At 39.8% G+C, this 203631-nt stretch overlaps 8 protein-coding genes and 1 long non-coding RNA gene across 18 annotated transcripts in view; 7 read left to right on the forward strand and 2 right to left on the reverse strand.

The window, feature by feature from the left end:
* Positions 1-20778: 20778 nt before the first annotated feature.
* LOC119735026 lies at positions 20779-24449 on the forward strand. Its single transcript, XR_005272139.1, has 3 exons — positions 20779-20921; positions 21321-21417; positions 23029-24449. It is a non-coding gene; the product is annotated as an uncharacterized LOC119735026 (long non-coding RNA).
* Positions 24450-26858: 2409 nt separating this feature from the next.
* Positions 26859-45996, reverse strand: LOC119734888 (amino acid transporter AVT1F-like). 2 transcript variants are annotated; one of them, XM_038208510.1, is made up of 9 exons: positions 45692-45996; positions 41919-42011; positions 38155-38251; positions 37589-37745; positions 33844-34029; positions 33069-33319; positions 31275-31505; positions 29895-30093; positions 26859-29120 (listed from the first exon to the last, which is right to left on the reverse strand). In XM_038208510.1, exons 1-9 carry the CDS (start codon positions 45818-45820, stop codon positions 28919-28921), a joined length of 1545 nt encoding a protein of 514 aa, XP_038064438.1. In that variant the 5' UTR covers positions 45821-45996; the 3' UTR covers positions 26859-28918. The 2 variants fall into 2 exon arrangements, with proteins under 2 accessions (XP_038064438.1, XP_038064439.1); XM_038208511.1 differs by lacking the exon at positions 41919-42011 and having other exon boundaries at positions 45692-45993.
* A 1767-nt stretch (positions 45997-47763) lies between these two features.
* LOC119734920 (protein phosphatase 1 regulatory subunit 7-like) lies at positions 47764-67642 on the forward strand. The gene is made up of 16 exons (XM_038208556.1): positions 47764-48337; positions 52295-52457; positions 53178-53267; positions 54911-54982; positions 55819-55877; positions 56152-56204; positions 56644-56786; positions 57454-57540; positions 58008-58079; positions 60676-60737; positions 61929-62052; positions 63321-63403; positions 63804-63919; positions 64833-64914; positions 65504-65632; positions 66467-67642. Exons 1-16 carry the CDS (start codon positions 48123-48125, stop codon positions 66513-66515), a joined length of 1599 nt encoding a protein of 532 aa, XP_038064484.1. The 5' UTR covers positions 47764-48122; the 3' UTR covers positions 66516-67642.
* A 2999-nt stretch (positions 67643-70641) lies between these two features.
* Positions 70642-128141, reverse strand: LOC119734946 (fibropellin-1-like). Of its 6 annotated transcripts, XM_038208588.1 has the most exons (54): positions 127640-128141; positions 125203-125319; positions 123051-123380; positions 121842-121925; positions 120790-120903; positions 120502-120621; positions 119674-119787; positions 118632-118745; positions 118077-118190; positions 117232-117345; positions 116407-116520; positions 115218-115331; positions 113992-114105; positions 113735-113848; positions 108974-109087; positions 107617-107730; positions 106409-106522; positions 106046-106159; positions 105493-105606; positions 103545-103658; positions 102891-103004; positions 102084-102197; positions 100891-101004; positions 99736-99849; positions 98347-98460; positions 98028-98141; positions 95574-95687; positions 94467-94580; positions 93992-94105; positions 93042-93155; positions 92000-92116; positions 90890-91006; positions 90609-90722; positions 89760-89873; positions 89062-89175; positions 88032-88145; positions 87163-87276; positions 85976-86089; positions 84390-84617; positions 83514-83627; positions 82692-82805; positions 82181-82294; positions 80725-81087; positions 78750-78869; positions 77950-78066; positions 76847-76966; positions 76638-76751; positions 75653-75772; positions 74447-74563; positions 73838-73948; positions 73547-73666; positions 72529-72645; positions 71478-71591; positions 70642-70851 (listed from the first exon to the last, which is right to left on the reverse strand). In XM_038208588.1, exons 1-54 carry the CDS (start codon positions 127713-127715, stop codon positions 70694-70696), a joined length of 6756 nt encoding a protein of 2251 aa, XP_038064516.1. In that variant the 5' UTR covers positions 127716-128141; the 3' UTR covers positions 70642-70693. The 6 variants fall into 6 exon arrangements, with proteins under 6 accessions (XP_038064516.1, XP_038064517.1, XP_038064518.1 ...); XM_038208589.1 differs by lacking the exon at positions 99736-99849; XM_038208590.1 differs by lacking the exons at positions 113992-114105; positions 115218-115331; positions 116407-116520 and having other exon boundaries at positions 127640-128140.
* A 571-nt stretch (positions 128142-128712) lies between these two features.
* Positions 128713-170605, forward strand: LOC119734948 (VPS35 endosomal protein-sorting factor-like). Its single transcript, XM_038208594.1, has 29 exons — positions 128713-128817; positions 130683-130773; positions 132062-132259; positions 132487-132603; positions 133637-133667; positions 135013-135098; positions 135959-136087; positions 136632-136716; positions 137605-137779; positions 138824-138871; positions 139245-139338; positions 140242-140319; positions 140858-140980; positions 141388-141434; positions 141906-142017; positions 143884-144000; positions 144744-144797; positions 145509-145589; positions 146195-146257; positions 147009-147175; positions 147930-147993; positions 148818-148916; positions 149662-149739; positions 163015-163129; positions 163904-164043; positions 166748-166913; positions 167818-167936; positions 169764-169913; positions 170497-170605. Exons 1-29 carry the CDS (start codon positions 128792-128794, stop codon positions 170593-170595), a joined length of 2952 nt encoding a protein of 983 aa, XP_038064522.1. The 5' UTR covers positions 128713-128791; the 3' UTR covers positions 170596-170605.
* LOC119734949 lies at positions 149822-155232 on the forward strand. The gene is made up of 3 exons (XM_038208595.1): positions 149822-152310; positions 153057-153480; positions 153903-155232. The coding sequence occupies exons 1-3, from the start codon at positions 152268-152270 to the stop codon at positions 154819-154821; spliced, it is 1386 nt and encodes a 461-aa protein (XP_038064523.1). The 5' UTR covers positions 149822-152267; the 3' UTR covers positions 154822-155232.
* Positions 170606-177756: 7151 nt separating the features above from the next.
* On the forward strand, positions 177757-179391 carry LOC119734691. Its single transcript, XM_038208221.1, has one exon. The coding sequence runs from the start codon at positions 177939-177941 to the stop codon at positions 178599-178601; it is 663 nt and encodes a 220-aa protein (XP_038064149.1). The 5' UTR covers positions 177757-177938; the 3' UTR covers positions 178602-179391.
* Positions 179392-190283: 10892 nt separating this feature from the next.
* Positions 190284-192931, forward strand: LOC119734702 (beta-1 adrenergic receptor-like). The gene has a single exon (XM_038208240.1). The coding sequence runs from the start codon at positions 190540-190542 to the stop codon at positions 191479-191481; it is 942 nt and encodes a 313-aa protein (XP_038064168.1). The 5' UTR covers positions 190284-190539; the 3' UTR covers positions 191482-192931.
* A 4730-nt stretch (positions 192932-197661) lies between these two features.
* The window catches only part of LOC119734924 (heparan sulfate glucosamine 3-O-sulfotransferase 2-like), a 10526-nt gene continuing 4556 nt past the window's right edge, over positions 197662-203631 (forward strand). Inside the window, exons 1-2 of one of the 4 annotated variants that reach the window (XM_038208560.1) lie at positions 197666-197698; positions 197827-197953. The gene's annotated coding sequence lies outside the window, so the exon portion shown is untranslated. Of the gene's footprint in view, positions 197954-203631 lie in introns of all 4 variants that reach the window. The other 3 variants (XM_038208562.1, XM_038208559.1, XM_038208561.1) reach the window with 3 other exon arrangements.

Here is a 203631-nt window from a genome sequence, read left to right on the forward strand (position 1 = left end):
AAGCATGAAAAGCATAACGAAATCATAGCATCGCGTCTGGCTGGAAGTGAAACTCTTCTTTGCATGTGTATGTGTTATTTATGTATGTGTTGAATTTTGAAAGATGTACATTTGTGACTGATATTAACATAGTCCTGCCTATATTTGGCAGTCTTTTTTTCTGTCTTTTTGTCCGTGTGTCTGTGTCCTGTGCAGGTCCATGAGGAAGAAGATGAGGGTCGCTGGTGAAGAAGATGACGGGCAGCTTTCGTCGATTTAAAAGTTAAGTAGTTGTAAATTTTCCCCTCTTGAACTCGGGTCTGAAAAGTTGGATCACTGTCCTCTTTTCAGATCTGGGGGCAGGACAACCGTGTTGTTGTTTGATGTAGTGTGGGCCCTTGTCTCTGTGTTGAAGTCTAAGAGTTTATTTCCGAAACCCGCGATCTTGCCATTTGGAACACTTGCGCAAAATGTCTGAAATTGTGCGACTGAAAATTCTTATATTTTGGGAGCTTTATTGTCTCCAACAAGTCGAAATTGAGTGGGCGCAGCATGAAAAGCATAACGAAATCATAGCATCGCGTCTGGCTGGAAGTGAACTCTTTCTTTGCATGTGTATGTGTTATTTATGTATGTGTTGAATTTTGAAAGATGTACATTTGTGACTGATATTAACATAGTCCTGCCTATATTTGGCAGTCTTTTTTTTCTGTCTTTTTGTCCGTGTGTCCTGTGCAGGTCCATGAGGAAGAAGATGAGGGTCGCTGGTGAAGAAGATGACGGGCAGCTTTCGTCGATTTAAAAGTTAAGTAGTTGTAAATTTTACCCCCTCTGAACTCGGGTCTGAAAAGTTGGATCACTGTCCTCTTTTCAGATCTGGGGGCAGGACAACCGTGTTGTTTTGTTTGATGTAGTGTGGGCCCTTGTCTCTGTGTTGAAGTCTAAGAGTTTATTCCGAAACCCGCGATCTTGCCATTTGGAACACTTGCGCAAAATGTCTGAAATTGTGCGACTGAAAATTCTTATATTTTGGGAGCTTTATTGTCTCCAACAAGTCGAAATTGAGTGGGCGCAGCATGAAAAGCATAACGAAATCATAGCATCGCGTCTGGCTGGAAGTGAACTCTTTCTTTGCATGTGTATGTGTTATTTATGTATGTGTTGAATTTTGAAAGATGTACATTTGTGACTGATATTAACATAGTCCTGCCTATATTTGGCAGTCTTTTTTTTCTGTCTTTTTGTCCGTGTGTCCTGTGCAGGTCCATGAGGAAGAAGATGAGGGTCGCTGGTGAAGAAGATGACGGGCAGCTTTCGTCGATTTAAAAGTTAAGTAGTTGTAAATTTACCCCCTCTTGAACTCGGGTCTGAAAAGTTGGATCACTGTCCTCTTTTCAGATCTGGGGGCAGGACAACCGTGTTGTTTTGTTTGATGTAGTGTGGGCCCTTGTCTCTGTGTTGAAGTCTAAGAGTTTATTTCCGAAACCCGCGATCTTGCCATTTGGAACACTTGCGCAAAATGTCTGAAATTGTGCGACTGAAAATTCTTATTTTGGGAGCTTTATTGTCTCCAACAAGTCGAAATTGAGTGGGCGCAGCATGAAAAGCATAACGAAATCATAGCATCGCGTCTGGCTGGAAGTGAACTCTTTCTTTGCATGTGTATGTGTTATTTATGTATGTGTTGAATTTTGAAAGATGTACATTTGTGACTGATATTAACATAGTCCTGCCTATATTTGGCAGTCTTTTTTTTCTGTCTTTTTGTCCGTGTGTCCTGTGCAGGTCCATGAGGAAGAAGATGAGGGTCGCTGGTGAAGAAGATGACGGGCAGCTTTCGTCGATTTAAAAGTTAAGTAGTTGTAAATTTACCCCCTCTTGAACTCGGGTCTGAAAAGTTGGATCACTGTCCTCTTTTCAGATCTGGGGGCAGGACAACCGTGTTGTTTTGTTTGATGTAGTGTGGGCCCTTGTCTCTGTGTTGAAGTCTAAGAGTTTATTTCCGAAACCCGCGATCTTGCCATTTGGAACACTTGCGCAAAATGTCTGAAATTGTGCGACTGAAAATTCTTATATTTTGGGAGCTTTATTGTCTCCAACAAGTCGAAATTGAGTGGGCGCAGCATGAAAAGCATAACGAAATCATAGCATCGCGTCTGGCTGGAAGTGAACTCTTTCTTTGCATGTGTATGTGTTATTTATGTATGTGTTGAATTTTGAAAGATGTACATTTGTGACTGATATTAACATAGTCCTGCCTATATTTGGCAGTCTTTTTTTTCTGTCTTTTGTCCGTGTGTCCTGTGCAGGTCCATGAGGAAGAAGATGAGGGTCGCTGGTGAAGAAGATGACGGGCAGCTTTCGTCGATTTAAAAGTTAAGTAGTTGTAAATTTACCCCCTCTTGAACTCGGGTCTGAAAAGTTGGATCACTGTCCTCTTTTCAGATCTGGGGGCAGGACAACCGTGTTGTTTTGTTTGATGTAGTGTGGGCCCTTGTCTCTGTGTTGAAGTCTAAGAGTTTATTTCCGAAACCCGCGATCTTGCCATTTGGAACACTTGCGCAAAATGTCTGAAATTGTGCGACTGAAAATTCTTATATTTTGGGAGCTTTATTGTCTCCAACAAGTCGAAATTGAGTGGGCGCAGCATGAAAAGCATAACGAAATCATAGCATCGCGTCTGGCTGGAAGTGAACTCTTTCTTTGCATGTGTATGTGTTATTTATGTATGTGTTGAATTTTGAAAGATGTACATTTGTGACTGATATTAACATAGTCCTGCCTATATTTGGCAGTCTTTTTTTTCTGTCTTTTTGTCCGTGTGTCCTGTGCAGGTCCATGAGGAAGAAGATGAGGGTCGCTGGTGAAGAAGATGACGGGCAGCTTTCGTCGATTTAAAAGTTAAGTAGTTGTAAATTTTACCCCCTCTTGAACTCGGGTCTGAAAAGTTGGATCACTGTCCTCTTTTCAGATCTGGGGGCAGGACAACCGTGTTGTTTTGTTTGATGTAGTGTGGGCCCTTGTCTCTGTGTTGAAGTCTAAGAGTTTATTTCCGAAACCCGCGATCTTGCCATTTGGAACACTTGCGCAAAATGTCTGAAATTGTGCGACTGAAAATTCTTATTTTGGGAGCTTTATTGTCTCCAACAAGTCGAAATTGAGTGGGCGCAGCATGAAAAGCATAACGAAATCATAGCATCGCGTCTGGCTGGAAGTGAACTCTTTCTTTGCATGTGTATGTGTTATTTATGTATTTTTGAATTTTAAAATTGTGTGTGTGTGCTGTGTGTGTTTTTTGTTGGTGTGTTGCTTGTTTCTGTGTGATGACATTTGTGACTGATATTAACATAGTCCTGCCTATATTTGGCAGTCTTTTTTTTCTGTCTTTTGTCCGTGTGTCCTGTGCAGGTCCATGAGGAAGAAGATGAGGGTCGCTGGTGAAGAAGATGACGGGCAGCTTTCGTCGATTTAAAAGTTAAGTAGTTGTAAATTTTACCCCCTCTTGAACTCGGGTCTGAAAAGTTGGATCACTGTCCTCTTTTCAGATCTGGGGGCAGGACAACCGTGTTGTTTTGTTTGATGTAGTGTGGGCCCTTGTCTCTGTGTTGAAGTCTAAGAGTTTATTTCCGAAACCCGCGATCTTGCCATTTGGAACACTTGCGCAAAATGTCTGAAATTGTGCGACTGAAAATTCTTATATTTTGGGAGCTTTATTGTCTCCAACAAGTCGAAATTGAGTGGGCGCAGCATGAAAAGCATAACGAAATCATAGCATCGCGTCTGGCTGGAAGTGAACTCTTTCTTTGCATGTGTATGTGTTATTTATGTATGTGTTGAATTTTGAAAGATGTACATTTGTGACTGATTAACATAGTCCTGCCTATATTTGGCAGTCTTTTTTTTCTGTCTTTTTGTCCGTGTGTCCTGTGCAGGTCCATGAGGAAGAAGATGAGGGTCGCTGGTGAAGAAGATGACGGGCAGCTTTCGTCGATTTAAAAGTTAAGTAGTTGTAAATTTTACCCCCTCTTGAACTCGGGTCTGAAAAGTTGGATCACTGTCCTCTTTTCAGATCTGGGGGCAGGACAACCGTGTTGTTTGTTTGATGTAGTGTGGGCCCTTGTCTCTGTGTTGAAGTCTAAGAGTTTATTTCCGAAACCCGCGATCTTGCCATTTGGAACACTTGCGCAAAATGTCTGAAATTGTGCGACTGAAAATTCTTATATTTTGGGAGCTTTATTGTCTCCAACAAGTCGAAATTGAGTGGGCGCAGCATGAAAAGCATAACGAAATCATAGCATCGCGTCTGGCTGGAAGTGAACTCTTTCTTTGCATGTGTATGTGTTATTTATGTATGTGTTGAATTTTGAAAGATGTACATTTGTGACTGATATTAACATAGTCCTGCCTATATTTGGCAGTCTTTTTTTTCTGTCTTTTTGTCCGTGTGTCCTGTGCAGGTCCATGAGGAAGAAGATGAGGGTCGCTGGTGAAGAAGATGACGGGCAGCTTTCGTCGATTTAAAAGTTAAGTAGTTGTAAATTTTACCCCCTCTTGAACTCGGGTCTGAAAAGTTGGATCACTGTCCTCTTTTCAGATCTGGGGCAGGACAACCGTGTTGTTTTGTTTGATGTAGTGTGGGCCCTTGTCTCTGTGTTGAAGTCTAAGAGTTTATTTCCGAAACCCGCGATCTTGCCATTTGGAACACTTGCGCAAAATGTCTGAAATTGTGCGACTGAAAATTCTTATATTTTGGGAGCTTATTGTCTCCAACAAGTCGAAATTGAGTGGGCGCAGCATGAAAAGCATAACGAAATCATAGCATCGCGTCTGGCTGGAAGTGAACTCTTTCTTTGCATGTGTATGTGTTATTTATGTATGTGTTGAATTTTGAAAGATGTACATTTGTGACTGATATTAACATAGTCCTGCCTATATTTGGCAGTCTTTTTTTTCTGTCTCTGTTTTGTCCGTGTGTCCTGTGCAGGTCCATGAGGAAGAAGATGAGGGTCGCTGGTGAAGAAGATGACGGGCAGCTTTCGTCGATTTAAAAGTTAAGTAGTTGTAAATTTTACCCCCTCTTGAACTCGGGTCTGAAAAGTTGGATCACTGTCCTCTTTTCAGATCTGGGGGCAGGAGGACAACCGTGTTGTTTTGTTTGATGTAGTGTGGGCCCTTGTCTCTGTGTTGAAGTCTAAGAGTTTATTTCCGAAACCCGCGATCTTGCCATTTGGAACACTTGCGCAAAATGTCTGAAATTGTGCGACTGAAAATTCTTATATTTTGGGAGCTTATTGTCTCCAACAAGTCGAAATTGAGTGGGCGCAGCATGAAAAGCATAACGAAATCATAGCATCGCGTCTGGCTGGAAGTGAACTCTTTCTTTGCATGTGTATGTGTTATTTATGTATGTGTTGAATTTTGAAAGATGTACATTTGTGACTGATATTAACATAGTCCTGCCTATATTTGGCAGTCTTTTTTTTCTGTCTTTTTGTCCGTGTGTCCTGTGCAGGTCCATGAGGAAGAAGATGAGGGTCGCTGGTGAAGAAGATGACGGGCAGCTTTCGTCGATTTAAAAGTTAAGTAGTTGTAAATTTTACCCCCTCTTGAACTCGGGTCTGAAAAGTTGGATCACTGTCCTCTTTTCAGATCTGGGGGCAGGACAACCGTGTTGTTTTGTTTGATGTAGTGTGGGCCCTTGTCTCTGTGTTGAAGTCTAAGAGTTTATTTCCGAAACCCGCGATCTTGCCATTTGGAACACTTGCGCAAAATGTCTGAAATTGTGCGACTGAAAATTCTTATATTTTGGGAGCTTTATTGTCTCCAACAAGTCGAAATTGAGTGGGCGCAGCATGAAAAGCATAACGAAATCATAGCATCGCGTCTGGCTGGAAGTGAACTCTTTCTTTGCATGTGTATGTGTTATTTATGTATGTGTTGAATTTTGAAAGATGTACATTTGTGACTGATATTAACATAGTCCTGCCTATATTTGGCAGTCTTTTTTTTCTGTCTTTTTGTCCGTGTGTCCTGTGCAGGTCCATGAGGAAGAAGATGAGGGTCGCTGGTGAAGAAGATGACGGGCAGCTTTCGTCGATTTAAAAGTTAAGTAGTTGTAAATTTTACCCCCTCTTGAACTCGGGTCTGAAAAGTTGGATCACTGTCCTCTTTTCAGATCTGGGGGCAGGACAACCGTGTTGTTTTGTTTGATGTAGTGTGGGCCCTTGTCTCTGTGTTGAAGTCTAAGAGTTTATTTCCGAAACCCGCGATCTTGCCATTTGGAACACTTGCGCAAAATGTCTGAAATTGTGCGACTGAAAATTCTTATATTTTGGGAGCTTTATTGTCTCCAACAAGTCGAAATTGAGTGGGCGCAGCATGAAAAGCATAACGAAATCATAGCATCGCGTCTGGCTGGAAGTGAACTCTTTCTTTGCATGTGTATGTGTTATTTATGTATGTGTTGAATTTTGAAAGATGTACATTTGTGACTGATATTAACATAGTCCTGCCTATATTTGGCAGTCTTTTTTTTCTGTCTTTTTGTCCGTGTGTCCTGTGCAGGTCCATGAGGAAGAAGATGAGGGTCGCTGGTGAAGAAGATGACGGGCAGCTTTCGTCGATTTAAAAGTTAAGTAGTTGTAAATTTTACCCCCTCTTGAACTCGGGTCTGAAAAGTTGGATCACTGTCCTCTTTTCAGATCTGGGGGCAGGACAACCGTGTTGTTTTGTTTGATGTAGTGTGGGCCCTTGTCTCTGTGTTGAAGTCTAAGAGTTTATTTCCGAAACCCGCGATCTTGCCATTTGGAACACTTGCGCAAAATGTCTGAAATTGTGCGACTGAAAATTCTTATATTTTGGGAGCTTTATTGTCTCCAACAAGTCGAAATTGAGTGGGCGCAGCATGAAAAGCATAACGAAATCATAGCATCGCGTCTGGCTGGAAGTGAACTCTTTCTTTGCATGTGTATGTGTTATTTATGTATGTGTTGAATTTTGAAAGATGTACATTTGTGACTGATATTAACATAGTCCTGCCTATATTTGGCAGTCTTTTTTTTCTGTCTTTTTGTCCGTGTGTCCTGTGCAGGTCCATGAGGAAGAAGATGAGGGTCGCTGGTGAAGAAGATGACGGGCAGCTTTCGTCGATTTAAAAGTTAAGTAGTTGTAAATTTTACCCCCTCTTGAACTCGGGTCTGAAAAGTTGGATCACTGTCCTCTTTTCAGATCTGGGGGCAGGACAACCGTGTTGTTTTGTTTGATGTAGTGTGGGCCCTTGTCTCTGTGTTGAAGTCTAAGAGTTTATTTCCGAAACCCGCGATCTTGCCATTTGGAACACTTGCGCAAAATGTCTGAAATTGTGCGACTGAAAATTCTTATATTTTGGGAGCTTTATTGTCTCCAACAAGTCGAAATTGAGTGGGCGCAGCATGAAAAGCATAACGAAATCATAGCATCGCGTCTGGCTGGAAGTGAACTCTTTCTTTGCATGTGTATGTGTTATTTATGTATGTGTTGAATTTTGAAAGATGTACATTTGTGACTGATATTAACATAGTCCTGCCTATATTTGGCAGTCTTTTTTTTCTGTCTTTTTGTCCGTGTGTCCTGTGCAGGTCCATGAGGAAGAAGATGAGGGTCGCTGGTGAAGAAGATGACGGGCAGCTTTCGTCGATTTAAAAGTTAAGTAGTTGTAAATTTTACCCCCTCTTGAACTCGGGTCTGAAAAGTTGGATCACTGTCCTCTTTTCAGATCTGGGGGCAGGACAACCGTGTTGTTTTGTTTGATGTAGTGTGGGCCCTTGTCTCTGTGTTGAAGTCTAAGAGTTTATTTCCGAAACCCGCGATCTTGCCATTTGGAACACTTGCGCAAAATGTCTGAAATTGTGCGACTGAAAATTCTTATATTTTGGGAGCTTTATTGTCTCCAACAAGTCGAAATTGAGTGGGCGCAGCATGAAAAGCATAACGAAATCATAGCATCGCGTCTGGCTGGAAGTGAACTCTTTCTTTGCATGTGTATGTGTTATTTATGTATGTGTTGAATTTTGAAAGATGTACATTTGTGACTGATATTAACATAGTCCTGCCTATATTTGGCAGTCTTTTTTTTCTGTCTTTTTGTCCGTGTGTGTCCTGTGCAGGTCCATGAGGAAGAAGATGAGGGTCGCTGGTGAAGAAGATGACGGGCAGCTTTCGTCGATTTAAAAGTTAAGTAGTTGTAAATTTTACCCCCTCTTGAACTCGGGTCTGAAAAGTTGGATCACTGTCCTCTTTTCAGATCTGGGGGCAGGACAACCGTGTTGTTTTGTTTGATGTAGTGTGGGCCCTTGTCTCTGTGTTGAAGTCTAAGAGTTTATTTCCGAAACCCGCGATCTTGCCATTTGGAACACTTGCGCAAAATGTCTGAAATTGTGCGACTGAAAATTCTTATATTTTGGGAGCTTTATTGTCTCCAACAAGTCGAAATTGAGTGGGCGCAGCATGAAAAGCATAACGAAATCATAGCATCGCGTCTGGCTGGAAGTGAACTCTTTCTTTGCATGTGTATGTGTTATTTATGTATGTGTTGAATTTTGAAAGATGTACATTTGTGACTGATATTAACATAGTCCTGCCTATATTTGGCAGTCTTTTTTTTCTGTCTTTTTGTCCGTGTGTCCTGTGCAGGTCCATGAGGAAGAAGATGAGGGTCGCTGGTGAAGAAGATGACGGGCAGCTTTCGTCGATTTAAAAGTTAAGTAGTTGTAAATTTTACCCCCTCTTGAACTCGGGTCTGAAAAGTTGGATCACTGTCCTCTTTTCAGATCTGGGGGCAGGACAACCGTGTTGTTTTGTTTGATGTAGTGTGGGCCCTTGTCTCTGTGTTGAAGTCTAAGAGTTTATTTCCGAAACCCGCGATCTTGCCATTTGGAACACTTGCGCAAAATGTCTGAAATTGTGCGACTGAAAATTCTTATATTTTGGGAGCTTTATTGTCTCCAACAAGTCGAAATTGAGTGGGCGCAGCATGAAAAGCATAACGAAATCATAGCATCGCGTCTGGCTGGAAGTGAACTCTTTCTTTGCATGTGTATGTGTTATTTATGTATGTGTTGAATTTTGAAAGATGTACATTTGTGACTGATATTAACATAGTCCTGCCTATATTTGGCAGTCTTTTTTTTCTGTCTTTTTGTCCGTGTGTCCTGTGCAGGTCCATGAGGAAGAAGATGAGGGTCGCTGGTGAAGAAGATGACGGGCAGCTTTCGTCGATTTAAAAGTTAAGTAGTTGTAAATTTTACCCCCTCTTGAACTCGGGTCTGAAAAGTTGGATCACTGTCCTCTTTTCAGATCTGGGGGCAGGACAACCGTGTTGTTTTGTTTGATGTAGTGTGGGCCCTTGTCTCTGTGTTGAAGTCTAAGAGTTTATTTCCGAAACCCGCGATCTTGCCATTTGGAACACTTGCGCAAAATGTCTGAAATTGTGCGACTGAAAATTCTTATATTTTGGGAGCTTTATTGTCTCCAACAAGTCGAAATTGAGTGGGCGCAGCATGAAAAGCATAACGAAATCATAGCATCGTGTCTGGCTGGAAGTGAACTCTTTCTTTGCATGTGTATGTGTTATTTATGTATGTGTTGAATTTTGAAAGATGTACATTTGTGACTGATATTAACATAGTCCTGCCTATATTTGGCAGTCTTTTTTTTCTGTCTTTTTGTCCGTGTGTCCTGTGCAGGTCCATGAGGAAGAAGATGAGGGTCGCTGGTGAAGAAGATGACGGGCAGCTTTCGTCGATTTAAAAGTTAAGTAGTTGTAAATTTTACCCCCTCTTGAACTCGGGTCTGAAAAGTTGGATCACTGTCCTCTTTTCAGATCTGGGGGCAGGACAACCGTGTTGTTTTGTTTGATGTAGTGTGGGCCCTTGTCTCTGTGTTGAAGTCTAAGAGTTTATTTCCGAAACCCGCGATCTTGCCATTTGGAACACTTGCGCAAAATGTCTGAAATTGTGCGACTGAAAATTCTTATATTTTGGGAGCTTTATTGTCTCCAACAAGTCGAAATTGAGTGGGCGCAGCATGAAAAGCATAACGAAATCATAGCATCGCGTCTGGCTGGAAGTGAACTCTTTCTTTGCATGTGTATGTGTTATTTATGTATGTGTTGAATTTTGAAAGATGTACATTTGTGACTGATATTAACATAGTCCTGCCTATATTTGGCAGTCTTTTTTTTCTGTCTTTTTGTCCGTGTGTCCTGTGCAGGTCCATGAGGAAGAAGATGAGGGTCGCTGGTGAAGAAGATGACGGGCAGCTTTCGTCGATTTAAAAGTTAAGTAGTTGTAAATTTTACCCCCTCTTGAACTCGGGTCTGAAAAGTTGGATCACTGTCCTCTTTTCAGATCTGGGGGCAGGACAACCGTGTTGTTTTGTTTGATGTAGTGTGGGCCCTTGTCTCTGTGTTGAAGTCTAAGAGTTTATTTCCGAAACCCGCGATCTTGCCATTTGGAACACTTGCGCAAAATGTCTGAAATTGTGCGACTGAAAATTCTTATATTTTGGGAGCTTTATTGTCTCCAACAAGTCGAAATTGAGTGGGCGCAGCATGAAAAGCATAACGAAATCATAGCATCGCGTCTGGCTGGAAGTGAACTCTTTCTTTGCATGTGTATGTGTTATTTATGTATGTGTTGAATTTTGAAAGATGTACATTTGTGACTGATATTAACATAGTCCTGCCTATATTTGGCAGTCTTTTTTTTCTGTCTTTTTGTCCGTGTGTCCTGTGCAGGTCCATGAGGAAGAAGATGAGGGTCGCTGGTGAAGAAGATGACGGGCAGCTTTCGTCGATTTAAAAGTTAAGTAGTTGTAAATTTTACCCCCTCTTGAACTCGGGTCTGAAAAGTTGGATCACTGTCCTCTTTTCAGATCTGGGGGCAGGACAACCGTGTTGTTTTGTTTGATGTAGTGTGGGCCCTTGTCTCTGTGTTGAAGTCTAAGAGTTTATTTCCGAAACCCGCGATCTTGCCATTTGGAACACTTGCGCAAAATGTCTGAAATTGTGCGACTGAAAATTCTTATATTTTGGGAGCTTTATTGTCTCCAACAAGTCGAAATTGAGTGGGCGCAGCATGAAAAGCATAACGAAATCATAGCATCGCGTCTGGCTGGAAGTGAACTCTTTCTTTGCATGTGTATGTGTTATTTATGTATGTGTTGAATTTTGAAAGATGTACATTTGTGACTGATATTAACATAGTCCTGCCTATATTTGGCAGTCTTTTTTTTCTGTCTTTTTGTCCGTGTGTCCTGTGCAGGTCCATGAGGAAGAAGATGAGGGTCGCTGGTGAAGAAGATGACGGGCAGCTTTCGTCGATTTAAAAGTTAAGTAGTTGTAAATTTTACCCCCTCTTGAACTCGGGTCTGAAAAGTTGGATCACTGTCCTCTTTTCAGATCTGGGGGCAGGACAACCGTGTTGTTTTGTTTGATGTAGTGTGGGCCCTTGTCTCTGTGTTGAAGTCTAAGAGTTTATTTCCGAAACCCGCGATCTTGCCATTTGGAACACTTGCGCAAAATGTCTGAAATTGTGCGACTGAAAATTCTTATATTTTGGGAGCTTTATTGTCTCCAACAAGTCGAAATTGAGTGGGCGCAGCATGAAAAGCATAACGAAATCATAGCATCGCGTCTGGCTGGAAGTGAACTCTTTCTTTGCATGTGTATGTGTTATTTATGTATGTGTTGAATTTTGAAAGATGTACATTTGTGACTGATATTAACATAGTCCTGCCTATATTTGGCAGTCTTTTTTTTCTGTCTTTTTGTCCGTGTGTCCTGTGCAGGTCCATGAGGAAGAAGATGAGGGTCGCTGGTGAAGAAGATGACGGGCAGCTTTCGTCGATTTAAAAGTTAAGTAGTTGTAAATTTTACCCCCTCTTGAACTCGGGTCTGAAAAGTTGGATCACTGTCCTCTTTTCAGATCTGGGGGCAGGACAACCGTGTTGTTTTGTTTGATGTAGTGTGGGCCCTTGTCTCTGTGTTGAAGTCTAAGAGTTTATTTCCGAAACCCGCGATCTTGCCATTTGGAACACTTGCGCAAAATGTCTGAAATTGTGCGACTGAAAATTCTTATATTTTGGGAGCTTTATTGTCTCCAACAAGTCGAAATTGAGTGGGCGCAGCATGAAAAGCATAACGAAATCATAGCATCGCGTCTGGCTGGAAGTGAACTCTTTCTTTGCATGTGTATGTGTTATTTATGTATGTGTTGAATTTTGAAAGATGTACATTTGTGACTGATATTAACATAGTCCTGCCTATATTTGGCAGTCTTTTTTTTTCTGTCTTTTTGTCCGTGTGTCCTGTGCAGGTCCATGAGGAAGAAGATGAGGGTCGCTGGTGAAGAAGATGACGGGCAGCTTTCGTCGATTTAAAAGTTAAGTAGTTGTAAATTTTACCCCCTCTTGAACTCGGGTCTGAAAAGTTGGATCACTGTCCTCTTTTCAGATCTGGGGGCAGGACAACCGTGTTGTTTTGTTTGATGTAGTGTGGGCCCTTGTCTCTGTGTTGAAGTCTAAGAGTTTATTTCCGAAACCCGCGATCTTGCCATTTGGAACACTTGCGCAAAATGTCTGAAATTGTGCGACTGAAAATTCTTATATTTTGGGAGCTTTATTGTCTCCAACAAGTCGAAATTGAGTGGGCGCAGCATGAAAAGCATAACGAAATCATAGCATCGCGTCTGGCTGGAAGTGAACTCTTTCTTTGCATGTGTATGTGTTATTTATGTATGTGTTGAATTTTGAAAAGATGTGACTGATATTAACATAGTCCTGCCTATATTTGGCAGTCTTTTTTTTCTGTCTTTTTGTCCGTGTGTCCTGTGCAGGTCCATGAGGAAGAAGATGAGGGTCGCTGGTGAAGAAGATGACGGGCAGCTTTCGTCGATTTAAAAGTTAAGTAGTTGTAAATTTTACCCCCTCTTGAACTCGGGTCTGAAAAGTTGGATCACTGTCCTCTTTTCAGATCTGGGGCAGGACAACCGTGTTGTTTTGTTTGATGTAGTGTGGGCCCTTGTCTCTGTGTTGAAGTCTAAGAGTTTATTTCCGAAACCCGCGATCTTGCCATTTGGAACACTTGCGCAAAATGTCTGAAATTGTGCGACTGAAAATTCTTATATTTTGGGAGCTTTATTGTCTCCAACAAGTCGAAATTGAGTGGGCGCAGCATGAAAAGCATAACGAAATCATAGCATCGCGTCTGGCTGGAAGTGAACTCTTTCTTTGCATGTGTATGTGTTATTTATGTATGTGTTGAATTTTGAAAGATGTACATTTGTGACTGATATTAACATAGTCCTGCCTATATTTGGCAGTCTTTTTTTTCTGTCTTTTTGTCCGTGTGTCCTGTGCAGGTCCATGAGGAAGAAGATGAGGGTCGCTGGTGAAGAAGATGACGGGCAGCTTTCGTCGATTTAAAAGTTAAGTAGTTGTAAATTTTACCCCCTCTTGAACTCGGGTCTGAAAAGTTGGATCACTGTCCTCTTTTCAGATCTGGGGGCAGGACAACCGTGTTGTTTTGTTTGATGTAGTGTGGGCCCTTGTCTCTGTGTTGAAGTCTAAGAGTTTATTTCCGAAACCCGCGATCTTGCCATTTGGAACACTTGCGCAAAATGTCTGAAATTGTGCGACTGAAAATTCTTATATTTTGGGAGCTTTATTGTCTCCAACAAGTCGAAATTGAGTGGGCGCAGCATGAAAAGCATAACGAAATCATAGCATCGCGTCTGGCTGGAAGTGAACTCTTTCTTTGCATGTGTATGTGTTATTTATGTATGTGTTGAATTTTGAAAGATGTACATTTGTGACTGATATTAACATAGTCCTGCCTATATTTGGCAGTCTTTTTTTTTCTGTCTTTTTGTCCGTGTGTCCTGTGCAGGTCCATGAGGAAGAAGATGAGGGTCGCTGGTGAAGAAGATGACGGGCAGCTTTCGTCGATTTAAAAGTTAAGTAGTTGTAAATTTTACCCCCTCTTGAACTCGGGTCTGAAAAGTTGGATCACTGTCCTCTTTTCAGATCTGGGGGCAGGACAACCGTGTTGTTTTGTTTGATGTAGTGTGGGCCCTTGTCTCTGTGTTGAAGTCTAAGAGTTTATTTCCGAAACCCGCGATCTTGCCATTTGGAACACTTGCGCAAAATGTCTGAAATTGTGCGACTGAAAATTCTTATATTTTGGGAGCTTTATTGTCTCCAACAAGTCGAAATTGAGTGGGCGCAGCATGAAAAGCATAACGAAATCATAGCATCGCGTCTGGCTGGAAGTGAACTCTTTCTTTGCATGTGTATGTGTTATTTATGTATGTGTTGAATTTTGAAAGATGTACATTTGTGACTGATATTAACATAGTCCTGCCTATATTTGGCAGTCTTTTTTTTTCTGTCTTTTTGTCCGTGTGTCCTGTGCAGGTCCATGAGGAAGAAGATGAGGGTCGCTGGTGAAGAAGATGACGGGCAGCTTTCGTCGATTTAAAAGTTAAGTAGTTGTAAATTTTACCCCCTCTTGAACTCGGGTCTGAAAAGTTGGATCACTGTCCTCTTTTCAGATCTGGGGGCAGGACAACCGTGTTGTTTTGTTTGATGTAGTGTGGGCCCTTGTCTCTGTGTTGAAGTCTAAGAGTTTATTTCCGAAACCCGCGATCTTGCCATTTGGAACACTTGCGCAAAATGTCTGAAATTGTGCGACTGAAAATTCTTATATTTTGGGAGCTTTATTGTCTCCAACAAGTCGAAATTGAGTGGGCGCAGCATGAAAAGCATAACGAAATCATAGCATCGCGTCTGGCTGGAAGTGAACTCTTTCTTTGCATGTGTATGTGTTATTTATGTATGTGTTGAATTTTGAAAGATGTACATTTGTGACTGATATTAACATAGTCCTGCCTATATTTGGCAGTCTTTTTTTTCTGTCTTTTTGTCCGTGTGTCCTGTGCAGGTCCATGAGGAAGAAGATGAGGGTCGCTGGTGAAGAAGATGACGGGCAGCTTTCGTCGATTTAAAAGTTAAGTAGTTGTAAATTTTACCCCCTCTTGAACTCGGGTCTGAAAAGTTGGATCACTGTCCTCTTTTCAGATCTGGGGGCAGGACAACCGTGTTGTTTTGTTTGATGTAGTGTGGGCCCTTGTCTCTGTGTTGAAGTCTAAGAGTTTATTTCCGAAACCCGCGATCTTGCCATTTGGAACACTTGCGCAAAATGTCTGAAATTGTGCGACTGAAAATTCTTATATTTTGGGAGCTTTATTGTCTCCAACAAGTCGAAATTGAGTGGGCGCAGCATGAAAAGCATAACGAAATCATAGCATCGCGTCTGGCTGGAAGTGAACTCTTTCTTTGCATGTGTATGTGTTATTTATGTATGTGTTGAATTTTGAAAGATGTACATTTGTGACTGATATTAACATAGTCCTGCCTATATTTGGCAGTCTTTTTTTTCTGTCTTTTTGTCCGTGTGTCCTGTGCAGGTCCATGAGGAAGAAGATGAGGGTCGCTGGTGAAGAAGATGACGGGCAGCTTTCGTCGATTTAAAAGTTAAGTAGTTGTAAATTTTACCCCCTCTTGAACTCGGGTCTGAAAAGTTGGATCACTGTCCTCTTTTCAGATCTGGGGGCAGGACAACCGTGTTGTTTTGTTTGATGTAGTGTGGGCCCTTGTCTCTGTGTTGAAGTCTAAGAGTTTATTTCCGAAACCCGCGATCTTGCCATTTGGAACACTTGCGCAAAATGTCTGAAATTGTGCGACTGAAAATTCTTATATTTTGGGAGCTTTATTGTCTCCAACAAGTCGAAATTGAGTGGGCGCAGCATGAAAAGCATAACGAAATCATAGCATCGCGTCTGGCTGGAAGTGAACTCTTTCTTTGCATGTGTATGTGTTATTTATGTATGTGTTGAATTTTGAAAGATGTACATTTGTGACTGATATTAACATAGTCCTGCCTATATTTGGCAGTCTTTTTTTTCTGTCTTTTTGTCCGTGTGTCCTGTGCAGGTCCATGAGGAAGAAGATGAGGGTCGCTGGTGAAGAAGATGACGGGCAGCTTTCGTCGATTTAAAAGTTAAGTAGTTGTAAATTTTACCCCCTCTTGAACTCGGGTCTGAAAAGTTGGATCACTGTCCTCTTTTCAGATCTGGGGGCAGGACAACCGTGTTGTTTTGTTTGATGTAGTGTGGGCCCTTGTCTCTGTGTTGAAGTCTAAGAGTTTATTTCCGAAACCCGCGATCTTGCCATTTGGAACACTTGCGCAAAATGTCTGAAATTGTGCGACTGAAAATTCTTATATTTTGGGAGCTTTATTGTCTCCAACAAGTCGAAATTGAGTGGGCGCAGCATGAAAAGCATAACGAAATCATAGCATCGCGTCTGGCTGGAAGTGAACTCTTTCTTTGCATGTGTATGTGTTATTTATGTATGTGTTGAATTTTGAAAGATGTACATTTGTGACTGATATTAACATAGTCCTGCCTATATTTGGCAGTCTTTTTTTTTCTGTCTTTTTGTCCGTGTGTCCTGTGCAGGTCCATGAGGAAGAAGATGAGGGTCGCTGGTGAAGAAGATGACGGGCAGCTTTCGTCGATTTAAAAGTTAAGTAGTTGTAAATTTTACCCCCTCTTGAACTCGGGTCTGAAAAGTTGGATCACTGTCCTCTTTTCAGATCTGGGGGCAGGACAACCGTGTTGTTTTGTTTGATGTAGTGTGGGCCCTTGTCTCTGTGTTGAAGTCTAAGAGTTTATTTCCGAAACCCGCGATCTTGCCATTTGGAACACTTGCGCAAAATGTCTGAAATTGTGCGACTGAAAATTCTTATATTTTGGGAGCTTTATTGTCTCCAACAAGTCGAAATTGAGTGGGCGCAGCAAGAAAAGCATAACGAAATCATAGCATCGTGTCTGGCTGGAAGTGAACTCTTTCTTTGCATGTGTATGTGTTATTGATGTATGTGTTGAATTTTGAAAGATGTACATTTGTGACTGATATTAACATAGTCCTGCCTATATTTGGCAGTCTTTTTTTTTCTGTCTTTTTGTCCGTGTGTCCTGTGAAGGTCCATGAGGAAGAAGATGAGGGTCGCTGGTGAAGAAGATGACGGGCAGCTTTCGTCGATTTAAAAGTTAAGTAGTTGTAAATTTTACCCCCTCTTGAACTCGGGTCTGAAAAGTTGGATCACTGTCCTCTTTTCAGATCTGGGGGCAGGACAACCGTGTTGTTTTGTTTGATGTAGTGTGGGCCCTTGTCTCTGTGTTGAAGTCTAAGAGTTTATTTCCGAAACCCGCGATCTTGCCATTTGGAACACTTGCGCAAAATGTCTGAAATTGTGCGACTGAAAATTCTTATATTTTGGGAGCTTTATTGTCTCCAACAAGTCGAAATTGAGTGGGCGCAGCATGAAAAGCATAACGAAATCATAGCATCGCGTCTGGCTGGAAGTGAACTCTTTCTTTGCATGTGTATGTGTTATTTATGTATGTGTTGAATTTTGTAAGATGTACATTTGTGACTGATATGAACATAGTCCTGCCTATATTTGGCAGTCTTTTTTTTCTGTCTTTTTGTCCGTGTGTCCTGTGCAGGTCCATGAGGAAGAAGATGAGGGTCGCTGGTGAAGAAGATGACGGGCAGCTTTCGTCGATTTAAAAGTTAAGTAGTTGTAAATTTTACCCCCTCTTGAACTCGGGTCTGAAAAGTTGGATCACTGTCCTCTTTTCAGATCTGGGGGCAGGACAACCGTGTTGTTTTGTTTGATGTAGTGTGGGCCCTTGTCTCTGTGTTGAAGTCTAAGAGTTTATTTCCGAAACCCGCGATCTTGCCATTTGGAACACTTGCGCAAAATGTCTGAAATTGTGCGACTGAAAATTCTTATATTTTGGGAGCTTTATTGTCTCCAACAAGTCAAAATTGAGTGGGCGCAGCATGAAAAGCATAACGAAATCATAGCATCGCGTCTGGCTGGAAGTGAACTCTGTCTTTGCAGTTGTATGTGTTATTTATGTATGTGTTGAATTTTGAAAGATGTACATTTGTGACTGATATTAACATAGTCCTGCCTATATTTGGCAGTCTTTTTTTTTCTGTCTTTTTGTCCGTGTGTCCTGTGAAGGTCCATGAGGAAGAAGATGAGGGTCGCTGGTGAAGAAGATGACGGGCAGCTTTCGTCGATTTCAAAGTTAAGTAGTTGTAAATTTTACCCCCTCTTGAACTCGGGTCTGAAAAGTTGGATCACTGTCCTCTTTTCAGATCTGGGGGCAGGACAACCGTGTTGTTTTGTTTGATGTAGTGTGGGCCCTTGTCTCTGTGTTGAAGTCTAAGAGTTTATTTCCGAAACCCGCGATCTTGCCATTTGGAACACTTGCGCAAAATGTCTGAAATTGTGCGACTGAAAATTCTTATATTTTGGGAGCTTTATTGTCTCCAACAAGTCGAAATTGAGTGGGCGCAGCATGAAAAGCATAACGAAATCATAGCATCGCGTCTGGCTGGAAGTGAACTCTTTCTTTGCATGTGTATGTGTTATTTATGTATGTGTTGAATTTTGAAAGATGTACATTTGTGACTGATATTAACATAGTCCTGCCTATATTTGGCAGTCTTTTTTTTTCTGTCTTTTTGTCCGTGTGTCCTGTGCAGGTCCATGAGGAAGAAGATGAGTGTCGCTGGTGAAGAAGATGATGGGCAGCTTTCGTCGATTTCAAAGTTAAGTAGTTGTAAATTTTACCCCCTCTTGAACTCGGGTCTGAAAAGTTGGATCACTGTCCTCTTTTCAGATCTGGGGGCAGGACAACCGTGTTGTTTTGTTTGATGTAGTGTGGGCCCTTGTCTCTGTGTTGAAGTCTTAGAGTTTATTTCCGAAACCCGCGATCTTGCCATTTGGAACACTTGCGCAAAATGTCTGAAATTGTGCGACTGAAACTTCTTATATTTTGGGAGCTTTATTGTCTCCAACAAGTCGAAATGGAGTGGGCGCAGCATGAAAAGCATAACGAAATAGCATCGCGTCTGGCTGGAAGTGAACTCTTTCTTTGCATGTGTATGTGTTATTTATGTATGTGTTGAATTTTGTAAGATGTACATTTGTGACTGGTATTAACATAGTCCTGCATATATTTGGCAGTCTTTTTTTTCTGTCTTTTTGTCCGTGTGTCCTGTGCAGGTCCATGAGGAAGAAGATGAGGGTCGCTGGTGAAGAAGATGACGGGCAGATTTCATCAATTTAAAAGTTAAGTAGTTGTAAATTTTACCCCCTCTTGAACTCGGGTCTGAAAAGTTGGATCACTGTCCTCTTTTCAGATCTGGGGGCAGGACAACCGTGTTGTTTTGTTTGATGTAGTGTGGGCCCTTGTCTCTGTGTTGAAGTCTAAGAGTTTATTTCCGAAACCCGCGATCTTGCCATTTGGAACACTTGCGCAAAATGTCTGAAATTGTGCGACTGAAAATTCTTATATTTTGGGAGCTTTATTGTCTCCAACAAGTCGGAATTGAGTGGGCGCAGCATGAACAGCGTAACGAAATAGCATCGCGTCTGGCTGGAAGTGAACTCTTTCTTTTCATGTGTATGTGTTATTTATTTATGTGTTGATTTTTGAGAGATGTACATTTGTGACTGGTATTTACATAGTTCTGCCTATTTTTGGCAGTCTTTTTTTTTTGTCTTTTTGTCCGTGTGTCCTTTGCAGGTCCATGAGGAAGCAGATGAGGGTCGCTGGTGAAGAAGATGACGGGCAGCTTTCGTCGATTTCAAAGTTAAGTAGTTGTAAATTTTACCCCCTCTTGAACTCGGGTCTGAAAAGTTGGATCACTGTCCTCTTTTCAGATCTTGGGGCAGGACAACCGTGTTGTTTTATTTGATGTAGTGTGGGCCCTTGTCTAAGTGTTGAAGTCTAAGAGTTTATTTCCTAAACCCTCGATCTTGCCATTTGGAACACTTGCGCAAAATGTCTGAAATTGTGCGACTGAAAATTCTTATATTTTGGGAGCTTTATTGTCTCCAACAAGTCGAAATTGAGTGGGCGCAGCATGAAAAGCGTAACGAAATAGCATCGCGTCTGGCTGGAAGTGAACTCTTTCTTTACATTTGTATGTGTTATTTATGTATGTGTTGAATTTTGAAAGATGTACATTTGTGACTGATATTAACATAGTCCTGCCTATATTTGGCAGTCTTTTTTTTCTGTCTTTTTGTCCGTGTGTCCTGAAAAGCGTAACTCTTTTGTTGATAATAGCCTTAACATGTATTAAATGTAATGTTTTGTCTTAAAAAGACCTCATTAGCTAGAAACACTGATCTCACAGTTTTCTTAACCAGTTTGTGCTGGATAACGTGTATATCTTCAAAGGTTTTGCAGTATTTGGAATGGATGACAGATAAACACACACACAAATATCCGTGAGCGACCCGCTTCCAGCGAGCGAGGCCTGAAACATGAGTGTGCTGCACAAGGGTGATGGTTTCCAGCGCCTCGTTCCATTCTTGTCAAAATAATCCCGGCGTGAACCGGCTAAGAGTCCTCTCAGAGTGAAGTTACTGCATTGTTCAAACATCATATGTAATAGTTGAACAAAGAAATTGACTGGAGCAGGGTTTGAACCCCTGACCTCTGGACTGCCACTCCAGTGCCCTACCAACTGAGCTGTTTTGGCGGTTCCCCATTTTGTCAATGTCTTTGTTCAAGGGGTGCTAGTCTAAACCTTTATATGCCATGTAGCCATGGATCACGCCCAAAGTCACGATGCTAGCAACAGAAGGAATGCTGTAAACCTGGGAAATAGCAAACGGGATCTCTCATAGAGGATACGGCTTTTTATTACAAATAAAATTCCTTTTTTTCATGCAGGTTATTCCAAAGCCACGTGTGCTGATTGTTCATTTCAGTCAGCCTGCACCACCTTTTATCATCTGTGTCAAAATGGTAGGTGTCTTATTCCTTTAAAAACGTTCTGCAGAAAACTTGTCGATTTCTGTCCACAATTAAACGCGTATGCAAGCGTTACCTGCGCAGATAATGGAGGGTCGAGGATACACTACCATTTACATAATCTGACATTGTTACTAATTACCATTTTTCCCCAAATCAAACTGAATGAGGAATTTCATGATTACCTTAATTTGTACATGTTTTGTGTAAACTAGAAAAGTATCATTTCTAGAGTAATTCCATTTCCAATTTAAACCAATAACAAAAAAAATAGATTCTCATCATTACGAGACCAGCAGTAGCATTGAACGTATGCAGCTGCTGCTATCAACATTTTTTAATATAATAACGCTTAAACATGAAATAACTTTGTAATTTTTTTTTGACAATCAGGACCTAACTGGTGGCAGTTTTGAGAGCAACCTGGCTTCAATAAACCTCGTTGAGGGAAAAGATTACATCTTCTTCAGCTGACACTGACATTGGTGAAGTGAGACTCAACATTTTAATATTTATTGCGTTTTTAAACAATATTTTTTAAAAACCATTTTCCATGGCCAATTATTACAAATTCACTACATATGTTGAAGCTCTTAAGACCCTAGACATCCACTAGCACGACGACCTTTTCTTGATTACATTAGAATTTGAAAGCTTACATACCAACATCGTATTGCATTGTATTGTTTTATTTTCCATTTGCCACAAATTAAAATAATGCTAATGCAACAGTTTATTTACTACAACAATAACTAAACTTAATAGAATGCTAATACATGTACAACACTTTGATCAATTAAACATAAATGGTGACAGATGTGGGAACCAGGAAAAAAGCCTAAGCTTATACAGAGCCTGGTCCCGTTTGTGAATAACTTATGAAATAAACAATAATTAAAACTATAAATGAAATCAGTGATCAATAAATTAATTAATTAATTACTTGGCATAATAGTAGAAAAACTGAAGGAAATTGAAAATATACCGATTTACAATATAACATTTGATTATAATAGAATGTGACTTATACAGATGTGAATTATGGAAGCATGTCTTATATAATACCGGAAATAAGTAGATTTTTCAGATATCTTTTGAATTTATGCACAGTCCGGAAGAAGGGTATAGGGGTAAGCTGATTCCAGAGAAGGGGACCTTGGTGTCTAACTGTTTTCATGAATGATGCAGTCCTAGCCTTACCAATGTGAATTTTGTGTGTGTGTTATGTAAATTGACATCTAGATTCCTCACAAACATGGACCTGATATTTGTAGGTAGTAGGTTACCTTCGAATTTCAACATTAGGATTCCTAGATGGTATTTGTACAGTTCAAAAATATTTAGTGTTTTATATTGTCTAAAAAGGGGCGCAGAGTGTTCTCTGAAACCGCAATTTGTGATGACTCTCATCAGCTTCTTCTGTACTATTAATAATTTATTCAAATAAGTACTATGAGTATTTCCCCATGCTAGAATGCCCCACAAGATATCTATAACACACTTCTCAAACTTGCCACCTTGCCGGAATACCCTCCAGAATTTCACACATATTTCAAAGAACTACATACATTCACCAGCAATTACAGCAACTTCAAAATAGGTAATCACATCTTCAAACAGAATCTGGCGATACAAATGGGATCATACCACTCAGCACAACTCTCAAACCTCATATTAGCTCACAGAGAATACAACTTCCATAATCATCACAAACATCCAAACATTTTTAAATTTCAAAGATACATGGACGACTGCTTCATCATCATGTGAAACACCAAAGAGTTCAACCGTACACATCTCATCAAACTACTCGCCCACATCTATCCAAATCCATACTAATCACAGTATACTTCTCAGACCTATGCATTTCCATCAACCACCATACATTACAATACGATAAATTACATTTTTTACCACAAACCATTCCAAAATTTCACATACGTACACTCTACTTCCAATCACAATACTAACATTTTTTCAAGCATCATTAAAGGCGAATGTCACAGAAATAACACACAAAGTGCACTCACTCTTGTTTTACTATACTCCCGAGAACAATGCTTTGTATTTCCCTATGTCCCTGTTTAATTCTCTCCCATAGACTAAGCACACAAACCTACAACACAATTGAAGAGGCAAGAATGGCTCGACTATTAGACTGTTCAGCCTTCTGCAATTCTACATGTTATTTTTGTAAATAAATAGTTTCTTTTGTTTCAACAGTACATTAAATATAATGTAAATAGCCAACACAATTTTTCTCTCGCCTAAATCCCACCCACAAAGCTTCATAACAACAATTGAGTTCAAACCGATAACCTCAACGATCACTTTCTCCTTAAGAATCCTCTTCCATAAGAACCATCCTGAAATCTAGGTATACCACCATTAGCCCCTAATAAAGAAAAATAAAACAAAAATCAAGTGAATTTTTTTTAGTGTTGATTTGTCGCGACACTTTTATATAAACATTAATAATATTAACTCGAACAGTTCCCCATCCTTCAAATTTGTTTGACATGATATTGCACACATGGATATAGAGTTAAGATTGAAGAGCCACTGAAATGTTTCTTTAATGCAATCCTTGGAAATGCACCATTGTGTCCCATTTAGCCCTATTTTCAATTTTCATTCTGCCGTTTTTAAGTGTATTTTAGTGTTTTTCTGTTTTTTTATGCTGATACAAATATCCATATTAAAGAGCGAAAGTGTGATGTCATATCAGACAGAAACCACAATGTTACAATTGGTGTTGCACAAAAAGTTGCCAGAAATTTGGATATCTCGTTGTCGCAATTTTTCTTTAGTAATTCGTTGTTATGTCAATACATGGGAGTAAGCCAATGAACAAACCTTTCTCACAAATATTTCAATGAAAACAATTTAGGTACAGAATTTCTACAGAATAACAGCTAATGAGAACAGGGTCTTCCTGAAATGACATCAAAGAAACAGCGCCCTTAGTTATCCACAAGGCATGATTTTTTTTTAATGTTTAAAAAAACTTATTTTTCAATAAACTTATAGTAAAATTAAAATGTTCATATACAATGTACTTAAGAGGATTGGAAAAACCTTCCCACATTAGAATGATCTACTTTGACAAAATAATTATAATTGCTTAGATAAACGCATTCCCCTTAAATAAGACACTTTTATTATAACAGAACTTTTATTTTAATAGAACTTTAAAAATGCATATTGTGTACTTGCCTTGTCCATAATCTTCGCACACCAAATACATCCCTTCACCAAAATTTATTGAAAACTCCTGTAATATATAAATCCATTGAAAAACAATTTGTAAGATTATTTTGTTTTCATATACAGTGTAAATACATTTTAACTGCCTCTTCAAATAAAAAATAATTGTTGGTCTCACCATCACATTTGTATTTTGCTTAAAGTATATTGATCTTAATAACTCATTAACATCATCATACGGGTTTTTTTATATTGTATATACAGTAAAATCTCGATAAGTCAAACTCTGATTACTCAAAACAACTGTTCAGTCAAACAAAGAATCCATTGCCTTCAGTAGTATAACAATGATACACAACCCTACTTAACTCAAAACTCTGCTTAAGTCAAATTTTTAACCTGTTCCCTTGAGGTGTGACTCATGGAGATTTCACTGTATTGGTAATTTGTGTCAAAAAAAATTACCTTTTTTTTTAGAAAAATAAAATGTTTCTCTATTACTCCAGAAATAATTTTCGTGTTCGTGTTATATTTGTTATGTTCTTACTTCACCATGAGTCGTCCCTGATATAAATATCCTCCAAGCCATGAAGATTACCCTTTATAGTTCCGTCTGAAAGATGTCCTCCTGGTTGGTCTTCTTAATAATGCCCTCTAAAAAAATATCCTCCTATCCAAAATGGTTTGTCTGCTCATTAACTCCCTCTTAAAAATATCCTTCTAGCCAGTGTGGTAAGTCTCTTCCATTATGATTTATACCACACCTGAATAAAATCCCGTCATCTGATTGGTGGATCGTTGATCACATGTCATTGAATTATTCGTACCAACGCACGGCGCGCGCGTGGCGCGCAGCGCACAGTGCAATGGAAGTTCTATTGCACGGTGAATAGAACTTCCATTGCACGGTGTCACTGCTGCTGGCGGTGGCGCTGTTTTAAAATGAAATAAATTGAACATGATTGTTCTCAACCTGTTGAACAGTTTGCATTAATATAAATATGATGAAGTTGTCGAACTTTTAAACAGTTTTTAACCTGAATAAACTGGCTATTAAAAGTCAACCAATCAGATGACAAGGATTTATTCAGGTGTTATATAAAACAAATAAGAATGTTTCACGTTCGTGCAATGGAAAGAATAATTTCATTAGGTGACAGATGAAATGTTCCATTCCACGAGGCGAACACCTCATGAAATTATTCTGACCATTGCACTCACAAACATTCATTATTTGTATATTATTAAATTGCAGTTAATAACTTTGTATAGAAACACATGAAAGACATCCATCTGATGACATCAATCTCTGCTAACCAACATCTTAGTAACATCCCTTATCGATTTCTGTTTTCTTCTCTCTGTAGACCATCTTAGTTACAATAAATTAATACAATTTTATTGTTCATTGAATAAACCTCAACTTTCCAACTACAAAATTTCTTCCTCATGAAGATCCATGACATTCTCCATAAATCACCTGAATAACAAATCATCCAAGCCAAGATGGTTCTCCTCCATAATTCCCTTCTAAAAAAATATCATCCAAGCCAAGATGGTTATAAGTCCCCTCCATAATTCCCTTCCAAAAAAATCCTCTTAGCCAAGATGGTTAGTCTCCTCCATAATTCCCTTCTAAAAAATATCATCCTAGCCAAGATGGTTAGTCTCCTCCATAATTCCCTTCTAAAAATATCCTCCTAGCCAATATGGTTAGTCTTCTGTATAATTCCCTTCTATATCTTAGCCAAGACAGTTAGTTTCCTCCATAATTTCCTTCTAAAAAATAGCCTCTTATTGCCAAGATGGTTGGTCTCCTTCATAATTACCTTCTAAAAAATATAATCCTTGCCAAAATGGTTAGTCTCTTCCATAATTCCCTTATAAAAATATCCTCCTAGCTAAGATGTTTTGTCTCTTCCATAATTCCCTTCTAAAAGAATATCCTCCTAGCCAAGATGTTGAGTCTCCTCCATAATTCCCTTTTGAATATTCTCCTTGCCAAGATGGTTAGTTTTCTCCACTATTCTCCTCGATATTTCCCTCTTAAACAATCAATAAAAAAAAATTGATAAATTATTAATACCTCGATATACAAATACTTTTGCAACGAACTGTCACGTCAAGGTCACGACTCTCCTCAAACAGGCCATCTTACCTCCGGTGACGATATACAGGGCGAGTCAAAAAAGCGGAACCCAAACGCCCAAAAATATATTTCATATTTTAAAAAAAATATGTAGCACCAAAAAGAAGAATGACTGGAAAGCCAATTTCATAAACTACTTCAGATGAAAAAATTCTGCAATTGCTCAATCTGTTAGATCGCCATTCAAACGCAATGACTCTAAAACCTCTTTCGCCCCAAAAAATACGATTTCAAGAATCGTCGTCACAATAGTCTTCCAACATCACCAGCGATAAAACCTCAGTTTAAAAGTTGAAAATATTAAACAAAGTCCTTTTGAAGGCCCGTCTTTTTTTTTAATTGATTTTATAAATTATATTGTTTGCCTAAGCAGGGTTGTTAATAAAAATATTGTGTACTTCAGTTGTTGACAGCTGTTAAAAGTATAAAAAGGAAATGAAAGTATGAATGGAAAGTGCGACTTTATCATGTTTTGTTATGAAAAACCTTTTTTTATATAAAATAGGGTACAAAAAGAAAACATCTCCTAGTATCCTTGCAAGTTCAGAAAAGCTAGAGAGAACAGTGACATTGGCCAAATTTACAAAATAAAGTATTTTATTCTGCAATCCACCACAAGCACGCTATTTGATCATATTTTACTTCTAAGAAAAGAAAAGTTGAACCACTATTCAGCATCTGCTTTATTTGTTCGCAATTCATCGTTGACATTTGTTCTTCCAAAAACAAAGTATATAAATCTGTTTCTTCAAAAGTTCAGTGTTAACTGTCACCGCCAGTGATGAAGTTGAAGGGAAAATGTGCAATAATTTAATTGATACATTGAAAATTTGAAGTAACTACAAACAGCATTACTGAAATGAATGTCTTGTAACTTAGCATAACGTGGCAATGTTACTCATTGTGACTTTTGTCCCTAATCAAAATGGTAAACTAAACTTGTACATGTTTTGTGTACATTAGAAAAAATTCATTACCAAAATAACTCCAGTGCAGACAATTTAAACCAATAACCCAAACAACAGATTCTAATTACTACAAGACCTAAAATAAAATTAATCTTTTGAGCACCTACTTCACTTTATAATTCTTGCAGTGAGCATTATTCGTCTATACAGTCTACATTTTGCAATCTTTACGTCTTCTTCAGCTGACCTTCCTGTTGTCTCTATAATTACTGCAAACATTGATAATGCCCCACAGTTTTATATTATATAAATATACAATGACATTATCCAAAGCAAATGGCGTGAACAGGAAACTTTAAAAAAAAAAAAATTATGGAGATGTATATTCATTAGACAGAAATGCAGTGAACATTTTAATACTGGAAGATCAAAGAATGGGAGGTTTGCGGTTACACCATGTGCATGATATCTCTTTGTGAGTTGTGTTGTTTTGAGAAGAACCAGTTGGTTTAACTCAACTGGTCAAACCAATACTACAGTGGAACACCGCTATACCGAACATTCGGCTAAACCGAATATCATCCTTGGCTCCCGGTTTTAATGTACCAAACGTACCGAACATCGTTGTTGAAAAAAGTCAACAGATTAACAAAAAAAACTACCGGTTTTACATGTATTAAATACTGTTTGGGCCACTTTTAATTCCCGAACATCAAACCACCCATGGTTACATCGTGTTAAAATGTAGAAGAGCGATAGATGGCTATTATTTCCCCAAGGAATAAAAGGGAAAACCACCCATTGCTTAAGTTTTGTGACAACTCATCGTGCGGCGGCGGGATGTGAGAAATGCTGTGGATCCCACGATGTTCGTTATAGCGGCATTCCACTAGTTCTTCTCAGAACTACACAACTAACCAAGAGATATCATTCACATGGTCACCGCAAACCTCCCATACATTGATCATGTCCACCATGCAAACCTTTTAAGTCTCATGGAAGATCAAAGCAGTGTGTGCTGGTAGCACAATGAAATTTTGAAATAATACCACAAACAAAACTATTCAATATTTACCTCTACACATCGATCAGTCCAATTTGAGATATTACTAGACTTTCTGATATGTAATTTGTAATAAAAGCAAAACATTCAGACATAAAAAAAAAAATTTCCATGGCATATTTACGTACTTCTTAAAAAAATAAAATGAACTAATATTAACGGCAACTTTTTTATGCAAAGAAATATATAAAAAATCGCAATTTGCAAAGCTCATCTCATCTATTTTTTTTCTTCAATCATGTCTGCTATAAGAAACAAATCTTAACTTATCAGTTCATCTTCGCTTAGGCATACATCAGCAATGCATTCCACCGGCACCACCCAACTCTATCTCTGTAACCAAGTTAGGGGGTGCATAATATCCTCGATGATGTATCAAATAACTGGGCACATAATTTGGCTATCAGAGGATTTCTATTATCTTGGCATATCTTGGAGTTCATTGAGACTCGACTCCGTCTATTGTTTCAAGTCTTAGGGATATTTTGGTCTGGCATGACTCTAGAATGCCAGTCTTAGTTTCTCAACTGGTCTGCAAGAACGAGGGTTAATCACAAGTTATGTGAACATATTTTTGAATCTGTCCAATGTAATTAAGAGTGATCTGTTTTGTTTTACTTCTTCTTAAACATTTTATCATTTTTTTCCACGAGTGTATTACTTTTCACATGGAAGCAGTGGTCAGCAACAAGTCATCTTCCCATGTAGTGTTGGTCATGTTGTTGAACTGAACGTAGCAGGGTTTGACGTAACCCGTCTGGTCGTTTGCAAGCGCAATTATGGTGAGGACCAGAACCGCGACGACCGTTAACGGGGTAACCAGGATAAGGAGGAGGGACATGATTGTCTCAAAGATGTGCATCTTCCTGCAATGAAAAGAACATTTAAAGTGCAGTACTTCGTATAAAGTAAAATAAAATGACATGTTTTTGAAGCACATTCTGCACAAAGATATTTCAATGAACTCATGTTATGACACTAATACCCTGCAAATCTTTCAAAAAATGTAAAAAAATTATACATCTAGGCGGCTTTGCCAATTTTGTTTTTCTAAATAAAATTAAGAGTGTATAGGAACAGTGATTATTTCAGGGGCAAGTGTATGGATTGGATTTTCAGTCCCTTCTTGATTATCATACATTTAATTTTTTTTTCTTAATTGAAGTGATTCCTAATTGTAGACTTGTTCCTTCATACCAACTCCTCAGCCTAGGTGCAAATCGCGTTCTTATACATTTATCATGACTGGTACCAGCCTTGCTACCATGCTATAAAATTGCTGTTGCCCTATAATAGAGGAGTATAGGCTCACTGAACTGTGAAAAAAGGTCTTGGTTTGGTAACAGATGAAACTCAGCGTCGTGGTGGAGTCCTTCGCGAGTCCAGTCACAAGTAACAGCAGATGAACAACAACAAAGGAATAACTTGTCATAGACATTTGGCTAGCTTGTGATTGACTTGACTTGGGACTGGAAGGCAAGTGATTCTATTGTGATGGACTTGTGATGGATGAACTTGTGATGGACTTCACTTCACCAGTGCAACTCAATGAAACCAATGTCTTGTGGGCTGATGCTGGAGAGCCTTCATATTTTTTTTTTATTTCAACCTTTACAAATCAAAGGGAAAAAGTGTCTTACGGGCGCTCTGAGAAGCTGTCTGGCATGTGCATGGCCCGCAATCGCAGAAACGACACCGCAGGAGCCAAGAATGTCAACAGAGGGAGTAACACGCCTCCAACCAGTGTCACAAGGAGCGCAAATTCATTCACCGTCTCGGCCAGGAAGACTATCAAGATGATGATAGACGTGCGCAGGAGAATACGCTTCCAGCCAATCTCTGAAGGAAAAGAAAGTGAATAAATAACTTGATTCTATTTAAATAATGTTAGTGGCCTAGGCCCAACTTCACGGAAATACCAAGCAGACATTCGGAGCTGCTAATTAGACATGGTTAGCGTACGTGCTAACATTGATCCTGACTGGGATTCCAACCCACACCGCAGTCAGATATAACCATTAGACTATGGCAATCTACAGCTAAAAGTGTTAACCCAAAGAAATATCAGGCACTCTAAGTTTGCCTGAGAACTTCATTAACAATTGGAAGAAGGGGTGTCAGATAAAGAGCTGACCTTAGACATCTATCCTCTAACTACTTCTTGCTGTATCGTTATACAGTGTACTTTCTTGGATAAGATTTGAAGGTCTGCATGGTGAAGTCGAAAATAGGAACAAGTGTGCTGTTGCACCATTAGAAAAGTTTCTGAGGGGGGGGAGGTGTTTTCTGGTAAGGTTAGGTTGAAAACTCAATGTTTCGGACAGTATGCTTTGCCTGGTTATTCTCCAGTTCTCCTGATAACAGGCAGAGCATACAGTCCAAAAACATGCAGTTTTCTTTACCTCTTTTTATAACAACACAAATTCGCAGGCAATGTTTCCTTTCACATACCGGGTAATATACTGCAAATTTAAAGGGCCCATGTATGTCATTTTTACAATGCAATTCTTGAAAATGCATCTTTGTGTCCCATTTAAGTTTATTTTAAATTTTTCGGTATTTTGCTGCATTTTTGGTTGTTATGCTAATGCCAGTTTCAATATTTATGAGCAACACTATGATGTCATTTTAGGCAGAAACCTCAGTGTAACAGCTATTTCAGCACCAAAAAGTTACCAGAATTTTGGATATTGTGCTGTTGTGAATTTTCTGGTTTTGGTGATTCGTTGTTTCTATAGATGACAGTAAGTCACCTTTTCTCACAAATTTTTTCAATGAGCAAATTTTCGGATTCATGATTGAAACCCCTGAACTGAAGAGTGTGTTCCGAACATGACATCACAGCAAGGGCGCCCTCATGCAGATGTCATGAAAAGCATGGAACATTTTAGATGTTTAAAGAAGAAAAATAACCTAAACAGGGATGTCAAATACATTTCATAAATATAAGAGTAATAAAAAGTTGCAATACAATATCTTCCCAAATAAAATCCATGTCATAGTCTCTTTAATCATTTTACCTTCAGGGATGTTCAACACCTCCTCAAGATGTTGGAAGAGGGGATTGATAATGATCAGCATGACAGGTGCACTGCTGATGAGCAGAAGCAGGCCAGGAACCACTGTCAGGCCGTCCCGAGGTAGGATTGACAAGAGACCGGCTTGGAGGCTCATGTCACCATCAGGGGAAATGATCTCTCCGTAGGTGACAAAGACAACAAGCAAGGTGGGGAAGAGAAACACCACAATCACTGGGGTGAAGAGCAAAAAACAAATGTTAAGAAATTTGTGCAGGAAGTATTGTAAAGTATTTGAACTATCAATACTAAATTAAAACCAAAACGTACTTAGATCAATTCAAGTCGTAAGACAGCCAACCTTTATATATGCCAGAATTTCAATTGACTGGATTCTGAAGACGTTTCGAATGACTGCAGTGGTTTACCAGACACGGTTATTTAGTCACTAATTGTTTCAGATGTCTAATTAAACTATAATTTTTAAATGCGTCATCCCTACACCCCCTGATCCTTGCCCATCATAACACCCCTTCGTTCCTTCATCTACTCCATCCCCTTTTATCTTCAACCACATTGGTCTGTCCCCTATTTTGTCACTCAGTGCGTTTCTTCTTCCAACCCTGCATGTTTGTGAGTCCCCTACATATGTTTGTTTCTTGTACCGCTGTCATATTGCCTCTGAAGATGATCTCGTTAAGATCCAGTCATAAGATTTGAGGCTTTGCATGGTGGCGTATCGGTATCGTTTCGGTTTGCGGTAACACCGTGTGGTAATAACTACTGCTTAGAAGATATTTAGTTCTGAAAAGAACTCGTCCTGCTTATTATCAACTTTCGCTAAGTAGTTTTGTTCTGATAGAACAGTACTGCTTTAAGTTCTAAAAGAACTTGTCTTTGGTCTCAACGTTTCGACTAGCCTGCTCTAGTCATTGTCAGGAGACAGTCATTAAGCAGTTTGCAGCAGTTAATTCATTTTCAATTTTGAAAAATCATTAAGTTCTGCACAAATCTATGGTATCAGTCTGAAACAATTGCTGTACAACCTCAAGGCAACAAAATCCTGTCAAAATGGCAATAACATTTGACCTGAATGGTTTCAGTCGTTGCAGTTGAGATTATCATATTGAGTCAAATCATGTCTCTTGTTATTTTCAGTCTTGTAAACTTTGTTTCCAGAAATTGGAAATATAACACACAATAAACATTGGTGTAATATTATTTTCTCTGTAAGGCCAAAAAAAAAAGTCTCTGGTTTCTGGTATGGAGCTTGCCAAAAAAATGGTGCAGTGACTTTTTTGCTTCAAATGTCGGCTGATGACTGCAAATGGTGCCCGACTAAACTTAGTGCAAATATATGGGAGTCCAGAGAGGCCACATAAAGCTTATTCTCGATCATAACCCCATCTAAAAACACGTTAAACTGTGCAGCAGCAGGATTCCAGTCAAACCAGTGAGTTTGGCGGTTTTGAGACATCATTCATTTTGCCGACGCGCATGGCTATACCAGAAACCGGATACTTTTTTTTTTTTGGCCTAATGCCAAATGACATGTTTGAACCAATTCAATGTGATACTTTTATAAACCTCTGTAGTAGGGTCCATCACAAGTCCGCACAAGTCATTCACAATTCATACAATCCCAAGTCAAGTCACAAGCTATTCAAATGAATAGTGACAAAGGCATTCCTTTGTTATTGTACATCCCCTGTTACTTGTGATAAGATTTGTGAATGGACTTGTGCTGTACTTGCGATTGGACTACAACTAAGGATCAAAATATAATGTGCTACTCACACAGGAAACTAGTGAGGGCGCTCCGGTCAAAGTTCCCAGGCTCCCTCATGGCGCGCTGAATCTCAGGATACACAAAGTGCCCACCCAGCAAGAAAATGGTAGCGCCGATGAGTTTGCTGAAAGCCCAGGACTCAACGGGTGGCTGGAGCTCATCTAGGGCGTGTCCATTCCCATTCAGGTAGATCGCCGCGTCGATGAAAATGATGAGTATGGCAAGGAGAGTGGTGATGATGCTTAGAGCACCAAGTAGCCTGGAAAGATTTGAGCAAAAAAGAAAGTACACGCATGTAGATTTGATCAGATTACAACGTTATGTTTGGTGAACATTCCAGTATCGATACTTCCTGGTTTAGCAAATCAGTTGAACAAAAAATGTGGGCTGAAGAAATCCTTAATAATATGGATTAATTAGAATCAGATTATGAAAAGCTGCCTACACGATTTGGGATTGGTGAGTGCACAGTGCAATGCACCATTTCCTCCAGAGAACACCTTTAATTAAATTGAAATTTGTGTAAGTTTTCTGGGGGTTATTCTGTCCTGTACTCATTTCCTGAATGCATGTATATATAATTAAATAGGTTTGAATGCATGTATATGTAATTAAATAGGTTTGGTTTGTTCAATGATGTCTTTGCTTTGCCCAATTGTTTTTAAGGAATGTTTTGGATAAGGGCAAAAACATGATTCAACTTAACTGTGTATTTTTACCAGCAATACAATGCACTTGTTTAATTTAGTTAAGATGTGGAAGGTTCCATATCAATTTACTGACCAGAAATGCTTGGGCATGCCAACCCATATTGCCGGGCACATAATGGCACCTATGATGAGTGGCCAGTAGCAGTAGGTGCCAAACAGCCCGGGACCAACGACGATCAGGACCAGCTCTGAGGTTGCGAGGAGCATGGCGGTTCCTCCACCGAAGCTTGCCAGGTCGACTAGCACATTCACCGTGTGTCTGAATAACATTACCAACAGTAAATGAGGATATTTAGAAGTTAGTGTAGCTATAGTTTTGCTGGTCATTACGAGTAACAGGCATTTCCGCAACTATGGGGCCGGTGGGAGAGTATGGGCTTGTGGAAAAGCATGCCCCTCCTTCCCCCTCCCCCCCCCCCTCCCAACTCCTTCTCTCTCCACTTGTACTGTGGGAACGAAATGAACCATAGAAACGTGAGAAAATGAGCCCCTTTATAATCTGACCGAATGAGCACCCTACCCCAAGAATACAGGAGAAAATTGATCCCCTTTCTTAGACTAAAGGAGCCCCTCCTCCTAAGAATTATTATTATTATTATTTGTGGTTTATTAAAACACTGCTTATAGCAGCCCACAGGCTGAATTACAAGTCAGTTTACATACAAATTTCAATAAAAATTAGATGAGGTTAAAATCACAAAGAGTAAACGGCAAAAAAACAAAGGAAAATTGTAAGTACAAAAAATATAGTATACATATCAAAAATTGCACAGAAAAACAATACATGTACTATGCTAAAAAGAACCGGTAATTTCATTGGGCTGGTGGGAGTGAACTGAGTGCGCTATTAACAAGTCTGTTGAGATATGGGACTGGGCTATTATAAAAACGGGTTGTTTTACAAGATGGAACATGAAGTGTTCGTTTGGACCGGAGATTCAAAGTATGGGTGCTTTTAGATTTGACAAACCACTCATAGAATTTGCTTGAGTTAAAGGATTTCATTGCAAATTTGTTACAAAGGGAGGTTCTGCGCATGTCCAAGGGTTCCAAACCAAAACTGGTCAAAGCTTGTTCATATCCAGTATATTTTTGACCCAATATAATGTGGCACACTCTTCTTTGTACTGATTCCAATAGATTAGAAAGAGTTGTGGTGATGCCCGAGTGCCACAATGGGGCAGCATATTCTATAACAGGCCTAATATAACCTTTATACACGGTCACAAGCTCTTTGTCAGTTAACCCTGTCATTTTGAGTTTCCTAAGCATGAAAAGTTTCATGTTGGCTTTTTTAACAATCTCCATGACATGGGCATCCCATTTTAAGTTGTTTTGCAATGTAACACCTAACAACTTCACACTGGGAACCTGTTGAAGATGAACATTAGAAATGGAATATTGAACGAAGGGAGGATCTTTTTTCCCACAGTACACCTGCATGGTGTTACATTTAGAAGGGTTCAATTGGATTTTGTTTGCCAATGCCCAGTCATTGAGATTGTTTAAATCTGCCTGAATCCTGCTTACACCAGTAATGTGTCTATTTTCGCTGAGAGTGAGATCATCTACATATTTCCAGCATTTATTCTGAGTACAGTCAACGGCGTTATTAATATAGGCAAGGAATACAACAGGTCCGAGTTTAGTACCTTGGGGCACACCCCCAGAAAGAGTATGCCAATCAGAAAATGTTTGTTTATACCTTACCCTTTGTTGACGACCAGTTAGGAAACTAACAATCCATTGCACAATAGCAGGCGATACACCCAACTCCAACAGTTTGTCAACAGCAATTTCACGGTTTACCAAATCAAAGGCTTTAGTAAAATCTGTGAGCACCAGGGTACTAACATTATTTGGAACACAAGCACCAGAGACTAGGTTATGATAAAGGAGATTCCTTTCTGATTGCCATATTGCCTTTTATCGACATTGGGTTGGATAGAGTTCATGATCCATTTACAAATAAAACCTTCAGCAATTTTTGCCAGTAATGGAGTCAAAGAGATGGGCCTAAGTTTATGTAAAGTAGGCGGGAGTTGCTTAGGTATGGGAACAATGTCGGCTTGTTTCCACTGAACCGGAACGCTGCATTGAAAAAACGATGCATTGATTATTTCAGTAACTGGTGTACTAAGCTCATACGCAAATTCATACGCAAGATATCAGTGTGGACTCTTGAACCCAATGAGGAAATTAACCCCTTATTGCTATTAGCATATGAAAAAAATGATTCCCGTTTAATGTGGGTAAATGAGCCCCTCCCCCTCAGAATGCGAGAAAAGTGAGCTCTCTTCCCTAAGAATGTCACAAAATGAGTCTTCTCCCCAAATAAAGTTAGAAAATGTGCCCCTCCCCTTAGAATGTGAAAAAAATGTGCCCTCCACTTGGAATGTGAGAAAATGAGCCCTTCCCCTTAGAATGTGAGAAAATTAGCCCCTCCCATATAAATGTGAGAAAATTAACCCCTCCCACTAGAATGTGAGAAAATTAGCCCCTCCCCTAGAATGTGAGAAAATGTGCCCCTCCCCTTAGAATGTGAGAAAATGTGCCCCTCCCCTTAGAATGTGAGAAAAAGAGCCCCTCCCCTTAGAATGTGAGAAATGAGCCCCTCCCAATAGAATGTGAGAAAATTAGCCCCTCCACCTAGAATGTGAGAAAATGTGCCCCTCCCCTTAGAATGTGAGAAATGAGCCCCTCCCAATAGAGTGTGAGAAAATGAGCCCCTCCCACTAGAATGTGAGAAAAATAGCCCCTCCTTCTAGCATGTGAGAAAATGGGCCCCCTTGGATTTGAGAAAATGCTCAGGACCTTATCCTAGTTACCCACATGAACAATTAAAGGGAGTGATGTTGTAACTTTTTTAAGATTTTCATTTTGCCTTGAGTCTGTTTCATGACTTGTGAGGACTTGCTAACATCTCCATGGAGTTAAGGAAGCATCATGTGTAAAGTGGATATGAAAACCACTATGATGTAAACAAGGAGCAATGTACCCATGGCCAGATTCGCAATTGGCATCAAAGTCGGCCAACTGGCCACAAGTGCTGATAACTGTCATTTATAATGATTTAGGGGCCATAGTTACCACTAGAAAATGCTCCATAAAGATTGACAAAATGGCTTTAAAATTGCTGCAAGAAGAATGTTTGTTGAAAAAAAGTTAAAAGTGATTTTCAGACGATGGTTTTGTGCTTCTTCTTTTTGGGGGGTCACTGTGTGGCGTAAAATTGGGCTCGTCTGATTGTTTTAAGCTTTGCCCCTTTTAAACCACATCTTACATACTTACCTCATCAGATTATAGTTTCTAATTCAACAAATTGTGTCAAATATTAGGAGGGGTCATCAAAGTTTGGTCACGTGTGTGACATCAGACGTAAAAATGTTCTCCGGCCCATACCAGAAATTCACGCTTTTCTCCAAAGTTCTAAGGACACACATGCCCATACTTATTTTGGAGTAAGACTAGTCTTTTGTGATTTACAGCATGCATAACAATGTACACCCTCTGCTTTAGTTTCACTTAATGGGAATAGTTCTTCGGTCACGTGTGTGACATTCTTTAATTAAAATTATGCTAATTTAAGCACAGAACGACTTAAGAAACTTATGAAATATCTTAAGAAATTTGCATTTTTCCTTACTAGCAACACTTTAGTGAACAACAATCATTTTTATTACACCTAATAAAAAAAAATTCCCAAAAATTTAATTTAGTTTCAATTTCTGAAGAATCGCCCTTTTGTTGTTGTTTTTATTGTTGCATTATACTACAACATTTACAAATAGACCATTTGAAGTGAGAAAGCCACTCACCTAGCCCAGCTCCCGCACGCCTCGTAGGCTATGGCGCCGTACGGATTCAGGTCCTCAAACCACGTGACTCGCACCAAATTCCAACAATTTCCAAGCAAAATGGAGGCATAGGCCAGCAGAAAGACGATGGCCGCGAACACGATGAAGCCAACCCAACCTGGAGAGAAATTATTTAGAAACCGGTCCTTGTTTTAATTTCATGGTTCCTTAATCTGCAGCGAATTACAACTGACTTAATATTTTGTTTGAAGAATTGAATTAAACCATGCATGCATAACACGCTATGGTTTAACTTGGTATAAAGAAATAACGTGAAAGGCATGAAGCCATCAATGCAATTATTGATGTGCTGTTCCAGAATATTAAAACTATTTCGAAGGGGAAAAATGAACTGTTTAATCTGTTTGGTCTTATCAAAATTACTTATCCTACAATTATTTGTTTGATTTCTCTTGCAGAGCTTATTGCTTCATTTTGTTTAAGTAGTGACAAAAATAGCAGTTGAATTTCAACTTTGATTTGTTGCATGGATATATAACTTTACACAACTTGATTTCACTTTGTACCTGTATGTACGATGGCTACCATCATGATAGTCGCCGCAAATCCCGGGCAGTAACCGGCAATAAGGAAGATAGTCTGCTGGAAGTTGAGGCCCTCTCGCTGGAAGAAAAATACACGATTTCATGCTCCAACAAGTTTAATTTGCCGAACAAATTATTAACTTCCATTACTCAATCAATGATCATAGCTGGTAAAGACAGAAGCCATAGTTGTTTCAATGCTAATTGCTCTTGGTGTATTTCTATCAATTTTGTACATTGACTTAACCATGATCGTTGTAAAATCATCTGACATTGGTATACTTCCCTATAAGTAATTGTCATCAAGCAAGAGCTAAAGTGAAACAATGCTACTAATTTTAATAAAGTTATTATTATAATTTGTAATACTAAGTTAATTCTGGCACTATACTTCCACTGTTGGATGTTATCAGTGTTGCTTTGGCCGATTGCAGTCGAGATTCAACAACTTAATTCGGGACAAGTAGCCCAGAACATGAAATGAATCGATTTCTGGGGAAAATTTCTATTTGTGCCTCGGTGCCTCTTACTTCTTTCTTAAAAACTAATTGACCTCATTGTGCACGTTTGAATGTAGTGGTTCGGTTGAGCATGACTTTTTTTTCCTGATTCAGAAATCCAGGGATTCGCGCGGTACCCGCTAGCTGGGTGGAGTCATACACTAATGTTTACTTTGACCTTAATTTGCATGTTGACCCCAAGGAGGCGTGGTAAGCCTTGATGGAGCTATTTCATCATCATTCGTCAATGTTATGTTTTGCGTAATAGCGATGCATTTTTGAGTGTTTTCATAGAGATAATGTTGTAATATTTAACTATTCAAAGTCTGAAAGAAACAAATTTGCCCCCAAAAAAACAAACAAACAAACAAAAATTCTTTTTTTCACGTACCAACCGTGACTTCAGAGTGAAGTGAAATCGGAGCATATATATACAACCACGCTGGAGCTATGTAAGACACAACTAAGCCTGTGTTTCCACATGTCTTAGGCATTTTCAAAAGAACGGGACACACAGATAACATACATTAGACAGACAGGCATATATCGCGGCCGCCGATTTTTTTTTTTTTTTTTTGGGGGGGGGGGAGGTCCATGCCAATGCACATCTTCATACCATAAGCCTTGCCTAGTGACGCCACTCATCAGAGATGACTGCCCGTTAGTCGTCTGAACAAAGACAACTTTTAGACGGTTCCGTTCTCTTCATAACTCAACTACAATAATTTGTTTCAAAATTCGTTGCAAAGAAGCTTAGCAAAGTGTACTCGTATCAAAGAAGCTCCTAGCGGAGACAGATCCACGCTTCGTCGCCATGCTTTCTGCACCCGAAACGATGTCCATAAACTTCAAATTACATGTGATTTGACAAGAAACTTGACATTTTACAAATTTGAGAAATTTGAGAAATTTGCGTATAAAGTAATGAACCTTGGTAGACTGTTCCTTGGTAAACGGCTGCGAGATGAAGCCTTAATGCTGGTTAAGCATTATTAAGTTTCGTTGGTACCTCCTTCCAACATAGGCGTAGCCAGCGGGGGTAAGGGGGGTATTTACCCCCCAATATGTTCTACAGATTGCCCTTTGCCATTCAAATGCCCTGTTTTCACCATCGCTTACCTCCCCCCAAATATTTTGTAAAGCATTTTTTTATCAAGCGCCTTTTTTTTTCTGAACAAGTGCCCTTTTTAAAAAGAAGTCGTGTCCTTTTGTGTCCTATCGGCCGTTCCGGGTGCCTGTTTTTATGATTTACGTGCATGTATCGTCCTGAAAAACACCATAATAGTGTCTATTAGATGCACAATTGTCGGTTTTGAAGACAGATGGTACCAGCCCCCCCCCCCCCCCCCCCTCCACTATTTGATTTTACGGAGGCAAAGTGTCCAGGGGGGAAAAACGTGTCTACATTTCAGCACGGTGCCCTTTTTAAGAATTGTTTACCCCACCCCCAATAAAAATGACCGTGCTACGCCACTGCCCAAGTTGTAGACTTAATTATTTTACAGGAAGGTTCATGTATATCCTACTCTTGTGGGGAAATGTATATATATTTTAAAAGTAGTTTTAAACCCTGCTTCGCCTTCAGTGTGGCAGTTCGATTGCCGCCTAAAAAAATCGTAAGAACTGGGTTTTTTTCCTGGCTGGCTGCCCCTTGCCAGTATTCCCATGTGTTGAATCAGGGCGCAAGTCAACCTCGCCCGGGGATAATATAAGTTATCGTATTGAGATGTTCATTCCCTCTTTGCGCAGTAACCTTGCGTCGGGTTTTTAGCTTTGAATGGTTCTACTATTTCTCAGATAATAGAATGTGTTTAGGATTGAACTGCGACCATCCAGACTGTGTTGCTCGTGTCGGGCCTTTTGTGCACGAAGGACCCATAAAAAAGCCCTAGTTTGGATTTTGAGGCGGATTTAATTACCGTGAATAAATGCTAATTCATTTTTTTTTTTTAAACTCAAAGTGATCCACTGTAGTTGAAAATTGTAAAAATAAGTGTGAGTAGACACTTTTTTAGAAAATGTGTCTTTATGATGTTGCGTAAGGGATAATTATTACGCTTTAATAAGAAAATCCTAAATACAACCTATAATGGTGTTATTTCGCTAAAAGGAAGGCCACAACGGTCCTTGAAATTCACCAATGTCCTTTATCACAGCTCCAAAAAGTTTACATCTTAACCCTAAAAGGGCCGGGTTATTTTGACCATCTCTCAGCCGGGGGGGGGGGGATTCCGCCCCCCCCCCCCCCCCCAAGATCTCGGCCATCGAGTGACGAAAAATTTTGAAACTCAGTACATGCATAGAGCAACTCTTCCTAAACATACTCAAAGCGTTTTGGAATTATGGCTAGTTAATTATTCATATGTACGAATGGCAATTCTGCTCTGTGTACACGACGTATATGCGAAAATTCATTTTTCACGGCGCGTAGCGCCGAAACATTTTTCGCTACGCGGCAACCCGTGTTCCGATTTTTCTGTTTTTGGTATCAAAAGATGCGCAAAGCTCGAGGCTAAAAAGTCATAACAGCTCGGGTCGCGAAAAAAAATTGTTTAGAGGCTATCGCGGAAAATGTTGAGGGGGGGCGGATTCTTCCCCCCCCCGGCCCTTTTAGGGTTAAGGAGTTGCAAATTGTTTCCGTTGGAGCAGGGACTGTTTGTCATGAATTTGGCTTTTGCTCCTAAAGACTTAGTTCTTTTCAAAGTGTTCAAGGCCAGCCGTCCTCAGACCAATCGCTGTGCATGCTATATTAAAGACTGTTGCGATTATAGACTAGGGGCAAAACTTCCATAGGCTGGGTTTTGAGCTGCGCAAGGTTGCTTACTGAACAACCGAGGACAATACTCGCATATCAGATGAACGTAATCGAAGTTGGACCATGCCTGTTTTGTGGAAAGCTTCTTTGCTGGCATGGTTTTCTTTCTATACCTTGTCCATGTGTATCTGTGTCCTAATGAGAGAAGATATATTGCTATAGAACGCTGACCGCTGAGGTATGCCCCATGCGTGGAGCGCCCTCACAGGGGACAGCACTGTGAACCTCTTTGATAGCCATTTGAAACTTTTTACTTTTATTGTCACTGAGTTTAGATAAGCCGATTCCTCCGTTATATGCAAGAAGTTTTTTCTACACCCTTTGCCTATGTGCCCGGAATTGCCGAAGATGAAACTTGCCAGTGCGCTGCTTGTAACCCATACAAATTTCAACTTCTTTTTATTGAGGATTGTACTTCGTCCCGTTCATACCTTGCCGTAATCAGCCATGTCATCGGTATCATGTAAACCAAGTTCCACTAGATCGCCATTATCTGTCTTGGTATACAAGGCCGTCTTGTAGTTCTGAAACGAGAGGAGTGTATAATCGTGCGGCGTTTGTGTTTTGTTGTAACTCCAATGATATCCCGTGCATGAATTCAACCATGTAATCCAGCGCGAAGTCAGCGTGAAGAAGTCCCTAAACCTCATGAACCTTGTGTATCGAAGCGCACCAGACGAATCAAGAGAATTAAGATTAGTATGCAGAATGTGTAGACTGAATTGGTTTGAAGGACATTGACTGAGGCCTTAAAGTTAAATCTGATATTCAAGGCAAATTTTCTATGCACCTTCGCCAAGATGTCTCACACTTCAGTGCAATTACTGCATCATTATACACTAGCGGGATGCCGTGGGTGGAGTCATATAATAATGTATTACTTTTACCTCAATTTGCATGTTGACTCCAAGTGGGCGTGGTAAACCTTGGTGAAGCAATTTTGCCACATTTTATTGCGTAAAAGCGATACGTTTGGAGAATTTTCATAGAGATAAAGTTGTAATATTTATCTATTCAAAATGCGAAAGAAACAAATTTGCCAAAAAGCAAAGCAAACCAAACCAAACAAATCATTTTTTTCGCGAGCCAACCGTGACTTCAGGGCTAGGGGACAGTGAAATCGTAGAAACTGCATACACTGGTTACCTTTCCATTAACCCTTGTACTTTGTACCTCTGCACATTCCTTTAGGCCTTTTACACAAAAAAGTGACACAAAGACAGACGGACAAACAGCGTAGGACGTATGTATGACAATCCTAATGTTCAATAGGGGGTACACAGTGTTTAAAATAACTTCGATCAAAAATTGCATGCATTGGTAATTTTAGAAAGGGCATGTGTGTGTGACGGTCTTTTCAAAAGCAATTTGTTCATTTTAAAGTCACTACTATGTATGATTCCACGGTAAACGGAGACAATGAGAAGTTTGTGTGGAGAAGTCTGCATGTACACGCGCAGGCAGGTGCTGCGACGAAGGTTCCTTTGTTGAGATGCATACTTGACATTCTATCAGATTTTTCCCAGTACGTGTACTGAATTTTTTTTTTTTAACATTAGGTTTTGCCATTCACCGACGTAGTGTTGAACTGAAGTTGTAATTTGTGTAGCACACTCAACTGTTGTGACTAGATTTGCAATAGATTTTTATGCGTTGCGGGTCTCTCAGAGACTGCAGTTATTTTAACCCTAACCTCCCAACTCCATCAAAAAATCCCCCACCCCCCCCCCCCCCCCCCCCCATTTTAGTGGATTTTGAGGGACTTGGTACTGCAGGCCTGGTTTGACTGAATATTGATGGAGTATGATGGAATTGGGCTTGGAGGCCTCAAGCAAAGCATGCATTGGAAGCAGTGTGCTTGATGGATTTTGACGGACTTTGTCTAGTAAAAGATAGTAGGGATTTATGCAATTTTAATCTTGTAACAATGAATGCACAAAAGATTTCAACTCATACCTATCCACGCAATACAAAACCAGTGCCCTCTTACTGGCCGTCTAAACACAGGAGGTATATTTGTGGATATGTTGTACGGTAGTACGAATGTAAGGAAAGAATGCTGCAACCTGACGCTGCTTTTTTCTTCATGGATCATCTCAATGAAGGTCAGTCATCGCAAAAATGATGATAAGACATGAATCTGGGACTGAGAAACATTGCCAATTTTGTTAGGAAATACTTGGAAAATTATCTTGGCTCTCCATAGACTTTGTACACAACTGCTGAAGAAGCGTCAGGTTGCAACATTCTTTCCGAATGGAATATTATTGGAATCATATCTCTTATAAAGGCCTATGTGTCGACTAATACCGTTTTATTTTAATTGACGAACGGTGACCGATTCTCGAAAGGATACGATGGTGACTCGTCAAGTTTTTTGGTTTGATTTGCGATCCACACATTGTTTTAAATAATGGTAATTACTTCGGCCCCCTTTGAAAAAAAAAATGCCAATGAACTTAGGAAGTGTTACGACGTACTTTGAAGTTTGGTTAAATTTGATTGGTTTGTTGTTTGCATAGTTTGCAATAGCCTCAATTAATAACTTTCTTATACCTTTGCCCTTTCTTCTTTTATGATGTTAGTGTGTGGTTTAGTGATGTGGTAGAGTTTGATTCGCAAGAAGAAAGTAGGCCCTATCTTATAGACTAACAAGTCAGGTGTGTTTACAAACACAAATGCCCCGCAACCGTGACTGTTTTTATGACATAACACCACTCTAACATCAACTTACATGTACCTTGGTCAAATGGAACGTTCATTGACAGCATTAGTGTCTTCTGTAGGTTTTATATGAATTAATCCCTAATCTCTATGATCTCAGAATAAATACAAGATTTCTATTGTTTTAGCCACTGTGACCTTGACCCTTGACCTTTCGACCCCCAATGCGATAGGCTCCTTAGGATTGCCAAGGACAATCCACAAACCAAATTTGAAGTTCATATGTTAAGTATTTCTCAAGTTATCGCACTGATAAAATGTCTATTGTTTCAGCCACTGTGACCTTGACCCTTGACCTTTCGGCCCCAAATGCAAAAGGCTTCTTAGGATTACCAAGGACAATCCACAAACCAAATTTGAAGTTCATATGTTAAGTATTTCTCAAGTTATCGCACTGACAAAATGTCTATTGTTTCAGCCACTGTGACCTTGACCCTTGACCTTTCGGCCCCAAATGCAAAAGGCTTCTTAGGATTACCAAGGACAATCCACAAACCAAATTTGAAGTTCATATGTTAAGTATTTCTCAAGTTATCGCGCTGACAAGATTTGTCCGGACACACACACCCACCCACCCACCCACCCACGGAAGGACAAGGTGGAAACAGTATGCCGCGGGGCATAAAAATGTCTTTCGCGAGTCGGTTACGCATACGCAGTAGTAAACAGGCCTGTAAAACGTCCTTACAATTAAGTATATGAGAAGAAACCACTGCAATTGCATACAGGCGCCTAGCCCCATAAATGTGGCCTATTTACTGGACTACCGCCGTAAACATAGGCCACACATCCACATGTACAAAAACGTGTCGCACTTTGCCAAATTTTGATTTTCACATTTAGGCTTAGTTTGTAGGGTTTTTTTGCTTTAGAAGCATACTCACCCTCTTTATAGGCTAATCAGAAAGTGCTGCCTTTTTCAGATGTCTAATTTTTGTGAAATTTCATGTTGAAATTTTGATACGCAAACGTGTGCAAATAAATCTGGAAATTTCACGAAAAATAGACATCTGAAAAAGGCAGCACTTTCTGATTAGCCTATAAAGAGGGTGAGTATGCTTCTAAAGCAAAAAAACCTACAAACTAAGCCTAAATGTGAAAATCAAAATTTGGCAAAGTGCGACACGTTTTTGTACATGTGGATGTGTGGCCTATGTTTACGGAGGTAGTCCAGTAAATAGGCCACATTTATGGAGCTAACAGGCGCCCAAATGTCCGTCCAGATCATGAGCTTCAATTCCTCCCGAGTTGGAAATGTCGCAAAAGCTTATATTAGCTTCTATAGATTCTCATTCGAACCCCTTTGCCACCGATGTAGTATTATTCATGGAAGAAAGAAGTTTGAAAGTATAACATGAAATTCCTAAATGGAAAATCACCAACATGGATAAGTTCTGTAATCAGTGGTGATTTTATAGCATGGCTGTTTAGTTCTTCCCTTCTTCCCAAATAATGTATACAGCTAGATGAATATACGAACCGGTCCGGCAGGTTGAAGCTTGTGTGGCCCATCATCGGAGTTCATGTACAGGCTAGTCTTGTACTTCTGGAGGGGGATAGTCTGGTCGTCATCGGCTGGTTTAGCTTTAGGCCCGCCATTGGTCTCCATCTTGCTGCGCTCTACTGCAACTATACCGCAGACGGTCTCTGCAGGGTACGTCTATTGTGAACAAAACCATTCGCAACACACTGGGACAAATAAGCCGTCACAAAATATGTACATGTCTTTTTAAGAAAAATCTGTGAACCTTTACGGGGCCGGGTGGAAGAATTTCTAGACTTGGCGAGAGATTAGCATATAAATAGGGTATTTGTACAAGCAGGCCCGCGCTTGAAGAATCGAGGCCAAAGATATTAAGCATGAGCGCAAAAAAAGAGTTGGCAGTCCTTGGATTGTAAATAAGTACCATTTTTTTGTTGTGAAACAGATTTGTCCAGCAGTATTCTTTTGGGTACGCCAGTGTGCAGCTCCACATAATAGCGTCTGTCAGACATGACTGATTGATTCATTTTTAAATTGATATAGCTTGACTATAGGTATGAAAAGGAAACTGGATTATGAAAGAGGCGAGAGAATAGGGGTGGGGGTACTGGTCCAACCACCCGAGGCCATGATAAGCCTTACAATTATTGTATGGGGAAATTTCTATACAATGTATAACCGACTGGTCCCAACATTTAGAAAGTGGTCGATGAGTCCAAAACCGTAACATCATGAAAACGTACATGCAATACAATTCTGATGCTTCTTTGGTACTGCACATATATTAATATCTCATACCCATTTTATTTTACTCATTCTTTTTATAGTCGTGCCACCAGACGACAACTCGAACGCTTCCCCCTCTCCCCCCCCCCTCCCCCCCCCCCTAAAAGCAAACAGATATGACATGGGCTAGTATAGGTTAGACTTATGCTTAAACTTCAAGACAAGTGAAGAAATTTGAATTAAGACATCGACCATATCAATGAAAAATTTGTGTGGGATATCGTATTTTCCTTATGGAAAATTTTAGAAAATCTGTTGGACTGATTAGGGCGGATCCAGAACACATTTTTTTATGGGGGGGGGGCTAAAAAAAAATGGTCCCCCAAAAAGTGGGTCCAAATAAGTACGGCGTGAGGTTTGGTTCGGGGCCCCGTAAAGGTTCACAGATTTTTCTTAAAAAGACGTACATATTTTGTATAAGGGCCCCGAATTTTTTTTTGGATTGTAGATGCTCTGTGGTGCGATCTGAGGCAATTTCTGACTACTTTGACCAATTTGTTTGAGGAAAAGATGGTGGTGTACGCAGTGCCTGCCTTTATTGAGACGTCATTTGGGGGGGGGGGGCATGGCCCCCGTTGCCCCCATCCGCCCTTGGACTGATTCTGTTTCAACTTTTATTCTGCACTCCGGCTCTAACTTATTGGTACAGACGTTCAAGCATCAAAAATGATTTGCAGGTCAACTTTCTGAAGTTGTAATGTCTCCAACTCCTTGCAGTTTTTCCCCAACGAATAACACGTGCGTGGCATACGGGTTCATAGCTAATTAAGTTATTAAAACGTCATCTCCAAACGTACATGTTCCCCACAGTTGCCGAGATCTTGGCCCTGCTAGGCCTCAAATAAAGCCCTATAGGTGATAATCCCGCGTCTGGCGTCTATAGTCTGGCCGTCAGCGTTTGCGGGTTTTTTTACTCGGGATGGTTAAGGGCGATCATCTACGATAGATGCAAGACAGGTTCTAGTAATGTTTCCCTTTATGAAATATGCAAACCAGAAATTTGAAAAGAGCATGGGTGTCAATCCGGGGGGGGGGGGGGAGGGATAATTCTCCCCCAACATTTTTTTTACCCGGGGAGGGAGGGGTAATGGGCCATTGGATCATCACCATATTTTATATAGGTTGTTTCGTAGGCCTAACTTTCAAAAGGGTCCATAAGTTACTAAACGGTGAACAAACAGTATACAAAGATTTCACCCGCATTTTTGTACGGGATGTGCGCGCAACCTTGCGTGTATCCTGCAGAGACTCGAGTCGAGTCAGTTGCCCGTTGGCACTCGAGTCGCCAAAAATTGTGACTCGAGTCGGACTCCGACAAGTCACGCATTGACTCGAGTCTTTACAACTCTGCAGCACCCCTCCCCTTTTTGCGAAAAATTCTCTGGGCCGCTGGGGAGCCTTCAACTATAGTATGTAGGCCTACTTCAACAAATATTATAATCCTAACGAAAAAAATCATTGCTTCTTGTGATGAGCGCAATCAACACATCTGATGAACAGTTAGCCGTATAATCTGAACAGTATAGCGCCCTCAAGCGTTTGACAAGTGTCAGTTCAATAAAATGGCAGCTTCCATTGATGTTTATTGACAACGGAAAATACTGCAAACGAATCGCATTGCTCAGACAGTAAAATCATCTCGATGGCTGCTTTAAAGCCCCGGAGCCTTTCAACCAAATCGAAGCTGATGTCAAGTCCTTCCATGGTCAATCAAACGGCCGATATTCGACGTGGAAAGAGCACAACCGAGCCTCCAACATGTCCAACAAGAAGTCAACGACAACAACGGACAGCAACAGGCCGCGGTGGACGGCGGATCGCAAGTGATGTGGATGTGACGGATCGTGTGCGACAAAGGTAATGATGCAAAGCAAGACAGCTCAATATCTACACCTTCTGAGTGATGCACGAAGGTGAAAATTGGAAAAATGTTGCACACTGACGCCACTTCAGCGGTTGTGTACAAAGTCTATGGAGAGGCAAGAAAATTTTCTAAGCCTATTTCCTAACGCAGTGGCTATTGTTACGGCAGCCGTAACGCATTTCCCATTTTCTATCGTTACGGTAGACTGCAACTTTTATAAAACATGACAAGAAAATATAAAATTAGAAGGAAAAAAGTGAATTTGAACGTTATGAAATTCGGACTTTATTTCCCTTTTTAAAAAAATCCTCCAAAGCCTCAGGTTAGAAAAAGAAAAAAAATTGAGTGCAAAACTGAGATTCGAACCCGCAACCTCGCGGTGCAAAATCCTACCCTCTACCGCCTGAGCTGACGCACTGCTCGCTTTAATGCGTGGAAACAAATAATTATATACCTGCGTGCGTATCAAAAAAGAATCGTAGAGGGCGCTAAACAACGACTGCCGTAACGATAGCCACTTCGATTTCCTAATAGCCCCACTAGTGTGGCCGCGGTATGCTGCGCTGAACCTCTGGCCACACACCGTGGTACCGCGCACTACTGAGGACGTTTTCATAAAAATTACAGGCAGTTTCTTACATATGGTTGTATTCTATGATGTCCCATCTATCAGAATGTCGGACACTTCGCCCCATTTCCACGTCGCCCCATGTCACTTCGCCCCTAACCACTTCGCCCCATCCCCACTTCGCCCCATCCCCACATCGCCCCATCTCCACTTCGCCCCATTCCCACTTCGCCCCATTCCCACTTCGCCCCATCCCCACTTCGCCCCATCCCCACTTCGCCCCATCCCCACTTCGCCCCAGCCGTTACATGTAAAAAAAATCTCATCTATTTTATTGGCTTAAAAACAATTCCAACAGATTCACTAATTGCTAACCAACGGAAAGAATTAGCCCACCAAATGAACAATTCATAACCAACCAGTCAAGCTATCACTCTCCCCTACCGAGAAAAAAAGCTTGAACTAAAAGTAAAAGATCCAACTTTGTTCCCAACCCGGCTATACCAACCCGTCTCCCACTTATCTGAGAACGACAATACCTTTGACATCTAATTTCACTCTTGGAGGAACCAATCTACATGGGGCGAAGTGGGGATGGGGCGAAGTGTGGATGGGGCAAAGCGGGGATGGGGCGAAGCGGGGATGGGGCGAAGTGGGGATGGGGCGAAGCGAGGATGGGGCGAAGTGGGGATGGGGCGAAGTGGTTAGGGGCGAAGTGACATGGGGCGACGTGGAAATGGGGCGAAGCGTCCGACACCCATCTATCACTTCTGGGATGCTTAGGTGTAATGATGTTCAATTTGCCGAGATATTCTTGAATCTTTCTGGAGCCCATATGCACTCGTGAAACGTCTGGTGATGGCAGCCATTTTGAATGTGACAAGAGATGACCCCAAGCTGTGACGTCGCGTTTATGCAAATTGCTTGTCGAGCGAGGGCGCGAGTTGCAAATGCGACGGCTGTTTCCTGTGCCGTGGATCCTGAATAGAGATCAGTGCACGTGGCCCCCAGACGATAAATGCATGGTACAGGAAACATCCGTCGCATTTGCAAGTCGCGCCCTCGCTCGACAAGCAATTTGCATAAACGCGACGTCACAGCTTGAGGTCATCTCTTGCATGTCACATTCAAAATGGCTGCCATCACCAGACGTTTCACGAGTGCATATGGGCTCCAGAAAGATTCAAGAATATCTCGGAAAATTGAACATCATTACACCTAAGCATCCCAGAAGTGATAGATGGGACATCATAGAATACAATGTAAGAAACTGCCTGTAATTTTTAGTAGTGTGCGGTACCATGGTGTGTGGCCAGAGGTTCAGCGCAGCATACCGCAGCCACATTAGTGGGGCTAATTTCCTAACAAACTTTTTCTCAGTCCCAGATTCATGTCTCATCATTTTTGCAATGACTGACCTTCGTTGAGATGATATGAAGAAAAAAGTGACGTCAGGTTGCAACATTTTTTCCAGAAAATTTATTGTCGATTCCCGACCCCCGCGAATTTCTACTAGGGCCTATTACCAACTGTCCAAGCAATGTCAAAGTCATGAAAGTGCAACTCGCAAGCCTGGCCAAAATTCCTTAACTAGACATTTTGGAAAGAATTCCATACCTGGACATCACTTGCCACCCTGTGCACTAACTGGTATGAATTTGAGACTGGTCTGAAAAATTCTACAAAGTGTTTTCTCAGTAAATGCTTTAATATTTTCCCTGCTAAATTTGACTTTCTAGGACATGTTAATGTTATCGCTTTCTAATGGCTGATACTCACTGCAGGGACAAATACAGAGATGCCACTTTTCCGGTTTTAACCGGAATTCCGGTTTTTAAAAAAATCTCACAAAATTCTGTTTTTTCCAGCCGTCAAATTAACCAGAAAAAGAGAAGAAAAACTGTGGAAATGCGTTGATTTTTACCTCGATTTAGTACATTTAGGTGCACGCATGGCACAACGTTGTTCGTTGAAGTAGTCTTAAAAACAGTCTTTGTGTATGTTATTGCCGAGCCAGCAAACGATACAAGCGGCCAACGTACTTGCACGCAGTGTACAACGGCGCCTCGCGCGTGCTTCACTGCGTGCGGGCGTGTTGTGCGCTAAGCACACGTAGCATTCAGCCTGGAAATCAAGTCTATCATTTCAGCTATCGGTGGTTTCCAATCGCAGTGATATATGTGAATACAAAAAATGCGGGTACCAACCATGTTTTCGTTGAGCGCATCGCGTAGTGCAAGGATCACGTACACCGACAGCAGTGTTGTGGAATCGTGCATGTTTCGTGTCGAACATTACGTTGGAAATTCGGGTAGGCAGAATAAATATTAGGAATATGGAAAAAGTCAAAGTGATTGAACGAACCGACAGCTTTAAAGGCCATAGAAGCAAAATTTAAAAATAAACAGAACTTGGCTTATTTGGCTACAAGATAAAGATGACAACGGGGACTTTGTGTCGGACACGGAGTGGCTTTTTCACACACAAACAAGTTCCGTTTTTTCAAGCAGCCGTTCCGTTTTTTTTTTCAAGCAGACCCAGTTCCGTTTTTTTCAAGCAGACCCTGTGGCATCTCTGCAAATAAGTGATGTTCATACAGTCATGTACATTGTATATATGGAATTCTTCCCGAGATGTTATCAAAAAGATATTTGTGAATCAAGAAGCTTACATTTGACTTTTCAAAACGCACTTTAGTCGGAAAAAAATAGTATTGGAAACCAATCCAAAAGAGGTAGGATTTCATTTAAAGCGATCCGGAACTAGGAAAACAACTAGAAAAATGACTGTACATGTACCTTGAACCAGTCCCTCATTCTTCCACTTTTGTGCCAGCGCTTCCTCTGGACCTGCGTACCTATTCATGGACGTCATAGAAGATATTATTTATCATTATCAATTGGAACTGAGCATATGCATGTGTGGCTCAATGGGAAAATGTAGGACTAAAGCTAAAGGTCCCTAGTTCAAGACCCATAGCCCAACTTGACACTTTGAAAGAAAGCATTCCCAAAAGTACAGGTTTTCTCCCTTTATTGTTTTAAATAAAATCCTACATTTCATCCTAGAATATTTCATCTTTGCTTTCTGTTTTGTGGCTCCGGAGGACTTTTTTTGAAAGAGAAATTTTTGAAGTTCGAAATTGCATTAGGTCTGATTCCCATCCCCTGAATATGAAGTCACTATGACAGTGTAAGCGCAGAACCAGATGAATTGAAGGTTCCTCACGGTATTGACGGTAAACCTTTTAAGTCCCCAAAACATTCACTGTGAATAAACAGTGAAAGTGCCGATACGAGGGCCAAAACAAAATCAGGTACAGGTTCACAGTCAAATATACACCACCAAGAATAAAACATTAGGCCCTACTTTTATTTTGCAGAAGACCAAATTCCCTCAGACAAGTGGCTGACAATCACAATGAAGAAGAGTTAAATGCCAACAATGAAGGACAGGATGTGAAATTCATTGACGTTCCATCTGAAAGCGGCGCAGCATCAGGACGGCCAAATTCAAAATGCCAAACGATGTCACCTCAAGAAATTGTGAGTATTAGGAGGACCGTTTTCAAACAGACTTATGTTCATAATGGCTTTAGTTAAATTAATCCCAAGTCTCTTGTTACTTTGCCAAATCATCCCTCCTATGGTGCATTTCTGGTTCTGAAATATTAAAATGGTAGATCTAGTAAACAAAATACACACATGTACATGTAGTTAGGTAGTTTCTCGTTTGGTGGGTTTTTTTAAATGGAGGAGGTGACCCCTCTTTTTTTTTTAAAGGGAGGAGGTGACCCCTCTTTTCCCTTTTTTTTTCCAAGAGGCAACATGGATCCTTTCTTTATTTTGACTCTTTTGCTGATGCTTTTGTGTTCTGGGGGAGCTGTCCCCCTTTCTACCATATTCTACACTTCTAAAATTCAGCTGGAAGCACATAAAATACCAAATAAACTGCAAATGTTAATGTACCGTAAAAAAAATGAAGCGGGCGGGGATACAAATCTGATGATTGTACAAGTTAAGCAGAGCCATAAGCTTGGTCTGTGATCTAGCATGATTTTGATAAAAGAGTTTCCTGAGTGCTCATGAGCCCACCCACTATTATTTTACAGCTCAGGGTTTTATTGAGAGGGGTATCTTTAGGACACATTGTAGGCTTTTCCAATCCTATTTGAACACCCACTTTTCAAACGCTGGCGTATACATTGTCTCATTTTTAAAAAAAATCTTTATGATGTTTTTTTCCCAATTTTCTCTCGTTTGTAGCTGGAGATGAGCCAAGAATCAAAGTACGAGGATGTTTATGATGTCAACTTACACACATGTAACATTGGTACAATTCCAAATCTGGAAAAGGTATGATTCTAGATTGTTTGCTTTTCAGGCATAAGAAGTATTTTGAATTACCAAATAATTCCATATTTTTCCTCTTGCACCCCATTTGTTCCTCTGTGGTATGTATGAGTACACACTTTGTTCTATCATTGACACAGAATTTAAAGGAAATGAACAACATTTGCTTTGGCTGTATTTTTCAGAAATAAATGGATTTGGAGGAATAGAATGTTAAAGCAAATATTGTTGCACTGACTTGTTTCACGTTTTGGGTTCGTATTTTGTAGATGCTGGAAAAACCAAGAAAACCAATCATGTTCTTGTGGTCAGGTTCCCTGACCCCACTTAAAATGAAACAAACAATTTATAGACATTGGGGAATTACAAGGTCAAAGAATCAGTCTAGTAGGCTTGTACCCCTTCACAAGTGTGTAATTAATTGCAAAGAAAATGCGGAGTAACTCAATATGAAAAAGGAGGAGCAGTTTTTGAAAAAAAGCCAGTTTTCTCCAATGCTGGTCGGCCAACCAGCATTGGAAATTGATTCAAAAATACCACTTTACTTAAAAATGTCAGCACACCAGGAGTTGTGATTGAATGGGTATGCTTTAGACTGTCATTCCCTAACAGTCCAGTAAAGAATTTCGTGGTAATTTGATCATTTTGTTTTTTGATGTTTGCAAGTGTTGTATCTTCCTTTTAAACAACAAAAGTTGTCCTCAGTGAGGACGCTCCGTGCAAGGTGTCTAGTAAGGCCGAGTAAAAATAAAAATAGTTCTCATCTGGGCTTTTTAAACATATTAAGGACTGGAAGCGTGCGCCTTTTTTCTTCTTTTTCCCAAGATTGAGGATTTTTCCAAGATGGCGGAGGGATTCTTCTTTTTTCTCGAATCTTTTGCTGATACAAAATTGTGTTCAAAGGAGCTGTTACCCCTTCTACATAGCAAAAATATTGTTGGGAACAAATTAAAAGACTGCATATTGTCAATATATATTGCAAAATATATTGCATACATGTATGTATAGATTCTTTTTTAAAGGAGGCTGGTGGGAAAAAGGAAGCGGAGCGAGAAACTGGCTTATTTTTTTCTTCTATTTTCTGCTTTCTCAGATTCAAAATTGACTAACAATTATGGACCTGCCAAGCAGAGAATTCTGCTGAGCAAATGTATGTGCTATTTAATAAGTAGAAATTAGCTGGGAACCAATCAGCAGTAACATTTAGTGTGTGTTATTTTGGATGGTAACCTGCTATTGTTATCTGTGCTAAGCGAATTTCTGCACTAATAATAATAATAATGTGTGTTGCTTATGTAGTACTTTCCAGCAAAGCTTGGTCTCAAAGCGCTTCACAGGTATTACCCCTGTTCATCAGGCCATGAGACCACTGCAGCCAAGATCAGCGCAATCTGGTCTCTACCCTCACAGGTGCCCACTTATACCCATTGCTGGAGCGAGGCAATTGTAGATAAGTGTCTTGCCCAAGGACACAGGAGCTGACCCCAGCTCTGTAGTAGAAAAGTAAATACAACTGGTTGAACGGGAAGTAAAGTGAAGTTGAAATTTGCTCACCCTGATGTGCTTGTTGATTTTTCTTCCTCCCAATTTGCATCCATGTGTATAATATTTTGTAATTTTATAATTTCATCTGTTTATCTTTTCAGTTTACACATCTTCGCTTGCTGGATTTGTCTTGTAATTCCATCAGGCAGATTGCAAATTTACATCACAACAAGGTATGATTTTGTGTATCTAATTACTAGCAGTGATAATGCTAATATTTATTTTTTTACTTACAATTGTAGTTTTTATCCATGTTATTGCATTTCAGTCGCAGGATGTTTCCAAAAACATTTTAAAAGCATATAGGATCATTTGCAGTCTTCATAATTTCATGAAATGGACTGATTTAAGGGCTATTAATTTAAAGTAGACATCGTTCCACCAAGCTTTTCATTGTTTTGCGTCCATTTGTGCTGAAAAAAAAAATGCTGTTCTTTTTTCAAACGTCAAAGAGCAGTTCGAGGAATCTGTCGTGCATAGAATCCATAGGTCACAGGGAGTGCGCGAGTGCCAGCTCTGTTGAGAGAAAGTAATACAGCGAGCGTACGTATAAAGTCTAAAGCCTGCTCGCAGCCGTTTAACGGATGTAGTATTTGAGAAACTGTTTGCGTTAGCGATGGTTAGGTCCCAATCATCGTTAGTACTGATATAATTGTTTTTATTCTTGAGAAAGACAGTATACCATGCTCAATGATTTCACAGTATTTTTCATACTATTATGTACTTGATCAAGTTGGCAGTTCTGTTTTGAGTGTTTGCAAGTAAGCATATGCCTTGAATCCTTTACACCACATGACACCACATTATGCTAGTTTGTCACAATAGTAATGTAAACATATGCATACAAAATAACCCATTAGACCAAAATATTTGTAAGTGCTATAGGCATTACGCCACATCATATCCAAAGATGTTGTAACGTCATGTGGTAGTATGGTGATTGCTGAACTTTATTGAATATCACATTAAGGTGAAAGAAAAGAACTATTGTGTTCTTTTCTGTTTGCAGGAATTGAAAGAATTGAAGTTGTACGGAAATGAAATAACATCAGTCAGCAATCTTGAAAGGTATTTATTTTTTTTAATTTAAAATTAACCCGATTGAAAGTACTTTGAAAAAATGAACACAAAAAATTAATTAAACTGTTTCTTAAAAAAAAAAAAGTGCACTCATTGTGCAGTAGTTGTATTTTTGTTTGCAAATTTATAATGCAAGTTCCCAAAATGGAGTGTGATATGACTAAATAACACTTTATGCTTAAAAACATGTACCTGGTCTGTTGTATATTATAATTGATGTAATAACTATTATCGTAATCTCTATTTGTACTGTATCTTTTAGTCTCGTTGAACTGCATACGCTTCAACTTCAACACAACAGAATACAAACTTTGGGTGAGTGTTTATATTGAATTTGTTCCTTTCTTATTTTATATATTCTATTAATTGTGTCATCCTAACTCATAGAGCCCACCTTGTTCAAGGTGAAACAAGAAATTCACAGCTTTGTCTTATGTAAATTGAGCAGCTGCTTAACAAATTTGTTGCGTAAAAACTACGAGTAGCGTAGGTTATACACTTGTTTTGTGAAATGGGCTGCAATTGTGACAGAATAGAGGATTTGCAAGACAAAAACAATGAGGTTTCAACTTGCCCACCATGCAGGGGAGGCTGCTTTACCGACTGTCGCCCGTGAAGCGGATGATTGCCCGCTACAATCGTAGCAGCCCAATTTGCGTGAGCAATTCATGAACACACGCATGCAACTTTTCTGCTTCAAAGTATAGAGGTAATTGGATAATTAACATGTTATTCTCGTTTTTTCTTGATACAGGGCAATGTCTATCATGTCTCAAGAAGTTAAAAGTCCTCAGGCTGGACAGCAACCGCCTCAGGAAACTAGACTCGCGAGAGATTGCTTCTTGCTCACAGCTGACAGTTCTTGACATCAGCAGCAATAAAATTGACACTTTGCATGTAAGTTGAGCCACACCCCAGTTGTGTTGATGATTGGTTTGTAGTTTATGCTACAGATGCTCTGTGTGAAAGCAGATACTTTTTCTATATTAAACAGCACTCCACTGATGACCTAATGATAATGTGATATTGATATTGTGGACTGTTAACATGTATAAATTCAAAGCAATTTGCAACTACCACCCATTTCAGGCTAGTTTTCCAGAGTCTCAGTGAAAGAAAGTGTGAGAAGTGACATTGAAATAGTGTGAGAAGGTCATTCCAAATATACTTTTGTTCCGGTCAGGCGAAGTTTATGTATTGATTTTCCATTGACCAGACTTGGGAGTCATTATGAAGCAGAAAATGACTGGAGCAGTCGCCCTTTTGATGTAGTCATTCTGAACTGTGTCAAACATCAAACTTTTTTATTTAAATGTTTGAATAATGTGGATTGGCGCAACTCTGGAATGTCAGTCTAAAATGAGTGTCGTGGAAACATCTAATACAGCATTTCGCAGTGGTCCTAATTTGATAAGTTCAGAAATTTGGCTTATTCAATTTTCTGGTTTGTTGTTATCATGTTATGTACATTTAAGTGCATTTGCAAGGGACTTCGCAGGATTAAGCCTTTTGTTCATTTATTCCTGTTGGCCTTCTAAAACTTTTAATATTTTTCATTTAACAGAGTTTAAATTGTTTATCATCATTGGAGGAACTGCACGCTACACACAATGGCTTGAGAGCTGTGACAGACCTCAGCAGATGCAAAAAGGTTGGCGTGTTTGGTATTTGTTTGGTAGCTGTTTGTATCTGTTACTGGCAAATGTATGTATAAGTTCTAGGTATTGAGCACTGCTGATATAGTTATGTTACTAACAAAACGCCAACTTGGCACAATTATGGATTATTATTACCTGCAGTGACCCACATGAACACAATATTTTGCTATAAAGCCAAAGTTTTACAAATGGCAGGAATTTCCTTTGGGTTGCAAAAGTAACTATCATTGCGGTTCTCAATATAGTGTGTTGAAAATCATTTCCATTTTCTTCTAATTGTAAAGTTCTATGATTTTGTTTTTCAAGCATTACTTCATCAGAACATAACTATTTAAACAAACAATACAATGAAATTTCTAAAAAATATAAAAAAAAACATCACAGGCAGGTATATTTTCAGCTTTTGGTTTGAAAAATTGAGGACAATTTTTTTCTTCTTTCATATCTATACATTTTGCAGCTGAATGAGGTGAATCTGTCCCACAACAAGTTATCAGATGTCTCAGGCTTAAAGGGACTTCCCCATATCACTGTGAGTTCTCTGGTGATGTATTTCTGGGCCCAGTTTCATGACTCTGCTTACTGCAAGCCAAGAATCCCTGCTAACCATAGCAGCAAAGTCTGTAGTAATGGTTAGCGTATTTAACTGGTTAGCAAGGAATTTTGGCCATTGCACATGCATACAGCCCATAACTCTGGATTCTGTGATTACAGGGTTAGTGCAAACTAGTACAAAATTCCATGATTGAGAGTCATGAAATTTGGCCTTTCCATATTTGGCCCTTAAATGTATAATCAGTAATTCATGCCTCATATGTGAATGTTTAAAATGAGCTTCTGTTGCGTATATAGCTTTATTTCTGTATTACTTCTGAAATACTTGTATTTGTAAGTATTAATGTTTGTCGTCTGTTTCATCAATGCACTTTTTCCTCATACTTTGTTTAACATTCTTGAATAATTTGTAATGTGTGCAGGACCCCAATGGAAACCAATTTTAAACTGTTTGGGCGTACCCTGGGTAAACAAATGGAATAAATATTAGATTAGCCTTTCTAGTTCATTATTGTCTCTGGTTACAAGTACAGTCGACTCCCGTTACAACGAGCTCGGTCATAACGATAACCCGGATGTTACGAGCACATTCTCCCAGTCCCGATCAATTTGTGTACATTACTATGGGGAAATATTTGGTTATTACGTGCACGGACATAACGAGACTTCGGCTATTACGACGATTTTGGCTGACCCAATGCGAGGAAAAGCATTGTTCTCAACCCATTTACAACGACATCTTTTCAAAACTACGGGCATTGCAGCTTGTCAACGACAGACCTTTTGTCCCGAAACGGGTATCATGCTCCCGTCTTCCAATTCAAGCAACACACTTAAGCTTCACCCATCAATGTACCTTTGTAAAGACTTCAACCCAACGTTATTTCATCTCGCTGATCTTTATAAATAAATTCAATGGGACTGTGATAATCGGCGCAGTGGACCGCTGGTCTAGTCGCTAATCCCCTGCTGCGGTTTCCCTTAGCGTGACCAGGTTTGAAGTTTGCTTACGACTGCGGTACCACGTTTCTATATTATTACAAACTAACAATAGGGGGCGCTCAGGAGTTAAGTGTTAACATTGTAAGGAATAGCCTTTAGTACTGCCGCCCGAACATCGGGTGCGTAATTGCTCCCTATTGTTGGCTTGTGGCTATAAAAAAAAATACGAAGTAAAGAACACAGCATCACAAGACAAACGGCTTTTCAGAGCCACCACAACTTCCAAAAAGAGATAATTCAGTCCGTCTTCAAAAAATAAAGTTTAAAACATACCGTGGTTCTCACCCCCAAAAAAGGATCCGAAGAATAAAAAAATAAAAATCTTAAACAAATTAAGAACCCCTCCGGCCCCGCCGAAAAAACAATCCCAATGAAAACAGGTTTCCAAGATCTTCAAATGCCCCACCACATATACATTGTACAAATTTTAATCCAAAATTATTACTTTTGTTTATTTATTATTTTTATCTTAAAAGAATCCCTCCCGACAAACAATAATCACCAATTGCTGCGAAATTACACATGGAGACACTTAAACAAGGAAGTAATATTAGCGCCCTCTCTTGCCCGATTCCAGCAAATGCAAAACGAAAGCAAAATATCACTTGGCACGAATGTGCGCTATAGTTAACCGAAATAATTACAATTTCAAAGAATCCCTTCAGAAACAATAATACCCAACTGTTCCAAAAAGTCAACAACCAAAAGGCATCTAAGGATCAGGAGTCATTAAAACCCGGAAGTAATGCATGTATTGGCGCCCTCTCTTGCCCGATTCCAGCAAATGCAAAATGAAAGCAAAATGTCACTCGGCACGATTTGTGCGAGTGACCTACTTGCCTGATTCTTCTCAGCGATGATGCCTTTTCCTCCGGATTCAGGTCCTCAAATATTGAACAATGTTCCCTTAAAGGTATTTTATTTATTTCATTTATTCATCACCATCAGTTAAATATTTAATATACATTATTAACAGACGTACATACCAACAAATGACCATCTTTTCATGTCTTCGGACGTGCGTTACACGATTAAAACACGCACGCACATGTACCGTACCTTGTGCACAACGAATGGGGAAAACTGCACTCCGGTTTTAGCGAGGTTCCGGCTATAACGACAGTATTGTGAAAGTCCATCGGACCTCGTTATAACGGGAGCCGACTGTACCACATTTTAGTTGAATTATAACATGTTACAAATCAACATGAAACCAATGAGCTAAGTTTTGTCACTTGTAGACCGATTTGCACTATATTGAATGAGGCCTAAAATTAGCATCAAGCTTTCATACCAAAAGAATCATTTAGATTCATTTAGCATGGAAATATTTAACCCATTAGCCCCTGCACCACCCCTAACAGCCCTGCCTGTTACTCCTCATACCACTCCAAACCGCCCCAGCACTCTGTTTTTTTTAATTTATTTCATGGAGGTGTAAATATAATGTAAAACAATTAAATGCAAGTGCAAAAGGATTAATACAAAGTGTCTTCTTATTATACAAAGCCTCCAAAACAATGTGCTTGTCATTTGCCTTAAAAACCAAGAATGTGTTTTGTTTGTTTCAGATCCTCCAACTGTCTCATAACAGCTTGACAACCAGTTGTCTGAAGGCTTTGGGGAAATTAAGGTTAGTGTCAAGAAAATATGGGGATTGTGGCCTAGTGGTCGGGGGTTCAAATCCTGCTGGTTGTCATGTGCTGTGTCCTTGGGCAAGCTTCTTCACCCCCACTTGCCTCTCTCCACCCAGGAGTATAAATGGGTACCGGCATTAGCTGGGGAGTAACTTGCAATAGACTAGCATTCCATCCAAGGGGGAGTACAAATATTCTTAGTCATTTCATGCCAAGGAAACCTGAGTTAAACACTGGGTCAGTGAGGCTTATTAACTCAGTAAAAACCTTATTTTTATTTTGCCACAAGAAAATGTGTGTCACTTAATGCCGAAAGCAATGCCAAGCAGCTATAGAGTTGATTTCTTGCTTTCGCAAGGTAGTTTTATCTTGTGAAATTAAGTTGCTCTAGGTACTTGAAATTTAGAGATAAACGTAGCAATAGACAAGTACATGTACTAAGAAAGAGATTTAAGATAGTATTAGTCTTAAAATTAGGCAATGCTGTTTTCTGGTGACCAATGTGAGCAACAAATTTTGAAAACAAAAAAGTTGTTAAAAATGCATTATACTGCACACCAATTATAATTACATTTTCAGACCCCCAGGCCAAAGTTGTAGTTGAGTCCATCTAAAGTCCCATGACAAATCTGATCTCATGTCCAGTCACGAGTAACAGGGGATGACCAACAACAAAGGAATTCCTGTATGTACAATGTATGTCAGGCTTTATTTGAACAGCTTGGGACTGAAACTTGGGACTGGATTACTTGTGATGAAATTGTGAGGACTTGTGATGGACTCCTGCTAGCTAGCACTAAAAACTACTCTGCAGCGCGTCCCAAAAAAAATCCACGGGATTTTTTTTACGAGGCTCTAGCGTCGGCGAGGAAACACGTACCGCCAATATTTATATATCATTTTAAAGCTTGGAATCTTAACTTCATTCCTGATAAGTACAGGTATTGGTTTGATTTTCAAAAGGTTTTGAAATTATTCGTGTTCAAATAAAGACATGTCAAAAACAAACTCTATCGATTTCAAGGAAAATCAACAATGCGCATTTTTTGTAATTCTAATGGAAATGCTTCATCATGTTCATGATGTGACGATCTGTGTTCTGACTGAAGCTGTATTATTTCCTCCACAAGAGGAAAGAGTGACAAGTAATTTTCCTCTTTCAATACCATAAACCATCTCATTTGTAGGTCCTTACAGAATCTAGATGTATCATACAATCAGCTGACAGAGCTCAGCGGCATACATGAACAGTTCCCATCACTGGAGGTGCTGAATGTGAGTGACAATAGGATACACAGGTGGACATCCATTGTAAGTATTATTTCATCAATAAGTTTCCCATCAATTTACACTTTCACCTGTTTCAGACTGGGGCACCTGTAGACTAGAGTTAAAGGTAGAGCAGACCATTTGTAATTTGTTTTAACCAACAGAAGTGCTCAGAATCCGAAGATGGATGCTTAATAACTAACCTGATGAGGTTTTAGCTCTGTGAATGCTGTATATTTCAAGAAGACAGAAGAAACATAAACACAATATTCGGGATCTCAATTTCAATTCCAAAGTTGCCGAGTCGTATTTTGAATTACGCCATCTGGTGTCACGACTCCAAAATCTGCATTTGGGACATGATTCTCATTCAGCCGATTGTCACCTATTCACTGATTCGCCCAATTGCAAATTAACTACAAACTAGAACTCGGATTCATGTAAATTTCCAATAATGTGTCACTTGACAGATCTTTGGAAATGACCTTCTTTTGTTGTTTTTCTTCAAAATGACAGCATGCCAGAAGGAATAATTTCTCATATATTTAAACCAAGTAAGCTTTTTCACAATACAATGCTTTTTCACAATACAAAAATATTTGCCTGCCTGAAACTGGAATCTGTTTGGATCAACCTGAATTGCTCTTGATATTTTTTGGTTTGGTGCAACTCTGGAACGCCAGTCTGAAATAGTTTTTTTTTCTCCCTCTCTCACTCTCCATATCCCATGCATTTTTGTGCCAACTGCCCTTCTGATAAGTATTTCCCACTCACAACTTGTGTGTGTGTATTTCGACCAAAAGTCTTTGTGTCATGGAAGAAGTTTTCACAAAGACACCAAATGTTACTGAACATTTTGCATGAATGTTGTCAAATGGTCTGCCACTAATTTACGGGACAGTATCCTATAAAAGTGTTTTTCTGAACTCACTTCAGCCAAAATGGTTACAGGTAAAATTTCAACTTAAATTGTCCGTGAGGTATTCTGTCAAAACATATTTCCAAAGTGCTAAAGTAGAAATTGTTGCTAACTTTTTGAATCTGAATATTTAGATGTCTGTTTGAGTACACTAAGAAAACTAACTTCAGCCAAAATGGTTACAGGTAAAATTTCAACTTAAATTGTCCGTGAGGTATTCTGTCAAAACATATTTCCAAAGTGCTAAAGTAGAAATTGTTGCTAACTTTTTGAATCTGAATATTTAGATGTCTGTTTGAGTACACTAAGAAAACTGAGAGACATATTGAGTTTGTGTTTGTTAAAGTAGCTGATATTTTTACTTCAATTTTTTTTTTTTTTATCTATGCAGTGTTCGTTAGCCAAATGTAGCAGTCTGTCTGAGCTGTATTTATCAGGGAATCCATTCTGTGCAGAGCAGGGAGAGAAACCAAGGTAATATTGCTAAAGGTTTTGTGAAACTTTCACCTACCATTTAAATGTTTAAACGTAAATAGTCAACACTTTACAAAGGCTGCTGCCTGCCCCAGAATATGTGTGTCGCATAGCCATCTTGGCCTGTTTGCATATTTAAATTCATCAAACACAATCAATTGTATAGACCATGTTACATTTGTTTACGAATTGGATGCTGTTATCACGGGACGTCAACTTCAGCAGATCGTTCTCTTCAGCAATGCTTTGTAAAGTACAGAGGGTTTACAAGCATCCTATGCAGCACAGTATGAGAATCTTTTTGGTGGGTATGCATGCTTATATAAATCAATCATTATATATTATTACTATTCATCATATAATAATACTATTATTATGGTGTGTTTGTTCCTATCCGCAGTTACCACCATGAAATTCAAGAGCTGCTCCCTAATCTGGACATTCTAGACGGCATTCACATGAAGAGAAACTCAGCCAAGTCAGCGCCTGTCATGAGACCAATGTCTGCTGCATCAGGTAGGGTCAGGACTCTCAGATACCTCAAAAAAATTGTGCATCGTTCATGACCAAATGGAATGTGTTTTTTCAAAAACAGGCTCCTTGGGGCAGCTGCTAACTTTTCCACCCTACTAAAGTTTTAATCTCTGGCGAACTGCAATGATGTTTTAATAAAGGGCTCATGACATGGATTCTTCTTGGGAACATACTTAATGCAACTTTCTACTCCTCTTAAATGTATGAAAACGATCTGACTTCTCTTTTTGGTTATTTTTATTGAAAAGTGCACTTCTGTAAACATTAAAAACAATTCATGCTTTTCCTGACAACTGAGGGCGCTGATGCTGTGATGTCATTTCAGGAAGACACTGTTCAGTTTAAGACTTTCTTGTTCAAATTGCGCACCCAAAACTTGCTCACTGAAAACATTTGTGAGAAAACTATGCTAACTGGCTTACTTTCATCTACTGAAACATCAGCGAATCACCAAAGAAAAGAAAATTCACGACAGCAAAATATCCAAAATTCTGGCGCTTTTTGGGCGTTGAAATAGCTGTAACATTGAGATTTCTGCCTGAAATGACATCACACTTTTCCTTATGAAAATCGAAATTGGCATTAGCACAATAACCAAAAAGGCACCGTGCAAAATGCCCTTAAAGACTGCAAAATAAAAATTGAAATTAAATTTAAATTGGACACAAAGGTGCATTTTCAAGGATTGCATTAAAAAAATTACATTACATGGGCCCTTTAAGCTTTTAAAATGGGCTACCTTGGCATTATTGTGTTGTTGAATATCAGTAAATTCCAGAGACTTTCTTGTTGAGATAGCCACAAAAGTTAACAGTGTATATATTTAGTATCACAAATATGCCAAACAAAATCTGAAAAATCAACCCTTTTTCTACTTCTTATATTTTTGTACCAGCACTGAGTGCCAGACAGGTTGAGAATCAGCTGAAACACGTTGAGGCGGATCTGGCATCATTTGGAGCAAGTCTTGCAGCGAGGTAGAAATCACCATTATACATTTCATTTCTGACCAGCTGTTATACCGCCAAGGATGAACTTCTTCCCTTGGTGTGTCACACTCATGCAAACATTGCCAACATTGCTATCTCTTTGTGCATTCATTCGGGAAACGTGACAAATATTGGCAATGTTTTGAGTTGCCTACTTCTGCTTGTGTTTCAGTTGTCTATTATATATTTCTCTATATGTATATTTTGATTTTTTTCCCACTCTTTTTGTTAATTGCACCCCTGCAGAAACTCTTGACTTTTTTTTAAATCCCCCCATTCTACATTCCCATTGAATGTCTATTACTTATCTGCATTTGTTTTGTTTTTTTCTTCATCGTTTATGAATAAAAGGTTTCCTTTACTCTTTTTGTGAATAAATGGTTTTGTTACATTTTCGTCGAGGAACACTGAAAACAAAATTGGACTTACCTACCTAGGCTTGACTCCAAAGTCTCTGGTGTATGCCCTTATTGATAATGAGTGACTCAGTCAGTGTCTCAGTTAGTCAGTAAGTCAAGCAAAAATTTAGTCTGGAAGACATTCAGACTCTGTGTGTACTGGTATATTTCCCATGAAGGTTTGAGAGTGTGCGTTCTACTATGGAGAGTCTGCCCCTAGACCCGCCTTCACCTAGGCCAGGCACAGCACTGAGTATACGCAGCGTGTCCACATCAGATGGGTCCCGACCAGGCAGCAGATGCAACAGGTAAGGCTGTGTCCATATGACTTGACTATGGCTAACAGTAACACACACATCTATGGCAAGTGGCTTCAGCCAATTCCATTAACACACATGTAACTGCCAGCCACAGCCACATAAGTTGGACAAACATGTCCTAAGAATGATTGTGAGTGTGGTAAACTTAAAGGAAGAACCCTGTCAAATCCTGAATGATTTTTTTAGGAATCACGGGTAATAGTGCCATAGCAAGTGGAAAAAAAAAGAAAAAAGAAAACTGAAAAGAACCCAAAGCTTTTATAAGATGGAATTTTGCGTCAGGGTGATATAAATCAAATTAGGTTTTTGCCCTTGATTTATATCACCCCGATGCAAAATTCCATCTTATAATAGTTTATGCGGTACCCGCTGCTATGTACATCAGATTCGAACCAGCCAACCGATCCGGTAACCTCGGTGGTCGAGTGGTAAGACATCTACACTAGAAAGCAAGAGGTCGTGGGTTCGAGTCCCACCCGAGTGACTTTTTTCCAACTTTCACTCGGGAGGTAACACACTGAGTATACAGTGTTTAAACGTCGGTGAAGGGCAACAACCTAATTTAACACAAAGCTTCCAATTTTTTCACTACCGGTCAACTGCCGTGTTATTTCTGGAGAAATTTTTATTATAGTTAGAATTACTTTTTCCAGCAAGCAGTAATACATTTTTCTGTGGGGAAGTGGAGAATACCGCTTCTATAGGTGATTGTGTTTTTGCAAGTCTTAGATAACTAATTTGGGATAACTTGTTCGAGTTGTAACTTAGAAAGAATATGTGAGAATATTAACTGGAAGACTTTGGTTTCTTTTTCTGTTGCAGTCGAAGCCGGATCCTGGAGGCACAGGCCTTTGCAACCAAAAATTTCTAACCGTGGAGGGCAGCTCTCTTGGACTGGACTTCAGGTTCTAAAGAGGACTTTGGGTGTACTTCATGATGGAACAAGATCTGGGCAATATGCCATTCCTAAAGAAAAGATGATGTCCAACACCACTGGCCACGGGTCACAGTTTTCAAGCGTCATGGTTCACTTTTTGAATGCTGCAGTTCACTTTTTGCGACATTTGGAAATATAATCACGATGAAAACTTGTCCTTTATAGAATATCATAAGAAGTGTACGTGTTCAAAATGTGCGTCAGCTCTTGATACAGCGTACACAGTATGTACGTGTAGAACGTTCGTATATCGGCGGCCATTTTTGGAACATTGGGGGCAAACTGGTCAGTATACAAATTCAACTGTGTGACTGGTGTATGGGCATCCTCTATCCAGTCTTTATATAGAGATTAATCAATCTATCGTATCCATGTGTAGACCTACTTTGCATTTGAAATTTAATGAGCAGAGAAAATTTCAGGCAAAAGTTTGTGTTCTATGCACAAACACCGAAAATTGGCTTTGTGTGTTTCTTTTCAATGACCATTTCGTCAAGCGGTAAAAACAATTATGAAACAGCCATCAAATTAGTAATTTTGATGCGTGTTGCTTATGATGCCTTTACAAGGCTTTCGTGAAATCGGTCTTTTAGGACGCATCTTAGCTAGGATCAATCTTAGAGCGGGGACTCATGTTTTAAGTCCTAAGACGAGTCATAAGATATTAAAAAGAGGAGTTTCGTGAAATCAGCCCCAGAATTATCAAAAACAAAAATCCCAGTGTATTGTTTCAGTGTTTTAGTCGGATCCACCACAAGCTCATCACAAGTCCTTTTAAGTCACAAGTCCAGTCGCAAGTCCAGTCATGTGATGGACTCTACTACAATAACGTAGTTTTTAATCATAAAATTGCGAAATGGTCAAAACAAAACTTGTCCAGAATTTAAACACAGTGATGCACACATTGTTTAATCATAAAATTATTGTGTCGATGAGTTTATAGAGAAATTTAGAAAAGCTTGTTTTTACTGTGTATAGGTTGTACAGTAACGTGTGTATGTTGATCGTTGTACATTATAGCACTTAAAAAAATAAAGGTTTCATTTTTGGAAATTTCTAAATCTTGAGGGTTTATTATTATTATTTGTTTGGTTTTCAAAAAAATAATGGATACTGCCATAGGGCTTGATGGGTATTTTAAAGGGGTCATGAAACAAATTTTACACTGGAGCATATTAATAGCAAATATCCATTTCCTCGGAAAGGCACAAAAACTAGTAGACATCCCTTTTTGGTAACAATTTTTGAAAAGTCCACTATTTAAACATTTAAAATGTACCATGCTTTCTTGACAACCGAGGGCACACCGCGCGCCGACTCGCGTCCATACCATTAGCGATGTCAACAAAGTTAGGCCTATTGTAAAGACGGAAACTCAAGATATTGCATTGAAATGAAATTACCTCCAATATTTTGCCATGATATCATATTTGAGGATGCTAAAAAAGGGAACTTGTTTGAAAAAAAAAAGACGTTTCGAAAAAAGGACACTTTACAAATATTGGCTGAGAAGGGGGGTAAACGCTGGAAGAAAATAAAAGGGCACTTGAATGGAAGATGGCAGTCTTGACCCCCCCCCCCCCCAAACCCAGTGGTGTAGCCAGGGGGCATGGTGGGCAGGGGCGGATCCAGGAATTTTCTATTTGTTTTATTGGCAAATAAAGCTGAAATGTAGACGGTTTTTTTTCTCCGAACCCTTGCGGGGGGGGGGGGGGGGGGGGAGGGGAGAGGGGGTTTGCTCGTACCATAGTTTCAATGGGGGCGCTGTTGAAATCCGAAGATTATTAACATTATATCACAGAAAAATATACATATACCCCCTAACCAAGCTGGATGTGTACATATTTTGTGCAAGGCGGACATTATTACTAACACAAACAAATTGGGTGTCGGAGCGGGGGGGGGGGGTTGCATTTTTTTTTCAAGAATCTCTATGGAAAAATAAATAGGGACAGAGCTGTTTTTTTGGGGGTTTTTTTGACCCCCAAAACCCCCCTCTGGATCAGCGCCTGGTGGGGCACGTCCCCCCCCCCCCAAAAAAAAAATCCCAGTGCCTCCCCCATTGTTCAAATTATCAATTCCCTGTGTAACAGTAATTTTGTATGTGCCCAAAACCGAGTTGAACATATTTTTTTAAGAAGAAAAAAATCACAAGAAACAAACAATTCATTTATGAAGAAACAAAGATGAAAAAAAGGGGAAAGTATTTATCATTAGCGGCATATATTCTTTTTGCTGAGAATATCACAATGAGGAATGCCGAAATTGAACAAAATTATGATGAAATTGTGTGGCATCAAACAAATTTGGTTTCTGGATGACACGGTTCGGCGTAGACGAGACAAAATCGAATACTCCTTGACGAATTATGTGCGCTCATGGTTTGAATTTGCTGGACAAATTTGAAATTAGAATCAGCGAATTTGAATAAATGTTTTAAAATATAGTCGGTTTCACTGTAGCTACTGCACGTACTTCCAATTCCAGATTTAAAACATAGAGTTCTGTAAGACTTGGATATAACTTCAGTAAAAATATGAACTCTTTTATTTGCCTTAAATGTTCTAACAATTTTAACATCTTGTTGACACTAACTATACAGATTTCATTCACATTTGCGTATTATGAAAACATTTCTGTATATTATATCTTCACTAAAACTATGACAAACCTTTTTGACAAATAATTTGAACTTTAAAAGTTTAGCAAATTAAACATATTGACAGACAACTGTGAAGTTAATTAAAGTTCATTTCAAGAATTACTAAAATAGTGACACTTGCCTTAAGCTATAAGGTATAAACAAAGTCCAGTTTTCTGGATAAAATCATGCATAAATATACAAAAACTCTTTTAAAAATCCAATACCTTGTATAATACCTGACAATAAATATACCCGACCAAAATACATGGGCTAAAACTAGTATATAAAGTCTAAAATGTGTACACAATTTCTGCATAGATGTCAATACTATTCAACAATAGAAAAGAATAATTAAAACATACTAAATATTCCACCGTTTTAAGCACCTACTGTTCCAATGTACAAAATAAGTTCTTACAAAAATATAAAAAGTTTCTTACCAGTTTTGTTTTACTCAGATGCAAAAGCATCACAGATCCAATAACACTTACAGAAGTTTTAAATAATACAAGTTTTGGAAAATTTTGAACACGTAGAGACTTGATGAACAAATTATAAAGGGTACTATAAGCTCAAGTTACAAGTCAAATGACTGACCCTTTAATTTGTTTGGCCACATGGGTTGTTCATTCCTTTACACTTGGGAATTCAAAAGGGTTAAAAGATTTATCGCTAATCTGGTGATTTCATGTACACTTCTAACTACTATATAACAAGAAATTTAACACAATTGTGACGTGGTTTGTCAAAACCAGGCGGAATTGGGCAGAGCTACAAATGGAGAAACAGCTGCAAAATGACATGGGGGGAGGGAAATTTTGAGATTTTTGTAAATTGTGATGCTACTAATGTTTAAAATGTTCTGTGAAAGTTTCAAACTGAATTTTCATTGACAAAGTATGTTTTTTAAACACTTTTAGAGCACGTCATTTCACAAAATAACACTTTGTTCAAGATTTCATTCTGACAAGACTAAAACTAGCGCAACATTCTGTTTAGTTTTTGAACGATGCAGTTCAATTTTTGCGAAGTTAAGAAATTTATTCACAGCGAAAACTTGTCCTTTTAGAACATCAGAGTTTGTGTGGGCGAACAAATAGTGCGTCAAATTTTGATACAATGCGTGTCGTATGTACGTGACAAGCATTCGCATATCGACAGCCACAGTTGGAAGACCAGCATTATGGGCATACGTTATCAAGTGAGTACGTAGAGATCAGTGTGTGAACCCATAAGCACAGTTCCGCAGAGGTGACCTATGAGTGATGTCACGACTCCGGCACTGTATCCGGTTTGTTAGTGTGACGTCACCTCCAGCACTTTCTGCACGATTGGAACCGGAAGTTAACGCAGCTTGAGCGTTTGCAGCCAATGGGCGCTAGTAATCAGTGGTGTGCGCGCGTGTATGACGTTTTTACTAACGAACCGGATAGTTCCTGAGGACTCTTGGTGACCAGGATAAGTGCCTCTATGCTTCATTGGTAGTCTTCCGCCTCCAAGAGCAACAAAGACACAGGAGACCCATCAGGAAGAGAGTGAAGAGCGCCAGAAGGATGATGATGATAATCCACTCTATCTCCAAGCTGCTGCCTTGCAGGGCACCGGTCTCATTCTGGATGACCAGCTCTAGAAAATTGAAAGTTTCAAAATTAAAAGGTTCAAAATTGAAAGGTTAAAGGCATCATTTGCATTTATCCCCAAGTAACCTACCAAATTATTATCAAAAAGCTTGCTTGGATTAAAGATCGTACTGGAACTAAGCACCCTTTTGCAAATAATCGATCTGGCTTGCTGTCATTTAGAAGAAATCAAGAAATGTAGGTGATTTCCAACAATCAGTCAATTGACTGATTTTTGGAGTATAGACAAAATCATGTTTCATTATCAAAAGGTTGGGCATGGTTTATTCACTGTTTTCTCAAAAAGTGTGTTTTCCACTGAGCTGAAACTTCAGCAGGCTAAGTTTTGAATATTGTTCTTTGGATTTTTTTGGTGGTGTTATCATTGGACATGAAACAAACGCATGAAAAGCAAATGATCCTGTATGCCTTTATAGAGAAGTTAAATACAAAACTCTGGAATACTGTATTTTTTCAACCACTTTAGTTGGGATTATCACAAGTTCATGCACAGAGCCCATAATATGATTTCAAACTTGAAACAAAGTAGAGAACTAGAAAGGTAGAGAACTGAAACAATGTAGAGAGCTGGGAAATGATTAAAACTTTCAAGCCATGTGAGTAATAACGTACTTGTATTACAAAGGTCTCCGATGTAACCTTCTTGGCAGGAGCAGGAGAATGCCTTGAATTGATCCTTACAGACGCCGCCATTGATGCATGGGTTGGATGCACACTCGTCAATCTCTGCAGAGCAAACAGGTGAAAAAACAACTTCAGAATTCACTTGGTACTTGGTGAATTTCCTCCTGAATACTCCACGTGGAAGTCTAGTAAGGAGGCCTTGGGGAAGTGGAACTAAACTAAATCTTCAGAGGTGTTGTGGTTTGGGGCGTCTATGGTGTCTTGAGGGAGCTTGTTCCATTTCTGGATAGTTCTGGGTAGGAATGACTGCATATAGATGTCTGTCCTTGCTGCAATTTCTGTGAACTGATGGTTGTGAAGTCTACGAGCCTGTGCTGGTTTGGAAACTACGGGTGGTGGATTTGTGTGAACTATGTTGCTTATTATTTTGTAGAAACATTTTCCTTCTCTTTTCCAGTGAAGACCATCACCAATATATACTATAAAGCATTCAGAATTTTCATCGTAAAATAATACATAAAAAATACATAATGTCATATTGAAATTACAAAGATAATAATAATAATGTTGTGTTTATAAAGTGCTTTATAGCAATATTTTTAAAGTGCTTCACATTTGTTTTACACCTGTTTATCAGGCCATGAGACCATTTTTCTGCAACAGCTTGAGATCAACACAATAAGGTCTCTATTCTTACAGGTACCCTTTTATACTACTTGGCGGAGAGAGGCAATTATAGTAAAGTGTCCTGCCCAAACACAATTAAACAACACTATCCAGTCACAGTTTAAACCAACGCATCTGAGTTGGAGACAGTTGCAGTGTGAAATTTGGACTAATACAGACTAAAACAGACTGATATCTTGTATTGTGCATGCCTTAGCAAACAGACTAAGGACAGAGACACATCTCCTGTGAGGGTTAGAGTCCTTATAAGGTAAAAGAGACCAGATTTCATAGAAGTTCATATTTCATATGACACCGTAACCATTGGACAATGGTGTCAGAACCAAAGTCAATTCTTTTTGACAGTTCTTACCTCGATGGCAGAATTGTCCCTCGTATCCCTCTGTGCACAGACACACGTAGTCCTCTAGGCTGGTGGCAAAGCATGTACCATCATTCTGACACTGGTGGCCCTCACAGGCATCTCTGGCTGAAATAGTGCAAGGACATTGAAAAAAGTATATTTATACAGGAGTTTTGCGAGGGTTTCATTACCTGAATCCTACTTTCAGATTCTGAGACAATTTTCTGTAAGAGTAATCCTACTTTTATTGATCAGTTCCTGGTAGAAAAAGAGCATTTCAATCCAGGAATACTTTATTTTGAGTCCTGTTCCTGATTATTTCCTAAGATCAGAGTACAGTAAGGATAGTGAAACCTCCTGACGTTAATAACTTGGCCTCAGGTTTACTATTTTTTATTATAAGATGAAATTTTGATGTCGGGGTGCTATAAATCAAATTAGGGTTTTTGCCGTTCACCGACATTTAAACACTGTATACTCAAGTGTGTTACCTCCCGAGTGAAAGTTGGAAAAAAATCCCTCGGTCGGGACTTGAACCCACGACCTCCTGCTTTCTAGTGCAGACGTCTAACCACTCGATGGGCAAAAACCTAATTTGATTTATATCACCCCAACGCAAAATTCCATCCTATAATAGTTTATGCGGTACCTGCTGCTATGTACATCAGATTTGAACCAGCCAACCGATCCCGTTAGCTCAGTGGTCGAGTGGTAAGACATCTGCACTAGAAAGCAAGAGGTCGTGGGTTTGAGTCCCACCAGAGTGATTTTTTCCAACTTTCACTCAGGAGGTAACACACTGAGTATACAGTGTTTAAACGTCGGTGAAGGGCAAAAACCTAATTTGATTTACTATTTTTTACATATGTGTTTTGGAAAGACCGTATTCATAATGTGTTTATTATTTTTGTGCTCATGCATTTTTGTGGCACGTCACGTGATCCACTCTCAACCAATAAAAATTAACAATCTATTACGGGTGGTATAACAAAGCCTATTACAATCTTTTGAGTTAATCATTATCTACCTGTCTCACAGAACTCTCCACTGTAGCCCTTGTTGCAACTGCAGAACATGACCTGCTGCTCAGTCACCACACAAATACCATTGTAGTTACAGTAGCTGCTCTCGCACGTCTTAGAAGTTGCTGCACAAATTAAACAGTGGTAAAAAGTACAAGTGCATAAAATTCCACAACAAACCTTGTGTACTAGATAGTGAGTTTTACCTATCATTATTTTTTTTAATGTGTCAACTTCAACAGATCACCAGTCTTCAAGAGATCACCAGTTTTCAAATGACAAAGGTCTATACTTACGGACTTCGCAGTACTGCCCAACAAACCCAATGGGGCAGCTGCAAGTAAAGATGAAAGGAGAAGCCTCATCACAGATTCCACCATTTTGACATGGCTGAGTCTCACAAATGGCTTGAAAAGAAAAAGACAAGAAAGAATCAAAGGTTTATAAAAAATCACTGCAAGATACGACCGCAAAACTATTGAACATTTCTTCCAATGGCTACTTTTACAAGGAGTTAACCAACTTTACAGCTCAACTATTCAATGCTAAATTAAAAAGAGTTACTTTGGGATACATAGGATGTAATCTGTTAAAATTTGATGCTTCTAGCAGTATTTGAAATGAAGATATGACAAAAATATAATAAGTTGGGTGCTTGTCTTTTATTTTTGGCAAATTTGTGATCCTTGTTATGCCAAAATACATTACGAAAGTTTCAGACTGCCAACCTGCCTTTAAAGGTGTTTTTTTAATTATTTGCCAAGGAAAGTCGTTTTTTAAATAATTAAACCACCATTATTAACAGAAAACTACATATTAACAATAATGTATAAACCTATTTTAGAAAGGGCTACCTAGAAGAGTCCATTTTAAGTCTTGTTATTTTAAGGAGTTGTTTCACTTACTCCTTTCACAGTTGTTCCCCTGTACAGCACCATACGGACACTGGCAGATATACTCATTGATACCATTCACACAGTTGCCTTCATTTTGACATGGATTGCTCTCACATTCATTGATGTCTAGAAAAAGATCAAAACAAAAAGGTATAAATTCTTAAAAAATACAACAATGGAAGGTATTAAAACATGATTTATTTTATTATGAGATCATATCTTCGTCAGAGAGATGTACATTTGATATTGGGTTTTGCCCTTTGCCGACCCAAATTCAATCTCATAACTTTTGATGCGGTACACGCTGCTACATCATACCCGAACCAGCCAGCTGACCCCGGATCGGTGGTCGAGTGGTAAGACCTCTGCACTAGTAAGCAGGAGGTCGTGGGTTTCAGTCCCGCCCCAGTCAGTCTGTGATTTTTTTCTCACAAGCCCTCAGACAACACTGTGTATACAGTGTTTATAAAATATCTTGGCAAAGGGCGAAACCCAATATAAAACAACTCTATAGACGGAATCTCGTGATGTCAAATTTTGAGTGGTGTACAGCCAATGCCTGTGTAGTAAATATATACATGTGAATTTACTTTTCTCTCCTGCACTGCAATTTGATTTGCAGAGCAAGATAAAGAACAAGTTCGGGTGCGAACTATAGTAAACCATAGTTCATTATAGTTTGAATAGTAAACCATAGTTCATTATAGTATGAATAGTAAACCATAGTTCATTATAGTATGAATAGTAAACCATGGTTCATTAAAGTACGAATAGTAAACCATAGTTCAACTAACTTCACTCAAACTAAGAATGATTGGACTACTCTAGTCAACTATTTGGAACCAGACCACAGTGCACAGCTCTATAGTTAGTTACCAATAACTGCGCTTATCATAATGGACAACAGGAAGTCAGGACCAAGAAGTTTCGTGTCTCGAGGCATTCAGACGTTGCTATTAGTGCATACGCGTATGCTCCATCACATATTAACCACTAGTCGACTAATGGTCCTCGCCTTAACTGGCTCTTGGATGCAGTCATTGTTGCATTATGAACAATTTGTCTAAACTTCTTACCAGGAATTTCCTTCATATATTTCCACATGATTTTCCTAATGGTTCCCAAACGGTTCCCACTTGATACCTACATGTTCTCCGCTCACTTCCTTCATGGTACACTGATAAAACCTGTTCTTGTTCTAGGATAGTGACTCACCAATACTACACAGGAGACCCTGATAGCCTGGCTGACATACACACTGGTAGGTATCTCCATTGCCTACACACGTTGCTCCATTCCGACACGGGTTGTTGAGGCATTGCTGGTCTAGCACAGCTAACAACAAAAAAAAGAAGATAAAATTGAAAACGATTTTCGAACAGTTCAGAAATTGTACTGTTAAATTGTGCCCTTCACTTCGTACTCTGTGTATGATCAAAAGATGTGAACATTGGTGAGAACTTGGTGTGCACTGGACTGTAGCATAGGGTACAAGGTACACAAGTCAAATTTTATGTTGAATTTGGACCAACCATACCGATTTTGCATGAGCACCCGATGTACAGCAGCAAAGTATCAAATCAGAGTCCTGCCTAGCTGAGCTCTCTTTTTTTTAATTGTATAAGGGGTGTTTGTGCTTATGCATGAAGTTAACCCAAATTCCCTGGCCATTGTTGCTAGGATGCAACCTCAATCCTGCAAAATCTTTCAACTGCCTCCATGTAAAAATAGCATACAGCCTCAATCCTACAAAAACTTCCGTTATTTCTTGAATGTGGTCCTTGGAGGGGTGACCACTGCCTCAATCCTGCAAAATACTCCAACAATCACTGTCAATGTATTGAAGCAGAGCCAGTGACATCCTAGAGCAGTGCCGAGGATTTAAAGTATAATCTAGGCTAAATTTATGCACGGCTGAGCATAAACATCAAAAGATCCGGCCTAAGACCTTGACACAGTGCATCCTCCAAAATCAGCCACATATTTTTGCCACGTAGCCTCAATCCTGTAAAATCCTCCATTTTGCAAAGAGGACTTTGGAGGATTTGGGAAGGTTAGAGTTAAGGCAAGGAGGGGCAAATCCTAACTTGCAACAATTAATTCTACAAGTCAATCAACAAGAAAAAATAAAACTCCCAGAGGTATGAAGACTTTCAATGCAAAAAGTAACGTGACAGTCACAGTTTTGTAACAAACTTACGAGAGTGGCAGATGACGCCAGTCCAGTAAGGCGTGCAAACACATGTGAAACGGTTGATCCCATTCATACAGATGCCGGAATTCAGACAAGGATTGCTTTCGCATTCATCAACATCTGAAGAAAAAACAAACCAAAATAAAACAAAATAGCAAAAAGAGAACGTAAAACAAAAGAATTGAGATCAATACAAATTGGGAACATCGAGTTACCTAGTTCACAGAATGCTCCCTGCCAGCCAGCAGCACAGTCACAGCTGAAGCTGAGTCCATCAACTGTCTCCGTACACAGTCCGTTGTTTTTGCATGGAGAACTGTCACACAATCCAACCTCTGAAATGAAAGTTATTCAAACAAATCACAGTACAGAAAACAATGCTTTTGTTTGGCCTTGAAATTTTACATCCATGAGGATGATGTAAATCAATATTAGGCTTTGTCTTTCACTGATGTTTAAACACTGTATACTCAGTGTGTTACCTCCTGAGTGAACGTTGGAAAAAATCACTCGGATGGGACTCCAAGCCACGACCTTCTGCTTTCTAGTGCAGACGTCTTACCACTCGACCTACGAGCTTGCGGGATCGTAGGTGTATTTATAGCACAACACGGTGACTGTTATATGCATTTATTGAATGTACAGTAAATAGTTGTTTGATATTCAGCAAAGAGTCGTAGGATATCCTCTTGAAAAGCTTTTACAACGTAAAACAAAATGGCGGACGTGTGATGCAGTTTTTAAAGGAAAACAAGCTCGCAGTGGACTGTATAGCTACTTTGAAGCTTCAAATGCAATATTCCAGGCTAATTCATAGTTACTTTGATGCACTTTCCATTTACATTTGGTATTATAGTCTCGTTTATGTAATTTTTATGGCATAAAGCTGGCTAAGAAAAGGATGCTTCCTTTTTTGCAATGACCACTAGACACGTCATAATTTGCGACGTGTTTTAAGCCGTTGTCAAGGAACACATCGTAAGTTCTGTGAAATGCATCATACGATACATAGCAGTGCTTTGAGAAATCTGTTGCAGGCATACCTAAGGGTGGCACTCCCCTACACTGACCACTGACCGAGAAAATCAAGAATTTCCCCTCACACTGAAAAAAAAACAAGATGCACCACTCTGCACAACTATATACTTCTCAGCGGGAAATTATAATCATTTCAACTTCCCCACATTTACAGAAGAGCCCCTCCCCCTCTCTGCCTACATTTTGTCTAAAGCCATCTGTTGAATTCCCCCGACCAGAATGACAAGCCTGGTAAGACTCTCCTCCTTTGACCGTCTCTCTCACCGTGTCTGTCACTCACCCTGTGTGGAGCATGATGGATGTCGGAACCCTTCGGGGCACACACACCGGACCTGCTTGTTCTCACTGATGCATTCAGCTTCAGCTGGGCAGGGGTTGCTGTAGCACATATTGGGACCTATACAATCAGTGGAGTAACAATTATGAAAATTTTGCTGGAAACAAAGATAATGAAAACAAACAAATACCCTTTACTGGTTGATGTTATTGTGCATTACCTCCTACTCTAGCTGACAAACTGGACCAAGCTGTCCCTCCAGTCAAAATCAATCAAATGACTGCTTGTAACAGTAAAGAGCTCCCTGCCCACACAAAGCAGGATTGACTGGTTGTGACTGTTTATGTACCCTGATACAGATTAGCCTTGACGTAGTCCGAGGATCAGACATTCACATGGAAAAAGTCACAGTTAAACGTCTGATATATTTCTTAGCATGTAAATTGTAAGCGACCTCGTGCATCAGCCAATTGGAGTGGCAGACTGTGACGTCATTTCGATCAGAAATGTGGACTATGCTGTGGATTGGTCAATTTGGATACCATGTTTTTGTAATACAACAACGGGTTACAGACGCATGTTTGTTTTGCATAATTAATCGCTGAATCTGCTCGCATATCATAGACCCTTGCTGTGCAAGGGATATTCCATACACTGCGCTCAACGTTGGTATGGAAAATGTCGTACTTAAATCTGTGACTGCCATATAATATATTTGTACATGAATTTGAGTCAATTTTTGTATGCTAAAAATAAAGGACATTAAAATTTACAAAACAAGTACAGACAGCTTCATCACTTACTGATTTCAGTTTGGCACATAGGTCCAGTGAATCCAGGCAGACAGTAGCATGCAAACTTCTCAATACCATTGAGACAGGTACCACCATTCAGACATGGGTTACTACCGCATTCATCCATTGCTGTGGACACAAGAAATGGCAAAAGTTCATTTCAGGTTATGGGTTGAAAATTGTGTGCTTAGCAGCGCCGTGAAATTGGGCCCAGACTGGCTTTAATTTAGTACTTTACTTTATTTCACTGATTTCATTTCTTTTTCACAAGTTCTAAAAATGAAGATTTTACCTTGCTTTCAAATAAATATGGCCGACTCCTGAATAAAGCCTATAAGGTATTTGTGAGAAAACCTTGGGGACCTGGGCTCAGGACCCCAGAGTTGTTGTTTACAAAGGTAACCCTTTGTTCCAAGTCCTGAGACGTAAAGGATAACCTGTACAGAATGTCCACTTATTTGTATAGCGGTGATTGATTGTTGGCCACTTGGTAGAGTACAAGGGGTAGTAGGCATAGTGGTTTGGACAGCATAGGGACTACTAGTTAAAATAATGAAAACGCTGAGATCTAAATAAAAGTATTCAGTAGAGACAAAATGCCAAATCAGAGTAAAAAAATATATATATAGACTAGCTTTCCTTGGCTCTGGTAAGAGAAAGCCCAAACAGTACCGGTACCATTAATATAGTCTTATCCCTGAGACTTGATTTGGGGCTATGTTCCCCTGAAACAGCCAGTACCTCCATGCAAGCTTCCAAGCAGTAAAAGGCACAATCAACATGACAAATCAAATCCAGTCCTGTGAATCTTGGCACTGGGAACCAAGAAATTTCAAGCATACCTTACACTTACGTATTGATAAGAATGTGGCACGTGTGTGAGGTATGCTCAACATTTCTCGGGTCAGAGGGCTGAGATTTCCAAGACTGAATTAGATTCATCTTGTTGATAGCCCCCTCTACCAACCATCGCAGCGTGACAGCACACTGTGTAAAGTGTATGTGCGCCCTCAATAGGCAATCAGTAGACTCGTCTGGGGGCTGGTGTGTTAAGAAATCATTATGCAGACCTAAGTTGAACTTTATTAGGCAATTAACATACTTGTTACATCAGGGGATGTGTAGGTAAGACAATGATTATGAATAAAACAGTTCAGGTCATCGTTCTCTCGTACCCCCCGCCCTGCAAACAGGACGCTGGGATACGCTGATAAATTCACACTCTGATTGGTTGGATTTTGCGTGGCCAGTGACCTGCGCGTCATCAAGGTCATGATTCTGCAAGGTTTGAAACGGCCGTTAAGACTGATTCAGTGCTCTTTTATTCCAGTTTAGAGATGTTTTTTTCTTGTTGAAAAGCGTAATAATGTAGGAAATGCTGTAAAACTTATCTGTGTTGTAAATTTACAATTTCCGTCACTCGCTCAGGCTCCGTTTTGAATTTTGAATGCATTTATGCGACGCTCAAAATTTTGTCCACATGGTCCGCAATGAAACAGAAATCACATCCGGTATGGAATGTGCGCAATTCTATGGGAAGTTATCGGATAGCATTTGCGCACATTGTCTAACTGCGGTCTTGAACAGCTGCAACCAGATGCTTTATACATAGGTCATAGGCCACTTCCTTCACAAGATTCTGTGAAGCTCATCAGAGTATCCCAGCGTCCTGTTTGCAGGGCAGGGGGTACGAGCGAAAGGTCATCGTAGAAACCAGTTCCCCCCTGCCGGGATAATAGAGTCCATCTCCGCTCGCAGACTGCACGCACACATATTTTCACTTGCATCGTACAGGAATTATATTGAGCCACTGCCAGAAGTTTTTTTTATATCATGTGAAAAGTAAAAGTTAAACAACACAAAAGAAGGGACAATTCGGAGAGGTTAGTGGGCAATCTCTATTCCGATCGGGAAAAGTGATAAGCACCACGATAAAACAGCTTCCCATCCTGACTGTTCCTGCCCCAAGTCCATATATACTTACTGTCTCTTTCAGTCTCCACAGTAATCTTAACCGAGACTCCCGTTTCTGTCTTGTCGTGATCGGAGGTGAACGTCACCCACATCTGATTCCCCGTTGTCTTGAAGGTTATGGGACCTTTGCTTCCGGAAGACTGTAGCACGACAGACTCAGGGTCGTTGAGGTCAGCGCCTGTGCCGTACGTCAGCCAATCGTAATTCAACTCAGTTAGGAACTCGGCAGTGTTGACGAGTAGAACAGCGCCCTCGGGGCCGGCGACCATCCAGCGGCAGTACTGGTTGTCGTTGTAGTTGGCTGGGAAGTTTGGCGTCTGGATAACGAGAGTTTGGTTGGGATGTACCACCATGTCTAAGATACAGCTTCCCTCTGGAGTGAAAAAAATATACAGGGAAGTACTTGTTTATTGTTTTAACTAGACCAGAAGAGCCATCCTATTGTCCTCTGGCTGACTGCGTAACTGACTGACAGATTGACTGACTGACTAAGTAATTGAGTATGTCCTGAACTGCGACTTTCAGGTCCAGCAGCCAGTTTCACGAAACAGTGCGTAACTTACGCCATGTGTAGGATTTAAGCAACAAGTTTGTTACACAACTGCACACTAAACGTGCGATCGATGTCACAAAACTTGGCATAGTTGTGCAATGTTTTAATTAATTTTAACATCTTGGATGTGAAGCGTATTATGAGAATTGCTCTTTTACCACAGGTAAAAGAGCAATTCATTTACTCCAATTTAGTTCAAACACAAAGCTATGTCTTGAATCAACCTTGATTAGTTGAGCAATGACAGGCTCCATGTCGATCTTGATTTGCAAGTAAAACAGTTGATTTCAATTGTTAAGCCATGAGTTTCTCCACCTATTACAATTGCGGAATTTATGCCATTATTTGTTGCACAAGTCACAGACTCAAGCTGTATAAAACTTTCACAAAATGTGTCATAAATGAAATGTTGCGCAGCGTGAACTATTGTGCAACTTACGCAACCAATTGTGGCGAAAGTGGAGAAACGGCATTGCATAAAGTTTTGTTGAAATCGGCTGCAGCTCAACTAAGCAAGTTTAGTCTTGTTTGTTCACATCTGACCATTCTCTGGGAAAACTAAATGATGTGGTTTTTTTTTACATTTGGATCCGACTTTTTCAATTTACTATAATTCTAGAATAGGAGATGGCCACATACACAGATCCATTTCTCTAAAAATTATATTTGAAATAGATATAGTTTTGTATTATTATCAGTTTGGAATCTGAACCTTTCCATCTACTTTGAAAAGCCATAAAAAATGGCATTAAATGCTTTTATTTTAACATTAGTTGAAAAAAATCCCACCAATACTAGGTGCTTCATTTGGGGGAGGGGTTTGTCTTGGGGAATCAGGTAATTTTTTTTCCATTTGTAGTTGCCGGAAATAGACCACATTGCCCAAATACATCATGGCAGCAGTAATACTCACGTAGTTCACAGTTTTTGCCACTCCGAGATGGTAAGCAGTCACACTGGTAACCATTCACTGCATCAATGCAGGTACCGCCATTCAGACAAGGTGAACTCACACACTCATCAATGTCTGCAATGTGAAGGAACAGTTTCATGGTTATTTACACATTCATCTATTTAAAAAAAAACAAAAAGTATATATCTGGCAATCAGTCATTTGCGTACTAGTGGAGATGTCCTACTCATATCCAAAAGGGATGCTTTAAAGGCAAAACTATAAAAATAAAAAAAATTAAAAAAAAACTCTTGTTGTTTTTCAGAAAATTAAATTTAAAACATACTTTAAACCCAGCAGGAAATTGCAGCAAATTAATATGCTGGGGGGAAAAAATTGAAGAAAGAAAAACTGTATAAACAATAGGCATCTGCCCCTATGCCCAAATAATATATCCAAGTGGAATAATCCGATTATGATGAGTTTTGAGATATTCTCTCGTCTTTTCTACATCAATGATTCCTATACTTACTTTCATCACACAGTCTGCCCATCCAACCTGGCCCACATGTACATGCAAACTCTATCACATTGCTGGTGCAGGTTGCTCCATTAGCACAAGGTGAACTATCACATGGATCCAAACCTGAAAAGTTACATCAATGTCAAATCTAGTGCTAACATTAAGTTGTTGTTTTTTACCAAATTCTAATGGTTACACTGTGCGCATGCACTGGTTCAATGCCTTGAGGTACACACAACTTCCGTTACTCTGAATTTGCACCAGACAGGTTTTAAATTGTATTTAATCAGTTCTGGGAATCTCAAGGAAGTAAAGTATCAAAAGTTGGATGCTTATTAAGAGCAATAAGTTAGTAAAAACTAAACTATGGGTACCTAAGGTTTTGTAAATTAAATAGATTTGTGCTGTGTATGTTTAATCTCAACGGAAGATCGCATAAACGTAGGTACCGGTAAGGTTTCGTTTAAACATTTTGGAATTGTAAATTGGAAATCAAATTTGTAATTGATTAAACCTTTTCGTTAAACATGTAAACTGTAAACGTTACATGCTACCTCCTATTGCATTAAATTTTTTTCTGTTTTCAAAATTAAACTGTGAATTAACTATTCCAGTTTGGTGATAAGCCCCGGCCACTTGGCACATGGGCAACGAGACACGATGCCTCTCCCAAGGTCTTTTGCAGGACATTTGGCAGTGATTGGTCAAAGCATCTTGGGCAGGGCTTAACGGATCAGTCTATCTGCTGCTCCTGAGGAGATGACCCACATGATTCCCTGCCACACTATTGGTGGGGCATATAAGACTATAGGACTGTATTATCCAGCTCACCCATTTCACACATTGGCCCTGTCCAATTGACATCACAGGTGCAGCTGAATCCATTGCTGCTGTCAGTGCACGTTCCTCCATTCTGGCATGGCCTACTGGAACACTCATTCACATCTGGACACAAAAAACACACAAAAACAATTTTGCTTACAAACTAGGGATAAATTTATGTCGTTTGTATCATTCCATTCTCTGTCAAAAAAAGAGAATGGAATGGAGTGTGATGAACAACCGGCAAGTTTCAGTATATTATCAGCACCTGAATTGTAATCAAATAATCACGAGTTAATTGCATGTCATCACAGATCAATCACAAGTTGTCACAAGTCAATCACAAGTTAATGACAATCCACTCTTACTCATGACCTAACTTATGATTGACGTCTCAGTAACTTGTGATTGACAGGTGATCAACGTTTGATTGACTTGTGATCCACTTTAAATTGTTGATTTATAATGGGCTTGTGACCGATTTGATTACAATTTAACTGTGATCAAAAATGTACTAACAAGCCCTATTCAGATCATTTCAGACAGGCAATAGTTTTTAATCCTCCATTGACTAGACTCTGGAGTCGCTCTAAATTACTGCGATAGCTGATCAATCGAATCATGTAATCGTCCTTCACTATTTCAACAGTGTAACTTAATTTAAATCTTGGGAATCATTTGGTTAGCACGACTCTAGAATGTCAGCCTAAAACAAATGTGAAACATCAAAACAAAATGTGCCATTTTAATTACAATTTGAATTTTTTTAATGCATAATAACGTTCAATTCAGCTCCGACTGCTAATCATGATCTAAATAAACCATTTTGAGGTGAATCTAATTGAATTGACACATCACTAGTGATGAAAGAATTTTTGGACCTACCATATTCACAGAGATTTCCAAAGAATCCTGGTGGACACTGGCAGACGTAATAGGTGTACATATTGACACATTCACCATTATTCAGACATGGGTCGTCGCTGCACGCATCGCGTTCTATCTCACAGTGATCGCCGATCCAGCGCGTCGTGCAACCACAGATGTAGGAGTATGGCCCATCAATGCAGGTGCCATTGTTAAGGCAAGGGGAGCTTAAACACTCATCATCATCTAGGAGCAGAGTCAAATATGGAAAATGGTTTATAGTCAAATTAATACATTTAAAAGCAATATAGGATCATTTGCTTTTCATGCATTTTGTTCCTTTCCACTAATACTACCTCTCAAAATCCAAAGAAGAATGTTCAAAACCTAAGCTGTTGAAGTTTCAGCTCAGTAGATATTACACTTTATGAAAATAGTAAAAAACCACGCACAACCTTCTGATCACGAAACAAGATTGTGTCCATAGCACTCTTTATTTCCAAAAATCAGTCAATTGACTGATTGTTGGAATTCACATACATTTCTTGATTTCTTCTAAATGACAGCAAGCCAGACGGAATTCTTTCACGGGGTGTTTAGTACCACTACAATCTTTAATCCAAGTAAGCTTTTCAATAATTCGGTAGGTCAATTTTTGGGATAAATGCATATGATCCCATGCGCCTCTAAAGCTTATGTACCATGGTTTGGACACCCAGCCTGACACATACATACTTGTGGGGAAGACCTTTGTTTCCCTGCTTTTGTTTTCCTTTGTTGCTATTGAAATCTCAAACTCCATAGCATTTTCTTATGGGGTAGATTGGTTTCTAAAGACTTCCTTATGGGGTCTATTGCTCTATTATGTTTTCTACCCCATAAGGAACCCTGTACATGTACACTGTGCACAAGTACAATCTCAACAGTGAAAATGGGTGTAAGGAGGAACTCTTGCCTTTATGCTAATGAAGAGATGCCATAGGTTTGTGCACATTTGAATGAAAAACAATAGAAAAGATAGTCATGTGTACTTCGCGTCCTACACATGAGAACCAGTGGACATACACAGTGTGTCCCGCACATACAGCTCTCACTAAGCATAGACGTCATGACCACTTGGGTGGTCACAAAATGCCATCTACTGTTTATGCACAAAATTCTTTAGATTGTAAAAGTTTGTTGGTTCAGAACTGTTAATGTGACGAAATTTAAATTTCAAATCTCACATTTGACCAATGATATAAAATGTGGCTGTCCCAATTTTCTAACCATGTAAAAACGGAGAAGCCCTCACAAAGTTTCATTTCTTGAAACCAAATTTGCAATTGTTAGTGAGATTGATCACCCAGGAAGACGCTGTGCGTCTGCAAATGCTCAAATAGCAGCTTTAAAAAAAGGTCCAGTATTGGAAGAAAACTGAGTGCGCAATCCATATGCCTTTCCTTCACAGCATGCGCAGTTACACCACAGACATGGTTCCCTGACCCTGCATTCGTCTTTTACTTGGGGTACATTAAATGATTATACAGAAATTTCTGAAGTATGTATGACTTTTGGAAAAAACAATGAATTACAACAACTAGAAATATGAGAATGAGATGTACCGATAGAGCAAGTAGGCCCGCTGAATCCTAGAGGGCATATGCAGAGGAATGAATCTCCATTATTGAAGCACTCCGCTCCATTGTCGCATGGACCACTCAGACATGGTAGCTCAGCTGAGAAAAAAAACAAAAGTACAAGTGAAAAATTTGACCAAAAAAAAGAAACTCATCGTACAGAATCACTATATTGGAATAAAATGGGGGCTGGGCTGCAAACGAAAAAAAAAAAGGATATTTTTGCGCATATTACACATTAAAGTATTATAAAAAGCCCGGTTCATACTCGGCGCGAAAGCAAAAACAAACACGAATTTGTGACGTCATGGCAAGTATTCACGCTGCGAATTCGCAAAAGTTTAACACATTTCAACTCGGGCGAATTTCGTCACGAATGTTTCATGACGTCAAATTCGCTTCGCATTTGCATTCGCATGAAGTATGAACCGGGCTTAATAAGATGTTTTACGATTATCATATTAAATGTATAAACAATACAAACAGTGTAATTTCACTTTTGGAAACCAGTTTTGGAATACAGAATTTAATTATCCTCCTTAATTTAAAAAAGAAGAAGATATAATAGCCTTCGAAAATCCAATTTGAACTAATGGCCCATCCCTACTTTGCATGAATTTAAAAATAAGTGTACCTCACAAGATCTTATGGCGCTTGTTTAATTGTAATAACCACTGCTATATCCGATTTTATCCAGCGTTATGCCTGGTGCTCTAATAGAAAGGTTGTAGGTTCGAATCCCCAAAATCTGTGAATTCCTTTAAACATTCTCAAACGTAAAGCACACAGCACCTGATTTCATGAAACTGAAGTACTTTTCAATTGGTGCAAGGCAAAACCCATTCTCACAATTTGCATCACAATAGAGAGAAAATGATGAAAAAAATATACAACAATGAAAAAATCCTTCATCTTAGGGCCTGTCTCAATTCATATCCGGGAGGGGTTTCGAACAAGTTGCAGGTAGAATCATTCACTTTGTCTGGAAGAAGCTTTGCATTTGTCCTGGACATGTTCCGGGGAAATTTTCATCAGCAACTGCTGGACTCACCAATACTTCATTGCGGGAAGATTGCAGGGGAAGTTGTTCAGAATCCTGCAACTTATACCCGATACAATGTCCAGAACTTGTCCGGACCTCGTCCCGGATATGAATTGAGATGGGCCCTTACCTGTTTGGCAAAGGATTCCTTTCCAGCCCGGCACGCAGTCACACTCAAAGTAGGTGCCGTAGTCGTTGCATGTACCGCCACGCCGGCATGGATTGGATGCACAAGGCGCCAGAGCTAGGAATGAAGAACAGAAATGAAAAAGGACCAAGTTTAGCATAGAAGGTATTTGCTTAGCAAAATGGGTTACCAGCCAAAACGTCATGTTATTTTACATTGCTGTTAACTGGTACTCTGCACATTTCGCTTTATCACAGAGCCTGAAAAAAATAATGGCTTCTTCCTCTTGTTTGAACAAATTGCTTATCAAGTTGATTCTTAACCAATTCAAGGAGAATGGCACTTTTGTCAATGTAAGTCATGTTTTGTTTCCAACTCAAATAGGGAGTGGGGGGAACAAAAAAATTAGTCTCAGTATCACCCGGTGTCCATATGGAGCCTCTCCATAACCAACGTCTGATATATATGTGAGCAATGCAATATTTACGCGACCCTGTGTGCCAGCCAATCGGAGTTGACTTTAGAGATTGTGACGAAATGTGGACTAAACTGTTGATTGGTCAATCTGGCTTCCATGTTTTTGTAATACAACAACAGGTTACGCAAAACCCGATAGAAGGCTGAATGGTCAGAATCTGGAGATCAAGACGCTGTCTTGTGCATAATTATTCGCCGAATCTGCTTGCATATCATAGACCCTTGTTGTGCAAGGTGATGTTCCATAGACTACAAAAAATTGGGGCAAACCAAAACGCCCTGCCTGTTACTCCCTATACCTCCCTAACACCCAAGCAGCTGTTTTATGGATGCATAAGGTAATAAATACAATGTAATACAAATGTGTGTGCTAAATGTGAAAGAAAGCAACTTACCTGTTTCACAGTTGACACCAGTCCAGCCTGTTGGGCACAGACACCGATAGACACCTGATGTACTCTGACAGGTGCCATCATTCAGACAAGGAGAACTAACACAGACATCCACCGCTGAAACCAATCAATTCAAACTAATGGAATAAATTATTTACGTCTTATTCCATCAACTGTGATCATGGAAGTCACTAGCCAAGCCATACAGTAGTGCAGAGCCAACAAGAACTTAAGGGGAAATTCCCCCATTATGGAAGAAAATGTAATGTCTATGACAGAGCTAATTAACCTTGATATCTAATTAATGATTCAGAGAAATGATCTAGAACTCCTAAGTCTGTAATCTCCTTGACCATTACCACCGATAGAGGTATAAGATTTGAAAAATACATTTCCAGGTTTAAAAAGCTTAGCTCTTAAAGCTCCGTCACAGACATTACATTTTTGTCCATAACGCTGAAAATGCCCTTTAATAGGTCATCAGTATGCGGCTAGAAATAATTAGTGTAATGTCACTGGCCGGGTTTTTTAACCACTTTTTAAACTGAAAGACTTGGTCCTGTAATATTTTTCTTATTTTATAAGTGGGTCTTGGGCTTGAAAAAAAACTAGCTATTATTATTCATTTGGAATATTTTCCTGGTTATTCTGGTTTGGTCCTCTGAGCAGGTCCATAGTAAAGGTGCAGCTACCATGTTATCAGTTTCCTTAATACCAGAGTCAGTTATTTCGATATTTACACAGGGTTTCTCCACTCACCCATTCCATTTTGTAATAGGAACTGTCGTTTTGTTTGGAAAACCTAAATTAGGTTTGAAGTTATAATGTGATATTAAGACCTTGCACTAATTTCTGATTTTTTTTTTTTAAATAAGATATGTAGGGATATATATTTATTTTCAACTAAGGAAGCATAACGAGTCAAGAAATTTAAATTCAAAAGTCAAATTCAAAAACATCAGTGAACTATTAATACAAAACCTCAACTTTTCTCGTACATTACAATAAATTAAACAAGTGACAAAAAGCTGACCTGTTTGACAGTTTTTGCCCATCCATAGCTCAGTGCAGAGGCAGAAGTAATCAGTCTGAAGATTGAAGCAGGTAGCCTCATGCTGGCAGGGGTTGGGGTTACACAGATCAATGGCTAATTATGGAAGAAGAAGTAAACGGTTGGTATCATCATTTGTTGGAATTGTAAAGTGCCTTGCCCAAGCGCACGAGCACCATGTACCCTGTCAGGATTCGAACCATGTACCAAGGCACACGAGTCGAACACCGTAATCATTGGACCACAGCAACCTCCAAAATTATTGGCTGCCAGACAATAATTCCTTTCTCGCAGGTAGGCTGGTTCCTGCCCTGCACTCAGTATCGATAACGTACTGGGAGCCAGTCTGCTTGCAAAGTGGATCTGTTTGTGCCCCAAAACAAAATCCTTTTTTCAGGGGGTTGCAGATGTCCAACTGCAGATGTCGTTTTTATAAAATAAATTAAGTTGACAAATATATTAATAGAAAAAATTTAATATATTGCAGAGCATGTGGAACGCAACTTCAATAATTTGCATCTGAACATTTGGATACATGTAACTGATAAAAACTAGTGAAGTTTTGAATGGTCTTAAACAGTCTTGACTACAATGACCGGGTATTTGGATGCCCCAACAACACAGAGATCGGCTTGATTTTCATCACTAGAGGGCGCCACATCATGCATGCAGTGGCTTACCGATATCACAGTCAGTTCCTGTCCAGCCAGCCGTACACTCACAGGTGTACGATGTATGGTAGTTGGTACAGGCGGCCCTATTCCTACATGGATTAGGATCACAGGCATTCAGCTCTGCAAATAAATACATGTACAAAGAAAACAGCAATTATTTCATTGACTTTATAGTAACTCAAAAACGTTATGGGCTCACTGCTGAAGTGACCAGCTAATGCGTTTCATTACATGGATCAATGGACCAGTAGAATAGCAAGAAGTTTTTTGGGCAGAAGAGGGGTTGGTTCACCAAATATGTATGATGCCCCCTCCCTCCCCCCTCCAACAATTTTTGTTGTTGGCAAAATCATCCTGCTGTCGGCAAAATCGTGTATCTGATTTTACAGAGGCCGGGTGACCTGAGGACACAAATCCTACCTTTTTGCACGTATGCTTTGTTGGCAAATTTGTTGCCATACACCCCCATTAAAAAAAAAAGCAATGCTCCTGACTGGAGCAATGAGCAAACAATACCCTGGTTACGTGCCTGCCTATTTCAGGAAGCTTCTCGTAGTCCGACAACATTCTGACTGGTAGTCTGTTTTTGCTAAGCTAATATGCTCTGTGCTTAGCAAACTTCTGAGCTTTGAAGAAACATGAAAGGCCAGCCAGATTTTTATAAACCTTAAGCATTAAGGTGGAGTTCCAGGGCACTGGTTGTGTATTGCTTGGACGGGCATGAGTTAATACATTGTGCATTCATTGTTACAAATTAAAATAACATAAACACCCTCAGAGAGACACCGTCAATGCCTATTTTTTGCACCCTGATATAAGAGACAAACGACAGACAAACACAGAGTGACAACTGACCAGCCTCACAGCGTTCCCCGGTCCACTCCGGCACACACAGGCACACGTAGCTTGTCTGCTGATTCAAACATGTAGCATTGTTCAAACACGGTGAGGATGTACACAGATCAACGACTAATGACGGAAGAAAAGAAATGAAAAGAACATTTGATTACTCTATTTGAAAACTCTATAGACCAAATCTTTGACCCCTATTGTCTCTGAAAACGTTTTAATAAAAAGAGGTCTCAGAAAGATATAAAGTATGACAATGAAGCTTTGTAAGTTTCCTGACTTCTCACCCATGTTACAGGTTTCGCCCATCCATCCATTAGTGCAAGCACAGGCGAATGAACCCAGAGATGGAATGCTACATGTTGCTCCATTGCTGCATGGGCTGGGGTTGCATTCGTCGACAGCTACAAAATCAATCCAAAATGACACAATCAGAAATGTATTATGAAGTTGATCAAAGAAGTGTTTGGAGTGGGGTTTGAACCGACAACCTCTGGATTGCCGTTCTGGTGCTCTATCAACTGAGCTGTCGAGCCCTATGTTGGCAGTTTCATTCTGTCAATGTCTTTGATAACTTTGATAACAAAAAAACAGACTAAGTATTGGATAGAATTAGGATAGAATTTGCATCAAGGCAATGAAAGTTCAAAATTTAGAAGTGCAATTGGTTTATTGGGTTAAATGTATAATAACCCTGGGTTTAATTCAATATTGAGAAATGGAATTAAAATGTAGAAAAAAATGTTAAATGCACAATAACATTGGGTAAAATTCAATATTGAGGAATACATATTATAATGTGCAATGTTATAGACGAAGTAGACAAAAATGTAACAATAAATATGCAAGGATTGGAAACCTGAAAATTAGGACTTTTAGAAAATAAGGAAAAAGTATTGAAAAAGTATTTATAGGATGGAATTTGTGTTGAGGAAATGTGAAGTCAATTTTGAAATATGAAATTGGCTTATATGGTTGAATGCACAATAATAATTGGGTGAAATTCAATACTGAGAACTGAAATTGAAATGTAGACAAAAATGTAACAGGGATTGGGAACCTGAAAATTACATGAAGGAGCGAGTTGAATAGCCGACTACTGGTTGACTAATGGTTGACTTATGAAATAACTTCTGCCTGGGTACTAATCGCAACGTCTCTAGTAAAACAATAGTCAAATTGTCATCACCAAACATCTGGTTTCGTCCTTTATATGATAAACACAGATATAAAGATAACCAGCAATGCTATAAAGAAATGCTGCTGAGCAAATAGACAAGCTAAGCAAGAATAAGTGGACAACCGGTCACAATCAATACACACTGCATGAAATGTTGGCCGGTAACCTGTTACTGCTTAGCAAATAATTTCTGTGCTTAGCTAAGTTCCCAACCTACCGATTTCGCAGCTTGTTCCCGTCCATCCCTCCACACAATGACAGACAAAGAATGTGTAGCGATTATCACAGGTTGCTCCATTCAGGCAGGGGTTAGTAGGGCCACAGGCATCAAGCTCTGCACAGGTGAGAATAGATGTGAAAAAATTACCAGAGAATCAAATATAAAAGTTATATTAAGTACTTTTTAAAGATCTTAACATTTGAAGAATTCACAGAACAAGTAATAGGAAAAATTCTACAAATGGTTCTAAAAACAGTGAAAAATGCATTCCAAAGTACAAAGATACAAATGTATTGGAGTTTTTTGTGTCTCAGTATTTGATCGAGGCTATTTGGACATCATTTGTAGAAAATCATGGGAGCCACGAATCGACGATTCATTTCAGACTCCTGGGAGGTAAGTAACTTAATGCTGCCATTTTGGCACAAACTGTTTACTTCTTTCACACACAAAATTGCTGTCTTACAGGTACTCATTTACTCCTGGTTTGGAATGACATCTGTCCAAGTAATGTTGAAGTTGATACATTGGACCATGAGGCTGGAAAACTCCACTTGAATTTATTTATGACTTTACTCTATAAAATACTGTAGTCAACAACATTTTTGAGGCTGTACTATACTTGCGCACTTGTCACACACGGCCTGAAAGTCCAGGCGCATGTGCATTCTGATAATCCTATTGGTGGCAGGAGGGTTAAGTGCATGTGTATCATCTGTACGCGAGATTGGTTCCACATCAAAATTGGCTTACAAGTTTGTTGGCTGGAATAGTCTACAATAATAATTTGGGTTATTATCATTGGTTATGTTGTGCTAGGCTATCTAGGACAATATGAATATGTACAGGAATAATATGATTTTTTATTATCTTTTTCTTATCATAGCATGAAGAGGCTTTATAAAATACGAATGGAGTAAATTCTGATGATTTGTACATCAACAATTATAATTTACAAAGCTTCAATGATTTTGCTGGCTCACTGGCATGTTTGAGGTGTATTAAAAACACTCCGTACATAATTCGAAAACAAACTTGCCTGTTTGACAGTTGGTATCCGTGAATCCCTGTGCACAGCTGCAAGTGTAGTATGTCCTGAAGTTATTACAGAGACCTCTGTTAAGACACGGTGAGCTAGCACATTGATTGACAGCTGTAAGGGAATAAAATGTAAAAGTTAATTTCAATAACTTATGATAGAATTTGTGCTAAGGTTGTGTCAACTTTTGCGCTAGGTTTTGGTCCTTAAAGGTAATGTACAACATTTGCTTTTGCTGTAATTTTCAGAAATGGATGGATTTGGGGGTTAGTATTTTATAGCAAATATTTTTACACTGACCTGTTTAAAGTTTTGTGTTCATAAATGTTGAAAAAAAGAAAAGAAATGCATCCTGTGAAATTGTGGCACCTGGTGGGCTGTCATTTTCAAGAAAAGTGGAATTTTTGCATCAATTTCCAAAGATGGAAAAAAAATGATGTCGCTTTAGTAATCTCGTTCCCTGATCCTACTTCCGACAAAACGGAGCAATTTATAGATGTCGAAAAATTGTCAGATCATTGAACCAGACTAGCTGGCTTGCACCCGTTCACGGTATGTAACTGATTGCAAACAAAATGTGCACTAACTAAATGTGGTAAATTGGAGGGAGCATTCGAAAAAAAAGTCTTTTTTTTCCAAAGATGGTGGGCCAACCATCGTTGGAAATTGATACAAAAATTCCACTTTTCTTGAAAATGACAACATACCTGGTGCCATGATTTCATAGGATGCTTGAGACTATTATTCACTTGCAGTCAAGTAAGGTATTTCATAATAATTTGGTAGTTTTGTTTTTTGATGTTTGCAAATGTTGTATATTACCTTTAACTTATGTTATACAACTTAGGGCCAATACACATGCTAGTGTGTGCCTGGTATCTACCGTTAATGTTGATACTGAGGAAATATCCAACATTACCAATTTTGAAGTAAATTTAAACTATACTTACGTATTTGGCAGTCGGTGCCATTCCATCCATCCTCACAGGTGCACTGATAGGCATTATGCAAATCAGTGCAAGTTCCATTGTTCAAACATGGCTGGTCGGCACAATCATCAATATCTGATAATAGTTTTGGCAAAAGGGTAAGAGTAAGTTGATGGTTGCACCATGTGAAACGAAATTCTCTCTTTGGAGAGTTTGTGTGACTCAGAATGAGAGGGCAACTCCACGTTTCAACATTCAAACTTACAATAATCAGTGAGGAATTTTGAAGAAAATAAACCAGTTGTAAGAACATGTTTATTTTGTTTGGCAAAAACTCTTTATGTCTGCCAATCTCTGAAAAGCAAAACAAAATATAATTATAATGCCAATCAAAGGAAATCAGTCACTGAGATGTGCAGGGAAAGTACATTTACAGCCTTGCAAATTCCCAAAATTATAAAAAGTTGAAATTGAAGTTTAAATAGCTGAAACTTACTGGCACTACAGTCATTGCCGGTCCAGCCTGGAGTACAGACACATTGGTAAGAGTCTTGCCCCCTGGAGCATGTTGCACCATTCAGGCAGGGTAGAGAAACGCATGGATCTGAGGCTAGCAAGATAAAGAGGGAAAATATTGAAGGTTAAAGATGCGTTCCCAGTGCTTTTGTTGAGTTTCACTTTAAAAAATTAGATTTGTTTTTTGAATTGCTACTTTCCTCGCAATATAAATGTAAATTCACTTTTGAATAAAAAAAAACTACCAATGTTTAGTTACTGAATTATTTTTTACAAAATTCGAATGATTTGCTGCCAGACAATAATTCAGTTGTATGCAAAATGAAAGCCAGTTTTTCAGAGGATTGCAGACGCCCAAAATTGGAATAAAGTAGTTTAAAATTTTTGTGACAATATACAAATGTAAAATTTGTTAGGAGAAAAAAACAAGGTTTTGAAGAGCACAGGGTATGCAAGTCTAATTTTTTACCCTAAAAAGGTAGGCAAATGTACTTTTTCGAGACATCACTTGTGTATTTTTTGCCATGCTGAGCTTTTATGAGTTTTTTAAACACCAATTTTATACACAATGAACCAACTGTTTGTCTAAAATGTCATATTTTTTAATCTGGGAACCAAAAAATCTTCTTCTTTTTTTTATATTTTTATAGAACGTACAGGAAAACAGGCTCATTTACAGACAGAAGCAAAGAACATTAAGGACCTTTCTTACAAAACATTTTTGTCCAATATGGCTCTTTCACTGACCCTTGCACCTTTTTTTTATAATAAACATGCATATGGTCACTATATATGGTCACTATACCTGTGCCGTGTACAGTTGTGGTAATCGTGCCGACCCAGCACTAGGAGTTGGCTCCGCCTTTTTCTTACAGTTTTAGCGATCTTTCACATCTTTTAAGGCTTGCCTACTACCTACTGTGCGCCTACTACTGTGCGCTGTGCTATATAATCTTTGCCTACCACAATGGCGATGCTGACTTCCCGATACCCGGATATAGACCAGGTCATGAGAGAGCCCTCAATGTAATATTACATCAATAACCTTTGACTCATTGCCTTAATTTTCTACATTATTCTGTCTTACCAAACTGGCATCGATCACCAGATGTACCCGGCAAGCAGTCACAGGTGAAGTAGTCCGGATATGAGTTACAGGAACCACCACTCTGACAGGGATTGCATGCACATGGGTCCACAACTAATAACAAACAAGGAAACAACGAAGAGAAATGTTCATTGTTCGATGTTCAAAGTTCATGAACATGATGAAGCAGTAGATCAAGTTAGACTGGTTTATAGTTTAAAAGAAAGTATGATCATGCACAGGGTAAACATAAAGAGATTCATTGCGATATATACAGTTCAGTTCAGTTGTTTCCGATGATCAGTGTTCGAAGTTAAAGTCCAGTCGTTTCCAAAGAGTTGTTGGTGTTCTAGTTGTACTGCACTCTCTTTCCATTGTGGATGCAGATGTTATTGATGGCCCACTTGGCCAGGCCAGAGTTGACGTTCGTTAGTCCATGGCTGCATCATGGTCAGAGTTGACGTTTGTTAGTTTGTTGGTGTTGTGATTTACACGCTCGTTGTTCTTTGGTGTCATTGTTAACACGCGCGTTTGTTCTTCAGTGTCGTTGCTTAACACGCTTGTTTGTTCTTTGGTGTTGTGGATAACACGCTTGGTGGTTGGCTGATATTGTTCGATTAGAACACGTAGTCATCTTCGGAGTCGCTATCTGGAGAGCTTGGTGGGTCGTTGCTGACGATGGCGTTGGCCTGATGGACATGTGTGGCGCCCGTCTGCTGTTCCGCCTTCCTACTCCTGCAGAATTTTGCAAAGTGGTTTCGTTTGTGGCAGAATGAGCATGTCTCGCCATATGCAGGGCACTCGCCGGCATGCGGGTATGTCCCCCCACAGTTATAGCAGGTAGTTGACTTGGGTGCTATTTCTGACGCAGGTCGCTTTGTTGAGCGTTGGCATGACTGGTTGACAGCGTAAATAGGCTGCTGATCTTTACCTGTCATGTGACTCTGTTGCGTTGAAGCTGCCGCCGATGCTCGGATGATCAGCACTGCTTTATCAAGGGTCAGATCAGGATCTCGCAGTAGGCGTTTTTGGATGGCGTGATCTGCGATGCCGAGAATGATTCGGTCACGAATGAGAGAATCCTTTAGTTCCCCAAAGTCGCATGTTTCAGCCAAGTTTTTCAGGGCTGTTACGAATATGTCGATGGTTTCACCATCTTGTTGGCTACGACTGTTGAAGAGGTAGCGTTCATAGGTGGTGTTTTTCTTGCCTTTGCAGAGCGTGGCGAACTTGTCAAAGACTTTGTCGAAGTTTCGGCTGTCGCTTTCATCATCCCAGGTGAAGGTGTTATAGGTGTCAACTGCGCTTTGGCCGATGACGGATAGAAGGGTGGCAACACGTAAGGTGTCATCCTTGTTTTGGATCTTGGTAGCAATGTCAAAATTGTTGAAATTTTGTGCAAATTTCTTCCAACTCAGGGCAAGGTTGCGATCTGCCATGTCTAGAGGTGGTGGTGCAGGTATGGTGAATTGTGCCATCTTGATATGTTGATATATCCTCCCAATTTTGTTATCCCGTCCTCGTCGCCAATGTAATGTTGTGAGCTTGTCACTAGCGCATGGATAATAGTTGTTGCTTCGATGCTTGCTTGGTTTATTGTGTCTCAATACATCTCAGTACATCGCATGAGGTTTATACTTATCAAAGGGCTACATTGTTCTAGGGTGCAATCTGATCCAAGTTGGGGCCTTATTCATTATTCATTTAGTAAGTTGGGGTTCATGCATTCCAATGTGGATGAGGTAATGTCTGGGTTTGGGTGTGTGGTTTCAGAGCACTAGTAGGTGCCTAATAAATATACACAGCTTTCATGCAAGGATACTACAAACTTCACGGCACGTACTGAGAATAGAATTTCACACGAAAGATGGTAATAAACATGCATATAAAAGAATGTAATTGCACATCACACTATAAAGGCCAGGTAAAAAAGAATTAACCCATTTCTCGTCCCTGCCCGTTACCTCTTTTCCTGACCAACTCTTCTTTTTTTTTGGAAATTCATATTTGCAATAGATTTTGCACATATATTGTAAATATATTCCCTTTTTGTTTGGAAACCAACAAAATTGTAGCTACGTAGAAAGGGTTATGGCTCCTTGGGACACAATTTTGTATCAGCAAAATAGTCGAGAATTTTGAAAAATGCATCGTCCATCTTGGAAAATCTGCCATCTTAGGAAAAGGCTACATGGCATTTAGGTTATGGCTTCTGACTAGCGCCCCTTGAACAAAGACATTGATAAAATGTCGAACCCCCAACATAGGGCTGGATAGCTCAGTTGGTAGAGCACCGGAACGGCAATCCAGAGGTCGCAGGTTAAAATCTCACTCCAGTCAATTTCTTTGTTCGACTTTGAAAAAATTATTATAACATACCAAGTAAGTTTCCCTTTGAGGTTTATTTGAAAACATCTAAAAAAAATTACTTTAAGCTCACTTCTGTCTACCTACCAACATCACAGACAGGGCCTGCCCATCCTACGGTGCAGTTGCATGTGTAATAGTTGATGTTATTAGTGCAGGTAGCGTTGTTCTGGCATGGGTTGGAGGCACATAAGTCAATCACTACGAAAGAGAAAAAAAACCACTCATTATTTCTTAGCCCTGGGCATACAGCATGCAAGTCTCACCGGTTCCTGTTCACTTTATATATATTTGCTTATTTGGGCTGAGTGCGGGCACTTAGTTTTGCAACATTTTAATAGGTGAAAACCACAATCATGTTAAATGTGAAGTAGGTGCAAAACAGTAGCCTGCTGAAATGCCTCACCCATATCGCAGTTGGCACCAGTCCAACCTGGAGAGCATTGACAGCTGTATGATTCCACTAGATTGTTGCAAGTTGCTCCGTTCTGACAGGGATCACTTAAACATGGGTTGATCTCTAGAAAAACAAAACAAAAATAGCAAACACCAGAAATAATCAGCTGGCATAAACAGTGCAACATGTCCTAATGAGATGAATGCCTGTTGTGCTCATTTTGCAGCCCGTACATAGCTTTTCATCAGGGAGGATTCGTTCCTGTCTGAAGCAGATCAACGGACTGATCTACTAGCCATGAGCCAGCAAGTACAAATTTGAAGAGGAGGGGGGGGGGTGAGGTAAGGGGGGGGGGTTTGAGGTAAGGGGGGGGCTGAGCATCATTCGACACTCTGGGGAGCTATTCATCAACATACATATGTAGTATAGGGTAGCATTTGTACTGTATATAGTTGAACATCGAACAAAGCCCCCCCCCCCCACCCCACCCTCCAAATAAATCCAACCCTAAATATTGGCCTGTATTTACAGGGTCAATATCAGCTTTAAGAACCTGCAATTGGAGACATATATGGAATTCAAATCATCAACCGGGACTCAGTCAGATTGAATTGAGAACATTTTACACGACACCACTGGTCAGTGGGTCACCCACATGCCCGCCATATTGGACATCTATGGCAATCAAGCACGTATTGTGCAGTGTTGAAAATGTTCCAAACACGTGCGCTGGTTGCTCGAAATGTGTTTGAACGACGCAGCCGATGCGCGTTACGCAAGTTCACGCTCAAATTGCCGATGCACATGGATGGTCTGTAGGAAATGACGTCATTTGAGAGAGACCAATATACTGCCATAGACCCCAGTGACAAATATGTCCACTTCCGAAATTCAGGAAAAATACTCACAACTATCTAAAGTGTTTGAGACACACATCAAATTAACGCTTATTTCATCATTAATTTTTGGGGGGGTAACCAGTGACTTTTGTGAGAAAAATCTGATATTGACCGTGACAAATAACCCATGCACGTTACGCATAATGAAATGTACACGTACTGTCTGATTGATCGAGCATGCTAGATGTCCAAAATGACAGATCTTGCACCGTTCACGTGATAATGTCACGTGGATGCAAAACCTCACTTCAGTACAACTTTATCTTGCTTCAATAACAGTCATCTATCATAAAATCTACATGCATCATTTTCATCATGTTTAATGTAGGAAGAAATTACAGTAACCTGTGTCTCACAAGATCTAAACAATGAAATCATTCAATGACAACTGAAGTTGTGAAATTTGCTCTATACTGAAGCCTGAACAAATATTTAGTTATGGTATGAAAAGAATCACTGATGTAGTTAGTTTGATATGTAAACAATCTATCAGACTTACCCATTTCACAATTTGTTCCATTGTAGCCTCGAATGCAGTCACAGGTATAGGAGGTTCTCATGTTGTTGCATGTTGCACCATTCTGGCAAGGTACACTCTTGCAAGCGTTTAATTCTAAATAACATTGAACTGAATAGCTTAGTTGTATCTCTATTTTAAGCTCTTACAAGAAGCATCTTGTTTAAAAAAAATAGCATGTCACCAATTTTCTCCAACAGGTGGTGGTTTGTTTGTGCTATTAAAGGTAGGGTAGATTATTTGCCATTTGTGTATTTTTTTTCATTTAAAATGACAAAAGTGCTCAAAATCTAAAGACGGGTGCCTAACAACTAACATGATGAAACTTTAGATCAGTGAATGTTGTATATTTCAAGAAAACAATATTCTAGGATCGCGATTTCACTTCAAAATTTGCTGAGTCATGTTTTGAATTGCGCCCAAAATCAGCATCTGACACACGTTCTCATTCAGCCCATTGCAGCTACGCAATGTCACGCACTGAACCGACAAATAATAGCAACCGCGCACGGGTGTGCGTCGTATCAATACTTGTGCGATCCCATTCACAGAAATTCAAAGAAATTTCAAAAAATGTGTCAGTTGACACATCTTTGGAAATGGCCTTCTATTATTGTTTTTGTACAGGCCAAAATAGGGCCACTTCATCACATCACTTCAGCACATCTCTTGGTGTTTCGACTTCCATAATTTTTGAACTGAAGATGGTATCACAATGCGGTTTTCACAGCAGTAATGCTGAGATTGTACTCTTTTCAAATCTGTAATAAAAACTTTTTTGACCGGGGTCAACAAACGACTCATTTAGCTTGATCGCATCACATTTGGTAAGTTACTTTTTGAATAGCTGCAAATGATCTACTCTACCTTTAAGTCTAAAAAATGAAGTCTAAAACTATTTATAAAGTCTTAAGTCTTTTCAATAAACATATAAAAAACTGTTAACAGAGATGGAACAAGCAGAACTGAGCAAAGACACGAACAAATTGGGGGACTGCCAACATAGGTCTGTATAGCTCAGTTGGTAGAGCACCGGAACAGTGTTCTAGAGGTCTGAGGTTCAAATTCCATTCCAGTTAATTTCTTTGCTCAACTTTACTTTTATACTGACAGGAATTCTGTGAAATATACCCCTACCTGTTTCACATATTGGGCCGGTGTAGTTTATGTTGCACATGCACTCATAACTGCCGAACAGATCCATGCATGTTGCTCCATTCAAACATGGGTTGCTCAAGCACTCATCCATCTCTGAAAATGAAACCTTTTTTATTTAAATCAGGTCCTATTTTAACAATTCAATTTTAACAAAACTAGTGTATTGAAAAACAGTTTAAACAAGTATAAAAAACATAAATTTCCAATGATTTTATTAACAATTTTACTTCATGTTAAAAAACCCATAAATTTCCAATGATTTTGTTAACAATTTTACTTCACATTTAAAAAAAAACTGTAGCTATGTTATGGTATGTGCCTCTCCCGAGTAGTCGTAAACATCTCCTCTTATGGAGATTGGCACGCGTGATGCATACTGCGCGATGTGGTGCCTGTTAAACTATTTAACCCATTAGCACTTGTACTACATTGTATTACATTGTGTTCATTTACTGATGAATCAATAAAACTATAGAACCCTTTTTCAAAGAATGGCAGATACAGGTATATCTGTTTTTGTAGCTCTATACATTGTATACAGTTGGTTGTGTTTGATGTTTTTAATATGGTGCTTGGAAAAGATCTTGGCTCCTTGCCTCTTCTAAGTGCGACTGATTAGTTTGCTAAAATGTTTGAACATATAAACGGTGTTTGAAAGTTTTGCTAAAAGTTTACTATATTAAAGGTCGATTCCCATCTTCATGAAGCCTCACAGAAATGACTTGCTGAGCTATCTAAACCTCCATTCATAAATACCTGAGACGGTCTACCCTTTCCTATTGATCAACAGCCCATCACATGGGTGGTTTAATAAAACCACAAGTAAAACACCGCTGTGTTCTGTGCCACTCACGCAGTACGGGCCGCGTGCATGCCAATCTCCTTATTAGGACATTTTTAGCAATACCCCCGCGAGGCACATACCAAAGACGTGGCCAGAGGGGAGTTTCACAAAACAAGAAGTAAAATTGTTGAACAAAATCGTTGGGATTTTGTCCATTTTTGACTTATTTTGCTTTTTTGACCGAAAGGTTTTTATTTTGGCTCGGGCCATTATCCGCGTCCGGGCCCCTAGCCGATGTTAAACGTACTTGTTTAAACCGACTGAGTACACATTTATTCCCTTAGTAAAAAGTTAGGGAAAAGGAAATATGCAAATAAAACAGGCTCACCTGTTTCACAGTTCATTCCTGACCATTCTGCGGGGCATTGGCAGGAGTATGAGGTCAAGTTGTTGTAACAAGTTGCGCCATTCAGACACGGGTCACTCAAACATGGATTTAAATCTGCAAGACATCAAATATAAATATCATGTCCAGATGAAATTTTTCAGATGACTGTAAATTCTGAGTTTTCACTTCTGTAGATCCGCTGTTTTGACCCCAAAATAGGCAAAACAGTTTCAAAGGAATGTTTGAGTTTAATTCAAAAGTGACTTAAAAAAAAAATGGCACAGAATATGGTGGTACATTATGATTAAAAACCCCTACAAATGTTATCAAGTAGAAACTGCCAACTACAGGACTGATATGGACACCTGGATGCCTCTTACACGATTGAAAATGGCGAGTATCCGATCCCATTATTTGGTTATTGCCCACACCTTCTTTGGAACAACAAGCAAAATTTGTCTGAAAGGAAAACAAAACTATTTGATAAGTTGTCAATTTTTAAGCTCTGGGAGGAGCTTTTACACGTCACTTCGTGGTTGGTTGGTCAGTCGGTCTGTCCCTGGAAAATTGACCAAAAACGGGCCCCTTTAAGTTTCCCATAAAGTAAAAATACCTTACTTCAGGATTTGGGGGTTTTTTTATTCTAACCGCAGTTCCACTGGTATCCGACTGTTACTGCAATGGTACCGTGTTCTAAAATTAGCCAAAAAAATACACCCCTACTGCCAGTCCAATATACATTCATGTTTTGTGAGTGCTAACTGTAATGATAAAACATCACGCTGTTTACCTACTATTCCTACCTACCTATTTCACAGTTGGTACCGTTGAAGCCAAGGGGGCACTGGCATGTATAGAGATCTAAATCTTGTACGCAGGTAGCGCCGTTCAGACAGGGGTTACTATCACACTCATTGATATCTGTAAAATAAGGAAACTTTATATATATTTTTTCTAGATTAACCCTCCTATGGAAACATGCATTGTCAGCCTGGTTATTACTTGGGTCAATATTGGTCAAGACCCCCATTGGTTTGTACACAGTATGCCAGGAGGTAAGATACAAACATTTTGACCATTTGTGACCTCTTAAATAGTAGGAGGTTTATTAATAATGAATTGATGGCAGACAAGTAGCATACCAAACCTGCTACTTGTAAAGTGATGATCAATGGAGCCTGCTGTGCAGGCCACATGTGATGTGTTTTGTCAAAACCAGACAGAACACATCGAGAAAAACATGTCTCTTGACTACAAGCATCTTGACATGAAAGTGGCTGAAATTTACCAATTTTCAATGGCATAATTTTGCCAAGGGAAGTCCATTTTCAAAACTGAAACTGTCATTGTAAAGGGAAAGAACTATATTTCAACAACAGTTAAATACCCTGTTTTCAACAAGCACCCTGAAGAGCGAGTCTTTGACATAATGCTCAGAGAATTATTCATGTATGAGATTACCATTTTCACAGTTTTGGCCATCATATCCAGCCGTGCACAGGCATTGGTAGGCCCCTGGTTGATCCATACATGTGGCGTTGTTCAGGCAGGGATCGCTAGCACACTCATCAATATCTGGAAAAAAAGATCATCAAATCATTGTGTCCGTGCAACAAAGTTGTATCTCCTGAAATGGCGTGTGACATCATGTACGTGAAATGTGAATTTTTAATGTCAAAAGGTAGTATCTCGCTTAAAATAACCCAGATGTTCACACAAAGTCAATGGACGTCGCGATACGCGAGATACGACCTTGTTACACAGAGCGTATTCATGCAAAATACAACTTTGTTGCAGAATCGAGTTACGACCTTGTTGCACTGATGGGAGGAAATTATGACAAACGATTTTAGCACTGTGATCCCTAGCAATGCCAAGGGTCGATGAAGTCTGTCAAGGAATGGTAGATGGCACCCCATGAGTTCTCGTAAAAGCTTCGTGTTTAGAATACAAGTGGGGAGTGTGGCCTAGTGGTTAGGGTTCATGACTCATGATCAGACAGTCAGGGGTTCAAATCCAGCTGCTGGTCATGTTGTGTCCTTGGGCAAGCCACTTCACCCCAACTTGCCTCTCTCCACCCAGGAGTACAAAAGGGGACCAGCATTAGCTGAGGAGTAACCTGCGATGGACTAGCATCCCATCCAAGGGGGGTAGAAATATTCTCAGTTGTTTCATGCTACTGAAACCGGAGATAAACGCCGGCCTGATGGGCCACATTGGCTCGTAACACACTATTTTTGTTTACTTTAGGACACAAGCCAGGTGCAAAACATTCATACTTTACCATTACATCTGAGGACAAGGCATTGTGTCTACATTATAACACTCTCCAATAGATTAAGCACACTGACTTATTTTGGAAGACCATTTTCAATAAACGATGTACATTCGAGGACAACAAAGAATATGTTGTTCTCTACTTCGTACAAGTAATTTTTATCTGAGCCCATATTGTTTTCATGTGAGCACCAGGTATACAACTGCAGAGAATTTGACAGCTCTCTCTCGTTTGTATCCATAGATGATCACAACCTCAAGTACTGATATTGTCTGGTTTCTGTGAACAATAGAGCATGCCAAAGGGCAACTGTCTCTTAAGTCTCAAGAATTTTAAGTCAATATGTACAATACCTTAAAAAAAAATCTGGATAGACTAATCTGGCTACAGTACTAGCATGCTTCTGGGCGCTCCACTTTTCAATTTTTTTTAGCTCACAGCGTTTATACTGGTTGGTTATGTCCATAGATGTCAACACAAAATACAGGATTTTCATCCTCATTTCTTGAATTATTCTAAGATGTGCTGTCTTTGATTCGTAAGTGCCATACACGCACGCGCACTACTGATTACTAGCACCCACTGGCTTAACACGCCACATTGCACTTCTTCCGGTTCCAATGGTTCCAATGCTACTCCGTGTGTAAAGAGCGTGGTTTAAGTTGAAATGACGTTACACTTTATGAACCGGATAGCACGGAAAAGGCCCACAAACGAAGAAGAAACTGAGTGCATGCCTTTGCTATGGGGAACACACGGTTACACTGCAGTCATGGTTCCACTTCCAAGGGGTGTGTGACAACAAATTTGCCAACAGACCATTTGTGTTGGAAGGTAGCCAGCCTTTTTTTTGGGGGGGGGGTGGGCCCTTCCGCTGCGAAATCAAAAGGGGGAGGGTGAGAGCTGGCAACCATCTGGCTAGTGGGGGTGCTGCAGCTGATCTTGGATACTATTGCACGGCACTTTTCATTGCATCATATATTCCGACAGACACACAATTGTGCTGACAGGGCGGCGAATTTGCAGACAACAGTTATAAATCAATAGTGAGGTGTGTGACACCAGGTATATCAATATTTTAACTTACTTAGAATATTGGTGAATGGCTATATTGTCAGCATCATGCCTTACCTATCTCACAGTGTGTGCCAGTATGTGATGCCATACACTGGCAGATGTATCCATTCACTCCCTCAACGCAGGTTCCATTATTCTGGCAAGGACTGCTGGAGCACTCTTCAATATCTGTCAAAAGAATATTTCAAAAAAAAGATATACAGGATTTATTATAGTTACTATTAGCTTTCATCCGAGATAGCCCCACGACTATGCACATCCTTTTGATCAAGAAACACGATTTTGTCTACAGCATTCTTTATATTTCCAAAAATCAGTCAATTGACTGATCGATGGAAATCACCTACATTTTTTTATTCTTCTAAATAACAGCAAACCAGACGGAATAATTTCACGGGGTGTTTAGTACCAGTACGATCTTTAATCCAAGTAAGCTTTTTGACAATAGTTTGGTAGGTTGTTTTTGAGATAAATGCAAATGATCCTATATGCCATTCAAAGGACCACCCAAAACCAGGCTAGAGAAGGTAATTTTGTGTTTCTGATACATATTCATTAGTGACAAGCTTTGAACTGGCTTATGATATTCCATAGTTGGTACGCTTACCTGCTTCACATGTTGTTCCTGAGTAACCGGGCAAGCAGATACATCTGAATGCATTGTTGCCTTCAAAGCATGTGCCTCCGTTTAAACACGGCTGGCTTGAACACTCAATGGTTTCTATAACAAAACAAAGAAATATCAAACTTTTCAACAATGTACTCAGTCACTATGTTTTGAATATAATGTATTAAGGGCCTGTCTCAATTCATATCTGGGACGAGTTCCGGACAAGTTGTGGACATTGTATCTGGTATACGTTGCAGGATTCTGAACAACTTCCCCGCAATCTTCCTGCAATGAAGTTATCAGTATTGGTGAATCAAGCAGTTGCTACTGAAGAGCATGGGTATGCGTCTTTAAACTGACCTATTTCACATTGCAGGCCACTCCATCCTAAGGGACATGTGCAGTTGAAATGAGTGTAGTAATTGGTGCAGTTTCCTCCATTCAAACAGGGAGAGTTGACACATGCATCCACAGCTGGAAAGAAAATCAGTACAGTCACAAAGGAAAAATAGTGACCGTGGGTTCTTCTTTGAAGATTAAAATGTTGAAAAAATGGCAGTGAAAGAAATACGGTTCAGTGCCTCTACCCTAAAATAATTAGAAAAAAAACAAACACTAGGGACACTAGGTGCATTATAACAATTTCTAAAAGTTGAACAAAGAAGTAGACTGGAGCGGGATTTGAACCTGCGGCCTCCGGACTGCCGTTCCAGTTCTCCACCAACTGAGCTATCCAGCCCTATGTTGACAGTTCCCAATTTGTCAATGTCTTTGTTCAAGGGGCGCTAGTCAGAAGCTATAAACCCGTATCTGGCATGTAGCCAGGGAATATGCCAAAGTCACGAAGCTAGCAGCACAAGGAATGCTGCAAACCTGGGAAACAGCCAACGGAGATCACTCAGAGAGCATATACAAGTTTATGGCTTCTGACTAGCGCCCCTTTAACAAAGACTGACAAAATGGGGAACCGCCAACATAGGGCTGGGAAGCTCAGTTAGTAGAGTACCGGAACGTCAATCCAGAGGTCGCTAGTCAATTTTTTGTTCAACTTTTAAAACCTAAAATATTTGATTTGATTTATTGCTCCATATATCGCATACAAAGTGGGACAAATAAGTGAACAAGTTAGTACAACTGAATATATAAAAGAGAGGAAATACAGAACAAACACCACTCAAATCCAAAGAAGAATGTTCAAAACCTGACCTGTTTCAGCTCAGTGGATACTACACTTTTCAAGAAACAATGAAAACCATGAACAAGTTTTTGATCACGAAACATGATTTCGTCAATATCATTCTTCACTCATTTCCAAAAATCAGTCAATTAAGTGATTGTTGGAATTACTTCTTGGATTTTTTTTATTAACAGTAAGCCACACGGAATAATCTCACATGGTGTTTGGTGTCAGTACGTTCTTTAATCCAAGTAAGCTCTTTGATAATAATTTGGTGGGATACTTTTGGGGAAAAATGCAAATGCCTTTAATTTTTATTTGGTTTTTATGTTGGGATTATTTGGTTCAGTGTGTCTCTGGAACGCAAGTCTGAAATGTGGCATTAACTTACCAACGTCACAAATACTTCCGGTCCATTCGATGGAGCACAAGCATTTGTATGATGTATCCAAGTTGCGACATGTTGCATTATTCATGCACAGGCTGCTACCACATGGGGATGTATCTAAACATAAAAATGAACAGTAACATCAAGTTAAGATTAGGCTAGATTTAATCCCTTGGGTCATTCCTAATCCCTTTTTCTTATAAAAACTGCATATTTGTTCAATCTGGACATTCCCCAAAAGCAAGGTCTCGTACTTTGATGGAATTTTGAAATGAAAATGCAGACCTTTTTAATCCGACATTCAACAGTTCAAGCAAGCTACATGTAGGTGCTATTGTGCCACTGACGTCACAGTCAGAAAATGATGGGTTTTTTATACCTTCATCAAGTCTCAATAAATTACTGATACACAAAACTGCTCCAAATTCTTTATTTTCTCAAGTATTCATCATTGTCTTAACCATTTGCAGATGTTTTCATAAACTTGGTCTATAAACTTTATAAGACATGAATGTTCAGCACAACAGCGACTTGCAAATTTGAAATTTTGGGAGAATGATACCAGTGCATCTTAATTTTATGAAATTAGAGTCAAAATGTGTTTGCAGCATTCGTTGGCGATTCATTTGATGCCCATGTTTAAAAAGGTGTGTGGCAATGATGACAGAAATAAAAAATTTACAGAGAACGTGAATATGCTTACAACTATGTTTCAACATTTCATGTTTGAATTTATGATCTTACATGAGCAGTCATTGCACATTAACATATTTAACTAAAATTTATCTTGTATGATGGGATTTTTCATTTGGCTCTTTCTGCAAACCTGCTGAAAACTTCAGGTCAGGTTGAGTTGACACTTGGTATGTACAGGGACGTGTCCAGCGACGTGCTAGAGGTGAAAATTTAAATGACATCATGATGACATCGTCATGTGTCGCATGATGTCCCATTAAATACACATTATTTGAAGCCCAGTATCTAGAGAATTACAGGTCAGATTGGATTGAAACTTCGTATGTACACAGACAGGGACATGTTATTGGTGAAAATTGTAATGACATCATGATGTTACATCAAATGTCACATGACGTTACATTAACGAGAGGGTTGAAACTTGGTATGTATATGGACAGGGACTTGTTACATGCAAAAAATGAAATGAAGTCATATGAGCACTGTGTGAGACATCTGCACTAGTGGGCAAGGGTAGTTAGTTTATGTCGCACCCAGCCAAGCTTTATGAATTTGTTTTCAACAAGTCTCAGACAGCACCAAGAATATGCTGCTTATAACATTACATCAGCGAAGAGCAAAACCAACTATCAAAGTTTATTTTAATAAGTCTCATTTGACGTACCTATTTCACAGCGATCTCCAATGTAACCATCAGCACACTGGCACTCATAGAAACCAACACTGTCGACACAAGTACCTCCATTGTGGCAAGGATTGCTGGCACATTCAGCAGTATCTGAAAAACAAATGTAATGTGGGAGTCCCGATATAACAGGACACCGCTGTTGTGTATGGCGTGTTTATCGTTTATCTCCATGACACCGCGCGCTATTGCGTGCGGAGGGACTGTCCCTGAATGAGAAATAATTTTGCGGGGAGCTCGAGTGGGTAATCGATGAGAAATTCAGAGACATGTAGAATGCTGTACGCTAATGTCACTGTCAGGAACTCAGGAATGATAACCCTGCTTCCTATAACTTCGGGAGACTTAAGTTCCAGGAAGGTTTTTGTTTTGGGGTTTTCTATTCCTACCTCTATGATTGACCAAGCATCCGATTGGAAATAAACCGTAGTGATCGAGAAGTGATTGACTGGTGTCCAGTTTCATCCGTGTTTAATCAAGGACGGACCCCAGCCCTACAATTATAATAGGGTAGACCACCACAGTAAAAATGGCGTCGTAGACAGGATGCTGGGAGTTATTGTCATCAAGCTACCTCTACCGAAGAGACCCCCAGAGTCGGACTGGATGATGGCATTACCGGGCGGTGTGGCTGAGGCCATACGCCGGTGTCGGCGTGTAGCCACTTTGACATTTTGTCATGTAGTTGTACTTGTGTGACGAGCACAGTCTGTTTGTATTGTTGGCATATGCCAACTTGTTTTCATGGTGTACAGCCATGGGTATTGATGTATAACCCTGCTATGTAAGACTTTTTGACAAACTCACCTTTTTTGGCTCACAACAGAAGATTTTGTGTAGTGTTGTTGGAAAGTGCCAACATTTTGTATTCACGTACTACTTGTAAGGTGTGCTACAGAAATTTTCAGAGAAATTGCCGCCTAGAATATTCTTTTGTATTTGTGCGCTTTCACTGATCTATCCAGGGAATTTTTGCATTTGCATCCCCTGTTGACCCTTGTTGTATACAGCTCATTTGAAGACTGTTTGTATTGTATGGGTCTACTCTTTTCTGTCCAATTTGTTCCAAGGTGGAATCTGTCAACATTTTACCTTCCTGCTTTGTATGCATGGAATTCTAGTTCTAAATTTGTAGAACTATATTTGTGCTCACTGTTGAGTGGTTTTGTGAATAACCCATTGTGAGATTTTGTTAGGCAATTTCACCAGAATATTTGGGACCTTGTAGAGACATATTTTGTGGTCAGTGAATAGTTCACTTTCATGGCTAGGCTTTTTCTTTGTGTTTTTACTGGATTTTTCCTGTTAAGCGTACACATTTTGATTGCATATATTGCATCTAGTCTTATTGTAGACATGTGACATTTTGTATTTGAATTCGGCCCTGATTGTGTTTACATCAGCTGAGATTCTTGTATAGCTTTGAAGCTAATAACTTTGGTTTGAATTATGGCCACAAATGAGGTCTTGGTAAATGTTGTTGTGGAATCTCATAGAGCCTTTATTGATACTATTGTTGGAGCACTGAAAGGTATCAGTTGTCCAGTGCCTCAGCAAATTCAAGATTTGAAATGTGATCAATCAAGTTGGGAAAGAGACCCACCTGTTGTAGAAAGGGCAAAGTGTAGTCCATATGGCCCAGCAATTATATCTGATTGTGACATAGATGTAGATCACTTTAGTTCAAGTGACCATGATAGTCTGTTACCACTACTCGAAAGTCAGAAATACTTAATTGAGTTAGTGAACATTTTGGTTTTGCAGCAGCAACAAATTAATGAGCAGTTAGATGATCTGCAATCCAATATAAATATTCTGCTTGAACTTAGGGCAGAGGAAAAAGCAGGGAACCCACTGGATGAGCCTGCGTATTACCCTCTTGATGAGGTAAATGATTCCAGTACTTTGAACAAACCACATGGTGATGACTTTGTGATTTTGACAGAGAGTTCTGTTGATGATTGTCGACATTCTTGTTCACCTTGTATTTGTGATGAAAATCCTGATTTCAATGATGAGAGTGACTGCTCATCTGATGAGTATTTAATTTTGGTCGTTGTTCCAAATGTTGATGAGGTTGAAAACAAACCTCCTGTAATCCGTAATTTCAGTTCGATTAAGGGAGCGAGTCAAATTGGATCTTATATAGCTCATAGGCCAAGTTGCACCTGTACACCACCTGTAGTTGGAACACACATGTTCACCCAAAGTCCAGAGGAGTTTGGATTGAGGCCCTCTGAACGTCGGACGAGACTTTGGGGTTGCTGGCCAAATGCAATTACCTAATTATTTATCATTGATTCTGCTTGACGATCAAGTTAAGTAATGGGTCCTGGTACTCCTATTATAGGACATGGTTTGACCAGCCTGGCACCCTGTAGCTTGCTCCTTGTTCATGTTTTATAGTTACTATAACAAAGTTGTTGGTTTACAAAATATTTTGATAGTGTGCTAGCTATATTGCTATGCTAACGTTTTCCAATATCTTATAGGAAGCATTTTGTTTTCTTATACTGTGAACAAGTTGAAGAGCGAGTTTGAATTCTTCTGAAATCTGTTTAACACAGTACGTTTGGAGTATTGGAAGTACAACATTGTAACTTCTTGTTGACACCAGTTTTCTTTAAACACTGTATTCTATACAGAAAACAAGATAATATCTTTACTATAGCTAGAAGTTAAAGCTTGTAACAGTAAAGTAAGGACTGATGTGTACCTTTAAATTATGTGTTTTTCACTTGAAAGGAACAGAGAGAGAGTTTCTATAGCTTTTCATTTGAGCTTACTTTTAATTACAAATGTGACCACAGGGGTTGGTCCGAGTATCCCAAACTCAAACGTTCAGATTATTGAAGATATCTATTACCCCCATTGCTTGTTTTAAAGGTTATTGATTGTAACTAATGTAAACTGATGTACATATCTCCTTGGGTCATTGTGGTGCTTATGTACGTGCCATTCGGGTCGCATGGCATAAAAGCAGGGAAGTTGTGGGAGTCCCGATATAACAGGACACCGCTGTTGTGTATGGCGTGTTTATCGTTTATCTCCATGACACCGCGCGCTATTGCGTGCGGAGGGACTGTCCCTGAATGAGAAATAATTTTGCGGAGAGCTCGAGTGGGTAATCGATGAGAAATTCAGAGACATGTAGAATGCTGTACGCTAATGTCACTGTCAGGAACTCAGGAATGATAACCCTGCTTCCTATAACTTCGGGAGACTTAAGTTCCAGGAAGGTTTTTGTTTTGGGGTTTTCTATTCCTACCTCTATGATTGACCAAGCATCCGATTGGAAATAAACCGTAGTGATCGAGAAGTGATTGACTGGTGTCCAGTTTCATCCGTGTTTAATCAAGGACGGACCCCAGCCCTACAATTATAATAGGGTAGACCACCACAGTAAGTTCTGATGACATCAGCCAACAATGTCCAAATCACTAAGTGCACAACAAGGTCATAATACATCTTTTTTTCTGACAGGTGTTTCAGAGTCATGCCAAATAGTATTATACAAATACAGCATGGTTTGAAGGGAAGTAGTGGGAGTTACTGGTCCCTCAGTGTAGGGCAGCTTGACTACCTCCCGACGCGAAGCAGAGGGAGGTAGTCAAGCTGACCTACACCGAGGGACCAGTAATTCCAACTATTTTCCAGAAATAAACCATGCTGTATTTGTTTTACTACACCTCATAAATATTTAGTAGCCTCACTGCCATTTTAGAAGCCTCACTGCCTTCTCGATAACGGCCTTCGTTTGCATCTTTATTCAGCACAAGATATTCAAGTTCTTCGTCAGCCAATGAAAAAGTCTGGTGCCAACACTCATTAATGTGTCTTTACTGTAGTAGTTACAAGGACTACAACAACAGACTGGTTCCATAAAGATTACATGCCACAGCCTACATGTCTACGAGGCGGGTTCCAGAGGGAATTTTTGGTGCTACCAGAAAAAATACCTCACGACAGCGAGCTGGATACTCACCGGGATGACGTTTCCTGGGCGCATATCATTTTTACTTCCCGGACACGCGGCGGAATCAGCCAATGATTTGCTCCAATTTGATCATGAATATTTATGAGGTGTAGTAATAGGAGCTACCCAAGTCAACCAGAATATAGTTAGTTTCAATATAATCAGTTTCAGACCTTATGTATTAATATCTTATTGACTACACTCTGGACTCATTCTGAATGACCAACACAGTCAATCCTCTTTGTGCAATTAGTTGCTTATAACTGTTTCAAACACAGAACATTAAAGGCCTATGTAATATATATTTTTTATGAAATCCTTGAAAATGCACCTCTAGGGTGTTTTGCTGCCTTTTTGTACTGTTTTATGCTAATGCAAAACTCTATATTCATGAGAAAAAATGTGATGTCATAAACAACAGAAAATTTGGTGCTCTTCTAGCTAATTCAGCACAAAAAGTAGCCCAACCTTTTTTTGATGCGGTAAATTTCCTTTGTTTGGTGATTCATTTCATTACAGCATAAGCAAACTTTATGAACAAATGTTTCAAGAAGCAAATTTTGGGGTTTACAATTTTAACCCAAAACCCCTCAATCAAAGACTGCGTGCAACAGTGCCTCACTTGTTAGAAAAAGAACATGAAGAAAGTTTTCAAAAAATGGTGTGTTTGTCGTGTGCCTGTTATACTTACAGGTTTTTTGCATGACGAATTTTACTTGACAGCACTATTTGAAAAACAAAAACAAAGCACTAAAGTGTCTCACCTATTTCACAGTTGTCCCCTTGCCACCCAGTGGTACAGTTGCAGCTGTAAGCATTCAGCAGGTCCACACATGTTGCATTGTTCTGACAGGGGCTGCTGCTACACTCATCAATGTCTGGTCAAAAAATAAAAAGTAACAAATACAAGATCTGTATCAAACAAAACTGACTTTGCACCAATCGCAAATACCTGGGAAATCAAATTGAATATCAAAGTGTAATGTTCAGAGCACAGCAAAGTAAAGCAGTTAGCTCCTACCTGTTTCACACCTATCCCCTGTATAGCCAGGAACACATTGACATGAATAGGAGTCGACCCCCTCATTGCATGACGCACCGTTCAGACATGGGTTACTGGCACATTCCAGAATTTCTAAGCAAAAACAAAAACAAAGGCAAGTAGATAGATGAGCAGTTTTCGTTGCTCGAGTGCTGAAAGCGAATTAAATGGCATTGAACATTCGGTAATCTCTTATATGTTGAACGTGGTATGCCTTTCATACTATGCAAGCACTGTTGATATATGACATTGCGTGTGTTACTCAATGATGTGCTTCATTCTCTGTGTGCGGCAAGGCCAATAACAGTAAAAGCTGGGGTTTTTCCCTATTTTTGGCATCGTCAATTAAAGGATTGTATTTTCGGTTGCTTTTGCACACAACAGATTTGTCCTGCCAGTAGACTGGTTCCCGTTACCTAAATTATCAATTCTAAAAGGAGGGGGGAACAAGTCCATCTTGCAAGCACTGAATTATTGTCAGGCTGCAAACAATTCATAATTTGAAAAGTAATCAAAGGTAGAGGGGACCACTTGCAGCTATCCAAAAAGTAACTGACCAAATTATTGTTAAGAAGCTTACTTGGTTTAAGACAGTAATGATACTGTGAATATATTTCTTGTGGCATGCCGTCATTTCGAAGAAAACAATACAAGGTCATTTTCAAGGATGTGTCAAGTGAAAAATTCTTGGACATTTCCATTTGTAGTTGGTCTGTAACTGGGCAAATCCGAGAATGGGTGCAATTGTTGACACGAATGCAATCGAGATCCAGAATATTGTGTTTTTGCAAAATATGCAGCATTCACAGAGCTAAACCTTCATCAGGTTAGTTCAGCACTTGCTTTAGATTTTGGGCACTTTTGTTGTTTCAAACCAAAAAAAATGCACAAATGACAACTGTCCATTGTACCTGTAAACTAAACATGGGCAAATTTTTGTTGGTTGATGTCCCATTGAAAAGTGAACAACGTTTGTATTGCTAGAAAGATAGCAATTTAAAAATAAAATCTATTTTTTGGAGTGAAACTCAACAATAGCATGGACAGAACACCTTCCGAAGATGTTTACTTCATGTTTGAGTTCATCAAGGAGAGAACATACTCCGAATCAAGACAGTGTTCAAAATATATACTGCAAAAGCTCATGGATGCATTAGGCAAATGGTCACATCTATGTATGTTTACAAATGCACATGTAAACAAACCTGTTTGGCAGTTTGTGCCATTGAATCCTAGGGCACATGTGCAGTTATACTGGTTGATGCCGTCATTACATGTTGCTCCATTCACACAAGGATTGCTTGCACATTCATCGATATCTGCCAACAAAATAAGAAAAGGTGGCATATACAACACAGATCTCCGACAACCATGACAAGTTGTATGGCGCAAGCATTCCTTCAAACGTCAAATAACATAAGAGCTATCTGGTTCTGAGGGACAATTCATTTGCATCACCATTGATTTGTAAGTAGAACATGCATGCATTCTGCACATGATGATAATTTGGGCTTCATGACTACTAGCGGATGCTCATAAGTGGGACACAATGAGTCTGCAGACTGGTTCGCTCACGTATGACATGAAGTACACGAACCAAATGTGATTCTGAATGTACACAAACACATACAGTAAACTCTCGTTAAGTCAAATTCGGATAAGTTGAAACTCTATTTATCTCGAAGTAATACTCTATTCCCGTCATGAGAATGGGATATTATGTGCATGAATACCCCCGTAACTCAAAATGCCCGCAACGGTGCCTCTTGATTTTTCGCCTCTAGTGCCTTGCTAGAGCAAACATTCTACCCCAAATTTCACACTAAGAGAACTTTCATCACGTTTTTAACTTGTTCATTGAACTTGAGTTGACCACCCGTTACAAAGTTCAGACAGAATTGTTTTTGTTTGGTGCCTTTTTTCGATTTTATTGTGAACTTTACACTGAACCCTTTTAAAATGGCCAAATATAAGACAATTATCTTCTTACAAACATGTAGTTAGATGTGTAAGTGGGGATAACAACGGTTTATCAGAATTTGTCAAGTTTAAAGAAATTCTTAAATGTTCACTTGGGAAATGCTGAGATTTGTTCACGTGTGCCGTGTTAGAGAATACTCGACAGATTTTGAGCCCATTTTCTGGATGTCGCCACATTTGTTTTATTTCAGACTAAATTTCATGACACAGTCGTGAATTTCCATACGCCCAAGGACAATGCTTTGTGTTTCCCTTTGTCCCTGTAATATAAAATATAACACTCTCCTATAGACTAAGCACATAACTGTACGATCGAGGACCGTTTTTAACAAAAGACCCAACACTCAAGGACTGAAAGGATCTTTTGTTCTCCTAAGCATTTCTTTAATAAACTGTGTCGGAAATTAAACTCACCAATTTCACAGTTGTCCCCTTGCCATCCAGCGGTACAGTTGCAGCTGTAAGCATTCAGCAGGTCAACACATGTTGCATTGTTCTGACAGGGGCTGCTGCTACACTCATTAATGTCTGGTAATATACAAATAACGAATGGTTATGAGTGCAATGGTAAGAATAATTTCATGAGGTGACGGATGGAATGCATGTTGCTGACTGACACTCCCCCCCCCCCTACATTTTTTCCGGATATCATCAGCGCCCTTCTTTGTTCTCGGGGAGACCACATCTACGAGTTATGTCTTGCAGACTTTTTGACACACATCTAATAATAATCAGATGTAGCTTTTGTGAATAGGGATGTGTTCACATAGGGATGTATGTGGACAGAACTTCAAAATGGTGCATGAGTGATTTGAATGGTTCTTGTACTAAAAGAAAGTTTATGAATTGGGCTTTCATATCCTACATTTTTAAAGTGCTACATGCAGAACTTCACCAAAAAATGGTCCCGACACTTGGGTTTCAGGGTTTTTTTATTCACCCTGTATTTCTTTAAAATATGTCTAGTAGACATATCAAAGGTTAAATATATCAATGAAAGTGAACATTTAAAAAACCTCCCTCTTCAGTTTTTTTGCATTTTTCTCCACTATGGCTTGTGTCCAGTTCCGTCTCATTTTGCTAGAACGCCTAACATATACTAAGCATGAATTTCTCTTGAACAAATTCTCACAACAGCCCTCCCCCCCCCCCCCCCCTCAGCTCTAAGGTGAAATGAAGTGATATCTCATTTCTTTGAGGGTTAAAGGGTAAGCAGAAATATGGTTATGAGTTGCTTACCAGTTTCACACCTATCCCCTGCATAGCCAGGAACACACTGACACAAGTAGAAACCGACGCTCTCAGTGCACGATGCACCATTCAGACAAGGGTTACTGGCACATTCCTGGATATCTGGGGGGGAAAACGATAGTGGCGAATACATTATTCAAAGTTCCCACTGCCTGCTCATTCAAATAAACCAGCATGGTAAGCTTTGGGGCTCCATGCAAGAACAGGGGTGCGTTTTGGAGATAGTAACCAAAAAATGGTTAGGTTGTTTCTCAGTGGTTGACAAATTCTAATGACATTTTGACAAATACATTTTGACAAATTCTACAAGTAATCACACAGGACTTACTGCACTACTCAAGTTGCCAAATGCTTCACTGTAAATAAGAAAAACTGAACCCGTTTCTGGTTACGTCCAGCAAAATACATCCAGATCAGGGCAGTGTTTGAAGTACTTGTAAGCACTTCTTGACCATTTATGTATGAAAGACAGGTCTTACGGGCAAATAAAGCAAAGCATAGATGACTAAATGTGAAATTTTACAAGCCAGTGTTGCAGTTCAATTCAAAAAAAAAGCATCTGTGTCCTCTGGCAGGATACTTCACTACAATTGCCTCTTTCCACCCAGGAGCATAAATGGGTACCTGTGACAGTAGCGATCAAATTACACTTATCCCAGGCTGCTGCAGAAAACTAGTCTATTGGCCTGATGAACAGGGGTAATAATTGTGAAGCACTTTGATCAATATACAAGCACCACATTGTTATTTACTAGTGGAAAATAATTGTGTGTATGGTTACAAGTACAGTGAAACAAGTACCAGTTTGTGATCAAACAGGAGTGTGTGCATACCTGTTTGACAGTTTGTGCCGTTGAATCCTGGGCCACATGTGCAGTTGTACTGGTTGATGCCATCATTACATGTTGCTCCATTCATACAAGGGTTGCTTGCACACTCATCGATATCTGCCAACAAAATAAGAAAACTGTGTTACACCCACACAGATGCCAGACAATCATAACAATTCCTATGACCTATTTATCCCCTTCAACTGACCTTCCAACATCAAATTTTTCAGAAGCTCTCTGGTTCTGAGGGACCATGCATTTACAGCCCCATTATTTGATGTGAGGACATTATGAAACACTTGAGAGCAGAAATTCCATGGGATCCCTTTATTAATTGTTCTGTCTTAAAGTTAATATACAACATTTGCATTCATCAAAAACTAAAACTACCAAATTATTATGAAATACCTTACTTCACTGTAAGTGAATTATAGTAATTCATTTATAGTAATTCATTCAAGCATCCTGTGCAATCATGGCACTTAGAGAAGTGCGTTTGGTTCATTATTATGTATGAAGTGTCAAAAGAAGCTGTGCACATAGAAATACTGAGCGTACCATTTTCACAGTTGGTTCCATTGTAGCCATCTGGGCAGACACAAGCGTACCTACTGGTACCTTCATAGCACAAACCGCCATTTTGGCATGGGTTACTCCTACATTCTATGGTTTCTGTATCAGTGTCAAATCAACACAATAAAAGAAACACAAAAAATAATCAATAACAAATTATTCATTTCCATAAAGAGGTGAATAAGTTTATCCACATCAGAACTGGATGTGAAGAAAAAATGCTTCAGATCAGTTTTGTATTCGGGTCAAGAGTCCATAACAAGTCCATCACAAGTCCTGCAACAAGTATATCACAAGTCCATTCACAACTCTGGTCACAAGTAACAGCGAATGGACAAAAACAACACAACGCAATGCCGGTGTCACATGAATAGTTTGTGCTGTGACTTAAAGGAAGGGTATATCATTTTGTGCATTGTTGCGTTTGAAGCAACAAATGTGCTCAAAATCTAAAGAAGGGTGCTCAACAACTAACCTAATGAAGATTTAGCTCTGTGAATGCAGTATATTCTGAAAACAATATTCTAGGATCTTGATTTTAGTTCAAAAGTTGCCAAGTCATGTTTTTAATTGCGCCCGAAATCAGCGTACGGGACATGTTCTCATTCAGCTGATTGCAGCTACGCGATGTCAGGCACTGAACCGACGAATAACAGCAACCACGCGTGTGTGCATCATGTCAACGCTTGCGCACACCCATTCACAGGTTTGCCGAATTACAAACAACAAACTAACGGAAATTTACAAACAGCGTTACTTTGTTGCTTTTACGCATCTTTGGAAATGGCCTTCTTTTATTGTTTTTTTTTTTTCAAAATGACAGCATGCCAGAAAGAATCATTTCACAGGGAGTTTATTGCCATTATTATCTTTAAACCAAGTAAGCTTTCAACAATAATTTGGCCAGTTTCTTTTTAGATAGCTGCAAATGATCTACTCTACTTTAAGAGTGAATGACTTTGTGATTGACTTTTGAGGACTTGTGATGGACTTGACAACACCATCGAAAAATATTGATTCACTGTACCATTTTCACAGCGTTTGCCGATGAATCCATCTGGGCACTGACAGAAATAGGAGTTGACTCCCTCGAAGCAGAGACCTCCATTCACACAGGGAGAACTGGCACACTCCAAAATATCTAAAAGACAACCACAGATTGAATTAAATAATCCGAAAAGTCCCTAATGGGAAACTGACTAGGTGCCTATTTAATAATTTTGAGGATGAAAAAGAAATTAAAAAAGGAAAGTATCTCTGAGTGATCTACATTTGCCATTTCCTGGATTTGCAGCCCAGCTAATGTTGCTAGCATTGTCACTTTCGGCATGATCCCTGGCTACAATGGCATATAGGGGTATATGGCTTCTGACTAGAACCCTTCGAACAAAGACATTGACAGAAATGGGGACTGCCTACATAGGGCTGGATAGCTCAGTTGGTAGAGCACCAGAACGGCAATCCGGAGGTCACAAGTTCAAATCCTGCTGCGTTCAAATTCTTTGTCCGACCTTATAATGATCAGATTGAATGAAATGAATAAAAAGGAAAACACAAGTCATGGAAAAAATTCTCTATTGATTATTTATACATGTACTTGCCGGTTATAACTTGATTGGTGTTTTTGCAAAAGTGTGATTTTGGAAGCAAGTAGTGTGATGTTTTGAAAAGATCGGATGAAAACAGTTGACTTAAATGAGATTCAAGCTAGAGACCTCTGCAGCTGGACTTGTGTTCTAAGTGCTCTACCAGCTGAGCTATCCCGCCCCATGGTCTCATACTTTTTCAATGTCATCGTTCTACAGGCACAAGTTAGAAATCAGAGGGACTCTATGTATAAAGTGGGCCATTCTACCTTGATCACATAATTGTCCAGTCCAGCCACTTGCACAGTCACATGTAAATGAAGTGGCATCCTGACTGATGCAGGTCGCCCCATTCTTACAAGGGGTGTTCATCGCACAGAAACCAACATCTGAGGGGGAAAAGTACAATAACGAAACGTCACCTTTGAATTGCATACACATAGGGACCCAATACATATCGTGGTCATTATGTACAAAACTCACAGATTATAATATCACCTGCAACAAGGACATGAGGCTCAGTACACTACTAAATATTAAATCAATGACACTATTACCTGTTTCACAGTTTTCTCCTGTGTAGCCTTCACCGCACTGACAGAAATATGATGATGTTCCCTCAAAGCACAGCCCTCCATTCTTACAAGGATCACTGGCACACTGCAGCACCTCTGTTACAAAAAGATCAATTCAATTTATCAATTTGTTGCCAAATCGAAATCGACAAATTGTTGTTTTTTCTTCAATTAAAGGCTTGATTATTTGTTAACAAATCCTTCTGGTTGTGGTTGGAAAATCTTTTTCCAACACTGACAGTTTTTTTACCAAAAAAAAGGTATTTAAAGTGTGGTTGAGCATATTCAGTCAAAAAAAACTAAATAATGCTTAAAGGTAATATATATTTGCAAACATCAAAAACCAAAAGTACCAGAACTATTATGAACTACCTTACTTGACTGTAAGTGAATAATAGACTCAAGCATCCTGTGAAATCACGGCACCAGGTGTACTCATTTTCAAGAAATTTTTGTATCAATTTCCAATGATGGTTGGCCGACCTTCGTTAAAAAAACTGACTTTTTTCAAATACTGCCCCCAATTTACCAAATTTACTTAGTCCACATTGTGTTTGCAATGTGTTACACATCAGTGAACAGGTGCAAGCCAGCTAGTCTGGTTCCCTGACCTGACAATTCCCTGATGCCTATAAATTTCTCTGTTTCATCTGAAGTAGGGTCAGGGAACCAGAATACAAGAACAACACTTTTTCCTTAGTTTTTCCAGCATCCATGAACACAAAACTTTTAAACAGGTCAGTTTAACAATATTTGCTGTAAAATACTAACCCTAAAATCCATTCATTTCTGAAAAATACAGCAAAAACAAATGTTCTATAGGCCTATTACCTTTAAAACTCAGAGGCAATGTCACTGGTTTTAAACCTCATGTTTTTAAGTGCTCCATCTTCTATTAATTTAAACCAGCAGAATTAAGTTCCGTCACTCAACTCATGACTCACTAGTCTTATGTTGGCAACCTTCCTATCTGGCAATGTCTTTGTTCAATCTTTATCTTCAGAAAAGTAAAACAGACTGACTGATCGACCCACCTTCACATGAATAGCTGGCAAATCCCTCCACACACCGGTAACCAGGTGCACATGGGTTGGAAGGCCATTCACACTCCAAACCATCTGAAGAATGATACCAAAAACAACTTACAATTAAATGATCAAATTATTTACAAGCAGCAAACAGGGATTGTCTAAAGGTTGCCTTAGGTTAACCCTAAGCAGTAGGTCTCAAGTGTTGTGTAATGCACGTTAAAGAACCCAGTAACACTTATCGCTAAGAGAAGGGGTTTGCCCTGGTGTTTCTGGCAGTGGCTGCAATATGCACCACAGCACCTTGTAAACCCTTATAAGGTGCTACATAATGGGTCTCATATTTCTCATAGACTTCATTTACCTTTCTTTAATAATAGACATAATTTCCAACGCCTTGAGTACCTAATTGTTTGTAGATACGTGTGCTATATAAGACTCCAGTATTATTATTATTAACCCCTAGGCCCTTCTGGCTAGGAACCATCCTCAATCCTGCAAACTCCTCCAATTGCCACCATGTAAAAATTGGATTCAGCCTCAATCCTCCAAAATCATCAGTTACATGTATTTCTTGAATTTGTTCAGAGGAGGGACCATTGCCTCAATCCTTCAAAATCCTCCAACAATTACTGAACTTGGGAGTTGAGGCAGTGCCAACGACATTCAGAAGCAGTGCGGGTGATATTGAGCATAATGCAGGGCTCAATTATGCATGGCTGAACATAAACAATGGAGGGTACAGCCTATGAACTCATCACAATGCATCCTTTAAAATCAACCGACTATTTTTTTTTTGGCCATTCAGCTTAAATCCTCCAAACCCTCCAAAACCGCCAGGAGGATTGTGAAGGATTGAAGACAGTTAGGGTTAAAGAACATCAAGGAATGGTCCAGTCATTTTGAATAAAAGCGAAGGACAGTTTATGATATAAGTAATAATCCGACCGACTTGTCAGTTGTCACCATGTTTATTTGTGTACATTCGATTAAAGTAATGGGAGACTTTTGAGACGTTGGTGGCAGCAAACACACCGGTACTTTTCAATTGTTTGCATCATGTTTAAGCTAAAGCGCACATGCTGAACATGACGCAAACAATGAGAAAAGGACCGGTGTGTTTGCTGCAACCAACGTCTCAAAAGTTTCCCATTAAAATAATGTTTAGTTCTTGCTCTCACTAGTTCCAGGATCTGTGCAATTAAATTGCCGTACCTGTTTCATACCGGATGACCCATCCCTGCTGAATAACATTGAAGTCTGAGTACCAGGCCACAAACGCCTGATTGGTCTGAAACGTGATGACCAGCGGCGCATCCAGCAGTCCACTATACTCCACCCAGTCCGACTCGTTGGTCCCCGGCCCAATCTGAAGGTAATCCTTCAGCCTCTCGGTGTGCATGTAGGATACATTCAGGGTGATGTTGACGGCACTTGGCACTCGGATGTGATACAGGCAACTTTCAGAGTTGTTGTGTTGTTGCGGGTAATTGGGAGATGTGATGACGCCTGAGACGTTAGAAAAGCTGAACTGACATCCCCTATCTATTAAACAAAATTATGAAAAATTCCAAATCTCACTTAAAATAAGGATGTGACGTTTTACAGGTTTAAACGTTTAAACGGAAAAATAATCCAAAATCCATTTACACATTTTCAAAAAACAAACCCTGAATTATGCAAAAGGTCCCAGATTTTACTGAACTGTTTTCGTCTATTTAAAACATACTTCTCAATGTAAATAATTTGATGTTTCACCACATCATATATTTTTTCTAATTGGAGAATATTCCATTCTTGAGTGACTCTACAATCCATATCAAAATATGCGGTCCAAGGGTTTTCAAAAAATAGGCAATTCATTTCAACGATCAGTAGAGTTGTATTTCAGTCAGCAAAGCCACCACAAGTCATCACAAGTCAATCACAGAGTCATCCAGTCTCAAGTGGCAAGCCAGTGCTGCAGCTAGCCTGGTGAAAGGGTCGTTTTTACCAAGAAGGGGACTTTTGCATGTCTAAGTTGAAAGCACTCAGAGAGCGCAACCTCCGCCAAGGCTAAACAATCCCCCCCCCCCCCCCATATTGTTAGTACATCTTACACGAGGAACTTTTAAAATGCTCAATCATGTTCTGAAATCAACGGGCAGAAACACTCTGTATTAATATGTTTTGTTCACTTGTTGAATACAGAATTATTAAGTGCATCTAGCAGAACTGAGCCATTTCCATAGGGTCAGTGTTTACATCAGTGTCATCAAACAGGGGCTCGCTAGCCGTGGGGTCTCTGGAGGGACCAGTCAGCTGGCCAAGTGTATAATGACTTTAACATACACAGCCTGTCACTTGCGCTGTGTGAACGGTATATGGCCCAGAAATGGGTAATCCTTATCTTTAGGATACCTCTATTTTTACGAGTTCTGTTCAAAACTGACTTTTACAGATGACCGTCCAGTACCAAAGTGACTTTTGCAGGCTAAAGCAGTCTTGTTTCTTCAGATAAACTCATGGTGGTTGTAATTTTGAAAGCACTTTCAAAGAAAATGTGACTTTTCTACCTTTTTTTGCAGTTAGCCATCTTGCTTTTTTAATATATTTTCTGTTTGTCATCGTCGTCTTTAACCCCTCATAAATCAAAGCCCTGCCCTCTTTCTACAAAATTAAACCTGCTGATATTCAAGAAGGTGTCATTCAACTGTTCAAATGTGTCAAAAAATATCAGAATGTCACTTTTGAGAGTCATTTAGTCAGCTGTTTTGGTGAGTCTTTTAACCTTATATAGGAACGGGGTCCTAAAAGTAAGGATGACCCAGAAATGGACGGGTCAAATATTTGTTTAAGGGGGAGGGGTGGGCGCCCCAATTTCATGGTCTATGGCATATTTGCACATATACAAAATGACGAAGAATCCTTAAAACAATTCCTGCATCCGGATCTCGTCCAAAATCTAATTGATCTGCACTTGTCCCAAGGACCACCCCTACACAAATTTTCATGCAAATCGATATGCAACATTTTGAATTATTTTGTCCACAAACCAACCAACCAACAAACCAACGGAGGTGAAAACATACCTCCTCGGTGGAGGTAGTAAACAGTTGATTCATACATACACATTTGAGTAAACCTCAAATGTCAATTGCGAGGGAAAAGTAGACCTGCAGCCGACTTGAGGGGGGGGGGGGTTCTGACGGGGGTCAAATAAACTGTGCGAAAAGGCATTCCTTTGACAATGTTCATCCCCAGTTGCTTATGATTGGACCTGTGAATCAACCTGTGATTGAATCAATTAAAACTCTACTGATCAGTACAAACACAATAAACAGCAAGTCAAGTAATCATAGCAGATTACGTGTGCATATCAACTCACATGATATCTGAGAGCAGTTAGCTCCAGTGAAGTTTGCTGGACACAGACAGACATAGCCAGGATCTAGGTAGGCATCTAGGCATGTAGCACCATTCTCACATGGACTGAGTGAACAATCTGAAAGTAAATGCATTTAAAGTGTTAGCTTTATTGCAAAATTAAAAGCACTGAAGAATACTTTTTTGACATCTGTGGATCCTCAAAGGATCCCAGCCTCTAAAGTATTCAAATATCTTGTGACAAATTTGAAAATATCAGTAATTGTTATAAATTACCTGATAAGCATTATGAATAAAAAACAAAAGGCAGGACAGCCATTCCAGCATGACCCGCGTGACGTACAAAATGCACAATACCAGCCATTTCTACACAACCAATTTTTTTATTTAACCGGATCGATACGTTTCCCTTCAACGAGTGCGAGTCGGCAGTCAGCTGGTCAGTACAATCAAAATAACCGGGCCGGCCACACGACCGAAATAAAGTGATACCGCCCCCTATTGACGCTCCTAAAATTCAATCATTTTCAAACTTTTCAAGTTGCTCTACGCCCACACGTGCTGTTATTTTCGAGTTTCATGCTCCAAAAATAGTCTATTGATTTCTTCTTTTTTCAATGACTATTTTTCTAGAAATAAAGATGAATGAGACACTGTACGAAAAAAAAATTGCGGTCCGACAAAAATTCAGGTGGATGTTTTGGTGCTATGGAGGCGCCCAAAATTGAATCATTTCTCAAAGAAAACAAAACTTCACCCCAACAGATATGTCGAAACAACAATTATTCTTACGTGCGTCAGTGTTTTTCTTTAGCAGTAGTCATCCTTGACTCGTGTTTCCACCATCACCAAAAATTGTTTTCCTGCCATGTTTACTTTTCCGATTGCTAAACCCCCATGTTGTTGTTTTTTAACTGATTCTAATGTAAGAAAAACATTCCTGTCTAAATGTAAGAAAAACATTCCTGTTTATGGCCTACACAAACAAAGTGGTTCAATGCCTCCGAGTATTGTCGCACTGCAAACACAATATTTTGATATGTACATCTGTCATTAACTCTGATCACAGGCATAACTTATTAGCAGCGGGGTTGCGTGGGAAATTAATCCTCTGGGCCGTGCACGCAAGGGGTAGCGTTGCAGGACCGTCGGGGCGGACACCATTCGACGGTGGCGCTAGCTGTCGGTAGGTTGTGGAAATATAGGCATAATGCAACACTGGTATTTTGTCCCCTAACATGGCGCACTTTTAATATTGTTTCGCCTCTGGAGCTTAGCTAGAGCATGGTGGCTACATCGGAAATGTTGCTATACCTCACCAATTACTCCTGATTGCTCTGTGCACGTTACCTGTAGATCTGTACAGTGACACGCACAAACTATGCCAAGGTGCCAATACTAACAACAACAACAACAAGAAGAAGTTATTATAGAGCAAAACTTTTACCTCGAATTTCACTAGTAATTGAAATTTCATAAGTGGCCGCTCCCTGTGCTTTTTTTGGGCCGGTTTCATCCCGAAAGATTCCTTTTCTAAATTGCTTTTTTTAAGCAATACACATTTTATTCACTTTTGAATTAGACAACGACCGAGAAATATTAGCCAAGTGTCTAGTTATTGAATTATTACTTTACAAATTTTGAATTTGGCTGACTTTCTCACCATGCAATCTGCTCGCAAAGCATTATGTTCGTGCCTTTGTTTTTAAAGGGTCTCAGTCATCCAAAAAAGGAAACAAGAGGTTTGAACAAAAGGGAAAAAATGAAATTTGTTGAACAGCACAGGAAGCACAACTTTAAGTCCATAAATCTTGAGGCTACCCGTTGCAAATTTGAGAGATATATTTTACTTTTGGCGCGATATTCCGATTTTACATGTATTTTGAAATGCGCAGTGAACCCTTTCAAATGTGCCCCCAAAAATAAGAAAATATTTTTCTGACAAACATTTATTTGGATATTATGAGTGGAGTAATTTTTTTTGTTCAGGATTTAAACTTTAAAGAACTTCTTAAATGTTCACTTGGGACTTTTCGAGATTTGTTCAACTGCGCCACGTTAAGTTTAATGCAGCGCGCGGCAACTATTCCGCTGCTGCAACATAAAATACGTTTCACGACCATTTTCCAACAATATTATCCTCCTTTTACTCAGCATGAACTAGTTAGGGTTCAATTTGCAGGGGTAGGGAACTTTATAGGGGCCTTAGGGGGACGGCCTTGTCCCTATCCCCCCCCCCCCTCCCTTAAACGCCAATGCAAGTTTTTTACGTACATGTACAACCATTATTTTAATATATTTTGGTACTACATTTCTTAATTATTGATAGTTTTGAGATTTGAGATCGCCGACCAATGCATGTCTGTGCACGTACTTTCTGGCAATGTTAATTTAAAATTACGTCAGTCGACTCGTTCTAGGCCGACTCAGGAACTTACCGCCCATCACTTGAGATGCCAACACGAATGTCACTAGTGAGACTAGGCTCGGTATTCGCACCGCCAGTCCTGTCATCTCCACGTCTTACAGCGATCCTCACGCTTTTTAAGATCAGGAAGCAAGCCGCTTACACTGCAGTAGGGGCGATGTATTAATAACCTGCACACTGCTCCTTGTTATCCAATGTTCCTACTTTTATCCGTGAGAGAAGTTAACTTCTGACATGTGCATAATTATGATTGTGTTCTCTCTTTACAGAAACGACACACCCAAACTTTAATTCAACTGCATAAATTAGAAGCACATTACATCTTGGGTACATCAAGTACTCCAAAAACATTCGTTTTCAAACCCCGAGAAATAAATCCACAAACAGGAAATAAATACAGTGTCCTGTTCGTCTAACGACCCAGCATGGAAAACGAGGCGGGCTAGAATATCCTTGAAGAGACACTTGCTCAATGGGTCGATGGGCATTGCTTTAGAAAAACAGCCATTCATTGTTCCGAGTTACGTAGCCTATGACTGTTTGACAAAAGGATTCAGGAGGAACACAAAGCATGCAGTGGGCATGAATGTACAGGGTATAGGGTGACTAACTATGCACAATGGTCCTAAGAATATCCCTGCATAGGAACAAACCAGACGAGAGCCTTTGAGTAAACTGAGTTGGGGAACCTATATAGCACGGTTCAAGGTGTAAGGGGCGTGGTTCATATTGACTGTGACTGAAAAATTGTCTTGGATAACACTGTTTTATATCAAACGAGGATGGCAATATAAATGCATTTTAAAAAAGAAGTTGGTCTGACGCTTTAGTCCCCACAACACCCGATATGCATGGCTTGTGTTGATTTTTGAAGTTAAATTCAAGACTTTGTATCTTTTTCTCTCAAAGTTGCATCCCTCTAATTAAACATCAACAAATTTACCCAAAAATCGTAACAATTATTGAAAATAATTAAAACCGCCGAAAACACATCTGTATTATTAGTCTTGGAATACATTCATGGGAAATATGACATATTATAATTAATTTATTCCACATTTCCCTCACGACGACTACTGCACATGACAGATGCGAGAGGCTTGAAAAAAAATAGGAGGCGTGATAATTCCTGGTCAACGAAGAACGCAAGAGGGCGCTGTATATGTCAGCAATGGCGACTTACGAGTGGTAAGAACTTCATGAATTTTCATTGCATTTTGTGAGGTGATTGTGCTCAATCTGATAACCTGATGAAATCGTTAAAATTAGTTAGTGTTCGGGTAAAGCTCCGAGATCTGTTTGAGTCTTTCAGATTATTATTTAGATCAAGTTTCTTTATCTTTCCCCGATAAATATTTTGAGTTTTTCGAGTTCTACGCCACCGGCGGTACGGCAGTAGGCGTGGCTTCGTACTGGTGACACTTGTATGATATTGATAATTGATTGATATAGAATTGATGGGGGGGAGAGGGGCCTGGTCCTTAGTTAGCCCCATAAATGTGGTCAGTTTACTGGACTGCCTCCGTAAATAAGGGCCACACTTGGAACATGTATCGAAAATGTAGAACTTTGTCAATTTTTCATTTTTACATAATTATAGTTGGCAGTGTATATTTTGCCGGAGACGGCAAACCTTTGGTAAACGTTCGTTGGCCGGATATGCACTGAACATGCGCAGTTACTGTTTTTTTGTACTTAAACATTTTCCGGTGAAAAGTTTTAGTCTGGCTCCATGCCAAAATTATCGTTGTTAACTCGTATTCACAAGATGGGATTCAGACCATTTTATAATTTAGGACTTTATTTCCCTTTTAAAAAGAATCCTCCAGAGCCACAAATCTGAAAAAGAAATGTAATACTCTGCAAAAAATGTTTGAGACGTGTTAAAATAATAAAAGAAGAATATTCTTATTTATTTGGGGATGAGAAACAAAAACTTAAAAATGTGAAGCGGTCGGAATCGAACGCGAGTCATCCCGCTTACAAAAGCCTTTGCTTAACCATTACACCAAACGTGCTACACAACTTTTGGTGGGAATTTAATACATCTTATAATTCAGCCCTATTTTAAAGAGTACAGCGCCCTCTGTTGATATGGATTGCCGCCGGCAAACCTTTAGTAATCGTTAGTTTGCCGTCATTACCTCCGGCAAAATATCCACTATCTTTATAGTTTGTAATTTTTTGTAGTTTATTTATGCTTTAGAAGCACATTCACCCTCTTTATAGCGGTAGAAAAGAAGTCTGGCCATTCACAGTCATCTATTTTTGTGTAATTTCCAGGTTGATTTGCAACATCGAAAGTATCACGGGCGTGCTGATGGGATCGTTTCTGCTGTTAGTCACGTAGTCTTGAGTCAAGGTGCACGTGGCAACCCAGACACTAAAAACGACCACGCGACTGCTGGAACTCGTTGTCTCCGTGCACCACCACTGCATTTGCATGGTCTTTTTTTGTGTCCGGGTTACCATGTGTGCCTTGACTCAAGTCTACATGACTGACAGCAGATTAACGATCTAGCACGCGCGTGATCTATTCGATGTTGGAATTTAGATACGCAAACGTGTACAAATGAACCTGGAAATTACACCCAAAAAAAGACGTCTGAGAAAGGCGGGACTTCTTTTCTATCACTTTAAAGAGGGTGAGTGTGCTCCTAAAGCGTAAATAAACTACAACCAAAGTCTAAATGGAAAAATGAAAAATTAACAAAGTTCAACCCTTTCGGGTACATGTTCCAAGTGTGGCCCTTATTTACGGAGGTAGTCCAGTAAATTGGCCACATTTATGGGGCTAGTCCTTAGTCAATTTCTTGGCCCTGACACACAAGTGGGTAAAAACTTTCAACTTTGGACTCAGCACACCACAGGGACCAGATTATTAACAGTTTTGTCATATCCCTGAAATAAAAGAAAACAATTACCAGCATAAGTCTGTGTATACTTTGATGGTTAACAGTTTTCTGTTGTGTATCTCTTGATTTGCTTACTCTTAAAGCTGACCAACATGTAATGGTATGACATTATACCAAAATCTCCCTTTTTACCATCAGGCACCCTAAGCCCAGAAACTACAATGCAGAGCAGAAGGCTGGCGCTCTGCAGGCAGAGCCAACGGTGGACCACCCACTGAAGCCAGTCATGGTAATGACCTGCTCAAGTTTAAAATAATGGTGTTTATTTGGTTTTCTGTATCAAAATGCAAATTTCTAGTCCATTGAAAATTCCCACAAGTCCATCACCCATGCAGTCCCTAGTTAAGTCGCACGTTATTAAAATGAACTGTGAAAAAGGGATTCCTTTGTTATTTTTCATCCCCTGTTACTCGTGACTTGATTTATGAATTGAGGTTGAGACATTTTTTGAGCCGGGTCGCTTTCAGTGTAACTTCTGAACTTGTCCGAAAATTGAGACTCTCAATACTGTGTATGAGCGTCCCAAAACTTAAGATACAAGAAAATAGACTGGCACATAAAATAAGCAGTCCGACACCCCTTTATTACTGCATCAATCAACTGTATCAAAAGAATCATCTGGTACCTAGTCTCTATTTCTAAACATTCTCTCCATAGTCGTGCCACCAGACTACTCACTGGTCAATCTTTTCAAAACGTTGGATATGTACCAGTAATTAGGTTTCAACAAAAAAAATCACTTGGCTTCACTCTCGGGTGCAAATTGTTGAAGAAAGGTCTCCTTTAAAAATTGAATTGAGACCTCAAACTTGTCTGGTGAAACACTGAGGACCTTGTCTTTACCTCTGAACAAATTTGAAGAATTTTGTGGGCTAAAGGGTGAGTAAAGTTGGCCTGATTTTGTTTTGCATGTTTTTCAGCACTAAAGGTCCCGGTCTGCTTCAGAACTTGCTGCACAATGTCAGGAAACGGAAAAACCATCTTTTATCAAAATCATATTGCTTCAAATATTCGATTTTCTGTAAAAAGAGTAATTCTCATTAGAATTTCAAGTTGGATTGTTTTGGTTGGTGCGGAATCCACCTACCAATAGGCCAGACAGTCTCTCAACAGTATTTGTGGCAATTTACTTGTTAATTTCTTATTTGTTTTGAGTATAGACAAGTGGGAGTCAGGTTAGCGTAGTGGTACTTTCCTTGCCTTCCACCGCCGTGACCCGGGTTCGAATCCTGCTGGGTCAATATGTGGATTGGGTTTTCAGTCCCTACCTGATTCTGTGGGTTTCCCCAAGAATATCTTCTTGGCTTTTCCTCCCACCTCTAAAACTGTAATTTCTTCTCATTGTCTTCTCTCTAAGTTGGTGTGATGTTTCCCCTGGGATGCTTTGCCTATATAATACAGATACAGAAACAAGTCGGGTGGGCTGAATTTCGCTAGAGAACCATGGCCCTCAGTTTTCTTCAAAATTGTGATATTTTTCATCACCAGTTTTTGTTATTGTTTCTGGCCACATTCAGGTTTCTGAGATAAAGAAGCTAGGGCGAGGTAACTCCAGCAAGCAGCTGACATCCAAGCCCACCCCTAGCCCCGCCTTGGACCCGCTAGCAGACACCATGGAGGGTCTGGATCCCCTCTCACAGTTTGCTGCAGCTGCGGCCATCAAGGTGGCTGACCCCTTGTCTCAGGGTCTGGGGCAAGGCGGTGGAAAAGATGCTGTAAGTAGACAGATAATAATTGTTGACGGCTGTGATGTGAGACATGTTATATTTTATGCCCAAGGGCTACATGGAATCCAAGGTGAGGCCGAGTCCTTGAAGGTGTAAAAAAAACACATGTCCCACATCACAGCAGTCAACAATCCTGGTGAGTAATGATGATGCCCTGATGAGTAATATTGGCTTGTGATTGACTTTATTTGTTACGTGTTTTGTTGTGTTTGCAGACGGACAGTGGTTCATTTAACAAGAACCAGCTAGATGACTCCTTTGAACCCTGGTCTAGCAAGAAAGCCACCATCCTCAGCAAGTACACAACCTCCGAAAAGCTCTCCATCACTACAGTAAGGATATTCCATTTAATCGTCCTGCGTTCCAAATCTTTAATTAGTTGTCCCTTTTTTTGTGTGTTATTTTATATATTTTACTTTTTACATTTCACGATGCAATGAATGATGCAAAACTTCCTGAACATAAGTGTCCGCTAAACAATTTTGCAACTAAAACACAATGACAAATAGTGGTGTGCATTTACAGGTTGTATGTGAACCGGTTACCCTATTGAAGTAAAACATGGGTACCCGGGTACCCGTAAAAAAAAAAAAAAAACCAAAATTTCAAATCCTGGAAGTTGGCTGAAGGGCTTTATATAGCTTTACGGTGTAAACTGCAACTTTCGTGAGCGTTGTCTGTCACACATTAAAATGCATATAAATGTGAAATCGGTTTTCCATGTAGCCTGGTTTTCATTTTGAAAATGAAAACCACATTCATAACCTTTCTTTTTCATTGTCTGAGAAGTTACTTAGAAATTTGTAGAGTTGGTTACGGGTAACTAATCATATAATCTGGAACCGGTTCCTGACATCAGCGGTCGGGTTCTCGGGTACCCGGTTCCAATGTACACCCCCAATTAGAAAAATCAACGTAAACTGTACATAGCTACAGAGAACAAACTTTGTATTTTATTTGTCCCTCTTCAATACCAAAAGCTGGAGAGTATCGTGCAAAACGTAATATTTCTCCTAAAGCAAACAAATTATCGGACTAGGTTGAATTTAATTGATGCATGAATTCCTCTTTGCATGTTTTCCAGTTAGGCAGTCTCTATTAGATAATTCCATATTCATCTAAAAATGCCTTAGCATGACGTGTTGGACTGCTTAGTACAGAAATTTCTTAAGTGCAAAAATTGTTAGCATTGCAAAAAAAAGGTTACCTTTCTAAATGCCACGCTGTGTGTTTTGCGCGTGATGTGTTCTCAGTATATTTACATGAATGCTCTGTAAAATGGGCCCTATTGTACAAGCCTTGCGACCTCTAGCTCAAACCAATATCAGTGTTTCATTTGATATCACATTTGTGTTCATTCCACAGAGCTTCCTCTCAACTGGTGGTCAACAGAAGGGTAAGTTGTTTTCCTGTTTTTTGTTTGTTTTTGTTTGCATTCCACCTGCAGTTCATGCATGGAAACAATAGACTATCCCACAATCAGTATTTGTTCTTAAAATGATGTTTGTTTAATAACTTTTGAATGAGTTAAAAGGGTTTACAGTCAACTCAACCATTTGCCAACTTGACGTTGTACCAACTCGACCGTTGTACCAACTCGTCCATTGACCTACTCGACTTCACACGTCGAGTTACTCGACCGTTTGCCAACTTGAGTCAACTCATACATTTACCTACTCGTCTGATTAAGTCTTCTAATTGCGTAGAAGGGTTCAAGAACTGTTTCAAGAGTTTTTGAGTAACCATCAAAGTGGGTTGACCTTGGGGTGGTCCTGACTGCGTAGCTTAGGAGTGATAACAGGCTTCACTGGTAAAAAAATAATCACACCAGCTAATCTGAGTGGCGTATACCGTGGAGTAAATTATCGTTGATTCGCGGCTCCTGGAATTTGGCCAAATTCCTTTTCTAGAGATTTGATTTGAAAAGACATCTGATCAAACCATGGAGGTTCCTTCCTCCATGATCAAACTTACATTTTACTTTTTTTCAAAACGCACTTTGTCATCAAAAAAATAGTACTGGAAAAAAGAGGTCGGTTTTCATTTGAAGCGACACGGAACTAGGAAAAATTCGGAACTTGGAAAACGACTGTACTGTGTTTAGAACCCTGTTTGTGTATGACACAAGTTCACAAAGGACGAGTTAGACAACGGACGAGTTGGACAACGGATGAGTTGGACAGCAGACGAGTTGGACAAAGGATGAGATGGACAATGGATGAGTTGGACAACGGACGACTTGACTTTTCCAAGTGGAACACACAACGGTCAAGTCAGTTGAATGGTCGAGTTGGAAAACAGTCGAGTTGGTTCGAGTCAAGTTGGCAAATGGTCGAGTTAACTGGATACCAGTTAAAAGCCTTGTTTTTTTCAGAGGGTTGCAGGCACAAGAAATGATATTTTTTCTTGTTAATGTAAAACATATATTGAATTGACTTGAATTGAATTGAAGGTTTTTATTGATCATACCATTCTCGCAGTCTAAAGACTGAATCGCGATGGCTTACAATTTACAATATAACAGAAATTATTTTTAAAAGGATCATTTATACATATGTTAAACATTGAAATATTCTAAAAAGATTATTAATTTTTTTATGCATATGTTAAACATTGAGATATTCTAAAAAGACTCTTTATACATACATGTGCATTTAGTTTGTCAGGAGAAAAAAATATTCAAATTTGTTGAAGAACAGGAATAGTACATCTTTAATTTTAATGGGTTTTTTTTTCCACAGTGACTGTCAAGTCACAACCAGCTGGCCAGAGCACTGTCACTGACAAAGTCAAGAACAGACTGGAACAGCTGGATGATTTTGAAGAGGTAAGTATGGTGCCATGCTTTAGTCATTCTCATTTACGGCCTGTCTCAATTCATATCCGGGACAAGTTCGGGACAAGTTCGGGACAAGTGCGGGTACAATCATTCACTTTGTCCGGAAGAAGCTCTGCATTTGTACCGAACATGTTGCGGGGAAATTGTTATCAGCAACTGCTTGACTCACCAATACTAATAACTTCATTGTGGGAAGATTGCGGTGAAGTTGTTCAGAATCTAACAACTTATCCATATGCAATGTCCGGAACTTGTCCCAGATATGAATTGAGACTGGCCCTTAGAGGAAACAGGACAGAAGCCCATTACACAATGTGGTGACTCCACTTAAACATATTATTACAAACCTTCATGTTGCTAATTTTTTGAGTTGTGACATGTTTCCCTATAGCTTTGCATTGGTTAAGTCTTGAATTCTTCCATCAAGCTTGATACAAATTTTATATTGGTGTTTTTGCCCTTCACCAACGTATTTTATAAACACTGTATACTCAGTGTTGTCTGACAGCCTGCGAGGAAACTTTCAAAAGGCTACTCGGGTGGGACTCGAACCCATGACCTCCTGCTTACTAGTGCAGACATCGTACCACTCAACCACCGAGCTTGCCAGGGTCGACTGGCCGGTTTGAATCTGATTTGGCAGCAGGTACCACAACCAAACTTTTATTACAAGATGGAATTTGCGTCGGAGATGTAAAATTTCATTTTTTTTTTTTTTTGGCCCTTCGCCAATGTATTTTTATCGACACTGTATACAAGCTTTCAGGCAACGCTGGATGTACTGTGCTTATGAAATCACGTCAGTTAAGGGCGAAGCTAAATATTGCATTATGGCTTCCCTTTTTCAGGGTTCTGTTAGGGAGATGCTAAACCTGAGCCAGCAGGATTATGTTCATCGGATCAACGAGTTGAACCAAGCCCTCATAGCCGCTTGGGATCAAGATCAGAAAGTGAAGGCACTCAAGATAGCCATACAGGTTGGTGATAGGATTAGGTAAATCGGATTAATGAGTTAATCCTGGAAACTTGGAATCAGAATCAGATTTGAGGCACTCAAGATAGTCATACAGGTTGGTGATAGGATTAGGTAAATCGGATTAATGAGTTAATCCTGGAAACTTGGAATCAGAATCAGATTTGAGGCACTCAAGATAGTCATACAGGTTGGTGATGGGATCAGGTAAATATTGGAATAATGAGTTCATCCTGGCAACTGGAGTCAGGATCAGCTTGGGGACACTCAAGAGAACCATACAGGTTGGTGATGGATTAGGTTTAAGTGGATTAATGAGTTAATCCTGGCAGCTTGGAATCAGGATCAGATTGGAGGCACTCAAGATAGCCATACAGAATGGTGATGGGATAAGGTAAATTGAGTTATAATCTAGTCTTATTCACTCCACTCAAAATATGAAGAAGGTTCACTTAGGAAGGCGTCAGGTTTTTGTAGTTGGTTTTGTTAATGCATTGTAAAGTTTCAGATGGTTTCAATATGAATTTGGTGGGTTTTTTATTTGCTAGTGTTCCAAGCTGTTGGCCGATACATCAGTAATCCAGTTCTACCCCAGCAAGTATGTGCTGATCACCGATATCCTAGACACATTCGGTAAGTACTTTTATCAAATATCCCATCTTAGGCCAAAAAAAAAAGTCTCCGGTTTCTGGTATGGAGCTTGCCCAAAAAGTGGTGCGGCGACGCGGCTTTTTTTTTTTTTTTACCTGTTTTTTTTGCTTCAAACGTCGGCTGATGACTGCAAATGGTGTCCGACTAAACCTAGTGCAAATATATGGGAGTCCGAAGAGGCCACATAAAGCTTATTCTCGATCATAACCCCATCTAAAAACACGTTAAAATTGTGCAGCAGCAGGATTCCAGTCGAACCAGTGAGTTTGGCGGTTTTGAGACATCATCTTTTATTGAAAAAAAAAACTTTTTCATTTTGCCGACGCGCATGGCTACGGCGACACGCGCGCATACCAGAAACCGGAGACTTTTTTTTTTGGCCTTATTTTAAATCAGTGTAGTAATCCCAATTGTCAACTTTTTTTTTAAATTGTGGTGGTTTTTGTTTAGAAATATATTTTGTTTTTAAATTACTCTTTTCTAGCAAAACAAACGTAATCCACAATATAAAACGATTTGTATATATTTTCATGGAAATGGCCCCAGTGAATCGCCCATCAGTTTTCATGACTCGTGAGAGAGTGAAGTTTGAAACAGGGTGTGGGGGACCTCTCATGTAGTGGGCCATTGACCATCACTGAAATTTTATTTCATCTAATATTAATATGTTCTACGATCATGCACATTGATTCAAAATGTGTGCGCCCTAGGACATCCAAAAATATTCTACCCGAGAGAATGAGTTAACGCCCAAGTACTTTAATGCAGCTCTATAATGTGTTCCTACACAATGTCATGTAGGTGTATCTATATAAACTTTCCTGTGGTTCACTGAATAAGGAAATCATGGCTGAAGTTTTTCCCTTACAGGAAGGCTTGTGTACGACCGCATCCGTCGCAAGTCCACCTACATCCCGTCCGGTGGCACCACCCCTCAGATGCTGCCTGAGAACTTTGCTCCTCACCAGGTCCCCGACTCAGCCAAAGAGACGTGCCGTAATTGGTTCTTCAAGATTGCTTCGATCAGAGAACTCATTCCAAGGCTGTATCCTTGACATTCTGTGAAACACCCCCACCTCCCCACCCACACCCTCCCCCCCCCCTCCCACACACATACTGAAATTTGTATCCTTGTGGAGACATTTCTTTGTTATTGTACTAATGTTTTCGAGTTTGAAAGTACAGTTTCAAAATGCTCTTATTTTAACCAGAATTAATTTCCTTGGCTGAAATTCTGACTTAATATCCCTTTTCTAAAACTCTTCCATTTGCGACAGATCAACATACCTTGGAAATTCCTAGTTTTTGAGTGAAATCCATACATCTATTTCGTGAAAACCTTTTGGAGACGTATTCATCTATAGAAATTGCCCTGTGGAGACGTTTACAATCTTTTGTTCCCGATTGTGTGCATATCTCCAGAGGGCACAGTGTATCAGATCACCCCCCCCCCCACCCCCCCGAAGGAAAAAAGAAAACACTGTTTCTGGAGCTGTTTTACTGGTCGAGAAGGTCCATTGCTTTGTGTATACTTCTCGGAATGTTTTTGATAGGTGTCGATCAGAGTGGTCTCATTTCAGTCAGTGCTGGAGAAGTTATTGCTGCTGTGTGTCTTTGTTAAGGACATAAACTTTTCAATTTTTAGTGACTATTAAAATTCTTGGTTTACATTCATTTATGTTGGACAAGAAAGCAAGGCGGAATTTGGTTTGGGTATATGTTGATAAATACAAAAGATTTTACCCAAACCAAACAACGCCCTCCTTTTTTGTCCATATCTCAAAACAGGCTTATTAAAAGAGTTCTGTTTACATGATGAGGCTTCTTTTTTATCTTTTTTACCCAAAAAAATCAGATTTTTTTTTTCTCTTATGTAAATCCTTTTTTATAACGTGTTCTCATCAGTAAGATTTGAAGCACTTGCTGCATGTCCAACAGTCCATACAGATGTTGGATTTCATGTAAATCCATAAATAAGATAAAGCCTTTATAAATTTGAAATAAATCAACATGATCCAAATATCAGACAACCCCATTACAAGTGGTGCAAGTTTTTGCCATGAACCAACCTTAACTGGTTCTCTCTCAGCTATGTGGAGGCAGCCATTATGAGTTGTTACAGCTTCTTAACAACTGAGTGAGTATTTTTTTTATTTCAGTTTTTTATATTTTTTACTAGAATGAAGTTTTTTTCCCACCATATTTCATTTCATTTCTAGTTTATACACAGTATGTGTATTACTACTTCAAACAAAATTTCATCGTTTTTATTCATGTCTTGTAATGGATTAATTGGACGTGTCATATTTTTTAGTCAGTATATGTTACATATTGACTAGCATTGAGGTCACTAGTGCACGTCTATGCACCCGGAGGGACTGTGAGTGACCACAAGGGGGTACAATGTTAGGCCAAAGGAGGGCATAGGCATGCACTGAGTGACAAAATAATGACAAGATCACAGTGGTGTCTGGTTAACTGTAGAAATGCTTTACTATCTTTCTTTGCAGTGAGTATGAGCAAGCGTTGCTACGACTGACCAATCAAATGAGAGGTGTAGGAGATCCACTGGTAGCCATCTATGCAAGGGCATATCTCTGTCGGGTGAGCTTAAGCAACCATTCTTGGAAATGAAACTGCAATACAAAATTTGTGGGAGACTCTTTGCTGAGTGTCGTATGGGCAAAGGGACTTTTTAATCAAGAACAGATGAGGTAGTACATTTCTCTATTTTCTGTCGCCTGCAGCTAAAGTCAAAACCTTGTTATGCACTGGTGTGATTGTACTTGTATCACATTTCATTGCGCAAGTTGCACAACTACACGTGATGATTTCATGAAAGTTGCACAGTTATGAAGTCTGCGACTTAATCAATAAATCATAACTCATGCAGTTATTGTAGGTGGCATAAATTACATCATACAAAAAAAAGGCTGATTTTACTGACTATTGTCAGTGTGGTAATATACACATATAGACTGGCAGTAAGGTCACTAGTGCACGTCTATGCGCCCGAGGGACTGTGAGTGACAAGTAGAGGGTCCAAATAGGACCCTCTTTTGGTCACTCACAGGCCCGACGGGGGCATAGACGTGCACTAGTGACCTCATTGCCAGTCTTTATGTGTTTTACACACCTCTGTCCAAAATATAAAATGAGAAAATAAACTCTTCAGGGTTTTATAATTTAAATGTTTTAATTCAACAATTAACTCATAAGCAATTCAACTACATGTGTATAAGCAATTCAACAATTAAGGGATTCAGTTTTTGGGCTTGAGTTTTCGAGAGGGAGCTGTAACCAGTCAAAAATTTTGAGTATAGTGCCCGATCGTTCTTTTGAGTATGTTCTTTCTACTGCATTAAAAAAAAAAATCAGTAAGTCCTTAAGACCCATTTTTAGGGATCCGGTCACTTATGATACTCAAATGTAAAAGTGTGAAGTTCTATTTACGTTCCAAACACTGTGACTGTTGTGATTGCAAACATGCTGTGGTCCTTGTTACAGGTTGGTGTGGCTGTAGCTCCCAATGTGCGCACTCATCTGATCAACAACTTCTATGATTTCCTGTCTTCCTACTCCCAGGTAACATTATCCAGCTATTATTTTCCAATCAATTGATACTTCTTTGTTGAATACTCAATGTTCTTTATCCTTACAAATGAAACTTCTCTCAAAGTTCACTCAAATTCTGCGATCTTGAGCTGTTGCAGATAAAAAAAAATGATCTCATGCCCTGATGAACAAAGGTAATAATTGTGAATTACTTTTTGAGACATCAGTTAAAAGCGTCATATAAGCGCAAAATTATCTTTATTATTGACTCGTATATCAGTCAATCAAATCATATTTTTTGGAAGTTCCAAACAAAGTTACAACACCCCCCCCCCCAAAGTTAAATTTGGTTTTCTTTACACAAAATTAAATTTGACTTGTGTTTGTTTTTTTATTCCTGCCAACCAGCCAACTGACTGACTGAGCAAGTGAATAACTTAGCACATACGATATCTGAAATTGCCAATTTTAGGTCCAGCTCATCTTTGCAAGCCTATTCTTGTTTTCGCATGAACAAAAAAAGCAACGTCGTACATTATAGTGTTATTTCTTTCTTTTCTTATTTTAGCTTCGGGGTGACAGTGTTCAGAATATCCTAGCCATCCAACGTCTTGAGATGGCCAACTATCTGTCCCTCTACTCACCGGCCCTGGACTGGATACTACAGTGCATTGCACACCATGCCACCGAGGTAAATCACGCAAAGCAAAGTGTTTGGAATCGATAATCAGACACATATTTATACAGTCATCATAAACAAAAAGGACCCGAAAGTCTGTTGGTCTATTCATTGATAAACCATGATGCACAACACAACAGTTTGTTCAGACCCGCAGAAAGTAAATGAATAGACAAAACTGTATTCACACACCATGTTTAACCCATACAAGCCAGGGTTGTAGTCTTTATCATTTGTTTTTAAAAACAAAATTGATACAAGCATATTTATCTGTTTAATTTTCCACCATATTGAAGAGTGACAAACCAGTTTGAAACATTGAATTCTTCAGAAGATAAAGGATTCATTTCACAGATTTTTTCCTTTTTGTCATTTTTCCTTTGTTTTATTTTCTTTTGTTTTTCTGTACATTTTCCTAGGATATTTTAACAGAAATTCTGGCCAAATGCAAGAAGCAATGCAACACGTAAGTAGACATTTTAGTCTTCATCAAAAGTTTTGCAATGAGCTGAGCCACAGATGGCCTGCAGGGACCATAAATTGTTTTGAATAATTTTATTTACTACTTTCCCCATTTGCTATTTCCCAGGTTTGCAGCATTGTCAATGTTGCAGGCATCGTGAATTTGGGCATGATCCCTGGCTACATGGCATGTATGGGTTTATGGTTTCTGACTAGCGCCCCTTGAACAAAGACATTGACAAAATGGGGAACTGCCAACATAGTGCTGGATAGCGCAGTGGGTAGATCACCGGAATGGCAATCCAGAGGTCGCAGGTTCAGACCCCACTCCAGTCAATTTCTTTGTTTAGCTTTACTATTATTATATAATGCACTTAGTCAGTTTCCTTTTGTGGTTTTAATATTTGAAAAAAAAATATTTATTTTCCCAAGAGATAAATGATGCACATTGTATTTCGTGGTTTTTTAATGGCAGTGCATTGCTGTTGAACTCCATCATGTCTGCCTTCAAGCCTGAGTTTATCGCCAGCAGGGCGTTAGGCTTCACTGAGCTCAGCAAGGAATGCGAAGAAGCTGGATTCCCAAAGGTGATAAGTCAAAGGTCAAGGGTCAAAAGGTCAAGGGTCAGAATTCTGTTTCTCTCTAAATTATATGAAGAGGGAGAAAACATTCTTGGTGGTTGTGTTGCGTAAACCTGTATTATGTTCATCTGTAGATGTATGTATTTTATTATTATTTGTGTTTATTACAATAGAAATTGATGTGGTTCTCACGCTTAAATAAAACATTAAAATACAATTATTATTGGACTTCCTACTTGTATTTAAAACATTAAATTGCCACTTAAAAAGCTTGTTCTAAATATTCCACAAAGAATGATTCAAATTGAAAGGTATTTAAACTCTGAAACGAAAATAAAACATCTAAAGTGAGTGATCTCATCGAATAAGTTGAGAGATTACTTCATTTTAGTCCCCTGATTGCATTTGATTAATCAGTTATGCTTCCCTGATCTCAATAAACCAGTTGATCAAAGCAGTTATTCCTGCTTTGAAAGCTGATAAAAACAAGTAGGGACTTGTCTACTAAATTGTGAACTGTCTTTTATTAATGAGGATTTTGGCAAATTTTGTTTTTTCATTGGAGTGTATTTGTTATAGATTTAGTCTCACTCAACATTGCAGATCAAATTCTCAACTCATTGTGCAATTTTAAAACTCTGGTATTTTTTTCTTAATTCCAGTAGTAAAATGCAAGACAATTTTATTTTAATGTTAATGTAAGATGTAAAGACATTTCACAGATTGCTAAACAAAAGTGTTTTAGCTCACACAAATTTTTAACATGCAGTGCGTGAAATTAGACCAAAAAAGTGGTCGGACAAAATGTCCGAGCACAATCAAAAGTGTTCTGCCATTGTCAAGTTTTGATCTGCCATCTGAGACGAACTTTCAAAAGGCCGCGTTTACTATACTTCAAACACGTGGACGGTACATACACGTGTGTTTACGTACGTACGTATCCATAATACACACTATGTACATCTAGTTGCAATGACAAGCGCCGGGCATTCACGCGCTCGTTTCTGAAGTAAGCCACGTTGTGAGAATTTAGTAACAATCACGCACTTAAAGCATACCGCGCAACACAACGTACTTTGATCTTGCTAAATTCTCATTACATGTATGCGCGTCAATGTCCTTATAATATTTAGACTCGTCACTATACAGACTCGATTCAAGTCTGCAGAACACATAACTTAAACTGGCTGAAATTGCAGTTCTGAATGTCCAAAGAGGCTCGATCGAATCATTATAGCAAGGAATAGAGGTTGAATCAGGTTTACACTTTTGCCCAATAGAAATTAACTGGGAATTCCACAAACGGCCACTGCTCATTTCCATAAAATGACTTGAAAAGTACAAAAAGTTGTATTAACTGATTTGTAGAAGAAACACGAAGATTGCTGATCGAAACACAATTTATCGACTTGATTTCACGTCTATTTTTTGGCAAACGGCACGTACGTACGAATGCCAATCTATCGCTGTGCACGCCGCGCTGTACCAGACTGTGTAATGATTGGGGTGTAAACGCGTTGCATCTATTGCGTGAATATAAGACAACACGTACATGTACATGTAGTTAGCAGCCGCTCAGCGTACGGTAAGTATTACAGACCGGATCATCGGAAATAAACAACAAAATACTTTTGAGCGCAAGCGTTTATTTCATACTTCTGAAAAAGACAACTCCACAAAGAATACATAAATCGCTCGGACATTTTGTCCGAGCACATCTGCATTTGGTCGGACAAACCATGAAAGTGGTCGGAAAATGTCCGATGTCCGACCGTAATTTCACGCACTGAACATGCATGGTAATTTTAACTTTAATTTTTTTTTTTTATGTTTCAACAAAATCACTCACTGTAAAAACTGTTATGGTTGCAGCACCACTTGTATCGATCTCTTGGCACCAACTTGGCACTGGCTAATCCACCACAGCAGCAGCGATTGTCAGTACTCAACGAAGTCTGGAAGACTGTCATGAAATTACGTAAACCTGAGGTATGGACAAGGGTTTAAGCATAATCAAGATGTATGGCCACATGAATACTTTTAACCTGCGCCTCATTATCATTGTTTTTACACATGGTCTCGCGGTCATACTGTAAACTGCAGTACACGTTTGAATAGGGTCCAAATACACTGCAACTATTTTCTGTCTTGTCAAATTTAGCTTGTATAGTGGTCAGATGACTGCAAACAGCCCTTACTTGAGCTTGCTGATTTGTCTTGTTGACAGGATTATGATTATCCATGCCATGCGGTGAGGCCAGCTCGACTCACTATGAGGATTTTATTGCACAAACATGCGGTTCTTTTCAGAGGGCTAGTGTTTGGCTAGGATTTTTAGGGTCAGTAGTTCAACCAACTTTAAAGTGGCACCCACAATGTTATTTGACTATATGTGAATGTGGAACTTTTGGAATACGAAATGTTTTGACCAAAAAAATGTCGGAGTTATCCAAAAATTTAGTAAACCGGACTTGATTTTTGAGCACAATGGGTTGAGGTTGAAATGTACGTTAAGGAAAGTAAAAAATAAATACTTGATAAAACTGGAACACCCTATTATTAAGGTTGTTACATTTGGTGACCCATTAGTCCTGTATCACCCTGACCGTCCTGCCTGTTACTCTCTATACTACCCAAACCGACCAAGTCCTTTTTGTTTCATGGATTGAGGGAACAAACACAATGTAATACAAGTGCTTTAATGGATCAGGAATGTTTATGTTGTATTTCAGGACTACATCAGCTGTGCTGAGGTCTGGATAGAATATCCATGCAGGCATTTTACTGTAAGTAAACAACTAATTGTCATTGTATTGAGGCTCCCACGTTCCATAGTCCCATTTTTTTGTTGAGTTGTGCTTTATTTCACTAACTATAGCATTCAGTTTTTTAATTAAAATATTAAATTGCTATTCAAGCTATAGGTGGGGGCGGGCTTTAGTCATCCGATTGAAACGATCTATGCATTTGCATACCAGTTTTTTCTTCGGTTGCTGTGCATTACCATTCAGCACTCCAGAATCAAGATCATTGAGTTTCAAGAACATAGGTCTGGGAGCTGGATGTAAAAATGTAAAAATGTCCGCGCCCACCTATATGAGCCGAGTCCAAAGTTTATACATTTAGTGCAAAATCCACTATATGTGTTAGTGGTTCACTTGAAATGTTTGTATAGCCTACATGTGTCTTTAGGATTTATATTATGATTACAGAACAAAAGTATAACATAGGGAACAAAAGTTCCTACAAATAACATGAGGTGAATTGCCAAAGGTTACGTGCTGTGTTGTAGTTGAGTCCGGCACAAGAGCCGACTCTACAACAACACTGGTTTGTGTACAAAAAAATGGCTCAAAGTAGGACAACAGAAAGTTACTGATGTACATTATGAATAAATTAAGTGTATAGATTTCCTCTGTGTACGGCTTAATTCATTTGTGACATTCAACTTATTGAAATTTTCTTCTTCTTTTTCATGATTTTGCTTTGTTCTGTAGAAGAAAGAAGTGAACACTATCCTAGGTGACATCATCAAGCACATGACCCCAGACCGTGCATTTGAATCATTCTATCCGCAGGTATGTAAATCTAGGGATAACTTTTATCATCTTGTCCAGTCCTGATGTCACTTACTTCAAAATAACAGGCAATTCCATGGAATTATATACTCTCAATGAAAAAACTACAGAAAATCCAAATGCCATGAATGATGCTTGTATTTGAAGCTTATTATTTGTGTTGTATTGAAATATGGTTTATTTCTAACAATTTTCAACAGTTCAGCTGTTACTTTTGACTATAAACAAACAATCCATGTGTCTGAGTACATCCAATGTCATGTTGGATGTACCAACTTTTCTGCTGTGAAATTGTTTCAATTGTGATATTGTTTGATTACTTTTTTTCAGTAAGATTTTTAGGATGTGAAAGCAAATTGATTCTGGCCTGTTCTGTGAAGGTATAAGAAGTACACAAATGAACCAGGGCTTTAGCCCAAACTAATCTACAACATTTGGGAAAGAATCTGAGGTTTGCAATACGTGAAATAAAGTTGGTGTTCAAAGTTGTCAGATTTGAAACAGGGTTACAAAAAGACACGCCCAGACGAAAAACAAGCTTTCTTATTACCCTGGTTTTCTTGCATTTTCATGCATTCAATTTGTATATGTTCATTTGTCTTCAGTTGCAGTCTGTGATGTCAAAAGTCTTGGGTCATATCAAGGACTTCTCTGTCTTGCTATCAATGGTAAGTTGATGTACCTCACGAGGTAATATTTGAAATGTTCAGCACATGTTTCTAAGTTGTATGTCCCATGCACATATGGTTTCTGCCTTGTCCTTCCATGTGGATGTGTGGGTCGGTGTTTGTGTGAGTTTGTTTCTGCATTCAATAGAGTTGAACAACAGAGGACAATAGGGTTGCCAATTCCCGAATGTCCCCAATTTACGATCCTGCACGAAACATATCGGAGGTCAAGTACAAACAAAAGAGGGACAACAGGGGGTCCCCGATTGCAGGCAAATACACACTTGCGTGTGCATGTGTATGCATGCATGTGCATGCAGTTAGTTTCCAATACCTCAAGAATAACTTGGCATATCAACTTCAAACTTGGTATGTGCATTGGTCCTATGGTTCCCAGAAGCCTATTGATTTTTAACTGTATATGTCAAAGGTCAAGGTCAACAAAATGTATAGCACAGTGCCCTTCGAGGGGGAGAACTGCCTCAAATATGTTGAGGCAGAGCCAGTGACATCCTGGAGCAGTGCGAAGGATTTCGAACGTAATATAGGCCTAAATGTTTGTACGGTCGAGCATAAACAGCACAAGGTCCGGCCTAAGACAGTGCGTCCTCCGAAATCAGCCGCACACTTTTGCCATATAGGCTCAATCCTGCAAAATCCTGCATTTTGCAAAGAGGATTTAGGAGGATTTGGGAAGGTTAGGGTTAATCAACACATTATTCTTCGGTTATTTTTTCCTGCATGTTATTAGGACAAGTTCATGCCCATGGTGGACATGTTCCAGAAGGACGTGGTCAAGGTGGAGCTGTGCCGTACCATCATGGAGGCCTTCTGCCGTAACCAAGAGAAACCAACCAATGATCCAGTCATCATCAATGCTCTCATGTTTGTCTGCAAGACCATGCACGACTCCCTCAAGTAAGTATACAGCTGGGAGTACCTTCAAACGGGAAATGTGCTTTGAATCTTGCCAGAGATACACTTTATGTCATTAAGTCTTCTGCAATCACCAATGAACTCGGTGCAAAGTAATATAACCTTAAATTTGGCAAAGAATTTGAAGCAAGATTTTGAAGAAGCGTTGTAGCTAAGCCCTCACAAGTCCATACAAGGCAGTCACAAGTCCTCTAGTCCCAAAACAACTCACAAGCTATTCCATTGAACTGTGACAAAGACATTGAAATTGTCCATCCTTTGTCATTTCTGACTGGACTTGTGAGTGGACTAGTAATAGACTTGTGACCTGACTTGTGATATACTTGCAAGTGAAGCAACTTTGACACTGTTTTCTCATGGATGCTGGGATATATAGATAACCTATATACAATAAGCTTGTTCGGTATTTCAACTGCGCATACACACAATGATATGGGCCATTTGGGATAATCAAATGTTCCTCAAAGGCACATGAACACATAGGGAGACGGGCGCACGACGCTCGCGTGTTAATTACGAGCAGAACGGGCATTCGCGTAACATCAAGTCATCAATTTATCCCCAATAACCTTTGACCTGGACTACTTTATCGAGAGACCGGATTGGCATATTGACAGTGTGCGTGAACCAATAAAGATTCCTTCACACACTCCTATTCGGTCACATGAATGCCCATTTTTGTTCATTCCACGAAGAGAATTTTTTTTACCTCGATATATGGTCTTTCTTTTGTCAGTGCTCTGTCTTTAGAAGATGATGTCAGAGAGATTGGCCGATTGATTGCTGGATTCATCAGAAAGGTTAGTAATACCTATTGCAGACTAGCAGTGTCGCACAGAACCAAAAAGTATTATTAGTTGAACTGTATATGAGGCTTGGACGATATTCCAATAATGCTGTATATTGACGATATTTTTTTAGATACTGAGCAATACCGGTATTGAATTTCAATATCACAATAGTAGTTGTGTGCTAAAGACCTTTTAAAGAAAGGGGGAAAAAATGGCTAGATGCGCACTTTATCCCTAACCCTGCCAGATGCAATACATTTGCAATACAATACAATTGGCCTTGAAACGTTTGGCCTTATGGATCTTGCCACACTGGGCTCATTTGTCACTTTGTCTAGCCAAAATACCCTGGAGGGTTAGGGTTAAGGATAATTGTTCAAAGTCTTTTGGAGCTGGAGTTATAACCAATACTTTTACTTGCTAGCATTCCAGCAGGGCCTATGAAGTTTTGCTGATGCTGCCTGTTTGCGGTTCCCCTTTTCCTTTGGTGACAAATAAGTCTGCCCAGAAACAACGTACCCGATAATATTAAATATCCATGCTCTCTGAAAAATCCAATAACGCACAAGCCTATTTTATATACGTGTATTTATTTATGAGTGACTAAAGCGGTGTCTGAAACCAAATGAGTCGTTTCGAATGAAAATAATTGATCTTTGACAGAAATTGTGCTATTCTGTCCATCTGTCTGTTAACTGTCTGTTTAAAAAACAGTAGAAAGCTGTTTGCAAAAGTCATATAGAGTACTATTTGCTTGATAAATGACATTGACTACTTACATCACACATCAATAAACTGTATCAGACAATGTAATGGATTCTGTGTCTTGACAGATTTCCTTTGGGCGGGACTTTGAGCAGCAGTTGAGCTTCTACGTCGAGTCTCGCGCCAACTTCAGTAATATTGACAGTGTGCTGGTTGCACTGGTTCAGGTACGTCCACATCAGAATCTTCATTTGTATGTGATAGTCGCAAGTTCAACTTTGAATAAGTGAAATCAAGGGCACACTGACCTCAGAAGAAAAAGGCTTAAATCAGTGACGTAACAATAGACATTTCTGTGCATGTACAACCTTCAACACATCCACGCCATGAGATATTGCATAAGGTTAACACAAGTCAGCACAACATTTAGCACAACTTTATATTTACGTCATCTTTAAGAGGGTAAACTCCAATCAGTGCAGGGCACTGCTTTCCATGGAGGCCCTCAATATGAGAAATATGAGACCCATTATGTAGCACCTTGAAGGGTTACAAGGTGCTGCGGTGCATATTGCAGCCACTGGCAGAAACACCGGGGCAAACCCCTTCTCTTAGCGATAAGTGTTACTGGGTTCTTTAACGTGCATCACACAACACATGGGACCTACGGCTTTACGTCCCATCCGAAGGACGAAGCAGTAATGGTTAAGTCAAGTGCCTTGCTTAAGGGCACAAGTGTCCAGACCCAGGCTCGAACCCACGCCACTGTTGCCTTGAAACACCAGAGCATGAGTCCGGTGTTCTTAACCGCTAGGCCATGACACTCCACTCACTTTTCTGCTAACTGTTGAATGTATTCCAGAAGTCACAGGTTGGAATCCCAGTTCAGACTTCTTTTTTTTATATACAACCTAAACTGATATGTAGTGTTTCAACTGAGAATGGATTTATCTATATCTCCTACTGTAATAGTGTGTGAATCAGTTGGCGACAGAGACGAGAACAGTCATGAAGGGAAACCACTCCAGGAAAACAGCTGCATTTGTCAGGGTAAGTCAACTACTGCCTGTCAGTCATGTTACTGAGATCACAGAAACACGTTTTCTCTACATTGTGTTAGGCCCAATCTCGATAATGAATGCCCGTTATTTCCCGTTCTGTCTGCGTTCCGGACGATAAGTCTGCGGTTGTCAAGGAGGGCGGGAATCTGCCGACTGGATGGGTGTGTGCACTCAAGCACGGCGAGTTTAATGAGCAGGACCAGCTGTGCGCTTTTGTTATCTTCACAATGATGTAATGAATAAACACGAGTCACTAGAGAGAGTCATGAATACCGACGGACGGTACGCAGAAAGACGTGCCGTTCAAAAACTATTGATAAAGATACATGTAGTTAGACATCCAAAGCAAACCGAGAATAATACCCAAGAAAGTTCTGGAATTATGTTAGGATAAAATTTAGCACTCCTTTTGAATCGATATATTCATGTTTTTGTCGGCAAATAAATTATATACCCACCTCTGTGAGCTCACGTATGCGTGCGTTCCGCTTGCGATGTTTACGCTAATTCGTTTATGAATTTATGTTTTTTACTTCAACAGGTAGCCTTGCTCAGTTAACTGGAACTGATATCTTTCGTGGCTCTGAATGAAATAATGACAGTAATTGAGATGAAACAAATTTAAACATTTTATTTAATCACGGGCGAAAATCTGCCGATTTTGAAGAATACATGTTTTCAATTTCTGCAGACAAACGGGAGCAGATGGCACTGTATGTAACTGCGTATTTCACAACATAATGATCGGGCATCAATATCACTCGTTCAGCCTGTGTTAGTCGACTTATTTGGTAATCCTTGCTCATTAGTGTATGATAATGTTTATTTGGACACCGGTACAGAGGACGGAAAGTAGTGCCAGCTGATGATTAAAATATTTGTTTCCTTTTCGGCCATTTTTCTAGACATCGTTCACTCACTTTTGAAAGTCGATCATTCATTTTCGTCTGATTTTGATCGAGAATCGCTCTAACGCGCGTTTCATTTTCGCTACTAAAGCATTCGATTCCATTTCAGTTCAATCAATAATTTATGCCGTTTTGAATAAAAGAAACGTACATTCACGCTAGTGTATTCCAGAAAAGTGCGAAAAGGTATGCTTGCGTAAGTGAATGTAATATGCCGTCACGGTTTCTCAAAACCTAATGCACGGACAATAAAACCGATTGAACTTTCGTTGAATTGAAATGGGATCGACGTTCATTCACATTCAGACGAAAATGAATGACCGATTTTCTATATTGAATTTATATATTAGGAAATCCGCCGGGAATACCTTTTACTAGGGTATCGAATAACATCAATATAAAAATAGTTAGGCCCGGCCAGTATTTGGTGGGTCGAGGGGCAAACTGATACCAAAACATTTTCTTCATGGGCCCCATAGCTAGCTATTCTTGTGCTTGTACATCTGATTTAATTGAAGACCAGCCAACGGACATTTGTTTAAAGTTCTTTACACCGGGAGGCCCATGCACCGTAGATAGATCACCTCTGGCTTGGACATTGACAGTCTATGTGAAATGCCTATAGATTCCCAGAACTGGCTGCACCAGCACAAAATGGTCAATGATTGCTTCTTTTGTTATGTGTATAGTTACGTTTACGGCAAGTGATGCTGTAACCAAGCACCTGATCGGTCGACAATAGATTCAATAATCGTAGTCGCGTGCTTCTTTATACATGCGCGTACTGGGTTTCTTGTGCTTGATGCATAGAGAATGCTTGATGTAAGTCACGTACACATGTACATGTACTTCATTCTGACATCATCATGGCTACAAATGACAATAATCTTCTTCCTGGGGTTGCCCGTTTGTTGAAACTTCACGGAAAATCACCGGCCGTGCCGAGGAAACCCTTCCAACCTCTTCAAGGTAACAGCTTCAAGTCTATCATCACTTGTATTGTGATAAATAATTTACAAGGTGTATTCTTAAAAAGTCAGTTTAACTTGACGGGTAGCACTATATAAGCCGATTTGAGTCCGGACCAATTCTGAAACTTTTGAAAAACTTTTGAAAAACTCACTCCGTGTATTTTTATATGTATATAAACACATTTTGAATTGTTCAGTTTCCTCTAGGTTGATTTTCCTAATGTGCATTGTAGTTTTTATGCATACAATATATAATCTATAAAATAAATGCCCCGATCTTCTGGTGGGTGAGACATTGAAATGAACATATTTTTTTTGGTCACGATTATGGGCAAAAAGGTCAAGTTTCAAAACAGGGAGTCCCCTTATTGTTTTGATTGTCAAATAAACTGATAAACAAATCATTTTTTTCTACATGTATAGATAACGTGAAGCAAGGTGCATGCCGCAAGCGGAAGATTCCTGCTGCTGAAGCGAGCAAGGCAAAAAGAGGCAAACCCTCCATTGCACAGTTGTTTCCTGGTATTGTAGATACAGCTAGACAGTTTGTTGAGGAAAATGGATTCGAAGCTCACCGGCGTCGGGAAACTGGAACTGGAAAGTGTGGAACTACACTTCGTTCTATCAAGCAGCACTTGATGGAAGTGACACCAGGCCTCTCCGAGTTGAAGGGGAATTTAGGTAATTACACCAAATATAATGAGGGCATTGATGGTGTTTGGAGAGATGCCTCATACTGTTACATTTTCTGTTTATAATTGCGAATGCATGTTTGTATCATTTAAAGCCGCGTAATAAATAGTTTATTATCCTGGCGAGTGAAAAATGTGATCCGGACGGGTAGATTTCCATCAAAGCTTGCAATCGCACATGCTGTCGCATTGACGACACTTCAACTGCCTCGCATATTATGCATGCAGCTGGAAAATGAAAAACAAAGTACATGTACATGTAGTACCAGAAAACAATACGACTGTGCTAAGGCCCCCCCAAAAAAGTCTCCGGTTTCTGGTATGCGCGCGCGTTGCCGTAGCCATGCGCGTAGGCAAAATGAAAAAGTTTTTTTTTCAATACAAGATGATGTCTCAAAAACACCAAACTCACTGGTTTGACTGGAATCCTGCTGCTGCACAATTTTAACGTGTTTTTAGATGGGGTTATGATCGAGAATAAGCTTTATGTGGCCTCTCTGGACTCCCATATATTTGCACTAAGTTTAGTCGGGCACCATTTGCAGTCATCAGCCGACATTTGAAGCAAAAAAAAAAAAAGCCGCGTCGCCGCACCACTTTTGGGGCAAGCTCCATACCAGAAACTGGAGACTTTTTTTTGGCCTAATGCATGTAAAATACGAATACTTTGCACAAAATATTCACTGTAAAATTCAGATTTCTTCGCATCACTGAAAATTTTCAATTTGTTTCCAGGAATTGACACAATCCATCGCTGGATGAAGGCGCCAACTAAGAGGAACGGCACGTCCAAGATCTACCAGGGCCTCATAGATGCGAAGGTTCCTGCCAAGCGAAACGACAAGCGAAAAGAAAACGTCAATGAGCACTACTACTCAGCCAGGGTCAAATACGCTCGCCAAGCATGCAGCAAGTTCCCGGGATGTTCGCTGATGTTTTCAGTCGACAACAAAAATAAACTACGGGTCAGTTCGTGTACACCAGCCGTGGACAGGAGGTGCAAGGTATCCAGATACTTCCCGAGTGACGACAGCCCCAACCTGTATGACCACGACTTTCCGACACCTGGCTACTTAATAACCCCAGCAGGGTACATGCAGATGGCCCCTCCATCACCACCCCAGATGACGGCCGACAAGCTAGGCAGACCAAGCCTCCGGTATGTTTAATTATTATTTTAAATTGTAAATTTGACCTGAAAATGAAATGTTTGTTAAAGGTGCTTATAAAACCTGAAAAGATTTTGAAACCAGGGCCTAGGCATTTGTTGATTATTTTCGGTTTGATGCATGGGCGTCACGAGGGGGCCCAAGGGGGGCCCGGACAAGGGGAACCCATAGGTTCATGTTTTTTTTATACACGTAGTAATTTCAAAAATATTCAGACACCCAAACAAGACTGTATTTCATGCATACAGGGGATGTTTGTGCTACAAACTACTTTTGTAGAAATAATTCAATCGTAGAAAGTCATAAAGCTACACAGGAGGCAAAAATGTATTAATGACAATGAATGATAATTTTCACATAAAAATGATGTAGATGTACTAATTTTTTTTGCATGTTTAATTTTAAATTTTAGGCTTCCTGAGTGCAACGCCATCAACGTGGTTAACAGAGGGCCGCACACGAAGACTACCATCGCCAGCCACTGCAACGACCTGTTCCCACTGATACAGAGAAGCAAGAAAACATGCATCACCATTTTGGCGGACGGCGGGGCAGACTTCAATGTCAACCACCTGACTAATGAGTGGTTCCTAATGCACCTGTTTAAAGACTTAGATCTAGACATGCTCCTGGGAACTACATTTTGTCCAGGGTTTTCAGCCAGAAACCCCATCGAGCATGTGTGGGGGGTCCTGACGAGTGCAGCCACCTCCATCTATCTCCCAGACCGCCTTCCTGGAGAGCTCCCCCCGACACTGCAGCACTTGACCGGCAATGCTCTGAGGCAGAAAGAGGGCCAAGTGTTTGATGCTGCCCTCACAACTCTAGAGGGGTATTGGAGCGACGTGCGATACAGCAATGTACCAATTGTTGTCAGCCACAAGTCCAGCGAAGTTGAGGCGCACCCTTACACAGATGATGAATACAGTCGTGTGCACAAACTCCTTACAGGGCCGTACCGAGACATTAAACAGGCCAGAGACATCCATGACGATATGGCGTTCTTCAAGAGGCACATTGATCGCCGAGTAGGCATGGTCATCTTCACCAAGTGCCAACCACCTGATGTATGCGACCACTGTGCAATCAGCCCCCCCAAAAATCCTGAAGCTCTTGCAATGTATCGCGCTTTCCCATCGCCTGCCCCATCTCCAGCCCATCCAGACCACTTCATGTCTTTTGTGGAAGCAATCAGTCAACCCCAAGTGCCCCCGGATGAGCACATGCCAGTTGTTCAAGAGAAACAACTAGGAAGATGCTCCCTCTGCAGATATGTATACACATCCGAGACCAACAAAAAAGACCATCGTAAGATTTTCCACCCTAGATAGGCTACCTGCAAGAAGAAAAAAATAATAATTAATACGAAGGCAATCTGCAGAACTATAAATCCCAAGGCCGAAACTTCAGAATTGTCCAATTGCTAAATGTGTGGCTTAATTTTGTTTTCATTTACAATGCATTTCTAAACATTTACAAACTTTAGCTGATACGTGGAACTAAAAAATTTGGTTATTTATTCCTATAATGCATGTTATTTATTCCTATATAATATAATTCATGGATTGTAATGAAGCAAAGAAAAAATGTACATTTTTCATCGGCTCACAATAATGTACAGTAGGCCTATAAGTCTACACTTCGTGAAATTAGGCTGCTAAAGAGAACAAAATATTCATGTACTAGTGCAATTAAAAATATGTATGATCATGTACGTATATTGTCATTTTTATCTATCCAAATGAGATGTATTGTCTTCACAGACATTTGAGATGTACATGTACTTTTTAACCCCTCTATAAACATAGGCTTATTTATTTAACAATAATACTAATAGAGAAATTTAATTCTAATTTTCTTTTTATTTCCACATTCCATATCAAATGGTTGTCATTTACGCTTTCATATAAACATGATTGTATATATTGCAGATTGTATATATTGCAAATTGAAGTACAAATTTTATCTGGACAAATCCAACATGTCCAATGTACATTTGTTAATATGTAAATAAGGTCATCAAGTATTAAATTTGGGATTGCATGTGAATATGTCAAGCTTTTGCAAGATATGCACACTGATAAATCTACACAAATTAAAAGCATGTAAATATATTCATTCAACAAAATGTTGCTGTTGTCATGTTCATTGTCATGTTCACTAAACAGTGATGAATGATTTATCAAGTATAAAATTAATTTTATTCAAGTGCCCAATTTCCGGACGCCTCAGGGGTTAAAATGGCATTAAGCAAGCATTATTTAGTGGCAGTATTTCCTTATCCAGAATTTGAAGATGGTCAACAAAGAAATTTGACAACACTAGTTGAGGAAATTCGGCGTAAACGTCGAAGTGCGTTTTAGGGAACACCACTCTCCGTGCATAACGTGTGCGATTTCTCCATGGTACAACACACACAATGCCTATGCATGGTCATCGCATAATGCCGCCATTATTGCACTCACATGTGTACGTAACTACGTTGTGTTCATTCACTCGCGACAAGTTTTGACAGCTACATGCAAAACAAATCCCCCTAGAATCTGTAAAAATCAACAAATTTGACACTAATCGTACCAATCCACGTCTTCTACGCCCCTTGCAATATCCACTCAATGAATAGTCGGAATCAAATATGACCCAAGATGGGAGAAAAAGAGTTGATTTTCGGACTATGTTTGCCTTGATTCGAGAACCAGCGAGTCAACAAGTGTAACGAATCGACCAGGGTGACCGTAATGTCTTGACCAAATTCTGCTAAATGCGCTTAAAAAATCTGTCAGATGTATTAATTACCATTTTTTTTCTGAGCTTGGTATATTTTTCTGTCGAATAACTATTTTTGCAGAATTCTGCAAAAAAATCCCTTCTGTCAAATTTCCTGTCAAAACTTGTTTTTTAACAAAAAATCTGTCAAAGTTAGCCGAAAATCGGTTAAAACGGTCATAGTGGAATCATGCTAGAGACTGCGTTTATCGCATATGGTGTGATATAAAAGTCGGACGCAACAAAAATCGGACTCGCGTTGCCCTTGTTATTGGTTAAACCATCTCTGACTGGTCCCTGTGTGCGTGAGCATGCGCAATACCATCGAAAAGTCCTTATTTCATAAAACAAATTCACGCTACATCTGTTCCGGTGTTGGTACCTGGTGCGCTGTCCTCAGCGCGCCATGATGCAATGTACATACACATGTACACGTACAATTCCATATGTACATGTACAGTGTAAGTTGCAATACTCGGACCGCGCAAACGTGTGCGGTTTTGTAAAAATTGTGTCCATGTCAGACTTCTACGCACGGCCTACATCACCGGAGAGGACAACTTGTCAAACTTCAGTATTATAAAGAGAGGCCGGTAGAGGTTTGCGAGGTATTTGGCTGACTGTGTGGAGAATCTACGTTATCAGGATGGTTGTGAATGGTCAGAGTTCACCTGGCCACTAGTACTACTAGGCGATTATTTTATGCCACACATCATGGAATATTCTTTTTCAGTAGGACTATCAATATCATTGTTCTTATAATATATATGGCATTAAATTAAAACTAGAGGCCACATGGATTGATTGATTAGGATAAGGGGACAAAGAGTCAGATTTTTTTGGAACACTTTGGGGTATTTATTCATTCAACAACCCGTATAAAAAGAAATGCACTCAGTAATTACTGTATTTTAAAGAACAGTAAACTCAGAACCATGCAAGTATGCAATCTTAAAGTAAGCCAGTAATATAATACGCAACGTCTCGATGAGAAAAAAGTGTAAAGTAGGAAAAACATGTAAATTCAAAATAAATCAGAAATGAATTAATTGGAAAAAAATTATAGGGTAGATCACTTACATACTTTAGAAAATAAATTGGAAATAAATGATTGCAAATAGGGTGAGGTATTCAGTGTTGCATGGATCGTAAATTTAATAAAATAACTTTAAAATAAATCGGAAAGAAATTATTGTAAATTGGGTAAGGTCAAATAGTATTGCATGTATAGCAAATTAAAAAAAAAAGTAAAAACTTAAATACATGTATAACTTTTTAAGAGTTATAAGGTAGATCACTGACATACTTTAGAAAATAAATTTGTAATAAACGATTGCATTAGGGTGAGGTATTCAGTGTTGCATGCATCGTAAATTTAATAAAATAACTTTAAAATAAATCGGAAATAAATTATTGTAAATTGGGTAAGGTCAAGTAGTATTGCATGTATAGCCAATTAATTAAAAAAAGTAAAAAACTTAAATACAATGTACATGTATAACTGCCAGTCTAATCCGATTACTTCATTCCGTAGTGTCAAACTAATCCATTGACTGTCTCTGTTTCAGGGCTGTCTTTCGACACTTTGAGTTGACGCTGTCCCTCAGCTGCCGCATTGAAGCGGGAGCTGTTGTTCCCGGCCATTCTTTGTTTGCCTGAGCCAGAATGGCCTGAAACCTGTGGTCCTGCATGAGCGACTTCTTGGACACGTGCCCCCCTCCTGGCTTTGCTACAAGCCCGCCGTGGAAGTTGGACTCCGACAGTTCTTTCTCGCTGAAAACAGCTGACATCAGCTTCAAAACTAATGACTGGCCATTAGAAGCTCGAAAGAAACAGCACTCGTAGTCGTTGCGCTGCATCTCTAGGGAATGGCGTTCGGTGCCTATTGTCAGGAAATACTCAGACGACCTGAGTACGGATGGTTCGCGATGTGGGCCGGTGGTCCTCCCCTGGGAGATATCCGCCAAAGCGTTAGCTACAACATCAAGTCCGACTCGCAGGCTGTTCATACCGAGGAGAAGTTCGTCTTGCCTGGCCTCAATGGCAGACAGCCGCCTACAAAGTTCTGAGTTCAGCTGGCTGGTGCCGAGGGGCATCGACAGCAGGGCTGATAAACCGGACAAATCAACCCCCTCTTGTGGTGGTGGTGAGGGTGATGGTGGTAGGAATGATGCCTCTGGTGTACTGCAGGCTGCCGGGGAGGGACGGGGCGCCGGTGAGCCAGGGGGTCCTTGGGCGATGGGTGAGCCGGGGGGCACTTGGATGACCGGGGGGCTGGGGGGCACCTGGATGACCGGTGGAGCTTGGGCGATGGGTGAGCCGGGGGGGCACTTGGATGACCGGGGGGCTGGGGGGCACCTGGATGACCGGTGGAGCTTGGGCGATGGGTGAGCCGGGGGGCACTTGGATGACCGGGGGGCTGGGGGGCACCTGGATGACCGGTGGAGCTTGGGCGATGGGTGAGCTGGAGGGCACTTGGATGACCGGGGGCTGGGGGGCACCTGGATGACGGGAGGAACCGGTGATGAAGGGGTACCGGCCTTACGAACAAGTGAGATGAGGGGCTCGTCGTCGTCGTCATCATCGGAAGATGATCCCGATGCTAGCCTTGGTCTCTTCGGAGCTGGAAAGAGAACAATAAAAATGCATTCATTATAAATAATGCCGTGTAACGACCAAATGTGCACAGGGTGAGCCAAAAATAAAAACGAAACCCAAATGTTGGACTCATTGTTTTTGGTGAATTTTTGCATGTACATGTAGCACTTTTAAAATCTAAGTAATAAATGCCTATTACCCGTAAGCTTTCTTTTAATAGTACAAGAATCATTCACATCACTCATGTACTATTCTAGTTACGGAATATTAAAACGCAACCACCGTTTAAAAAGTTCTGTCAACGGATCACAAAAAGGTAAACGTTCTGTTTCAGCAAAACGAAAACAAATCATGCGATGTTTGCTTTCGTTTTGCTGAAAGAACGCACACGTTTTTGCGATCTGAGGACGGACTTAAAAGCTGTCATTGTGTTTAAATTCCGTAACTTGAAAAGTACATGAATGATTGTGAATGATTCTAAGAAAGCTTATGAATTGGCTTTCATATCCAAGATTTTGAAAGTGCTACACGCTAAAACAAACTTTGTTTCTGTGGCCGATAGTTAAAAGTTGGATTTGCGTGCATCTATTCCTGCACCTTTCTCAGTTAAAAAAAAATAATCAGTAAATAATAAGTGCACCTACACATGTACCTCTAATCGCTAAAAGTGTCCGATTGTGGACGTATTTGACATCATTTTTAGCGGACAACCAGTATAGGTCTATATGACTTTGAAGCTTTTTATGGCGGGTGAGATAAATTATAAAGTTTGCGGGTCACACCATGTGGAAAGATACCTATTCTCTGAAGGAGCGTGGTTCTGAAAAGAACCGGGTGGTTGAGTGTATAACTCGGAAAAAGTGTGGTTCTGAAAAGAACCGGATTGGTCGAATGTAAGTGATACAGTACATATGGACACACCAGCATACCGAGCAGGCGTAACCCAACAAATTTAACTTCAACAAAGTTGTTCATGATAACTTTTTAAAAAAAACTTACGTTTGGGTTGAACAACTCTGGCCTTGTAGGTGCCGGACTTGTATGTGACTGGCACAACCACTCCTTCCTCTAGAGGATCCCTCGATTTGATTCTGGTCCGCCTGACGAGCTCTACTACACCAGCATACCTTGCAGGCGTAACCCAACAAACTTCGACAAAGTTGTTCATGACGGTTTGGAGATAGATGTTTCGCATGCAAATCACAACGAGAAAGTGAATCTTGGCTCGTGAGCAGATAACCAGGCCAAGTTGGTCCATCCATTCCGAGTTTGGTCAATGGCACAATTAAATCAAGGGCAACCGGCAGGCTATTAGAAAGTTGAAAGCAACCGTCATGCAGCCATGCATTGTACCACCATGTCGTCAAAGGATGCCGCCAGCCCGCCACACAGATCGGGCTCCTCAGTCCGTTGTGGGTTGTATGTGATGCCGACTGCTAATGCGTAAAGTTAATTGCAAGTGTAGCATGGGCATCATACTGACAGCTGAGTCATTAACAATTTATTGTCCGAATTATAATAGATGAACTAAAGAAAGAAAGTATACACGCACGTCAAACTGTAACTTCCACAATGTAAGTGATACATGTACAGCATGGACACTTTATTATTATTTAATTACTGATGGATCCGTTATTCATTCCATACAAATTGGTAATATAACCTGCATTCTGACTTGGCACCAATCGAGGTAGACTAAAACTGTAGGCCTCGGATAGGTAATTGTTTGTTATACTCACGCCAATGTGGCAAAATCTGTCGACAATGAATGGGGAACTGTGGATTTCCAGGGAAGGGAGAAATCTTGCCGTGACTTCCATAATGACCTTAAGGCCGCTGGCCTGAATGGTAACTGCAACCTAGTCCCAATAGTAGGTGGTAATGCACAGTAGAATGTTGCAAAAGAAGGCAAGTCTCTCGTTGACGTAGAACCTACGTGTACTTGCTCATAATTAAAAACTAATCGACTAGGAAATGTTAAACTGATAAACAATAAAAGTTTTCTATTATTAAACTTAATGTGCAATGGTGTTAATCCTGGGATGATCGTTTATTTGTGTGTTCGTTTTTTTTTAAGAGAATTCCTGAATACGAGGAAAATTGGTGAAAATAGGTGCTTTCCATTGACCATTTCGAGGCCGGTTCTTACCGAAAGCGGAAGCCCACGCGCCTCATTAGCGCACATTAAAAGCTGTGTTAACTAATTGGTTCACACATTTTAAGAAGAGACGCCATGTATAGCAATTCTTGAGTAAATCGGGGATGTTGCTTGGCTGCCGTGGGATAATTCTGTTTGTGTACTGTTAAGAAAGATCGGGAAGCACCCTGCCAGATTTAAACATGTTCGAAAGTGTTGGGTGATTCGGGAATCAATTTCAATTCTTGGTTTATTCTAGTTGAATTCATAACTAATTCGGAAAATGTGTGAACGTAGCATAACTTTGCAACGAACGTCCAGACGTATAAAGACTTGGCTTTCACGTGAAGTTTTAACCGGTATTAGCGCATTTACACTCGCAAATGCAGCAGAATAGTTGCGGTTTTGCAGGTCGGTATTCGGCAGACTGACCGGCTATTCATATTTAAATGAGTCTCTCTGGCAGCGAGCCTGGCCCAGCGGGTCTGCAGAAGACCGGGCATATTCATACCTTTTGTTATTTTAATGAAGCGTTCTGGCCCGTGCCGGGACGGGTTGTCAAGGGCTCTTTTGTTACAAAAGTCGGCAGGATCCTTCAGAAAGAACGGGGTACCGACGCCCATTCATTATCGAGATGCGGCCTTAGGAAGTCATGAAATTAGCCAACACTAGTAATTTGGCATTCCTTTCCCGCAAACCATATGTTGTACTCGTAGGCTTGTATTTTTGTTTATGTCTTGCAAAAATTTCCTACACTTTTTTCAAAAGCTAACATGGAAATTGAAATAGACTTATTCACGAGGAAGCCATTTTGGATCGTGTTCCCTGAATGTATTAAATAAATTGTAAACTGTCGAATGGGATGGTGCCAGACTATTTATGCATTCCAAGCCTCACTTTCAATTTTTTTTATTATATTTGGCTTAAAACATTCGGGTATTTTTAATCACAAATTTTGAATTATTCATCAGAGCAGACTGGTATTAATTTGTAATTAACTTTATTTCATTGCTTTCATTTCTATACGCAACTTCCAAAAGTGAAGATTTTACTTCACGTTCAATTTAATATGGCCGACTCGTGAATAAAGCCTAGGCTAGGTGAATGGCATGATTTAAGCCCACTGCACTTAAAAGTTAGATCGTGTAGGAAACAAGTGTCTATTGTAAATTGTCTCTCATTTCGTTCGTCTGTCTGTAGAGTTTTATGACTCAAGTCCAGAACTCAAGACTAGAAAATGTCACTAGTCGCAATTTCAGTGCCTAGGACTCGGACTCAATCCAGGTGACTCTACTACAGCTTCGTTTGCCAAGTGGCATACTTAGAGTTCCTCCCAAAAAAAATGAAATTAGAAGAGAGGATTCCTCGAGCCAATGTTGTAACGACAATTGTCTATTAAGTAAATGCACTAAATGGCCTTTAAGAGGCCTAAAATGCAGACGTGTAAATAAATATGTGACCTGCCATAACATAATGAGGAATAACCCCCACCTTTGGCTTTTCACGTTATGTACATCATGTTAAAACGCAAATCATTGGCTTTCCAATGATACCAAATTTATTTCTGTAGCTTATTTTTTTTTTCAAAGATATGGCGCAGGAACTTCAACGGTGTCCTGCCAAGTTTCGCTACCCTCATTTCGAGAAAAATGGCTTTGAAAAAAAGACACGCATTGCGCCACCAACGGCAGTGGAAAACATTCTTCAGTTGTATCACTTTTGTTGGTATTTTTTTCCCCAACAAAAATGCATAGTGTGAATCTTGGATACCTTGGCTACACAAAAATACAAAACAATCAATATCGATTTTGTCATGATATTTCCAGTATATCGATGGCGTCGATTACTCAAAACAAGATTTTGGGGGACATTCCTCATTTTGCCTCAGTAGGTCACATACATGAAATAATGTGCAATTTTTTATTATTAACGGCTTCTTCTAATGTCAAATGATGCCCAGCCACTGCTTCCTGAAAAGTTCTGATTTCCTGTGATTTTTCTACTGTGTTTGGTTTTCCTGCAGGCTTGTGCAGCGTATTGTTTCATCACCATTCCTTCCATCGTGGACATCTTCCATCGGCTCAATCTCTACCTTCTGTCTGGTCAGGTGGCCTTACTCAACCTGGCGCTGACGCAAGGTCAGAAATAAATCAAGCTCCTGTTGACTAATACCTGACAACTCAAATTAGAAGCCACTACAGAAGTGGTACCACACCAGTCTGTAGGTGGTACACGCACATTCAGTTCTCGGTTTTCAAATTACACATGCACCTTGAATCAAGACAAGGTGGGACCTGCATTTGAGGGTGGCTGATAAGTGATTTGTCTATAGGATTGACAAATACATGCCAAAAGGTATTTCTTTTGCACGAGGTTTGGCGGTTTGTAGATTTGTAGGGATGGGGTGCTTCTGACTCAAGCTGGAATTGTTGTCGGATCGGTACTAATGTATTTAGTTTCAAGGCTTCCAAATGCATATATGCTTGTGCATCACACCATTTCACGACATTTTCTTCACCAGAATTCTTCGAAAAGGTCCTTTTTTCCCTTCTTTATGAGGGTACATGTATGTGTGATGGGGGTACATGTGTACAGATTCTATTCTAGGAGTTCAAAGATGATCCAATCATGCATTGCTTCGTTCTTTGTTCTTTCACTGTGGATTGGATCATTACCCAATTTCATGGATCTGCTAATCACAAAGTTCTGCACTTATGATTATCCTTCTATGCTTAGGCTTACATCACAGGTGTGGATTTTCTGTGCTAACCCTGTTATCAAGGGATTTTTCTTAGCACCGAATCTTCAATTGCAGGATGCGTGCATCTGAAGACCGTCAATTGAATTACACTATTTAAGACATTGTTTGTAAGCCAGAATGCTTTAAAGCATACTCTTTGTTTCTGTTGCAGCCGATGCGTTCTTCAAGGGTGCCATCAGTCTGATACCTGACATTCCCAAGACCATGGTGATTGACAATAAATCACGCTCCACCGAACCGTTTCTTCTGAGTTACATCAACAACTTCCTGTCCACACTCCTCGTTGTGCCTGTGAGTGAACAACTTTCATTTCGTTTCATTCTATTCTTCAGTTCAAATAATATCGTTGAGTAACACCACTGTTCTGTTATATAATCAAACCTAAGATTAGAATTAAATTGTCCATGAGATGAATTTTTCTTAGGAACACATTTTGTGCAACTTTCTACTCTTCTTAAATGTATGAAAACTATTTGACATTCCTTTCTGGTTAATTTTATTAAAAATTGCACTTCTTTAAACATTTCAAAATTATCCATGCTTTTCCGGACAACTAAGGGCGCTGTTGCTGTGATGTCATTTCAGGAAGACACTATTCAGTTTAGGGGTTTTCTGTTCAAATTGTAACCCAAGAATTTGCTCATTGAAAACATTTGTGAGAAAAGTTTACTCATTGGCTTACTACCATGTATCGACCCAACAACAAATCACCAAAGAAAATAAAAATTTACGACAACAAATTATCCAAAATTCTGGCAACTTTTGGTGCTGAAATAGTTGTAACATTAAGGTTTCTGCCTGAAATGACATCAAACTTTTGCTCATGAATATGGAAATTTGCATTAGTTTAAAATAAAACAGGCACCAAAATACCCTTGAAAATAGCAAAACAAAAAAGTTTGGGATTTGGAAAACTTCGAAGTGACTATGTCAAAAGTTTTAGTGTTACAGTCATATGTAATGACTCCAGGTATGTATCATATTACATTGTCTGACACTACAAATGCCCATAGATGTATGTCATCTTGAATCAATGTGCAATGGTGTGTAAAGGACATGCACAACCAAAGCTAACGTTTTGCGTTCAGTGTCAGTTTGCAAAATGTTTGTTCTTGTAATTTATGTGCTGTAAACTGACAGCACATTTACAGCACATAGGCATGGATGTACAAATAATAAGACAATCCCCACAGAAATGACTGTACATGACCATGTTTCTTTATTACATCCTTTACAAGTTTTGCAATTCATATCATATCACGGTAAAGGCGTATGTGAGGCGTTTCTGGCAAAATGAGACAGAACTTGGCAGAGGTCGAAATGAGGTTTGCGGGTATACGGAAAGAGAATAAAATTCTTACAATACTGTTTCTTGCACTATAATCAGACATTCCGTTGACAAGTTATTGCTGTTTAAAGTTCACATTTTATCAACATGTCAAAAATGTAAAATACTGAGAAAAAGGCCCTTAAAATTTCGAGTTTTGAAAGATGTCAATTGTTTTTCCTTAAAAAACTTATTCCATGATTTTAATACTTTAAACTAGAGATTCGCGTTTGTTGTTACAAACGGAGAGTGGTCGGGTAGACAACTACTTTATGAAACACTGTCCAGTTAAGTTATGAATATTTTTATGAAAGAACAAAGGATCACGAAATCAAATCCTTTCCAGGACAATCAATTATTTTGTTTAAAAATACATCTTTAACGGTGTGATAAATTTCAGTAAACATTCTTCGTACACATACAAGTTATTTCTTGCTTGATAACTTCATTAGTCATAACAGTAAGTGAATACTAATTTAGTTCGGGCTGGATGTTTTTTGTGAAGTTAAATAACGTATGAAAATATGGAAAATATAAGTGTATGTATTCATCACACCGAACTTCCGGTTTGATGACGTCACAGTATTTGGAAGCAAAGGTAAACATTGTAATGGTATCGTTATTTGGGCTAAGATGTACGACATGGATCAAATGATGGAATTAAAAAACACTATTTTATGTGCAGCTAGGGGGCGCCCTTTCGGATGATGATGTCATCACACTGTTTTTTGTGTCTTGCATTCCGCACTAAACACTTTCATAATATATATGCTTGTAGTAAAATGCTTCCATTTTTTAGTTATATTCAGTTTTTATTGCACTTCCGGTAACAACGGAAGTAGAGGTCAAGCGGTTTTGTGTCCGGGAACACGAAATGTTTCTCATGGCAAAGTCTACAACCTCACGAAAAAACGAACACGATACTCTATTTAGTTCAAAAGATATAACGCAAACTATTTTGTCAAAATTTGCCCTTAAATAAGAGGTAATTTGATACCTGATGACGTCATGATGCCGTAACAAAATTTATAACATCTTCGTTACATGGTTCATGTTCATACAAGGTTTTGTGATCATTCTGTTCGGAAGAAATTTTGCTTTGTTTTGATTTCAGGCTAACGTCTCCATTTTGAATTCACCTAACTTTGACCTTCCGGTAGATCCGGAAGTAAAGGTCAAGCGAGTTCACGTATGCGACAAAAAATGTTTATCAATTAATGGTCTATCTAATTACAGAATACAAATATCATTGATTAGTTTGTTCAAGAGTTATAGATGAACGTAATTGGTCACTTTTTCAGCTAAAATCGCTTGTAATTTGACACCCGATGACGTCATAATGACGTAAGAGTAATATGCACCACTTGGGATGAGAGTCGATATATATTGAAAGTTACAAGTTCATATCATAAACCGTTTAGGAGAAAACCCGCGGAAACGTGCTGTGCAGAAAAAAAAAAGAAAGAAAGAAGGATTAATCGCAACAAATCCAAAGAGTGGTCGGGTTGTGCCCGACCACTCAAATATGTGCAGTAGATTTCAAATATCAATAAATCTGAAACTGAAAAAAATCACCCCATTTGATTTTTGCATTTGCAGTTTGTTTGTCCAATTCTGTCTCATTTTGACAGAATGCCAAACACATCTTTGAATTTTTTTTTCTTGCAGGATAACCCTGAGCACGGTGTTCTGTACTTGGTTCGTGGTCTTCTCAACGTCATACAGGATTATGTGTGGGACACAAGCAGCGACACTAAGGCTTGGGTGTTTCTGAATGTCATCAGTTTGTTGTCTGCGAGCTGTCAGGAGCAGTACATCTACCATGTCAAGAACGGTAAAGGACTTCTTGTCTTGCTGTAGCCGCTGCCGCTTCTGCCACCACCACCATTACCACCACCGCTGCCGCTGCCACCGCTGCCGCTGCCGCTGCCACCGCTGCCGCCGCTGCTGCCCCCGCTGCCGCTGCTGCTGCTGCCGCCGCTGCCGCTGCTGCCACCGCTGCTGCCGCCGCTGTCATTGCAGCTGCTGCCACCGCTGCTGCTGCTGCTACCAGGGATGTAGTCGAGTCCATCACATGTCCCTGCAAGTCCATCACAAGTCCTCCAGTCAAAATTCAAATCACAAGCTATTCAAGTGAGCTTTGTCAAAGACATTCCTTTGTTATTGTTCATCCACTGTTTCTTGTGATTGGACTTGTAAAAGTACTTGTGATTTACTTGTGACTGGAGTTGTGATAGGCTCGACCACATACCTGGCTGCTGCAGTTAACGCTGCCACTGCTGCTACTGTGGTTGAAAGTCATGTATAAGACTCAGAGGGTTTTTTGTACTTCCTGTGCCCTTCAACAATTTGTTTTCCTTCTTCTTGTGTATTTTCCATTTGTAAGTTTTCTTTTTTTTCTCAGAGTTGAGGGAATACCTGTCCACAGAGTTCATTCGCTATTCAAAAACGGCGAAACTTTTCATTAACAATTTCTTTATTGCGCTTATGATCATGTTTCTGTGCTTACAGAACTGGACCAGAAATTCTGCGCCAAGCCTGTAAGCACAGAATTCTTAGATATGGGAAGCACCCTTACGCACAAGCGCAAATTCCCTGGTAACCAACGAAATACACTAACCATGAACACTAAATTTTCTGCTGGTAAGTGTGGATTTGGTCTATATCGGTGGAGATTTCAGTTATGGTTTCAAAGCCAGATTTCAAATAATGACCCAGTGTTTGTTGGTTTGCTGCAGTTGACTCCAATGATGTCCTGTACGGAAGTGACAAGAAGTTCCTAGCTGAGGTGTCTGTATTGTGCGGCACACTCATCACGTCTATCCTGGAGCACTGCAAAACATTGGCTCAGTCCGAGGTAAGAAATCAGGACCCTGGGCCATTCTCATGGAACTGCTAAAGCACAAAAACATCAGCAAAGCACTGAAATATGTGCTTTGCAACCACCGGTTACCAGCCAAAATGTCACCTTGGGCTGATTTCACGAAACGCTAAGAGGCGTCTTAGGAAGGGTAACTCGTCTTGACTCGCAACTTGTCCTAGGATCGATTTCACCAAACGTAAAGACGTGTTCAACACGTCCTAACTTCCTTAACAACTGGCTGAACTCGTCTTAACTTAAGGTTGGTCTGAAGGTCATCTTACCTCATTAATGTGTGCGTTAATTTGTATATGGTCTGGAAATCATTGCCGTTAAAGACGAGTGTCGGCCTAGAGTTATAACACCGCTGTAGAAACAGATTTGAAAAAAATCCTGATATGTGGGTAGTTTTAATAAAAAATTGCTTATTTACAAAATTTTATTATTTGCCAACACCTAGTCGACTGTTTTAAATAGAGTAATGAACAGGGAGCAAGAATGACTGTATCGTATCTTGTGTAGAACAACCTTGCATGTGAAATTTATTGAGTAATTTTTCTGGCAAAAGTTGGTGTTGTATGCACGCATGCAGGAAGTTGGTTTTGCGTGTTTCTTTTCAATGACTGTTTCGTCAAGCCGTTAAAAAAAACATGAAACAGCCATCAAATTGGTAGTTTTTTAATGCAAATTGCTTAAGATGGGTTAAGTGAAATCGGTCTTAGGACGTATCTTTGCTAAGATCATTCTTAAAGTGGGGACTTGTCTTAAGTCCTAAGATGAGTCACAAGATGTAAGACAAGTTTAACGAAATCGGCCCCTGGTGTTGACAGACCTTTCTTGGTGCCTTTTTGTATGGTCTGCCACAAGGGCATCAATTTCAGCCAAGGTCGGCAACAGATTTTGCCCAAATTTGCTTATTTTTTTGTATTTTCAGCAATCCAATGATATGTTTGGAAACGTTACTAAATATTCTGTAATTTTGCAGCATGGACTTTCCATAGTTTGCCAACAAAGGTATATTACTGCTGTGGACTGTTCCTCAGTCCATACACTAAATATGAACACTAAATATGAACCAATTTGAAAGGGGTGGGTCCATTGGGCCACTTGGGTTTGAACCCATTTTTGTGATTTGACACGGAATGACCCAACTTTGCCAAGGACATATTTTTTTTAAAGCACCTGGTGAGCTGTTAATCTTGATAAATCTCAAGCCATGAATTCAGCATGTCACATTTAAATCTCATTTCCTCCCTTCCATTAAAAAGGGATTTACCAAATCTCTGCAGCTTTTTTTTTCCTCTTACTTCGGGCCCAAGCTTCATGAATTATTAAAACGCATGAATTTCGACTCCATCTCATTATAAATTCAATGAATTTCTTTTCTCCAAGAAGGGTTTTTATGAGCTTTTTCCGCCCATACCGTAAACAGCGAGTCATGCCTTATACTTGTATGTTTACTACAAACTTTTGTGTTTAGCTTTCTTAAAAACATTTTCCGAAGTATTTGTAAGTATTTGTAAGTATTTGTAAGTTCTAAATTTCATAGTCTGCTCCACCAATGCACATTTTTCCTTCCAAATTTTACTTTGCATATCTTTGTTCAATAATATGTAATGTTTGCAGGGCCCCAACGGAAACAAGTTTTAAACTGTTTTGGGCATACCCTGTGAAAAATAACGTAATAAATAAAATAAATCAATACATTTTCTTTTTAAGATCAATGAATCGTGTTATTATATTGGTACAAAGTTGAGAGTATTTCCATAAGATTTTGAGATGTACGGCTTATAATTGATTTGAATTTTTGGGATTTTTTTTCAGAATGGTCAAAAGAGACAGTCCCAACTTGCCATGGAGTTCTTCAATCGCATCTTGGTGCACGGTGACATCTCCCAACCAGAGATATCATCTTTGGCTCTCAATCTATGGAATCTGGCCCAGAAACATGGACAAGCTGATACTAAATACATGGTGGGTATTATGGGGAATTGGGTTGTTGGGTTAAGGTGGGTTTGGAGGTTGGGTTTGGTTGGGTTGGGTTGGGTTGTTTGGATTGGGTTGAGCTGGGTTGAGCTGGGGTGCGTGTGGGTTGAGTTGGGCTGGGTTTGGTTGGGTTGGTAGGTGTGGGGGTTGGGTTGGGTTGGGTTGAGCTGGGCTGGGTTGGGTTGGGTTGGGTGGATGAGGGGGTTGGGTGGGTTCGTTTGGGTTGAGCTGGGTTGGATTGAGTTGTACTGGGTTTTATTGTGGTGGGATAGATTTGTGGGGGTTTGGTTTTGGTTGGACTGGGTTTGGTCGGGTTGGGCTTGCTGTCAGATGGGGCCTGGTTGAGGCAGGGTAACATTGTTTTTAGTGGGTCATTGAGTAGAGAGTACTTGTGTAGCCTCGGTTAGATGATTAAGGCTAAGCCTAGGTGGACTATGCTGAGTTACAGTTAATATCTCTGTTTAGATCTTGCCAAGACTGGCTAAACAGATCCAGGTAGTAGTTCAGGTTTTTTTTTTGTATATGGAATTATTTGTAACAATTTCTGATTATTTTTGTTTTCCTCTTCAAGGTGCGAACGCTGGAGTATGTCAAAACCAAAGGTGGTCAGGCTGGAGGGAAAGCCTACAGAGATCTTGCTGCATCTATGCCACTGCAGTCAAGGACGTAAAGTCAGGCTTGAAAGAGTCTACAAACATGATTTTGATTACCAGATAACTGATTATGGTTATGATTTTATGAAATGACTAGAGATCAGTTGTCGTTTTATCAAGGATTTACTGTCAACAATCTAAAATCATATCCTGGTAGCTCTTCTGCATTATGTCTATTGATTGTTGCAAGTCAATCCTACTACGTGTCAAACAAGCTCGATATGACATCGGAAGCTGCAGACTCCCAATGAATTTGTGTTTGCACGTTGCGTGGAATGTGTACGGCCGTTGTCTATGAATGAGATCTCGCGAGCTGCTTTGCAGCAGTGCGGCTATTGTCTCCCGGATTATCGCTTTTCATTGAGCTGCGGCTGCCAGAATGTTTGTTACTAACTAACGAACTAACTGACGTACGGATTAACGGAGAGACATGATGATTTGTTGAGCTGATGTCTGCAGCTAAAAAACATGTCCTACTTTGATCCTTAAAGGTATAGTCCATCATTTGTAATTTGTGCATTTTGTTTGTTTGAAGCAACAAAAGTGTTCAAAATCTAATGAAGGATACTGAACAACTAACCTGATGAAGTTTCAGCTCAGCTTCAGCTGTACATTCCGAGAAAAACAGCATTCTAGGATCTCAATTTCAAATCAAATGTTGCTGAATCATGTTTTGAATTGTTTTGAATTGCAGCTATACGTGATGTCGCGCACTGATCCGACGAATTATAGCAACCGCGTGCGCCTGTGCGTCGTGCCAATGCTTGCACGCGCTGCGCCGAATAACAAAACGAACTACTAATTTAAATTTTCCTACAGTGCGTCTTAAGACGCACCGTTGGAAAGGCCTTCTCTTGTTGATTACTTCAAAATGATAGCTTGCCAGAAAGATTAATTTCACAGGGAGTTTAGTCCACTTACTATCTTTCAACCAAGTATGTTTTTCAACAATAATACGCCAGTTACTTTTTCGGATGGCTGCAAATGATGGACTATAGCTTTAATAACTCTGTTGTTGTCTACTGAAATTAAACCCAAATTTTAAATCATGTGAACAATGCATGACAAATTCTAGTTGGGAAGTTTGAGAATGTGAATTTTGTGAATTAAAATGTGATATTAAAATATCAACCCTGCCTAGTGCCTGTCTTGAATGCAAAACAGCATCAGCCCGTTTATATTTTGAATTGAAAATGTCAAACGAAGAAGTATTGTTTAATTGTTTCAACACATTTTTGTTTGACGTGAGTAAGTCAGATTGTGAATGTTGACAAATGTTCAAACAATGTATAATACAATAATACAATATTTTTTTATTCTAGAACAAATACGTCTTCTGATTTGTTACGTATGTTTATCTCTCAAGCTTAGTCATGTCTGCTATTAGAATATGTTAAGTGTTCCGTCAAAATGGTGGGTAATTCTTGAAATAGCTGCTTTTTCAAGTTCAAGGCTGTTTTTTGGGCAATAATTTGGACAGTATGGACACACTACATCTCTGATTTAATTCAGGTTTTGAAAAATTTCTTCGAAATATCTGTGATCTATTGAATCCGTGTGTGCTTAAATGCTTAAACAGATTATGTATCTTCTTCAACTGCTCTATTATGTTATATGGAATTGCATTTGTCCATTCGAGTTTTATGTTTCAGTTTTATCAAAGAGTGTGATTGATAAACACGTCAACAATGAAGATAACTTTGTTGATTTCAGTTCACCAGTATCTGTTCTTTGTGTAATGGAATTATTTATGAACATGATATATTTTGTTCTGTCTTGTTGGAATCAATTTAAAATGGTATCACAGTTTAATTCTTGCGATAAGGCAGTTTATATTACATTATAACCACATACTATTATTACTAAAAACGCCATACAGCAACAGACTGACATGTCTTAACATTGAAGAAAACAAAGAAGTATAAATTGTTCCCGGTTGTAAAATGAAAGCTTTATTGTATTTTTGAACCATTTTATAATCAAAGGCCGTCTATAAAATGTTATATGTTGCTTCCTTTGTTGAATAAACAATTGTTTAGACTTTAAACTTCATGTCTAGTCATTGTCTTGACGCGCATAACATATCCCGTGATAGAAGTAACGTTTCACGTGATTTGGGGGTAGTTTATTAAAAAATAATTTAAAAAGGAAGGTTTTTAAATCAAAATTAGATTGATCCGACTAGGTAACACAATATGTTTCAGACGATGGGTCCGCGGCGTAGCCGGGGGGGGGGGGGGGGGGGGGCGCCCCCTTGAAATTTGTTCGTCCTATAAGTGACCACGGTTAACGGGTTCTGTAAGTGACCATGGTTTAACAGAAATTGCCCCACCCCCTCCCCACCCCCACTCGCCCCCTATGGTGATAATCCTGGCTACGCCACTGGATGGGTGCGGACAAACCAAGTTCGAATCTTCAGACTTACTTTTTCAGAAATATTATTTTCGTTTAAGGACATGATACTACTTTCCATTAAAATAGGTGTCATGGCTAGCTGTGAGGAATTTTTTTTTTTGAGAATATACATTGGGAAATAAGGTATTGAGAAATTTGCGTTTTGTATATCTTTTTGCTTGAATTCCTGAATGTCTGTTGTGTATATTGAACGTGGTTTTTAATTTTGTTTTGATTATTTTTTTGTGTGATTGCTTGAAACTTACAACTGGAATTGTAGTCAAGTTTTCGATTCGACACGGAACAAAGACACCGAAAATTGTTCGCAAGCGAAAAAGAAGTCGCCGCGGAAAGCCCAGGCGAATTTTAATGTGTATTTTGCCAATTTTGGAATTTTGTACCTTTTTTCAAATTGCATGACAGTAAGAGGCGCGATATTTCTGGGGGGTTTTTTTTGGGGGGGGGGGCATTCTTAATTTCATGGGCAATGAATTACTCGCAAAAGGTATTGACGCCGCGTAAAGTCTACTGCTTACATGACGAAGTTGGCCTGGTAAAAAAAGCGTTTCCTTCTGCTGAAGCTGTGAGTGATAACTCGGTCACAAGAAACTGGTCAGTTAATGGCATTGCTCCGAGCACCCCCCCCCCCTTCTTTATGCACCGTGTACCAGAACTAAGAGTGCTCAAGAACTCTCCCGGGTAAAACGCTCAGGAAATTGGCCGGAACCACTCGGGATGTTCCGAGATCATCCGGAGCGGAAGAGTGCCTTGATCAACTGTTTCGTTCCATTTTTATCAGTATGAAAATGCTTTAAGAATTTCTCACTTCTTAACTTGGGGGTTAAGGAGACTCAGATAGTCAGTCGGGCATCATGAAGCACGGTTGTGGCGCTTTTAAGCATTTTTAGCTCTATGTTTTAACTTTGGTCATGTTTATGGTCCATTTCACGGCGGATCTAGAGGGGGTTGGAGTTGCACCCCCCCCCCCCCATCCCCGTTGAGAGTGAGGCCACTACTTGAAATATTATAAATGGAATGTTAAAGTTCCTAAATGTATTCCCAAATTGCCAGAATGCAGGAGAAAGCATCGTATAAGTGTCAAAATTTCCTGGGGGCATGCCCCAATCCCCCATAACGAAATATTCCTTTAACACGCCGCCACTCAACCCCCTTTTATATCAACACCCCCCCCCCCCCCCCCATATTTCATACAAAATGGGAAAACATTTTCACGCCTTCTCACACAAATTGGAAAACATTTTCACACCTTTTCACACAAGTTGGAAAACATTTTCACACAATGGGAAAACATTGCCACGAAATGGGAAATGCTGGTGTGAATGCGAATGCTAATTCCTTTCACCAAATTCCCCATCCCTATTCGCAGAGCTAACTTTCAACTGTATCTTTCATTTTCAACGATCTTTCTGTCAATAAGTCCAATTGGTATAATGAAATAGTTTCCATAAAGGAAGCCCAACAATGAAGGATTTTTCAAAGGGGGAAAAGGATTGTTGACGACCAGGATTTCTCAAAGGGGTGGTTGATGGCAGAGTTGTAATGACTCGAGTCAATGACTCGACTCGAGTCCGACTCGAGTCACATTTTTTGGCGACTCGACTCGACTCGAGTCCCGACGGGTAAATGACTCGACTCGACTCGAGTCACTGCGAGCAAATGACTCGACTCGACTCGAGTCCCTCATCAGAATGACTCGACTCGACTCGAGGAAGGCTAATAAGACTCGAGTCCCAAAATAAAAGCAAAACTTACTTGCGAAAAATATTTGCAATGACTTACGCTGCGCCGTTCGCGTTGCCAGTTTTTGTTCACGTCACGTTAATGTTCGCGAATAATGTACGTTTATATACAGCGGCAGTCTGTTTCCTTCCTCCATAATGAAACAACAAACATACACCGTGTCGCGGACTCCCACCTTGTGGTTCTATAGCATGTAATGCTAAACCCGGAACCAGACTTAAAACGCATTTCTCAATCCGTGGTTTCATCATTGGTTTCGGGCGATTTTGAAGTTCTTGGTGGAACGCTGGCTAAATTCATGTCCCGATTTCACACACAAAAATGGATACAGACGGGCCCACCTTTAAATAATCAGAAACAGTTTTGTATAATGCAATTAGGTTTTAACGTTGTCAGCGATCAGCGAACAACAAAATCTAGACTCGAAGCCAAACGGTTATAAGACCGAAGTTTCACATCTTCTTATCTGTGACGTGAGCTAGCAATGGAAACTGTTGGTTGGGTACCATACAGCATACTTTATGTCTTTGGATTTCCGTAATAGACTGGTGCCTTGTATTCTTTCTCTCTTGTGTTTGTTGCTTTTTATTGTAATTTAGTGTTCAAATATTTGTGACTCGAATTGACTCGAGCTAAATACTTGACTCGACTCGACTCGACTCGACCACACTCTGTGACTCGACTCGACTCGACTCGACCTTGTTGACCTAATGACTCGACTTGACTCGAGTCACTTCTTTAAAATGACTCGACTCGACTCGAGTCACAAAAATCAGTGACTCGTTACAACTCTGGTTGATGGTGTTGGTGATCGAAGTCAACACATGCAGAGACCAGAACAGTTTAATCGAGATTACCCCCTTTTTATGGATAGAAAATCTAGATTTTGTTTTAAAGTAATATGCAATCATTTGTCATCGGTCAGACATTGCATAATCCATGCGCGTAGCTAGGGTTTGTTTGCCCGTTATTTGTCCCGATTAGGCCTATTCTTCGTCCCGATTTTGCATATATAATCCATTTTCGCCTTCCTGATTTTACTTCTATCAGCGTCTCGATTTTGGTTTTAAAATCTCTGCCACTCTGACACCCCCCCCCCCCCGGCTACGCCACTGACATGATCAACTATAGAAACAGAAGATTGGGGGGGGGGGGGGCGGGCGTATCATAAGTCCGACGCCTCATAGGTCCGACGACTCATAAGTCCGAAATGTCGGACGTATGACGCATAAATTCCGCCTCATAGGTCCGACGCCTCATTCGGACTTACGAGGCGTCTGAGCTATGAGGCGTCGGACTTATGAGGTGTCGGACCTGTGAGGCGGAATAAATCAATGTTATACCTCATAAGTCCCGACGCCTCATATGAGGCGTCGGACCTATGAGGCATCGGACTTATGAGCAGACCCCGATTTGCCGATATAAAACAATATTAAATCAATATCAACACTCTGATGTCCCTTTGGGTGATTTCTTTCTAAATGACAATATGAATGGATTTTGGGGAAGTAATCAAAGCAAAGGATGTCTTCAATCGCGTCATTGTGACTTTTTACGAAGCTCAAAGGCGCAGTCAACTTAAATTTCATATTGAGGTGAATTTTTACTGGCAAAACAATTGCCAAATTGATAGCTGCAGTTTTTAATGCGATGTATTGCGTCCGTTGTTAAAACTATACAGGGTGTCCCAAAAACTTGTGCAAGCAGATATCCATTAATTTCTCAAAAACTGACCTAACATGAGTATTTCATCTTGATCCGTTCATGCAAACCAGAGATCTAACAGATTGTAAAATGCTGTGTTTTTTTTCACCCATTCCAATGGGATTTACACAGTTAGTGATGTTAGTGCATCAGATTGTCATGGGCCTTTTCACCTAAAAAAGGAATGTGCTTTGCTGCAATTTTCCGACATAAATGGATTTGGAGGATTAGTACGTTATAGCAAATATTGTTAAACTGACTAGTTTCACGTTTTGGGTTCGGAGTTGCTGGAAAATCCAAGAAAACCAGCCATGTTCTTGTAGTCTGGTTCCCTGACCCCACTTAAGATGAAACGGAGCAATTTTAGACTTAGGGGAATTGTAAGGTCAGAGAATCGGTCTAGCAGGCTTGTACTCCTTCACAGGTGTGTAACTATTTGCAAAGAAAATGCGAAATAACTAAAAATGAAAAATTTAGAAGCAGGTTTTGAAGAAAAAAAAGTTTTTCCAACGCTGGTCGGCCGACCAGCGTTGGAAAAATGCAAGTTTTCTTGAACATGTCAGCACACCAGGAGCCATGATTTTACAGGATGCTTTGGACTGCCATTCCCTAACAATCCAGTAGATATTTCGTGATAATTTGGTCATTTCGATTTTTGATGTTTGCAAATGTTGTATCTTCCCTTTAAGTTAACTGTGTAATCCCATCCCATTGGAATGGGTGAAAACCCAATAGCCTTTTATAATCTGTTAGATCTCTGGTTTACACGAACGGATTTCCATGGCATTTTCACTGATTATTCACAAGAGTATATTCGTAGTTTTTGAGAAATTAAAGGATATCTGCGTGCACAACTTTTTGGGGGACACCCTGTATAAAATTATTATTACAGATATTGGATTAGTCTGAGACTGCATGCGTCATCTTATAGGCCTATAAAGGCAATGCTTTTGTGTGGCTGGGATCGACGTAGATCTTAAGTTTTTGTATTACATTGTCAATAATCAGTTTTGCCATGCAATATCCTTTAAATACGACAACACGAATTTGTAATCAATAACTATACAGAACGCTTAATAATAGCCGCAAACGTACACTTCCATTATGTCAATCGATAGGGCCTACGTGGTGGGGGAAAAGGACATAGGGCTACCTAATAAAAATATGAAGTTGTGATAACACATTTCAGCGTCATGATAGACATGGGCCATGCAGTATTGATTAATGTAGGTATGGATATATGTACGGCAGCACTGGCTGAACGAATTTGTCAGGATGACCTTTAATTAAATAGGGTCAATGTGTAATACACAGAGCACGGCGCGAGGAAAGCAACGTAGCTTGATGAGTCCAATGCACGTTTACTGCCGTGTAGCTGCGTGCACGCGTCAATGTATGAGAGTGCGTCAGATGCAGATGGCCCCGTCTCATAAATTATGACAATGATGATAATGCATCGATTCGCGCTGCTCTAACCTACACGGATACCTCTGCATCCAACATGGCGGCCCGGCATCTCAACGGCATCCACACCGCATCGTTGTTACCGTGTCTGGTTGCGTGTGTCGCTGGGTTTCTGTCCATCGCCCTTGCCCCGGCGACCTCGCAGGAAATCACCGACATCAAGGTTCCCAGTACCGAGTTGATAGTCCCTGAAGATACGGAGAAGCCCTACTGTACATTCTTCAACAACCGAAAGCCGGAGTTTCAACCTAATCTTAAAAACTGTACTTGGTACCAGGACAACTGCTGTTGCCGGCAGGTAGAAATCGAGGTGGCTTTCGGGAAAGTCAAACCACTGCAAGGGGCCACGCTACCTTGCCAGAAATACATCAATTATCTTATCTGCTACATCTGCGCGCCGACCCAGTACAAGTTCTACCTATGGCAGAGGCTTACTGTGTGCGAGGAGTTCTGTGATCTCATCTTTGATCGGTGCAAGGACGCTATTCTCAAGGGTTCTGCTATCGGGGAGCTGTACAAGAACGGCACCAATTTCTGCAAGAGTCGGCGCTTTGAAGTCGCGCCGTACTCCTCAGGAAAGTGCTTCTACTTCAACGAGACCATGGACACATCGTCCACCGGGAGTATCGTGGTATCGCCGGCCGTATCTTCGCTCGTCTGGGCAGGATTGATGGTCCTCACGGTATTAACCAAAATATGAAATGCTTGCCTCTGGAAATGCAAACACCTAGAAACTATGCCCTGGAGCACGATGGTTTAGATAGCGAACGTAACTCACTCAAAACTTCAAGAGAGAACTGTATGCAGCAGGCCTATTACTAAACCATGTTAAAGTGAACCGTTTGTATCCGGGAACCATTAAAGCCTCTACCGTGAAAGCTCTGGTTTTTAAACCGGTGAAAAGGAGGTTTGTTTATCGTTAGGAGCGTCATGCTGACAACCCGAGGAAACTAATGCGACAGAATGGAGGTTGGCCCGTCAAGATGTCCGCCTATTATTGAGCGTTGGGCTCTGAAACAAGGCTGTTTTTATAGTGACCGTGTCTGGTGTGACCATAGTCTTGGCCCAAGACTGGATTTGAATTTTATTCCTTAATAATACCTCAGGCACGTGCATTAGCTTATGCTCGGAATTTTCTGGGTGTTGCTGCCGAGGTTCCCAAGACTGGAGTAATTTGATTCTTCGCGTTGAAAGCGACCTCTATCGCCGCAGCGGCTGCACGGAGCTTGTCAGAGACTAGTGTAACCACAGGTACTAGATATAAAAGGTTCATGTTGAAGCAATAATCGGGGATTTCGACTTCCAAAAATATAACATGCCTTTGGGTGTTCTCCGATGTTCAAATTAAGTGTTGACGAAATTTGCTCTTCCCGAAATTCTCTCCATCAGTGATTCGAATTCCTTGTCAAAATGAAGAACTGTCGTATTGCTGGACAGATACATATGATCAAAAACCTAAATAGCACGAGAAGAGCAACTTGAACAATAAAGACAGACAAGGTAAGCCTTGTAAAACTGGTTCCAGATCGCACAAAATAGATTCAGTGATTCAGAAGGGGTGGAAGTCTTTCTATACATCTGATTTCAGTCTATACGCCTTAGCCCATTCATTGGCGTTTCGGGGTAATGTCAGTGCCCGGCTTACAAGTTGCAGCCAGTGTCGTACGGCGCAGAGGTGATGGGATTGTGCCTTTGATGATGTACAAGCATGGCATTTGGCACACAGTCAGAGTATGTCATGAGAAACATATTTGGCTATAGGGCTATAGTTGCTTGTTATTCTACCAATAGTTAATAGTTTTTTTCAAAGGACAAATCCTCGATGGCCCTATAGCCAAAAATCATTCTTAAGACATACTCTTGCCGTGTGCCACATGCCATGCTTGTATCATCAAAGGCACACTTCCCTCAAATATTTCCTCTATCTGTCCCACTAGTGTGACAGTCAGTGAGTCAGTCAGTCAAACAGTCAGGTACAAAGCTTGAGGACTCTAGGCTTGCCCTCTGGCAGCCCCCCCCCCCCCAAAAAAAATATTCTTTTAACATAAAACTCTTAAACTATGTAGAATGTTGTATAATGAAATTATGGAATAGGAACCACTTTAGTTGCGTAACTAGTTCATTAATTTTTTTTTAATCCTTTGCTGTTTGGTCTTTGTAGAAAGCCCCATTCAATAGACGAATTGCAAATTGGATTTGAAACCGAGGCTGTCAGTGCTAAGCCATTGTATGAATTGAGGATCTTTTCTTTTTAAATCCTCTCAACAAATGACAGCATTGAGGACCTCGATCGGCTTCAGTGCCAATTTGAAATTCGTCAATTGTTTAATAATTCGATGATTACATCTGTGATTTTTCCTGCAACCATACTGTATGGCTATATCCACTGTTTTGGAACACATTCAAATTTGTACATAGCAATATGTATGTAGAACAGTATGTATATTTGTATTTTGTAAATTTTCTAGAATATATGTAAAGATGGCCAAAATATGTTGTGTGCATAATATTCCAAGATAAAATCTGGCTCAGATTTAAAGAAATAGCACATATACACTTTTCTCGATTATAGGCATAGGCATAAGTATTTCAATTTAAAACTGCTTTTATATTTGACAAAAAACGCACAATACTAGGAGTAAACAAAATGCCTATGTAAAACATGTAGTACACCTTGATATTCTGCTTTGCCATAATTATGTACGCAATATTTTGTTGTCAGTAGTCATTAAAGAGGTTGTGGAATGCTCGAAGACATTTCCGTCATTTTTGGGGTATATGTAGCCTAAGGTGTGATGAAATAAAAACGACTATTGTTTCCGTCATGAAATGAATACAAAAGGTACTTTTGAGAGCTGTTTTTCTGGTCCTTTTTCGACCCGAACGTGCAATTTGTGTAAAAGTCGTCGTTGGGGGCAGCAATCAAAAGATAGTAAATCGTGATGTAATAAACAGGACTCCCTATGCAGCGTAACGAGTCCTGTTTATTACGTCACGATTTTTCTGATTTTACGAAGAACCCGACGACTGTTGATTTCAATTATGCGCTCGCCGACCAACAAATTACTCGATGAATTTCAGTTTTATAAACATATAAACGCACATTACAAAAGAATGGGAGTTTGTCATTATGATGTACATGTATATGGGTCTACTCGACAATAAAAAAAATATATAAAAAACAAAACGACTTTCAGCATTCCACAACCTCTTTAAAATTTGTATGCATAATAGTATCGTAAAAAGGTATACATGTACACGTTTAATTTGGTTCAGTTTGTGAATCGTACTGTTGTGATATATTCGAAAGTAATGGATCAAATTGCATGATTTTCTGGTATGTAAATACCTCATTTTAAAGCAAAGGCGAAGTTATTTGGACGACTACAAAGTAAGTCATAAAGAAAGTGACCGAGTGCGAAAAAAATATTTTAAAATATGTGGCTCTCTTCCTTTCATACAAAAACCAAAGGCACGGTTCATGTTATTGACTATTAGGCCTAACTGTGAACATTTCACGTAATTTGCATACTCTATTCCCAAGTTACGTCTATATTTCAATGAAAAGATCACAAAATTCAGCTGTCCACCACTGATCAGTTACCGTTCTACGAACTGATGAATACCCATTAAATACAATGAAACATGGACGTTTTCCCACCTGAATGGAGGAGAACATGCAAAGGAAAAAAATACCAAAACCGCCATTAATATTTAAAAAAAAAATTAAAAATGACTTGTTCCTCATATTCAAAACACAATATCTGACAGTAAAAAGACGGTGTCAGTCTTGATTTAAATGATTAAAATCTCAATTGTATTTGAATGCTTGTGAGTAATCTGTACTTCTCACTGAGCTCAATGGCATTCCACGGACAGCTGTAAAATTTGGTCTTTTAGTAAAACGTGCATAACCTCTGATGACATTGATCAATTTCAGTATTTTTTTTTAGATGAGTGGAAGAACATGCTCGTTTAAGATATACATGTACGTCATTGGTGTTTCAAATGTTGTTACTTGTTGAGAAAAATTAATTCGGGTCACTTTCTTTTTGACTCACCCTGTATACTATATAGGGCACGGGAGTCGCAATGATTTAGTGATTTATTTTCTAGAAGGTAGCGAAGTACTCACAGTTAGAAATCACCTGCAGTGGAAAAAAATCGAAACACCGGAGGAAAGGGGGAAGGGGGATTAACGTCATTTGACGCTTGAGGGCACTGTTAAAAAAAAACATATATAGATAAACGTGGATGTGCATAGCCGTGTTCCCCTTTTCTTTAAATAATAATTGTTATATCGGAATGCAGTTGTTAATATTGTTGGGAATAGGTGTTCACTTAATCTATTGTTTAATTCAATAAACTATACTGAATACGGAAAACTTGTGTTTCCATAGCTTTTCTAGTCAGTGTTTCTCTGAGATGTATACACGATGGCGCACTTATCACCAATACTATAGCCTACACGTGGTACATCACCGCGTCGTTAGAAGTGAACCATTTCCACGATTGTATTTAAAAATAAAAACTACTTTTCTCCAAGTCGATTATGCACCGGGCTCCATACGTGTTGTACGTATCCCTGGTCATCAAGGCATGAGAGCAATTAACAGAAGGATATAGCTCCATGGTTTAGGTAAACCTATATCGTTCCTGGGGGGGGGGGGGGGGGATCGTGTTAGTTAAATAATGCCAGTTAAAAAAGTACAAGGTAGAATACACTAGGTGTTTACTTCAACTATCGGGTATGAAGGGAATCAATGACATTTTACAATGAAACACATTTGGTGCAAAAAGTCCATTCCTCCGAAGTGATATAAAATAATCAGACATTCCGGTTAATTGGCTTGTTTCTTTAATTGCAAATCATTTTTAACATTTTAATAATTATGTCATACACTGTTTCTGACAATTGGGGGCGCTGTTGCTTTTGTGGTTAATGACATTCGGAGTGCCAGGGGTGTTTCGTTATGTTTGTGTTGATTCATTAAAAATGAATATACAAGAGGTCCACCGACGTACGTGTATCCCTATTAAACAAAAGCACATACATCAAACATGGTTGCAGTGCAAACAATCTATACCTACATGTAGTGGACTCCGTTTTGGCCCAAATAAACTGTTGCTTAACATGGGCGGCAGAACCGCCCACTCAAAATGAAAACAAAACTGCCCCTCCAACGCAAGTATGAAAACATTATGATCGCGCTACAAATAAAATTGTCTCCTCTCTTGTAATGCAAAACTGCCCCTCAAAAACACAAGTACCCCTCTCGCATTAACAATATTGTGCACCTTCTCGATATGGAAAAGTACCCCTCGAAAGTACCAATACCCCTCTCGCAATAATAAAATTGTGCCCCTCTCGAGGTGGGAAATTGGCCATCAAACACAATAGTGCTCCTCTCGCGATAACTTCTCGAGATAGAAACTGCCCCTCGAAAGCACAATTAGTGCCCCGATCGCAACATTAAAATTGTGCCCCCTCTCAAGATGGAAAATAGTCTGAGTATCACCCGTTATCCACGGAGCCAAGTCTCCTGTATAACGTTTGATATGTCTAGACATGTAGATATATGCAAGCCGCGCACCAGCCAATCGGAGTAGACTTTACTAAATAGTGACGTCATTTCATTCCCAAATTAGGACTTAATGGTTTGATTGGTCAATTCGAATGCAGTGTTTTGTAACAACAGCCGGTGCATATCGCGTAACATGATACAGAGCGCGTGACACAGGTTAATTTTTATCTATTGTCTATGACGCGCAACGGGTGAATGATCGAAGACCCCTGATTGGTCAAAATCTAGAGGTCAAGAGACGGTTGTCTTGCGTAATAAAACAGCGAATCTGCTTTCGCCATAGACTAGATGGAAACCTGGCCCCTAAAAATAAAAGTGCTCTACACGCGAATGAAATAGCCTCTGAACTGGTCATCAAAAGCCACAGTGCCCCTCTCGCGATAAACAAATTGGTCTCGGTACATAACTATAGGTAAAAGAAACACAAAGAGCAAGATGATAACGCGTTCTGAATTTGTTCCGCGTCATATAGGTTGATAGCGAAATGAACGGGAGCACGGTCTTTTCCTCCACTTTCACACCGACGGAAGGTGCCCCTTTTCTGAGCAAGAGCCCCATTTTGGTGTCCCCCCCCCCCCCCCCCCCCCCGTTTGAAAAGTGTTCCACCGCCCCGCTAACCTAACTGCCATTTACTGAATCAAAAATGAAACACCAAACCAGAAAGTTTAGCACGACCATACCCTAGAATTCTGGTAATTTTGATGCCGATAAGCAGCTATAACACAAGTTTTTTTTCTGGTTTTTGCTCATGAATGTAAAAATTATATTGGCATAAAAACAGAAAAGGTACCTGAAAACATAAAACAAACAAGACTAAATATGAAAGTTAGGTTAAACACAAGGATGCATTTTAAAAATATATATATATTTTTATTGACCCTTCAATACAATACACGACACTCCTTTAAGATCAGATTCCGCATCAACAACTTGAAGATTCAAAGATTTGTATCGCTAAAGAAGTGCTGGGCCGGTGAGGTTGAGGAGTCGCGCATGCGCAATTGTGATTTGAGCGCTGACACGGTGAGTATAAAGAGCCGGTATACGGTCGGGAGTAAGGCAGAAGACAGGGCGCGTGAGATGCAACAGCCTGCATCATCAGTTTACTCCTCCGTGTTTCCCGGATGCTAATCGCCTCAACTGACTCCTCCGATCTGACTGCCTGACTGTAGTTGCGCTGTTGGCTGCCAGCGTATATAATGTAAGATTATAGCTTTGTTATTGATTGCCAGTGCCTATTATGTATAGTTCTACAATTAGTCTTATAGCTACATGTGTTGTATTCGAGTTCCCCCCCCCCCCCCCCCAAAAAAAAAATCCTTTAATTTGCTATTTACATAGCAATACAAAAGTTCTCCACTTTTGAACGAGACATGGAATGAATTATTCCATTAATGCACTAACTACTTTACATATTTCAAAATACTTGCTCCCTGACAATATTTCGGATGAATCTTTTATGTAAGAAGCGCCTTTTGTCAGTAGTGGTGCAAACGCTCAAAATAGACCCAAAAATGTAATTTTTCGTCAAAATTAAGCATAAACTTTTTAAAAGAAAATGAAGTTGGTAAAGAGCATGACCAAGTTTAAGTATATTATCCTTATTCGTTTGAAATATCTTTTTTTTTTGTATTGGTCTGGACCACTTTGGTTTCCTCTGGGAACGCAAGAGTAATTTAGAATGTAACATGTTACCTTGTTAGAATAACCTCACGCGGTATACGCTGGACCGTTCGTCTGATGTACATGTATATACCGTGGAAAGAAAAACAACGGTACTATAGTTCTTGCGGTGTAGGTGTAGGTTTACTGTAAACATAAGCTCACGATTTCAACAATGCCAATTTGGAATCCGATCTGTGGCATTGCTTTCTAATTGTTATTGTTAATGCTAAGCTTATTTGTCCTCGAGTTACAGATTGAAAAGCGTTTCGCAAAGTTATCAGATGTTCGTTGGTAAGATCAGTTTTTATATTTAGACCACGATGAGCGAATGCCGATTTCTAATCCTCCAATTCAAGTCTGAGTATCACCCGTTATCCACGGAGCCATAGTCTATCACATAGACTAAACCTACACAGGGTCGAACCGATAAGTGCGTAATTTTCATTCACGAATTAGCGTCATTTAAAGAACAAACTCCTTTTTTTTTATTCCCGGATACTTTTTAAAACTCACATCATAATTTCGGTAGAAGTATCTTTAATTTCATTCCACAACATCGTTGGGCTGAAATGTTACTTCAATGTGCAATTTTGCACCAATAGATTTAATTTAGGGTTCGCTGTAGCATTGTAAGTTGTTCTTATATTGATGCCATGTCTTCTTGCTTTGAAAAAAAAACACCTCCTCTATTTTTGTGCTTTTAATGCTTTGGTCATTACCTTGATGACAAACTGAAACGTTACGATAAGAAATAATTCTTATCTTTTTCGCCCCCTTTTGACTTTTTGGAATTATTAAGCAGATTTATGAAATATCTACTATTCTTTCGATAAAATTGGGGAGGAAATCTAAGATTATTAATATTCTTTATTTGAACATGGACATCTGAAATCTACATATACAAACAGTAATTACGTTTACATAACTCATTTGGCTATGATTTTCTTTGAAACGTCAACCGAAACATCATTAATTCGTTTCATAACATCAGTGACATTCCGTCCGTTCGTCAAGGCAACTTGAGAAGATATATAACATGTCGACATCGTCAATCTTAAATGATGTCTTTTTGAGCATCCGACAAGCACAAATTACGTTTAAGGAACGGAAAACCACATGTGGCTCATGCAATAGGAACCATTGGAAATGGATACGTATGCAGTTCGCAGACCTTGCTTCATGCTCAGACAAACTTCAACATAAGGGAAATCCATTTTTTACAGCAATTTCACCTTTTTTAAAAATTATTTTAAACCTATTGATTTGTAGCTAATAAACTACTGTCCTTTAAGAATAAGTGAAAAAAAATCGTTGCAATTGCATATTTTGTCTCTGAGCTATGGTAGTTTGAACATTTCATGCGCGAAACCTGTTTGTCCACGGAGGTATGCATTCATCAGCTTGACTGAGCTCATCTGTCGGAGCTTGATTTGAACACAAAACATTAGCACACTTCAAATAAGGATTGTTAGTTCTACGTCGTTGTATAAATAATAATAATGGGCATTTATAAAGCGCAAATACATCCACCGTAACGTGCTCAAGGCGTTTTGATTGCTATGTAATGTTATGCATGACTTACGCCTACGTCTCCTTGGGTATATGGTCTTAACACTGACATGAATAATCGGACAGCCTCAACAATATTTACCAGGTCAAAACATTTTGTTGGCAAGGTTTGTAGTTTTTGTGAACTACAAAATCGTCCAATTTACATAGAATAACACGTGGACAAGACTGATTTTGGTGACTTGTATTCAAATTAGCATAATATCACTATTCTTGCGACTTTTCCTAAGCTTTTTTTTCACCATGCAAAGTGAAAGGGTTATACTTTACTACTACGTGAAGAAACGATTGAAATAAGTTAACTAAGTAGGTAACAATTGTTGTCAAAAGTGGATTTCCTTTATATTGAACCACCCCGTAGTATCACCATTTTGTGTGGTTAATTTACCTAACCAGCATGTAAATCTTAATATTTTTATGTGAAATTCACATTTTATAGCCATCGCGTGCCCGATGAAATTCATCCACGTAAAATGATAATTTAACAAGCAATTTTTCCCTGTCGCATACGTATCCCGTACGCGTATACCATATTTTCAAATGGTGCCCAGTGGCGGCGCCAGACTACAATTTTTTTTGGTGGGGAGGCAAGTGAGGGGCAAAGAAATATATTGTGGAGGGGGGGGGGAGAGTTAATATCTGATTCCAAAAGCTATGGGTCATCTGTGTGCACGGAACCAGAATTTCATTCTCGTACCCGCTGCTATGTACATCTGATTCGAACCAGCCAACCTATACCGTTAGCTCGGTGGTTGAGTGGTAAGTTGTTTTCACTGGAAAGCAGGAGGTCGTGGGTTCGAGCCTCACTCGGGAGGTAACACACTGAGTATACAGTGTTTACACGTCGGTGAAGGGCAAAGCCTAATATGATTAATTGTAGTTCTGAGCTGAATGAACAGCGAAGGAAATAAACAGAACTAATCTGTATGTACACAACGTGTGAGGCGGGGGGCCGCAAGAGACGACCCCATCCCTCCCCAACCCCCTCCCCATATCGCCGCTATGGTCCCATATCGGTTTGCAATGACGGGGTAGGAGAGGGTTGAAATTTAACTTAACTTCAACCGTGCTGCAGCTGAAGCAAAAGTGGTTCTTAAATTTATGTGAGCCAGTGAGCCCGATAAGTTGGGCGACGCCGGCGGCCGGCCTAACACCTGCGCTGGTCCGTGTATTGAATCGTTCTCAGACCGCATGGGTTGACTTGAATGCAAATTTCCGGTCAGCGTCCTAAATAGCCATCAGGGGTAAATATTAATCGAAGCTAAACTGCAGATCGATTAAAAACAAACAATGCCATCTTAAGTTGGATATCATGCACAATAGTTCACCAAACCATTTACCAAACCAAACCACGCCAACTTGCACTAAACCAAAACACGCCAAACCAAACCAAACCAAACCAAACCAAACCAAACCAAACCAAACCAAACCACACCACACCAAACCAAACCAAACTACGCCAAACCAAACCAAACCACACCAAACCAAACCAAACCACACCAAACCAAACCAAACCAAACCACGCCAAACCACACCACGCCAAACTAAAACCAAAACCGAACCAAACCAATTAAAAAGCAACCAAAACAAATACAAGATCAAGTTAAACGGCGCTGTCGAAAATGCTCAATCATCACAACATTAGGCTACATTTTGAAACATACTTAAAACGAAATTTTGAATTGGGATTGTCTTATTTAAAAAGTGAATAGCTTTTGTATTGCTAGAACAGTATAGCAATAATAGAAGGAATCAATTGTCAGGGTTCGAAATTAGCGGTAGCCCGCTAGCCAAATGCTAGTCAAAACAGCGGCGGGCTAGTCAAACTACTCCTTAACTAGCCCGGCTGGCGAGTGAAAAATTATTGCTGTAATTTTCAGAAATGGATGGATTTGGGGTGTTGGTAATATATAGCAAATATTTTTACACTGTCTTTTTTTACCTTTTGGGTGCGTAGATGCTATAAAAACAATCCTTTTTCCTGTAAGTCTGGTTCCCTAACTCCATATAAGATGAAACGCAGCAATTTATAAACATTGGGGAATTGTAAGGTCAGGCAACCTGTCTAGCTGGCTTGTACCCGTTCATAGGTGTATATATAATAAATTGTAAACAAATGGTGACTAACTTAATACGGTCAACTGGGGCCAGTATTTGAAAACAAGTCAGTTCTTTCCAACGCTGGTTGGCCAACCAGCGTTGGAAATTGATACAAAATGCCACTTTTCTTAAAAATGACAGTATACCAGTGCCATGATTTTACAGGATGCTTTAGACTGTCATTCACTAACAGGCCAGCAAGGTATTTCAACATAATTTGGTATTTTTATTTTTTGGTGGTTGCAAATGTTGTATTTTCTTTTCAAAGGGTTAAATTATTTGATCTGTTAATCAAAAACCCTGACAAAAATGCCTCAGAATTGAGCTTGAAAATACGCCATTTTGTATTTGAGATAAGAAAAAAAATTCGGGCTAGTGGAAATGCCGCGGGCTAGTTAAGAGTCCGTTTCAGTAGCCCGGCTGGCTAGTGAACAAAAAAATTGAGGTCGAACCCTGGTTGTTCAGGGTGAAACTCGACAATGGCACGAGGAATACACCTTTAAAATGAGCGACGGATCGAGGTTGATATACAAAATGCAGGCAGATTATGTGTAGTGGCGTTCCCTAACGTGGCGCACTTCGACGTTCCCTCGACTTTCCCCATGCAGTGTTGTCAAACCTCTTTGTGACAAACTTCACATTTATTCAGTTAAATACTGGTAGTTTTACCTTAATAATGCCTACTGTTGAACCTTTGTAAACAATTTCAGTGTCATGAAATTTAGTCCGAAATTCATAAACAGTGGCGTCCGGAAATTGGGCACAAAATCGGCCGAGTGATCTCTATTCGTGGCGTTCTTGAACAAATCTCAGAAAATCCCAAGTTAACATTTAAGATTTTTTTTAAGTTGACAAATTCTGATAAACCATCAGGCCTATTATCTCCACTCAGGTACAATACCCAACTACAATATTATCTTTTTTTTGCGCATTTAAAAAGGGCTCATTTGTGACCTTGAAAAAATCATGCGTTAACTTTGTTACGGATAAGACTCAAGATTTATGAACGGAAATGTTTTAGAGCTTGATTACATTTCACTCACCGCGAAATTTGAGGTAACCCTGTGCTCTACCAAGGCACTAGAGGCGAAAAAAAAATCAAAGTGCGCCACGGTTAGGGGCCGCACCACGTAGGGGACATTAATTAGCAGTAATAGGGCTGCAGCCTTCCTTATCTATTATCGCCTGCCTTCATTTTTTATCGACCGAGCTTGGATCCGCCACTGGAAACGACATTTCATGTTATTTTTGTGTTTCTTGTATAATGTGAAGTTTCACCAGTGGGTTCGGTGATGATATCGACATATACGGTCAATTCAATCGGGACATTCACCGTTCGTTTAGCTGGTTTCTGGTAAGCTGTTCCAATAAAATACTGTCTGTTAAGAGGACAGAGCAACACCTATCTATAAAACCACTCCAAAAATTATGTGAATGTTGTTATTTGTGTGTTACAGAATTAACCGCGAGCGCTCGCAGAGCAAGGAACCAACGCTAGGTGTGATACAACACGTCATCTAGACTTGACTTGAACTACTGTATAAACAATGAATGGACTGGACTGCCGAGTTCCGATTGTAAATAACGTCACCTTGGAGAGGGACAGGTTAACCGATCTGGTAGGTCACTATTTTTTGGTACTTTGAAACTGTCGAGACTTTCTGCAAGTCAGCTTGTCCATCTATTATTCTTATAGCGAGAGAGATTAACGCCATCAACATGGCGACTATGGCGTCGTGGGACATCTTTCTTTGCGTGTTGTACGGGTTCATTGCTGTTGCCATCATCGCTGGTAACGGATTCTGTCTCGCCGTGCTTCGTGGTGTCAACAGCATCCAGAGGCCCACTAAGTTTATGATTGGCTCCCTGTCGGTGGCAGATCTCTGCTTTGGGATCTTTGTAGTTGTACCAGTCATTGTGGCACTAGCCCTGGATGATCTGCCGAGCCAGAGGGCAAGCTTCTGTACCTTCTTCGCCTTCGCCGTCATCCTCTTCCCGAGGGCAAGCATCGCTTGCATCTTAGTCATCAACCTGGATCGTTTCGTGGCCATCAACCGGCCGTTGCACTACCGCGATTTGGTAACCATGCGTCGAGCCTACCTAGCAGTCGGTGCCGTCTGGTTCCTGTCCTTCACACTGACCTGCCTATTCGGCTTCCTGCCGGGCAGCTCAACCGTCTACCATGGCCAATTCCACATGTGCTTCTTCAGGTTCGCGGGAGGAAGCAGCTTCGTCGTAACCAACGTGCTGATTGTAGTCAGTGTGGCCATCCCGATCGTGGTCAGCATCGGCCTGTACATCTTCATCGTCAAGATTGCCCGTGGTCACGTCAAGCGAGCCAACTCAGCTTCTCATAGCATAGACCTGGCTATGCTGAGTGGTGCCCAGTCCGCCCAGGCTCCACCTAACCCAGCCGCTAAGCCAAACACCAAGGCTGCTTTCACCTTCCTGATCGTCACAGCTGGCTTTGTGGTTGCCTGGCTGCCATTCCTGGCTATCCTTCTCCACGAAGGTCTGAAGAACGACATCGTCCCACGCTGGCTGGCTGACATCTCCCAGATAGCTGTCTTCACCAGCAGCTGCTGGAATGTAGTCATCTTCTACATCAGAAATACTGGGTTCCGCAAGAGGGCACGAGAGCTTCTCAGGCTGAGGGATTAGACCAGGGGCTTTTCCCCGGAAAGCCACAGTTTCGTCGCTGGCTTCACTCTAGTACAGGCCTTGCTTAAACCAATCGCAAATTCTGCTATAACTTTGGACTCATATAAATCACAGGACTTGATGTTACTGTAGCGGACAATTGTCAATTTGGGTATAATAATATTTCATGCAGTGAGGTGCCTGTAAAGAGTGAAGTCTATGAAACTGAGTAATTATCAAAGTGGTGAATTACTGGGTGAAAAAAATAAATCACCCAAGCGAACATGGAAACCATAATATGGCTGTGTTCCCCCATAACAGAACTGAACATAATGACGTCACGCGTTGTTTACATGTGCGCTGTCTTAGGAACCAGGTGGAGACGAGAGGCAAAAGGCATCCAATAAGGAAGCGCGCCTGTGAACAAAAACATTACGTCATTATGTCTCAGGTCTGTTGATATAGCTCCAAGATGACCCGAATTGTATTCAGTTTTAGTGTTGTCATTAAGTACTTGGAGATTGAGTGTCAGTGTTGGACTTATCGAACCAAAGTCAAACCTCTGATGCAAGACACACGTCTTCAAAAAATGGGTTATTTGTGATTACAACAAGCCTGGCGACCTAAGCCAAGCAAGTCCTCAGAATGTTCTCCTGTATATACAAACCCTTTTTTGATAAAAAATAATCCAAACTATAGGAACAAAAGGGAACAACAAGAGTCCTCAAAAGTATAGTAAAACCAGACCCCGGATGAGGTTTATGGGCACTTGCATTGTTCTCACCTTTAGTATCCCTCTTCTGTGGTACCGTTAGACAAAAGATCGACCAATTTATGGGGTACCATTGTTCCGTTTGTGCGCGTATACCCCATAAGGTAGCGCTCGTAAAAAAAAAAAACCACTATAGCTTATACAGATCAGGCACTTTAAAGCGTGTGTACATGTTTAACTGTCTGAGGACAGCAAGACAAAGAAAGAATATTGGATTATTGTTGTGCTCAGACGCACATCTTTTGTTGAAAACGGTCCTCAAACGTACGGGTGTGTACTGTGGTTAGGAAAGGGTCTTCCCCACATGCTGGTATATATGTATGTGTGAACGCAGCCACAGATATACGTATACTTGTGGGGAAGACTATTGTTTCCCTTCTTCTGTTCTGCTTTGTTCCTATTGAAATCTCAACCTCCATAGCGCTCCCTTATGGGACAGATAGATTTCTAAAGACTTCGTTTTGGGTTCTATTGTAAATATTGTTCTATTGTGTTTTCTACCCCATAATGGAACCATGTACGTGTACAGGTTTTGTTTATGGTGTAAATCGAGGATTTCCTATTGTTCCTCTCTCTCTTTTTACAACAGCTCTCATTGGTTTCGTACGCGTTTTCTAATCGAGGACTTCCTCGATTTGACTCCCGTCCGCAATTACACAAAGATGTTTCACATGTGTGTCCTCGATTTACACCATAAACATGTACACGTACACAACTGTGTATTTGCCTGCAATCGAGGACCCCCTATTGTCCCTCTTTTACTTTAACTTTTTAAGAAGACCTCCCATATATTTTGTACACATCGTCAAATTGGGGACCTTCGGGAATTGGGGACCCTGTTGTCCTCTATTGGTCAAGGTCACCTATTGAATGAGAAACAAACTCACACACACATTATACTTGAGGGGAAGACCTTTGTTTCCCTTCTTTTGTTTCCTTTGTTTCTTTTGAAATCTCAAACTCCAAATCGTTAGGCTAAAGACTTCTTTATGGGGTCTATATTGTTTCTATTGTGTTTTCTGCCCTATAAGAAACCATGTCATGTACATCATTGGATCACTAACTTACACTCTATACTATGTAACAGCTTTTAACCGTATGTGAGGGTTCATCCGTTAATTTAGTTGATTAAAGAGGTTGTTCCCCCGCGAAGCGGACGATGCCAAACCTTGTTATGCATGCATACGTCACGGACAATTATTATACGTTATGTATAGTCATTTGTTCTTTAATGTGTAAATAGGTAGGGAAATATATAAGCAACACTAAACCGACTCATCGTTGTTTTTGGCCAACCAATAATTAGTTAAAAGGGGGGGATAACAACCGCCAAAAGCGAAGGCCATACTAATTGCATTTCCCGTAAGCGGTGATCGTCCTGTAGGCCTAATTTGCCCTGATCAGTTTTGGGGTTCACTTGTTTTGAGGCCGCAAGTTTTTGATGCGCTGCGTTTGAACAAAATAATGTGTTTCAAATTGCATTAGTAAATACGAAACCGTGCTGCCATATCAACCGCGCTCGTATAGTTACACGGTGGACGCCAAGAATTTCTCCCCAAAAGTAGGCCTAATCCCCGAAGCTTTCTCTGAGGATACTGCCTCGGGAATGATCAAGATGTTGAATCTGTGAATTGGCGGAAGATTTGAGCCCGGATAAAAGATATACAGAAGGCTTATACCGGCAAGTCCTGCATTAAAGGCTGCAGTTTAGTCACCGAACTTCGTACTTTTTCCTGATCTTCTCTTTTGATTGTACTTTGGAATATTGATGTTTTCCATGTTGTTGCTGTATTACGACCGTGCCCAGAATTTTAAGTGGGGGGGGGGGGGGGGGGGGGGGTACATAGACTCAAGATATCGAACCAACTCGCGCACGTCGTTTGATTCGTAAACACAATTTCTTTTAACTCGTATGCGCACGAGTACCAACACACATTTTAACACGTTGTTAGTTTGTCGAATTGCTCTCACAATATTCCTACTTTTTTCACCCTGTATTATTTTTCTTCCGTTGGTAACTTCTCATTTATCATTTTTATTGAGGGAGAAACGTAGTCTTGTGATAAGCAGTTGCGAAGTAAAAGATTAGCTATAATCTTGACGAAATAAAAGAGTGTTTTAAAAGCAAATGAAGACCTTTCTTCTCCGGGGAGCGTACACACCGGCGCAATCTTACCCCTGGGTAGGGGTCTAGTTGTTCATGTCAAGACAATTCAGCTAAACCATAGAAATCTGAGCTAGTGTTCCTCTACCTTTACTCAACTCTATGAGGAAGTCATAACGATTTTGCTTTTGTAATTAACAAGTTTGTTTTAATGCCAGTGTAGGCCTAAGTCTGAATTTGCTGGGTTGGTAAACTTTGCTGTCAAACAAAACATCCGTGTTTGAGTCTTATTTTATTAAATAAAAAAATGTAAATGATCGGTTTTACCAAATTTGTTGCGATGCTGTTGTGTTATGTTGTAACTGATGGTGCAAAGTGTTATTGTAAATGCTGCAGAGGTTGTGCCATTATATCACTGATTGTTGTAAATATTTTGTGTTCATAAGAACTTTTGGGTTGATGTAGGTCTAATTGTGTCCTACATTAAAGGTACGTATATACGAACATATAAATTGTAACTGAAATGCACTTGTCGATTTAATGAGAAAAACCTTAAGAAAGGACTGGTACCAAAAACCCTGTCAAATTGTACCGCAAGAAATGGTTTCGATCGAAAGAAAACTACATGCGTTATAGCATCGGAACCCTGCACTTGCGAGACCCAAAAGATTGTTCTTATTATTATTATTCATTATAAACATGTATATTAGCAACTGGCCTTCAACGGGTTAGTGACCATGCATGCACCTTACTTAAGATTTTGAGCAATTTTATTGCTTTAAACGAAAAAAATATATGCACAAAAACAGATGATCCTTTGTATCTTTAATATTATTATTATTTTGTTGGTTGTCGTTTGTAATAGCGGTTTTAGTTCCTTTGCCGTGTTCTGCTGGTATAGCGGTGAGGAAGCCTCTTTCTAGAACATTTCCCGGAATACAATTTCGCAGTGCCTCATGTTTCGCAATATTTTTACTTGGTGCTCAGGTGGCCGAAGAATTACAGTTTGCATAACATGGCTTATTAGGAGGCCCTAACATGGGATGTATAGCCTACGCTGGCCCAATAATGAGGTAAGGGCAAATTATCTCGGGCGATTCGAGACTCACCGCGTGAATTGGCAGTGAGCATTAACGTAATTTTAGGGCTTAATTGGATAACAGTTGGTTCGTTTTCGGATGAACGTGCCAATGACGGCGTGGCTTGGATGAAATACTTTCGATCTATATGGAGTTATGACTGTTCCCGCCCCAAAATTTTTCTTTTACCAATATGTGGTTTGGAGGATTTTTTTTTCAAGGGAAAATAAAGTCCGAGAACCTGACTTGCATTGCAACTCAACGTACTTCGAAATACGTATATGTGTACAGAAAAAAAGGCGTACGGAAAAAAATATCGCAGCCTGGGATCTGCTAGCCTTTCGCCAAGGCCATCGTGGCTTAGAGCGGCGGAGCCTTGGTGAAAGGCTAGGGCTCTGCCGGCTGGGGAGACCCAGGATGCGCAACCTCGTCCCCAGGGTGTCGAACAGTACGCGCCCAACACTACCTGCTCTCTCACCCTGGTATGGGATCATTTGCATGTGCAAGATTTTTGAACACGTATGCAAATGAGAAATAGTCTGGTGCCTGAATATGCGTTACATTGGCGTTTTGTTTTGTTTGTGGTGTCTGGGGTAAAAACAGAGTGAATTCGTCGTAGCGTGAGCAAGGCGTGAGTTCCGAAAACACGATTTTTTTAAATTAAACTGTTACGGTCTTATCGAGACAACATGCAGTATCATATTTCATATTAATATGAACAAATTGGAAAGGAAATTAGTATAATTTTCGAGAAGGCGTGGACGAATGATCATGAAAACACGTACTGCACGTTGTGAATAATAACACCAAGTACACGATAAAAATGCATTACTAGCTAATTGCGGTATCGAATGAGAATACAGAAAGAAAGTTTCCTATCCAGGGTTTCCAACACGAGGTTGGAAATAAAGTAAGCACTGGGGACGAGGTTGTAGGATGCGCGTCTCCCCATTATGAGGCGAGCGAAAGCATGAGTGTGTACGTCCCCTTACTCCCACCCCGCAAATACGCTCATTTTGCCCGCAATTAGAGGCTATTTTTGATCAAGATCACCGGGACAATGACTGAAAGGAGATGTCGCGGGGCTAATAATTAGCGAAAGTCGAGGTACATAGGCTACTAGATTAAACTAGTTGAAGCCAATTTGAAACATAAATACCCTAACAAATTAGAATTCCATTTATTTTAGGCGTCCGCAACCCTCGGGGATTTTTTTTTGTTTCGGTTGCTTTTGAGCCTATTTATGTATATGCCTAGGCCTAGGCGTCAAGCAGGGGCGGCGAAACGGGGGGGGGGGGGGGCCTGATTTACCAAAGTCGAAGTCGAAAATTTTTTTTCTTAAACTGTTAAAGCGCTCCTCTGGTGCAGACAAGACCTGGGAGCAGTGTCGTAAATCCGTGACGGTAAGGGAAGGGGGTGGGGGGGGGGGGGGATTGGGGATGACCGTACGGCAAAATCCTAAAATTGCCCGGTCGTGGAAATTCAAAAAGGGGGTGGGGTGGGGAGGGGGGGACCACTGACCTCTATTTTAATAGAGATCTCTATTTTAATAGAGATCAGTGGGGGGGGGGGGGGGGGGGGCTGATGATTGCAAATGGTGGCTGATGACTGCAAATGGTGCCCGACTAAACTTAGTGCAAATATATGGGAGTCCAGATCGAGAGGCCACATAAAGCTTATTCTCGACCACAACCCCATCTAAAAACACGTTAAAATTGTGCAGCAGCAGGATTCCAGTCAAACCAGCGAGTTTGGCGGTTTTGAGACATCATCTTTCATTGAAAAATTTGGCTACGGCGACACGCGCGCATAACCAGAAACCAGAGACTTTTTTTTTTTGGCCTTATGTCCCTCGTCCCTTTTCTTACGAACCGTGGAGGATAAGGGGATGAGTAGCACCAACATAGATCTCAATTATCTTTGCTCCGTTTCTGGTTTAAATACTTTTAAAAAAGATTTAGCTTCACACAAACAAACAAAGTCCACACACCGTAATTGACATTCGTTTTAGGGAGAGAAAAAGGAAAGAGAGGGGCATGCTCCAAACATGCTCCAAACCATGACCAGAGAATGTATAATGCAGTAGCCTAGATATTCTCTCTCTCTTTTTTAAAATAATAATTATTATTGTCAGTTGTGCGTTTCAAAGTTGCACGACCCCCCCCCCGTCCCGCCCCGCCCCGCCCTCCGGCCGTGCACATAATTATTTAGTGTTCCATAATTTAGCGTTGGCGCCCTCTATGTCGAGATATCCGACGAAAAACGAAGACGCTGTCTGCGCAGGTTTGTCTACAAAAAGTAGATTCTTTTTTGCAGTGTTTGGTTGAAGATCATGTCTTTTGTGTCTTTCATTGACTATTATCAGTGTCATTTATCAGCGGAATCAATCTTCATGTTCCTAATTACATCAGGAGACAGAAAACATGCAGAGACGTTGTCGATGGCCCGCAATCCCATTCGGTGCAAAGATACAACACCGTGAGTGTCACTTTGTCAGTGATTGACATGCACAGTATGCAGTACAGTACAGTGCATCATGTAAGTACGGTGTCAGTGGTCGGTCCAATTGCAATGTAGGCCTCCTGTACGTACGTTTTACTACTGATGAGCTGTAATTGTCAGAAATGGATGGATTTTGGGGGGTGGAGCAACAATAGAACGCACTGAAGTCAAACTGGATGATGATGCCTAGCGGCGATATCCAGTCAAGTTTCTGAGATTCTGAGATTCTGAGTATAAACATAAGGGTAATCTAGCTGGAGTTACCCAGCCCTGAGTTTTATCATTGGGTTGTCTATATTAGGGCTGGAGCGCATTTTTCTCAAAACTTGTAGTATTTGCAAAAAAAAATTGAAAAATGTTCAATTTTGCCCCCATTACACACTAATTGCAACTGCAACTCACCCCAAACTTGCCTGGAATAACCATTACACAGGTCCTTGAAGTAAAAAACGATCCACGATGAAGATTCAGCCTCCAATTGCAGTGAAAACAGGAGGAATAACCGCTAACTTGACAACCTTGCTGGATTGGCCAGGACCGCTATTGGTTTGTGCACAAAAAAAATTGTGTACAATGAATGGCGGTCGATTACCATGCACGTACAGCTCGCTGGTACTAGGCGTTTTTGCGGTCGGTGCATGACGTGACGCGGAAGCGTAATACCCGATGACTGTTTCATGCATTAATAAGAGGTTCACTCGCATCACAGTGCGGTACTGGAACGGCAACCGTCGAGTTGGCCGGCTATCGTGCATTCATAGTGCAGTGTTACTGCCGTTCCAGTACCGGTTATTCCTCCTGTTTTCACTGCAATTGGAGGCTGAATCTTCATCGTGGATCGTTTTTTACTTCAAGGACCTGTGTAATGGTTATTCCAGGCAAGTTTGGGGTGAGTTGCAGTTGCAATTAGTGTGTAATGGGGACAAAATTGAACATTTTTCAATTTTTTTTGCAAATACTACAAGTTTTGAGAAAAATGCGCTCCAGCCCTAATAGACAACCCAATGATAAAACTCAGGGCTGGGTAACTCCAGCTAAGGGTAATCCTTACTTTTAGGACACCTCTATTTTGTACGAGTTCTGTTCAAAACTGACTTTTGCAGATGACTGTCCAGTACCAAAGTGACTTTTGCAGGCTAAAGAATTCTTTTTTCTTCAGACAAACTCATTTTAGTTATAATTTTGAAAGCACTTTCAAAGAAAAAGTGACTTTCCTACCTTTTCGTGCAGTTCGCCATCTTGCTTTTTAAATCTATTTTCTGTTTGTCATCGTCCCCTCATAAATCAAAACCCTGCCCTCTTTCTACAAAATCAAACCTGCTGATATTCAAGAGGTGTCATTGCCAACTGTTCAAATGTGCCAAGAAATACCAGAATGTCACTTTTGAGTGTCATTTAGTCAGCTGTTTTGGTGAGTCTTTTAACTTTATATAGGAAAGGGGTCCTAAAAGTAAGGATTACCAACATAAGATAGTGGATATTTTGCCGGAGGTAATGACGGCAAACTAACGTTTACTAAAGGTTTGCCGGCGGCAATCCATATCACCAGAGGGCGCTGTACTCTTTAAGATAGGGTTGAGTTATAAGATGTATTAAATTCCTACCAGAAGTTGAGTAGCGCGTTTGGTGTGGTGGTTAAGCAAAGGCCTTAGTCAGCAGGATGACACGGGTTCGATTCCGATCCCTGCCACATTTAAAAGGTTTTTTTTCCCACCCCCAAATAAATAAGAATATTCTTCTTTTATTATTTTAACATGTCTCAAACATTTTATTGCAAAGTATGACATTTTCTTTTTCAGATTTGTGGCTCTGGAGGATTTTTTTTGAAGAGAAATAAAGTCCGAAATTATAAAATGGTCTGAATCCCATCTTGTGAATATGGTCGTGTTCCCTAACGTGGCGCACTTCGAAGCTTACCCGACTTTCCTCATGTAGTGTTGCCAAACCTCTTTGTTGACAAACCTCAAATTCATGCAGTAAAATACTAATACTTTTACCTTATTAATGCTTGCTATTTAACCTCTGTGAACAATTTCGGTTTCCTGAAATTTAATCCGAAATTCAAAAACGGTGCCATCTGGAAATTGGGCACAAATTGGCGGGGTGTTCCCTAATGTGGCGCACTTGAATAAATCGCGGAAAATTCCAAATTAACATTTAAGAATTTCTGTAAACTTGATAAATTCTGATAAATAATTATTATCTCTACTTACATACCCAGCCAGATGTTTGTCAGAAAATTATTTTCTTATTTTTCGGGGCATTTTAAAGGGTTCACTTTGCTACGGGTAATGAACTTGCGATTTATGAACAGGAGTGTTTAGAACTTGATGAAATTTCACTTTCTGTGAAATCTCAGTTAAAACTTTTGCTCTAGGTAGGCGCTACAGGCGAAAAATCAAAGTGCGCCACGTTGGGGGCCGCGCCACGTTAGGGTACATCAACAATATGAGGTTACAACGATAATATTGGCATGGAGCCAGACTAAAATTTGTCACCGGAAAATGTTTAAGTACAAAAAAACAGTAACTGCGCATGTTCAGTGCATATCCGGCAAACTAACGTTTACTAAAGGTTTGCCGTCTCCGGCAAAATACCCACTGCCTAAACATAACGCTAGGATCATCCTAGCCCCATAAATGTGGCCTATTTACTGGACTACCTCCGTAAACATAGGCCACACATCCATGTACAAAAACGTGTCGCACTTTGCCAAATGTTGATTTTCACATTTAGGCTTAGTTTGTAGGTTTTTTTTGCTTTAGAAGCATACTCACCCTCTTTATACGCTAATCAGAAAGTGCTGCCTTTTTCAGATGTCTATTTTTCGTGAAATTTCCAGATTCATTTGCACACGTTTGCGTATCAAAATTTCATGTTGAAATTTCACAAAAATTAGACATCTGAAAAAGGCAGCACTTTCTGATTAGCCTATAAAGAGGTTGAGTATGCTTCTAAAGCAAAAAAACCCCACAAACTAAGCCTAAATGTGAAAATTAAAATTTGACAAAGTGCGACACGTTTTTGTACATGTGGAAGTGTGGCCTATGTTTATGGAGGTAGTCTAGTAAATAGGCCACATTTATGGGGCTAGGATCATCCTAGCTAGTGCTGCAGCCGAACCACCGAACCGAACTAAAAAGCCAAACTTGGCCTTCTGAACCGACCCAAACCAAACCGAACCGGAAAAGTTCGGCAAGTTTTTGTTGATAGGGCCTAGCACTAGGAATGCTAATGCTTGCAATGAAAGGGCAAAATTAAGGTGATTGTGTAGTAGTGTAGGGTATGGAGGTTCAAAAGTGGACATCTGCTTTTCTGCCAACAGAATACCAGAAAAGCAGATTGAACGTTTTGTTAAAGTGCATTTTTCTACTTTTTGGGGGTTTTTTTGCTACCAGAAAAGCAGATTGAACGTTTTGCTAAAATGCATTTTTCTACTTGTCTGGATTCCTAAGAATCGTTTTACTCTTTGCCCTTCACTTGCGGTTCAAAATGGGACATCTACTTTTCTGCTATCAGAAAGGCAGATTGAAAGTTTTGTCACGGTGGTTCAAAAAGTGGCCATCTGCTTTTCTGCTTCAGAAACTGAGCAGATTGAACGTTCCCGAACGCAACTATGCCAATCTAGTACCCACCAAAAAATGGACAGTTCCAAGTGACTGTGCCTCCATCGTAACGTCATCACAGCTATTGTATTCCCGAATCTCCATCCAATCCACAGACCGTTTTACGCGCGCAGCCAGGCAATGAAGACTTTCTCACGCTTCACACAGGTAATTGACACCAGTGGAGCTCACGATACCGGAACTCCACGGTAAAAGTCAGCTTACACAAAGAAACCAAATTGGAGGAAAAAATTCCTTTTCATTATGCCGACAGTGCTCTCTCTAACACTTCTTAGGAATCTAGAAAACCTATTCCTGGCGAAGGAACACCTTTTACGATTATTACTCCTGGAATGTATGGCGATCGGAAAGATAAATCCCCGTTTTTTTATGCTCGAGAAATCTGGGAAATGAAGACAGGAAAAAATTCCCAGTAATTGTATAAATTATACCTTGAATCTAACATTAAAATTACAAGTAGCCAATGGAAAATTCCCCTAAAAATAGAAGCACAGATATTTTCTACATCATGCGCTATGCACGTGGCGTTTGTTAGTACAATAATTACTTCACACTATTCTTATATATTCAACGTTGTTGTTGTTGTTTTTTTCAATTTTTTTTTATCGGTAATTTTTATTGTACAATACAAATAACACAATCAACCAACCAACAAACAAAACAGCGAGGTTCTAAGCTTATACCGACCAGCGGCGTAGACGGGGTTCTGACCGTGGGGGGCTGGATTTTACAGTTTCTATTACTCCCGATAACCATGGTGAACAAATTTCCAGTGTTGGGGGGGGGGGGGGGGGCTACTGGGGGCCGACAATTTTTATGGTGTGGGATGCGTGCTCCCCATGGCCTCTGACTTTTCCGGTAACACCGTAACATTTTGGGGTAAAACAGTTAAGAGGTTAAGTTTTTAACCAATCAAAGACAATTTGGGGGAAAAATGAAAATTTTTGAATGACTGTTGTACGTGGGTTTGTGTCGAGGGACATAATTATTTGTGGTGCGCAGAGTACACACCTGCGGAGTTTCACAATCAAAATCAAGGGCGATTAGAAGTTGTGTACAAAACCAATAGGAGCAGTTGCAACTGCAACTGTAACATCCAGCGCTGCCTCCCCCTTCCTTCCCCTATGGTGAGAACCCTGGCTACGCCGCTGGTCAATGTAGGCTTAAAACATCGCTGTTTGTTTGTTGCTTGGTTTGTTGTGTTATTTCTATTATATGAAGTAATTATTGTACTAAGCATGCAAATGTCACATTCACGTGTCGCATGATGTTGAAAAATATCCATGCTTCCATTAGTTCCAAGGGAATATTTTTTCATTGGCTGCTTGTAATTTTAATGTTAGATTCAAGGCATAATTTACAAAATTACTGGAATTGTTTCCCCGTCTGTCCCGATTTCTCGAGCGTAAAAAATGGGGATTTATCTTTCTGATCCCCGTTATGGTCGTGGAAGGTGTTCGCCAGGAATAGGTTTTTTTCTGCATTTATAATCAAAGAGAAGCATTAGCGACAGCAGTCGGCATAATCAAAAGGACTTTTCCCCGCCGAGTCTTGAGCTCCAATGTGTCAATCACCAGTGTGAAGCATGAGAAAGTCTTCATTGCCTGGCTACGCGCATAAAACGATCCGTGGATTGGACGGAGATTCGGGCATAAGCTGTGATGATGTAACGACGGAGGCTGAGTCACTGGGAACCGTCCATTTTTTTTGGGTGGGTACTTTATGCATGTATTGGCATAGTTGCGTTCAGGAACGTTCAATCTGCTCAGTTTCTGAAGCAGAAAAGCAGATGGCCACTTTTTGAACCACTGTGACAAAACGTTCAATCTGCTTTTCTGGTAGCAGAAAAGCAGATGTCCCATTTTGAACCGCCAGTGAAGGGCAAAAAGTAAAATATGCTTTTCTGGTAGCAGAAAAGCAGACAAGTCAAAAAATGCATTTTAGCAAAACGTTCAATCTGCTTTTCTGGTAGCAAAAAAACAGAAAAGTAGAAAAATGCACCTTAATAAAATGTTCAATCTGCTTTTCTGATATTCTGATAGCAGAAAAGCATAGATGTCCACTTTTGAACCTCCATAGTAGGGCCCC

The sequence above is a fragment of the Patiria miniata genome, unplaced genomic scaffold, assembly GCF_015706575.1.
Source record: "Patiria miniata isolate m_02_andy unplaced genomic scaffold, ASM1570657v1 HiC_scaffold_28, whole genome shotgun sequence".
Classification (NCBI taxonomy): domain Eukaryota; kingdom Metazoa; phylum Echinodermata; class Asteroidea; order Valvatida; family Asterinidae; genus Patiria; species Patiria miniata.

Excerpts from the sequence above, each read along its gene's own strand:
- LOC119734888 (XM_038208510.1), bottom strand. The coding sequence starts at position 45,820 with ATGGAGACCAATGGCGGGCCTAAAGCTAAACCAGCCGATGACGACCAG. Across the intron at positions 33,320-33,843 it reads GGCATGCCCAAGCATTTCTG|GCTACTTGGTGCTCTAAGCA; the intron begins GTCAGTAAATTG and ends AAATCTTTCCAG. Across the intron at positions 30,094-31,274 it reads GGTGTTGAACATCCCTGAAG|AGATTGGCTGGAAGCGTATT; the intron begins GTAAAATGATTA and ends CTTTTCCTTCAG.
- LOC119734920 (XM_038208556.1), top strand. The coding sequence starts at position 48,123 with ATGGCTGCTTTAAAGCCCCGGAGCCTTTCAACCAAATCGAAGCTGATG. Across the intron at positions 63,404-63,803 it reads GAGCAGGGAGAGAAACCAAG|TTACCACCATGAAATTCAAG; the intron begins GTAATATTGCTA and ends TCCTATCCGCAG. Across the intron at positions 65,633-66,466 it reads CCAGGCAGCAGATGCAACAG|TCGAAGCCGGATCCTGGAGG; the intron begins GTAAGGCTGTGT and ends TTTCTGTTGCAG.
- LOC119734946 (XM_038208588.1), bottom strand. The coding sequence starts at position 127,715 with ATGACAGGACTGGCGGTGCGAATACCGAGCCTAGTCTCACTAGTGACA. Across the intron at positions 118,191-118,631 it reads TGGAACCAACTGTGAAAATG|ATATCGATGAGTGTGCAAGC; the intron begins GTACGCTCAGTA and ends TTTTGTTGGCAG. Across the intron at positions 117,346-118,076 it reads CGGCACAAACTGTCAAACAG|ATATCCAGGAATGTGCCAGT; the intron begins GTATGCACACAC and ends TTTCCCCCCCAG.
- LOC119734948 (XM_038208594.1), top strand. The coding sequence starts at position 128,792 with ATGTCAGCAATGGCGACTTACGAGTG. Across the intron at positions 128,818-130,682 it reads GCAATGGCGACTTACGAGTG|GCACCCTAAGCCCAGAAACT; the intron begins GTAAGAACTTCA and ends TTTTACCATCAG. Across the intron at positions 136,717-137,604 it reads CGATATCCTAGACACATTCG|GAAGGCTTGTGTACGACCGC; the intron begins GTAAGTACTTTT and ends TTTCCCTTACAG.
- LOC119734949 (XM_038208595.1), top strand. The coding sequence starts at position 152,268 with ATGGAAGTGACACCAGGCCTCTCCGAGTTGAAGGGGAATTTAG. Across the intron at positions 152,311-153,056 it reads CGAGTTGAAGGGGAATTTAG|GAATTGACACAATCCATCGC; the intron begins GTAATTACACCA and ends ATTTGTTTCCAG. Across the intron at positions 153,481-153,902 it reads CTAGGCAGACCAAGCCTCCG|GCTTCCTGAGTGCAACGCCA; the intron begins GTATGTTTAATT and ends TTTAAATTTTAG.
- LOC119734691 (XM_038208221.1), top strand. The coding sequence starts at position 177,939 with ATGGCGGCCCGGCATCTCAACGGCATCCACACCGCATCGTTGTTACCG.
- LOC119734702 (XM_038208240.1), top strand. The coding sequence starts at position 190,540 with ATGGCGACTATGGCGTCGTGGGACATCTTTCTTTGCGTGTTGTACGGG.